At 49.0% G+C, this 288,358-nt stretch overlaps 1 protein-coding gene across 9 annotated transcripts; it reads left to right on the top strand.

Annotated features, from left to right (window-relative positions):
• The first annotated feature begins 83,827 nt into the window (after positions 1-83,827).
• Positions 83,828-236,426, top strand: EXOC7 (exocyst complex component 7). 9 transcript variants are annotated; one of them, XM_068263604.1, is made up of 22 exons: positions 83,828-84,005; positions 116,106-116,171; positions 116,257-116,441; positions 133,395-133,500; positions 134,606-134,828; positions 140,555-140,722; positions 142,330-142,341; positions 146,306-146,398; positions 147,831-147,896; positions 152,077-152,222; positions 162,391-162,543; positions 163,826-163,924; positions 164,737-164,799; positions 167,186-167,252; positions 172,692-172,730; positions 214,803-214,868; positions 216,531-216,651; positions 216,763-216,858; positions 221,108-221,168; positions 222,121-222,162; positions 223,051-223,184; positions 236,220-236,426. In XM_068263604.1, the coding sequence occupies exons 1-22, from the start codon at positions 83,946-83,948 to the stop codon at positions 236,323-236,325; spliced, it is 2,172 nt and encodes a 723-aa protein (XP_068119705.1). In that variant the 5' UTR covers positions 83,828-83,945; the 3' UTR covers positions 236,326-236,426. The 9 variants fall into 9 exon arrangements, with proteins under 9 accessions (XP_068119705.1, XP_068119698.1, XP_068119697.1 ...); XM_068263597.1 differs by lacking the exon at positions 147,831-147,896; XM_068263596.1 differs by lacking the exon at positions 147,831-147,896 and having other exon boundaries at positions 142,327-142,341.
• Positions 236,427-288,358: the final 51,932 nt, after the last annotated feature.

Raw genomic sequence — 288,358 nt, 5'->3', positions numbered from 1 at the left:
TGTGGGATGGTTGCTGAATTCCTGTACAGCATTGTGAATGGGAGGAAGGAGTGAGCGTTGTGGCTGTGAAGGAGTTACATGCAGAGTGCTGCACCCTCTGGTCACAGGCCCGGCTCTGCCTGTCTGGACTTGCCCATGTTCTCTTAGAGTGATTGTCGGGAGATCCTCCAGAGCTGGACCGCAATCTATTGTTCAGCTGCACATGCCTCCATAAAATATCTGCTCCCAATAAACATGCCTTAGCACAAGTTGTACGCTTCCCCACTGACCTTCCTTGATAAGCATCTATTTTACGTCACAAAACTCAGTTTACATTCTCCTTGTCTTTTTTCTTACACAATTATGCTTTTAACCACTTCAGCCCGAGAGCAATTTTCACATATAGGCACTGCTCCCATTCATTTGCCAATAACTGTATTACTACTTATCACATGCAAATGATTGTTTTTTTTCAGGACAAATTAGGCTTTTAGTGTGTTAATTTTGTTTAGTAATCACCTTATTTTCTATGCATTTTTAGGGGGAAAAAAAGAAAAAACAAACTATCTCTCCATTTACATCCATTATAGCTTTACATTGAACAGTGCTGACTATAAGTGAAACCCATTAATTGTATTTGCTCATTCATCCTGGTTATTGAAACATATAGATTATGTTCCTAGCACAATGTATGGTGGCAATATTGTATTTGATAATAAAGGTGTCTTTTCTGTTTTTTGCTTTCTCATTGTACACTATCGATGATTACAAGACCTTATTTTCAAAAATAATAGTGATATACCTTCATTGCATACATATTTAAAAATCCAGGTTCCTAAGGTAACAATATATGTTGTTTCTTTTATATTCTGTCACTTTGTTTTCATTTTACAAGTCTTTTATTTTGGCACAGAATATGCAAAATTTGTGACTAAAAAAGACATGCGCCTCAACCCTAAAACTCTCTAAACTCTATTCTACTACTTATCACGGTTAAAATGATACCACATATGTCTCTTGTACTGTTGCTAAAACTTTCCCAAGTTTGATCATAATTCTGAAAATGACTTTTTATGTTTGATTGAGTTTGTCCCTACCTATTTTTCATGTGTTGTGGGTCACAGCTCTTAGACACACCAAAATGTATTCTACAACTCTTCACTGTTAGAATGATACTACATGTGCCTCATTTAGTAACAAACTGGTGGTGCACTGACCACAACTACACTGGTCAAATATATTCGTCCAGTTGTCTTTTAAGTGGTTAAATCATGTGTGTATTGCAGTGATGGCTAACCTTGGCACTCCAGCTGTGACAAAACTACAAATCCCATAATGCCTCTGCCTCCCTGAGTTATGCTTAGGGCTGTCAGAGTATTACAATGCCTCATGGGACTTGTAGTTCCACCACAGCTGGAGTGCCAAGGTTAGCCATCACTGGTAGAATGTCGCCTTGTCAGTTGGGCGCAGGGTGAGTGCAGTTAGCAACGAGGAGGGAGGTGTAATTTGGGGTCTGGCTATTGCTGGCTTCTGAATTACACTGTAAATCCCGCTGTGCCGCTATAGACGTAACATTACATCTGTGAGTGGCGCAGTGCTGTACTGGTTACATCTCATGGCTTGCAGCGCTAGGGTCCTTGGTTCAAATCCACAATAAAATGTTTTGAAAACAAATCTGAAGATTGTGGAGGCAAGCGCTCATAGAAGTAGTAACATTGACCAATCAAGATTGGTTGTGTGCACTTGTCTTAAAGTGAATCTTAAGTGGAAATAAACTGTAGTGCTGCCCTCTAGATGCATGCACTGTTCGGTCACATGTCTTAATTGTAGCCAACAGCGTTCTGCGCATGCGCGGTTTACAAAGACTTGTAGCATGCGACCCAGCCAAGTGGGAGACTTTAATTAAGGTGACAGTGGCACAATGGAGAGTAGCCGGAGGACACTGATGGGCCTTGAAGACTATGGGGGGGGCTAGACAAGGAAGCACCAGGTGAGTATAAATAACTTTATTTCCCGTTGTTCAGGTGTGCTTTAAACAGGAGCTGTCAGACATACTATCTCAGAAAAAAAAAACAATGTTCACATTTCGATTTCTAAAGTTTAGATAGTTTACATGGCAAATGTATCTGCATACAGCTTCAACAGTTTATGATTAGTTATTCCTGTGATACAATGAGAGCAGCCATGTTGTTTGTAAACATTACACACAGGCAAGCTTATCTGCATCTCCAGCCCTCAGCCTGTGACAAATTCATTCTGCTCTCCTCCTGCCTCCTCCCCTCTGCCTCTGAAATCTCTGGCTTGTAACCTCCTCCTCCTGCCCAGACTGAGCTCCCATAAGCCCTTGCTAGAGTTCCTTGGCACAAAAGGAGCTGTGGGCGAATCTTGTTAAGTTTATAGGGAATTAGAGTATTAAAACAAAACAAAAGTATTTGGCTTGAGGAATGCCCTATAAATTATATGAAAGAAGCACAATTATGCAATGACTAAAAGTTTCTCAGATCCACTTTAAGTCTGAGGGGAATGAAAAGAAGCAAAAAAAGACAACCCAGCATGCCCTGCAACGTCCTATGGGCGGCAATGTAGCAAATAAGAGTCAGGTAAACTGGGGAATTATTATTTAGAAAAGTAATAGTGATGTGTAACTTTTGGATTGCCTGGTTAGCATCCTTATTACTTGTTTACCAGATACAAATAAAGAATTGATTTTATGCCTGACAGATACACTTTAAGCTACTTCCCTAGAGAAAATATGCAGATCAGGTGCTCTGCTGCAGGTCTAACTCCACCAGACACATGCTTGATTTATAACAGATGTTTGATCCAGACAATAATAATAATAATAATGATGATTATTATTAGCCAGGACACTACTTGCATGGCATTTCTATGTTCTCCTGGTCTTTTCATAGCATTTCTCCAGGCACTCTGTTTTTCCCCCATCCTAAAAACACAGATAAGTCTATTATTACAGTAGTTCTCCCCAAAACTGACCTTGCACGTCCAATGTGGCAAAACGATCCATTACTCTCTCATCGCAATCGATTCAGAGAGGAATTGATTCCTGCCAAACACCGCACAGGGAATCTATTGAAAATCGAGCAAACTGCTGCATTGCACTGTTCCATGTAGTACAATGAATTGGGCCACCGATCGACTGCCACTCCTGCCACAACCCCGAACAACCTAAATCCTCCATCTGCTCCGATTGATACTTTTAATCAATTGGAGGTCAAATCGAAAAGGAATCATTTTGGAAATTAATTACAGATTTGATCACTCTGATTGAATCTGCCAGGAAAATCGATACATGTATTATTATTTAGTACTGTATTTACTGACATCTTCCGCAGCGCTGTACAGAGTATATATTGTCTTGTCACTTAACTGTCTCTCAGAGGGGCTCACAATCTAATCCCTACCATAGTCCTATGTCTATATCATGTATGTTTTGTAGACTAGGGCCAATTTAGGAGGAAACCAATTAACTTGCCTGTATATGTTTTTGGGGATGTGGGAGGAAACCAGAGAGCCTGGAGGAAACCCACACAGACACGGGGAGAACATACAAACTCTGTGCAGATAGTGCCCTGGCTGGGATGAAAACTGGGGACCCAGCTCTGCTGCAAGGCAAGAGTTCTTAACCACTATGCCACTGTGTTGCCCATCAACACCTTGAGGCTTGATCCACACACTGTGCGCATACCTCCCAACTTTTTGAGATGAGAAAGAGGGACACTTAAGCCATGCCCCTGCCACCCCCTGACCACACCCCCATCACACCCCTAGTCACGCATACCATAAAGATTTTATAAGAAAAATATGATGTTTGTTGTTTTATAATTCAAACCACACTGGTTCTTTCTATCCTGGTTAATTTTCCTACATATTAACATTTTAAAATTAGTAAAATATGAATTTAAAGAATGGGAATACATTTTAGAGTCAATGAAACACATTTTTCAGTAGAGAAATATATATATTTACATAGAAAAAGGGACAACGTCCAGAAAGAGGGACAAATGAGGAGGAAAGAGGGACAGAGGGACAGGGCTCCCAAAGAGGGACTGGGCCTCCGAAAGAGAGACAGTTGGGAGCTATGCTGTGCGTGTTGCATAACCCAACCATGTATGTGAACTGCAATGGAAAGTATCAAGACAAGGCAAATAAGCACGGGATCCTTTCACAATGCAATCTATACCTCGCACCTTTCTGCAGGATGCAGTCAGTAAAAGACAAACAGAATAAAATGTATGGCCTGCTCATTGAAGCCCCTGCCATTTAACTATGTGGGAACTGGAGTGCACATTATTAATGTCAGGCTCTATAATATGTAGGATTTCATCTTATATGGGAAACAAGAAACCCGCACAAGGATTAGAAGGTCTTCTGAACGGTATCTTGTGGCAAACAAGCGATTTATTCTGCAGAGCTGGTGCAGGGAGCTCCTAAACTCCTCAAGGAGGTTCTCCTTCCTCCTCAATACCCTCCCAGGGGTGCCTCTCAGTGCTGTATATGTCCCCTCTCCCTCAATACCCTCCCAGGGGTGCCTCTCAGTGTTGTATATGTTCCCCCTCCCTCAATACCCTCCCAGGGGTGCCTCTCAGTGCTGTATATGTCCCCGCTCCCTCAATACCCTCCCAGGGGTGCCTCTCAGTGCTGTATATGTCCCCTCTCCCTCAATACCCTCCCAGGGGTGCCTCTCAGTGCTGTATATGTCCCCGCTCCCTCAATACCCTCCCAGGGGTGCCTCTCAGTGCTGTATATGTCCCCTCTCCCTCAATACCCTCCCAGGGGTGCCTCTCAGTGCTGTATATGTCCCCTCTCCCTCAATACCCTCCCAGGGGTGCCTCTCAGTGCTGTATATGTCCCCGCTCCCTCAATACCCTCCCAGGGGTGCCTCTCAGTGCTGTATATGTCCCCTCTCCCTCATTACCCTCCCAGGGGTGCCTCTCAGTGCTGTATATGTCCCCTCTCCCTCATTACCCTCCCAGGGGTGCCTCTCAGTGCTGTATATGTCCCCTCTCCCTCAATACCCTCCCAGAGGTGCCTCTCAGTGCTGTATATGTCCCCACTCCCTCATTACCCTCCCAGGGGTGCCTCTCAGTGCTGTATATGTCCCCTCTCCCTCAATACCCTCCCAGGGGTGCCTCTCAGTGCTGTATATGTCCCCTCTCCCTCATTACCCTCCCAGGGGTGCCTCTCAGTGCTGTATATGTCCCCTCTCCCTCAATACCCTCCCAGGGGTGCCTCTCAGTGCTGTATATGTCCCCTCTCCCTCAATACCCTCCCAGGGGTGCCTCTCAGTGCTGTATATGTCCCCTCTCCCTCAATACCCTCCCAGGGGTGCCTCTCAGTGCTGTATATGTCCCCGCTCCCTCAATACCCTCCCAGGGGTGCCTCTCAGTGCTGTATATGTCCCCTCTCCCTCAATACCCTCCCAGGGGTGCCTCTCAGTGCTGTATATGTCCCCGCTCCCTCAATACCCTCCCAGGGGTGCCTCTCAGTGCTGTATATGTCCCCTCTCCCTCAATACCCTCCCAGGGGTGCCTCTCAGTGCTGTATATGTCCCCTCTCCCTCAATACCCTCCCAGGGGTGCCTCTCAGTGCTGTATATGTCCGCTCTCCCTCAATACCCTCACAGGGGTGCCTCTCAGTGCTGTATGGGTCCCCTCTCCCTCAATACCCTCCCAGGGGTGCCTCTCAGTGCTGTATATGTCCCCTCTCCCTCAATACCCTCCCAGGGGTGCCTCTCAGTGCTGTATATGTCCCCGCTCCCTCAATACCCTCCCAGGGGTGCCTCTCAGTGCTGTATATGTCCCCTCTCCCTCAATACCCTCCCAGGGGTGCCTCTCAGTGCTGTATGTGTCCCCTCTTCCTCACTACCCTCCCAGGGGTGCCTCTCAGTGCTGTATATGTCCCCTCTCCCTCAATACCCTCCCAGGGGTGCCTCTCAGTGCTGTATATGTCCCCTCTCCCTCAATACCCTCCCAGGGGTGCCTCTCAGTGCTGTATGTGTCCCCTCTTCCTCACTACCCTCCCAGGGGTGCCTCTCAGTGCTGTATATGTCCCCTCTCCCTCAATACCCTCCCAGGGGTGCCTCTCAGTGCTGTATGTGTCCCCTCTTCCTCACTACCCTCCCAGGGGTGCCTCTCAGTGCTGTATGTGTCCCCTCTTCCTCACTACCCTCCCAGGGGTGCCTCTCAGTACTGTATGGGTCCCCGCTCCCTCAATACCCTCCCAGGGGTGCCTCTCAGTGCTGTATGTGTCCCCTCTTCCTCACTACCCTCCCAGGGGTGCCTCTCAGTACTGTATGGGTCCCCGCTCCCTCAATACCCTCCCAGGGGTGCCTCTCAGTGCTGTATGTGTCCCCTCTCCCTCAATACCCTCCCAGGGGTGCCTCTCAGTGCTGTATATGTCCCCTCTTCCTCAATACCCTCCCAGGGGTGCCTCTCAGTGCTGTATGTGTCCCCTCTTCCTCACTACCCTCCCAGGGGTGCCTCTCAGTGCTGTATATGTCCCCTCTCCCTCAATACCCTCCCAGGGGTGCCTCTCAGTGCTGTATGGGTCCCCTCTCCCTCAATACCCTCCCAGGGGTGCCTCTCAGTGCTGTATGTGTCCCCTCTTCCTCACTACCCTCCCAGGGGTGCCTCTCAGTGCTGTATATGTCCCCGCTCCCTCAATACACTCCCAGGGGTGCCTCTCAGTGCTGTATATCTCCCCTCTCCCTCAATACCCTCCCAGGGGGGCCTCTCAGTGCTGTATATGTCCCCGCTCCCTCAATACCCTCCCAGGGGTGCCTCTCAGTGCTGAATATGTCCCCTCTCCCTCAATACCCTCCCAGCGGTGTCTCTCAGTGCTGTATATGTCCCCTCTCCCTCAGTACCCTCCCAGGGGTGCCTCTCAGTGCTGTATGTGTCCCCTCTTCCTCACTACCCTCCCAGGGGTGCCTCTCAGTGCTGTATATGTCCCCTCTCCCTCAATACCCTCCCAGGGGTGCCTCTCAGTGCTGTATGGGTCCCCTCTCCCTCAATACCCTCCCAGGGGTGCCTCTCAGTGCTGTATATGTCCCCTCTCCCTCAATACCCTCCCAGGGGTGCCTCTCAGTGCTGTATATGTCCCCTCTCCCTCATTACCCTCCCAGGGGTGCCTCTCAGTGCTGTATATGTCCCCTCTCCCTCAATACCCTCCCAGGGGTGCCTCTCAGTGCTGTATATGTCCCCTCTCCCTCAATACCCTCCCAGGGGTGCCTCTCAGTGCTGTATATGTCCCCTCTCCCTCAATTCCCTCCCAGGGGTGCCTCTCAGTGCTGTATATGTCCCCGCTCCCTCAATACACTCCCAGGGGTGCCTCTCAGTGCTGTATATCTCCCCTCTCCCTCAATTCCCTCCCAGGGGTGCCTCTCAGTGCTGTATATGTCCCCGCTCCCTCAATACCCTCCCAGGGGTGCCTCTCAGTGCTGTATATGTCCCCTCTCCCTCAATACCCTCCCAGGGGTGCCTCTCAGTGCTGTATATGTCCCCGCTCCCTCAATACCCTCCCAGGGGTGCCTCTCAGTGCTGTATATGTCCCCTCTCCCTCAATACCCTCCCAGGGGTGCCTCTCAGTGCTGTATATGTCCCCTCTCCCTCAATACCCTCCCAGGGGTGCCTCTCAGTGCTGTATGGGTCCCCTCTCCCTCAATACCCTCCCAGGGGTGCCTCTCAGTGCTGTATATGTCCCCTCTCCCTCAATACCCTCCCAGGGGTGCCTCTCAGTGCTGTATATGTCCCCGCTCCCTCAATACCCTCCCAGGGGTGCCTCTCAGTGCTGTATATGTCCCCTCTCCCTCAATACCCTCCCAGGGGTGCCTCTCAGTGCTGTATGTGTCCCCTCTTCCTCACTACCCTCCCAGGGGTGCCTCTCAGTGCTTTATATGTCCCCTCTCCCTCAATACCCTCCCAGGGGTGCCTCTCAGTGCTGTATATGTCCCCTCTCCCTCAATACCCTCCCAGGGGTGCCTCTCAGTGCTGTATGTGTCCCCTCTTCCTCACTACCCTCCCAGGGGTGCCTCTCAGTGCTGTATATGTCCCCTCTCCCTCAATACCCTCCCAGGGGTGCCTCTCAGTGCTGTATGTGTCCCCTCTTCCTCACTACCCTCCCAGGGGTGCCTCTCAGTGCTGTATGTGTCCCCTCTTCCTCACTACCCTCCCAGGGGTGCCTCTCAGTACTGTATGGGTCCCCGCTCCCTCAATACCCTCCCAGGGGTGCCTCTCAGTGCTGTATGTGTCCCCTCTTCCTCACTACCCTCCCAGGGGTGCCTCTCAGTACTGTATGGGTCCCCGCTCCCTCAATACCCTCCCAGGGGTGCCTCTCAGTGCTGTATGTGTCCCCTCTCCCTCAATACCCTCCCAGGGGTGCCTCTCAGTGCTGTATATGTCCCCTCTCCCTCAATACCCTCCCAGGGGTGCCTCTCAGTGCTGTATGTGTCCCCTCTTCCTCACTACCCTCCCAGGGGTGCCTCTCAGTGCTGTATATGTCCCCTCTCCCTCAATACCCTCCCAGGGGTGCCTCTCAGTGCTGTATGGGTCCCCTCTTCCTCACTACCCTCCCAGGGGTGCCTCTCAGTGCTGTATATGTCCCCGCTCCCTCAATACACTCCCAGGGGTGCCTCTCAGTGCTGTATATCTCCCCTCTCCCTCAATACCCTCCCAGGGGGGCCTCTCAGTGCTGTATATGTCCCCGCTCCCTCAATACCCTCCCAGGGGTGCCTCTCAGTGCTGAATATGTCCCCTCTCCCTCAATACCCTCCCAGCGGTGTCTCTCAGTGCTGTATATGTCCCCTCTCCCTCAGTACCCTCCCAGGGGTGCCTCTCAGTGCTGTATGGGTCCCCTCTCCCTCAATACCCTCCCAGGGGTGCCTCTCAGTGCTGTATATGTCCCCTCTCCCTCAATACCCTCCCAGGGGTGCCTCTCAGTGCTGTATATGTCCCCTCTCCCTCATTACCCTCCCAGGGGTGCCTCTCAGTGCTGTATGGGTCCCCTCTCCCTCAATACACTCCCAGGGGTGCCTCTCAGTGCTGTATGGGTCCCCTCTCCCTCAATACACTCCCAGGGGTGCCTCTCAGTGCTGTATATGTCCCCTCTCCCTCAATACCCTCCCAGGGGTGCCTCTTAGTGCTGTATATGTCCCCTCTCCCTCAATACCCTCCCAGGGGTGCCTATCAGTGCTGTATGGGTCCCCTCTCCCTCAATACCCTCCCAGGGGTGCCTCTCAGTGCTGTATGTGTCCCCTCTCCCTCAATACCCTCCCAGGGGTGCCTCTCAGTGCTGTATATGTCCCCTCTCCCTCAATACCCTCCCAGGGGTGCCTCTCAGTGCTGTATATGTCCCCTCTCCCTCAATACCCTCCCAGGGGTGCCTCTCAGTGCTGTATGGGTCCCCTCTCCCTCAATACCCTCCCAGGGGTGCCTCTCAGTGCTGTATGGGTCCCCTCTCCCTCAATACCCTCCCAGGGGTGCCTCTCAGTGCTGTATATGTCCCCTCTCCCTCAATACCCTCCCAGGGGTGCCTCTCAGTGCTGTATATGTCCCCGCTCCCTCAATACCCTCCCAGGGGTGCCTCTCAGTGCTGAATATGTCCCCTCTCCCTCAATACCCTCCCAGGGGTGCCTCTCAGTGCTGTATATGCCCCCTCTCCCTTAATACCCTCCCAGGGGTGCCTCTCAGTGCTGAATATGTCCCCTCTCCCTCAATACCCTCCCAGGGGTGCCTCTCAGTGCTGAATATGTCCCCTCTTCCTCAATACCCTCCCAGGGGGGCCTCTCAGTGCTGTATATGTCCCCTCTCCCTTAATACCCTCCCAGGGGTGCCTCTCAGTGCTGAATATGTCCCCTCTCCCTCAATACCCTCCCAGGGGTGCCTCTCAGTGCTGTATATGTCCCCTCTCCCTCAATACCCTCCCAGGGGTGCCTCTCAGTGCTGTATATGCCCCCTCTCCCTCAATACCCTCCCAGGGGTGCCTCTCAGTGCTGTATATGTCCACTCTCCCTCAATACCCTCCCAGGGGTGCCTCTCAGTGCTGTATATGTCCCCGCTCCCTCAATACCCTCCCAGGAGTGCCTCTCAGTGCTGTATATGTCCCCGCTCCCTCAATACCCTCCCAGGGGTGCCTCTCAGTGCTGTATATGTCCCCTCTCCCTCAATACCCTCCCAGGGGTGCCTCTTAGTGCTGTATGGGTCCCCTCTCCCTCAATACCCTCCCAGGGGTGCCTCTCAGTGCTGAATATGTCCCCTCTCCCTCAATACCCTCCCAGGGGTGCCTCTCAGTGCTGTATATGTCCCCTCTCTCTCAATACCCTCCCAGGGGTGCCTCTCAGTGCTGTATGGGTCCCCTCTCCCTCAATACCCTCCCAGGGGTGCCTCTCAGTGCTGTATGGGTCCCCTCCCCCTCAATACCCTCCCAGGGGTGCCTCTCAGTGCTGTATATGTCCCCTCTCCCTTAATACCCTCACAGGGGTGCCTCTCAGTGCTGAATATGTCCCCTCTCCCTCAATACCCTCCCAGGGGTGCCTCTCAGTGCTGTATATGTCCCCTCTCCCTCAATACCCTCCCAGGGGTGCCTCTCAGTGCTGTATATGCCCCCTCTCCCTCAATACCCTCCCAGGGGTGCCTCTCAGTGCTGTATATGCCCCCTCTCCCTCAATACCCTCCCAGGGGTGCCTCTCAGTGCTGTATATGTCCCCTCTCCCTCAATACCCTCCCAGGGGTGCCTCTCAGTGCTGTATATGTCCCCGCTCCCTCAATATCCTCCCAGAGGCGCCTCTCAGTGCTGTATATGTCCCCGCTCCCTCAATACCCTCCCAGGGGTGCCTCTCAGTGCTGAATATGTCCCCTCTCCCTCAATACCCTCCCAGGGGTGCCTCTCAGTGCTGTATATGTCCCCTCTCCCTCAATACCCTCCCAGGGGTGCCTCTCAGTGCTGTTTGGGTCCTCTCTCCCTCAATACACTCCCAGGGGTGCCTCTCAGTGCTGTATGGGTCCCCTCTCCCTCAATACCCTCCCAGGGGTGCCTCTCAGTGCTGTATATGTCCACTCTCCCTCAATACCCTCCCAGGGGTGCCTCTCAGTGCTGTATATGTCCCCGCTCCCTTAATACCCTCCCAGGGGTGCCTCTCAGTGCTGTATGTGTCCCCTCTCCCTCAATACCATCCCAGGGGTGCCTCTCAGTGCTGTATGGGTCCCCTCTCCCTCAATACTCTCCCAGGGGTGCCTCTCAGTGCTGTATATGTCCCCTCTCCCTCAATACCCTCCCAGGGGTGCCTCTCAGTGCTGTATGGGTCTCCTCTCCCTCAATACCCTCTCAGGGGTGCCTCTCAGTGCTGTATATGTGCCCTCTCCCTCAATACCCTCCCAGGGGTGCCTCTCAGTGCTGTATATGTCCCCTCTCCCTCAATACCCTCCCAGGGGTTCCTCTCAGTGCTCTATATGTCCCCTCTCCCTCAATACCCTCCCAGGGGTGCCTCTCAGTGCTGAATATGTCCCCTCTCCCTCAATACCCTCCCAGGGGTGCCTCTCAGTGCTGTATATCTCCCCTCTCCCTCAATACCCTCCCAGGGGTGCCTCTCAGTGCTGTATATGTCCCCGCTCCCTCAATACCCTCCCAGGGGTGCCTCTCAGTGCTGTATATGTCCCCGCTCCCTCACTACCCTCCCAGGGGTGCCTCTCAGTGCTGTATGTGTCCTCGCTCCCTCAATACCCTCCCAGGGGTGCCTCTCAGTGCTGTATATGTCCCGCTCCCTCAATACCCACCCAGGGGTGCCTCTCAGTGCTGTATATGTCCTCGCGCCCTCACTACCCTCCCACAGGTGCCTCTCAGTGCTGTATATGTCCCCGCTCCCTCACTACCCTCCCAGGGGTGCCTCTCAGTGCTGTATATGTCCCCGCTCCCTCACTACCCTCCCACAGGTGCCTCTCAGTGCTGTATATGTCCCCGCTCCCTCACTACCCTCCCAGGGGTGCCTCTCAGTGCTGTATATGTCCCCACTCCCTCACTACCCTCCCACAGGTGCCTCTCAGTGCTGTATATGTCCCCGCTCCCTCACTACCCTCCCAGGGGTGCCTCTCAGTGCAGTATATGTCCCCGCTCCCTCACAACCCTCCCAGGGGTGCCTCTCAGTGCTGTATATGTCCCCTCTCCCTCACTACCCTCCCAGGGGTGCCTCTCAGTGCTGTATATGTCCCTCTCCCTCACTACCCTCCCAGGGGTGCCTCTCAGTGCTGTATATGTCCCCTCTCCCTCAATACCCTCCCAGGGGTGCCTCTCAGTGCTGTATATGTCCCCGCTCCCTCACTACCCTCCCACAGGTGCCTCTCAGTGCTGTATATGTCCCCGCTCCCTCAATACCCTCCAGGGGTGCCTCTCAGTGCTGTGTATGTCCCCGCTCCCTCAATACCCTCCCAGGGGTGCCTCTCAGTGCTGTATATGTCCCCGCTCCCTCAATACCCTCCCAGGGGTGCCTCTCAGTGCTGTATATGTCCCCTCTCCCTCAATACCCTCCCAGGGGTGCCTCTCAGTGCTGTATGTGTCCCCTCTTCCTCACTACCCTCCCAGGGGTGCCTCTCAGTGCTGTATATGTCCCCTCTCCCTCAATACCCTCCCAGGGGTGCCTCTCAGTGCTGTATATGTCCCCTCTCCCTCAATACCCTCCCAGGGGTGCCTCTCAGTGCTGTATATGTCCCCGCTCCCTCAATACCCTCCCAGGGGTGCCTCTCAGTGCTGTATATGTCCCCTCTCCCTCAATACCCTCCCAGGGGTGCCTCTCAGTGCTGTATGTGTCCCCTCTTCCTCACTTCCCTCCCAGGGGTGCCTCTCAGTGCTGTATATGTCCCCTCTCCCTCAATACCCTCCCAGGGGTGCCTCTCAGTGCTGTATATGTCCCCTCTCCCTCAATACCCTCCCAGGGGTGCCTCTCAGTGCTGTATGTGTCCCCTCTTCCTCACTACCCTCCCAGGGGTGCCTCTCAGTGCTGTATATGTCCCCTCTCCCTCAATACCCTCCCAGGGGTGCCTCTCAGTGCTGTATGTGTCCCCTCTTCCTCACTACCCTCCCAGGGGTGCCTCTCAGTACTGTATGGGTCCCCGCTCCCTCAATACCCTCCCAGGGGTGCCTCTCAGTGCTGTATGTGTCCCCTCTCCCTCAATACCCTCCCAGGGGTGCCTCTCAGTGCTGTATATGTCCCCTCTCCCTCAATACCCTCCCAGGGGTGCCTCTCAGTGCTGTATGTGTCCCCTCTTCCTCACTACCCTCCCAGGGGTGCCTCTCAGTGCTGTATATGTCCCCTCTCCCTCAATACCCTCCCAGGGGTGCCTCTCAGTGCTGTATGGGTCCCCTCTCCCTCAATACCCTCCCAGGGGTGCCTCTCAGTGATGTATGTGTCCCCTCTTCCTTACTACCCTCCCAGGGGTGCCTCTCAGTGCTGTATATGTCCCCGCTCCCTCAATACACTCCCAGGGGTGCCTCTCAGTGCTGTATGGGTCTCCTCTCCCTCAATACCCTCTCAGGGGTGCCTCTCAGTGCTGTATAAGTGCCCTCTCCCTCAATACCCTCCCAGGGGTGCCTCTCAGTGCTGTATATGTCCCCTCTCCCTCAATACCCTCCCAGGGGTGCCTCTCAGTGCTGTATGTGTCCCCTCTTCCTTACTACCCTCCCAGGGGTGCCTCTCAGTGCTGTATATGTCCCCGCTCCCTCAATACCCTCCCAGGGGTGCCTCTCAGTGCTGTATGGGTCTCCTCTCCCTCAATACCCTCTCAGGGGTGCCTCTCAGTGCTGTATATGTGCCCTCTCCCTCAATACCCTCCCAGGGGTGCCTCTCAGTGCTGTATATGTCCCCTCTCCCTCAATACCCTCCCAGGGGTGCCTCTCAGTGCTGTATATGTCCCCGCTCCCTCACAACCCTCCCAGGGGTGCCTCTCAGTGCTGTATATGTCCCCTCTCCCTCACTACCCTCCCAGGGGTGCCTCTCAGTGCTGTATATGTCCCCTCTCCCTCACTACCCTCCCAGGGGTGCCTCTCAGTGCTGTATATGTCCCCGCTCCCTCACTACCCTCCCACAGGTGCCTCTCAGTGCTGTATATGTCCCCGCTCCCTCAATACCCTCCAGGGGTGCCTCTCAGTGCTGTATATGTCCCCGCTCCCTCAATACCCTCCCAGGGGTGCCTCTCAGTGCTGTATATGTCCCCGCTCCCTCAATACCCTCCCAGGGGTGCCTCTCAGTGCTGTATATGTCCCCTCTCCCTCAATACCCTCCCAGGGGTGCCTCTCAGTGCTGTATGTGTCCCCTCTTCCTCACTACCCTCCCAGGGGTGCCTCTCAGTGCTGTATATGTCCCCTCTCCCTCAATACCCTCCCAGGGGTGCCTCTCAGTGCTGTATATGTCCCCTCTCCCTCAATACCCTCCCAGGGGTGCCTCTCAGTGCTGTATATGTCCCCGCTCCCTCAATACCCTCCCAGGGGTGCCTCTCAGTGCTGTATATGTCCCCTCTCCCTCAATACCCTCCCAGGGGTGCCTCTCAGTGCTGTATGTGTCCCCTCTTCCTCACTACCCTCCCAGGGGTGCCTCTCAGTGCTGTATATGTCCCCTCTCCCTCAATACCCTCCCAGGGGTGCCTCTCAGTGCTGTATATGTCCCCTCTCCCTCAATACCCTCCCAGGGGTGCCTCTCAGTGCTGTATGTGTCCCCTCTTCCTCACTACCCTCCCAGGGGTGCCTCTCAGTGCTGTATATGTCCCCTCTCCCTCAATACCCTCCCAGGGGTGCCTCTCAGTGCTGTATGTGTCCCCTCTTCCTCACTACCCTCCCAGGGGTGCCTCTCAGTACTGTATGGGTCCCCGCTCCCTCAATACCCTCCCAGGGGTGCCTCTCAGTGCTGTATGTGTCCCCTCTCCCTCAATACCCTCCCAGGGGTGCCTCTCAGTGCTGTATATGTCCCCTCTCCCTCAATACCCTCCCAGGGGTGCCTCTCAGTGCTGTATGTGTCCCCTCTTCCTCACTACCCTCCCAGGGGTGCCTCTCAGTGCTGTATATGTCCCCTCTCCCTCAATACCCTCCCAGGGGTGCCTCTCAGTGCTGTTTGGGTCCCCTCTCCCTCAATACCCTCCCAGGGGTGCCTCTCAGTGCTGTATGTGTCCCCTCTTCCTTACTACCCTCCCAGGGGTGCCTCTCAGTGCTGTATATGTCCCCGCTCCCTCAATACACTCCCAGGGGTGCCTCTCAGTGCTGTATATCTCCCCTCTCCCTCAATACCCTCCCAGGGGGGCCTCTCAGTGCTGTATAGGTCCCCGCTCCCTCAATACCCTCCCAGGGGTGCCTCTCAGTGCTGAATATGTCCCCTCTCCCTCAATACCCTCCCAGCGGTGTCTCTCAGTGCTGTATATGTCCCCTCTCCCTCAGTACCCTCCCAGGGGTGCCTCTCAGTGCTGTATGGGTCCCCTCTCCCTCAATACCCTCCCAGGGGTGCCTCTCAGTGCTGTATATGTCCCCTCTCCCTCAATACCCTCCCAGGGGTGCCTCTCAGTGCTGTATATGTCCCCTCTCCCTCAGTACCCTCCCAGGGGTGCCTCTCAGTGCTGTATGGGTCCCCTCTCCCTCAATACACTCCCAGGGGTGCCTCTCAGTGCTGTATGGGTCCCCTCTCCCTCAATACACTCCCAGGGGTGCCTCTCAGTGCTGTATATGTCCCCTCTCCCTCAATACCCTCCCAGGGGTGCCTCTTAGTGCTGTATATGTCCTCTCTCCCTCAATACCCTCCCAGGGGTGCCTCTCAGTGCTGTATATGTCCCCTCTCCCTCAATACCCTCCCAGGGGTGCCTCTCAGTGCTGTATGTGTCCCCTCTCCCTCAATACCCTCCCAGGGGTGCCTCTCAGTGCTGTATATGTCCCCTCTCCCTCAATACCCTCCCAGGGGTGCCTCTCAGTGCTGTATATGTCCCCTCTCCCTCAATACCCTCCCAGAGGTGCCTCTCAGTGCTGTATGGGTCCCCTCTCCCTCAGTACCCTCCCAGGGGTGCCTCTCAGTGCTGTATGGGTCCCCTCTCCCTCAATACCCTCCCAGGGGTGCCTCTAAGTGCTGTATATGTCCCCTCTCCCTCAATACCCTCCCAGGGGTGCCTCTCAGTGCTGTATGGGTCCCCTCTCCCTCAATACCCTCCCAGGGGTGCCTCTCAGTGCTGTATGGGTCCCCGCTCCCTCAATAACCTCCCAGGAGTGCCTCTCAGTGCTGTATGTGTCCCCTCTCCCTCAATACCCTCCCAGGGGTGCCTCTCAGTGCTGTATGGGTCCCCTCTCCCTCAATACCCTCCCAGGGGTGCCTCTCAGTGCTGTATATGTCCCCTCTCCCTCAATACCCTCCCAGGGGTGCCTCTCAGTGCTGTATATGTCCCCGCTCCCTCAATACCCTCCCAGGGGTGCCTCTCAGTGCTGAATATGTCCCCTCTCCCTCAATACCCTCCCAGGGGTGCCTCTCAGTGCTGTATATGCCCCCTCTCCCTTAATACCCTCCCAGGGGTGCCTCTCAGTGCTGAATATGTCCCCTCTCCCTCAATACCCTCCCAGGGGTGCCTCTCAGTGCTGAATATGTCCCCTCTTCCTCAATACCCTCCCAGGGGGGCCTCTCAGTGCTGTATATGTCCCCTCTCCCTTAATACCCTCCCAGGGGTGCCTCTCAGTGCTGAATATGTCCCCTCTCCCTCAATACCCTCCCAGGGGTGCCTCTCAGTGCTCTATGGGTCCCCTCTCCCTCAATACCCTCCCAGGGGTGCCTCTCAGTGCTGTATATGTCCCCTCTCCCTCAATACCCTCCCAGGGGTGCCTCTCAGTGCTGTATATGCCCTCTCTCCCTCAATACCCTACCAGGGGTGCCTCTCAGTGCTGTATATGTCCACTCTCCCTCAATACCCTCCCAGGGGTGCCTCTCAGTGCTGTATATGTCCCCGCTCCCTCAATACCCTCCCAGGAGTGCCTCTCAGTGCTGTATATGTCCCCGCTCCCTCAATACCCTCCCAGGGGTGCCTCTCAGTGCTGAATATGTCCCCTCTCCCTCAATACCCTCCCAGGGGTGCCTCTCAGTGCTGTATATGTCCCCTCTCCCTCAATACCCTCCCAGGGGTGCCTCTCAGTGCTGTATGGGTCCCCTCTCCCTCAATACCCTCCCAGGGGTGCCTCTCAGTGCTGTATGGGTCCCCTCCCCCTCAATACCCTCCCAGGGGTGCCTCTCAGTGCTGTATATGTCCCCTCTCCCTTAATACCCTCACAGGGGTGCCTCTCAGTGCTGAATATGTCCCCTCTCCCTCAATACCCTCCCAGGGGTGCCTCTCAGTGCTGTATATGTCCCCTCTCCCTCAATACCCTCCCAGGGGTGCCTCTCAGTGCTGAATATGTCCCCTCTCCCTCAATACCCTCCCAGGGGTGCCTCTCAGTGCTGTATATGTCCCCTCTCCCTCAATACACTCCCAGGGGTGCCTCTCAGTGCTGTATGGGTCCCCTCTCCCTCAATACCCTCCCAGGGGTGCCTCTCAGTGCTGTATATGTCCACTCTCCCTCAATACCCTCCCAGGGGTGCCTCTCAGTGCTGTATATGTCCCCGCTCCCTTAATACCCTCCCAGGGGTGCCTCTGAGTGCTGTATGTGTCCCCTCTCCCTCAATACCATCCCAGGGGTGCCTCTCAGTGCTGTATATGTCCCCGCTCCCTCAATACCCTCCCAGGGGTGCCTCTCAGTGCTGTATGGGTCTCCTCTCCCTCAATACCCTCTCAGGGGTGCCTCTCAGTGCTGTATATGTGCCCTCTCCCTCAATACCCTCCCAGGGGTGCCTCTCAGTGCTGTATATGTCCCCTCTCCCTCAATACCCTCCCAGGGGTGCCTCTCAGTGCTGTATATGTCCCCGCTCCCTCACAACCCTCCCAGGGGTGCCTCTCAGTGCTGTATATGTCCCCTCTCCCTCACTACCCTCCCAGGGGTGCCTCTCAGTGCTGTATATGTCCCCTCTCCCTCACTACCCTCCCAGGGGTGCCTCTCAGTGCTGTATATGTCCCCGCTCCCTCACTACCCTCCCACAGGTGCCTCTCAGTGCTGTATATGTCCCCGCTCCCTCAATACCCTCCAGGGGTGCCTCTCAGTGCTGTATATGTCCCCGCTCCCTCAATACCCTCCCAGGGGTGCCTCTCAGTGCTGTATATGTCCCCGCTCCCTCAATACCCTCCCAGGGGTGCCTCTCAGTGCTGTATATGTCCCCTTTCCCTCAATACCCTCCCAGGGGTGCCTCTCAGTGCTGTATGTGTCCCCTCTTCCTCACTACCCTCCCAGGGGTGCCTCTCAGTGCTGTATATGTCCCCTCTCCCTCAATACCCTCCCAGGGGTGCCTCTCAGTGCTGTATATGTCCCCTCTCCCTCAATACCCTCCCAGGGGTGCCTCTCAGTGCTGTATATGTCCCCGCTCCCTCAATACCCTCCCAGGGGTGCCTCTCAGTGCTGTATATGTCCCCTCTCCCTCAATACCCTCCCAGGGGTGCCTCTCAGTGCTGTATGTGTCCCCTCTTCCTCACTACCCTCCCAGGGGTGCCTCTCAGTGCTGTATATGTCCCCTCTCCCTCAATACCCTCCCAGGGGTGCCTCTCAGTGCTGTATATGTCCCCTCTCCCTCAATACCCTCCCAGGGGTGCCTCTCAGTGCTGTATGTGTCCCCTCTTCCTCACTACCCTCCCAGGGGTACCTCTCAGTGCTGTATATGTCCCCTCTCCCTCAATACCCTCCCAGGGGTGCCTCTCAGTGCTGTATGGGTCCCCTCTCCCTCAATACCCTCCCAGGGGTGCCTCTCAGTGCTGTATGTGTCCCCTCTCCCTCAATACCCTCCCAGGGGTGCCTCTCAGTGCTGTATATGTCCCCTCTCCCTCAATACCCTCCCAGGGGTGCCTCTCAGTGCTGTATGTGTCCCCTCTTCCTCACTACCCTCCCAGGGGTGCCTCTCAGTGCTGTATATGTCCCCTCTCCCTCAATACCCTCCCAGGGGTGCCTCTCAGTGCTGTTTGGGTCCCCTCTCCCTCACTACCCTCCCAGGGGTGCCTCTCAGTGCTGTATGTGTCCCCTCTTCCTTACTACCCTCCCAGGGGTGCCTCTCAGTGCTGTATATGTCCCCGCTCCCTCAATACACTCCCAGGGGTGCCTCTCAGTGCTGTATATCTCCCCTCTCCCTCAATACCCTCCCAGGGGGGCCTCTCAGTGCTGTATATGTCCCCGCTCCCTCAATACCGTCCCAGGGGTGCCTCTCAGTGCTGAATATGTCCCCTCTCCCTCAATACCCTCCCAGCGGTGTCTCTCAGTGCTGTATATGTCCCCTCTCCCTCAGTACCCTCCCAGGGGTGCCTCTCAGTGCTGTATGGGTCCCCTCTCCCTCAATACCCTCCCAGGGGTGCCTCTCAGTGCTGTATATGTCCCCTCTCCCTCAATACCCTCCCAGGGGTGCCTCTCAGTGCTGTATATGTCCCCTCTCCCTCAGTACCCTCCCAGGGGTGCCTCTCAGTGCTGTATGGGTCCCCTCTCCCTCAATACACTCCCAGGGGTGCCTCTCAGTGCTGTATGGGTCCCCTCTCCCTCAATACACTCCCAGGGGTGCCTCTCAGTGCTGTATATGTCCCCTCTCCCTCAATACCCTCCCAGGGGTGCCTCTTAGTGCTGTATATGTCCTCTCTCCCTCAATACCCTCCCAGGGGTGCCTCTCAGTGCTGTATATGTCCCCTCTCCCTCAATACCCTCCCAGGGGTGCCTCTCAGTGCTGTATGTGTCCCCTCTCCCTCAATACCCTCCCAGGGGTGCCTCTCAGTGCTGTATATGTCCCCTCTCCCTCAATACCCTCCCAGGGGTGCCTCTCAGTGCTGTATATGTCCCCTCTCCCTCAATACCCTCCCAGAGGTGCCTCTCAGTGCTGTATGGGTCCCCTCTCCCTCAGTACCCTCCCAGGGGTGCCTCTCAGTGCTGTATGGGTCCCCTCTCCCTCAATACCCTCCCAGGGGTGCCTCTAAGTGCTGTATATGTCCCCTCTCCCTCAATACCCTCCCAGGGGTGCCTCTCAGTGCTGTATGGGTCCCCTCTCCCTCAATACCCTCCCAGGGGTGCCTCTCAGTGCTGTATGGGTCCCCGCTCCCTCAATACCCTCCCAGGAGTGCCTCTCAGTGCTGTATGTGTCCCCTCTCCCTCAATACCCTCCCAGGGGTGCCTCTCAGTGCTGTATGGGTCTCCTCTCCCTCAATACCCTCCCAGGGGTGCCTCTCAGTGCTGTATATGTCCCCTCTCCCTCAATACCCTCCCAGGGGTGCCTCTCAGTGCTGTATATGTCCCCGCTCCCTCAATACCCTCCCAGGGGTGCCTCTCAGTGCTGAATATGTCCCCTCTCCCTCAATACCCTCCCAGGGGTGCCTCTCAGTGCTGTATATGCCCCCTCTCCCTTAATACCCTCCCAGGGGTGCCTCTCAGTGCTGAATATGTCCCCTCTCCCTCAATACCCTCCCAGGGGTGCCTCTCAGTGCTGAATATGTCCCCTCTTCCTCAATACCCTCCCAGGGGGGCCTCTCAGTGCTGTATATGTCCCCTCTCCCTTAATACCCTCCCAGGGGTGCCTCTCAGTGCTGAATATGTCCCCTCTCCCTCAATACCCTCCCAGGGGTGCCTCTCAGTGCTCTATGGGTCCCCTCTCCCTCAATACCCTCCCAGGGGTGCCTCTCAGTGCTGTATATGTCCCCTCTCCCTCAATACCCTCCCAGGGGTGCCTCTCAGTGCTGTATATGCCCCCTCTCCCTCAATACCCTACCAGGGGTGCCTCTCAGTGCTGTATATGTCCACTCTCCCTCAATACCCTCCCAGGGGTGCCTCTCAGTGCTGTATATGTCCCCGCTCCCTCAATACCCTCCCAGGAGTGCCTCTCAGTGCTGTATATGTCCCCGCTCCCTCAATACCCTCCCAGGGGTGCCTCTCAGTGCTGAATATGTCCCCTCTCCCTCAATACCCTCCCAGGGGTGCCTCTCAGTGCTGTATATGTCCCCTCTCCCTCAATACCCTCCCAGGGGTGCCTCTCAGTGCTGTATGGGTCCCCTCTCCCTCAATACCCTCCCAGGGGTGCCTCTCAGTGCTGTATGTGTCCCCTCCCCCTCAATACCCTCCCAGGGGTGCCTCTCAGTGCTGTATATGTCCCCTCTCCCTTAATACCCTCACAGGGGTGCCTCTCAGTGCTGAATATGTCCCCTCTCCCTCAATACCCTCCCAGGGGTGCCTCTCAGTGCTGTATATGTCCCCTCTCCCTCAATACCCTCCCAGGGGTGCCTCTCAGTGCTGAATATGTCCCCTCTCCCTCAATACCCTCCCAGGGGTGCCTCTCAGTGCTGTATATGTCCCCTCTCCCTCAATACACTCCCAGGGGTGCCTCTCAGTGCTGTATGGGTCCCCTCTCCCTCAATACCCTCCCAGGGGTGCCTCTCAGTGCTGTATATGTCCACTCTCCCTCAATACCCTCCCAGGGGTGCCTCTCAGTGCTGTATATGTCCCCGCTCCCTTAATACCCTCCCAGGGGTGCCTCTGAGTGCTGTATGTGTCCCCTCTCCCTCAATACCATCCCAGGGGTGCCTCTCAGTGCTGTATATGTCCCCTCTCCCTCAATACCCTCCCAGGGGTGCCTCTCAGTGCTGTATATGTCCCCTCTCCCTCAATACCCTCCCAGGGGTGCCTCTCAGTGCTGTATGTGTCCCCTCTCCCTCAATACCCTCCCAGGGGTGCCTCTCAGTGCTGTATGTGTCCCCTCTCCCTCAATACCCTCCCAGGGGTGCCTCTCAGTGCTGTATGTGTCCCCTCTCCCTCAATACCCTCCCAGGGGTGCCTCTCAGTGCTGTATGGGTCCCCTCTCCCTCAATACCCTCCCAGGGGTGCCTCTCAGTGCTGTATATGTCCCCTCTCCCTCAATACCCTCCCAGGGGTGCCTCTCAGTGCTGTATGTGTCCCCTCTCCCTCAATACCCTCCCAGGGGTGCCTCTCAGTGCTGTATGGGTCCCCTCTCCCTCAATACCCTCCCAGGGGTGCCTCTCAGTGCTGTATATGCCCCCTCTCCCTCAATACCCTCCCAGGGGTGCCTCTCAGTGCTGTATATGTCCCCGCTTCCTCAATACCCTCCCAGGGGTGCCTCTCAGTGCTCTATATGTCCCCTCTCCCTCAATACCCTCCCAGGGGTGCCTCTCGGTGCTGTATATGTCCCCTCTCCCTCAATACCCTCCCAGGGGTGCCTCTCAGTGCTGTATATGTCCCCTCTCCCTCAATACCCTCCCAGGGGTGCCTCTCGGTGCTGTATATGTCCCCTCTCCCTCAATACCCTCCCAGGGGTGCCTCTCAGTGCTGTATATGTCCCCGCTCCCTCAATACCCTCCCAGGGGTGCCTCTCAGTGCTGTATATGTCCCCTCTCCCTCAATACCCTCCCAGGGGTGCCTCTCAGTGCTGTATATGTCCCCTCTCCCTCAATACCCTCCCAGGGGTGCCTCTCAGTGCTGTATGGGTCCCCGCTCCCTCAATACCATCCCAGGGGTGCCTCTCAGTACTGTATGGGTCCCCTCTCCCTCAATACCCTCCCAGGGGTGCCTCTCAGTGCTGTATATGTCCCCTCTCCCTCAATACCCTCCCAGGGGTGCCTCTCAGTGCTGTGTGTGTCCCCTCTCCCTCAATACCCTCCCAGGGGTGCCTCTCAGTGCTGTATATGTCCCCTCTCCCTCAATACCCTCCTAGGGGTGCCTCTCAGTGCTGTATATGTCCCCTCTCCCTCAATACCCTCCCAGGGGTGCCTCTCTGTGCTGTATGGGTCCCCGCTCCCTCACTACCCTCCCAGGGGTGCCTCTCAGTGCTGTATGGGTCCCCGCTCCCTCAATACCCTCCCAGGGGTGCCTCTCAGTACTGTATGGGTCCCCTCTCCCTCAATACCCTCCCAGGGGTGCCTCTCAGTGCTGTATAGGTCCCCTCTCCCTCAATACCCTTCCAGGGGTGCCTCTCAGTGCTGTATATGTCCCCTCTCCCTCAATACCCTCCCAGGGGTGCCTCTCAGTGCTGTATGGGTCCCCGCTCCCTCAATACCCTCCCAGGGGTGCCTCTCAGTACTGTATGGGTCCCCTTTCCCTCAATACCCTCCCAGGGGTGCCTCTCAGTGAGGTATAGGTCCCCGCTCCCTCAATACCCTCCCAGGGGTGCCTCTCAGTGCTGTATATGTCCCCTCTCCCTCAATACCCTCCCAGGGGTGCCTCTCAGTGCTGTATGGGTCCCCGCTCCCTCAATACCCTCCCAGGGGTGCCTCTCAGTACTGTATGGGTCCCCTCTCCCTCAATACCCTCCCAGGGGTGCCTCTCAGTGCTGTATGGGTCCCCTCTCCCTCAATACCCTCCCAGGGGTGCCTCTCAGTGCTGTATATGTCCCCTCTCCCTCAATACCCTCCTAGGGGTGCCTCTCAGTGCTGTATGGGTCCCCGCTCCCTCACTACCCTCCCAGGGGTGCCTCTCAGTGCTGTATATGTCCCCTCTCCCTCAATACCCTTCCAGGGGTGCCTCTCAGTGCTGTATATGTCCCCTCTCCCTCATTACCCTCCCAGGGGTGCCTTTCAGTGCTGTATGGGTCCCCGCTCCCTCAATACCCTCCCAGGGGTGCCTCTCAGTGCTGTATGTGTCCCCTCTCCCTCAATACTCTCCCAGGGGTGCCTCTCAGTGCTGTATATGTCCCCTCTCCCTCAATACCCTCCCAGGGGTGCCTCTCAGTGCTGTATATGTCCGCTCTCCCTCAATACCCTCTCAGGGGTGCCTCTCAGTGCTGTATATGTCCCCGCTCCCTCAATACCCTCCCAGGGGTGCCTCTCAGTGCTGTATATGTCCCCTCTCCCTCAATACCTTCCCAGGGGTGCCTCTCAGTGCTGTATGGGTCCCCTCTCCCTCAATACCCTCCCAGGGGTGCCTCTCAGTGCTGTATATGTCCCCGCTCCCTCAATACCCTCCCAGGGGTGCCTCTCAGTGCTGTATATGTCCCCTCTCCCTCAATACCCTCCCAGGGGTGCCTCTCAGTGCTGTATATGTCCGCTCTCCCTCAATACCCTCTCAGGGGTGCCTCTCAGTGCTGTATATGTCCCCGCTCCCTCAATACCCTCCCAGGGGTGCCTCTCAGTGCTGTATATGTCCCCTCTCCCTCAATACCCTCCCAGGGGTGCCTCTCAGTGCTGTATATGTCCCCGCTCCCTCAATACCCTCCCAGGGGTGCCTCTCAGTGCTGAATATGTCCCCTCTCCCTCAATACCCTCCCAGGGGTGCCTCTCAGTGCTGTATATGTCCCCTCTCCCTCAATACCCTCCCAGGGGTGCCTCTCAGTGCTGTATGGGTCCCCTCTCCCTCAATACCCTCCCAGGGGTGCCTCTCAGTGCTGTATGTGTCCCCTCCCCCTCAATACCCTCCCAGGGGTGCCTCTCAGTGCTGTATATGTCCCCTCTCCCTTAATACCCTCACAGGGGTGCCTCTCAGTGCTGAATATGTCCCCTCTCCCTCAATACCCTCCCAGGGGTGCCTCTCAGTGCTGTATATGTCCCCTCTCCCTCAATACCCTCCCAGGGGTGCCTCTCAGTGCTGAATATGTCCCCTCTCCCTCAATACCCTCCCAGGGGTGCCTCTCAGTGCTGTATATGTCCCCTCTCCCTCAATACACTCCCAGGGGTGCCTCTCAGTGCTGTATGGGTCCCCTCTCCCTCAATACCCTCCCAGGGGTGCCTCTCAGTGCTGTATATGTCCACTCTCCCTCAATACCCTCCCAGGGGTGCCTCTCAGTGCTGTATATGTCCCCGCTCCCTTAATACCCTCCCAGGGGTGCCTCTGAGTGCTGTATGTGTCCCCTCTCCCTCAATACCATCCCAGGGGTGCCTCTCAGTGCTGTATATGTCCCCTCTCCCTCAATACCCTCCCAGGGGTGCCTCTCAGTGCTGTATATGTCCCCTCTCCCTCAATACCCTCCCAGGGGTGCCTCTCAGTGCTGTATGTGTCCCCTCTCCCTCAATACCCTCCCAGGGGTGCCTCTCAGTGCTGTATGTGTCCCCTCTCCCTCAATACCCTCCCAGGGGTGCCTCTCAGTGCTGTATGTGTCCCCTCTCCCTCAATACCTTCCCAGGGGTGCCTATCAGTGCTGTATGGGTCCCCTCTCCCTCAATACCCTCCCAGGGGTGCCTCTCAGTGCTGTATATGTCCCCTCTCCCTCAATACCCTCCCAGGGGTGCCTCTCAGTGCTGTATGTGTCCCCTCTCCCTCAATACCCTCCCAGGGGTGCCTCTCAGTGCTGTATGGGTCCCCTCTCCCTCAATACCCTCCCAGGGGTGCCTCTCAGTGCTGTATATGCCCCCTCTCCCTCAATACCCTCCCAGGGGTGCCTCTCAGTGCTGTATATGTCCCCGCTTCCTCAATACCCTCCCAGGGGTGCTTCTCAGTGCTCTATATGTCCCCTCTCCCTCAATACCCTCCCAGGGGTGCCTCTCGGTGCTGTATATGTCCCCTCTCCCTCAATACCCTCCCAGGGGTGCCTCTCAGTGCTGTATATGTCCCCTCTCCCTCAATACCCTCCCAGGGGTGCCTCTCGGTGCTGTATATGTCCCCTCTCCCTCAATACCCTCCCAGGGGTGCCTCTCAGTGCTGTATATGTCCCCGCTCCCTCAATACCCTCCCAGGGGTGCCTCTCAGTGCTGTATATGTCCCCTCTCCCTCAATACCCTCCCAGGGGTGCCTCTCAGTGCTGTATATGTCCCCTCTCCCTCAATACCCTCCCAGGGGTGCCTCTCAGTGCTGTATGGGTCCCCGCTCCCTCAATACCATCCCAGGGGTGCCTCTCAGTACTGTATGGGTCCCCTCTCCCTCAATACCCTCCCAGGGGTGCCTCTCAGTGCTGTATATGTCCCCTCTCCCTCAATACCCTCCCAGGGGTGCCTCTCAGTGCTGTGTGTGTCCCCTCTCCCTCAATACCCTCCCAGGGGTGCCTCTCAGTGCTGTATATGTCCCCTCTCCCTCAATACCCTCCTAGGGGTGCCTCTCAGTGCTGTATATGTCCCCTCTCCCTCAATACCCTCCCAGGGGTGCCTCTCTGTGCTGTATGGGTCCCCGCTCCCTCACTACCCTCCCAGGGGTGCCTCTCAGTGCTGTATGGGTCCCCGCTCCCTCAATACCCTCCCAGGGGTGCCTCTCAGTACTGTATGGGTCCCCTCTCCCTCAATACCCTCCCAGGGGTGCCTCTCAGTGCTGTATAGGTCCCCTCTCCCTCAATACCCTTCCAGGGGTGCCTCTCAGTGCTGTATATGTCCCCTCTCCCTCAATACCCTCCCAGGGGTGCCTCTCAGTGCTGTATGGGTCCCCGCTCCCTCAATACCCTCCCAGGGGTGCCTCTCAGTACTGTATGGGTCCCCTTTTCCTCAATACCCTCCCAGGGGTGCCTCTCAGTGCTGTATAGGTCCCCGCTCCCTCAATACCCTCCCAGGGGTGCCTCTCAGTGCTGTATATGTCCCCTCTCCCTCAATACCCTCCCAGGGGTGCCTCTCAGTGCTGTATGGGTCCCCGCTCCCTCAATACCCTCCCAGGGGTGCCTCTCAGTACTGTATGGGTCCCCTCTCCCTCAATACCCTCCCAGGGGTGCCTCTCAGTGCTGTATGGGTCCCCTCTCCCTCAATACCCTCCCAGGGGTGCCTCTCAGTGCTGTATATGTCCCCTCTCCCTCAATACCCTCCCAGGGGTGCCTCTCAGTGCTGTATGGGTCCCCGCTCCCTCACTACCCTCCCAGGGGTGCCTCTCAGTGCTGTATATGTCCCCTCTCCCTCAATACCCTTCCAGGGGTGCCTCTCAGTGCTGTATATGTCCCCTCTCCCTCATTACCCTCCCAGGGGTGCCTCTCAGTGCTGTATGGGTCCCCGCTCCCTCAATACCCTCCCAGGGGTGCCTCTCAGTGCTGTATGTGTCCCCTCTCCCTCAATACTCTCCCAGGGGTGCCTCTCAGTGCTGTATATGTCCCCTCTCCCTCAATACCCTCCCAGGGGTGCCTCTCAGTGCTGTATATGTCCGCTCTCCCTCAATACCCTCTCAGGGGTGCCTCTCAGTGCTGTATATGTCCCCGCTCCCTCAATACCCTCCCAGGGGTGCCTCTCAGTGCTGTAGATGTCCCCTCTCCCTCAATACCTTCCCAGGGGTGCCTCTCAGTGCTGTATGGGTCCCCTCTCCCTCAATACCCTCCCAGGGGTGCCTCTCAGTGCTGTATATGTCCCCGCTCCCTCAATACCCTCCCAGGGGTGCCTCTCAGTGCTGTATATGTCCCCTCTCCCTCAATACCCTCCCAGGGGTGCCTCTCAGTGCTGTATATGTCCGCTCTCCCTCAATACCCTCTCAGGGGTGCCTCTCAGTGCTGTATATGTCCCCGCTCCCTCAATACCCTCCCAGGGGTGCCTCTCAGTGCTGTATATGTCCCCTCTCCCTCAATACCCTCCCAGGGGTGCCTCTCAGTGCTGTATGGGTCCCCTCTCCCTCAATACACTCCCAGGGGGGCCTCTCAGTGCTGTATATGTCCCCTCTCCCTCAATACCCTCCCAGGGGTGCCTCTCAGTGCTGTATGGGTTCCCTCTCCCTCAATACCCTCCCAGGGGTGCCTCTCAGTGCTGTATATGTCCCCGCTCCCTCAATACCCTCCCAGGGGTGCCTCTCAGTGCTGTATATGTCCCCTCTCCCTCAATACCCTCCCAGGGGTGCCTCTCAGTACTGTATATGTCCCCTCTCCCTCAATACCCTCCCAGGGGTGCCTCTCAGTGCTGTATATGTCCCCTCTCCCTCAATACCCTCCCAGGGGTGCCTCTCAGTGCTGTATATGCCCCCTCTCCCTCAATACCCTACCAGGGGTGCCTCTCAGTGCTGTATATGTCCACTCTCCCTCAATACCCTCCCAGGGGTGCCTCTCAGTGCTGTATATGTCCCCGCTCCCTCAATACCCTCCCAGGAGTGCCTCTCAGTGCTGTATATGTCCCCGCTCCCTCAATACCCTCCCAGGGGTGCCTCTCAGTGCTGAATATGTCCCCTCTCCCTCAATACCCTCCCAGGGGTGCCTCTCAGTGCTGTATATGTCCCCTCTCCCTCAATACCCTCCCAGGGGTGCCTCTCAGTGCTGTATGGGTCCCCTCTCCCTCAATACCCTCCCAGGGGTGCCTCTCAGTGCTGTATGTGTCCCCTCCCCCTCAATACCCTCCCAGGGGTGCCTCTCAGTGCTGTATATGTCCCCTCTCCCTTAATACCCTCACAGGGGTGCCTCTCAGTGCTGAATATGTCCCCTCTCCCTCAATACCCTCCCAGGGGTGCCTCTCAGTGCTGTATATGTCCCCTCTCCCTCAATACCCTCCCAGGGGTGCCTCTCAGTGCTGAATATGTCCCCTCTCCCTCAATACCCTCCCAGGGGTGCCTCTCAGTGCTGTATATGTCCCCTCTCCCTCAATACACTCCCAGGGGTGCCTCTCAGTGCTGTATGGGTCCCCTCTCCCTCAATACCCTCCCAGGGGTGCCTCTCAGTGCTGTATATGTCCACTCTCCCTCAATACCCTCCCAGGGGTGCCTCTCAGTGCTGTATATGTCCCCGCTCCCTTAATACCCTCCCAGGGGTGCCTCTGAGTGCTGTATGTGTCCCCTCTCCCTCAATACCATCCCAGGGGTGCCTCTCAGTGCTGTATATGTCCCCTCTCCCTCAATACCCTCCCAGGGGTGCCTCTCAGTGCTGTATATGTCCCCTCTCCCTCAATACCCTCCCAGGGGTGCCTCTCAGTGCTGTATGTGTCCCCTCTCCCTCAATACCCTCCCAGGGGTGCCTCTCAGTGCTGTATGTGTCCCCTCTCCCTCAATACCCTCCCAGGGGTGCCTCTCAGTGCTGTATGTGTCCCCTCTCCCTCAATACCCTCCCAGGGGTGCCTCTCAGTGCTGTATGGGTCCCCTCTCCCTCAATACCCTCCCAGGGGTGCCTCTCAGTGCTGTATATGTCCCCTCTCCCTCAATACCCTCCCAGGGGTGCCTCTCAGTGCTGTATGTGTCCCCTCTCCCTCAATACCCTCCCAGGGGTGCCTCTCAGTGCTGTATGGGTCCCCTCTCCCTCAATACCCTCCCAGGGGTGCCTCTCAGTGCTGTATATGCCCCCTCTCCCTCAATACCCTCCCAGGGGTGCCTCTCAGTGCTGTATATGTCCCCGCTTCCTCAATACCCTCCCAGGGGTGCCTCTCAGTGCTCTATATGTCCCCTCTCCCTCAATACCCTCCCAGGGGTGCCTCTCGGTGCTGTATATGTCCCCTCTCCCTCAATACCCTCCCAGGGGTGCCTCTCAGTGCTGTATATGTCCCCTCTCCCTCAATACCCTCCCAGGGGTGCCTCTCGGTGCTGTATATGTCCCCTCTCCCTCAATACCCTCCCAGGGGTGCCTCTCAGTGCTGTATATGTCCCCGCTCCCTCAATACCCTCCCAGGGGTGCCTCTCAGTGCTGTATATGTCCCCTCTCCCTCAATACCCTCCCAGGGGTGCCTCTCAGTGCTGTATATGTCCCCTCTCCCTCAATACCCTCCCAGGGGTGCCTCTCAGTGCTGTATGGGTCCCCGCTCCCTCAATACCATCCCAGGGGTGCCTCTCAGTACTGTATGGGTCCCCTCTCCCTCAATACCCTCCCAGGGGTGCCTCTCAGTGCTGTATATGTCCCCTCTCCCTCAATACCCTCCCAGGGGTGCCTCTCAGTGCTGTGTGTGTCCCCTCTCCCTCAATACCCTCCCAGGGGTGCCTCTCAGTGCTGTATATGTCCCCTCTCCCTCAATACCCTCCTAGGGGTGCCTCTCAATGCTGTATATGTCCCCTCTCCCTCAATACCCTCCCAGGGGTGCCTCTCTGTGCTGTATGGGTCCCCGCTCCCTCACTACCCTCCCAGGGGTGCCTCTCAGTGCTGTATGGGTCCCCGCTCCCTCAATACCCTCCCAGGGGTGCCTCTCAGTACTGTATGGGTCCCCTCTCCCTCAATACCCTCCCAGGGGTGCCTCTCAGTGCTGTATAGGTCCCCTCTCCCTCAATACCCTTCCAGGGGTGCCTCTCAGTGCTGTATATGTCCCCTCTCCCTCAATACCCTCCCAGGGGTGCCTCTCAGTGCTGTATGGGTCCCCGCTCCCTCAATACCCTCCCAGGGGTGCCTCTCAGTGCTGTATGGGTCCCCTTTCCCTCAATACCCTCCCAGGGGTGCCTCTCAGTGCTGTATAGGTCCCCGCTCCCTCAATACCCTCCCAGGGGTGCCTCTCAGTGCTGTATATGTCCCCTCTCCCTCAATACCCTCCCAGGGGTGCCTCTCAGTGCTGTATGGGTCCCCTCTCCCTCAATACACTCCCAGGGGGGCCTCTCAGTGCTGTATATGTCCCCTCTCCCTCAATACCCTCCCAGGGGTGCCTCTCAGTGCTGTATGGGTTCCCTCTCCCTCAATACCCTCCCAGGGGTGCCTCTCAGTGCTGTATATGTCCCCGCTCCCTCAATACCCTCCCAGGGGTGCCTCTCAGTGCTGTATATGTCCCCTCTCCCTCAATACCCTCCCAGGGGTGCCTCTCAGTACTGTATATGTCCCCTCTCCCTCAATACCCTCCCAGGGGTGCCTCTCAGTGCTGTATATGTCCCCTTTCCCTCAATACCCTCCCAGGGGTGCCTCTCAGTGCTGTATATGCCCCCTCTCCCTCAATACCCTACCAGGGGTGCCTCTCAGTGCTGTATATGTCCACTCTCCCTCAATACCCTCCCAGGGGTGCCTCTCAGTGCTGTATATGTCCCCGCTCCCTCAATACCCTCCCAGGGGTGCCTCTCAGTGCTGTATATGTCCCCTCTCCCTCAATACCCTCCCAGGGGTGCCTCTCAGTGCTGTATGGGTCCCCTCTCCCTCAATACACTCCCAGGGGGGCCTCTCAGTGCTGTATATGTCCCCTCTCCCTCAATACCCTCCCAGGGGTGCCTCTCAGTGCTGTATGGGTTCCCTCTCCCTCAATACCCTCCCAGGGGTGCCTCTCAGTGCTGTATATGTCCCCGCTCCCTCAATACCCTCCCAGGGGTGCCTCTCAGTGCTGTATATGTCCCCTCTCCCTCAATACCCTCCCAGGGGTGCCTCTCAGTACTGTATATGTCCCCTCTCCCTCAATACCCTCCCAGGGGTGCCTCTCAGTGCTGTATATGTCCCCTCTCCCTCAATACCCTCCCAGGGGTGCCTCTCAGTGCTGTATATGCCCCCTCTCCCTCAATACCCTACCAGGGGTGCCTCTCAGTGCTGTATATGTCCACTCTCCCTCAATACCCTCCCAGGGGTGCCTCTCAGTGCTGTATATGTCCCCGCTCCCTCAATACCCTCCCAGGAGTGCCTCTCAGTGCTGTATATGTCCCCGCTCCCTCAATACCCTCCCAGGGGTGCCTCTCAGTGCTGAATATGTCCCCTCTCCCTCAATACCCTCCCAGGGGTGCCTCTCAGTGCTGTATATGTCCCCTCTCCCTCAATACCCTCCCAGGGGTGCCTCTCAGTGCTGTATGGGTCCCCTCTCCCTCAATACCCTCCCAGGGGTGCCTCTCAGTGCTGTATGTGTCCCCTCCCCCTCAATACCCTCCCAGGGGTGCCTCTCAGTGCTGTATATGTCCCCTCTCCCTTAATACCCTCACAGGGGTGCCTCTCAGTGCTGAATATGTCCCCTCTCCCTCAATACCCTCCCAGGGGTGCCTCTCAGTGCTGTATATGTCCCCTCTCCCTCAATACCCTCCCAGGGGTGCCTCTCAGTGCTGAATATGTCCCCTCTCCCTCAATACCCTCCCAGGGGTGCCTCTCAGTGCTGTATATGTCCCCTCTCCCTCAATACACTCCCAGGGGTGCCTCTCAGTGCTGTATGGGTCCCCTCTCCCTCAATACCCTCCCAGGGGTGCCTCTCAGTGCTGTATATGTCCACTCTCCCTCAATACCCTCCCAGGGGTGCCTCTCAGTGCTGTATATGTCCCCGCTCCCTTAATACCCTCCCAGGGGTGCCTCTGAGTGCTGTATGTGTCCCCTCTCCCTCAATACCATCCCAGGGGTGCCTCTCAGTGCTGTATATGTCCCCTCTCCCTCAATACCCTCCCAGGGGTGCCTCTCAGTGCTGTATATGTCCCCTCTCCCTCAATACCCTCCCAGGGGTGCCTCTCAGTGCTGTATGTGTCCCCTCTCCCTCAATACCCTCCCAGGGGTGCCTCTCAGTGCTGTATGTGTCCCCTCTCCCTCAATACCCTCCCAGGGGTGCCTCTCAGTGCTGTATGTGTCCCCTCTCCCTCAATACCCTCCCAGGGGTGCCTCTCAGTGCTGTATGGGTCCCCTCTCCCTCAATACCCTCCCAGGGGTGCCTCTCAGTGCTGTATATGTCCCCTCTCCCTCAATACCCTCCCAGGGGTGCCTCTCAGTGCTGTATGTGTCCCCTCTCCCTCAATACCCTCCCAGGGGTGCCTCTCAGTGCTGTATGGGTCCCCTCTCCCTCAATACCCTCCCAGGGGTGCCTCTCAGTGCTGTATATGCCCCCTCTCCCTCAATACCCTCCCAGGGGTGCCTCTCAGTGCTGTATATGTCCCCGCTTCCTCAATACCCTCCCAGGGGTGCCTCTCAGTGCTCTATATGTCCCCTCTCCCTCAATACCCTCCCAGGGGTGCCTCTCGGTGCTGTATATGTCCCCTCTCCCTCAATACCCTCCCAGGGGTGCCTCTCAGTGCTGTATATGTCCCCTCTCCCTCAATACCCTCCCAGGGGTGCCTCTCGGTGCTGTATATGTCCCCTCTCCCTCAATACCCTCCCAGGGGTGCCTCTCAGTGCTGTATATGTCCCCGCTCCCTCAATACCCTCCCAGGGGTGCCTCTCAGTGCTGTATATGTCCCCTCTCCCTCAATACCCTCCCAGGGGTGCCTCTCAGTGCTGTATATGTCCCCTCTCCCTCAATACCCTCCCAGGGGTGCCTCTCAGTGCTGTATGGGTCCCCGCTCCCTCAATACCATCCCAGGGGTGCCTCTCAGTACTGTATGGGTCCCCTCTCCCTCAATACCCTCCCAGGGGTGCCTCTCAGTGCTGTATATGTCCCCTCTCCCTCAATACCCTCCCAGGGGTGCCTCTCAGTGCTGTGTGTGTCCCCTCTCCCTCAATACCCTCCCAGGGGTGCCTCTCAGTGCTGTATATGTCCCCTCTCCCTCAATACCCTCCTAGGGGTGCCTCTCAATGCTGTATATGTCCCCTCTCCCTCAATACCCTCCCAGGGGTGCCTCTCTGTGCTGTATGGGTCCCCGCTCCCTCACTACCCTCCCAGGGGTGCCTCTCAGTGCTGTATGGGTCCCCGCTCCCTCAATACCCTCCCAGGGGTGCCTCTCAGTACTGTATGGGTCCCCTCTCCCTCAATACCCTCCCAGGGGTGCCTCTCAGTGCTGTATAGGTCCCCTCTCCCTCAATACCCTTCCAGGGGTGCCTCTCAGTGCTGTATATGTCCCCTCTCCCTCAATACCCTCCCAGGGGTGCCTCTCAGTGCTGTATGGGTCCCCGCTCCCTCAATACCCTCCCAGGGGTGCCTCTCAGTACTGTATGGGTCCCCTTTCCCTCAATACCCTCCCAGGGGTGCCTCTCAGTGCTGTATAGGTCCCCGCTCCCTCAATACCCTCCCAGGGGTGCCTCTCAGTGCTGTATATGTCCCCTCTCCCTCAATACCCTCCCAGGGGTGCCTCTCAGTGCTGTATGGGTCCCCGCTCCCTCAATACCCTCCCAGGGGTGCCTCTCAGTACTGTATGGGTCCCCTCTCCCTCAATACCCTCCCAGGGGTGCCTCTCAGTGCTGTATGGGTCCCCTCTCCCTCAATACCCTCCCAGGGGTGCCTCTCAGTGCTGTATATGTCCCCTCTCCCTCAATACCCTCCCAGGGGTGCCTCTCAGTGCTGTATGGGTCCCCGCTCCCTCACTACCCTCCCAGGGGTGCCTCTCAGTGCTGTATATGTCCCCTCTCCCTCAATACCCTTCCAGGGGTGCCTCTCAGTGCTGTATGGGTCCCCGCTCCCTCAATACCCTCCCAGGGGTGCCTCTCAGTGCTGTATGTGTCCCCTCTCCCTCAATACTCTCCCAGGGGTGCCTCTCAGTGCTGTATATGTCCCCTCTCCCTCAATACCCTCCCAGGGGTGCCTCTCAGTGCTGTATATGTCCGCTCTCCCTCAATACCCTCTCAGGGGTGCCTCTCAGTGCTGTATATGTCCCCGCTCCCTCAATACCCTCCCAGGGGTGCCTCTCAGTGCTGTATATGTCCCCTCTCCCTCAATACCTTCCCAGGGGTGCCTCTCAGTGCTGTATGGGTCCCCTCTCCCTCAATACCCTCCCAGGGGTGCCTCTCAGTGCTGTATATGTCCCCGCTCCCTCAATACCCTCCCAGGGGTGCCTCTCAGTGCTGTATATGTCCCCTCTCCCTCAATACCCTCCCAGGGGTGCCTCTCAGTGCTGTATATGTCCGCTCTCCCTCAATACCCTCTCAGGGGTGCCTCTCAGTGCTGTATATGTCCCCGCTCCCTCAATACCCTCCCAGGGGTGCCTCTCAGTGCTGTATATGTCCCCTCTCCCTCAATACCCTCCCAGGGGTGCCTCTCAGTGCTGTATGGGTCCCCTCTCCCTCAATACACTCCCAGGGGTGCCTCTCAGTGCTGTATATGTCCCCTCTCCCTCAATACCCTCCCAGGGGTGCTTCTCAGTGCTGTATGGGTTCCCTCTCCCTCAATACCCTCCCAGGGGTGCCTCTCAGTGCTGTATATGTCCCCGCTCCCTCAATACCCTCCCAGGGGTGCCTCTCAGTGCTGTATATGTCCCCTCTCCCTCAATACCCTCCCAGGGGTGCCTCTCAGTACTGTATATGTCCCCTCTCCCTCAATACCCTCCCAGGGGTGCCTCTCAGTGCTGTATGTGTCCCCTCTCCTTCAATACCCTCCCAGGGGTGCCTCTCAGTGCTGTATGTGTCCCCTCTCCCTCAATACCCTCCCAGGGGTGCCTCTCAGTGCTGTATATGTCCCCTCTCCCTCAATACCCTCCCAGGGGTGCCTCTCAGTGCTGTATGTGTCCCCGCTCCCTCAATACCCTCCCAGGGGTGCCTCTCAGTGCTGTATGGGTCCCCGCTCCCTCAATACCCTCCCAGGGGTGCCTCTCAGTACTGTATGGGTCCCCTCTCCCTCAATACCCTCCCAGGGGTGCCTCTCAGTGCTGTATGGGTCCCCTCTCCCTCAATACCCTCCCAGGGGTGCCTCTCAGTGCTGTATATGTCCCCTCTCCCTCAATACCCTCCCAGGGGTGCCTCTCAGTGCTGTATGTGTCCCCTCTTCCTCACTACCCTCCCAGGGGTGCCTCTCAGTGCTGTATGTGTCCCCGCTCCCTCACTACCCTCCCAGGGGTGCCTCTCAGTGCTGTATATGTCCCCTCTCCCTCAATACCCTCCCAGGGGTGCCTCTCAGTGCTGTATATGTCCCCTCTCCCTCAATACCCTCCCAGAGGTGCCTCTCAGTACTGTATGGGTCCCCGCTCCCTCAATACCCTCCCAGGGGTGCCTCTCAGTGCTGTATGGGTCCCCTCTCCCTCAATACCCTCCCAGGGGTGCCTCTCAGTGCTGTATATGTCCCCTCTCCCTCAATACCCTCCCAGGGGTGCCTCTCAGTGCTGTATATGTCCCCTCTCCCTCAATACCCTCCCAGGGGTGCCTCTCAGTGCTGTATATGTCCAGCTCCCTCAATACCCTCCCAGGGGTGCCTCTCAGTGCTGTATGTGTCCCCTCTCCCTCAATACCCTTCCAGGGGTGCCTCTCAGTGCTGTATGTGTCCCCTCTCCCTCAATACCCTCCCAGGGGTGCCTCTCGGTGCTGTATATGTCCCCTCTCCCTCAATACCCTCCCAGGGGTGCCTCTCAGTGCTGTATGTGTCCCCTCTCCCTCAATACCCTCCCAGGGGTGCCTCTCAGTGCTGTATGTGTCCCCTCTTTCTCAATACCCTCCCAGGGGTGCCTCTCAGTGCTGTATATGTCCCCTCTCCCTCAATACCCTCCCAGGGGTGCCTCTCAGTGCTGTATGTGTCCCCTCTCCCTCACTCATACAGCACAATGAGTGCCCTGCCTTTGACTTGCTAATTATGCTCAATATTTAAAATCAACAAGCAGAATAAACAGTTTGGCTAATCTGTCCCTGTTTGAGAATGCTAATCTGCTCCTTTGTCTTTCAGGGCTGTCTGTGAAAAAGGCTCTCTCCCCATCCCCAGCATTTTCCCTCTCTCTGTCACTCTTTCCCTCTCTCAGGTCATCCTTTCTACAGACAGAAGTGCCTCTCCCCTCCCCTCCAGAAAAAAAGGATTTCAAAGAAACTCAACTTTCTAAATCAAATGACTCTTCAGAAAGGAGATCTTCTGTTAGACGGTTATAAAACCTGGCAAATGTTGTGTCAAAACCGTATACAAGGCTTTTAAAGCAGACTGAAGGTTTCTGGAAAAAATATATACAGAAAAAAATGTGGCCCCTTTCACACTGGGCTGTTTTCATTGCGTTTTTTGTTACTCTTTTTTACCGCAGGGTAACGCTACAGGAATGAATACCTACGAGGCATTTCATACCTAAAATGTGATGCAATAGAAGTATCAGATTTGCGCGATGAGCGCACTATCGACGACCACCGGCGCCCGGAAATCATGTAAGTCAGTGGCACCACAGATATTGTAAACTATTTGGCGGTTGCATTCGTGTTGTGCATGCGTGGAAGTGTATTGTCAGTACACTTCCATGCACTTCCTATCTTCACCACAGGAAGTGAGCGCTAGAGAGCCTGATTTATGGCTCGGCTTGCAGCCAGATTAGGGAATACTGCGCATTGCCCCGGAAATCTCTAAAGGCTATGTTTAACATTACGGTGCAATGCAATCATCCGATCGCACTGCACCTATAACGCATGGGTCATGCAAGTCTATGGAAAGTCTAAGGAGACTTGCACAATTCACACGATGCAGTGCGGTGTCAGAAGAATCTTAATTTGCACCGCATTACAGATTATTATCTGCGCAGTAATGCAAGTCAATGGGCGATGCAGTAAGTGTGCACAACAGGAGTGCATTTCGACATGGCACGCATGCGCTGGACCGACCAGAATCCTAGGGACGTACTTCCTGCCCAGCAGGAAGTGTGCTACTAGCAGGGGGCGGGCCTATGCATATGACGCTATCGCTGCACCGTGGCAAAGGGTCATATGAAGCCTCCATCACAAACCTCAAGTGTAAAATGGGCCTTAGATTTCCAGCAAACAGGAACAGGAACGATGGTTTTAGTTGAGGAAAAGCTTTGTCTCACACTGTACCCATGTGGTACCCATGTTCCACAATGCCCTCACATCGTAGGTGTGTCTTTCAGTAGATCCACAAACCTGTCAAATTTGTATATTGCCAATGATGCTGCAAAAAATAAGACGCTCATAGGCAGGGGCGTTGCCAGCCCCAAAGATCAGTGGCACGTGCCACGGATCTATTCTGGGGTGCCCCAAATGTCCTCCAGGGAAAGTCCAGAACATCTTCTCTTCTGGGTTTCTTCCCTAGCCTTTTTATTTTTTGTATTAATGAAGAGGGGGGCTTCATCCAACATTTTGCTGGGCAGGCCTACTCAGATCGTTTTTAAGTTCATGTAAATTTGGCTCCACCCATGGCCACACCCACATTTTGGTATGTGGCTATACCCATTTATTGACTTGAGTGCCCAAAAGTGTCCTGGATCTCTTTGGGCCCTTAAAACGCCCCTGCTCATAGGAAACAGCAATGAAGCTCTACTGGCCATTGTGCGTCTTCAGGACTGCCTGGTGAACTTTCCACACTACTGTCTCCGTATAAAGTCATCCACTAAGCTTAGCATCTAGTTGTAGGTAGTAATTATTTTGGTTTGGCAAGTATGAGGAACTCGGAGCATCTCTCTAATGACTACGTTTATGAATGGCAAGCTCCCCTGAGGCTTAAGCAGGGCCAGCACACGTCCTTGTCCGATCAGTTGTCAGCCCTGGGGCAGAAAAGTGAGGAATGGGCTGGGGTACGTACATTCAAGAACATCAGAGAGCACTTTACATACAATGCCATTGCTGACTGTCTGGCCCCGGGACTTTACTTGTCAAATGTCTTCTGAACACTGAACCGGTTTTATAAAGAACAGATAATGACAGGAACAGTGTTATTCAAGAGGATAAGAAAAACTGTACCACTCGGCCCTAGACCTTAAAGTAAACCTGAGATGCCTGGGGCTTCCTCCAGCCCCCTTCAGGCTGATCGGTCCTTCGCCGTCCTCCTGTGCACCCGCCACTTGAATCCTCTGCTAGGTGGCCTTGGTAATCTTGCAAGTCGGGACATACTGCGCATGCCCCATCGCGCTTCCGTCACCATGAGCGTTCTGAGCAGGCAATGGGGAGCGTGCACGGCCTGACTGCGCCTGTGCAGTACTTCCTGACTTGCAAAGTTACCGAGCCGCCTAGAGGACGAACCAGGCCACGGAGTGGGACAGCGAGGGACTTGGCCTGAAGGGGGCTGGAGGATGCCCCAGGTATGTATAAAACTTTTTTTTACTCATCTTAGGTATACTTTAACTCCTTCCTCACACGTGTTCCTGACTGCTTGTCTGCTATATCCTCTTTCATGACCTCCCGCTTCTAAACACTAAATATGACTAAACCAGAACTAATCATTTTTCACCTTCTCTGACCTCCTCTCTGCCTGATATAACAGTGTTGATAAAGGAAGCAGTAGATTTGGGCGCATGAGACAAGTGGACAAAAAGGGCGCCCCATTCACTTCCATTATAAATATCGTTTAATGGGCGCTGAACAGGGAAAAAAAGGCGCCGGAGATTTTTAAGGATTTATAACGGCGCCCGGAGATTTTTAAGGATTTATAACTATGTTTATGATGATTTAAGTTTACAAAATGAGCCCGTGACGAATAACGTTTATGAAGATACTAAATCACTATTTCTAAAACATTTCTAAAACATTATTATCCACCCAAAAAAATAATTTACATTTTTTTCTTTACATTTTTTATTTATTAATGTCTGTAAAACATTATTATCCATAGGGGGTTTTAGGTTTAGGCACCAACAGGGGGGTCTTAGGTTTAGGCACCAACTGGGGGGGTCTTAGGTTTAGGCACCAACAGGGGGGTCTTAGGTTTAGGCACCAACTGGGGGGTCTTAGGTTGAGGCACCAACAGGGGGGTCTTAGGTTTAGGTACCAACAGGGGGGTCTTAGGTTTAGGCACCAACTGGGGGGTCTTAGGTTTAGGCACCAACTGGGGGGTCTTAGGTTTAGGCACCAACAGGGGGGTCTTAGGTTTAGGCACCAACAGGGGGGTCTTAGGTTTAGGCACCAACAGGGGGGTCTTAGGTTTAGGCACCAACAGGGGGGTCTTAGGTTTAGGCACCAACTGGGGGGTCTTAGGTTTAGGCACCAACTGGGGGGTCTTAGGTTTAGGCACCAACAGGGGGGTCTTAGGTTTAGGCACCAACAGGGGGGTCTTAGGTTTAGGCACCAACAGGGGGGTCTTAGGTTTAGGCACCAACAGGGGGGTCTTAGGTTTAGGCACCAACTGGGGGGTCTTAGGTTTAGGCACCAACAGGGGGGTCTTAGGTTTAGGCACCAACAGGGGGGTCTTAGGTTTAGGCACCAACAGGGGGGTCTTAGGTTTAGGCACCAACAGGGGGGTCTTAGGTTTAGGCACCAACTGGGGGGTCTTAGGTTTAGGCACCAACTGGGGGGTCTTAGGTTTAGGCACCAACAGGGGGGTCTTAGGTTTAGGCACCAACAGGGGGGTCTTAGGTTTAGGCACCAACAGGGGGGTCTTAGGTTTAGGCACCAACTGGGGGGTCTTAGGTTTAGGCACCAACTGGGGGGTCTTAGGTTTAGGCACCAACAGGGGGGTCTTAGGTTTAGGCACCAACAGGGGGGTCTTAGGTTTAGGCACCAACAGGGGGGTCTTAGGTTTAGGCACCAACAGGGGGGTCTTAGGTTTAGGCACCAACTGGGGGGTCTTAGGTTTAGGCACCAACAGGGGGGTCTTAGGTTTAGGCACCAACAGGGGGGTCTTAGGTTTAGGCACCAACAGGGGGGTCTTAGGTTTAGGCACCAACAGGGGGGTCTTAGGTTTAGGCACCAACTGGGGGGTCTTAGGTTTAGGCACCAACAGGGGGGTCTTAGGTTTAGGCACCAACTGGGGGGTCTTAGGTTTAGGCACCAACAGGGGGGTCTTAGGTTTAGGCACCAACAGGGGGGTCTTAGGTTTAGGCACCAACAGGGGGGTCTTAGGTTTAGGCACCAACAGGGGGGTCTTAGGTTTAGGCACCAACTGGGGGGTCTTAGGTTTAGGCACCAACAGGGGGGTCTTAGGTTTAGGCACCAACAGGGGGGTCTTAGGTTTAGGCACCAACAGGGGGGTCTTAGGGTTAGGCACCAACTGGGGGGTCTTAGGTTTAGGCACCATCAGGGGAGTCTTAGGTTTAGGCACCAACTGGGGGGTCTTAGGGTTAGGCACCAACAGGGGGGTCTTAGGTTTAGGCACCAACAGGGGGGTCTTAGGTTTAGGCACCAACAGGGGGGTCTTAGGTTTAGGCACCAACTGGGGGGTCTTAGATTTAGGCACCAACTGGGGGGTCTTAGGTTTAGGCACCAACTGGGGGGTCTTAGGTTTAGGCACCATCAGGGGAGTCTTAGGTTTAGGCACCAACTGGGGGGTCTTAGGGTTAGGCACCAACAGGGGGGTCTTAGGGTTAGGCACCAACAGGGGGGTCTTAGGTTTAGGCACCAACTGGGGGGTCTTAGGGTTAGGCACCAACAGGGGGGTCTTAGGTTTAGGCACCACCAGGGGGTCTAGGGGTTAGGGATAGGTACAGGGAGGGTTTTTAATAAACGTAAATATAAGTTTCACTTTACAAACAGGGAAGATTAACGTTTTCAGAATTGCCGATCTCATACACATTATTTAGTGATTTATAAATTCTTAAAACACTATTTATAAACGAAATTCTACACAATAATTTCTATAAACGATATTTTCCATTTATCGTTTATACCACGCGCCCTTTTTTCCCGACGCCCTTTTCGTACGTACCCCTATAACTTTAGTTCCTAATGCACGGTTCAGGGGTAATATTTGACTCCTCGCTTTTTTTTTTTTATTCCTCACATTCACTCCCTAACCAGCTCCTATAATCTCCACTTCGGATCCAACCTTTTCTCACTCAGGACACAGCTAAAATGTTAGTACATGCTCTTATAATATCTTGTCTGGACTATTGTAACATAATAGTTTGTGGACTACCAACTAACAGGCTGGCCCCTCGCCAATCTGTGCTGAACTCAGCTGCTCGTCTCAATTTATTTTTCTTCTCGCTCTTCCTCTGCTGCTCCTCTCTGTCAAGCTCTTCATTGCCTATCAATTAACCAGTTCAAACTTTTAACCATAATGTACAAAGCTCACCACAATCTCTACCTCTGTACATTTCTCCTCACTAAATTCCAGATACCAACCCAAACACAATCTCAGATCTGCCATGAGCTTCTTTTGTCCTCCTCTAGAATGACCAATCACATATACAAGATTTCGCAAGTGCTTCACCCCTCCTCTGGAATGCCCTTCCACAACACATCCGTCACTCTCCATCCTTTGATATTTTTAAATGCTCCCTCAAATCTCATTTGTTCCGACAAGCAAACACTGTAACTTAGGCCACTCCCCCTTTGTCCTAAGGCCAAGTTGCACTCCTACTAGATATCTTAAAAACACACTGCCTCTATGTATGATCATTGTATACTGCCCCTCCTCTTGCCCCCCCCCCCTTTCCTTTGGATTATAACATGAGGGGGGGGGGGGAGTGTAATCCTATGGTCCGGAAGTGGTTAAGTATTCCATTTTTAAATTTGCCTTCTGCAAAGTTCCGTTTCTCCCCACAGTTATTCTGATTCCTCTAGAGCAAAACTTTCACCAAAAGCCAGAAGGTTAGGGGCCGGGAGAAGCGAGGATGTTAGCGGCCCGGGGAGCGGGGGGATGAGGTTAGGGCTTGGAATTGTTGTTCTAGTGCCAGTAGTCTTCTCTTAGTGTCTATAGGTATCTGGTGTCTGTCGGGACCCAGCAGCATGTACACACTCATGTACTCTGCCAGTTCCCAGGGCAAGTCTCCCTTAGGCCCGGTTCACATTAGCGGTGGCCGTCCGGAATCGCCGTGCCGGAGCCGGACCGCTTGCAGAACGGACGGAACGGACGCACGGCAATAGCAATGAAAGCCTATGCGTCCGTTCACATGCGTCCGTTCTGCCGGAGCCGGACCGGATCCGGACTCCGGCGTCCGTTCCAACATGCGCTATTTTTTGGTCCGGCTCCTCCGGCAGCCGTATCCGGGGCGGAGCCGGACTGCACCATCCGGCCAATACAAAGTAATGAGAACCGGAGAGCGCACAACACACTGGCTACAAAAACCGGACGTTCTACCCCACTTCCTATGCATTTTGGATGGGGACCACATGGAGTTCACAGAGTGGGGCAGCAGCGATTTCATGCTGGAGCTCTAGGCAGCAACATGTCTGATATAAAGTCTGATAACGAGGAGGCGAACAACAGAGAATTCCCAGGTATACGAAAAATGCCTGGATCCATGGTCCCAACTGCAGTCTCTGTATCCACGGATGGTCTCCACACGTCCACCTGTCTCCAACAATGACCCCAGACCCTTCTGCTGACCTCCCAGACCCCAGGTATTTACAGGTTGTTATCTCCTTAAGAAACCGGATCCGGACCGCAACCGTGTTCACACCGCACGGAAACCGGATGCAAACGGACCGGATCCGGACCGGATCCGGATAGGAACCGTACGGATCAGGTCCGGTCCGGATACGGTGCGGTCCGGACATCCGGTGCGGTTTTGACAAAACCGCAAGTGTGAACGGGGCCTAACACTGCTACTGCCAATAGAGCGCGCCCTAGTGGCTGCTGCTCTGCTCTGGCGCTTTGAGTCCGCAAGGAGAAAAGCGCAATATAAATGTTATTTGTCTTGTCTTGACTATTGGCTCCGAGAGATGACGGCAGCACAGAGGAAGGAGCACGACGGCTGCAGAGGTGAGTGTCAGAGCGATTTGCACGCAGAGGAACAGTGAGGGACAAATAGTATTGTAAATAGAAGATTACCCAGGGGGGCTGCAGGCAGACATCAGGTAAAATAAGTGTCAGGAAGCTGGGCCAGAAAGGTAGTGGTGGTTGGCGGGAGGACACTTAAAGAGAAACCGATTGAACTTTATCCCAATCAGTAGCTGATACTCCCTTTCCTGCAAGAAATCTTTACTTTTCACAAACGGATCATCAGGGGGCTCTGTATGGCTGATATTGTGGTGAAACCCCTCCCACAGTGTGATGTCATCACCAGGGTGCTGACATCACACTGTGGGAGCCTTGTTGCATTGTGGGAAATAACAGCTGTTTCCAACTGCCAAAAAAGCAAGCAGCAGCTACTTCCACTGACATCACCTGCCAACAGTAAAAATGTCGCCATGTGATAAATGTCAGAATGTAAATCAGGGAGAGGAAAGATTGTACAATGGGCAAACACTGAATAAATCATTTATACATAATTATTGTAAAAATTAAGCACTTTTTTATTACATTATTTTTACTGGAGTTCCTCTCTAATAGCAGTACGTATCCAGGAAATTCACCTAGACCACACTCAGGATCAAGTTAGGATGATTTACTGCTCATATGAGGAGGCAAGACCCAACTGTCCCTCTATTGGTTGTGGACATCATGACCCGTGCAGTAGGGCTGCTCACACAATGTCTAGCCTGACGGTTTAGAGACTTGTCTGCCTCTGCTGGTTAGTGTTGTCAAGATCATGAACGATGATGATCTTTTGTGAGTCGATTCATCCGAATCATCAAAATGAGTGATTTGGATCACAAAAGGGGTGGGGCCAGGAGCGACACGCCCCCTCTCAGCGGGCAGCGGGGTCCCGGAAGCAGAGCAGAGATGGATTGCTCTGTTGGATGGGAGCCAGCCTTGCAGGGAGACAGGTAGATGAGAGAGAGGGGACATGGGTGCCACTGCCAGATATGTGTAGAGCACACATACTGGCTGCAACGTGCTGCTCATTATAGGCTGGCTGTTCCGTAGTTGTGCACAGTGATCACATTGGAAGCTTTTGGCTCAGCTCAGTAACTTTGTATACATGGTGCTGGGCTAGGACACCGGTACTGTGATTGCTTTGCAATATGATCCTCCTGCACTGCTCTATACAGCTGCACTTCACTTCTGGGAATGCTTTGGGGAATGGGAGTTGGGAGTATACAGATGAACATATAGGTGAAATATATGTAAAGCTATGATTGCAGCATGTGGGTATTGTGTGCAAACAAACATTTCTGCTCCCTGCTCATCCCTCCTCCCTTCTCTGTCCACTCCCTGCCCGTCACTGTCCACCATCTCCCCTTCTCTGTCTGTCCACTCCCTGCCCTCTGTCCATCCTCTCCCTTCTCTGTGTGTCCACCCCCTCTCCTTCTCTGTCCACTCCCTGCCCTCTGTCCATCTTCTCCCCTTCTCTGTGTGTCCACCCCCCTCCCCTTCTCCTGTCCTGCAGTCACTTCACCCCCGAATGCTTCCCTAGTAAAATGATCCGAGATTCCGATCAAAGATCCGGATCTTTTCAATGATCTGATTCGAATCATCCGGATCATTGAAAAGATCCGAACTTCCCATCTCTACTGCTGGCAATAACCCAACTTTATATAGAGGTGTATATCCTGACATAACACAGTCTCTGGACCATGATTCGTTGTCTGAATGACTGGGTTGGACCTTTTATTACCACGTCCAAGAAGTAGGCTGGGTGTGGTCTCACGGACTATTTTTTAACAAGAAAAAGGAAATAACATGTCTTGAAGCCACGCCTACAAAGGGTGGGGGCTAGTTTAGGTAAAACAGAGACAGAGTAAAATTAATCTGGTATTATAGTCATTTATGTGTTTTAATAATCTAACAGAAAGGTGAACAGGGCCGGATTTCTGAAAAGGCCACACAGGCCTGGGCCTTGAGCGGCTGCTGCCTGAACGGGCACCTGAACATGAAAGTGTGGTCGCTACATATAAAAGAGATGGCTGACAATGGGAACACATAACAAGGGAAACTGATGCCCAAAGGGAGCTGTTCCTGAAACATAGTGGCTACAGTACATGAATGATACACATAAAAAAGGGCGCTGCACATGGACTGTGAGGGGCGCTGCAGCGCATGCAGGGCCAGATTTAGGCCATGGCCTAGGGCACCACAGGAGGAAGGGCACCAAAGCAGCAGGCTAAACTAAATGCTGCAATGCAGGGAGATCAGGCGAGCTCTTGACCGCGGTACTCTGCTGCTAGCCGCCTGTGCAGCAGCTACCTTGCTCTCTGTGCACATTTGCATTGTGGCCGGCGGCTATGAACTTGGGCAGCATTGGAGACAGAAAGGTAGAGGAAGCTTCTGCACTGGAGAGGAGCGGAGAAATGAGTGACACTGATGGCTGCTGCGGTGTGATGGTGAGCTGGCTACCTATACTGAAAGGTGTGTGGGGGGGGGGGGGGGGAGTGGGAAGAGGAAGGTTTAAGGGAGTCATCTGGCTACATATACTGGAGGGAAGGGTCATCTGGCTACATATACTGGAGGGAAGGGTCATCTGGCTACCTATACTGAGGGGGGGTCATCAAGCTATCTATACTAGAGGGAAGTTGGGAGGAGTCTTCTGTCTACCTATACTGGAGGGAAGGGGGCATCTGGCTACTTATACTGGGGGAGGGGGTGATCAGGCTACCTATACTGGGGGAGGGGGTGATCAGGCTACCTATACTAGATTGAAGGGGGAGGGGTAATCTCGTTACCTATACTGGATGGAAGGGGAGGGGTCATCTCGCTATACTGAAGGGGGGCGGCTGGTGACAGTGGCCATGGGTGGTAAAGAGTACAAAGTCTGCCCTCAGCACATGAAAGGGGGGCCACAACATACTCAGCCAAGGGGCATGAAAAGTATAAATCTGGCCTTGAAGGTGACCAGAAGAATGGTTCCCAGTGGGAGGCGGCGGGGGAGGGCGGGGTCGAGGGTTGGTGGTTTTGGATTACAGGCCCCAGCGAGCTTTGTTAGCAGGCCTGCTGCAGCCTTACTGCTAGTGCGCCTTTTCAGTACACGGCCGCTTCTTTCTGTGGAGGGCCGTCACTATTTACTATAAAAGTTCCTAAAGGCTCAGTGCGCGTCTCACTTCCTGCTATCCGTGGAGAACTTTGGTTCCTACCTCTGATTATTACACAGGATAGGAGCTGCTTGTTCTTTATATTCAGCATATAAGTGATAAGAGAAAGGGAAGCCAGATGCTATCACTGTACAGGGACATTAAGAGCCACATCTATCCCGAGATGACAATTCAAGCTATTAATTCTGCTCTCGCCGGGAGACGGAGGATGTAAACACATATAAACAACCTTCCTAGCATTGCAGCTCCTCTGTTATTTGCTGGCATATTTTGCTCCCTCAGCTGTATCTGACCTGAAAGGGACAATAGACATGGCAGGTCCAGGCCTGCCCGCTACAAGCGTGCGTGATAGAGGCTGGACACTGCGCTGGGAGGAGGCCCAGTGGCCTTTCAGGAATGTAGACTGGCAAGAGGCTAATGTATAATGGGACAGAGGAAGGAGGGCCCTCAGCTGAGGCTCCTGCGTCACTGCACAGCACAGGCAAGTGACAAGCACTGTGACATTGTGCGCAATGGACTGGAAACTCGCCTTCCATTAACCCTAAACTTACAAAAAGGAAAGTACTGTGAATGAGACTTGAGTGGGGTAAAAATCTAATCTGACACCCGTCACATTTCACGATACAAGAAATATAAAGATTCTACAAGAATTACACCTGCTGCATGTCACTTGCACAAAAGGCAAAAGAAAGCACACTTGCACAAAAGGCAAAAGAAAGCAAAACATAGATTTATAAAATATGTAAACGCTGTCAGAAGTGGAATCACTGTGTCATAGATTTATAAAATGTCAGAATTCTTTCTGTCCAGTCCACACAATAAAACTCCAAGGTCTGTGAGAACCTGTTTTACTTCTACATTTTCAGAGATCCTCTCACTCTCGCATCCAGGACTTCTCACAAGCTGCCCCACTCCTTTGGAGTGCTCTCCCACAGACTATCCGTCATACTCCAAGCCTGGAAATCTTCAAAAGTAATCTAAAAACGCACCTCTTTAGACAAGCCTATAAGTTGCATTGGAGGTTCACTGCCTAATTCACTAACCTCTGTGTCTCCTCCCCCATTGTTTCTACCCCACTACCCGTCTAGACTGTAAGCTCACAAGGGCAGAAACCCCCTCCTATTGTTTCTTATTTTGCTGTAATTTGCCATATGAACGTGTACCAATTTTAGTTATACCTCAAATCATACATTAACTGTGTATGCATCTGTACTGTATTGCTGGATGTCATGATTGTGCAGTGTCTTCAACTTCTCATGTATATGTTCACTAATATTTTTTTGTACTATGTACAGTGCTACGGAAGATGTTGGCACTGTATAAATAAATATATAAATAAATAAAAATAATCCTGAGAACTCAAACATTGCGCACCCCTAGCAGTAGTTTTTTTCAAACAACCAGTATGTTTCAATTGTCACAAGTATCTCCTGTTCACTTGAAATCTAATCACACTATGGAGCCTATGTATAAATAAATAGAGAACAAAACATTTCTTTTTTTTTTCCTTTTCATTATGTATGCCGTATATACCCGCAGATAAGCCAAGGTACCCACTTTCCCCTCAGAAACCAGGAAAAAGTGATTGACTCACGTATAAGCCCCCTCCCCATAGCCAGATGTGCCCCAGGATCATACAGCTGTGTCTCAAGAAGCCACTAGAGGGCTTCATAGATATGAGACACAGTGCTTGCCACACAGGCAGAATCCTCAATCAATGCACCGCTGACACATTGCTTGCACGCTCCGCTGCACAAGCCAGGGGACACAGGTAGTCTTGCTCCACCATCCGTTCTGCTCCACTGACTCGCATATAAGCCGAGGGGGTAACTTCTCAGCACTTTTTTTGTGCTGAAAAATTAGGCTTATACGCAAGTATATAATATAATCCTTTTACTACTTTTTAACTCGACCCAGTTGACTCCCAGTCATCCAGAATTAGTGATGGTCCTGTCTAGGAAGACTCATGGACAAGCATGCGATTTATTTGATTAGCTGATAGATTTGCAAAACTCTGATTTGCTGTGATCACATCCTGTTTAAAAGATACCTTAGCTCTCATACATTTTAAAAATAGAGGGAGCAGGCATGTATAGCAAGCAATCCTCATGCCCACTGCCCCCCCCCCCCCCGTTCTTCTCCATCCTCCTCTGTTATCTTCTAAAAGCCCCCCTGCAGCTACTTGCGGGTCGGTCAGGTTGGTGAGCAGTGCGCAGGCGCTTCCCGGTCGACGCCCATCCTTGATCAGCCGCCCTTGGACAGGAGCACTCTGCGCATGCGCACTACATAGTCGCAATGTTCGCCGTTGATCGCCTATGAACAGTTGATGCCATCACTAGTCAGGGAGAGTATATCTGAGGTTGAACCTGATAAACGCGTGTCTTTTTTCAACCTAGAGAACTATGTAGTAATGCATGGAGAAACTGTATTTAAAGAGTAATTTCAAAAACTATAAATGTTACATAACTATAAATATAACTAAAGGAATACTTGTATTTAGCACATCCTGAAGATCTTTAGTAATGAGTGGTGGATGGCTACTGAATGCTGAGTGTCAGAGATAAAACCAACCTTATGCCAGCCACTGCTGTCTGTACTACACAATTCCCTCGCTATGCAAATGACTGCAAAGGGTGGCTGGCAGTCTTCTGAAGAGTACCACTCCTGCCAGCTCTGTCCGGGAACACCAGACAATGCTGCAGAAGTTTCAGCAAGATACAAGAATGACCTGAGAACAAATAAAATGTATTCTTGCACCACCAGGCACATGTCCCAGTGTCATTCAATAATACATTGCTAGGCTTGCCACAAAGCAACAGGCATCATTCAAAGCCACCAAGTATTATTATTAGTTTATGTTTTTAAGGGGAACTCTAGTTTGTCTAATTATTGTTGTATTTTTTTGTGTATATTTAAAAATTTATATTACAATAAAATACTGTTTTATAACTTACCGTACTTCTCATGCACCCAAGAGCCAATTCTCTTGTTTGGTAGTTTGATATTATTATTATTATTTATTGATACAGAGGTGTTAAAAACTCTTTTTCCTCTTTGATTTTCTTTACTTTTGCTTATCTATTGAATTTAATTGTTTCTGATTTCCAAACAAAACTTTATAACAAATAAAATAAAAGACAAACGGAGTGAAACTACACACTTTAAATGCTCATTAGGTTTATTGAAGGAAAAAACGTTAACTAATATCCATATCATCTATATGAGCCTATAGGCACAGATGTCCTGGCACCCTAGACTCCACCCTCCATGCATGCAGGCCAGGATTTACATCACAGGAGCCTATAGGCACAGATGTCCTAGCACCCTAGACTCCGCCCTCCATGCATGCAGGCCCGGATTTACCTCACAGGAGCCTATAGGCACAGATCTCCTGGCACCCTAGACTCTGCCCTCCATGCATGCAGGCCCGGATTTACATCACAGGAGCCTATAGGCACAGATGTCCTGGCACCCTAGACTCTGCCCTCCATGCATGCAGGCCCGGATTTACATCACAGGAGCCTATAGGCACAGATGTCCTGGCACCCTAGACTCCGCCCTCCATGCATGCAGGCCCAGATTTACATCACAGGAGCCTATAGGCACAGATCTCCTGGCACCCTAGACTCCGCCCTCCATGCATGCAGGCCCAGATTTACATCACAGGAGCCTATAGGCACGGATGTCCTGGCACCCTAGACTCCGCCTTCCATGCATGCAGGCCTGGATTTACATCACAGGAGTCTATAGGAACAGATGTCCTGGCACCCTAGACTCCGCCCTCCATGCATGCAGGCCCAGATTTACATCACAGGAGCCTATAGGCACAGATGTCCTGGCACCCTAGACTCCGCCTTCCATGCATGCAGGCCTGGATTTACATCACAGGAGCCTATAGGCACAGATGTCCTGGCACCCTAGACTCCGCCCTCCATGCATGCCGGCCAGGATTTACATTACAGGAGCTTATAGGCACAGATGTCCTGGCACCCTAGACTCCGCCATCCATGCATGCAGGCCTGGATTTACATCACAGGAGCCTATAGGCACAGATCTCCTGGCACCCTAGACTCCGCCCTCCATGCATGCAGGCCTGGATTTACATCACAGGAGCCTATAGGCACAGATGTCCTGGCACCCTAGACTCCGCCCTCCATGCATGCAGGCCCAGATTTACATCACAGGAGCCTATAGGCACAGATGTCCTGGCACCCTAGACTCCGCCCTCCATGCATGCAGGCCCGGATTTACATCACAGGAGCCTATAGGCACAGATGTCCTGGCACCCTAGACTCCGCCCTCCATGCATGCAGGCCCAGATTTACATCACAGGAGCCTATAGGTACAGATGTCCTGGCACCCCAGACTCCACCCTCTATGCATGCAGGCCCGGATTTACATCACAGGAGCCTATAGGTACAGATGTCCTGGCACCCTAGACTCCGCCCTCCATGCATGCAGGCCCGGATTTACATCACAGGAGCCTATAGGTACAGATGTCCTGGCACCCCAGACTCCACCCTCTATGCATGCAGGCCCGGATTTACATCACAGGAGCCTATAGGCACAGATGTCCTGGCACCCTAGACTCCGCCCTCCATGCATGCAGGCCTGGATTTACATCACAGGAGCCTATAGGCACAGATGTCCTGGCGCCCTAGAACCCACAAACCCCCTCGGAACTGCACCGCAAGACTGCTGGCTGTCCCTCCTCCCTTACTTCCCTTACCATCAGTATTAGGTAGTATTAGGTAGCCAGAGGTACCCCCAACATTAAGAAGCCACAGGTGCCCCTAAGTTTTAGGTAACTAGCGATGCCCCCAGCTAGAGGGAGATCTCATCAGTGGAATGCAGAGACCCGGGTGAGTAACCTCCCATTTATGCTCTGCTTGGGACTCAGCATAGGGAAGGAGAGAGGGAAGCACTCTGGGATGGGAGTGAGCAGCCTCTTCATCATTATGCTCCTGTAGGCAAGTGCCTACCCTGCCTTATGGAAAATCTGACCTTGGCCACCGGTTTTGACAGAAGTACATAATAATAAGTCTGTAGTGCCGATGAGCACAGTGTGTATGTTGGCATGCACCTGTGCCTATTAGGGGCGCTCAATTAGATGCAAATGAATTCAAGTTGATGCATCATTATGCAAATTTTGTATGGAAATTTATTCAACTTCAAAATGAACCAGTCAAAACCTGCTCAAGTAAAATTTGATTGGTCCATTGTCAGGCTACATACATTTGCATAAAAATCTGCATAATCCTGCATCAGCTTGAAATGATTTGCATCTCATTGATCATCCCTGGTGCGTATCACCCCATAGGACATATAGAGGACTAAGCAGGGTATCCCACTCTGTTGTCTCCCTTTCAGGAGAGACCATCAGCAGGAAGTGAGGAGGCCACTGCCAATTCCTGCAACAATCTGCTCTCTTTCGTTGCTCCTACTGCCCCAGGCCACTTGTAATCGCATATACTGGGTCCTGGCTTGATGATGTCATCGAGCAACACACTACGCCTCAATGAAAAGAAAATCCAGAAGATCTGGGAAACTGGCACAAAAGGTCGCAATTCAAAAAATTGCATACAAAATGCACACAACAAAAACCCCAAAAAGTCCCAAAACGCAGAACCGGAGGAGTGGTCAGGTCACACTGATAACAGTACCATTTCCTACACAAAATACACATGGAAACACAGCGATCAACTATAGCATTAAAACTACTAACAGATGCAGTGGATAACATTTTACATTGATTATCTCATTACAATAGCACCTGCTACCTGCAAAACAATAAATACAATGTATTTAGTCTTAAAAAACGCAAACGCAATCGCTGCACAAAGCGATTTTGTGAGCATTTTGTGTTTTTCCTATACCTTCCATTATAGCAAAAACGCCTCAGAAATGGTACAGGCAGCGCATTGCTGAGCGGATCGGAACAAACTCAGCTGTGAACTCTCTCATAGGGAATCTTTGCACAAGTGTTTTGTGGGCGATTCTAAAAATTGCCTGTGCTTGAAAAAAAGGCGGAAAACGCCCCTAGTGTGAACACACCGAAAAGCGATAGCTATCTAAAGGCTCTAATAACTTGGTTGCCCCCCGAGTCCACCTCAAAAACTCAAAACCTTTGGAGACAGAGCCTTCTATCATGATGTCTGTAACCCCCTCCAGCCTGCAACCCTGTACTGATCTGAGACATATCTATGTGCTTTGAGTCCTATGGGAGAAAAGCACTTTACAAATGGTATTGTATTTTATATACCTATACAGAAATATTTTTGTTTTTTTGTTTTTACAAATATGCATTCTTTTGCTGGTAACCTATAAATCACATATTGTTCTACATACACTTCCTGGAAGAAGGGTAAATCATTGCTCAGTAAAACATATGCTTGGTTTGAGGAAGAATGCTAATACGCATGAGAGATTAGTTCTATAATGTATTTATGACTTGGTTCCTTTGTGAGTGATGGACAGGCATGTCTGGGCACTGGGACACAAAGTAAACATGCACATGCGTGCAGACGCCTAGACCTATCCCTGGCAGAGGCCCATGGCAAACATTGTGCTGAGTGTAAGCTTGTGTAGGACAGCCGTGGAAGGAGTTGTCACCTGAGTATTAACTCGTTCACTTCTTTTGTAGCTGCCAGCCACGTACACAACATAAACGATTGCAGGTGAGATGGTCAGGAGGAGTCCAAGACTTTATCACTAGAGCTTCCGTCTTCTGCTATCACGTGGCCTTACTGTATTACAGGTGTCTGTTTCACACTGAGCATTCTTTCTCAACAATGCTGCCCAGTAACATGTCATTTCCGTGCTAACAATGTTTCCTTATACCATTTCATGTTCTGACAACTTCCATCTCATGAATCCTTCTCCTATGCTACGTACACACATGCGACAACAATCGTTCGTTGAGAACGACAAACAAACTTTTAATTGATGAAAGAACGACCTAAGTAAAGTTAGTTTTAAAATGTGTGTAACGATCTGATCGTTAGAAGGAACGTTACATCACGTAAAGCAACTATTGCGCTTGCGCATAAAAATGAGAAGTTCCATGGAGAAATAGCGAAATGCGCATGTCGGGCCTAGTACGAACGACCGTTTCCAACGATGTACAACTTTTGCAAACGATCGTTGTTGGTAAAAATCCGCCAAGCTAGATCGTTCGTTTTTAACGATCCAGCTCGTCCGTCGTTAGACTTAAAGGGAAGGTTCAAGCAAAAAAAAAAAATGAGTTTTACTTACCTGGGGCTTCTACCAGCCCCATGTAGCCATCCTGTGCCCTTGTAGTCACTCACTGCTGCTCCAGTCCCCCGCTGGCAGCTTTCTGACCTCGGAGGTCAGGGCCGCATTGCATACATTTTTACGCATTCCAGCTAGTGCAGGAACAAAAATTTACGCGTTGCACCACTAACGCGTAAAAATGTATGCGTTAATGTTCCTGCACTAGCGGGAATGTGTAAAAATGTACGCAATTCGGCCCTGACCTCCGAGGTCAGAAAGCTCCCAGCGGGGGACTGGAGCAGCAGTGAGTGACTACGAGGGCACAGGATGGCTGCATGGGGCTGGTAGAAGCAGAACTAGCTGGCGGCGGGGGACTGGAGCAGCAGTGAGTGACTAGGAGGGCACAGGATGGCTGCATGGGGCTGGTAGAAGCAGAACTAGCTGCCAGCGGGGGACTGGAGCAGCAGTGAGTGACTAGGAGGGCACAGGATGGCTGCATGGGGCTGGTAGAAGCAGAACTAGCTGGTGGTGGGGACTGGAGCAGCAGTGAGTGACTGCGAGGGCACAGGATGGCTGCAGGGTGCTGGTAGATGCCCCAGGTAAGTGAAACTCATTTTTTTTTTTTTTTGCTTGGACCTTCCCTTTAATGATCGTTGGTTGCTTTTTTTTAAACGATTGTCGTTTGAAACGATCGGGGAACGATTGTTTCAAACGACTATAGTCGCATGTGTGTACGCACCTTGAGTCTTCAGAGCCAACTCTTGTTTTGTTGTTTCTGTAGTTGGCAGCGAAGGGGCCTGATGCATGTAACTGTGGTAATATTGTGCAGGGCAATATTACCCTTATTTCCGCCAGAAACTACTGCTATTAGCGCGACCCGCGATACTCGAGTAATGCTCTCTACTGTAGCATGCTACTTGAGTACTGTGGGACGCGCTAGCGAGTATCACTTCCTGTTTGGATGTGAGACAGAAGGGGATTACTGCATACTAACGCAGTCATTCCCAAAGGCCTGCTGCCAATCCACAGTCTGAAACCAACCTGAAACAAAGTATTTGCCCATATATTATATATAAATATATTCAGCCTCCTGTAGGAAAGTCATTCCACACTCAATGTATCATGTCGGCTCAGTAAATAGGTAGGTATATATCCACAGCTGCTATTCTACAGCATGCTGATAATTTTACAGTACCACACACAAAATCTTGCCACCGGTTCAGGCTTCAAGATTTAGGTGGCAAAAAAGGGGTCTGTTTCATTCCACATGTAGCTAATATCGCCAATTCTTTATGAAATGAATAAACGTGAACATTTTGTATTTGAAGACAGAAAAGGACCTCTGAAGCAGGCCTAGTTTCTGTTCTGTTCTCTTGCCTTTTCAGGCCAGGCGCTCCAATATCACACACTTATATGAGAAAGGGGGATGACACTGGCCAGGGGAGGGACTGGGACAACTGGGTTAGCTGCCGTTAGAGTAAAATCTTAGATGCTCTATTAATCTGCTCTTTATTGAGTCCACCTAGAAGGTCATGACCTGCTGACACCTGGTTCCTTCTAGGGTGGCCCAGTATGAGTGGTTTGGAGTTCCCATGGGTTTCCCCCAGAAGTAGTACGTATCCCAAGGATGCCTCTCATAAAGTTACATGGTTGAGTTTACCCATCATTATTTTTATATTTTTGCCTATCTGTCCTGTTTTGTGTGAAGTTGGGAAAAATTACTCTGAGGTTGGTTAACCAGTTTTCAGTGAAGCAGGTACTTCTTCTTTAAAGAGTATTATGCTGTAGCGTATGTTTTACAGCAGAGAGAAAGTTCTGAGTTCAGGTCCGCTATAAATGTGGGGGAAGTTCATCAGTTCCATGTTTTGCAGCTAGTTGCTGTGTTGGCCTCCTTGCAAGGGAGAAGAAAGGCTGGCAGTCCTGGACACTGTGCTGCCTGTGTGTGTGTGGTCCACACTGACCAGCATAGTTAATCCACTCCATGTTATGTCAGTCAGGATTGATCAGTTGCTCCCTCCCTACACAATCAGACTAGTTACATTTTAATCACAGCCTGTGGGAATATCTCAGCGCTCTGCTTTACAACCAAGCTGTGGGTTTCTCTGCCAGTGGTTCTCTAAACCAGCAGCCACTATGTAATGGAGACACGTCTGAGAAAATCATCTGCAATTTCACTTCAGCCACTCCAGTCTCCAGACACATGATATCGTATATATATATATAAATTACCAAGGGGTGAGCAGCACAAACCAAATTTTTTTATGCAATTCTATGCAAAGCATGCACGCAGCGCTGGAGGTCCCCAGACTCCATAAGAAATATATAAGTACAGAGGGGCTGCAGCACACAACAGGAAAACAGTGACAGGGGCTCTTGGTTACGCTTTAACGCGCTTAAGCTCACCAACTGCGCCAAAGTGTCCCCAATCTGGTGAGTCCTACTCTACCATGCAAAATGCCAGTTTTTATAAGCAGTCTAGTGGGAACTAAACCAAAAACCCTAAAATGTCAACTAGATGGGAAAAAAAGAAATTAAAAACACCTCACCCTTCACCTAGCTACCAAACGAACTCTCTTAACATGTGCAAAGCACTCATTTATATACTTAACTGTGCTAGAGGTGGGTGTGGTCATGCAGGCTCACAGGGGAAAATTATAAATAAATTACCAAGGGGTGAGCAGCACAAACCAAATTTTTTTATGCAATTCTATGCAAAGCATGCACGCAGCGCTGGAGGTCCCCAGACTCCATAAGAAATATATAAGTACAGAGGGGCTGCAGCACACAACAGGAAAACAGTGACAGGGGCTCTTGGTTACGCTTTAACGCGCTTAAGCTCACCAACTGCGCCAAAGTGTCCCCAATCTGGTGAGTCCTACTCTACCATGCAAAATGCCAGTTTTTATAAGCAGTCTAGTGGGAACTAAACCAAAAACCCTAAAATGTCAACTAGATGGGAAAAAAAGAAATTAAAAACACCTCACCCTTCACCTAGCTACCAAACGAACTCTCTTAACATGTGCAAAGCACTCATTTATATACTTAACTGTGCTAGAGGTGGGTGTGGTCATGCAGGCTCACAGGGGAAAATTATAAATAAATTACCAAGGGGTGAGCAGCACAAACCAAATTTTTTTATGCAATTCTATGCAAAGCATGCACGCAGCGCTGGAGGTCCCCAGACTCCATAAGAAATATATATATAGTACCTAGTTCTATAGTATAGTGCCTAAATAAATAAATAAAAATATAATCTACTTCTATAGTATAGTATCTATATACAGTGGCTTGCAAAAGTATTCGGCCCCCTTGAAGTTTTCCACATTTTGTCATATTACTGCCACAAACATGAATCAGTTTTATTGGAATTCCACGTGAAAGACCAACACAAAGTGGTGTACATGTGAGAAGTGGAATGAAAATCATACATGATTCCAAACATTTTTTACAAATCAATAACTGCAAAGTGGGGTGTGGGTAATTATTCAGCCCCTTTGGTCTGAGTGCAGTCAGTTGCCCATAGACATTGCCTGATGAGTGCTAATGGCTAAATAGAGTGCACCTGTGTGTAATCTGATGTCAGTACAAATACAGCTGCTCTGTGAGGGCCTTAGAGGTTGTCTAAGAGAATATTGGGAGCAACAACACCATGAAGTCCAAAGAACACACCAGACAGGTCAGGGATAAAGTTATTGAGAAATTTAAAGCAGGCTTAGGCTACAAAAAGATTTCCAAAGCATTGAACATCCCACGGAGCACTGTTCAAGCGATCATTCAGAAATGGAAGGAGTATGGCACAACTGTAAACCTACCAAGACAAGGCCGTCCACCTAAACTCACAGGCCGAACAAGGAGAACACTGATCAGAAATACAGTCAAGAGGCCCATGGTGCCTCTGGACGAGCTGCAGAGATCTACAGCTCAGGTGGGAGACTCTGTCCATAGGACAACTATTAGTCGTGACGTGCACTGCACAAAATTGGCCTTTATGGAAGAGTGGCAAGAAGAAAGGCATTGTTAACAGAAAAGCATAAGAAGTCCTGTTTGCAGTTTGCCACAAGCCATGTGGGGGACACAGCAACCATGTGGAAGAAGGTGCTCTGGTCGGATGAGACCAAAACTGAACTTTTTGGCCAAAATGCAAAACGCTATGTGTGGCGGAAAACTAACACTGCACATCACTCTGAACACACCATCCCCACTATCAAATATGGTGGTGGCAGCATCATGCTCAGGGGGTGCATCTCTTCAGCAGGGACAGGGAAGCTGGTCAGAGTTGATGGGAAGATGGATGGACCCAAATACAGGGCAATCTTGGAAGAAAACCTCTTGGAGACTGCAAAAGACTTGAGACTGGGGCGGAGGTTCACCTTCCAGCAGGACAATGACCCTAAACATAAAGCCAGGGCAACAATGGAATGGTTTAAAACAAAACATATCCACGTGTTAGAATGGCCCAGTCAAAGTCCAGATCTAAATACAATCGAGAATCTGTGGCAAGATCTGAAAACTGCTGTTCACAAACGCTGTCCATCTAATCTGACTGAGCTGGAGCTGTTTTGCAAAGAAGAATGGGCAAGGATTTCAGTCTCTAGATGTGCAAAGCTGGTAGAGACATACCCTAAAAGACTGGCAGCTGTAATTGCAGCAAAAGGTGGTTCTACAAAGTATTGACTCAGGGGGGCTGATTAATTATGCACACCCCACTTTGCAGTTATTTATTTGTAAAAAATGTTTGGAATCATGTATGATTTTCATTCCACTTCTCACATGTACACCACTTTGTATTGGTCTTTCACGTGGAATTCCAATAAAATTGATGCATGTTTGTGGCAGTAATGTGACAAAATGTGGAGATTGGAGAACTTCAAGGGGGCCGAACACTTTTGCAAGCCACTGTGTATATATAGTACCTAGTTCTATAGTATAGTACGTATATATAGTACCTGGTTTTTACTGACTAGCTGAGGAAGTTTATGGGTGTTTCACATTCGGGTGCTTTTCACCGCTTTGCTGATCACTGATTGCACCTGCAGCTCATGTTCTGCTGGGGTGACCCAGTTCTTCATGGCTGATGCTGCTTAGGATCCTGATTCAGGGCCGGATTTCCCATAAGGCATCGTAGGCACGTGCCTATAGGTGCCTGATGATAGAAGGGCAACTCACTCTCCTCCCCAAGTGCCTCCCTCCCTCCTTCCCTATGCAGAGTACTAATGAGAGTGTAAATCAGAGGTTACTCACCCGGGTCTCTGAATTCCACTGCTGAGATCTCCCTTCAGCTGGGGGCACCTCTAGCTACCTAATATTTAGGGTACTTCTGGGTACCTAATACTAAAGGGCACCTGTAGCTACCTATGACAGGCAAGGGAAGTAAGGGAGAAGGGACAGCTGGGACAGCCAGCACATTTGCGGTGCGGCAGTTGTTTGTAGGTTCAAGGAGGGTGAAGTGTAGGGTGCCAGGACATCTGTTCCTATAGGCTCCTGTGATGTATATCTGGGCCTGCATGCATGGAGCGAGGAGTCTAGGGTGCCAGGACATCTGTGCCTATAGGTTCCTGTGATGTAAATCCAGGCCTGCATGCATGGAGGGCGGAGTCTAGAGTGCCAGGACATCTGTGCCTATAGGCTCCTGTGATGTAAATCCAGGCCTGCATGCATGGAGGGCGGAGTCTAGGGTGCCAGGACATCTGTGCCTATAGGCTCCTGTGATGTATATCTGGGTCGGCATGCATGGAGGGAGGAGTCTAGGGTGCCAGGACATCTGTGCCTATAGGTTCCTGTGATGTAAATCCAGGCCTGCATGCATGGAGGGCGGAGTCTAGGGTGCCAGGACATTTGTGCCTATAGGCTCCTCCTGTGATGTAAATCCAGGCCTGCATGCATAGAGGGCGGAGTCTAGGGTGCCAGGATATCTGTGTCTATAGGCGCCTGTGATATAAATCCAGGCCTGCATGCATGGAGGGCGGAGTCTAGGGTGCCAGGACATCTGTGCCTATAGGCTCCTATGATCTAAATCCAGGCCTGCATGCATGGAGGGCGGAGTCTAGGGTGCCAGGACATTTGTGCCTATAAGCTCCTGTGATGTAAATCCGGGCCTGCATGCATGAAGGGCGGAGTCTAGGGTGTCAGGACATCTGTGCCTATAGGCTCCTGTGATGTAAATCCAGGCCTGCATGCATGGAGGGCAGAGTCTGGGGTGCCAGGACATCTGTGCCTATAGGCTCCTGTGATGTAAATCCGGGCCTGCATGCATGGAGGGCGGAGTCTAGGGTGCCAGGACATTTGTGCCTATAGGCTCCTGTGATGTAAATCTGGGCCTGCATGCATAGAGGGCGGAGTCTAGGGTGCCAGGACATCTGTGCCTATAGGCTCCTGTGATGTAAATCCAGGCCTGCATGCATGGAGGGTGGAGTCTAGGGTGCCAGGACATTTGTGCCTATAAGCTCCTGTGATGTAAATCCAGGCCTGCATGCATGGAGGGAGGAGTCTAGGGTGCCAGGACATCTGTGCCTATAGGCTCCTGTGATGTAAATCCAGGCTTGCATGCATGGAGGGCGGAGTCTAGGGTGCCAGGACATCTGTGCCTATAGGCTCCTGTGATGTAAATCCAGGCCTGCATGCATGGAGGGCGGAGTCTAGGGTGCCAAGACATCTGTGCCTATAGGCTCCTGTGATGTAAATCCGGGCCTGCATGCATGGAGGGCGGAGTCTAGGGTGCCAGGACATCTGTGCCTATAAGCTCCTGTGATGTAAATCCGGGCCTGCATGCATGGAGGCCGGAGTCTAGGGTGCCAGGACATCTGTGCCTATAGGCTCCTGTGATGTAAATCCGGGGCCTGCATGCATGGAGGGCGGAGTCTAGGGTGCCAGGACATCTGTGCCTATAGGCTCCTGTGATGTAAATCCGGGCCTGCATGCATGGAGGGCGGAGTTTAGGGTGCCAGGACATCTGTGCCTATAGGCTCCTGTGATGTAAATCTGGGCCTGCATGCATAGAGGGCGGAGTCTAGGGTGCCAGGACATCTGTGCCTATAGGCTGCTGTGATGTAAATCCGGGGCCTGCATGCATGGAGGGCGGAGTCTAGGGTGCCAGGACATCTGTGCCTATAGGCGCCTGTGATGTAAATCCTGGCCTATCCTGATTGCTGACATCTGGCAGTGCTGGCGCAGGTGTTCCAGTTCAGAAGGTGCAGAATTGCTTATTTCTGTGGTGGGTCCCGATTCCTGCGCAGCATTCAACAGGGCTGCCATCAGAAATGTCTGGGCCCCATACTGGGAAAACTTCTGGGCCCCCTCACTCCCCTCTATTTAAGGCGAACCCTCTAAATGGAAGGTGATTGCCGGCGACCAGCACAGCGAAGTGACACGTGTAATCCTATGCGATTATCATTACTGCAGTACTTGAGCAGCGCTTGCAATTTGCGATAATCACAAACGTGCTGCATGCAACATGTTCTCAGCGATTGCGAATCTCATTCACTGAAATAATGGCAAAGCACAAACATGCAAAACTCACAAAAAAGCGCAATGCAAAATCGCAGGCTGAGGTGAACTCGCTGACAGTCTGTACATTCTGGGCCCATGTTTGTGGCATTGTTCACCGGGCCCCAGACTCACTCGGGCCCCATACTGCAGTCCCACCTGTGATGCCCTGAAAGCGGCCCTGGCTGAATTACCAACAGTTATATCACCTGACAGGGGCGTGTCTAGGATCCGAAGAGATCCAGGGCTTGTTTGGGCACTCCAGCCAGAAAATGGGTGTGGCCACTCTCCAAAATGTGGGTGTGGTCATGGGTGGAGTCAAATGTATATGAACATAACAGTAGTCTAAGTAGGCCTGCTCCGCAAAATGTTGGATGTAGCCCCCTTTAAAATACCAAAAAAAAACAAAAACTAGGCAGAGTTATCTGGCTGGTCTGGCTTTCTGCTGGGTGGGCTGGCCTGATGCCAGGTTATCTGGCAGTTCTCCCATAGCATTCCCTGACCTTCTAGTGAACCCCCTCCCCCATAGCTCCCAGCATGCCCCCATAGAAGAACCATAGCTCCCTGCATGCAGAGGCGAAACAATAGGGGATGCGACCCCTGCCCCCGGGCCAGCTCAGGGCCTTTTTGGGAGGCAGGAGGGGTCGCAGCATAAGAGGAGGGCGTGGCCGCACATCAGTGGGGAGGGGGGACATTCCCCCCCTCACTCTCCCTCACCTCGGGCTCTCCTCTCAGCGCTCCCCTCCTGCAATCATTGGTAGCAGCGGCGGCAGGCTGAACACATACCTCATTCATGCCGAAGGTTTCGATCACTAAGTGCTTCATGTTACTTCCTGTGTAAACAGGAAGTAGCATGTAGTTCTTAGAGATCGGAGACCTCCGGCGAGATGGAGGTATGTGCTCAGCCTGCCGCCGCTGCTACCAATGATTGCAGGAGGGGAGCGCTGAGAGGAGAGCCCGAGGTGAGGGAGGGGGGAATGTCCCCCCTCCCCACCGATGTGCGGCCATGCTCTTCTCTTATGCTGCGACCCCTCCTGCCCTCCAAAAAGGCCCTAAACAGGCGGGGGGGGGGGGGGGGGGGCACCATAGCACCCAGCATGCCCACATAGAAGCACCACAGCACCCAGCATGACCCCAATTGATGCACCACAGCTCCCAGCATGCCCGCCATTAAGGCACCACAGCTGACTCTGCCTGGGGTACATCCAGGGCACCCTAGAATAGATCCGGGGCACGTGCTACTGATCTTTGGGGCTAGTGACGCCCGTCACCTGAAGTATCAGTACTTGGTAGTCATTAATAATATTAATGGTGAGAAACCAACAGATTGCTGTATGGCTGAACTATGTAACACACGGAGCTGTTCTGTCACTGGTCTGAGCGAGCCACACATCATCCTGAACATCATAGACCGCCTCTGACATGGGGTACACTTGAAGGTACATGCATAATCCATTGTACCGTATACAGGTAAATGGCTTTAGATAAAGGGTTAATGCTGAAGTGTGACCAGTTGTCAGCTAAATGATTAGCAAGATCTGATGGAATGAAACTCCACTAATCCATGCATATTATCTCCTAACACCGGCAGATCTGCATTGCTAAATAGGTAAATAGCTTGCAGACACTCCCTGCACAAGTCAAACAACCTGTGAAGCCTGTGCCTGGCTACCCCCTGCCAGCAGCTGAAAGAGAAATGTGCTAACAGTTTGTGTGCACAGCCATTTACACTGATAATGGACGAGGCATGGATCATTCTGGAAGCAACCTATAGATATCAAAGCACAGAACCTGTCAGCTCTCGTCATACTTTCATCCAATAATCCTGAGAATCTGCTTTATTTACTACAATGTGTTCAGTGCTACCAAGTCCTATACTTGGTGACTTATTTCAGTTTCTTTATCTTCAATACAGTCTAAAGGCCCAAACTGACGTCGGATTTTTCCGAACGACGGATCGCTTATACTCAGTCTTATCACGCAAACGACAGTCTGTACACACGCCCGATTTGGCGTGCGGACGACTGAACGACGGGACGTTCAAACGACCCGTTGTTCGGAAAAATCTGACGTCTGTTTGGGCCTTAAAGGTAACATCCAGCGATGACGGGCAGACTCAACCAAGAGACAGATCTCTCTCTGACTGAATCTGATTGGAGAGAGATCTGTCGGCTGCTCATACACCGCAGACCGATTCCTGATCAATTTCATGCTGATATCTATTGGAAATTAGCCTTGTGACGGTGTATCTGCCGACGCTGTCCCCCCTGTTCCGCAGTGCATTATTCTTTACTGGTCCATGTCCGGCGCTGGCTCCGGACTCTGTCCACAATCCGCATACACCCCCCACATGGTTTACGTGGGTGCGTATGTGACGTCACACGTGAGCCCATGTTACTCTCTGGCAACCACATGGGGCGTGGCTATGTGGATTCCGGAGACAACAATGGACAGGTAAAGTATAGTACACCGGGCCCCGGGAGGTGGGCACCTTTGACATTAGGGGGGGGGGGAGGGAAGGGGCACCGGGAGGTGGGCACCTTTGACATTGGGGGGGGGGGCACTGGGAGGTGGGCACCTTTGACATTGGGGGGGGGGGGCACTGGGAGGTGGGCACCTTTGACATTGGGGGGGGGGGGCACTGGGAGGTGGGCACCTTTGACATTAGGGGTCGCAGCGCCGGAGGTTTCAATATCAATCAGTTTTACCGCCGCACAACCGATCGACCACGATTGGACCACGATATCTTGTCCAATCGATTCATGCAACCAATTTCGGCCTGAAATTGGTTGCATTGCCGATCGGCCATGCTCATGGTGGCACAGATTGGATAACGATGGTCGATTGGCCGCCAAGTCAATAGATGTATGACATGTATTCACCACCAGCAGCCCAACTAGATCAGGCTATAACTTTAAGACAATTATTGAGGAATCAGGATGATCTAAATATATTCTTAACTGCTTAAGGCAAACTGGACATATATATGTGTTCTTGCTCTAACGGGATGTACAGGCATGTGCTGTTAATCAGTGGTGAATGCGTGTGCGCTCCTGCCGCTAGTTCACAGCGAGACTTACTCCTGAGTGACTGGTGAACGGGAACATGTGTTCCCTGAGTAGACCAAAGTGCCTGTGTATGAATGAACATGATTTCAATCAGAAGCCAATTTCAGTCATTAAAATAAAACAGTACACTTATACACGCCTTATCAAAGTTAACACACCTTATCAGAGTAGCATAGCAAACTTATGCCTGCTAATTGACAATGACGAGAGCTCCACTCGTCCTGCCCTGAGCCCCTGCAGATTCGTGCTACTCTGATAAGGCGTGCTAACTCTGATAAGGCATGCTATTTGTCTTAGTGAATCAAGCCCCACATCATATGTGCCCAACTTTATGTGTGTTCCTTTCTCAGTATCCCCCACATTCCTTCCCTCAGACATTTCCTCCTGAGCTGCTGCAGCATTGTCAGAGGCTTTCATTACAGACATGCTTGAGTGACAGATAACAGCTAAGGCCAGCTAGTTGCAAGTCCCGAAGCCTGACATTTCCTGCAGGCTTTTCCTGAAGCTCGGCTCTTCACACTCAGCTACTAGAGCTTGCTTTTAGCTGTAAAGGCAACATCGCTGTAATACTGTAATGCAAATAACAGAGAAGCATAACCAATTATATAAACGAGCTACACCATTAAAATGTGGCATGCTTTTTTACTAGCACATAAAATATACTTTCCTCCCACATCCCAAACACATAACAAAATTGGCCCGTACACACATGACTTAAAGAGGAACTCCAGTGAAAATTATGTAATGAAAAAGTGCTTCATTTTTACAATAATTATGTATAAATGATTTAGTCAGTGTTTGCCTATTGTAAAATCTTTCCTTTCCCTGATTTACATTCTGACATTTACCACATGGTGACATTTTTACTGCTGGCAGGTGATGTCAGTGGAAGGAAATGCTGCTTGCTTTTTTGGCAGTTGGAAACAGCTGTAAACAGCTATTTCCCACAATGCAACAAGGTAGACAGGAGACTGTCAGTACCATGGTCATGACATCACACTGTGGGAGGGGTTTCACCACAATATCAGCCATATAGCGCCCCCTGATGATCTGTTTGTGAAAAGGAAAAGATTTCTCCTGGGAAAGGGGGTATCAGCTACTGATTGGGATGAAGTTCAATTCTTGGTGACAGTTTCTCTTTAAGTCGGCTGAGGTAGCCAATAACGACTGCCTCAGCCAATAACAACTGCCTCATCCAATAACGACTGCCTCAGCCAATAACGACTGCCTCAGCCAGTAATCAGGCACGTGTACGGCAGCCGGCGGCCCCTGACCCCCAATCTGTGAGTGATCTGCTGGGCAGATCTATTCACCCCAAGCGACGCCGATTCCCCGACAATCCTATTGTTTGTGCCGCTGCCCCAAATGCCGCGTGATGTCACACAAGCACCACTCATTGTCCCTCCATCCCCCACATAGCAACACAGCCCGTCCTCATGACATGCGTGTGTGGTCAGCCCAGCAATGTTACCCGAGGGGATCGGGTCCTGAACTTCAACGGGCAACATCTGTCAAAGGTGTGTGCTCACCTTAAAGGGACACTGAAGCGAAAAAAAATATATGATATAATGAATTGGTTGTGTACTATGAATAATTACTAGAAGATTAGCAGCAAAGAAAATATTCTCATATTTTTATTTTCAGGTATATAGTGTTTTTTCTAACATTGCATCATTCTATAATATGTGCAGATTACACAACACTCTGCATTCAAAATGAGTCTTTCAGAGCAGTCTGTGAACTAATGACCTCTTCTCTGGCAGATAAAAATCTGTTCCTAGTGTGTGGCACAGATCAGATTCCTGTCAGATTGGACTTGACAGGCATCTTTTTATTTCTGCATGCAAATATCTACAGAATAAAAACAGTCACATGACCTACATGAAATTTATTCAAATGTGACATTTATGTAGTTACTGTATTAGGAAATAAATTAGGAAAACAGAAGGCAGAAGCTACTTAGAATGACAAGAGGTGTAAGAGTTGTAATTACAGCCTTTCTAATGGCTAATATCCCCACACCTAGCTACTGATCTCTCAGTGTTGTCTTCACTCATCTCCTTCTGTGTGGCCGAGTGGTAAATCTCTGAGTAGTAAGGCAGCTCTCAGCACACTGACAAGAGATGCATTGAATGGGTGTGAAGGCTTCACCAGACTAATAACACAAAGTGACATGATGGCAATGTAACCTGAACGCTCCCATATACACCTGCTTGCTTCCTGATTGGAGTTTCATTTCACAGTGAATTGTTAATCTGAATGGGGAACAAGAGGCAGCACCTAGTTTCAATCCAATCTAATCTCAGTGTGTACAAAGGAAAAAGCAATGATCTCAGTGAATGAACTCAATCCTGATCAATTAGAATTCCTCTCTGTGTGTACAGATGGGGTATTTTCACACCTTGTTATTGATTTATAAAGTGCCAACAAATTCTGTGGCGCTGTACAAAGTAAAGGCAGCCATACATCTAGCGATGATGGGCAGATCTCTGATCGAATCTGATTAGAGAGAGATCTGTCGGCTGCCCATACATTGCAGGCTGATTTCCCATCAATTTCACGGTGAAATTTTCATGGTTAGTTAATTGCATAAATGAATGTTTGAAAATCAATGAAACACAAATATTGTGTACTCCTAGCAAATATAAGTCTGTTAAAGAGACACTGAAGCGAAAAAAAATGATGATATTATGATTTGTATGTGTAGCACAGCTAAGAAATAAAACATTAAGATCAGATACATCAGTGTAATTGTTTCCAGTACAGGAAGAGTTAAGAAACTCCAGTTGTTATCTCTATGCAAAAAAGCAATTAAGCTCTGCACTTTCAAAGTTGTGGAGAGGGCTGTTCAGGGGCGTAGCAATAGGGGGTGCAGAGGTTGCGACCGCATCGGGGCCCTTGGGCCAGAGGGGCCCCGTAGGGCCCTCCCTGAACTGCAGTATTAGCTCTCTATTGGTCCTGTGCTCATAATAATCACTTCTATAGATACTTTGAATAGTGGTAATCATTAACAAACTGTTCCCCATCCCCTTCTTGCACCTCTGACACTGTAGTTGCCATTGGCAGGGATTGCTATGTATAGAGTGCTTGGGGGGTAATCAGTAACAAGCTGCTCCCCATCCCCTTCTTGCACCTCTGACACTGTAGTTGCCATTGGCAGGGATTGCTATGTATAGAGTGCTTGGGGGTAATCAGTAACAAGCTGTTCCCCATCCCCTTCTTGCACCTCTGACACTGTAGTTGCCATTGGCAGGTTTTGGTGCGCCGTATCAATTGTTATGAATAGAGTGCTTGGGGGGGGGCCCATGTAAAACTTGCATTGGGGCCCACAGCTCCTAAGCTACGCCACTGGGGCTGTTATCTGACTTTTATTATCTCAAGTGTTTTTGGACTATTTACTTTTCCTCTGGCAGAGGAGAGGTCATTAGTTCACAGACTGCTCTGAAAGACTCATTTTGAATGCTGAGTGTTGTGTAATCTGCACATATTATAGAATGATGCAATGTTAGAAAAAACACTATATACCTGAAAAAAAAAATGAGAATATATTCTTTGCTGCTAAACTTCTAGTAATTATTCATAGTACACAACCAATTCACTATATCATATTTTTTTTTCGCTTCAGTGTCTCTTTAAGGGGTACACAAGATTATTCTACTCACAGTACAGTGTTATCCCATCCTTCGTAATAAAACCCCCGTGTCCCTGCGTGTGCTGTCTCTGTGTAGCTGGTCCGTGCTTTTTTCGACCCAGCCTCACAGAGACAGGAGGACGGGGCCAGGGAGCTGAGCGGGGTGTGTGAGCGGGTGTGTGGCTGGAGCGCAGTATATGCGGCGGGCGGCTGCGGGAATCCCAGACCCTACAGCGCGTTTCCAAACGGACTTGGGTCTGTTAGTCCTTCATAAAAGGGTACAGTATTTAAAAGTGTTGAGAAACACTGGGCTAAAATGCACTTAATATGGCCCCCATATAACCCACATAGTGCTAACCTGGTCCTACACAAGCAGTACATTGATGATATATGCAACTGGAAACACCCCAAACACTCCCTCCATGACATCCACTATTTAAATGACAATGAGTTTGGAGTGACATTTACCTCAGTCATTCACCAGTCCACAATTTAAGGTAGCTATACATCTAGCGATGATGGGCAGATTCGACCAAGAGACAAATCTCTCTCTCAGGTGCATAAGTAGAAATCCATGAGCCCCCCTGCAAAATTTTGGATCGAAACCCCACCAGCCCGTTCAGGGCCGTTTGGGGGGATAGGAGGGGTCGCAGCATGAGGGTAAAGCATTGGACATCGGCAGGGAGGGGGGACAGTCCCCCCCTCACCTCGGGCTCTCTTCTCTGCGCTCCCCTCCTGCATCAATGATCAGAGGCTGGCAGCGGGCAGCGGCAGATACACATACCTCCATCCACCGCAGAGGTCCATCTCTAAGTGCCTCATGCTACTTCCTGTTTAAACAGGAAGTAGCGTCACACACTTAGAGATCAGAGCCTCCAGCGTGTGGATGTAAGTGTATCTACCGCTGCTGCCCGCTGCCAGCTGCTGATTATTGATGCAGGAGGGGAGTGCAGAGAGGAGAGCCCGAGGTGAGGGGGGGACTGTCCCCCCCTCCCCGCCGATGTCCAATGCTTTACCCTCATGCTGCGACCCCTCCTATCCCCCCAAACAGCCCTGAGCGGGCCCTAGAGGGGACCTGGGCCCTCCCGCGGGTGTAGGGGCTGCATCCCTTATTGTTATGCCCCTGCTCTATCTAATTGAATCTGATCATAGAGAGATGTGTCAGCTGCTCATACACCACAGGCCGATTCCCATTCAATTTCATGATGAAATTGATCCGGAATCGGCCTTGTGATGTCATCTCCGCCGCCTTGCCAGCCCGACGCTGCCCCCCAATTTTCAAAGTGCCCCCCCCGTGCCGAGTGCACTATACCTGTCTGTGTCCGCTGCTGGCTCCGGAGTAACCTGTGTGATGCCGGCAGCTATGTGGGGCGCATGCATGGATGGAGGACAGAGCCCGGAGCCAGCCTGGAGCCAGCGGCGGACACGGACAGGCAAGATATAGTGCACTGGGGATGGGGGGGGGGGGGGGGGGGGGGGAATTGGTTGCATTGTGGATCGGGCATGCACCCAGCGGCACCGATTAGATAATAATTATGAAATCAGATAGTCTCTATATGTATGGGCACCTTTACTTTCTGTAATTGACAATCTATATTGATGAAAACACACAAAATGTGTCCACAAAAACCTTCTTTAAAAATCCATACTGCAATGGTTATCTAGGAAAGGGAGCATCACAGAGCAGGGCTGATAAATGTGCTGTATGGACAAGAAAGAAGAGCACAACAACCTCATTTTGAAACTCAATTAAAAATATTGACTTGTTTTTACATAAAATGTTTTCCCAACCTCTAGAAGAAAGCAGCAAATCTTATGCTGGGAATAGACAGTATGCCGCCCACTTCTCTAATCTTCTGCTCGTTTTTCCTTATCTTTCTCCATTGTCCCGCCCGTGGTATCGAGCGCGGAATCGATCCGGCGGGTGATCAGACATGTCAGAAATTATCAATCGAGCCATCTAATGGCTGGATTGAGTGGTACAAACCATCTATTCCCAGCATTACACAAAAAGAATGCCTACGTCCTAGTAAGAAACTGATATCAGCACGGCGGCGTAGTGGTTAGTTTGTATGTTCTCCCCGTGTCTACTTGGGTTTCCTCCAGGCACTCTGGTTTCCTCCCACATCCCAAAAACATACAGATAAGTAAATTAGCTTCCCTCTAAAATTGGCCCTAGACTACGATACATACACTACACGATACATACATAGACATATGACTATGGTAGGGATTAGATTGTGAGCCCCTCTGAGCAGAGGATTAGCTATGGATGGGAAGGAAGGGCATATGTCCAGGGATGGATCTCGAGGGGGGGGGGGGGGGCAAGCGGGTATCTTGCCCCAGGCGCAGTTTGTTGAATTCTTAAAAAGGCGGAAAAATTTGGATGGGGAATGGCAGTTTAGGCACAAAACCTGACCTTGCCCCAGGCGCAAATTGGTCTAGATCTGTTCCTGCATATGTCCTGGGTGCAGCGCTGTGCGGGTGCTGAAAACCCCTAGCTACGCCTCTGCCTCTGCGGGACAGCTAGTGACAAGACAGTATACTCTGTACAGCACTGCATAATATGTCAGCGCTATATAAATAGTATAATAATAATAACAGGATCAACTTAAAGAGGTGTGGGCTGGGAGCAGGGAATGGGATGAGGGGTTATGACATGCAGAATCACACTTTATTATGCATGATTTTATATATCCTGGCAACTTATTAGGTTTAAAGCAAACTGTAATTTATAAATTAGTTACCCTTTAAACTATTCCGGCCAGCAAAAAGAATGCAGAAACATTATACAAAAAAAATGGCACATTCTCCTCAATGATCCACTCCTCAGAACAATGCGGAGCCCCTGTTCACCTCAACAGCAAATAATAAAACATGGCCTATACCTCAAAGCTTGAACTGCAACAGTGACTATGTCATTCATGTGCTATATAATGCATCCGCTACTGGAAGAAACTTGGGTGCCACCATAAGTGCCATTATAAATGGTGCAATGTATATTAGCGCCTATGGCGGTGCCCAACATTATTGTAATTGCAGCGGATTGGCGGCGGGGTTCGGTTAAGGTTAAGCACACATGGGGAGGAAGGGGAAGGTTAAAGTTTAGGCATGTGGGGGGTGTTTGTAAGAGTTAGGCATGGGGGTGGTTAAAGGGGAACTGAAGTAAGAGGTATACAGAGGCTGCCATATTTATTTCCTTTTAATCAATACCAGTTGCCTGGCAGCCCTGCTGGTCTATTTCCCTGCAGTAGTATCTGAATAACACTAGAAACAAGCATGCAGCTAGTCTTGTCAGATCTGACTTTAAAGTCTGAAACACCTGATCTGCTGCATGCTTGTTCAGGGGCTATGGCTAATAGTATTAGAGGCAGAGGATTAGCAGGGCTGCCAGGAAACTGGTATTGCTTAAAAGGAAATAAACATGGCAGCCTCCATATACCTCTCTCTTCAGTTCCCCTAGGTTAGGTGGGGGGTTTAACCATTTCAGCCCACGGGATTTTTCACCTTATGCAACAGAGTAATTTTCATCTCCCATTCATTCGCCAATAACTTTATCACTAATTATCACAATGAATTGATCTATTTCTTGTTTTTTCCGCCACCAATTAGGCTGTCTTTGGGTGGTACATTCATTAACCTTTTCGGGACCAGCCACCTACCCCCCCTTAAGGACCAGGCATTTTGCCCGGGAGGGGGGGTGCGCACGTTTGGGGGGGGTCAGGCGGCCGGATCCTGTCTGTGGCTGCCTAGATTTGTGACCCTCCATGGTGGCCTGGGCCCCCCCTTCTGCCAGCAGCCTTCACTTACCTTCCAGGCTCCAGCGATGAGCCACACGGGACCCTCTTCTCCGGCCGGCATCTCCGCTCCGTCTGACGATCAGTTCCGGGTCGCGGCTTGATGACGTCATCAAGCCGGGACCCGGCGCTGACGTCAGACGGAGCGGAGATGCCGGCCAGAGCGGAGGGGGGTGCCGATCGTCGCGGGAACGGCAGGGAGGTAAGTGGATCCTCTTCTTTTCCCCCCTGCCGCTGCAGCTGTCAAACTGATCACTACGATCGGACGGTGATCGTAGTGATCACGTGATCAGCAGCCATACGCGTCAGGAGCGGAAATTGCGGGCCGGCGTAGATTCTACGCCGCATCAGGCTAGAACAGCCACAAGTGCGGCGTAGAATCGAATGCACGTGGTCCCGAAAAGGTTAAAAAAATTAATTATTTCTCAGCTTTCGGCCACTATAGCTTTAAAATAATACATGCCTCCATAATTAAAACCTATGTATTTTATTTGCCCATTTGTCTCGGTTATTACACCGTTTACATTTTGGCCCTATCACAATGTATGGCGCCAATATTTATTTTGGAAATAAAGGTGCATTTTTTTCAGTGTTGCGTCCATCACTATTTACAAGCTTATAATTTAAAAAAATATTCATAATATACCCTTTTCACATGCATATTTAAAAAGTTCGGACCCTTAGGAAACTATTTCTTTTTTTTAATTGTAAATTTTTTTTTCATTAAAATTTTTATTTGGGTAATTTTAAGTGGGGGAAATAAACAGGACTGGCCTCTGATGAGAAACCGTCAGTTTTTCTGCCGGGGACTTAGATCAATGAATGGGAACCATGTTCCCATTCATTGATCTCCGGGCTACCGGGGGGTGGCACGGGAGCGTGTGATCGCGTGCACTGAAGCACACAGCAGCAGCTCCATGTACGCGAGGATCACGTCCAGGCGGCATAAATGGTTAAGCTGTATTTAAGGGGGGGAGGGAAGGTTAAGTATGTGTGGGGGTGTTTAAGGGTTAGGCGTGGGAGGGAACGGTTAAGGTTAGACATCGGTAGAGGGAGAATTCTGTGTGAGAATAGTGTTAGGTTAAGTTGTAGTATATTATCCGTATTATTTACCAATTTTGTACTATGGAAACTTACACTTTTAAAATGTAGAATATTGATACATTTTATGAATATTCGGTGCCCACATTTTCTCGTGCTCCTTTTTTAACGCACGCCTAAAATACGCCTGTAACCCACAACATGTAGGCCAAACAAAGCAGCCATTCCATAAGAGAAATACACACAGAGAATGTGCCAGAACCACAGTATGGACTCAGATAAATACAGCAGATATATAGAAGAAGAGACGGACTGGATTTCATAGCCAGAGACTTCAACCCCCAATGCTCTTAATATAGCAATAGAAAGTATGAATCAATCCATTATTTATTGAAATGGTTTATTCCCAACTATAATGCATCATTATTCAATGTGAATGTATATGTATTTTTACACTACTTTCTAGTCTTTCAGCTATTAATGTTCAGGCATCCATGCATTGTTGCTAGTGTGATGTGGGAGCGCCCTCTGGTGGCTGTTGTTGCCTTTATAGTTCTATAACACACCACTATAGCCTTACACCAGGTGTGCCAAACTCTACCAGGAAAGGGGACTGTGATGATCCGCTCAGCTGGCTGCACAGGCAGACAGCTGTTTGTCCATTCCTCTAGTCTGTGGGCTGCAGGTCTCTGGAACAGAGACCTGTCTGTCCATTGCAAGTTTCTGGTCTGTTCTCTTGCTGGGGAATTTGCATACATTCGTTATGCAAATCCCCTACCTGCCTTCTTTGATGACTGGCGCTATAAGAGCTTTATGTTTCCCAGAAGGCTTTGCTGGTCATTTCCCTTCCATGGTCTGTTCCTGATGGACACTGCTGGAGTGTCAGCCATTGCTATCTAGTATAGTTAATTCCTGGGGGTTGCTTTAGGCTCCCCTTCTAGCCCAGTCAGGTTGTATTATCTGTATTGCCTGTTCTGTCTTGTCTTGCCTGTTGCCATTGTCCTGTCCCAAAGGTGGTCGACAGGAAATGGTTCTGATCTCTGTTCTTGGAGTATAGCTGGTGCAGCGGTTGCTACCAGCTATCTCTTCTGTTCTGTCTTCTGGGATCGCGCTAGCTACTTTGTGCTAGCGCTGGGGATCCTTCTGTTCTGTCTCCTGGGATCGCGCTAGCTACTTTGTGCGAGCGCTGGGGATCCTTCTGTTCTGTCTCCTGGGATCGCGCTAGCTACTTTGTGCGAGCGCTGGGGATCCTTCTGTTCTGTCTTCTGGGATCGCGCTAGCTACTTTTCGCTAGCGCTGGGGATCCTTCTGTTCTGTCTTCTGGGATCGCGCTAGCCACTTTTCGCTAGCGCTGGGGATCCTTCTGTTCTGCTACTCTGTACCTGGATTGCGCTAGCCACTTTTCGCTAGTGCTGTGGATCCTATCTCTCGCTTGTCCCTGTTTTCGTGTGTCTGTCTTGTCTGCTACGCTTGCTGGAGGCTCGGTGAGGTAACCGTTAAGCAAGCGCTCGCGTCCTCTGTTTCATGTTTGTCTGTTAATGGTTAGTTAGGCATGCTTGTCTCTATTGTGCTTATCACGTGGAGATCGCGCATAACCGCGTGCACTGTTGCGAATGAGTGCGGTGTTCGCGGTTAGCTAGCGTTTGTTATTTTCCGTATCTCCTTATTGTATTATTTGCTGTGCCTTTGCTACTCTCGTATTCTATTCTGATCTGCCTTGTGCCACGTCTGGCGATCGCACCTCTTGCGATCGCGTTCCTATTTCATATCTGCTGTTGTGTGTGTGCGCGGTCGCGGGGTGGCGACTGGATTGGCGCACACACATACAACCTGTCCCTTTGCTCAATCTCATTCGCAATCGCCTCTCTTGCGATTGCGTTCTGCGCTTCGTACAATTCCTGTCTGGCATTTGTGGAGGTACAGAGGATTGGTTCCTCTGCTCTCCCCAGCGCCATCTGCCGACAGGAATTTCCCTCTACAGGTGCGCAGCACCTTTTGCTGGGTGCCTTCAAATATACGCTTGTGGAGGATTTCCGCCGTGTCAGCGCACGCGTTGTGCGCTGATCACGGAGAAAGTTCCACAATCGTTACAGGGACAAAATCTAAACCCTAGCCTAAGTCGCAGCCAAACTGCTTGTTAAGATGTAACATTTATTGAACAGTCTCGATCACCGACTGTGAGGGGCCCTCTCCTCCCCCGATGCTCCCCCTTCTGCAGAATATTCTTGTTGTTCACACTTGCTGCGTTGCCCATTTTGTATGCGAGACAGAATCCAGCACCTCATTGACTATTTCAGGAGAGCAGTAGATCATGTTGTGTCCTATGTAAAGCTCCGCCCACTATAGAACCAAAGAATAAACAGATGTGGAATTCTGAAATGTATCTGTTCCTCCGTGTTGCAATTACTGCATGAATAAATAGCTAGTTACTGCAGCCATACATCAGGCAATGATGGGCAGATTCCACCAAGAGACACATCTCTCTCTGCTCCAATCTGATTAGAGGGAGATCTGTCAGCTGCCCACACACCGCAGGACAATTCCCAATCAATTTCAGCATGACATCTCCGCCGCACAAATGTACCCCCAGTGTGTGCGTTTATTATAGATGACCTGTCCTGTGTCGCGGTGCCCATCCGTCGTGTATACTGCTAATGAGCGGCGGATTCAGAATGACGGGTCATCTATAATAATTGCACACAGGTACATTTCTACACTGGAGGGAACAGCCTCGGGGTTGTATCTGTCACTCGTCCCAATGTCGCGTGCCTTTACCACCGTGCATCCAATCCACCGTGACAGAACGAAACCTTGCAGCATGTCCAATACTTGCAACCAATTTTAGCCTGAAATGTGTCACTTTGTCAATCAGGCATGCACTTGGTGGCATCCAATTCAATAATAACTCAAATCACACGGTCGATCGGCTGACAAGTTGAGAAATGTATGGCCACCTTTTATGCTTGGCACACACATTAAGATTATTTGGCAGATTTACTGCCAGATGAATTATTTTCAGCGATTTGATTTCTGATCGATTTTCCATAGAAGTGAACGGAAAATCTATCAGAAATCAGATTGGACTTGCTGGAAATAATCGATCTGGCAGTAAATATGCCAGAAAATCTTAACGCGTGTACCTGGCATAAGACTTGACTGTAAATGCATACCTCCCAACTTTTTTCCCCCAAAAGAAAGCGGGACAGAGATGATTAAAATTAAAAAATCTACTTACCTGGGACTTCCTCCAGCCCCTGCCAGCCACCCTATGCCCTCGCTGCAGCTCCGCTCCCCACCGGTGGCCCGGGGTCCCCTCCGGTGCAAGAGGTCTTCTGTGCTCTAGCGTGCGGTTCACGGAGTCATACTGACGTCATCCGGACTGTACTGCGCAGGCACACTAGTTCTGTGCAGTAGTTCTGCACCTGCGCAGTACAGTCCGGATGCCGTCAGTGCGACTCCGTGAGCTGCACGCTGAAGCGCAGGGTGAACTGTTGTTTGATTGGATGTCTATCGGCTGAGACTGCTAGCTGCGTGCAGCAAAAAAAAATTATGCAAATCGGCCCAGCGGGGCCTGAGCGGTGCCTCCCGGCGGCATAGCCCGTGCTCAGCACGGGCTTACCGCCAGGGAGGTTAAACGTTGTGAGTGCTCCCAGACATCGCCCGTGATAGCACAGCTGTGGCTAGTTGCTGGATGCGCACTCTTACTATACTGCTGTTATCTGGAATTGACCCTTGGCTTGTTATTGACTATTCTTGTCTGCTGCCTGGACCGACCTTTGCTTGTTACCTGGATACTCTTGCCCGCTGCCTGGACCGACCTTTGCTTGTTACCTGGATACTCTTGCCCGCTGCCTGGACCGACCTTTGCTTGTTACCTGGATACTCTTGCCCGCTGCCTGGACCGACCTTTGCTTATTACCTGAATCAGTGCTGGTCGTAATGGAGAAAGCTACGCTTACGGATCATTACGCGTAATTTTACACTATTACGCATTACGAAATTACGCTTACGGCATAGACATTCAATTTCGGTACATGTCTATAATTACGCATAGCACTTACGCAATTACACGTAAGTATACCGTAATTCAGTTTGTTACGTTATAGGCTTACACGTAAAATCCTACTAGCAATTAATGCGTAAGGTCATGCTGCCAAGCGGAAAAGTTGACGCATGGATCAATGTTAGGTAGCCGCCGACTTTAAGGGTTAATAGCAAAGCCCCCTTAAGTGCTAAGAGCCTCAAATTTGGAGAATATATTAAGGAGATCAGAAGGAATAAGAGGAAAAAATTTTTTTTCAAAAAGACCTTATGGTTTTTGAGAAAATCGATTTTTAAGTTTCAAGGGCGAAAATGTCTTTTAAATGCGGAAAATGTCAGTTTTTTTTTGCACAGGTAACAATAGTGTTTTATTTTCATAGATTCCCCCAACGGGAAGAGTTTTACTTACTTCGTTCTGAGTGTGGGAAATATTAAAAAAAAAAACGACGTGAGGTCCCCCCTCCCAGACCTATTTAACCCCTTGTCCCCCATGCAGGCTGGGATAGCCAGAATGCGGAGCACCGGCCGCGTGGGGCTCCGCACCCTGACTATACCAGCCCGCATGGTCCATGGATTGGGGGGTCTCGGAAGGGGAGGGGCAGCCAAGCTTTCCCCTCCCCCTCCGAGCCCTTGTCCAATCCAAGGACAAGGGGCTCTTCTCCACCTCCGATGGGCGGTGGAGGTGGAGGCCGCGATTTCCTGGGGGGGGGGTTCATGGTGGCATCTGGGAGTCCCCTTTAAAAAGGGGTCCCCCAGGTGCCCACCCCCCTCCCAGGAGAAATGAGTATAGAGGTACTTGTAGTACCCCTTACCCATTTCCTTTAAGAGTTAAAAGTAAATAAACACACAAACACATAGAAAAAGTATTTTAATTGAACAAAAAACATAACCACGAAAAAAGTCCTTTAATATTCTTAATTAACCATTAATACTTACCTGTCCCTTTAAAAGCCAGTTCCCACGCAATATCCTCGGAAATATACTAATCAGTTACAATGTAACAAAGTTATTACAATGTAACAACTTTGTTACTTTGTAACACCACCGCACCCGACGTCACTCGCCGCTCACCCGCCGGCCGCCGCATACACGCTAGTCCCCGCCGGCTCCCGCCGTCCACTCCGCCCACACCTGTCACTCATATACATGCTGGCACCCATGGGTGCCAGCATGTATATAGGTGACATGTGGGAGAGGCGGGGAGGGCAGCGGAGCCGGCGGGGACTTAGCGTCCCTTCACCCGACAGAGCTCTGAGCTATATTAGCTCAGAGCTCTCGAAAGCATCTTTGTATTTGGGCTCCAAGGAGCCCCATTGGTCCTTAGCAGACCAATGGGGTTCCTTCAAATCAGAAGGAACCCCATTAGTCTGCTAAGGACCAATGGGGCTCCTTGGAGCCCAAATACAAAGATGCTTAGAGAGCTCTGAGCTATAGCTCAGAGCTCTGTCGGGTCCTGCAGCACAGACGCGGTGGCGGCGGCGGCGGTGAGTGACGTCGGGTGCGGCGTAGTTACAATGTAACAAAGTTGTTACATTGTAATAACTTTGTTACATTGTAACTGATTAGTATATTTCCGAGGATATTGCGTGGGAACTGGCTTTTAAAGGGACAGGTAAGTATTAATGGTTAATTAAGAATATTAAAGGACTTTTTTCGTGGTTATGTTTTTTGTTCAATTAAAATACTTTTTCTGTGTGTTTGTGTGTTTATTTACTTTTAACTCTTAAAGGAAATGGGTAAAGGGTACTACAAGTACCTCTATACTCATTTCTCCTGGGAGGGGGGTGGGCATCTGGGGGACCCCTTTTTAAAGGGGACTCCCAGATGCCACCATGAACCCCTCCCCAGGAAATCGCGGCCTCCACCTCCACCGCCCATCGGAGGTGGAGAAGAGCCCCTTGTCCTTGGATTGGACAAGGGCTCGGAGGGGGAGGGGAAAGCTTGGCTGCCCCTCCCCTTCCGAGCCCCCCCAATCCATGGACCATGCGGGCTGGTATAGTCAGGGTGCGGAGCCCCACGCGGCCGGTGCTCCGCATTCTGGCTATCCCAGTCTGCATGGGGGACAAGGGGTTAAAGAGGTCTGGGAGGGGGGACCCCACGTCGTTTTTTATTTATATTTCCCACACTCAGAACGAAGTAAGTAAAACTCTTCCCACTTGGGGGAATCTATGAAAATAAAACACTATTGTTACCTGTGCAAAAAAACCTGACATTTTCCGCATTTAAAAGACATTTTCGCCCTTGAAACTTAAAAATCGATTTTCTCAAAAACTATATGGTCTTTTTGAAAAAAATTTTTTTTCCTCTTATTCCCACTGATCCCCTTAATATACCCTGTGAATTTGGTGTTCCTAAATTCTAAGCAGGCTTTGCTATTAACCGTTAAAGTCGGCGGGTTTTTAAATGTATATATTTTTCCTTTGAAACTTTAACATCGATTTTCTCAAAAACTATAAGGTCTTTTTGAAAAAATTTTTTTTCCTCTTATTCCTTCTGATCTCCTTAATATATTCTCCAAATTTGAGGCTCTTAGCACTTAAGGAGGCTTTGCTATTAACCCTTAAAGTCGGCGGCTTTTTTATATTATACGGGAGCGTAATATTACGCGATTACGGCAGACTGTGTAATTTCAATGGGAGTTTACTGTCTTACGCGTAATTTGTTACGCGTAAAACGTAACCCTACGGTCTACGCGTAATTAATTACGCGTAATACCGTAACCTTACACGTAACGCTTACGGTGCATTTGTAGTGAATTACGATGCGTAATTACGCTAATGCGTAATTTCGGCCCAGCACTGACCTGAATACTCTTGTCTGCTGCCTGGACAGATCCTTGCTTGTTACCTGGGCACTCTTGCTTGCTGCCTGGACTGACCCTTGCCTGTCACCTGGATCCTCTGACACACTGCTGCCTGTCACCATTGTGGGCCTCATCCTCATCACTAAGATATTGCTACAGTTTGATACTTGTGAACTTTTGGTCTGTTGATACTTGCCTCGGTGGGGTTCTGGGGGGTTATTGTTCACTCTACTTCAGTCTGTATGCCTTGCACGTTAAGACCTGGGGGTAACCGTAGTCAGGAGACCAATAAAGTGTCCTGTTCATGCGGGGGCTTGTCTATAGGTGAAGACCGTGGGCCCGGCTCAGAGTCATGGCATTAGATTGGGGCATAGGGACTGATTGTGGATATATCCTGTCAAGCCTTACAGTACCAACGATCTTCTTACCTAAAAATTTGATACTTTCCCGGGGCTATCTACCGCCCCTGGACATGACTGAGCCTATTACTGGGGCTGATCGTGGCTGAGCGGCACACCGTGGGAGGACAGCGAGGGACGTGTTTATGGAGCGGGAGGAAGCCCCGGGTTACTATCAAATCTTTACGTTAGAAGATCTTTGGTTTATTTTAAGCACATTGTTTAAAGGAAACCAGAAATCAACTTCTTGCAAAAATCGATACTTACCTGGGGCTTACTCTGGCCCCATAAACAAGTGTGAGTCCCTCGCTGTCCACCCACGGTCTGCCGTTCAGCCGCGATCAGCCCCGGTAACTGGCTCAGTGATGTCAGTCTAGGTCTTCTGCACATGTGCAGTAGGTCCGTGCATGCGCAGAAGACCCAGACTGGACCCGACTGAGCCTGTTACTAGGGCTGATTGTGGCTGAATCGCAGACCGCGGGAGGACAGCGAGGGACACAGACGTGTTTATGCAGCAGGAGGAAGCCCTGGGTAAGTATCGATTTTAGCTCAAAGTTGATCTTTGGTACATTAAAGAGAACCCGAGGTGGATCTTCGGGGGGCAGATGGGAAGCAGGGAAGCAGGAAATTTGGGCGCAGGAGGCTAGTGGACAAATCGGGCGCCGCCATTCACTCCCATAATAAATATCGTTTAATGGGCGCCCAACAGGAAAAAAGGGCGCCGGAGAAAAATAACGTTTTAAAAGCGGCGCCCGGAGACTTAATGTTTTATTACTGCTTCTCATGATTACCCATTATTTAATGATTTATAAATTTTTAAACATTATTTTTAAACGAAAACAGTACAATATTTTTTAAAACATTACTTTTAAACGAAAAACCGTACAAATTTTTTAAAAACATTTTTAAACGAAAAACTGCACCATATTTTTTTAAAAACGTTATTAATGCTTATCACAGGGGGGTCTTAGGTTTAGGCACCACCAGGGGGGTCTTAGGTTTAGGCACCACCAGGGGGGTCTTAGGGTTAGGCACCAACAGGGGGGTCTTAGGATTAGGCACCAACAGGGGGGTCTTAGGTTTAGGCACTAACAGGGAGGTCTTAGGTTTAGGCACCAACAGGGGGGTCTTAGGTTTAGGCACCAACAGGGTCTTAGGTTTAGGCACCAACAGGGGGGTCTTAGGTTTAGGCACCAACAGGGGGGTCTTAGGTTTAGGCACCAACAGGGGGGTCTTAGGTTTAGGCACCACCAGGGGGGTCTTAGGTTTAGGCACCACCAGGGGGGTCTTAGGTTTAGGCACCAACAGGGGGGTCTTAGGTTTAGGCACCAACAGGGGGGTCTTAGGTTTAGGCACCAACAGGGGGGTCTAGGGGTTAGGGATAGGTACAGGGAGGGTTCTGTGTGAGAGTAGGGTTAGGTGTAGCTTTAGTAAAATTCTTATTAATGTTTTATAAAACGTTATTATAAATTTCACTTTTTAAACAGGGAAGATTAACGTTTTTAAAATTGCCGATTTCATACACATTATTTAATGATTTATAACTTTATAAAACATTATTTTTAAATGAAATATAGCACAAATTTTTTTTAAACGTTATTCATGATTATTGTTTAAAACCCTGCGCCCTTTTTTCCCGGCGCCCTTTTTTAACGTACGCGGGCAGATGGGACACAGAGGCACGTTCTCTGCCTAACGACATGGCTCTGTGTCTCCCCACCGCTGCTCTCTCCCCCCCCCCCCCCCACCACCGCCGCGCTTTAGCCCCCGAGTTTAGCAACAAGATTTGTCGCTAACTTGGAGGTAAACACAAGAGAGAGTAATTCCCTGTTTAAAACACCCGCCAGGGGCGTTCCTGCAGGGTTTCCTGAGCTGCTATTGGGCAGCTCTCTCTCCCTGGCCACGCCTCCTGCCGCTCCCCCGCCTCCCTGCACCCTATGAGACACACAGTCTCTCAGCACAGCGTCATGACCCAGAGGTCAGGCAAGTGAAAGTGGGCCATTGTGGCCCACGGGAGCGGCGTTTTTTGCAGCTACCTGATCCGCTCAGCCCTGCGGATCAGGTAACCTGCTTTTTTTAATTTTTTTAGTCCACCTTGGGCTCTCTTTAACCTCTTAAGGACCGTGGTGTTAAACTCCCCCATGACCAGGCTATTTTTTACAAAATGGGCCACTGCAGCTTTAAGGCCAAGCTGCAGGGCTGCACAACACAGCACAGAAGTGATTCCCCCCTTTTCTGCCCACCAACAGAGCTTTCTATTGGTGGGCAATCATCTGTCCCAGGATGTTTATTTATTTTTAATTAATATTTATTGTATTTTTAAATATATAACGTTACTTTTTTTATTTATGTAATCCCCCCTCCCTCCCTCCCCCCCGCCAGCCAATCAGCGTGATCGGCTGTCATAGGATTCAGCCTATGACAGCAGATCGCTATAGTGCCTCCCAGGGGGACAGCCGTGTCACATGGCTGTCCCTCGTATAGCGCTGCCGTAGATCGCAGCGCTGTACATGGTAAATAGACGGAGGTTTTGCCGTCTAACAGTCTGCTATCTCGGAGGATGATGGCGGAGTGGAGCTCTGTCATTCATGCGGACACATCGGCGTGCGCGATCTCTTGCAATCTCCGCCCCTAGCACTTCACGCCAATCGGCATGGAGCAGTCATTGCACATTTTTCAGGAGAAAAAAATGTATTTACGATGATGATCTATACACATAGCTCCCAACTGTCCCTTTTTCAGAGGGACTGTCCCTCTTTGGGAGCCCTGTCCCCCTGTCCTCCTTATCTGTCCCTCTTTCAGGACTTTGTCCCTCTTTCTATGTAAATATATATATTTCTCTACTAACAAATGTGTGACACTAAACTTCATTCCAATCCTTTAAATGGATATGGTGTAATTGCCTTCTTAAAATAGAAGGAAATTTGCAATAATTCAGTTATAAATGAACATTTGTGGTTACCCACAATGCACACCTACTAAATATGCAAATTATCCCTTTCTATATCACTAATTGTAAAATGTTAATGTGAAGGAAAATGAACCAGGATAGAAAGGACCGGTGTGGTTTGTATTATAAAACAACGTTTTTCTTATGAAATCTTTATGGTATGCGTGATTAGGGGCGTGCCGGGGACGTGATCAGGGGTGTGACAGGGGCGTGGTCATGGATGTGGCAGGGGCGTGGCTTAAGTGTCCCTCTTTCTCATCTCAAAAAGTTGGGAGGTACGTTGTACATCAGTCTTGAAAGAGGGACAAATGAGGAAGAAAGTGGGACAGTGGGAACTGGTTTGCAAAGAGGGACAGTTAGGAGCAATGTGCAAATGTATCCACATACCTCCCAACTTTTTGAGATAAGAAAGAGGGACACTTAAGCCACGCCCCTGCCACACCCCTAATCATGCATACCATAAAGATTTCATAAGAAAAATATGTTGTTTTATAGTACAGCACACTGGTCCTTCCTATCCTGGCTCATTTTCCTTGATGTTAACATTTGAAAATTAGTGATATATCAATGGAAAGGATGGGAATAAAGTTTAGAGTCAATCACATTTGTTAGTAGAGAAATCTCTATATTTCCATAGAAAGAGGGACAGTGGTGAGCTGTGTATAAATGTATCCATGCTGGGGGAGGCTGTCCCTGAATAATCAGGCAATAATATCTCCGGCACCTGAAATATCTGACGTGTATTCTCTGTAGACCAGCTGCTGCCTCCTGTTACTTTCCCTGCCTGATGCTGCTGCGCGCGCACCACGCTGCTCTCTCCGATGTCAGTGGGAACCCGCAGCTCTGCGCATGCGCCGTGTTACTCCCTATAACAGGTAATACTCCCCAATCTCTGCCTGATAATGCTGCGCGCGGCGCACGCTGCTCTCTCTGACGACATCAGTGCAACCCGCAGCTCTGCGCATGCGCCGTGTCACTCCGCCGTGCGCTGTGAACGCTGCCTTAACAAAGATGGCGGAGGGGGAGGAGGCGGAGCTTTGGGCGGAAGTGGGGCGCGCTGATGGGTGCAGGAAGGGTGGAGACTTCCGGTCCTGTCATATTGTGTGTTTGTATCAATATTTGGCAGCAGTGATCTGTAACATTAGCCGGTACAGGAGGAGGCGGCAGGATGATCCCGAGCGAGGAGAGCTCCGCCCGCAAGAGGGAGATAGAGGACAAGCTGCTGCAGGTGACTGATATGGGGGGAGGGGCCAGACATGGGGGAACATGTCCTGATGTGCTGGGGGGTTACACAGGGGGTCATGTATGATGACTGAGGATGGGGAGAGCTCCTGTGCTGTGGGGTTATATATATAGCTGCACATGGGGACTGAGCCTGGGGAGAGGGAGATAGAGGACAAGCTGCTGCAGGTGACTGATGGGGGGAGGGGTCATACATGGGGGAACATGTCCTGTGCTGGGGGGTTACACAGGGGGCCATGTATGATGACTGAGGATGGGGAGAGCTCCTGTGCTGTGGGGTTATATATATAGCTGCACATGGGGACTGAGCCTGGGGAGAGGGAGATAGAGGACAAGCTGCTGCAGGTGACTGATGGGGGGAGGGGTCATACATGGGGGAACATGTCCTGTGCTGTGGGGTAACACAGGGGGCCATACCTGGGGAGAGGGAGATAGAGGACAAGCTGCAGCAGGTGACTGATGGGGGGAGGGGTCATACATGGGGGAACATGTCCTGTGCTGTGGGGTAACACAGGGGGCCATACCTGGGGAGAGGGAGATAGAGGACAAGCTGCTGCAGGTGACTGATGGGGGGAGGGGTCATACATGGGGGAACATGTCCTGTGCTGTGGGGTAACACAGGGGGCCATACCTGGGGAGAGGGAGATAGAGGACAAGCTGCTGCAGGTGACTGATGGGGGGGGGGGGGAGGAGCCAGACATGGGGGAACATGTCCTGTGCTGGGGGGTTACACAGGGGGTCATGTATGATGACTGAGGATGGGGAGAGCTCCTGTGCTGTGGGGTTATATATAGCTGCACATGGGGACTGAGCCTGGGGAGAGGGAGATAGAGGACAAGCTGCTGCAGGTGACTGATATGGGGGGGGGGGAGGAGCCAGACATGGGGGAACATGTCCTGATGTGCTGGGGGGTTACACAGGGGGTCATGTATGAGGATGGGGAGAGGGAGATATAGGGCAAGCTTCAGCAGGTGACTGATGGGGGGAGGGGTCATACATGGGGGAACATGTCCTGTGCTGGGGGGTTACACAGGGGGTCATGTATGAGGATGGGGAGAGGGAGATAGAGGACAAGCTGCAGCAGGTGACTGATGGGGGGAGGGGTCATACACGGGGGAACATGTCCTGTGCTGTGGGGTTACACAGGGGGCCATACCTGGGGAGAGGGAGATAGAGGACAAGCTGCTGCAGGTGACTGATGGGGGAGGGGTCATACATGGGGGAACATGTCCTGTGCTGTGGGGTTACACAGGGGGCCATACCTGGGGAGAGGGAGATAGAGGACAAGCTGCTGCAGGTGACTGATGGGGGGAGGGGTCATACATGGGGGAACATGTCCTGTGCTGGGGGGTAACACAGGGGGCCATACCTGGGGAGAGGGAGATAGAGGACAAGCTGCTGCAGGTGACTGATGGGGGGAGGGGTCATACATGGGGGAACATGTCCTGTGCTGTGGGGTTACACAGGGGGCCATACCTGGGGAGAGGGAGATAGAGGACAAGCTGCTGCAGGTGACTGATATGGGGGAGGGGCCAGACATGGGGGAACCTGTCCTGTGCTGGGGGGTTACACAGGGGGCTATACCTGGGGAGAGGGAGATAGAGGACAAGCTGCTGCAGGTGACTGATGGGGGGAGGGGTCATACATGGGGGAACATGTCCTGTGCTGGGGGGTAACACAGGGGGCCATACCTGGGGAGAGGGAGATAGAGGACAAGCTGCTGCAGGTGACTGATATGGGGGGAGGGGTCATACATGGGGGAACATGTCCTGTGCTGGGGGGTTACACAGGGGGCCATACCTGGGGAGAGGGAGATAGAGGACAAGCTGCAGCAGGTGACTGATATGGGGGAGGGGCCAGACATGGGGGAACCTGTCCTGTGCTGTGGGGTTACACAGGGGGCTATACCTGGGGAGAGGGAGATAGAGGACAAGCTGCTGCAGGTGACTGATGGGGGGAGGGGTCATACACGGGGGAACATGTCCTGTGCTGTGGGGTTACACAGGGGGCTATACCTGGGGAGAGGGAGATAGAGGACAAGCTGCTGCAGGTGACTGATATGGGGGGAGGGGCCAGACATGGGGGAACATGTCCTGATGTGCTGGGGGGTTACACAGGGGGTCATGTATGATGACTGAGGATGGGGAGAGCTCCTGTGCTGTGGGGTTATATATATAGCTGCACATGGGGACTGAGCCTGGGGAGAGGGAGATAGAGGACAAGCTGCTGCAGGTGACTGATATGGGGGGGAGGGGCCAGACATGGGGGAACATGTCCTGTGCTGGGGGGTTACACAGGGGGCCATGTATGATGACTGAGGATGGGGAGAGCTCCTGTGCTGTGGGGTTATATATATAGCTGCACATGGGGACTGAGCCTGGGGAGAGGGAGATAGAGGACAAGCTGCTGCAGGTGACTGATGGGGGAGGGGTCATACATGGGGGAACATGTCCTGTGCTGGGGGGTAACACAGGGGGCCATACCTGGGGAGAGGGAGATAGAGGACAAGCTGCTGCAGGTGACTGATGGGGGGAGGGGTCATACATGGGGGAACATGTCCTGTGCTGTGGGGTTACACAGGGGGCTATACCTGGGGAGAGGGAGATAGAGGACAAGCTGCTGCAGGTGACTGATGGGGGGGGGGGGGGGGGAGGAGCCAGACATGGGGGAACATGTCCTGTGCTGGGGGGTTACACAGGGGGTCATGTATGATGACTGAGGATGGGGAGAGCTCCTGTGCTGTGGGGTTATATATAGCTGCACATGGGGACTGAGCCTGGGGAGAGGGAGATAGAGGACAAGCTGCTGCAGGTGACTGATATGGGGGGGGGGGGAGGAGCCAGACATGGGGGAACATGTCCTGATGTGCTGGGGGGTTACACAGGGGGTCATGTATGAGGATGGGGAGAGGGAGATATAGGGCAAGCTTCAGCAGGTGACTGATGGGGGGAGGGGTCATACATGGGGGAACATGTCCTGTGCTGGGGGGTTACACAGGGGGTCATGTATGAGGATGGGGAGAGGGAGATAGAGGACAAGCTGCAGCAGGTGACTGATGGGGGGAGGGGTCATACACGGGGGAACATGTCCTGTGCTGTGGGGTAACACAGGGGGCCATACCTGGGGAGAGGGAGATAGAGGACAAGCTGCAGCAGGTGACTGATATGGGGGAGGGGCCAGACATGGGGGAACCTGTCCTGTGCTGTGGGGTTACACAGGGGGCTATACCTGGGGAGAGGGAGATAGAGGATAAGCTGCTGCAGGTGACTGATGGGGGGAGGGGTCATACACGGGGGAACATGTCCTGTGCTGTGGGGTAACACAGGGGGCCATACCTGGGGAGAGGGAGATAGAGGACAAGCTGCTGCAGGTGACTGATGGGGGGAGGGGTCATACATGGGGGAACATGTCCTGTGCTGTGGGGTTACACAGGGGACTGAGCCTGGGGAGAGGGAGATAGAGGACAAGCTGCTGCAGGTGACTGATGGGGGGAGGGGTCATACATGGGGGAACATGTCCTGTGCTGTGGGGTAACACAGGGGGCCATACCTGGGGAGAGGGAGATAGAGGACAAGCTGCAGCAGGTGACTGATGGGGGGAGGGGTCATACATGGGGGAACATGTCCTGTGCTGTGGGGTAACACAGGGGGCCATACCTGGGGAGAGGGAGATAGAGGACAAGCTGCTGCAGGTGACTGATGGGGGGAGGGGTCATACATGGGGGAACATGTCCTGTGCTGTGGGGTAACACAGGGGGCCATACCTGGGGAGAGGGAGATAGAGGACAAGCTGCTGCAGGTGACTGATGGGGGGGGGGGGGAGGAGCCAGACATGGGGGAACATGTCCTGTGCTGGGGGGTTACACAGGGGGTCATGTATGATGACTGAGGATGGGGAGAGCTCCTGTGCTGTGGGGTTATATATAGCTGCACATGGGGACTGAGCCTGGGGAGAGGGAGATAGAGGACAAGCTGCTGCAGGTGACTGATATGGGGGGGGGGGAGGAGCCAGACATGGGGGAACATGTCCTGATGTGCTGGGGGGTTACACAGGGGGTCATGTATGAGGATGGGGAGAGGGAGATATAGGGCAAGCTTCAGCAGGTGACTGATGGGGGGAGGGGTCATACATGGGGGAACATGTCCTGTGCTGGGGGGTTACACAGGGGGTCATGTATGAGGATGGGGAGAGGGAGATAGAGGACAAGCTGCAGCAGGTGACTGATGGGGGGAGGGGTCATACACGGGGGAACATGTCCTGTGCTGTGGGGTTACACAGGGGGCCATACCTGGGGAGAGGGAGATAGAGGACAAGCTGCTGCAGGTGACTGATGGGGGAGGGGTCATACATGGGGGAACATGTCCTGTGCTGTGGGGTTACACAGGGGGCCATACCTGGGGAGAGGGAGATAGAGGACAAGCTGCTGCAGGTGACTGATGGGGGGAGGGGTCATACATGGGGGAACATGTCCTGTGCTGGGGGGTAACACAGGGGGCCATACCTGGGGAGAGGGAGATAGAGGACAAGCTGCTGCAGGTGACTGATGGGGGGAGGGGTCATACATGGGGGAACATGTCCTGTGCTGTGGGGTTACACAGGGGGCCATACCTGGGGAGAGGGAGATAGAGGACAAGCTGCTGCAGGTGACTGATATGGGGGAGGGGCCAGACATGGGGGAACCTGTCCTGTGCTGGGGGGTTACACAGGGGGCTATACCTGGGGAGAGGGAGATAGAGGACAAGCTGCTGCAGGTGACTGATGGGGGGAGGGGTCATACATGGGGGAACATGTCCTGTGCTGGGGGGTAACACAGGGGGCCATACCTGGGGAGAGGGAGATAGAGGACAAGCTGCTGCAGGTGACTGATATGGGGGGAGGGGTCATACATGGGGGAACATGTCCTGTGCTGGGGGGTTACACAGGGGGCCATACCTGGGGAGAGGGAGATAGAGGACAAGCTGCAGCAGGTGACTGATATGGGGGAGGGGCCAGACATGGGGGAACCTGTCCTGTGCTGTGGGGTTACACAGGGGGCTATACCTGGGGAGAGGGAGATAGAGGACAAGCTGCTGCAGGTGACTGATGGGGGGAGGGGTCATACACGGGGGAACATGTCCTGTGCTGTGGGGTTACACAGGGGGCTATACCTGGGGAGAGGGAGATAGAGGACAAGCTGCTGCAGGTGACTGATATGGGGGGAGGGGCCAGACATGGGGGAACATGTCCTGATGTGCTGGGGGGTTACACAGGGGGTCATGTATGATGACTGAGGATGGGGAGAGCTCCTGTGCTGTGGGGTTATATATATAGCTGCACATGGGGACTGAGCCTGGGGAGAGGGAGATAGAGGACAAGCTGCTGCAGGTGACTGATATGGGGGGGAGGGGCCAGACATGGGGGAACATGTCCTGTGCTGGGGGGTTACACAGGGGGCCATGTATGATGACTGAGGATGGGGAGAGCTCCTGTGCTGTGGGGTTATATATATAGCTGCACATGGGGACTGAGCCTGGGGAGAGGGAGATAGAGGACAAGCTGCTGCAGGTGACTGATGGGGGAGGGGTCATACATGGGGGAACATGTCCTGTGCTGGGGGGTAACACAGGGGGCCATACCTGGGGAGAGGGAGATAGAGGACAAGCTGCTGCAGGTGACTGATGGGGGGAGGGGTCATACATGGGGGAACATGTCCTGTGCTGTGGGGTTACACAGGGGGCTATACCTGGGGAGAGGGAGATAGAGGACAAGCTGCTGCAGGTGACTGATGGGGGGGGGGGGGGGGGAGGAGCCAGACATGGGGGAACATGTCCTGTGCTGGGGGGTTACACAGGGGGTCATGTATGATGACTGAGGATGGGGAGAGCTCCTGTGCTGTGGGGTTATATATAGCTGCACATGGGGACTGAGCCTGGGGAGAGGGAGATAGAGGACAAGCTGCTGCAGGTGACTGATATGGGGGGGGGGGGAGGAGCCAGACATGGGGGAACATGTCCTGATGTGCTGGGGGGTTACACAGGGGGTCATGTATGAGGATGGGGAGAGGGAGATATAGGGCAAGCTTCAGCAGGTGACTGATGGGGGGAGGGGTCATACATGGGGGAACATGTCCTGTGCTGGGGGGTTACACAGGGGGTCATGTATGAGGATGGGGAGAGGGAGATAGAGGACAAGCTGCAGCAGGTGACTGATGGGGGGAGGGGTCATACACGGGGGAACATGTCCTGTGCTGTGGGGTAACACAGGGGGCCATACCTGGGGAGAGGGAGATAGAGGACAAGCTGCAGCAGGTGACTGATATGGGGGAGGGGCCAGACATGGGGGAACCTGTCCTGTGCTGTGGGGTTACACAGGGGGCTATACCTGGGGAGAGGGAGATAGAGGATAAGCTGCTGCAGGTGACTGATGGGGGGAGGGGTCATACACGGGGGAACATGTCCTGTGCTGTGGGGTAACACAGGGGGCCATACCTGGGGAGAGGGAGATAGAGGACAAGCTGCTGCAGGTGACTGATGGGGGGAGGGGTCATACATGGGGGAACTTGTCCTGTGCTGGGGGGTAACACAGGGGGCCATACCTGGGGAGAGGGAGATAGAGGACAAGCTGCTGCAGGTGACTGATGGGGGAGGGGTCATACATGGGGGAACATGTCCTGTGCTGGGGGGTAACACAGGGGGCCATACCTGGGGAGAGGGAGATAGAGGACAAGCTGCTGCAGGTGACTGATGGGGGGAGGGGTCATACATGGGGGAACATGTCCTGTGCTGGGGGGTAACACAGGGGGCCATACCTGGGGAGAGGGAGATAGAGGACAAGCTGCTGCAGGTGACTGATGGGGGGAGGGGTCATACACTGGGGAACATGTCCTGTGCTGTGGGGTTACACAGGGGGCCATACCTGGGGAGAGGGAGATAGAGGACAAGCTGCTGCAGGTGACTGATGGGGGAGGGGTCATACATGGGGGAACATGTCCTGTGCTGGGGGGTTACACAGGGGGCCATACCTGGGGAGAGGGAGATAGAGGACAAGCTGCAGCAGGTGACTGATATGGGGGAGGGGCCAGACATGGGGGAACCTGTCCTGTGCTGGGGGGTTACACAGGGGGCCATACCTGGGGAGAGGGAGATAGAGGACAAGCTGCAGCAGGTGACTGATATGGGGGAGGGGCCAGACATGGGGGAACCTGTCCTGTGCTGTGGGGTTACACAGGGGGCTATACCTGGGGAGAGGGAGATAGAGGACAAGCTGCTGCAGGTGACTGATGGGGGGAGGGGTCATACACGGGGGAACATGTCCTGTGCTGTGGGGTTACACAGGGGGCTATACCTGGGGAGAGGGAGATAGAGGACAAGCTGCTGCAGGTGACTGATGGGGGAGGGGTCATACATGGGGGAACATGTCCTGTGCTGGGGGGTAACACAGGGGGCCATACCTGGGGAGAGGGAGATAGAGGACAAGCTGCTGCAGGTGACTGATGGGGGGAGGGGTCATACATGGGGGAACATGTCCTGTGCTGTGGGGTTACACAGGGGGCTATACCTGGGGAGAGGGAGATAGAGGACAAGCTGCTGCAGGTGACTGATATGGGGGAGGGGTCATACACGGGGGAACATGTCCTGTGCTGTGGGGTTACACAGGGGGCTATACCTGGGGAGAGGGAGATAGAGGACAAGCTGCTGCAGGTGACTGATGGGGGGAGGGGTCATACATGGGGGAACCTGTCCTGTGCTGTGGGGTTACACAGGGGGCTATACCTGGGGAGAGGGAGATAGAGGACAAGCTGCTGCAGGTGACTGATGGGGGGAGGGGCCAGACATGGGGGAACCTGTCCTGTGCTGTGGGGTTACACAGGGGGCTATACCTGGGGAGAGGGAGATAGAGGACAAGCTGCTGCAGGTGACTGATATGGGGGAGGGGTCATACACGGGGGAACATGTCCTGTGCTGTGGGGTTACACAGGGGGCTATACCTGGGGAGAGGGAGATAGAGGACAAGCTGCTGCAGGTGACTGATATGGGGGGAGGGGTCATACATGGGGGAACATGTCCTGTGCTGGGGGGTTACACAGGGGGCCATACCTGGGGAGAGGGAGATAGAGGACAAGCTGCAGCAGGTGACTGATATGGGGGAGGGGCCAGACATGGGGGAACCTGTCCTGTGCTGTGGGGTTACACAGGGGGCTATACCTGGGGAGAGGGAGATAGAGGATAAGCTGCTGCAGGTGACTGATGGGGGGAGGGGTCATACACGGGGGAACATGTCCTGTGCTGTGGGGTAACACAGGGGGCCATACCTGGGGAGAGGGAGATAGAGGACAAGCTGCTGCAGGTGACTGATGGGGGGAGGGGTCATACATGGGGGAACTTGTCCTGTGCTGGGGGGTAACACAGGGGGCCATACCTGGGGAGAGGGAGATAGAGGACAAGCTGCTGCAGGTGACTGATGGGGGAGGGGTCATACATGGGGGAACATGTCCTGTGCTGGGGGGTAACACAGGGGGCCATACCTGGGGAGAGGGAGATAGAGGACAAGCTGCTGCAGGTGACTGATGGGGGGAGGGGTCATACATGGGGGAACATGTCCTGTGCTGGGGGGTAACACAGGGGGCCATACCTGGGGAGAGGGAGATAGAGGACAAGCTGCTGCAGGTGACTGATGGGGGGAGGGGTCATACACTGGGGAACATGTCCTGTGCTGTGGGGTTACACAGGGGGCCATACCTGGGGAGAGGGAGATAGAGGACAAGCTGCTGCAGGTGACTGATGGGGGGAGGGGTCATACACGGGGGAACATGTCCTGTGCTGTGGGGTTACACAGGGGGCTATACCTGGGGAGAGGGAGATAGAGGACAAGCTGCAGCAGGTGACTGATATGGGGGAGGGGCCAGACATGGGGGAACCTGTCCTGTGCTGGGGGGTTACACAGGGGGCCATACCTGGGGAGAGGGAGATAGAGGACAAGCTGCAGCAGGTGACTGATATGGGGGAGGGGCCAGACATGGGGGAACCTGTCCTGTGCTGTGGGGTTACACAGGGGGCTATACCTGGGGAGAGGGAGATAGAGGACAAGCTGCTGCAGGTGACTGATGGGGGGAGGGGTCATACACGGGGGAACATGTCCTGTGCTGTGGGGTTACACAGGGGGCTATACCTGGGGAGAGGGAGATAGAGGACAAGCTGCTGCAGGTGACTGATGGGGGGGGGGGGGTCATACATGGGGGAACATGTCCTGTGCTGGGGGGTTACACAGGGGGCTATACCTGGGGAGAGGGAGATAGAGGACAAGCTGCTGCAGGTGACTGATGGGGGGAGGGGTCATACATGGGGGAACATGTCCTGTGCTGTGGGGTTACACAGGGGGCTATACCTGGGGAGAGGGAGATAGAGGACAAGCTGCTGCAGGTGACTGATGGGGGGAGGGGTCATACATGGGGGAACATGTCCTGTGCTGTGGGGTTACACAGGGGGCTATACCTGGGGAGAGGGAGATAGAGGACAAGCTGCAGCAGGTGACTGATATGGGGGAGGGGCCAGACATGGGGGAACCTGTCCTGTGCTGTGGGGTTACACAGGGGGCTATACCTGGGGAGAGGGAGATAGAGGACAAGCTGCTGCAGGTGACTGATGGGGGAGGGGTCATACATGGGGGAACATGTCCTGTGCTGGGGGGTAACACAGGGGGCCATACCTGGGGAGAGGGAGATAGAGGACAAGCTGCTGCAGGTGACTGATGGGGGGAGGGGTCATACATGGGGGAACATGTCCTGTGCTGTGGGGTTACACAGGGGGCTATACCTGGGGAGAGGGAGATAGAGGACAAGCTGCTGCAGGTGACTGATATGGGGGAGGGGTCATACACGGGGGAACATGTCCTGTGCTGTGGGGTTACACAGGGGGCTATACCTGGGGAGAGGGAGATAGAGGACAAGCTGCTGCAGGTGACTGATGGGGGGAGGGGTCATACATGGGGGAACCTGTCCTGTGCTGTGGGGTTACACAGGGGGCTATACCTGGGGAGAGGGAGATAGAGGACAAGCTGCTGCAGGTGACTGATGGGGGGAGGGGCCAGACATGGGGGAACCTGTCCTGTGCTGTGGGGTTACACAGGGGGCTATACCTGGGGAGAGGGAGATAGAGGACAAGCTGCTGCAGGTGACTGATATGGGGGAGGGGTCATACACGGGGGAACATGTCCTGTGCTGTGGGGTTACACAGGGGGCTATACCTGGGGAGAGGGAGATAGAGGACAAGCTGCTGCAGGTGACTGATATGGGGGGAGGGGTCATACATGGGGGAACATGTCCTGTGCTGGGGGGTTACACAGGGGGCCATACCTGGGGAGAGGGAGATAGAGGACAAGCTGCAGCAGGTGACTGATATGGGGGAGGGGCCAGACATGGGGGAACCTGTCCTGTGCTGTGGGGTTACACAGGGGGCTATACCTGGGGAGAGGGAGATAGAGGATAAGCTGCTGCAGGTGACTGATGGGGGGAGGGGTCATACACGGGGGAACATGTCCTGTGCTGTGGGGTAACACAGGGGGCCATACCTGGGGAGAGGGAGATAGAGGACAAGCTGCTGCAGGTGACTGATGGGGGGAGGGGTCATACATGGGGGAACATGTCCTGTGCTGGGGGGTTACACAGGGGGCTATACCTGGGGAGAGGGAGATAGAGGACAAGCTGCTGCAGGTGACTGATATGGGGGAGGGGCCAGACATGGGGGAACCTGTCCTGTGCTGTGGGGTTACACAGGGGGCTATACCTGGGGAGAGGGAGATAGAGGACAAGCTGCAGCAGGTGACTGATATGGGGGAGGGGCCAGACATGGGGGAACCTGTCCTGTGCTGTGGGGTTACACAGGGGGCTATACCTGGGGAGAGGGAGATAGAGGACAAGCTGCTGCAGGTGACTGATGGGGGGAGGGGTCATACATGGGGGAACTTGTCCTGTGCTGGGGGGTAACACAGGGGGCCATACCTGGGGAGAGGGAGATAGAGGACAAGCTGCAGCAGGTGACTGATGGGGGGAGGGGTCATACATGGGGGAACATGTCCTGTGCTGGGGGGTAACACAGGGGGCCATACCTGGGGAGAGGGAGATAGAGGACAAGCTGCTGCAGGTGACTGATGGGGGGAGGGGTCATACATGGGGGAACATGTCCTGTGCTGGGGGGTAACACAGGGGGCCATACCTGGGGAGAGGGAGATAGAGGACAAGCTGCTGCAGGTGACTGATGGGGGGAGGGGTCATACATGGGGGAACATGTCCTGTGCTGGGGGGTTACACAGGGGGCTATACCTGGGGAGAGGGAGATAGAGGACAAGCTGCTGCAGGTGACTGATATGGGGGAGGGGCCAGACATGGGGGAACCTGTCCTGTGCTGTGGGGTTACACAGGGGGCCATACCTGGGGAGAGGGAGATAGAGGACAAGCTGCAGCAGGTGACTGATATGGGGGAGGGGCCAGACATGGGGGAACCTGTCCTGTGCTGGGGGGTAACACAGGGGGCCATACCTGGGGAGAGGGAGATAGAGGACAAGCTGCTGCAGGTGACTGATGGGGGGAGGGGTCATACATGGGGGAACATGTCCTGTGCTGGGGGGTAACACAGGGGGCCATACCTGGGGAGAGGGAGATAGAGGACAAGCTGCTGCAGGTGACTGATGGGGGAGGGGTCATACATGGGGGAACATGTCCTGTGCTGGGGGGTAACACAGGGGGCCATACCTGGGGAGAGGGAGATAGAGGACAAGCTGCTGCAGGTGACTGATGGGGGGAGGGGTCATACATGGGGGAACATGTCCTGTGCTGTGGGGTAACACAGGGGGCCATACCTGGGGAGAGGGAGATAGAGGACAAGCTGCTGCAGGTGACTGATGGGGGGAGGGGTCATACATGGGGGAACATGTCCTGTGCTGGGGGGTTACACAGGGGGCTATACCTGGGGAGAGGGAGATAGAGGACAAGCTGCAGCAGGTGACTGATGGGGGGAGGGGGTCATACATGGGGGAACATGTCCTGTGCTGGGGGGTAACACAGGGGGCCATACCTGGGGAGAGGGAGATAGAGGACAAGCTGCTGCAGGTGACTGATGGGGGGAGGGGTCATACATGGGGGAACATGTCCTGTGCTGTGGGGTTACACAGGGGGCTATACCTGGGGAGAGGGAGATAGAGGACAAGCTGCTGCAGGTGACTGATATGGGGGAGGGGTCATACACGGGGGAACATGTCCTGTGCTGTGGGGTTACACAGGGGGCTATACCTGGGGAGAGGGAGATAGAGGACAAGCTGCTGCAGGTGACTGATATGGGGGGAGGGGTCATACATGGGGGAACATGTCCTGTGCTGGGGGGTTACACAGGGGGCCATACCTGGGGAGAGGGAGATAGAGGACAAGCTGCAGCAGGTGACTGATATGGGGGAGGGGCCAGACATGGGGGAACCTGTCCTGTGCTGTGGGGTTACACAGGGGGCTATACCTGGGGAGAGGGAGATAGAGGACAAGCTGCTGCAGGTGACTGATGGGGGGAGGGGTCATACACGGGGGAACATGTCCTGTGCTGTGGGGTAACACAGGGGGCCATACCTGGGGAGAGGGAGATAGAGGACAAGCTGCTGCAGGTGACTGATGGGGGGAGGGGTCATACATGGGGGAACATGTCCTGTGCTGTGGGGTTACACAGGGGGCTATACCTGGGGAGAGGGAGATAGAGGACAAGCTGCTGCAGGTGACTGATGGGGGGAGGGGTCATACATGGGGGAACATGTCCTGTGCTGGGGGGTTACACAGGGGGCCATACCTGGGGAGAGGGAGATAGAGGACAAGCTGCTGCAGGTGACTGATGGGGGGAGGGGCCAGACATGGGGGAACCTGTCCTGTGCTGTGGGGTTACACAGGGGGCTATACCTGGGGAGAGGGAGATAGAGGACAAGCTGCAGCAGGTGACTGATATGGGGGAGGGGCCAGACATGGGGGAACCTGTCCTGTGCTGTGGGGTTACACAGGGGGCTATACCTGGGGAGAGGGAGATAGAGGACAAGCTGCTGCAGGTGACTGATGGGGGGAGGGGTCATACATGGGGGAACTTGTCCTGTGCTGGGGGGTAACACAGGGGGCCATACCTGGGGAGAGGGAGATAGAGGACAAGCTGCTGCAGGTGACTGATGGGGGGAGGGGTCATACATGGGGGAACATGTCCTGTGCTGGGGGGTAACACAGGGGGCCATACCTGGGGAGAGGGAGATAGAGGACAAGCTGCTGCAGGTGACTGATGGGGGAGGGGTCATACATGGGGGAACATGTCCTGTGCTGGGGGGTAACACAGGGGGCCATACCTGGGGAGAGGGAGATAGAGGACAAGCTGCTGCAGGTGACTGATGGGGGGAGGGGTCATACAAGGGGGAACATGTCCTGTGCTGGGGGGTTACACAGGGGGCTATACCTGGGGAGAGGGAGATAGAGGACAAGCTGCTGCAGGTGACTGATATGGGGGAGGGGCCAGACATGGGGGAACATGTCCTGTGCTGGGGGGTAACACAGGGGGCCATACCTGGGGAGAGGGAGATAGAGGACAAGCTGCTGCAGGTGACTGATGGGGGGAGGGGTCATACATGGGGGAACATGTCCTGTGCTGGGGGGTTACACAGGGGGCTATACCTGGGGAGAGGGAGATAGAGGACAAGCTGCTGCAGGTGACTGATGGGGGGAGGGGTCATACACGGGGGAACATGTCCTGTGCTGGGGGGTAACACAGGGGGCCATACCTGGGGAGAGGGAGATAGAGGACAAGCTGCTGCAGGTGACTGATGGGGGAGGGGTCATACATGGGGGAACATGTCCTGTGCTGTGGGGTTACACAGGGGGCTATACCTGGGGAGAGGGAGATAGAGGACAAGCTGCTGCAGGTGACTGATGGGGGAGGGGTCATACATGGGGGAACATGTCCTGTGCTGGGGGGTAACACAGGGGGCCATACCTGGGGAGAGGGAGATAGAGGACAAGCTGCTGCAGGTGACTGATGGGGGGAGGGGTCATACATGGGGGAACATGTCCTGTGCTGGGGGGTTACACAGGGGGCCATACCTGGGGAGAGGGAGATAGAGGACAAGCTGCTGCAGGTGACTGATGGGGGGAGGGGTCATACATGGGGGAACATGTCCTGTGCTGGGGGGTAACACAGGGGGCCATACCTGGGGAGAGGGAGATAGAGGACAAGCTGCTGCAGGTGACTGATATGGGGGAGGGGCCAGACATGGGGGAACCTGTCCTGTGCTGGGGGGTTACACAGGGGGCTATACCTGGGGAGAGGGAGATAGAGGACAAGCTGCAGCAGGTGACTGATATGGGGGAGGGGCCAGACATGGGGGAACCTGTCCTGTGCTGTGGGGTTACACAGGGGGCTATACCTGGGGAGAGGGAGATAGAGGACAAGCTGCAGCAGGTGACTGATGGGGGGAGGGGTCATACATTGGGGAACATGTCCTGTGCTGGGGGGTAACACAGGGGGCCATACCTGGGGAGAGGGAGATAGAGGACAAGCTGCTGCAGGTGACTGATGGGGGGAGGGGTCATACATGGGGGAACATGTCCTGTGCTGTGGGGTAACACAGGGGGCCATACCTGGGGAGAGGGAGATAGAGGACAAGCTGCTGCAGGTGACTGATGGGGGGAGGGGTCATACATGGGGGAACATGTCCTGTGCTGGGGGGTTACACAGGGGGCTATACCTGGGGAGAGGGAGATAGAGGACAAGCTGCAGCAGGTGACTGATATGGGGGAGGGGCCAGACATGGGGGAACCTGTCCTGTGCTGGGGGGTAACACAGGGGGCTATACCTGGGGAGAGGGAGATAGAGGACAAGCTGCTGCAGGTGACTGATGGGGGGAGGGGTCATACATGGGGGAACATGTCCTGTGCTGGGGGGTAACACAGGGGGCCATACCTGGGGAGAGGGAGATAGAGGACAAGCTGCTGCAGGTGACTGATGGGGGGAGGGGTCATACATGGGGGAACATGTCCTGTGCTGGGGGGTTACACAGGGGGCTATACCTGGGGAGAGGGAGATAGAGGACAAGCTGCTGCAGGTGACTGATATGGGGGAGGGGCCAGACATGGGGGAACCTGTCCTGTGCTGTGGGGTTACACAGGGGGCCATACCTGGGGAGAGGGAGATAGAGGACAAGCTGCAGCAGGTGACTGATGGGGGGAGGGGTCATACACGGGGGAACATGTCCTGTGCTGTGGGGTTACACAGGGGGCTATACCTGGGGAGAGGGAGATAGAGGACAAGCTGCTGCAGGTGACTGATATGGGGGAGGGGCCAGACATGGGGGAACCTGTCCTGTGCTGGGGGGTTACACAGGGGGCTATACCTGGGGAGAGGGAGATAGAGGACAAGCTGCAGCAGGTGACTGATATGGGGGAGGGGCCAGACATGGGGGAACCTGTCCTGTGCTGTGGGGTTACACAGGGGGCCATACCTGGGGAGAGGGAGATAGAGGACAAGCTGCTGCAGGTGACTGATATGGGGGAGGGGCCAGACATGGGGGAACCTGTCCTGTGCTGGGGGGTTACACAGGGGGCCATACCTGGGGAGAGGGAGATAGAGGACAAGCTGCTGCAGGTGACTGATATGGGGGAGGGGCCAGACATGGGGGAACCTGTCCTGTGCTGTGGGGTTACACAGGGGGCTATACCTGGGGAGAGGGAGATAGAGGACAAGCTGCTGCAGGTGACTGATGGGGGGAGGGGTCATACATGGGGGAACATGTCCTGTGCTGGGGGGTTACACAGGGGGCTATACCTGGGGAGAGGGAGATAGAGGACAAGCTGCTGCAGGTGACTGATGGGGGGAGGGGTCATACATGGGGGAACATGTCCTGTGCTGGGGGGTTACACAGGGGGCTATACCTGGGGAGAGGGAGATACAGGACAAGCTGCTGCAGGTGACTGATATGGGGGAGGGGCCAGACATGGGGGAACCTGTCCTGTGCTGGGGGGTTACACAGGGGGCTATACCTGGGGAGAGGGAGATAGAGGACAAGCTGCTGCAGGTGACTGATGGGGGGAGGGGTCATACATGGGGGAACATGTCCTGTGCTGGGGGGTTACACAGGGGGCTATACCTGGGGAGAGGGAGATAGAGGACAAGCTGCTGCAGGTGACTGATGGGGGGAGGGGTCATACACGGGGGAACATGTCCTGTGCTGGGGGGTAACACAGGGGGCCATACCTGGGGAGAGGGAGATAGAGGACAAGCTGCTGCAGGTGACTGATGGGGGGAGGGGTCATACATGGGGGAACATGTCCTGTGCTGGGGGGTAACACAGGGGGCCATACCTGGGGAGAGGGAGATAGAGGACAAGCTGCTGCAGGTGACTGATGGGGGAGGGGTCATACATGGGGGAACATGTCCTGTGCTGGGGGGTAACACAAGGGGGCCATACCTGGGGAGAGGGAGATAGAGGACAAGCTGCTGCAGGTGACTGATGGGGGGAGGGGTCATACATGGGGGAACATGTCCTGTGCTGGGGGGTAACACAGGGGGCCATACCTGGGGAGAGGGAGATAGAGGACAAGCTGCTGCAGGTGACTGATATGGGGGAGGGGCCAGACATGGGGGAACCTGTCCTGTGCTGTGGGGTTACACAGGGGGCTATACCTGGGGAGAGGGAGATAGAGGACAAGCTGCTGCAGGTGACTGATATGGGGGAGGGGCCAGACATGGGGGAACCTGTCCTGTGCTGTGGGGTAACACAAGGGGGCCATACCTGGGGAGAGGGAGATAGAGGACAAGCTGCTGCAGGTGACTGATGGGGGGAGGGGTCATACATGGGGGAACATGTCCTGTGCTGGGGGGTAACACAGGGGGCCATACCTGGGGAGAGGGAGATAGAGGACAAGCTGCAGCAGGTGACTGATATGGGGGAGGGGCCAGACATGGGGGAACCTGTCCTGTGCTGTGGGGTTACACAGGGGGCTATACCTGGGGAGAGGGAGATAGAGGACAAGCTGCTGCAGGTGACTGATGGGGGGGGAGGGGTCAGACATGGGGTCTCAGCCTGGGGAGAGCAGGGGTCCATGCATGATGACTGAGGATGGGGAGAGCTCCTGTCCTGTACTCTGGGGTTATATATAGCTGCACATGGGATGCTGCCTGCCAGTGGTGGACCCTAGAGAGGGGAATGTCACTGCTTGTCACACAAATCAGCAGATCTACACAATAACTGGGGGTTGTTATTTAAAGGATACCCGAAGTGACGTGTGACATGAGATAGACATGTGTTTGTACAGTGCCTAGCACACTCAGGGCCGGTTTAAGCAACAATGGGGCCCCAGGGCAAAATAAACCTGGGGGGCCCCCCCAACATATACCCCGGAACAAAAATCGGCATTAGGGGACCTTTTTTGCAGCTGGAATAGTCAGGGTGTGAAGTCCCAATCGGTCGGAGCTCCACATTTTGGCTATCCCAGCCTGCAAGGGGTTAAAAAGTTTCAGGAGGGGGGACCCCACATAATTTAAAAAAAAAAAAAAATTCCCATACTCTAAACATAAAAAAAAAAAATTGGGAAAATATGAAAAAATGCCAGGGATCTTCATATAGCCATATTGTGGCTGCGTATAGACCCCCTGATAACCCCGTCAGGAAATTTATTGCGCTTTCGTTTGATGTATGTAAAATTACACTACCGTTAGGTTTGCTACTTAAAGAGGAACTGTAACGACAAAACGGCCCCTGGGGGGTACTCACCTCGGGTGGGGGATGCCTCAGGATCCTAATGAGGCTTCCCACGCCGTCCTGCGTCCCTCGGGGGTCTCGCTGTAGCCCTCCGTACAGCGGTGACGTAAATATTTACCTTCCCGGCTCCTGCGCAGGCGCTCTGACGGCTGTCGGCTCCGAAGTAGGCGGAAATACCCGATCACCGTCGGGTCTGCTCTACTGCGCAGGCGCAAGTTTCCGGCGCCTGCGCAGTAGAGCGGACCCGTCGGAGATCGGGTATTTCCGTCTATTTCCGTGCAGAAAGTCGCCACAGCGCCCCCGCTGGAGCCAGCAAAGGTAAATATTGAACTGACAGTCGGCACAGTCGCCGGCTGTTCGGAGGGCTGCAGCGAGACCCCCGTGGGACAGAGGACGGCGTGGGAAGCCTCATTAGGATCCGGAGGCTTCCCCCACCCGAGGTGAGTACCCCCCAGGGGATCTTTTTAATGTTACAGAGTCTCTTTAAAGTGACATTTACTGCATTTAAAAGTATACTTTTTTCCTTCGAAACTTCAAAATCGATTTTCTCAAAAACAATAAGGTCTTTTTGAAAAATTGTTTTTTCCTCTTATTCCTAATGATCTCCTTAACATATCCTGCAAATTAAGGGTTTCTAGCATTTAAGGTGGATTTGCTATCAACCATTAAAGTCGGCAGGTTTTTAAATGTGTATTTTTTTTTCCTTTGAAACTTTAAAATCGATTTTCTCAAAAACTATAAGGCCGATTTGCAAATTTTTTTTTTCCTCTTGTAGCCACTGGGGGCCCCTACAAGCTCTGGGGCCCTGGGGCAGCTGCCTCCTTTGCCTCTATGGTAGCGCCGGCCCTGAGCACACTAATAACTAGGCTGTGTTCCTTTTATTCTTTCTCTGCCTAAAAGAGGTAAATATAAGGGTATGTATCAGGAAGAAATTCCAACTATAAAACACTTTCCTAGCAGAAAATGGCTTCTGAGAGCAAGAAAGAGATAAAAAGGGGAATTTCTTATCAGTGAGTGTCACACTGTAGTCACTTCCTGTCTGAGTCAGGACTAGTCAGCCACTTACATACCTGATATATAACTATTTCAGACAGAGAAAGAAAAAAAGGAACACAGCATAGTTATTTGTGTGCTAGGCACTGTACATACCCATGTCTATCTCATCATGTCACACGTCAGTTCGGGTATCCCTTAAAGAGAATCTGTATTGTTAAAATCGCACAAAAGTAAACATACCAGTGCGTTAGGGGACATCTCCTATTACCCTCTGTCACAATTTCGCCGCTCCTCGCCGCATTAAAAGTAGTCAAAAACAGTTTTAACCACTTTACCTCCGCGCGTACGTATTTCTCCGCCCCTTTTTCCATCCTTTAAAAACCAGGGACGGAGAAACACGTACTTTCCGCGTTCCCGACGCTGCCCGCGCTCCCGCTCGTAAACACGCCGCCCGCCGCTAGTAAAACCGCCGCCGCCCGCTCGCCCAGAGATCAATGAACGGGAAAATCCATTCCCGTTCGTTGATCTAAGCCCCGCAATGATCAGCTGCTCTCCTATGGGCAGCGCGATCATTATGAGAAAAAACTCACGTGTCCATGCTCATTATACTTCCTCCAAGCTTCCGGAAGGAAGCTTGGAGGTCGCATTAAAACAAAAAGTTACTGTGGCCATCTTGTGGCCAAATAGTAAACTACACCCTACACATTTTTCACATACAAATAAATGACTTTTACACATAAAATTAACTCATTACCTCCCACACTCCCCATTTTTTTTTTTTTGTAATTAAAAAAAAAATAAAAAAATTTACAATTAAAAAAAATACATAAATAGTTACCTTAGGGACTGAACTTTTTAAATATTTATGTCAAGAGGGTATAACACTGTTACTTTATAAACTATGGGCTTGTAATTAGGGATGGACGCAAAACTGAAAAAAATGCACCTTTATTTCCAAATAAAATATTGGCGCCAAACATTGTGATAGGGACATAATTTAAATGGTTTTATAACCGGGACAAAAGGGCAAATACGTTTCATGGGTTTTAATTACAGTAGCATGCATTATTTAAAAACTATAATGGCCGAAAACTGAAAAATAATTATTTTTTTCCCCACATTTTTCCTATTTTCCCATTAAAACACATTTAGAAAAAAATAATTCTTGGCATAATGTCCCACCTAAAGAAAGCCTAATTGGTGGCGAAAAAAACAAGATATAGTTCATTTCATTGCGATAAGTAATAATAAAGTTATAGACGAATGAATGGAAGGAGCGCTGAAAGGTGAAAATTGCTCTGGTGCTCAGGGGGTAAAACCCCTCAGTGGTGAAGTGGTTAAAAAGTTTGTTTATAAACAAACAAAATGGCCACCAAAACAGGAAGTAGGTTGATGTACAGCATGTCCACACATAGAAAATACATCCATACATAAGCAGGCTGTATACACCCTTCAAGAGATCACTTGTGTGTGTTTACCTTCTGACCCCTTCAGCTCTCACCCACTGAAGTGACAGGCTTTCTGCAGACAGCTCTGCCTATGTGGTTAATTCCTCAGTATGTGACAATCCAGCTCCTTTCACAGCCTAACAGAGGAGGATTTTTATCCAGCTCTCTTCTATCACTGATAAGATAGCAGAGAAGGTGCTGGCTTATGTAAATAAAACACACACTGGAGTGTGCATAGAGGAACAGACCAGCACGGAAGAGTTGGCAGCCTTCCAGACACAGGCCGACAAGTCTGACAGGGGAAAGATACATTGATTTATTACAGAGACTGTGATAGTATAAAGTGCTGCAGTAAGCCAGAACACATTAGAATAGGTTTAGGAACTTGTAGGATGGTAGAAAAAACGTTGTAATTTTTGTTACAGAGTCACTTTAAAGCTATACTTAAAGGGATACTGTAGGGGGGGGGGGGGGGGGGCGGGGTCGGGGGAAATGAGTTGAACTTACCTGGGGCTTCTAATGGTCCCCCGCAGACATCCTGTGCCTGCGCAGCCACTCACTGATGCTCCAGCCCCGCCTCTGGTTCACTTCTGGAATTTCAGACTTTAAAGTGAATGATTACCACTATCAAAATAAAAAAGTCAGATACTCACCGAAGGAGAGGGAAGGCTCGGTCCTAATGAGCCTTCCCTCTCCTCTCCCGGTGCCCGGTCCCGCGCAGTATCCCCCGTGGCAGTATTCGACCAGTTCGGTCAAATACTGCCACTTCCGCTGCTGAAGGGATGTTTCGGAAGCCTTCGGGAGCACTCGGGCTCCCGAAGACGGGCCGCTCCAAACTACGCATGCACGAGTGTCCTCTATGATGCAATCGTGCGTGCGTAGTAAGGAGCGGCCCGTCTTCGGAAGCCCGAGTGCTCCCGAAGACCTCAGAAGTCCCTGCGGCGGCGGACGCAAACGGGGGAGCCAGCGCAGCACCGAAGGCATCGGGAGAGGAGAGGGAAGGCTCATTAGGACCGAGCCTTCCCTCTCCTTAGGTGAGTATCTGACTTTTTTATTTTGATAGCTGTACCCATTGGCTTTGAAGTCTGAAAATCACTGCGCCTGCGTTGCCGTGTCCTCGCTTCCCCTGATGTCACCAGGAGTGTACTGCGCAGGCACAGACCATACTGGGCTTGTGCTATACACTCCTGATGACGTCAGCATGAGCGAAGACACGGCAACGCAGGCGCAGTGGTTTTCAGACTTTAAAGTCTGAAATTCCAGAAGTGAGCCGGAGGCGGGGCCGGAGCATCGGTGAGTGGCTGCGCGGGCACAGGATGTCTGCGGGGGCGGAGCATCGGTGAGTGGCTGTGCAGGCTCAGGATGTTTGTGGGGGACCATTAGAAGTCCCGGGTAAGTTCAACTCATTTTCCCCCAACCCCCGTACAGTATCCCTTTAAAGCAGTAGGATTAGCCATACTATGCCAGGGGGAAAAAAAACATATAAGTAGATAAAGACTTGATCTGCTTACATAACACATGTATTGTACTGGAGCTTCCCCAAGCCCCCAGCGGCTGCCCTGTTCTGCGCCGGTCCTGCCTGAGTCTCCGTTCTCCCGTCGCCGCTCCATCCCGTACCTCGACTTGTAAGTCGAGGCCAGCGCAGCCCTGCCAAGTGTATCCTTCGCATTCCCCTCTGCAATAGCAATAAACGCGAAGAAAGGATACATGTGGCCAGAGCCGTGCAGGCGCAGTGGCCCGGTGGCGAAACCGAAAGCAGCTGGCGGCGGGAGAACGGAGGCTCGTTGAGGAGCGGCGCGGGACAGACCAGCTGCTGGGGGCTTGGGAAGCCCCAGGTAAGTGAAACAATGTGTTTATTTTCACTCTACAGTTCCGCTTTAATACACTGACCAGTTGTTAAAATGTGATTTTTATGGTGACACTCCCGCTTTAATAATATTTAGGTCTCCAGGCTCCTTATTGTATCCCGCCTCCCCTCTGCCTTGCTGCCATATACTCCGTTTGCGGTTCCTACTGGTCCCAGTAGAACGCAGTGCAAGCACTGTCTGTCCACTATTCACACACTTATAAATCGTGCTCCTGAATGGCTGTGCATGGCAGTCACAAGTGACCTCTGCGTACGCAGTTTGGAAATGATCGGAACTGGACATGCTCAGGGCTCTACCGGCGACGGCTGCTACACACAGCAATGCAGGAGTGCGTACAGAGAGGGAGCACAGAGCCAATTTACCTAGCACTTATGCCAATTATAACTAATAAAAACCAGTATATAGAAGAATAAACATTTTAAAAGCAATTTCCCGGAGAGCTAATTGCAAGCCCAGTTGTGGCATGGTGGTGAAGAGGTTAGCAGTCTCACCTTGCAGTGTTGGGTTCCTGGGTTTGTATCCCAGCCAGGCAACTATCTGCACTGTTCTCACCGTGTCTTTGTGGGTTTCCTCCGGGCACTCTGGATACACTACACTCAGGGCCGGGCCGAGGCATAGGCTGGAGAGGCTCCAGCCTCAGGGCGCAGTGTAGGAGGGGGCACACAATTCAATCAGCTGTCATTCCTAATTGTGTTTGAAGCAGAAAGAAATAAGAAAAGGGGATACATTATTATTATTATTTAGTATTATTTAGTATTTATATAGCGCTGACATATTACGCAGCGCTGTACAGTGTGTATGTATATATATATATATATCTATCTATCTTATCACTACCTGTCCCTCAAAGGAGCGCACATTCTAATCCCTACCATTGCCATATGTCTATATTATGTAGTGTAAGTACTGTAGTCTAGGGCCAATTTTTAGGGGGAGCCAATTAACTTATCTGTATGTTTTTGGAATGTGGGAGGAAACCAGAGTGCCCGGAGGAGAGACACGGAGAGAACATACAAACTCTTTGCAGATAGTGCCCTGGCTGGGATTCGAACCAGGGACCCAACGCTGCAAGGTGAGAGAGCTAACCACTACGCCACCGTGCTGCCCATACATACATAGCAGTGACTGCAAGCCAGATAACTAGAGATTAAGGTGTTGGGGAGGTTGTGGGCCCTGTGGCACCTCTTAGTCTAACAGCAATCAGTGAGTGACAGCTGGGGTAGGAGGGATGGAGGGGCCTCTTAGTGTAATAGCAATCAGTGTGTGACGGCTGGGGTGGGAGGGATGGGGAGGGGCCTCTTAGTGTAATAGCAATCAGTGTGTGACGGCTGTAGTGGAGGGATGGAGGAGGGGCCTCTTAGTGTAATAGCAATCAGTGTGTGACGGCTGGGGTGGGAGGGATGGAGGAGGGGCCTCTTAGTGTAATAGCAATCAGTGTGTGATATCTGGGGTGGGAGGGATGGAGGAGCCTCTTAGTGTAATAGCAATCAGTGTGTGACAGCTGGGGTGGGAGGGATGGAGGAGGGGCCTCTTAGTGTAATAGCAATCAGTGTGTGACGGCTGTAGTGGAGGGATGGAGGAGGGGCCTCTTAGTGTAATAGCAATCAGTGTGTGACGGCTGGGGTGGGAGGGATGGAGAGGCCTCTTAGTGTAATAGCAATCAGTGTGTGATATCTGGGGTGGGAGGGATGGAGGAGCCTCTTAGTGTAATAGCAATCAGTGTGTGACGGCTGGGGTGGGAGGGATGGGGGAGGGGCCTTTTAGTGTAATAGCAATCAGTGTGTGACGGCTGGGGTGGGAGGGATGGGGAGGGGCCTCTTAGTGTAATAGCAATCAGTGTGTGACAGCTGGGGTGGGAGGGATGGGGGAGGGGCCTCTTAGTGTAATAGCAATCAGTGTGTGATGGCTGGGGTGGGAGGGATGGAGGGGCCTCTTAGTGTAATAGCAATCAGTGTGTGACGGCTGGGGTGGGAGGGATGGAGGGGCCTCTTAGTGTAATAGCAATCAGTGTGTGACGGCTGGGGTGGGAGGGATGGGGGGAGGGGCCTCTTAGTGTAATAGCAATCAGTATGTGACGGCTGGGGTGGGAGGGATGGGGGGGGGCCTCTTAGTGTAATAGCAATCAGTGTGTGACGGGTGGGAGGGATGGAGGGGCCTCTTAGTGTAATAGCAATCAGTGTGTGACAGCTGGGGTGGGAGGGATGGAGGGGCCTCTTAGTGTAATAGCAATCAGTGTGTGACGGCTGGGGTGGGAGGGATGGGGAGGAGCCTCTTAGTGTAATAGCAATCAGTGTGTGACGGCTGGGGTGGGAGGGATGGGGGAGGGGCCTCTTAGTGTAATAGCAATCAGTGTGTGACGGCTGGGGTGGGAGGAATGGAGGGGCCTCTTAGTGTAATAGCAATCAGTGTGTGACGGCTGGGGTGGGAGGGATGGGGAGGGGCCTCTTAGTGTAATAGCAATCAGTGTGTGACGGCTGTAGTGGAGGGATGGAGGAGGGGCCTCTTAGTGTAATAGCAATCAGTGTGTGACGGCTGGGGTGGGAGGGATGGAGAGGCCTCTTAGTGTAATAGCAATCAGTGTGTGATATCTGTGGTGGGAGGGATGGAGGAGCCTCTTAGTGTAATAGCAATCAGTGTGTGACGGCTGGGGTGGGAGGGATGGGGGAGGGGCCTTTTAGTGTAATAGCAATCAGTGTGTGACAGCTGGGGTGGGAGGGATGGGGGAGGGGCCTCTTAGTGTAATAGCAATCAGTGTGTGATGGCTGGGGTGGGAGGGATGGAGGGGCCTCTTAGTGTAATAGCAATCAGTGTGTGACGGCTGGGGTGGGAGGGATGGGGGGAGGGGCCTCTTAGTATAATAGCAATCAGTGTGTGACGGCTGGGGTGGGAGGGATGGGGGGGGGGCCTCTTAGTGTAATAGCAATCAGTGTGTGACGGCTGGGGTGGGAGGGATGGAGGAGGGATCTCTTAGTGTAATAGCAATCAGTGTGTGACGGCTGGGGTGGGAGGGATGGGGGGGGGGCCTCTTAGTGTAATAGCAATCAGTGTGTGACGGCTGGGGTGGGAGGGATGGAGGAGGGGTCTCTTAGTGTAATAGCAATCAGTGTGTGACGGCTGGGGTGGGAGGGATGGGGGAGGGGCCTTTTAGTGTAATAGCAATCAGTGTGTGACGGCTGGGGTGGGAGGGATGGGGGAGGGGCCTTTTAGTGTAATAGCAATCAGTGTGTGACGGCTGGGGTGGGAGGGATGGGGAGGGGCCTCTTAGTGTAATAGCAATCAGTGTGTGACGGCTGGGGTGGGAGGGATGGGAGGGGCCTCTTAGTGTAATAGCAATCAGTGTGTGACGGCTGGGGTGGGAGGGATGGGGAGGGGCCTCTTAGTGTAATAGCAATCAGTGTGTGACGGCTGGGGTGGGAGGGATGGGGAGGGGCCTCTTAGTGTAATAGCAATCAGTGTGTGACGGCTGGGGTGGGAGGGATGGGGGAGGGGCCTCTTAGTGTAATAGCAATCAGTGTGTGACGGCTGGGGTGGGAGGGATGGGGGAGGGGCCTTTTAGTGTAATAGCAATCAGTGTGTGACGGCTGGGGTGGGAGGGATGGAGGGGCCTCTTAGTGTAATAGCAATCAGTGTGTGATGGCTGGTGTGGGAGGGATGGGGGAGGGGCCTTTTAGTGTAATAGCAATCAGTGTGTGACGGCTGGGGTGGGAGGGATGGGGAGGGGCCTCTTAGTGTAATAGCAATCAGTGTGTGGCGGCTGTGGTGGGAGGGATGGAGGGGCCTCTTAGTGTAATAGCAATCAGTGTGTGACGGCTGGGGTGGGAGGGATGGAGGGGCCTCTTAGTGTAATAGCAATCAGTGTGTGACGGCTGGGGTGGGAGGGATGGGGAGGGGCCTCTTAGTGTAATAGCAATCAGTGTGTGATGGCTGGGGTGGGAGGGATGGAGGGGCCTCTTAGTGTAATAGCAATCAGTGTGTGATGGCTGGGGTGGGAGGGATGGAGGAGGGGCCTCTTAGTGTAATAGCAATCAGTGTGTGACAGCTGGGGTGGGATGGATGGGGAGGGGCCTCTTAGTGTAATAGCAATCAGTGTGTGACGGCTGGGGTGGGAGGGATGGAGGAGGAGCCTCTTAGTGTAATAGCAATCAGTGTGTGACGGCTGGGGTGGGAGGGATGGAGGAGGGCGCCTCTTAGTGTAATAGCAATCAGTGTGTGATGGCTGGGGTGGGAGGGATGGAGGGGCCTCTTAGTGTAATAGCAATCAGTGTGTGACGGCTGGGGTGGGAGGGGTGGGGAGGGGCCTCTTAGTGTAATAGCAATCAGTGTGTGACGGCTGGGGTGGGAGGGATGGAGGGGCCTCTTAGTGTAATAGCAATCAGTGTGTGACGGCTGGGGTGGGAGGGATGGGGGGGGGTGCTCTTAGTGTAATAGCAATCAGTGTGTGACGGCTGGGGTGGGAGGGATGGGGGAGGGGCCTCTTAGTGTAATAGCAATCAGTGTGTGATGGCTGGGGTGGGAGGGATGGGGGAGGGGCCTCTTAGTGTAATAGCAATCAGTGTGTGATGGCTGGGGTGGGAGGGATGGAGGGGTCTCTTAGTGTAATAGCAATCAGTGTGTGACGGCTGGGGTGGGAGGGATGGGGAGAGGCCTCTTAGTGTAATAGCAATCAGTGTGTGACGGCTGGGGTGGGAGGGATGGAGGAGGAGCCTCTTAGTGTAATAGCAATCAGTGTGTGACAGCTGGGGTGGGAGGGATGGGGGAGGGGCCTCTTAGTGTAATAGCAATCAGTGTGTGACAGCTGGGGTGGGAGGGATGGGGGAGGGGCCTCTTAGTGTAATAGCAATCAGTGTGTGATGGCTGGGGTGGGAGGGATGGAGGAGGGGCCTCTTAGTGTAATAGCAATCAGTGTGTGATGGCTGGGGTGGGAGGGATGGGGAGGGGCCTCTTAGTGTAATAGCAACCAGTGTGTGACGGCTGGGGTGGGAGGGATGGGGGAGGGGCCTCTTAGTGTAATAGCAATCAGTGTGTGACAGCTGGGGTGGGAGGGATGGAGGAGCCTCTTAGTGTAATAGCAATCAGTGTGTGATGGCTGGGGTGGGAGGGATGGGGGAGGGGCCTTTTAGTGTAATAGCAATCAGTGTGTGACGGCTGGGGTGGGAGGGATGGGGAGGGGCCTCTTAGTGTAATAGCAATCAGTGTGTGGCGGCTGGGGTGGGAGGGATGGAGGGGCCTCTTAGTGTAATAGCAATCAGTGTGTGACGGCTGGGGTGGGAGGGATGGGGAGGGGCCTCTTAGTGTAATAGCAATCAGTGTGTGACAGCTGGGGTGGGAGGGATGGAGGAGCCTCTTAGTGTAATAGCAATCAGTGTGTGATGGCTGGGGTGGGAGGGATGGGGGAGGGGCCTTTTAGTGTAATAGCAATCAGTGTGTGACGGCTGGGGTGGGAGGGATGGGGAGGGGCCTCTTAGTGTAATAGCAATCAGTGTGTGGCGGCTGGGGTGGGAGGGATGGAGGGGCCTCTTAGTGTAATAGCAATCAGTGTGTGACGGCTGGGGTGGGAGGGATGGGGAGGGGCCTCTTAGTGTAATAGCAATCAGTGTGCGATGGCTGGGGTGGGAGGGATGAGGGAGGGGCCTCTTAGTGTAATAGCAATCAGTGTGTGACGGGTGGGAGGGATGAGGGAGGAGCCTCTTAGTGTAATAGCAATCAGTATGTGACGGCTGGGGTGGGAGGGATGGGGAGGGGCCTCTTAGTGTAATAGCAATTAGTGTGTGACGGCTGGGGTGGGAGGGATGGGAGGGGCCTCTTAGTGTAATAGCAATTAGTGTGTGACGGCTGGGGTGGGAGGGATGGAGGAGGGGCCTCTTAGTGTAATAGCAATCAGTGTGTGACGGCTGGGGTGAGAGGGATGGAGGGGCCTCTTAGTGTGATAGCAATCAGTGTGTGACAGCTGGGGTGGGAGGGATGGGGAGGGGCCTCTTAGTGTAATAGCAATCAGTGTGTGACGGCTGGGGTGGGAGGGATGGAAGAGGGGCCTCTTAGTGCAATAGCAATCAGTGTGTGATGGCTGGGGTGGGAGGGATGGAGGGGCCTCTTAGTGTAATAGCAATCAGTGTGTGACGGCTGGGGTGGGAGGGATGGGGAGGGGCCTCTTAGTGTAATAGCAATCAGTGTGGGAGGGATGGAGGGTCCTCTTAGTGTAATAGCAATCAGTGTGTGACTGCTGGGGTGGGAGGGATGGGGAGGGGCCTCTTAGTGTAATAGCAATCAGTGTGTGACGGCTGGGGTGGGAGGGATGGAGGAGGGGCCTCTTAGTGTGATAGCAATCAGTGTGTGACGGCTGGGGTGGGAGGGATGGAGGAGGGGCCTCTTAGTGTAATAGCAATCAGTGTGTGACGGCAGGGGTGGGAGGGATGGAGGAGGGGCCTCTTAGTGTAATAGCAATCAGTGTGTGACGGCTGGGGTGGGAGGGATGGAGGGGCCTCTTAGTGTAATAGCAATCAGTGTGTGACGGCTGGGGTGGGAGGGATGAAGGGGCCTCTTAGTGTAATAGCAATCAGTGTGTTACAGCTGGGGTGGGAGGGATAGGGGAGGGGCCTCTTAGTGTAATAGCAATCAGTGTGTAATGGCTGGGGTGGGAGGGATGGAGGGGCCTCTTAGTGTAATAGCAATCAGTGTGTGACGGCTGGGGTGGGCGGGATGGAGGAGGGGCCTCTTAGTGTAATAGCAATCAGTGTGTGACGGCTGGGGTGGGAGGGATGGAGGAGGGGCCTCTTAGTGTAATAGCAATCAGTGTGTGACGGCTGGGGTGGGAGGGATGGGGAGGGGCCTCTTAGTGTAATAGCAACCAGTGTGTGACGGCTGGGGTGGGAGGGATGGGGAGGGGCCTCTTAGTGTAATAGCAATCAGTGTGTGACGGCTGGGGAGGGATGGATGGAGGAGGAGCCTCTTAGTGTAATAGCAATCAGTGTGTGACGGCTGGGCCATGAGGCGCCTCTTAGTGTAATAGCAATCAGTGTGTGACGGCTAGGGTGGGAGGGATGGGGGAGGGGCCTCTTAGTGTAATAGCAATCAGTGTGTGACGGCTGGGGTGGGAGGGATGGAGGAGGGGCCTCATAGTGTAATAGCAATCAGTGTGTGACGGCTGGGGTGGGAGGGATGGAGGAGGGGCCTCTTAGTGTAATAGCAATCAGTGTGTGACGGCTGGGGTGGGAGGGATGGGAGGGGCCTCTTAGTGTAATAGCAATCAGTGTGTGACGACTGGAGTGGGAGGGATGGGGGAGGGGCCTCTTAGTGTAATAGCAATCAGTGTGTGACGGCTGGGGTGAGAGGGATAGGGGAGGGGCCTCTTAGTGTAATAGCAATCAGTGTGTGACGGCTGGGGTGGGCGGGATGGAGGAGGGGCCTCTTAGTGTAATAGCAATCAGTGTGTGACGGCTGGGGTGGGAGGGATGGGGAGGGGCCTCTTAGTGTAATAGCAACCAGTGTGTGACGGCTGGGGTGGGAGGGATGGGGAGGGGCCTCTTAGTGTAATAGCAATCAGTGTGTGACGGCTGGGGAGGGATGGATGGAGGAGGAGCCTCTTAGTGTAATAGCAATCAGTGTGTGACGGCTGGGCCATGAGGCGCCTCTTAGTGTAATAGCAATCAGTGTGTGACGGCTAGGGTGGGAGGGATGGGGGAGGGGCCTCTTAGTGTAATAGCAATCAGTGTGTGACGGCTGGGGTGGGAGGGATGGAGGAGGGGCCTCATAGTGTAATAGCAATCAGTGTGTGACGGCTGGGGTGGGAGGGATGGGAGGGGCCTCTTAGTGTAATAGCAATCAGTGTGTGACGACTGGAGTGGGAGGGATGGGGGAGGGGCCTCTTAGTGTAATAGCAATCAGTGTGTGACGGCTGGGGTGAGAGGGATGGGGGAGGGGCCTCTTAGTGTAATAGCAATCAGTGTGTGATGGCTGGGGTGGGAGGGATGGGGGGAGGGGCCTCTTAGTGTAATAGCAATCAGTGTGTGACGGCTGGGGTGGGAGGGATGGAGGAGGGGCCTCTTAGTGTAATAGCAATCAGTGTGTGACGGCTGGGGTGGGAGGGATGGAGGGGCCTCTTAGTGTAATAGCAATCAGTGTGTGACGGCTGGGGTGGGAGGGATGGAGGGGCCTCTTAGTGTAATAGCAATCAGTGTGTGACGGCTGGGGTGGGAGGGATGCAGGAGGGGCCTCTTAGTGTAATAGCAATCAGTGTGTGACGGCTGGGGTGGGAGGGATGGGGGAGGGGCCTCTTAGTGTAATAGTAATCAGTGTGTGATGGCTGGGGTGGGAGGGATGGAGGAGGAGCCTCTTAGTGTAATAGCAATCAGTGTGTAATGGCTGGGGGGGAGGGATGGAGGAGGGGCCTCTTAGTGTAAAAGCAATCAGTGTGTGACGGCTGGGGTGGGAGGGATGGAGGGGCGCACTTTGGTGTCTCAGCCTTGGGTGCTGGAGGACCTTGTCCCGGCTCTGACTACACAATACATGTATAGACATATGGCTATGGTAGAGATTACATTGTAGCCCCTCTGAGGGACATCAGTGATAAGACAATATACTTTGTACAGCACTGCGGAAGATGTTGGCGCTATATAAATACTAAATAATAATAAAAAGCCCCCACCACACTTCAGTATTCAATCTAAGCTACACCATTCCCTATAGAAGTTTACATGTAAACCCAAAGAAATGTGTGTATTGGTTTGGCTGCTATACTGACCAGTACTAGTTATTGCTCTCGTTATTGCCTGATGAAGCAGGCTTGATCCTGTGAAACGCTTTGCATTGTGGAGTGTATGAATTTCATTGTTGACTATTAAATCAACCAATTTGGTGTCTACTTACTGGGGCGGTAAGACTTCCACTACCTCCTCTTATCCTCTCATTGGCAACTCTGTTCTATCCTTGCTACATCCCCAGTAACAAACTTAAAAAGAGCCTGAAGCGAATTTAAAATAAAAGAAAACGGATACTTTCCTAAGGATGGGGAAGGCTCTGGGTCTTATAGAGCATTCCTGTTCTTCTCCTGGTCCCCTGGTTCCAGCATCGTCACCACCATTAGTAGCCTCTGACCGATGGGTCGAAGACTACTATCTTCCGCCATGAAAGGCTTCGGAAGTCTTTGGGAGCCCATTTGTTCCTGAAGACCGGTGGCTTCTTAGGTATCTGTTTATTTTATTTCAAAATCGCTTCAAGTTTGCTTTAATTTCTTGAAAGAGCCCAGCCAGTCTGTTGTTGCTTAAAGTGAGTCTGTTGTGTTTGCATCTGTTAGTCAAGTAATCTGCTGTAAGTTTTTCTCTCCAGATAACTCCCAGGCATTAGTCTAAAAGTTCCCTAAAGACAGCGCTTGGAGAATATATTACTGTTGTGCTGCAGATAATGTTTTTGTTTGTTTTATATGTTACGGCCAGAACCCGAAGTTTGGCCACTTCGCGTTGTGGCTGGCCGCTTTGGGTTCTGGCCGGTCAATGTGCGAAGTGGCCGCGGCGCTGCGGCCAATGTCCGAAATGAGCCGACTCCTGGTGGATCCGATCATGTTCCCCAATGCTGGCTCCGCCCCCCACCTCCCTGCTATCGGCTTTCAGTCAGCCGGAGACACACGAGTCCCCCCTCCCCCGAGTCGGCTGCAGGAAAGCAGAGCGGGAAGCACTGCTGACATTGCCTCTGTCAGCACCTGCTCTGCAGGGACGAACAAATTCCTGCTTTCCTGTCTCTGCCTTCCTGCAGCCACGAACTACTCTGGGGGGAACGCATGTGTCCCCCGGCTGTCAGAAGACGATAGCAGGGAGGCAGGGGGCGGAGCCAGCGCCGGGGGAAATGATCAGAGTCGCCAGGATTTGGCTCATTTCGGACATTGGCCGCAGCGCAGCGGCCACTTCGCACATTGACCGGCCAGAACCCGAAGACTTCGGGTTCTGGCCGTAACATATCTAAAAAGCAAATAGTTATAAAGTACAAATGTTATTCCTGTTTGATGTTCAGTCCAAGTACATTTCATGGTATTTTACTTTTTAACAGGAAGAAGAAATGTTGACATTCATCAAAGAGAGCCTGGACAAGAGTGATCAGTTAACCAATAATATGGTGAGGCACAAAGAGAAACAGACGGCTTGTGATGTATGGTGAAGTCTGTGAACGTTAATGGATGCTGCTCTATGTTGTCTTTCAGGTCTCCATCCTTTCCTCTTTTGAGAGTCGTTTAATGAAGTTGGAGAATTCCATCATTCCGGTGCACAAGCAGACCGAGACCCTGCAACGCCTGCAGGAGAATGTAGAGCGCACCCTCTCCTGCCTGGACCATGTTATCAGCTACTACCACGTAGCCACTGAGACTGAAAGGATCATCAAAGAGGGGTAAGGCTTGGAGGAACTGCGGAGAAACCATTCTGATAGACCTTATTACCACATTGGAGAAACCATTCTGATAGGCCTTATTACCACATTGGAGAAGCCATTCTCATAGGCCTTATTACCACATTGGAGAAACCATTCTGATAGGCCTTATTACCACATTAGAGAAGCCATTCTGATAGGCCTTATTACCACATTGGAGAAGCCATTCTGATAGGCCTTATTACCACATTGGAGAAGCCATTCTGATAGGCCTTATTACCACATTGGAGAAACCATTCTGATAGGCCTTATTACCACATTGGAGAAGCCATTCTGATAGGCCTTATTACCACATTGGAGAAACCATTCTGATAGGCCTTATTACCACATTGGAGAAGCCATTCTCATAGGCCTTATTACCACATTGGAGAAACCATTCTGATAGGCCTTATTACCACATTGGAGAAGCCATTCTGATAGGCCTTATTACCACATTGGAGAAACCATTCTGATAGGCCTTATTACCACATTGGAGAAACCATTCTCATAGGCCTTATTACCACATTGGAGAAGCCATTCTCATAGACCTTATTACCACATTGGAGAAGCCATTCTCATAGACCTTATTACCACATTGGAGAAGCCATTCTGATAGGCCTTATTACCACATTGGAGAAACCATTCTGATAGGCCTTATTACCACATTGGAGAAGCCATTCTCATAGGCCTTATTACCACACTGGAGAAGCCATTCTGATAGGCCTTATTACCACATTGGAGAAGCCATTCTGATAGGCCTTATTACCACATTGGAGAAACCATTCTGATAGGCCTTATTACCACATTGGAGAAGCCATTCTGATAGGCCTTATTACCACATTGGAGAAACCATTCTGATAGGCCTTATTACCACATTGGAGAAACCATTCTGATAGGCCTTATTACCACATTGGAGAAGCCATTCTGATAGGCCTTATTACCACATTGGAGAAGCCATTCTCATAGGCCTTATTACCACATTGGAGAAGCCATTCTGATAGGCCTTATTACCACATTGGAGAAGCCATTCTGATAGGCCTTATTACCACATTGGAGAAGCCATTCTGATAGGCCTTATTACCACACTGGAGAAACCATTCTGATAGGCCTTATTACCACATTGGAGAAACCATTCTGATAGCCCTTATTACCACATTGGAGAAACCATTCTGATAGCCCTTGTTACCACATTGGAGAAACCATTCTGATAGGCCTTATTACCACACTGGAGAAGCCATTCTGATAGGCCTTATTACCACATTGGAGAAGCCATTCTGATAGGCCTTATTACCACATTGGAGAAACCATTCTGATAGGCCTTATTACCACATTGGAGAAACCATTCTCATAGGCCTTATTACCACATTGGAGAAGCCATTCTCATAGACCTTATTACCACATTGGAGAAGCCATTCTCATAGACCTTATTACCACATTTGAGAAGCCATTCTGATAGGCCTTATTACCACATTGGAGAAACCATTCTGATAGGCCTTATTACCACATTGGAGAAACCATTCTGATAGGCCTTATTACCACATTGGAGAAGCCATTCTGATAGACCTTATTACCACATTGGAGAAGCCATTCTGATAGGCCTTATTACCACAATGGAGAAACCATTCTGATAGACCTTATTACCACATTGGAGAAACCATTCTCATAGGCCTTATTACCACATTGGAGAAACCATTCTCATAGGCCTTATTACCACATTGGAGAAGCCATTCTGATAGGCCTTATTACCACATTGGAGAAGCCATTCTGATAGGCCTTATTACCACATTGGAGAAGCCATTCTGATAGGCCTTATTACCACATTGGAGAAGCCATTCTGATAGGCCTTATTACCACATTGGAGAAGCCATTCTGATAGGCCTTATTACCACATTGGAGAAGCCATTCTGATAGGCCTTATTACCACATTGGAGAAGCCATTCTGATAGGCCTTATTACCACATTGGAGAAGCCATTCTGATAGGCCTTATTACCACATTGGAGAAGCCATTCTGATAGGCCTTATTACCACATTGGAGAAGCCATTCTGATAGGCCTTATTACCACATTGGAGAAGCCATTCTGATAGGCCTTATTACCACATTGGAGAAGCCATTCTGATAGGCCTTATTACCACATTGGAGAAGCCATTCTGATAGGCCTTATTACCACATTGGAGAAACCATTCTGATAGGCCTTATTACCACATTGGAGAAACCATTCTCATAGGCCTTATTACCACATTGGAGAAGCCATTCTGATAGGCCTTATTACCACATTGGAGAAGCCATTCTGATAGGCCTTATTACCACATTGGAGAAGCCATTCTGATAGGCCTTATTACCACATTGGAGAAGCCATTCTGATAGGCCTTATTACCACATTGGAGAAGCCATTCTGATAGGCCTTATTACCACATTGGAGAAGCCATTCTGATAGGCCTTATTACCACATTGGAGAAGCCATTCTGATAGGCCTTATTACCACATTGGAGAAGCCATTCTGATAGGCCTTATTACCACATTGGAGAAGCCATTCTGATAGGCCTTATTACCACATTGGAGAAGCCATTCTGATAGGCCTTATTACCACATTGGAGAAGCCATTCTGATAGGCCTTATTACCACATTGGAGAAGCCATTCTGATAGGCCTTATTACCACATTGGAGAAGCCATTCTGATAGGCCTTATTACCACATTGGAGAAACCATTCTGATAGGCCTTATTACCACATTGGAGAAGCCATTCTGATAGGCCTTATTACCACATTGGAGAAGCCATTCTGATAGGCCTTATTACCACATTGGAGAAACCATTCTGATAGGCCTTATTACCACATTGGAGAAGCCATTCTGATAGGCCTTATTACCACATTGGAGAAGCCATTCTGATAGGCCTTATTACCACATTGGAGAAGCCATTCTGATAGGCCTTATTACCACATTGGAGAAACCATTCTCATAGGCCTTATTACCACATTGGAGAAGCCATTCTCATAGGCCTTATTACCACACTGGAGAAGCCATTCTGATAGGCCTTATTACCACATTGGATTGTTTAAGGTTTTCTCCTGATGCTGAATTAGAGGCATCTGTAGGCTTCTCAGTAAAGTGGCCAATTAGAAAACATTGAAGCATGCACGTGTACATTTAAAGGGAACCTAAACTGAGGAGGATATGGATTTTTTTCTTCTAAAATAATACCAGTTGCCAGACTCTTCCGCTGATCCCGTGTCTCTAATACTTTCAGCCACAGCCCCTGAACAAGCATGCAGCAGATCAGGTGCTCTGACTGAAGTTAGACTACATTAGCTGCATGCTTGTTTCAGGTGTGTGATTCAGCTGCTACTGCAGCCAAAGAGATCAGCAGCACTGCCAGGCAACTGGTATTGTTTAAAAGGAAACACCCATATCCCTCTCAGTTTAGGGTCCCTTGAAGGCCCTACTAAACGCTAAAGGAAAAAGAATGCAGCTCAGGACTGCCCTGCAGCTCTTTCCTGCTCTGCCTTTGATTTCTATACATAGTGATTTGTGTAATCCCGCCCTATGTACAGGTGACCATTTCACCACTCAGCAAGAGGGAGGCGCAGTTTTCTATCACTCGTCAGCACAAGCTCTCCCACTTCCATTTAGTTTGTGGGTAGTTATGACTGTTAGGATGTGGAGCCACAGTCTTAGCGTTGGGGGAGATGGACGTCGTTCAGCACTAGTTCTTACAGAAAGCAGTGTATGAGTGTATGGGGCAGTAAGAGTTGCAGGGCACTGTTCTAAGAAAACCCAAGGTGTCACAAAGGGAAAACATTCACTGCTTCCCTAAGGAGAGAGAAGCTGGTTCCTCCAGAGTTGTCCCACGCTGTCCTCTGGTCCCTGCAGCTCGCCAGGACCCTCAACAATTCTGACTATCAAAAATTGGACTTTTGTAAATTGGTTGACTTTTTTGCCCTGTTCCTTGTATACAAGACAGTTACTCCATCCACTAACATGTAAACTTTGGTGGGCAGGAGATCAGAGCTTGGGTTCTGTTGGTGCCTGTAGACCCTGTATGAGAGAAGAGAAGTGTGTAGTAGCATTGGCTTTTTATCTGCAGGACTTTAAGTGTCATAGATTGGTTGTCCCCAAACTGTTCAGAACTCCAGCTGACTTTGTTACATCCCTGGATATTTACTTTCCTGTCTCCTATTAATTGTTCATCTGATATTGCCCATACTTCTGGAGAGCACAGAAAGCCGTTTTATAAAGATGCTTCTTAAGGGGCCCATACACTTAACGGTTTTCCCGCCGATATACAGCAGATTCGATCACTGTGATCGAATCTGCTGTGAAATCGTTGCGCAAACGCTGACAGAGTGATCGATTTCTGTCCGAAATCAATCGTTCCCGTCGATCCATCCGTGCGGAAGATTTTTCTCGATCGCCGGTGGGTTGGGAGTGCGTCAATGGCGGCTTTCAAATGCCCGGCGACCGACGCAATACAGCGGAGATACATTACCTGTTCTGGCCAGCGCGACTCCCCCGGCCTCCGCTGTCTTCTTCTCCGCTCCGGGCTCCAGGGCTGCTGCTTCACTGAACTTCCTGTCCCAGCAGGAAGTTTAAACAGTAGAGCGCCCTCTACTGTTTAAACTTCCCCCGGACAGGAAGTTCAGTGAAGTAAGCCAGCTGGACTGGAGACCAACGCGGAGAAGACAACACGGAGGCCGAGGGAGTCGCGCCGGCCAGATTAGGTAATGTATGAAGGGGGGAGGGGGGGGGGCTGCAGCAGCTCCACAGATGGTGAATCGATTTCATGCAGGAAAGGCAGCCATACGATCCCTCTCTGATTAGATTCCATCAGAGAGGGATCTATCTGTTGGTTGATCTGATGGCAAATCACCAGTGCATGTCAGCCTTTAGTCATAAAAGAGAAGGTAAAGGTAGAAGTTATTTAGCAGTAGAGATTAAAATGTGGTGTTTAAAGAATATTTATTTTAGGTCGACTTTAATGGGTTTTGCATGGTAACCACACCCCTCTTGCTTTGGCTTGCATTAAAGGGGAACTGAAGAGAGAGGTATACGGAGGCTGCCATATTTATTTCCTTTTAAGCAATACCAGTTGCCTGGCTGTCCTGCTGATCCTCTGTCACTAATGCTTTTATCCATAGACCCCGAACAAGCATGCAGCATATCAGGTGAGTCTGATATTATTGTCAGATCTAACAAGATTGACTGCATGCCTGTTTCTGGTGTTTTTCAGACACTACTGCAGCCAAATAAATCAGCAGGACTGCCAGGCAACTGGTATTGTTTAAGAGGAAATAACTATGGCAGCTTCCATAGTCCTTGAGTACAGTTGTCCTTTAAGTAAAGCTGCGTGTGAAAGGAATCACCACCCAGTTTGCTGCCAATAGAGCTACTTAAACAGTATGTGGCAGCACTTCTGCAATATAGACTGCTGTTCAAAAGTTTTTATATTGGAAATGAATGTTGTGTCCAGCTGCTATCCCTGCTCTGACTGAAGTCTACTCATTAATAGCAGTGCTCCATAAAGTTCAGAGAACCCCTACTAGATTGTCCCACCTGCCTCTTGGTTAGCAGGTATAAAAGCAACCTGAAGCAGTAGGGGCACTTTATCAGCACCTGTGTGCCAAATACTAGTTTTTGAGTTTCCTGTCACCTGGCAGGTAGGGGGTGACGGGTCCTGGCTAAGGTATTCTAGACACATTGTAAGCTTGCAGGCTAGAGACTTGTTCTGTCTCTACGGAGGGACGATGTGGGGCTCACAATGGAGGGGCGGAGCAAGAGAGAGAATGGTAGCATTTCGCTGTGTTTGGGTGAGATGATCGCACGCGCACGCACGCACGCACGCACGCACGCACACGCATGATTCTCACCGTCGGGGATCTTTAGCAATTGCCTCAGCCGAGTTTAATCTGAAGTGTGTACACCCATCCAATTTTGATTAGCTTATTTCACCACCTCCATGTAGTATGAAAGCTTACAATCTATCCATACCATTCAAAATCTGTGGGCTCTCATAAAACATAGAATCGGTAATATTGCACAGTTACAATTAGATGTGTGGATGCACCCTAAACGTGGCCAAACATCAGGCGATATATGGGCAGGTCAACTGAGGCCACGTTCACATCATGAGACGCAGATGGCCGCGTGTTCGGAACGCAACACGTATGAACGCACGCCATCCGCGTTTCTATGCGTTGTGTGGCTGATCCCAGTCATTCGAAGTGAATGGGTCAGCCACATGTTTTGGCAAAAAAAATGCGTGCAGCAGGCGTTCCCGGACCGCAGTGGTACGGAACGCATGTAGTGTGAACATCAGACAGTGCTGTCTATGCAGTTTCTGATGTCGTGCATGTCAGCCTCCCGCACGCGTTCCCAAAATCCGGTAGGCAGCGCATGCAGTGTGAACAGGGCCTGAGAGATCCCTCTGTGATCAAATCTGTTGCCAGCCCATACACCACAAACCGATTTCCAGTAGATTTCAGCATGAAATCAGATATTGGCCTAGCTCTGCTGCCTGCCTGGCCACCCCTAGGTATGGGGGTATAATATTCCTGGCCTCCTCCGCTGTCACTGCTGTGTCCACTGTCACGACAGGTGAATGCCTGTACCACAAGACAATTGTTATGTCACATGCACCAATACAGGCAGTCGTGGGGACAGCAGACATGGCGGAGGCCAGGAATTGCTCCGACGGAGGGATGAAACTTTAAAACCCTGCACTGGAGGACACTTCCCACTTTGGGGGGTGCACCGACTGGGGTATGTCAGTCAATGCATTATAGAATGCCTTTATTGCCACGCACATGCTTGAGCACTTGCCACCAAGATTTTCAGCATAAACAAAAGTAGGAACACCGAGAGCCCAATATAGAGTAGTATGCAAAACAATAGGTTGGAATTCAAAAGTATATAATGTATATACTCACAAGCGTGGGTCACCTCCTAGGCAACCACATTATAGGCAGGTGAGGAGATTAGACCTGTCCTCACTAAGGAATAAAAGTCGCTCTCTGTAGATCAGGAAAAAAAGAGATGGGGATCGACCCCTCCACCAGGGGTGGATATTGGTAATATAAGTGAACAGAGGCGCCAGCAGGATAAAAGGTACTAAAAAGCTAAAAATCCCTCAGGAGGTGGTGGTTTAATTACCTCCCCGAAGCAGACAAGATACCGTCCGTTTTATGACAACAGGTTTATTTATATACTCCAGACAACCATGCAACGGGTTTCGCAGGTATGTTCCCGCTTCCTCAGGCAATAAACAGATAGGAGTACACGCAGTACAGTCTCAAGGTCACTATAAGCGCCTCTGTGGCAGGAATATACCTGTGAAACCCGTTGCATGGTTGTCTGGAGTATATAAATAAACCTGTTGTTAAAAAGCTGACGGTATCTTGTCTGCTTCGGGAAGGCGAGTCCACCACCTCCTCCTGAGGGATTATAGACTTTGTAGTACCTTTTATCCTGCTGGCGCCTCTGTTCACTCTTTTATATAAGATTTTTAGCATGTCCAATTGATCCTTTTGACTGTTTTTTGCCCCAAAATCAATCAAAGCCTCGACTGGCCAGACAAGTTGTGGTTTTTTTTTTTTTTTTTTTTTTTTTGGGTTCAATAAAATTGACTCATAAGGTCAAACGCTAAACCAGAGAAAAGAACTGGCCCCCAATAGACCGCACCACAACAGTATTAACAATATAAATAAGCCTTTATTGAATCCATAGTTACATAGTTATTTTGGTTGAAAAAAGACATACGTCAATCGAGTTCAACCAGTACAAAGTACAACTCCAGCCTGCTCCCTCACATATCCCTGTTGATCTAGAGGAAGGCACAACACCAGCCTGTTTCCTCACATATCCCTGTTGATCCAGAGGAAGGCACAACACCAGCCTGCTCCCTCACATATCCCTGTTGATCCAGAGGAAGGTACAACACCAGCCCGCCCCCTCACATATCCCTGTTGATCCAGAGGAAGGTACAACACCAGCCTGCTCCCTCACATATCCCTGTTGATCCAGAGGAAGACAAAAAAAACCCCACAAGGCATGGTCCAATTAGCCCCAAAAGGGAAAAATTCCTTCCCGACTCCAGGTGGCAATCAGATAAAATCCCTGGATCAACATCATTAGGCATAACCTAGTAATTGTAGCCATGGATGTCTTTCAACGCAAGGAAAGCATCTAAGCCCCCTTTAAATGCAGGTATAGAGTTTGCCATAACGACTTCCTGTGGCAATGCATTCCACATCTTAATCACTCTTACTGTAAAGAACCCTTTCCTAAATAAATGGCTAAAACGTTTTTCCTCCATGCGCAGATCATGTCCTCTAGTCCTTTGAGAAGGCCTAGGGACAAAAAGCTCATCCGCCAAGCTATTATATTGCCCTCTGATGTATTTATGCATGTTAATTAGATCCCCTCTAAGGCGTCTTTTCTCTAGACTAAATAAACCCAGTTTATCTAGCCTTTCTTGGTAAGTGAGAACTTCCATCCCACGTATCAATTTTGTTGCTCGTCTCTGCACCTGCTCTAAAACTGCAATATCTTTTTTGTAATGTGGTGCCCAGAACTGAATTCCATATTCCAGATGTGGCCTTACTAGAGAGTTAAACAGGGGCAATATTATGCTAGCATCTCGAGTTTTTATTTCCCTTTTAATGCATCCCAAAATTTTGTTAGCTTTAGCTGCAGCGGCTTGGCATTGAGTACGATTATTTAACTTGTTGTCGATGAGTGCTCCTAAGTCCTTCTCCAAGTTTGATGCCCCCAACTGTATCCCATTTATTTTGTATGGTGCTAGACCATTGGTACGACCAAAATGCATGACTTTACATTTGTCAACATTGAATTTCATCTGCCATGTATGTGCCCATATAGCCATCCTATCCAGATCCTGTTGCAATATGACACTATCTTCCTGAGAGTTGATGATTCTGCACAATTTTGTATCTGCAAAAATAGCAACATTGCTCACTACTGCATCTACTAGGTCATTAATAAATAAATTGAAGAGCACTGGACCCAGAACAGACCCCTGTGGGACCCCACTGCTAACAGTCTCCCATTTTGAGTACGATCCATTGACCACAACTCTTTGTTTTCTGTCCATTAGCCAGTTCCCTATCCATGAACACAGATTCTTCCCTAGTCCTTGCATCCTCATCTTTTGCACCAGACTTTTGTGGGGAACAGTGTCGAAGGCCTTTGCAAAGTCCAAGTATATCACATCTACAGCATTCCCAATATCCATATTAGCATTCACTACCTCATAAAAGCTGAGCATGTTAGTCAAACAGGACCTGTCTTTAGGAAACCCATGTTGATGCTGAGAAATAAGATTATTTTCTACTATGAAGTCATGTATAGTATCTCTTAGTAACCCCTCAAATAGTTTGCATACAACTGATGTTAAGCTTACAGGTCTATAATTTCCTGGATCTGATTTTTTGCCCTTCTTAAATAATGGGAAAACGTGGGCTGTACGCCAATCCACTGGGACTCTGCCAGTTGCAAGAGAGTCACAAAAGATAAGATAAAGGGGTTTATCTATAACTGAACTTAATTCCCTTAGGACCCGAGGATGCATGCCATCCGGGCCAGGTGCCTTGTCTATTTTTAATTTATTTAGTCTTGCCTTCACTTCTTCCTGCGTTAAGTATTTAATATTACAGTTGGAAGATTGAGACTCTTCTGCCTCTGTAATTAAAACCATAAAAACAATTGCACAATAATGTTTGGACCCCTGATGAACATGAGTCAAACGATCTCCATATCAATAAATATGAACATGTAAATAAATAAGACACCGTCCTATAATCCCTGGAAGATGCTGAGATACAGTGCAGTGAATAGCGTCCCACTGAGGGCTATAATACATGTAGTGTAGAAGTGCTAAGGAGAACAATAGGAGAGCTAGCGGTGGCTGATACCGGCTGCTCTGCACCATGGGGAGAGCTAGTGGTGGCTGATACACCATGGGGAGAGCTAGTGGTGGCTGATACACCACGGGGAGAGCTAGTGGTGGCTGATACACCACGGGGAGAGCTAGTGGTGGCTGATATACCACGGGGAGAGCTAGTGGTGGCTGATACACCATGGGGAGAGCTAGCGGTGGCTGATACACCATGGGGAGAGCTAGCGGTGGCTGATACACCATGGGGAGAGCTAGCGGTGGCTGATACACCATGGGGAGAGCTAGCGGTGGCTGATACACCATGGGGAGAGCTAGCGGTGGCTGATACACCATGAGGAGAGCTAGCGGTGGCTGATACACCATGGGGAGAGCTAGTGGTGGCTGATACACCATGGGGAGAGCTAGTGGTGGCTGATACACCATGGGGAGAGCTAGTGGTGGCTGATACACCATGGAGAGAGCTGGTGGTGGCTGATACACCATGGGGAGAGCTAGCGGTGGCTGATACACCATGGGGAGAGCTAGTGGTGGCTGATACACCATGGGGAGAGCTAGCGGTGGCTGATACACCATGGGGAGAGCTAGTGGTGGCTGATACTGGCTGCTCTGCACCATGGGGAGAGCTAGCGGTGGCTGATACACCACGGGGAGAGCTAGTGGTGGCTGATACACCATGGGGAGAGCTAGTGGTGGCTGATACACCATGGGTAGAGCTAGTGGTGGCTGATACACCATGGGGAGAGCTAGTGGTGGCTGATACACCATGGGGAGAGCTGGTGGTGGCTGATACACCATGGGGAGAGCTAGCGGTGGCTGATACACCATGGGGAGAGCTAGCGGTGGCTGATACACCATGGGGAGAGCTAGTGGTGGCTGATACACCATGGGGAGAGCTAGCGGTGGCTGATACACCATGGGGAGAGCTAGCGGTGGCTGATACACCATGGGGAGAGCTAGTGGTGGCTGATACACCATGGGGAGAGCTAGTGGTGGCTGATACACCATGGGGAGAGCTAGTGGTGGCTGATACACCATGGGGAGAGCTAGCGGTGGCTAATATACCATGGGGAGAGCTAGTGGTGGCTGATACACCATGGGGAGAGCTAGCGGTGGCTGATACACCATGGGGAGAGCTAGCGGTGGCTGATACACCATGGGGAGAGCTAGCGGTGGCTGATACACCATGGGGAGAGCTAGCGGTGGCTGATACACCATTGTGAGAGCTAGCAGTGGCTGATACACCATGGGGAGAGCTAGCGGTGGCTGATACACCATGGGGAGAGCTAGTGGTGGCTGATACACCATGGGGAGAGCTAGCGGTGGCTGATACACCATGGGGAGAGCTAGTGGTGGCTGATACACCATGGGGAGAGCTAGTGGTGGCTGATACACCATGGGGAGAGCTAGTGGTGGCTGATACACCATGGGGAGAGCTAGTGTTGGCTGATACACCATGGGGAGAGCTAGTGGTGGCTGATACACCATGGGGAGAGCTAGTGGTGGCTGATACACCATGGGGAGAGCTAGCGGTGGCTGATACACCATGGGGAGAGCTAGCGGTGGCTGATACACCATGGGGAGAGCTAGTGGTGGCTGATACACCATGGGGAGAGCTAGCGGTGGCTGATACACCATGGGGAGAGCTAGCGGTGGCTGATACACCATGGGGAGAGCTAGCGGTGGCTGATACACCATGAGGAGAGCTAGCGGTGGCTGATACACCATGGGGAGAGCTAGTGGTGGCTGATACACCATGGGGAGAGCTAGTGGTGGCTGATACACCATGGGGAGAGCTAGTGGTGGCTGATACACCATGGAGAGAGCTGGCGGTGGCTGATACACCATGGGGAGAGCTAGTGGTGGCTGATACACCATGGGGAGAGCTAGTGGTGGCTGATACACCATGGGGAGAGCTAGTGGTGGCTGATACCGGCTGCTCTGCACCATGGGGAGAGCTAGTGGTGGCTGATACACATGGGGAGAGCTAGTGGTGGCTGATACACCATGGGGAGAGCTAGCGGTGGCTGATACACCATGGGGAGAGCTAGTGGTGGCTGATACACCACGGGGAGAGCTAGTGGTGCCTGATTATTATTATTATTATTATTATTATTTTTTTTTTTTTTATTTATATAGCGCCAACATCTTCCGTAGCGCTGTACATAGTACAAACAAATAATGGGGAACAAATATACATAAGAAATACAAGACACTGTACAGTCATGACATTGAATAGAATAAATACAGATACATACATAGTTGATATGTAGTTGGTACATATACATATGTTAAAATTACAGCAGTATGAGAAACACTAGGAGGAGGTCCCTGCCCTTGCGAGCTTACAATCTAGAGGGTAGTGGGGAGGAAACAAAGGGGAAGGAAACACCAGGATTAGTGGGTGAGCCAGTGTGCCTTCAGTGCTGCCTATAGCAAATTATAATGTAACGTGAAAAGAACAGAGGCGCCAAAAGGATAAAAACACGATTTAAAATATTTAAAATTGCTTAGGAGGCAGTGGTGGACTTACCTCCCTCAAGCAGACACAAGGAAGCTGTGTATTTCAACAAGGTAAATTTAATGGTATACTCCAGGGGTTAAATACAACGCGTTTCGCAGGCTTACACCCGCTTCATCAGGCAGTAAAAAGTAGGAGCACACAGCAGCGTAATGTCAGAGATGCACCTGGCGCCAGGTGCATCTCTGACATTACGCTGCTGTGTGCTCCTACTTTTTACTGCCTGATGAAGCGGGTGTAAGCCTGCGAAACGCGTTGTATTTAACCCCTGGAGTATACCATTAAATTTACCTTGTTGAAATACACAGCTTCCTTGTGTCTGCTTGAGGGAGGTAAGTCCACCACTGCCTCCTAAGCAACTTTAAATATTTTAAATCGTGTTTTTATCCTTTTGGCGCCTCTGTTCTTTTCACGTTACATTGTACATCCACCCTTGGTGGAGGGGGATACCCCTTTTTTCTTCACGTCTACAGAGAGCGACTTCTTAATCCTGAGTGAGGACAGGTTTATCTCCTCACCTGCCTATACAGTGGTTGCCTGGAGGTAACCCTGGTTTGTGAGTATATAATTTACTCCTTCTCACTATACCAAATTGCCTGGACTTACTACACCATATTGGGCTCTCGGTTCTTTTCCTTTTTATATAGCAAATTATAGGCTTGTCTGAACAGGTGTGTTTTCAGAGTACGTTTGAAGGTTTCCAGACTCGTGGCATGACGAACCGGCAGAGGGAGAGAGTTCCAAAGGAGAGGGACCGCCCGTGAGAAGTCTTGGATGCGAGAGTGAGAGGAGGTGACTAGGCTGGAGGACAAAAGGGTCTCCTGTGAGGAACGGAGGGTCCGAGCGGGGAGGTATCTGGAGATTAAAGAGGAAATGTATGGAGGCGACAGCTTGTGTAGAGCTTTGTATGCAAGTGTGAGAAGTTTAAACTGATACACCATGGGGAGAGCTAGCGGTGGCTGATACACCATGGGGAGAGCTAGCGGTGGCTGATACACCATGGGGAGAGCTAGTGGTGGCTGATACACCATGGGGAGAGCTAGCGGTGGCTGATACACCATGGGGAGAGCTAGTGGTGGCTGATACACCATGGGGAGAGCTAGCGGTGGCTGATACACCATGGGGAGAGCTAGTGGTGGCTGATACACCATGGGGAGAGCTAGCGGTGGCTGATACACCATGGGGAGAGCTAGCGGTGGCTGATACACCATGGGGAGAGCTAGTGGTGGCTGATACACATGGGGAGAGATAATGGTGGCTGATACACCATGGGGAGAGCTAGCGGTGGCTGATACACATGGGGAGAGCTAGTGGTGGCTGATACACCATGGGGAGAGCTAGTGGTGGCTGATACTGGCTGCTCTGCACCATGGGGAGAGCTAGCGGTGGCTGATACACCATGGGGAGAGCTAGCGGTGGCTGATACACATGAGGAGAGCTAGCGGTGGCTGATACACCATGGGGAGAGCTAGTGGTGGCTGATACACCATGGGGAGAGCTAGCGGTGGCTGATACACCATGGGGAGAGCTAGTGGTGGCTGATACACCATGGGGAGAGCTAGCGGTGGCTGATACACCATGGGGAGAGCTAGCGGTGGCTGATACACATGGGGAGAGATAATGGTGGCTGATACACCATGGGGAGAGCTAGCGGTGGCTGATACACCATGGGGAGAGCTAGTGGTGGCTGATACCGGCTGCTCTGCACCATGGGGAGAGCTAGTGGTGGCTGATACACCATGGGGAGAGCTAGCGGTGGCTGATACACCATGGGGAGAGCTAGCGGTGGCTGATACACATGGGGAGAGATAATGGTGGCTGATACACCATGAGGAGAGCTAGCGGTGGCTGATACACATGGGGAGAGCTAGTGGTGGCTGATACACCATGGGGAGAGCTAGTGGTGGCTGATACACCATGGGGAGAGCTAGCGGTGGCTGATACACCATGGGGAGAGCTAGTGGTGGCTGATACACCATGGGGAGAGCTAGTGGTGGCTGATACACCATGGGGAGAGCTAGTGGTGGCTGATACACCATGGGGAGAGCTAGTGGTGGCTGATACACCATGGGGAGAGCTAGTGGTGGCTGATACACCATGGGGAGAGCTAGCGGTGGCTGATACACCATGGGGAGAGCTAGCGGTGGCTGATACACCATGGGGAGAGCTAGCGGTGGCTGATACACCATGGGGAGAGCTAGCGGTGGCTGATACACCATGAGGAGAGCTAGCGGTGGCTGATACACATGGGGAGAGCTAGCGGTGGCTGATACACCATGGGGAGAGCTAGTGGTGGCTGATACACCATGGGGAGAGCTAGTGGTGGCTGATACACCATGGGGAGAGCTAGTGGTGGCTGATACACCATGGGGAGAGCTAGCGGTGGCTGATACACCATGGGGAGAGCTAGCGGTGGCTGATACACCATGGGGAGAGCTAGCGGTGGCTGATACACCATGGGGAGAGCTAGCGGTGGCTGATACACCATGGGGAGAGCTAGTGGTGGCTGATACACCATGGGGAGAGCTAGTGGTGGCTGATACACCATGGGGAGAGCTAGCGGTGGCTGATACACCATGGGGAGAGCTAGTGGTGGCTGATACACCATGAGGAGAGCTAGTGGTGGCTGATACACCATGGGGAGAGCTAGTGGTGGCTGATACACCATGAGGAGAGCTAGCGGTGGCTGATACACCATGGGGAGAGCTAGTGGTGGCTGATACACCATGAGGAGAGCTAGCGGTGGCTGATACACCATGGGGAGAGCTAGTGGTGGCTGATACACCATGGGGAGAGCTAGTGGTGGCTGATACACCATGGGGAGAGCTAGTGGTGGCTGATACACCATGGGGAGAGCTAGTGGTGGCTGATACACCATGGGGAGAGCTAGCGGTGGCTGGTACACCATGGGGAGAGCTAGTGGTGGCTGATACACCATGGGGAGAGCTAGCGGTGGCTGATACACCATGGGGAGAGCTAGTGGTGGCTGATACACCATGGGGAGAGCTAGTGGTGGCTGATACACCATGGGGAGAGCTAGTGGTGGCTGATACACCATGGGGAGAGCTAGCGGTGGCTGATACACCATGGGGAGAGCTAGCGGTGGCTGATACACCATGGGGAGAGCTAGTGGTGGCTGATACACCATGGGGAGAGCTAGCGGTGGCTGATACACCATGGGGAGAGCTAGTGGTGGCTGATACACCATGGGGAGAGCTAGTGGTGGCTGATACACCATGGGGAGAGCTGATACCGGCTGCTCTGCACCATGGGGAGAGCCACAGGGAAAAGGGATTGAAGTGGGAAAGGATAATGATGCCAATATGGCACAGGGAGCGACGAGACCCAACCAAAACCGGGGTGACACCTGTAAGGAGAACCCCCGCAGCAGATGCCAGAGAGAGAGGCTGCTTACCAGGAGCGGTCTGTGAACAAGGCACGAGCCCTGAGAATATGGCTTATTTATATTGCAATACTGTTGTTGTGCGGTCTATTGGGGGGGGGGAGTTGTTTTCTCTTTAGTGATTTGTGTGTTTCTTTGGCCCTTTCTGCACACAACTGGTTTAATAACCATAATACTAATCAGCCTTTTTTACTATTTGATGGTGCTTGTCCTGTTTCGTGTGGGGTTCAGAAGGTCAAACGCTCCACACAATTGCCTGATGTATGGCTGCCTTATGCTAGGTACACACCATACAATTTTATGTTAGATTCTTCTGTTAGATTTACCTACAACATGGAGAAAAAGCTATCTGGCAGGTAAATCTAACAGAAAATTGCCTGATGTATGGCTTACTTAGGAGTTTCATGCTTTGCATTAGGCTGCTTACACACGTTAGTGCGCCTGTAACGCTCCCCCAACGCACAGCAATGTAACACAAGTGGGCTGTTCACACAGCCCACGTTGCGTTACATGTAATGCTGCACGTTCTCCGCAAAGTGCAGCATGCTACAACGTTGGAGCGGCTATAGCCGCGTTAGACTGTTTGCACATGCGCAGTGGGGGGCGGAGAGGAGGCGGGGAGATGCCGCTACAGTAGCCGCCCACATGGCTACCTAATATTCACTGCACTGGCGGCCGCTGATTGGCCGGCGGGACCACGTGATGTGGAGTGTCTCGCTCCGCATCACGTGGTCCCGCCGGCCAATCAGCGCCACTCTGGGAGACATTATAGGAATCGAGCCGCCTAACGCGGCTCACTCTACCGTCGGCTCTTGCAGCACCATACGTTGTGTTAGGTGCACATTATGCGACCTTAACGTGGCACCTAACGCAACGTCTTGGTGTGCAAGTAGCCTTAAAGGACTTTCTCATCTGAAAGAACTGCTATACTTGCATCTCCATTGTCCCCTATGGTGGGCATTACTGCAGCGTTTACACAAATTGGAGAATGTTTTTTTGTTGTTCTTTTGTCTGTAGATTGTTTGTTTTGAAGTATACGCTGCCTTCATTTGTTTGATTTCATGTGGTTCGTTTGCAGTAAAAGTGCCTATTTTATATCTGTTAGGCCTTCGGGACGATTAGAGGAATACCTGAGCTGCATTGCCAAAATTCAGAAAGCGGTGGAATATTTCCAAGATAATAATCCGGACAGCCCGGAGCTGAACAGAGTGGTATGTTTTACACGCGACACCTGCGATAGCACAAAACTCTCTCATTTCTGTAGGGAAAAGGAAATCTTGTGCAGGAAATGTTCTCACTAGTGGTGATCATAATCAAGTGTTCTATAGTCATTGTTAGATTTAGGGGCCTATTTGTAGACATTCATTAAAGATACAAAAAAGTCATTTTCCTTCTCTAATGCAGAATTTCCACTAGTGCCTCTTATAAAGAAGTTGTGGGCACTCCGCTGGTGACTCGGGAGGATCATTGGGATGCATTTCCCAGGTCATGAAGAATTACGTCAATTTTTATGCAAATATGCAGCTAAAACAATGGACCAATCAATTTAAACCTGGGCAGGACCTGACCGGTCCAAGTTGCATATATTTGCATAAAAATATATACGTAATTCTGCATGAACTCGGAAATATTCATCTCTTTGATCACCGCTCCTAATAACACATCACTGTACATCTTTCTTTTGGATAATGGGTGTGCTGCCTGTCATACAGCAATGCACTTTAACCTCTTAAGGACCACAGGCTTTACTCCCTCCCCCAGTGATCAGGCTATTTTCCTTTCAGATTAGGGCTCTGCAGCTTTTATGGCTTGCTGCAGAGCCACACAATGGTACACACAAATGAATCTCCTCCCCCTCTTCTGCCCACCAACAGAGCTTTCTGTTGGTGCGCTCTGATTGCTGCTGGAGGGTTTTGTGTGTTGTTTTTTTTAAATAAAATTTGACTTTTAAAAATGTTTCCCTCCCTCCCCCTGCCAGCCAATCACCGTGATTGGCTGTCATAGGCATTAGCCTATGAGAGCTGATTGCACTTGTGCCTCCCCAGGGGACAGCCGAGTGACACAGCTGTCCCCAGTGCAGCTCTGCCGTAGATCGCAGCGCTGTACAATTTAAATAGATGGCAGTTTTGCCGTCTAACAGTCTCCCGAGTGGCGATCGTCGCTGGTAGACTGACGTACCGTCATCCAAGCGGGGATGCGCGCACTTGAATTCCCTCTCCTTTTTTTTTTTCATCTTCATTTCGAGAACTACCAGTGTTCCAGATGTTAATTGCATTAACCAAAATATATTTTTCCTATTTTATTTTAAATTTGCAGAAATCACTGTTTGAAAGAGGCAAGGAATCCCTGGATGCTGAGTTCCGTAACCTCCTTCAGAGACACAGTAAACCGGTACCTCCCATTCTCATCTTGGATCTCATTGGTACTGATGAGGAGATAGAGGGATCGGAGGAAGGGATACTGGAGCATCTTCCTGAGGGCATCCTGCAGGACATTATACGCATCTCTCAGTGGTTGGTAGAATATGGTAGAAACCAAGGTTGGTGTACAACGTTATTATTATTATTATTATTATTATTATTATTCAGCATTGAACAATAAATAGGGGTTCCTGATGACAAGCCAGAATACAAAGTACATATTATGACACGACAATGAGAGGACCCAGCCCAGTTGGGATTACACTCTAAGGGATGTAGGAAAATAGTATATGATTGTTAAGACAAATGGACTTGAGGGTACATTGCTTATGTCGATGCTTCCTGTGATTGTAACAACCCCAGGTTCATCTAAAAGACAAAAGGAGACCAGGAGCTCAGTGGTGCAGAATTGTGTAAGATTCGGAAAAGCAAATTGCTAAGGATGTATATAGTCACGAAGGTGGGTTGCAAATCCTTGCAACCACCGTCAAAGCAGGCAGGAAGATAATTGTCCCCGCTCGGTTTTCCAGGTCTGTAACAGGAACTGGTCGGTCGCACTCAGTGTCCTTTAGGACAAGCTAAAGAACTATCGCCTCTAAAGACGTTATTCAAGACACTTAAAACTGGTGGAGGCGCCCATTGCATAAAAGATGGGCCAATAAACTGTTGATCTTTTAAACAGGTAATCTTACCTGTCTGTAAGATTACCTCTGTTTATGAGATCAACCCCGACGACACCACAAGTAAGTAAGTAAGTCGTGTGATGTCACGCATACCCGTCAGAAGATGGCTCATGGAACGCTCGTCATGTGGGAGACACCGCTGGATTCATCTACCTTCGTCGGTGGTGAGTATTCAGCCTAAAAGTCCTTCTGTAAATGACCTTGTGGGACTCCTACAGTGTCTACTTGTTTTGTGATGGGAAGTAGAAGACTTGTGCTGGACATACACGGCTCAATCTTGCTGCACGACTCTCCCTCTCGATTCCGCAGTCTCTTCCGCTCGTTTTTCTTATCTTTTTCCATTCACTGCTATCTGGGATCGAGCGGGGAAACAATTGGGCCGGAGATCGGACATGTCGGAAATAATCTATCGAGCCATCTTATTGGCTCAAAAACGAGCCGTGTATTCCCAGCATAAGACTTGTATTACACTTTCCTTGCTATTTTTAAAGGGAACCTGAACTGAGTACAATTATTTAAAACAAACACATGATGTAGCTGCAAATGAATCTTACATACTAACCTCACCGTCAGCTCCTCTCAGAAGCTCACCATTTTCTTCTTACAGTGATCCCTTCCAGTTCTGACAATATTTTGTCAGAACTGAAATATACCAGTTGCTGTCAGTTATATATCAGCAGCTGTCAGTTACAACTGAATGTGCAAGGTAATGTCCATGTTCCCTATGGCTCAGGTGGGCAATGTTACAGTGTAACAGTGTGCTGACCAGGAAGCTGTTAAGGGATAATGGCCACTTTTAAAATGGAGGCTGGAGAATTCCACTGATCACAGAGGACAAACAGGACGCAGGAGAGGAGAAAGAGATTGATGAGCAGACTACATGGAAGGTAAGTATGACCTGTGTATGGTTATTTGGACTTATTTTCAGTACAGGTTCTCTTTAAGGGTAAAATGAACCAAAATACCAAGAGATAAATGGCGTCACAGGGTGTGTATTCCAGGTGCTGGAGTGTCTGAGATCTCTCTGCAAAGCTCAGGCTCCAACTGTTGTTCTGTATGTCTGTCATTTGTCTTTTTGCTTGCCTTTCCATAGAGTGCTTTTTTTCTACACGTGATTCTGATTTTTGATGTGAAGTACCCTGAGCAGTAGAAATAAATGAAATCGGTACTTACCTGGGGTTTCCTCCAGCCCACCGTAGGCCGCGAGGTCCCCCGGCGTCCTCTTGGTTTCTCTCCCGGTCACACTGCAGAAATTACTGGCGGCACCAGGGCTGAGTGTCAGCCTGACACTTTCTGAACGGTGATGCTACACGTCATCACACCGGCCGATATGTGTCTTGGCTGGCGTGACAGTCCTGCGCATGCGCGGTCTTCTAACACTGAATCGCATATGTGCAGGACTGTCACGCCGGCTGACGTGATGACATATAGCGGCTGCCAGGACGACGCGTAGCGTCACTGTTCAGGAAGTGTCGGGCCGACATTTGGCCCTGGTGCCGCCGGTAATGAAGTCTGCAGCGTGACCGGGAGAGGAGCCAGGAGGACACTGGGGGACCTCGCAGCCTACGGAGGGCTGGAGGAAACCCCAGATAAGTACCAATTTCATTTATTTTTACTGCTCAGAGTCCCTTTAAGAAGAAAGTCCTGCTTGCTGCATTTTTTTCTGCGTTTTTCTTTTTGTGTTGCTAGCATCTAGTGACAATCACAATTGTCAAAAAGAAGCCTGAGTCTCTTGATAATGGGGGACTGCACTGAACACTAATCGCATCAGTCATGACAACATTTCTTTATTTCTGAACTGTAGTGGTAGCAGTAGAGTATTGTTCCGTGTTAGCCAGCAGTAAAGGCAAGACGTTATGAATTAGGATGATACCATTTATTGGCAAACTTAGAAGAAAAGCGGTGAGCTTTCGGCTATGAAGCCTTCGTCAGACTGATTCCTGTATACTGACAAAGCTTAGAATACAGCTTATATGCACTGGACATTAAAAAGCATTACACTGCAATACAAATCCTTGGATGCCTTTTGATGTTGTAATTAAAGTAGATCTGAACTCTTGCACAGAACAGAAGGAAAACACAGAGAAATGCACCCTGTATGTATTTAGAGAGTTTAGCCTGTCTAATTCCTCCTCATCTGTTACTAATCACAAGTTGTAATCTGATCCTCCCCTGTGTCACCCGACTGCCTATGGCAGATCAGCCCATTTGAAAGCACAGGCTGTAAACAATATGTCTGCTTCAATGAATCGGGAAGTAGAACAGTGTAGATTTATTTTAAAGAGAACCTGTGTAAAAAAAAAAAAAAAAAAAATTGTTTCCCTGGGTGGTACTCGCCTCGGGAGGGGGAAGCCTCAGGGTCCCAATGGGTCTTCCCCCTCCCCTGTAGCTGCAGGCAGTCCAGCGCTGGCTCCCCCGAAGTCTCCCGGAATCCTCCCTCCACAAGCCTGACAAGCACTGATATATTTACCTTTCCTGGCTCCAGCGGGGGGCGCTGTTGTGGCTCTCAGCACGGAGATAGGCGGAAATAGCCGATCTCCGTCGGGTCCGCTCTACTGAGCAGGCGCCGGAAACTTGCAGGAGACTTGCACCTGTGCAGTACAGCGGCCCGACAGAGATCAGCTATTTCCGCCTATCTCCGAGCTGAGAGCCAATACTGCGCCTGCGCTGGGGCCGGGAAGGTAAATATTTACATCCCCGCTGTTCCGGGAGCTTTATTGCCGCCGCCGTTGGACCGAGGAGGACAGGGGAAGCCTCAATAGGATCCGAAGGCTTCCCCCACCCAAGGTGAGTACCCCCCAGGGGAGGTTTTTCTCGTTACAGGTTTTCTTTAAGATTGGGATCAGCTGTAACAAATATTTTTTTGTTTAACCACCCTGGCGTTCTGATTAAATCGCCAGGGTGGCTGCGGGAGGGTTTTTTTTAAATAAAAAAAAAACTATTTCATGCAGCCAACTGAAAGTTGGCTGCATGAAAGCCCACTAGAGGGCGCTCCGGAGGCGATCTTCCGATCGCCTCCGGCGCCCAGAATAAACAAGGAAGGCCGCAATGAGCGGCCTTCCTTGTTTTGCTTATATCGTCGCCATAGCGACGAGCGGAGTGACGTCATCGACGTCAGCCGACGTCCTGACGTCAGCCGCCTCCGATCCAGCCCTTAGCGCTGGCCGGAACTTTTTGTTCCGGCTGCGCAGGGCTCAGGCGGCTGGGGGGACCCTCTTTCGCCGCTGCTCGCGGCGGATCGCCGCAGAGCGGCGGCGATCAGGCAGCACACGCGGCTGGCAAAGTGCCGGCTGCGTGTGCTGCTTTTTATTTGATGTAAATCGGCCCAGCAGGGCCTGAGCGGCAGCCTCCGGCGGTGTTGGACGAGCTGAGCTCGTCCATACCGCTAAGGTGGTTAAAGGGTATTCTGCCGTTGTGTATCTTTTAGAGCAGAGAGAAAGTTCTGCGTTCAGGTCCACTTTAATACACTGACTTTTATTGCAGAACAATGTATCTCCTTTTCAATGTCCAGTGCATATAAGCTGTATTCTAAGCTTTGTCAGTATACAAGAATCAGTCTGATGAAGACTTCATAGCCGAAAGCTCACCGCTTGTCTTCTAAATTAGCCAATAAATGGTATCATCCTGATTCTAAACTTCTTGCTTTTTCTAAAATGGATAAACTGTCCTTCTGCCTGTTCAAAATTGCCATCACTGCCAGCCACTTGTAATTCCCTCAACTACCATATAGGGGTCCATTTCCTTCCCTTGTTTATTCCATGATTTTGCCATGTGTTTCCTTTAAGACTGTATTGTATAGCGCGGCATAATATGTAGGCACTTTATAACTAAAGGGTAATAATAAAATCTTCAAAGCTTTTTAGGTTAGTACTGACAACCAATGCCAATTGTGTGATACAGCATGTTGCTTGAGTATACTGTTAGATATGAGCAAAAACAGGAGGGGGTGAGTGAAAGGGAATCTAAACTGAGAAGGATATGGATTTTTCCTTTTAAAATAATACCAGTTGCCTGACTCTCCTGCTGATCCTGTGTCTCTAATACTTTTAGCCACAGCCCCTGAACAAGCATGGAGATCAGGTGCTCTGACTGAAGTCACTCTGGATTAGCTGCATGCTTGTTTCAGGGTGTGATTCAGCCACTATTGCAGTCACAAAGATCAGCTGGACTGCCAGGCAACTGGTATTGTTTACAGGAAACATCCATATCAATCTCAGTTAAGGTTCCCTTTAAGCAGCCTAATGTTTCTCTTGGATTGAGCATAAATGGTACATGCTAGGCCAGCTTCAGTTAGTAGTGTTGGTTGTACAGCGGTTAAGGTGCTTGCCCACCACACAGTGAGACCTGGGTTCAATTTCTAGCCAATGTGAGTTGGCTTTTATGCTACAAATCCTTAAATGGAACCTAAACTGAGAAGGATATGGATTTTCCTTTTTAAAATACCAGTTGCCTGATTCTCCTGCTGATCCTGTGTCTCTAATGCTTTTAGCCACAGCCCCTCAACAAGCATGCAGATCAGGTGCTCTGACTGAAGTCAGACTGGATTAGCTGCATGCTTGTTTCGGGTGTGTGATTCAGCCACTACTGTATCCAAAGAGATCAGCAGGACTGCCAGGCAACTGGTATTGTTTAAAGGGACTCCGAGCACCTCTCATGGGCATGCCTTTAAGCCAGACGACTTCCAACAAAGTCGTACTATGACCCCTCTGGAGGAGCCTCTTGCAATGGCCATGCGTGTCACTTCCTCTTCCTGCTTCATTCAGTGATGCACTTCTCTAACAGAGAAGACAGGGGTGACCTGGACGTTATAACATAGCCAAGATGGCAGCCGCAGTTTTTAAATTGAACGAAAACTATTTGGTGTAGAACGGCGATTCAGGCATCAAATGAAAGAGGAGAGCACAAGCTACAGAAAGGTATGCATCTTTAGGTACTTTGCAGTACTGGTCGGAGTCTTAAAGGCATACCCATGAGAGATGCTCGGAGTCCCTTTAATAGGAAACATCCATATCCCTCTCAGTTAAGGTTCCCTTTAATTTGGGGGTAATCCTGGTTTTAGTGTGTAACCTGTGCCTTTTTTATTTTATTTTAATTCATGTAATTTCCTTTAGATCTGCAGTATTGTAAATGGCATCACTGACTACTGATCGTTATTTCTCTAGACTTTATGAATGTGTACTACCAGATCCGCTCCAGCCAACTAGACCGATCCATCAAAGGCTTGAAGGAACATTTCAGAAAGAACAGTTCATCCACTGGCATCCCCTATTCTCCTGCTGTGCAAAACAAGAGGAAGGATACCCCGACCAAGAAGCCAGCCAAGAGACCAGGTCAGGCTGGACAATACATGTGTAACTAGTAATGGCATAAGAGTTTCATCCTGTTCCAGAATTCCATCCCCAGTGCTTTCTAAGGCCGGATCCGAGGACGCCGAGCATTGTTCTCGGAGTGAATGGAAGCTTAGCCTTCCTTGTTTTGCAACAGAACCATTGCAGTAAGCAGACTGCTCTTCTGTGTAGTCTGCGATAATCCCGGGCAGGCGGAGGAGATCACCCATTTAGCCTATTGGGGAGCACATATGTCGCAGGCCCATATGCCCCCCCCCCCCCTGCCCCTGCACAAGTGGGAACACTGCCTATATCGCACCTGTACTAGTCTGACGGAACCGACAGGTTTTGGGCCAGTCCATCTCCTCATGGTGGATTCTCAGGGTTTTCTTTATTTTCAATGGCATTTCCTGAACAGCAGCTTAAATGAGAACTGTAGTGAGAAGTATATGGAGGCTGCCATATTTATTTCCATTTAAGCAATACCAGTTGCCTGGCAGCCCTGCTGATCCTCTGCCTCTAATATTTTCAGCCATAGGCCCTGAACAAGCATGCAGCAGATCAGGTGTTTCTGACAATTTTGACAGATCTGACAAGATTAGCTGCATGCTGGTTTCTGGTGTGATTCAGACACGACTACAGCCAAATAGATTAGCAGGGCTGCCAGGCAACTGGTATTGTTTAATAGGAAATAAATATGGCAGCCTCTGTATTCTTCTCAATTACAGTTGTCCTAGAAGAAGCAAGATGAATCCAAACAGTTGATTCAGTATCACTTTTTATGGTAATGCTGCCTGATGTTATAGAAAACCTGTAAACCGGGGGGACATTTTTTTTTATTTCTTTCTTTTTTATACTTACCTGTGGCTTCACCCAGCCCCCTGCAGCCGTCCTGTCCCGCACTGGTACTCAAAGATCCTCCGCTCTCCTGCCGTGACTCACTTATGTTATGTCAGTCGGCGGCCGTGCACGTCCTCACTCGTGTCGCTAGGAGCATCCTGTGCAGTACGAGGTATTTTCGTACATGAACAGGGCCACGCAGGCACAGTGGCAGTTGACTTGTAAGTCTGCGGTGAGGAAAGTGAGCTGCAGCGGGGGACCGGAGGATCTTTGAGTGCCGGCGCTGGACAGGACGGCTGCAGGGGGCTGGGAGAAGCCCAGGTATGTGTAAACTTTTTTTTTTTTTTTTTTTCTGTTTACAGGTTTCCTTTAAAGAGAACCTAAACTGAGAGGGATATGGATGTTTACTCTTAAACAATACCAGTTGCCTGGCAGGCCAGCTGATCTATTTGGCTGCAGTAGTGGCTGAATCACACACCTGAAACAAGCATGCAGCTAATCCAGTCTGACTTCAGTCAGAGCACCTGATCTGCATGCTTGTTCAGGGGCTGTGGCTGAAAGGATTAGAGACACAGGATCAGCAGGAGAGTCAGGCAACTGGTATTATTTTACAAGGACAAATCCACATCCTTCTCAGTTTAGGTTCCCTTTAACCACACTGCCAATTTTTAAAGTGGGCATCGCAATATACAGAATATACAGAAGTTCCGTCCCTGTGTAGGAGAAACTGACACGGCTCTCTCTTTCTTGTATGTCCCGATGACCAGCAGTCTTCATGCCAGGTAAAAAAAGCCAGTAAATGAATTGCTATTTTCAGAGCTGGCATTAACTCGATACACGCTTCACCTATGGAGCTGTGCGCTGCCTCTTCTAACACCCCAGAACATGGAATATTGCTTCAAGCCATCTTTCCTTGCATTAACAAGTCATTAATTTCAGTGTTGTTGCTTCCAGCTATATCCTTTTATTGGATAAGGGCACCGTCCAGGCTGAGCCCCCTAAATGGGCCCTTTATGACCCCTCCCCCTGTGTGACCCCCGCTTCCTACTGTGCAGTGCTGATATGCAATGGAACAAGCGGTACCTCCTCACAGTAACTGAGGGGATGATTACCCTGCTGCTGCTGAGGTCTGGAGGGTCATAAAGAAATTGCATCAGGGCTGTGGAGGTGGATTTGGAGCTATTTTTGGGTACTTGGAGTTGGTTTTGTACCCACTCCATAGCCCTGCATAGTCCTGCATAGCCCTGCAAGGGCTGCGGAGTCGCAGCAATTTTGGGTACCTAGAGTCTGGTTTGTACCCACTCCATAGTCCTGCATAGTCCTGCAAGGACTGCGGAGTCGGAGCAGTTTTGGGTACCTGGAGTCGGGTTTGTACCCACTCCATAGCCCTGCATAGTCCTGCAAGGGCTGCGGAGTCGGAGCAGTTTTGGGTACCTGGAGTCGGGTTTGTACCCACTCCATAGCCCTGCATAGTCCTGCAAGGGCTGCGGAGTCGCAGCAATTTTGGGTACCTAGAGTCTGGTTTGTACCCACTCCATAGTCCTGCATAGTCCTGCAAGGGCTGCGGAGTCGCAGCAATTTTGGGTACCTAGAGTCTGGTTTGTACCCACTCCATAGTCCTGCATAGTCCTGCAAGGGCTGCGGAGTCGGAGCAGTTTTGGGTACCTGGAGTCAGGTTTGTACCCACTCCATAGCCCTGCATAGTCCTGCAAGGGCTGCGGAGTCGGAGCAGTTTTGGGTACCTGGAGTCGGGTTTGTACCCACTCCATAGCCCTGCATAGTCCTGCAAGGGCTGCGGAGTCGGAGCAGTTTTGGGTACCTGGAGTCGGGTTTGTACCCACTCCATAGCCCTGCATAGTCCTGCAAGGGCTGCGGAGTCGGAGCAGTTTTGGGTACCTGGAGTCGGGTTTGTACCCACTCCATAGCCCTGCATAGTCCTGCAAGGGCTGCGGAGTCGGAGCAGTTTTGGGTACCTGGAGTCGGGTTTGTACCCACTCCATAGCCCTGCATAGTCCTGCATAGTCCTGCAAGGGCTGCGGAGTCGGAGCAGTTTTAGGTACCTGGAGTTGGAGGTTTGGTACTCTTCGGAGTTGGATGATTTTTGTACTCCACAGCCCTGCATTACATACAGCATGTGCCTGTCATAGGACATGATAGCAGCTCACGTGTGTTTCCTGCCAGTCCATTGTTCTCATATTCTTACATGTCACTGTTTTGTGTACTTTGCTGTGTTATTTAATAAGCTTTGATGTAACATGATGATGCTTTTTTGTCAGCCTGCAGCCAGCAGAGTTTGCAGCCTTTCCGTGTGTCCCGGTTAGCGGCTGAGAGATGAGCTTCTCTCTATCTTCCTTGCTTTAACAAGCGCTTGGCTGGGTCTCTGCTGCCTTCTCAGTAACTTTGGGTGTATTTTCTGCACACAGCATGCTGTCTCTCTTTAGGATGTTTATAAAACAGCTATGCTAACTTGTCAAACGAAAATGTATTTTAAACTTCGGTCAAGTTGATCAGTAACTGTTTTTTGAACATATAAATGCAGCTTTCATTTAAGGTGACGCAACAAGACAAACTATTAACGCTAGCAATCTGGTTTTCCCTCCATGCCTCTAATATACAGATTGCTTTGGCTGTTACGTTTGTTGCAGAGGTTTCCAATGTTTGTGGTGTACCTCTATGTCAGCCTGTTACCAATATTGTCTCCTTGTGTCTCCTCTCATTGAATGAATATAATGTAAAAACAATTTTGGAGTTCAATGTTGACCTGAACAAATGGTACTCCCACTCCAACTCTTGTCCAAAACTTAAAGAGGAACCCAGTGTGGAACTTCATCCTAATCAATAGACGATACCCCCCTTCCCACAATAAATCTTTACCTATCTTTGAATAGATCATCAGGGGCCATCGTATGGCTGATAATGATTGGAACCCCTCCCACAGAGTGAAGTCAGGGCCATGGCTCTCAGTTTCTGGCTTTGAACCACATTGCATTGTGGGAAATAACAGCTGCCAAGAAAGCAGTATTTCCCTTCCTGTATGTAGAGCTCTTAGCAGCAAACATTCTGCTGAGATCACCTGGCAGGACTAAAGTTGGTCACCTATGATACATTTCCAGGATTAGGAAAATCTTACAGTGGGAAAACACTAACTAAATAATTTACAAATCAATATTGTAAACAAATAATCAATGTTATTCATTAGGTTATTTTCGCCACAGGTTCTCTTTAAGGAATCTGTAATTTTAGCAGTACTTGGCTTCTGTTAGTTTACTAACCAAAGCTACAAACATCAGGTGTCCTTTACTCAATTGCTACCGTCACAGTTTAGTATATGTACTTGCAAAAGCTGACCTTATTTATGGTTAATTAAAGAGGGACTTGACCAAGAAAATAGTAGTAGGGAAAAAAAATCAATACATAGCAAAGTAAAAAATAGATGAGATCAATAAATGATTGATAGTCGCCTTGTAACTAGTTCATATTGTTTGATCCCCAATGAGCCTGCAGGCCATCCTCTTTACTACTCAATCCACAGTAGAGTCGGCACCACCAATATGTATTGAAGCTCTTTTATTTCTTCATAAACTAGGTTAAAAGGTCATCTGTAGCAGCTGCTACTGTAGATTGCTTATTGGAGTACTGGAGTGCGGAGTACTGAGTCTGGGCACACCAAGTTTTCCCTTCCTGAGTGCTTGCTTAAAGAGACACTGAAGCGAGAAAAAAATATGATATAGTGAATTGGTTGTGTACTATGAATAATTACTAGAAGATTAGCAGCAAAGAAAATATTCTCATACTTTTATTTTCAGGTATATAGTGTTTTTTCTAACATTGCATCATTCTATAATATGTGCAGATTACACAACACACAGCATTCAAAATGATTCTTTCAGAGCAGTCTGTGAAGTAATGACCTCTTCTCTAGCAGAGAAAAAGTAAACAGTTCACTTACAGTTGAGATAATAAGTCAGATAACAGCCCTCTCCACGACTAACTTAGTCGGAGAGCTTAATGGCTTGTTTGCATAGAGATAACAACTGGAGTTTCTCAACTCTTCCTGTACTGGAAACAATTAGACTGATGTATCTGATCTTAATGTTTTATTTCTTAGCTGTGCTACACATACAAATCATAATATCATCATTTTTTTTCGCTTCAGTGTCTCTTTAACACTAGAAACATCCTCTTTACTACTGGCAGACCAAGAAAAAGCTAGACCGCATTAACTGCCATTACCTATAAGCACACCCATTAACAATTATAGATCTACATATGCACAGAAGGAAATACTGATTCCTTGGCAGTTGAAAACACCTGTTATTTCCTACAATGCAACGAGGCTCACAGACAGGAAACTGTCATGACTATGGCCATGACATCACACTGTGGGAGGAGTTTCACTACAGTATGAGCCACACAGATCCCCTTGATTATCTATTCGAGAAAAGGTAAAGTTTTCTCCTGGGAAAGGGGGGATCAGCTGCTGATTGGGAGGAAGTTTAATAAATGGGTTTCATAACGAGAATTCTTGTTCATTTGACAGCCTGCTGTGTAACTCGGTGATATGAAATGCTTCTGAAATACTTTACTAAATGAGCTTTACCATATGGTGACCGCCTGTCTTCTCTGAGCTTCTGCTCGGTGCTCCTTTACCTCCAGTTTGGTGTTTGGCCTCTTCCTGCTCATTCTCCAAGATGTTTTTTCTCCTCTCTTGCTCTCCTCTTTTTCTTGCTCTCTTCTTGGTGACAGGAACTATCCGCAAGGCTCAGAATCTTCTTAAACAGTACTCGCAGCACGGGCTCGATGGGAAAAAGGGAGGCTCCAGCCTTGGAGTCCTTGAAGGTAATTTCACAATTCTTCGGTGCTGATTGGGATTGTAGCTTTTACTGTATCTCAGATTTTAATCTGGTGGTGGGTATGAAAAGCAGGCTACATTCTTTTGAAATTGGATCCTATTTGCTTTCACAAGGAATAAAAATGCATTCCTGCTTCAAGAAAGATGTTAAGTTCCCCAGGATACTTAAAGCGGATCGGAGATGAAAAACTAAATATAACAAGTGACTTGTCTATATATCTTATCTAAAGTTTAGATAGTTTACACAGCAAATCTAGCTGCAAACAGCTTCAACAGTATATTAATATTTTTTCCTGTGATACAATGGGAGCAGACATGTTTTCTGCTTGTCACTATTACACAATTACACGCACAGGCAAGCTTATCTGTATCTAGGCATGCTAATCTGCATATTCTGTGAAAACTCCACTCTTATCTCCTCCATAAGGGCTGGTTCAGACGGACGTCTGCGTAGCGTCGCGTCTGGGGGCGTTGCGGCGGCTGCGCGGTCAGGCTTTCAGTAGCCTTCGACCGCGTCGTGACGCGGTCGCCTTTTTTTTTTTTTTTTTTCCCCGTAGGGGAACATTAGCTGTCGCGGTTGGCCGCTCCCTGGAAGCTACATGTTGCTTCCAGGGCCAGCCCGAACGCTCGCGAAAATCGGGACCCGAACGCCGCGTTCGGGTAAAAGCGCGCAAAAGCTCGGTGTAAACGCTCCCATTCACTTGAATGGGAGCGTTTACCGCAACGGTCCGAACGCTTGCGGTAAACGCTCCGCAAGCGTCCGTCTGAACCAGCCCTTACTCAGGCAACTGATCTGTATCTGCACTGCAGCTCTCAGATTGTGAAAACTCTGCCTCTGAAATCTATAGCTAGTAACACCTTTTTCACCTGCCCAGACTGAAATCCCACAATCCCTTGCAAGCGCCAAGGCACTCTGGAGAAGCTGTGGGTGTGGCTGGTTTAGTTTATAGGAAATTAGGGTATTAAAACAAAACAAAACAAGTATTTGGCTTGAGGAATGCCCTATAAACTATATGTAAGGAACACAATTATGCAAGGAGTAAAAGTTTATCTCGGATCCACTTTAATAGCATGAAATACAATTCATTGGGCATTGTGAGCAATATTTACACATGTCCGCCAGCAGGGGGCACAGAAGCATGTAGCCTGTATGTGTCCGCCAGCAGGGGGCACAGAAGCATGTAGCCTGTATGTGTCCGCCAGCAGGGGGCACAGAAGCATGTAGCCTGTATGTGTCCGCCAGCAGGGGGCACAGAAGCATGTAGCCTGTATGGTTCTGTAAAGGAATCTGGTGTTATAATAATACCCGGTGCTGCATCATCACCCCTTCCTATGTGGACACCGGACTGCTGCTCTGTGTGGCACAGGCCTTCCTATGATGTATTGGATAAAAGTATCCCTACCCTCCACACTGATTAGGTTATGAACAAGATGCACGTGGCCGATACCACGGAGAGGCACTCGCAGAAAAACTTGGCACATCAGGTGAGTACTCTTCTACTTAGTTTGTGGAGGTTCCCTTGGCTACATAGTGTACAATGAAGCCTAGAAGCAGTGATTGTTACCGAGGTCAAGTCAGTATAGAGGGAGCAGAACCTGATCAAGAGTTTACTGTATATGATGGACTGCTTACTTCGGTCAATTAGTCAATCTCTTGACCTCTTCACTCCCTTCTTACACTCCCTCTTTGCTCCTTTTCTCTCCCCTCCCTTCCTTCCTCCATCCTCCCTCCATCCATCCTCCCTCCATCCTCCCTCCCTCCCTCCATCCTCCCTCCATCCATCCTCCCTCCATCCTCCCTCCCTCCCTCCCTTCCTCCATCCATCCTCCCTCCATCCATCCATCCTCCCTCCATCCTCCCTTCTCCCTCCCTCCCTTCATCCCTCTCCTCCGTCCTCCCTCCTCCATCCATCCATCCTCCCTTCTGCATCCTCCTTCTCCCTCCTCTTCACTTTAACTGTTTTCTTTCTCTCTCTCTCTCTCTTCTCATGTACTCTTCTAACTCTATAGGATGTGAAGTGCAGCTTAGATAAAGCAGACTCCTAGCACTGTTCTCCATCTTCTGTTGTGTGAAATCATCTTAAATAGTGGTTGATGCACTTAAAGAGAACCTGAGGTGGGGATATGGGGTGCAGATGGGACACAGGGGCACGTTCTCTGCCTCATGACCTGGCCCTGTGTCCCCAACCGCTGCTCTCTGCCCCCCCCCCACCGCCGCGCTATACCTCCTCCCCCCCCCACCCCCCCGAGTTTAGCAACAAGATTTGTTGCTAGCTCGGAGGTAAACAGAGAGGAGAGGAATTCCCCATTGGGCAGCTGTCTCTCCCTGGCCACGCCTGCTGCCCCTCCCCCGCCTACCTGCACCCTATCAGAGACACACAGACTCTCCGTGCAACTACATGACCCAGAGGTCAGGCAAGTGAAAGTGGGCTACTGCAGCCCACGGGAGCGGCGGTTTTTGCGGCTATCTGATCCGCTCAGCCCCAGGTCAGGTAGCCTATTTTTTTTATTTTTTTAAACCCACCTCAGACTCTCTTTCAGTGTGGAAATACTGCTGTGCGCAGTCAGCGCATGGCGCGATTAGCGTTACTAAGGGCAGCGTTACCGTTACTAAGGGCAGCTTTACCGTTACTAAGGGCAGCACTGTACCAGGAGTGACTCTATTAGCATGACCCGTGGTACTCTCATAGTGCCAGTGTTGCTACAGTAACGTGTGTTACTAATAGTAGTAACGTGCATTACCGTAGAAACCATCACACGTGGGTTTTGCTTATAGTGTAACCCGCGGTACAGTGTTGCCGTAGTAACGGTAATATTGCCATGCGCTGTCTGTGCGCAGCAATATTACTGCACTTTAGTCCATTAGCCCCGCAGTCCAGGATATCAGGAATGTGTCGCTGCTGTTTTATTCCACAATCTACACTTTTGACCTTCTGTTGATCTGTCTGCTGCTCCTCAGTCAGCACAAAGCTCTATTTCTTTGCCCACCATTCTTTGTTTTTTTTTTATTCTCATCTCCTTTCTTTTTATAGCCCTTTTTCCTTTTGAAATTCACTCTCTACTGTGTTCCCTCTTAATATCCTGTTATAAATTATTTTTATGTTTATGGTGATTATATTTAAATATTCAACGCAAATGAAAGCCCAGAACACAAGTTTGCTAAATTGTAATATGTCTTCCATTAAAGTTTTAACTGGCTCTACACCAGGCATGGGCAAACTCAGCCGTCCAGCTGTTACGGAACTACAAGTCCCACAATGCATTTGCCTTTCCTTTATGAGTCATGACTGTGGCTGTCAGACTCCTGCAATGCATTGTGGGACTTGTAGTTCCTTAACAGCTGGAGGGCCAAGTTTGCCCATGCCTGCTCTACACATACATACCCTAAATGTGTAACCATTGTTTCATGTGTAACCTTGCTTTTTATTGAATTGGAACCTTGCTGAATCTTTGGCAAACGATTCAAGGCGGGCCTCTGTGGAAATGGGGACTGAAGAACTTTTTCTGGTTCCATTACCCACTCTATTTGTTGAGGGGGGGGGGGGGGGGCGCAGAGTCGGGGCATAAATCCCCCAGTATCCTTTGCGCCCATGGCTAGAATTTTTGTTTTGCCAGGTCCCGATTGCAGACAGGGGGACGGGGATTTCAAGCCCATATGTACAATACAGACCCTGGGGGTGAGAAAATCATACTTTGTGTGTGATTTTATATATCTTGGCAACTTATTAGGTTTAAAGCAAACTGTAATTTATAATTTCGGTACTCTTTAACTAATTCTGGGTACTCTTACCTGGATTACCTGAAATAAACTGGTGCCTTTCTTTGATAAATCCAGCATTTTGTTTAACAGTAACCATAAAAATTAAAAAAAAATGATAAAAACTGCCTTGTGTGCTGATTTAGTAATTATGGAATTCTCTTTCTGTGGGGCTTTCAGTGGCATTCCTCCTCGGTGGGCTTACCTCCGGAAAGCAGACTCATCATACTGTCTGAATTAATCAGGCAATAAGATGGGGGACAAACAGTAGCTCGTCAGTAGCACGAATAGCGCCTCTGTGACAGATGCTATTTATGCTACTGACGAGCTACTGTTTGTCCCCTGTCACAGAGGTGCTATTCGTGCTACTGACGAGCTACTGTTTGTCCCCTGTCACAGAGGTGCTATTCGTGCTACTGACGAGCTACTGTTTGTCCCCTGTCACAGAGGTGCTATTCGTGCTACTGACGAGCTACTGTTTGTCCCCTGTCACAGAGGTGCTATTCGTGCTACTGACGAGCTACTGTTTGTCCCCTGTCAGAGAGGTGCTATTCGTGCTACTGACGAGCTACTGTTTGTCCCCTGTCACAGAGGTGCTATTCGTGCTACTGACGAGCTACTGTTTGTCCCCTGTCAGAGAGGTGCTATTCGTGCTACTGACGAGTACGGTTTGTCCCCATGTCACAGAGGTGCTATTCGTGCTACTGACGAGCTACTGTTTGTCCCCTGTCACAGAGGTGCTATTCGTACTACTGACGAGCTACGGTTTGTCCCCTGTCACAGAGGTGCTATTCGTGCTACTGACGAGCTACTGTTTGTCCCCTGTCACAGAGGTGCTATTCATGCTACTGACGAGCTACTGTTTGTCCCCTGTCACAGAGGTGCTATTCGTGCTACTGACGAGCTACTGTTTGTCCCCTGTCACAGAGGTGCTATTCATGCTACTGACGAGCTACTGTTTGTCCCCTGTCACAGAGGTGCTATTCGTGCTACTGACGAGCTACTGTTTGTCCCCTGTCACAGAGGTGCTATTCGTGCTACTGACGAGCTACTGTTTGTCCCCTGTCACAGAGGTGCTATTCGTGCTACTGACGAGCTACTGTTTGTCCCCTGTCACAAAGGTGCTATTCGTGCTACTGACGAGCTACTGTTTGTCCCCTGTAACAAAGGTGCTATTCATGCTACTGACGAGCTACTGTTTGTCCCCTGTCACAGAGGTGCTATTCGTGCTACTGACGAGCTACTGTTTGTCCCCTGTCACAGAGGTGCTATTTGTACTACTGACGAGCTACTGTTTGTCCCCTGTCACAGAGGTGCTATTCATGCTACTGACGAGCTACTGTTTGTCCCCTATCTTATTGCCTGATGAAGTGGGCTGTGCCTGAGAAATGCGTTACATCTGTTGGGGTACCAATAATACATTTATTGGTTTAATTCAGACAGTATTTTGAGTCTGCTTTCCGGAGGTAAGCCCACCACTGCCACCCAGCAAATTTTAAAAATTGTATTACCTTTTATCCTGCTGGCGCCTCTGTTCTCTTACAATAATACTGTGTCCACCCCTGGTGGAGGGGTGACCTACCCCTACTTTCCTGATCTACAGAGAGCGACATCTTAACCCTGAGTGAGGACAGGTCTAATCTCCTCACCTGCATCTACAGTGGTTGCCTAAGAGGTTACCCATGTTTGTGAGTATATTCATCTCACACTTACATTTATCCACGGTTTCCAATACACACTACACTATATTGGGCTCTCGGTCTTTCTTATTTATTCCATATCATGCAGTAGTAATCACCTGAACAAGATGAAACATTTGAAGTGAACACGGCTTCATTCCATTGCAGATCTGGTTTAGTGATCCACCACAATGTAACGTTTTTACCACCTGGCTGTTTTGTGATTTAGGAAAGGAAGATGTCCTCGACCTTGAGATTGACACCTATGTATTCTGCATAAGTGCTTTTGTACGCCTTGCACAGAGTGAATACCAGCTGCTTATGGAGATCATCCCTGAACACCATCAGAAGAAGACCTTTGACTCTCTTATCCAGGTTTGTTAGTACAATGGAAGGAGAGCTGCTACCAGGGATTGCCACTGAGAAAGAAATCATTCCAAATGAATGCAGGATTATGTATGCAAATTTATGCAGCCTGGAAATAGGCCAATCAAATCCTGCTGAGGTTCCACTGGTCTATTTTCTAGCTGCATACGGTTGCATAATTCTGCATCAACTTAGAATTATTTACATCTCGTTAACGTTCCCTACCTGCCACTATTGGCTTAGAAAAGATTCTGGTCATGTTGCATGAGATTTTTATGCTAGGTACACACAATACAATTTTCTGGCAGATTTACCTGCCAGATCATTATTTTCCAACATGTCCGATCTGAATTTTGATCACTTATCTGATTTGTTTCCGTTCACGTTTATGGAAATCGATCAGAAAAATCGATCGAACTTCACATCGGACATGTTGGAAAAAATCGATCTGGCAGGTAAATCTGCCAGAAAATAGTATCGTGTGTACCTAGCATAAAAGGGAGCCTGAAGAGAGATGCACATGGAGGCTGCCATATTTATTTTGTAGTTGTCTGGCCACACGCTTGTTTCAGGTGTGCAATTCAATCTAGTCAGACTTAAGTCAGAACATCTGACGTTGTCTGTGGCTAAAAGTATTACACGAAGAGGTTCAGCAGGACAGTAGGGATGATCAATGACATGCAAATACTTCTGAAATTATGCAAATTTGTATGCAAATATATGCAACTTGAAAAAGGATCCATCCATTTAAACCTGGTGTTAATTTGATTGGTCCATTTTCAAACTGCATTCATTTGCATAAAAATTTGCATCAGCTTGGAAGAATTTGCATATGTTTGATCATCACTACAGGACAGTCAGATAATTTGCATTGCTGAAAAGTAAATAAACACGTCTGCCACATCCCTCTCCCTTCTGCTTCCCTTTTATGTAATTTATTTCCACAACAGAGACGATAAAACTGCATAGTGTGGATCAGCACAGTGATTGCGAAGGAGGCCCGGGGTCAGAAAGCGCCCCATGTCATCACCTTACGTTTGTTTCACAGGTTGGTACTGTACCGCCTGGAGGGGGTGGGTTATCCTCTGCCTGCTACTGTCTTACATAGATGGTTGTTTTTGTTCCTACCTAAGTTGTATTTAAATCTCTATGATGTGCCCCAAAATTCTCACTTGCACTGAGTGGATCCATGCCAAGCTCTGGGCAGCCACACCCTACATCGAAAAATCTGACTTGGCACTTTTTTTTTTTTTCAAAATGTTTTATTCATTTTCCACTTTAAACCAACTTTGACAAATAGGATGTTTCAACAAGAAAGGTTAGCAGTTACAGCAGTTCTCACCCTTCCCTCCTATCTCCCCCCCACCCTTTCCCCTTAACCCCCCCCCCTCACTTTTACCCTCCCCTCCCACCCTTTTGATCACTCCATGCTCACGAATGTCCCAAGTCGTTGAATCCAATTCCTTGGCTTGTTTCTCAAATTATATGGTCCACTCTAGATGTCATCAGCCATTACTACTTTCAGTCGCCCCAGAGATCCTGTTATGTCTGCATTTGCGTACCATGAAGTCTATTTGAAAGGGGTGACTAGCTGTTGTAGCTCCGGCGCTGACAAGGTGGCTAGAAGAAATGGCTTCCATCTGGAGAAGAACTTCTTTGTTCCTTTCTCCTTGTTCATGCTGGCATCCAGTTTTTCCATTTGCATTAGGTGACTCATTTCTTCCTGTACATCCCAAAGTGATGGAGCTGAGGAATAAATCCATTTGTTATATATAGATTTCCTGGCGGCTAAGAGAGTGATATGGACAATATCCTGGAGATGCTGGGTTTTCGCATTTGGGCTCTCTTTGGGAGCAGCATTGAATAGAAGCAAAAGGGGGTCCTTTGGCAGAGAGCCCTTTACCAGTTTGTTCATAAAATCAATTACGGTACATTGTCCCAAAACCTCTGGATAACAGGGCAGTCCCATATACAATGTACCATATTTGCTTGTGGGAGAGAACATTTCGGACAATGGTTTATGTACCCTGGTTTCGGGGGATTATATTTTATGTTAAATGCATACTTGGCCTGGTACATCATTAACCCTCCTGGCGGTCTATTAAAAACCACCAGGGGGCAGCGCAGCCGTTTATTTATTTATTTATTTTTTTAAAAATCATGTAGTGAGCCTAGGGCTCGCTACATGATAGCCGCTGCTCAGCGGCATCCCCCCAGCCCCGCCGATCGCCTCCGGCTATAGGCGATCAGGAAATCCCGTTCAAAGAACGGGATTTCCTGGAGGGCTTCCCCCGTCGCCATGGCGACGGGGCGGGATGACGTCATGGACGTCGTGACGTCTAAGGGAGTCCCGATCCACCCCTTGCCGCTGCCTGGCGCTGATAGGCCAGGCAGCGTAGGGGGGGGGGGGGGCTGTGTTGCGACGCGGATAGCGGCGATCGAGCGTGGGGTGGCGGCAATCGAAGTGCTGACGCAGCTAGCAAAGTGCTAGCTGCGTTCAGCAAAAAAAAAAATTACTCAAATCGGCCCAGCAGGGCCTGTGAAAACCTCCTGCGCGGCTTACCTCGGGGTTATCGCCAGGAAGGTTAATAGATGAGATTCTCTCCATTTCTCGCTTATAATAATTTGGCGGACATTATTTCCTTCTATGATTCTTTGTTCTATTTGGGGTACCTGGAAGTACTTTACCCAGCCCTTCATGTTTTTAGAAGCTTTATCTGCCATTCCCACACTAGCTAACCCCTTTTGGATATCCGATAGGGAGACCTTTTCCCCTTTAGGTTTCAAAAAGGTATCGAAGGGGAGTATATCTGCTATTACTTGTATATTTCTTAAATTGGTTTTTGCATAGGATTGAATTTGGCCATAAATCAAAAAATCCTTTCTCGATATTCCGTACTGTTGTATCAGCTCCCTGAAGGTAAGAAATCTATGATTTCGGAGGTTTAATAGGTTCCCCAGTATTGTGATGCCCTTTGTTGCCCATTCTAAGTAATTTTTATGCATAGATCCTGGGGAAAACCCGGGGTTGCCCTCTAGTGGCATGTACTTTGAGATTCTCCAAGGTAGCCGATACAATTTCCGGACTTCTCGCCATGTGACCAGAGTGTCTCTGTATATCGCATTATGTTTGAGACGAACGAGCAGGGAGGCCCAATTTGCATGGAGTAAGCCTGTTAGTTCCCAGGATTCAGCTATCTCGCTTTTCTAGCATGATATTACAAAAGTGTGCAGTGTCTGCTACCCAGTCTCTGACATGGCGGAACATACAAGCCAAATTATATTTTCTTATATTTGGGAATCCCAGCCCCCCCCATCTCTTTAGGCAGCTGCAGTCTATTCAGTGCAATACGTGTGCGTTTATCTCTCCAGAGGAATTTAGTAAAGGCCATATTTAGCGTTCTAACATCTGCATGTTTCAGAAGTAGGGGAATGACTTGCATGGGGTGTAATAGCCTCCCAAAGCTAACCATCTTAGCTAATGCTGCTCTTCCTGCGACCCCCAACGGTATTCCCTGCCATCCTTGTAGTTGAGTTATTATATCTTTTATTAGTGGAGTAAAATGCCGTGTATATAGGGAGCTAGGGTCTCTGCCAATATCAACCCCTAAATACCGTATCTTGTCTCTTGCTAGCTGAACACCAAGCCCTCTAACTTCATTTAGGTTTTCAAATTTAGAGAGCATCAGCATTTCGGTCTTTCCTGTGTTGATTTTAAAACCTGAGTATTGTCCTATCTCACGTATAGTCTCCAGGGCTTGTGGTAGTTGAGTTTTTGGGTCAGACAAAAATAGGAGGTCGTCTGCGAATAGTGCCTGCACCAGCTTTACTCTTCCTATTCGCATTCCTTCTATCTTTTTGCTTAAGATTCTAGCCATAGGCGACTCAAGACCTCCTCAATTGCTTTATCATCTGATTGTTCTGTGTCTGAGTAGAGAGATTCATAGATTCGATAAAAGACCTCGTTTATCTGCTTGGGGTGATTCACTAGATTACCTTTCTCATCTTTCAGGGAATGTATTTCTAAGGGGGTGAAATGGCCACGTGCCATAAGGGCCAATAAACGCCCTGCCTTACTACCATATTTATGGAATTTTAATTCACTGTAGGATTTGTGTAGAGTTTCCCTCTCTCTGAAACAGCGGTCAGAGCTAGCTTTTGCTTTCTGCCATTCCTCCCTCGTCTTATCATTTGGGGTTGCCTTGTAAGCATTGAATGCCTCCCGGACACATAGAACTGCATCCGCATATGATTTATTGGGTTTCTTTTTTTTGTGGCCATATATGCTATAATTCTGCTTCTCAGCACTGCCTTGGCTGTGTCCCAAATGAGATGGGGGTTCCCCTATGTCCCTTATTATCTTCCCTATATTCCAACCAACCACCAAGTCTTCAATAATGAATGGAAGCTCTCATCTCTGTATAAAATGGAGGGAAATCTCCAGAGCACATCAGTCCCCCTTTGTATTCGTTCATGAAGTTCCAACGTTACTGGGGAATAGTCTGAGATTATCAGATCTTGTATTTCTGCTCCACTTATTCTACCTGTTAGCCGTTCATCAACAAATATGCAATCCAGTCTAGAGAAGGAATCCTGTACTCTGGAGTAAAAGGAAAATTCCCTATCATATGGGTGTAAGAACCTCCAAGCATCAGTGAGCTGAAGGGCTGATTGGAATTGATGTAAAGGTGATTTCTTGGGAGTGCATGGCAGTGTGCACCGCCTATTCCCTGATCTGTCTTCCATCGGATGTGGTACCTCATTCCAATCTCCCCCTATTATAAGGTTATTAGATGTGCCTTTAGTTATCTTCCACTGAATGTCCTGAAAGAATTGGGCTGACCCTGTATTGGGGCCATATACATTAAAGATAGTTAGCGTATCCCTTGGTAATTGAAGTCTTACCCCCAATAATCGCCCCTCCTTATCAGATTGCATCAACTCAGACTTAGCTCGAAGTGCCTTGCTGATCAGGGTAATGACTCCCGCTTTCCGATCTGGAGATTCATAACAATCTGCTACCCATTGCTTACGCATAAATTTGGCCTCTCCGCTTCTCAGGTGCGTCTCCTGTAATAAGGCTACATCCGCCCGTAATTTTTTTAGGTGCCTCAGTACCTGTGATCTCTTTGATGGAGACCTCAGGCCTTTGACATTCCATGTTACTATTTTGATTGTCAAGGCTCTATCTGAGGACGTATATTATATTGCAGTTTGTCATACCCGTCAGAAAGGCACTTCGTCCACCACCTCTCAAACAGCAGCAAGATCCAGCAAATAAAACACATTAGCCAAATATCAAACTGTCTCTGAGCATGGAGTGATCTCTTAAATTTCCTGCCCCCACCCCCCTCTACCCTCCCATCCTTACAGTATCGAGGCTTGTTCTGCCTCATCCCAGAGTTCTTCCTCTGGGCTCTGTACCATATTTTTCCAGACTTCACTTCTTCCCTACAGGAAAATCCGAGCAAAAGTCCTAGACACAGTCTTAAGACTCGTAAAACCTCCATCTTCCACTTATCAGCAGGCTGACACTTATAAACCGACTGCCATGCTTTATGTCCTAGTTGCTTCTAAACTTTAACCACCTCCAACAGGGAGAACCAAAAGAAGATTTTAAGTTGGCTAACTCACCGTCCTCTGTCATTTTCAAGTGTCCGCAGCTTGGGGGTTGCCAGAAGGGCTGGGATTAAGGGTGCGGGTCGGGCTACGGAATGCCGTGGGGTGTTGTAAAAACTTTTCCGCATCTTCTGGCTTCTTGAAAATGTACATTTCTTCATCCTTTGCCGTGACTCGTAGAGTGGCTGGGTACATCAGGGCAAATCTGACTTTCCTCTTTACTAATTCCGAGCAAACTGCATTAAATGTCTGTCGACGTTTCGAGACATCTAGAGAGTAGTCGTTAAAGATCATTATTCGTCTCTCCTCATACATGAGGGGCTCCTGGCGGGCTTTGAACGCTGTGAGGAGTTTCTGCTTGTCCTTGTAGTCCAGGTAGCGGACCATTACCAATCTTGGTGACTTTTTTCCTCCTCCTTCTTTCACCGGTCCCACTCTATGCGGTCTTTCCGCGCGACAGATCTCCTGGACACCCAACAGCTCTGGTAGTGTCTTCTCACAAAAGTCGTCAATGTCTGCCATCTTATGTTTCTCAGACAGCCCCACTATGCGCAAGTTATTCCTGCGGGAGCGGTTCTCCATGTCCTCCAGGCGATCATAAAACATTCTGTTTTGCCTGCGGGAATCCTCTAGCTGTCTAGTGGCTGCATCAAGGTCTGTTTCTAGCGTCATTATGCGCTTCTCAGCTTCCCCTAGTCTGCCAGCATGTTCCTGTATCTGGCGAGTCACATGTCCCAGGGACTTCTTCACCGCTCCCTCCACGATCGCCTTCAGGTCTGGGGTAATGTATTTGGCCACTTCCTTAGCTATGGCCCGATAGTCTCCGCTTCGTAGTGCGCTCTGGGACCCCTCATCATCTATGCTGTCTGTGTCCCAAGTTCTTGGGGAATGTTTCTCTGGGCTCGGGCTTTGCTCGGAGCGATCCGACGCCATCTTGGAAGCCCGCGCGTCTCGGCGGCTTTTCTGATCTCTGCGGGCGGATCTGGTCAGATATTTGTCCATTGGCTCTCCCGATGCTGCAGGGGTTTGTATGCCACCGAGAGATACAGTTCTCGGTGCTTGATCGGCAGCGGGGGAGTGTGGAAGAACGGAGGTTTTAGCGGAGCTCCTCTACCTCCCTCCTCTCATGTAGGCGCCGGAACCGGAAGTCCGGCACTTTTTTCAGCAAAGCTCATAGGTGGTTGTGGGAGAAGTGACGTTGCCTTCCCTCCTTCTCCTCCAGGCTCGTTGTTATCAACATTTCACAACCATTATAGGGAGGGTTTGCTTTACCTCGGGTAGACCTCTACAGAGTTTTCTTTGCCATTTCTTTACCATCTACAAACCATCCACAAGATGGCGGTGCTGTCTGTGCTATCTGAATCTGATGGCCAGAATTAAATAGTGAGAATGCAGCTGGTGTATTTTTAAGGGCACTTTTAACCTCCCTGGCGGTAAGACTGTGCTGAGCTCGGGCTATGCCGCGCAGGGGGATTTCTCAGGCCCTGCTGGGCCGATTTTGATAATTTTTTTTTTTGCAGCACGCAGCTAGCACTTTGCTAGCTGCGTCTGCCCTCTGATCGCCGCCGCTCTGTGCCGATTACGCGGCGCTCCCCGCGCCGTGAGGCCCCCCCCCAGACCCCGTGCGCTGCCTGGCCAATCAGTGCCAGAGGCGATCGGAGGGGCTGGGGGGATGCCGCTGAGTAGCGGCTATCATGTAGCGAGACTTTGTCTATGTAGCGAGACTTTGTCTCGTTACATGAAAAAAAAAATAATTAAAAAAAAGACTTTGCTGCCCCCTGGCGGATTTTTAATAAACCGCCGGGAGGGTTAATTGTAGTATGATTTTTTTTTTTAATTTTGTGTTTAGGATGGGCGTGTAATATTGTTATCCGTTCTGATCCCATTTCCTCTAGATACACAAGAGATCACACATGCTATGGAAAGGCCCTAAGCTCCATAGATTTGGTTAGCAGTTACCGCCACTCTAGCTGGAGCTTTTCAGGCGGATTTCCCTAATGATTTCGGTACTTCTAGTTTATGGTTGGCCTCTCTCACCCTAAGAAGATCACTCATCAAACAGTACAAAGCGGTAATTTCCAGGCCAGGCTGTTGATTTTAAAATGTTGGATAAGTGGACCTCCCTTTTCCCATGCTCAATGGGTCAAACAAATGAATGAGTACCCTTAAAACTACCTAAAAACTAGTCCACGCATATAGGGGGCATATTGGTGTGCAGCATTCCCGCAGCTGAACGAGGGCTTAATACCCTATAAATCCTGGGGCAATGGGATGAGATAAGCTGTTAGGAGTGGCCAGCCACCTGTTGTGCAACATGTAGATTTAAATATATGTTAATATGTTGTTACCAGCAAAGAAATATCACAAATAGAGACCAGATTTAGTTTTGTTAATTTAAGGTTACATATTTATAGGATACCCGAGGTGACATGTGACATGATGAGATAGACGTGTGTATGTACAGTGCCTAGCACACAAATAACTATGCTGTGTTCCTTTTTTTCTTTCTCTGCCTGAAAGAGTTAAATATTAGGTATGTAAGTGGCTGACTCAGTCCTGACTCAGATAGGAAGGGACTACATTGTGACCCTCGCTGATAAGAAATGCCAACTGTAAAACACTTTCCTAGCAGAAAATGGCTTCTGAGAGCAAGAAAGAGATAAAAAGGGAATTTCTTCTTCTTCACAGCATAGTTATTAGTGTGCTAGGCACTGTACATACACATATATCTCAACATGTCACATGTCACTTCAGATATCCTTTAAAGACAGTTTCAGATAATTAAATTAAATGCTGTAATTATATTTATGGATAAGAGGTACTGGACACCTATCCTTGTTTTTTCCTCTAATATATATTGTATTTGGAAGAAAGTTCCTTTTATGCAGAAAATCTGTAATCGGGTTATGCACTACACACTGTAACACTTGGTGCACTGAAGCTGCCCATTAATGGGAACATTTTTTTTTTTTCATCAGATTCAATCGTCAACATTGCGTGTAAAGATTGCAAGTAATCGGAAGGTACACTTCGAAGGTAAATCTGATTCTAGAGAAACCACAGAAATACGTTGCAGTTCTAAAATAGTTGTAATATTATTGCACCAAAATACAAAAATGTGTTTAAAATTCAATCGGCAATTAATGTACAGTAGAATCCCTTTATAGTAAACTCTAAGGGACCAGGAAAAGTAGTTTACTATATCAGAATTGGTCATGCATTGTTTATTTATACAGACACATTTGCTGAGGACTGAGGTTACTATAGCCAGAGGTTTAGTAAATCAGGGTTTACTATAACGAGATTCTACTGTAATGCATACTTGCAGAATTAAAAAAAAAAAAAAAACAAGAGGCCATTCTGGCCATTGTTGATGCAGAAAAGGTCTTTGATAGGCTGTGCAGGCATTTTTTCTTTAATGCTTTCAGAAAGGAGAAAGGGAAAGAGTCGTCAGTACAGCAGGCGTCAGTGTGGGTGTGAGGGAATGGCAGGGCCCGCGGCCTCCAGATCCTCTGGCACAGCCAGCGTGCTCTGACTTCACGTATATAATGGATTGATGAGAAGGGAAGGATGAGGAGTATCGGCACTGCTGCTAAGCTGTCTTTAATCCAAAGTGTGGCAAAACCTATTCCAACATGTGAAAATGCAATAAAACCTACCGTTGCTGTGGAGGCAGTGTACTGGTGGTGGGTGCTGGGCTCAGATTAGCCTTACAACCCTTTCACGCTGTGAATGCGCTTCCACGGAGGCTTTATAGCATTCAACCTTGTGCAACAGACTCCTGATTCTGGTTGATTCTTCTTGGGAGAATCTTTTTACTATAAAGGCCTGCTAATCAGTATGTTAATTACTCCAAGCCAAACCGCTTACTAATCATATCTTCAATTCTTCATGAAGAACTGCTCAATCTGAAATGTGGCTAAAAACCAAGTTTGTTGGTCTCATGAAGATTGATTGACCCGTGAAGATTGAATTTGAAACAAATTTGGTGCAGTAAAGTTACAACTATTTTTGGACCGCAACGTGTGGTTTCTTTAGAACCATATTATTATCTTTTGACGTGTACCTTGTTTATTCCTTTACCAGACTTCATGGGAAAAATCTGTATTTGAAAAAATTACCTTCCGCATTTTCCTGCTGCCTTGTGCTTAACGTTTGTTTGGATTTTTTTTTTTTTTTTTTTGCCTTGTTCAATAATTTTTTTTTTTTTAATTTAAAAAATGAACTACACAGGAATTATTCTACTAGGGAACCATGGATTAACTAGACTGTGGTTTGCTCAATAGGGATGGTCAATGAAATGCAAATAATTTTGAGTTGGTGCAGGATTATGCAAATTGTGTTTGCAGTGGGAAAATGAACCAATCCACTTTACCTCAGCGCTATTAGATGGGTTCATTTTGAAGATGCACAAATTTGCATGTAACATTTGCATAATACTGCATCAGCCTGAAATGATTCGCATCTCATCGACAATACCTATTGTTCATGTATGAGGGCGTGTTGTGTGCAGCTGTTACTGTTCTCTTTTTTACTTCTGCCTTTTGGATACCATCAGGAGACGCTGGACAACCTTATGCTGGAGGGGGAGAACATTGTATTAGCAGCGAAGAAAGCAAACTCTAGACATGACTTCACTTCTGTCTTAAGCATATTCCCAATACTGAGACACCTAAAACTTCTCAAGCCAGAGTTTGACAAAGTTCTCCAGGTATGAAGGCACCATATGTGCTTTGGTTATTTAGAACATACACATTTGGATTGCCTGCTAGATTTGTCATTTGCCTCTTGTCTTGTGTATGGGGTGCGCAGGTTTGATATTGAAGAAGACGGTTTTTGAGAAGGCCGTGTTTATGACATTTGGGGAACACTATGGAGTAGGCTGCGTCCCCAGATCAAATCCAAACCTGGGCACTATCTGTACAGAGTTTGTATGTTCTCATGTCCTCCGGGCACTCCGCTTTCCTCCCATATTCCCAAAACATATAGAAAAGTTAATTGGCTTCCCCCTGAATTGGCCCTAGACTATGATACATACACTACACGATACATACATAGACATATGACTGCTTCAGTGATTGACTGTAAGCCCCACTGAGGGACAGTTAAGAGACAAGACTATATATACTCTGTACAAATGTTGGGATCATATTTGCTCTGAAACATGCCTGAAGAAGTAACTTCATTTCCAAAACTTTGAAGAGAAATCTTGTACAGTTAGTCAGTAACGGTATCACCGAAACAACTGTTATGTCTTCAGATTCTCTCCATGACTAATAGCCGACCACACACAAATACAAACCTATTGTCCACAATGTTGCTGAATAGAAGCATTACTAGAATGGAATTAATATATAGATCTTCATGTAGACATCAGGTTTTGAATCCTAAAATGGGGAACGGATAGTTGGGTCAGCACCACTAATGTAAAAAATCTCAGAAATATTAAAAGCCCATCATGACAGACGCACCGTACTTTTTCGACTAATGCTCCTGACCATAAGATGCACCCAGGTCTAGAGGACAAAACCTGATGGGAAAAATATATATATACTAAACCTGGTGCATCCATGGTGAAGGGGCATCTTGTGGGTTATACCCCCTTGTACCACGTGAGTCTCCATGTCCTCCTCTGTTCTCCTTGTGTCCTCCTCTATGCCCCTTTGTGTCCCTCTGTGTCCTCCGTTTGTCCCCCTGTGTCCTCCTCTGCATGGGCACAGTACAGGGAGTCCCCGAGTTGCGTCAGGTTGGTGGTTAGTATTGGCAGGTGTTTACAAGTCAGGACCTCCCTGCATTTGAACTAGAAGACGCAGGGACTTTTTTTACACCGCTTTTGGGGGTAAAAGAAGTGAGTCTTATAGTCCAAAAAATACAGTAAATGGCCAGCTTGTCCGGCCGGCTGAATCACAAATGAATAGACGTTTTGAGCTTGTTGACAGACTGCACTGAATGAATTTTAAATGTAATATGCGTTTCTTTTTATTCTGGGTAAGGGGACTGCTGCCAGCACAAAGAATAAGCTACCGAACCTCATAACCTCGATCGAGACAACAGGAGCTAAAGCCTTAGAAGATTTTGCAGACAGCGTAAAAGTAAGTTAGGTTATGTGTCCAGATTCTTCGCAGTGTACTTTGCTCTTAAAGGGACACTGTAGGGGGGTCGGGGGAAAATGAGCTGAACTTACCAGGAGCTTCTAATGGTCCCCCACAGATATCCTGTGCCCGCGCAGCCACTCACCGATGCTCCGGCCCCGCCTCCGGTTCACTTCTGGAATTTCTGACTTTAAAGTCAGAAAACCACTGCGCCTGCGTTGCCGTGTCCTCGATCCCGCTAATGTCACCAGGAGCGTACTGCACAGGCCCAGTATGGTCTATGCCTGCGCAGTACACTCCTGGTGACATCAGCGGGATTGAGGACACGGCAACGCAGGCGCAGTGGTTTTCTGACTTTAAAGTCTGAAATTCCAGAAGTGAACCGGAGGCGGGGCCGGAGCATCGGGGAGTGGCTGCGCCAACACAGGATGTCTGCGGGGGACCGTTAGAAGCCCCGTGTAAGTTCAAATCATTTTCCCCCGACCCCCCTACAGTGTTCCTTTTAAATTGCTTTTTTTCTTATGTGCATTGAATGAGACTTCAGTCTAAAACTGTTCTCGGTCCATCCCTCCTTGCTGAACGTCTTTATCTGGCTAACGTCTTCATCGGTAGTTGTGGTATCAGGAAGAGGATTGGCAAGCATCAGTCCTCGAGTAACAAAGCAAAGCTTTTCTGTAAAAGGATATTATTGACCATCTTCACACCTAACCAAAAATATAAACCAGATACTGCCAAGAAAATAAAGTGCTAGCAGATAATAACTTGTCCTATGTTTGACCCTCTAATGTAAAATATCATTTTGTGCCATTCAGAATGATCCTGATAAAGAGAACAGCATGTCCAAGGATGGTACGGTACATGAACTGACCAGTAATGTGAGTACGCTCTCCACCTGCAAGGCTATTGTCTTTGTTGTGTCTGATTTCCTTTTAAAGAAAGTCTAACCAAGTGTGGACAGTGCATGCAAGGGGTTAGAAGCATTGTCAGGTGTGCCAACTGAGGAAATATTCCTTCACTACCTGTCCTCTTCACTGGAGACCACTGATGAGATATGAGGAAATGACAAAATTGTACCACTGTGACTAAACAAAAGTGGGTGATCAATCGTCCTAAGTTTTGATAACTATTAATACTTGGATTTCCCTTCGCTTTGAAAGATTTCCTCCCATGATGTCTGTCAAATAGGAAGAGAGGGAAAATCTCTTCTTAAGAAAAGTCCAAAAGAAGCTCTGATTTTACTCCAGTCTATTCCACTCTAAAATAAAAGTTCTGCCCACTTTTGTTTACTTTAAAGAGACTCTGAAGCAAGTCTAAATTTAGTTTTTTAACTTGTATTCAATTTAAAGGGGAACCGAAGAGAGAGGTATATGGAGGCTGTCATGTTTATTTCCTTTTAAGCAATACCAGTTGCCTGGCAGCCCTGCTGATCCTCTGCCTCGAATACTATTAACCATAGCCCCGGAACAAGCATTCAGCAGATCAGGTGTTTCAGTGGTTCAGACTTTAAAGTCAGATCTGACAAGATTAGCTGCATGCTTGTTTCTGGTGTTATTTAAATACTACTGCAGAGAAATAGACCAGCAGAGCTGCCAGGCAACTGGTATTGATTAAAAGGAAATAAAAATGACAGCCTCCATATAGCTCTCGCTTCAGTTCCCCTTTAAGCACCATAAGCCCTGCTAAACCGCCGCTATCCCGCGGCAAAATGAGTTTATACCCCCCAAATCCCCTCTCCTGTGTCCGGGGAGCGCTTCTTCATAGAGGCAGAGCTTAGGGCTGTAGCTCTGCCTATTGGCGTGTCAATCCCCACTTATCGCCGCCTCTCCCCGCCCCTCTCTGCCTTCCTTCACTGAGAGGGGAGGGGGAGAGGCGGAGATCCGACGGCAGATTGACGCGCATGGAGGCGGAGCTGCACCTCAAAGCTCTGCCTCCTCCGGGCAGCAAAATCCACCACCAAGAAAGTCATGGCTTTTGCACAGGGGATTTGGGGGTATAAACCCCTCGTTTTGCCGCAGGGATGTGGCGGTTTAGCAGGGCTTATAGTGCTTAACATAATTACAAGTTAAAAAAGTAAATTTAAACTCGCTTCAGAGTCTCTTTACACCCCCAACAAAATAAGACGTAAACAAGAAAAAAAATATCAAAGCAGTCATGTTGATTAGTGTAAGTTATAAATATCACATTTTGACCCTTCAGGTTCATTAATCCTTTGTTTCCCTGCCGCTGTGCACCTATACGTACAGGCTTAGGACATCTAGCACTTCTTTTCTTTTAGCAGATTGAGATCTTACAATTACTCATCAGCTATCTTCGGTTCTCTACAAATAACAGAATAACCTGGGTGAAGTCTTGTGCGCGATGAGTAGAGCGTTGCATGTAATCTGGAGCGTAATGCAATACTAATTGTGTGGTAACACTTTACCCAAGTTAGTTGGTCAATGGAAAGTTGTGTAAGCATATTCGGTGCTTATTGCTAAAAGTGATTGTTTAAGGACCATATACATGAAAAAAGTTAACATCTTAAAGAGAACCTGTACTGAGTAAAATTATTTAAAATAAACACATGAGGTAACTTCAAATGAACATTACATAGTTACCTTGCCATCTATTCCTCTCAGAAGCTCACCATTTTCTTCTGACAATGATCCCTTCTAGTTCTGACAAGAGTCACTGCCAGTTCTATATCAGTTGCTGTCAGTTATAGCTGAGAGAAAAACTGATGTGTCCATATTTCTCTATGGCTCAAGTGGGCGATGTTACAGTGTAACAGTGTGCTGACCAGGAAGCTGTTATGGGGTAAGGGCCATTTTTAAAATGGAGGATGGAGAATTCCACTGATCACAGTGGGCAAATGGGACGCAGGACAGAAGAAAGGGATTGAGGAGTAAATTACACAGCAGGTAAGTATGACCTGTGTATGGTTATTTTGACTTTTAATTTTCAGTTCAGTTTTCTTTAAGTGCATTTGTTACACATGTTTATAAAAAAGTTCATGTCTCCCTGATCAAAATACACTATAAATTACTGTTCCCTAGGTTTCTGTCACTGTCAGCAGGCAGTAAAAATCTGACCGGTTTTGGACTAGTCTATCTCCTCATGGGGGATTCTGAGTATCGCCTTTATTCTTTAATTCAGCTCAGTAAATGTTTTTAAAAATAAAGAAAAGCCTGAGAATCCCCCATGAGGAGATGAACTAATCTGCAATTGTAAAGGAAGGGTTTTTTAGCAGTCTTATCCACTAATCTGATGCTCTTCACACAGGCAATCCTCTTCTTACAACAGCTGCTTGAGTTCCAGGAGACGGCAGGAGCCATGCTGGCCTCACAAGGTACTCTTCTTCTTATACTGGCATTAAACTTCCTCTCTTTATGCTATTTCCTTTCTTGAATCATTAATGACCTATGTGCAATGTTGTACAATGGTGCACACTTCTGCATTTGTATTTCTGCCCACACCAGGTTACTAAAGCTTTCAGCTCTCAAATTCTGTCTTTCCATGCAGAGATGTATGCATTAGATTATGCCTCATACTGCTATTATCTTTGCTTTATTGCTACAGCGTCCTTGTATCTCCCTTTACTTCCTAATCTATGTGTAAAACTAAACGCCAAGTCTTCACCTCTCCTGCTTTTGCCTCTTCCCCCCTCCCCCTTTTTCCTCTCCCCCCCCCCTCCCCCTTTTTGGCCCTTCTATGTTTTTCTATGTTTTTCAATGTTTTTAATGTATTTTTTGTAAATGTTTAATTGTGCAATACACTGGAGTCCACTTTCCTTCCACCAGGGGGGGTATTTCCCTGTAAGAGTATTAAAGTGAACCTGAGGTGTGTTTAAAGAATGTGATCTGCATACAGAGGCTGGATCTGCCTATACAGCCCAGCCTCTGTTGCTATCCCAAACCCCACTAAGGTCCCCCTGCACTCTGCAATCCCTCATAAATCACAGCCGTGCTGTGAGGCTGTGATTACATCTGTAGTGTCAGTCTCAGCTGCTCCCCCGCCTCCTGCATAGCTCCGGTCCCTGCCCCCATCCCTTCCCTCCAATCAGCAGGGAGGGAAGGGATGCAGGCGGGGACTGGAGTTCTGCAGGAGGCGGGGAGAGCAGCAGACTGACACTATAGAGATAAACACAGCCAGCTCTGACAAGCTGTTTGTCAGCAGCGTGGCTGAGATTTATGAGGGATTGCAGAGTGCAGGGGGACCTTAGGGGGGTTTGGGATAGCAACAGAGGCTGGGCTGTATAGGCAGATCCAGCCTCTGTATGCAGATAATATTCTTCAAACCCACCTCGGGTTCTCTTTAAGTCACCTGTGTAGGTGTGGTGGATAGGGGGTGTGGTCTCTGGGTATTTAAGTCTGCTTGAAGCATGTTATAATAGCTACGACTAAGAACCCGGTGGGGTCAGAAACTCGTCAGCTTACATGCTGCCTAATCTTTTGCTATTTTTACAATGATTTAATAAAAGGATTTAGTTTTACCTACGGAAGGTGTGTGGAGGAATCTTTTGAACATTAAAACTAAACTTAGACTTCTGACCCTTCCTGTGATGCAGTTATACGTGGCAGTTTATTCATCGGTTTTTGTGAACTAGACCCTTTCATTTCTGCACTGTTTTTGTATAAATATGGACATGCCTTGAATTGTAGGTATGGCATGCATGTTGAAAGAATGCGCTTCTAACTTGTGGTGAGAATGGTTACGGTGATCTCCCTGACCATTTAGTACCAAGTATTATTAGTTGTGGATGCCCTTCAGTTTAAGGAAGGCTTCCAGGCCCATTTTACATGAAAATATACAGTTTTCCATAACAGCTTCCTATGGTAAGGGATTCCACATCTTTACCACTGGATTTACTGTGCAGAGTTCCTTGTAATCTCCTTTTTTCCATGTGTGATTCATGTCTGCTATTCCTCTGTGCACACCCAGGGATAAAAAGCTCATTTGCAAAGTAATGTTTGTCCTTAGAAGTGAACTAATAAAGGTGTATAAATACATTTAAGGTCAGTACAAACGTTAGAGTTCTCAGCGGAGGTGGCCAGCCAGGCCATCTCAGCCGACAATCTAGGTTTAGTCCAAATGTCCATTGAGATCACTTCAGTTCCATGGTGAGATAGCTCCTGAACTGCAGATGATAAATGGATTCTCCACAGCTACGGTAGCGGTCTTATATCTAAAGCAGGGGTCTCGAACTCAATTTACCTGGGGGCCGCAGGAGGCAAAGTCAGGATGAGGCTGGGCCGCAAAAGGGAATCAATCAATCAGCAGCTCCCCCCGTCCCCGTCCCTTTCATTGATTTTTATTTCAAAATCAAATTCACACTGAAGTGAACTATTTTGCCTATTTTACCTTATAGTTCGCTTCAGTGCTCCCATTACAAGTAATCCGCCGCATCCCCGCCACAAAACGAGGGCTACAGAGCCCCCAAATCGCCTGGGGGGCAATCTGCCGGCATTTCCTGGAAGGGGCAGAGCTTTCAGCTTCAGCTCTGCCCCTCCTGACGTCAATCGCGGCGCATCGCCGCCTCTGCCCGCCCCTCTCACTCTTCCTTCACAGAGAGGGGCGGGGAGAGGCGGCGATTGACGTCAGGAGGGGCAGAGCTGAAGCTGAAAGCTCTGCCCCTTCCAGGAAATGCCGGCGGATGGCCCCCCGGGCGATTTGGAGGCTCTGCAGCCCTCGTTTAGCGGCAGGGATGCGGCGGATTACTTGGGAGCACTGAAGCGAACTATAAGTAAGCTTTTGCTGGCGAGGGCCACAAAATATTGTATCGAGGGCCGCAAATGGCCCGCGGGCCGCGAGTTTGAGACCCCTGATCTAAAGCATATAAACACCTAACGGCTAGAGAGAGCAGCAGCCCATTGTGGAAATACATTATGCCAGCTATCGCCAGGCCTTCTGCCACTGGGTGGTAGGGCTGTCATCTAATGATCAAAGAAGTGTACTTGATACATTTTTGTTTTACTTTGGGTGATCATTTGCAGATGTTTGCACAAAATATAATGACAATTGTGGGGATGCCTGAAGCTCAGCTTTATGGATAAATGGAAATGTTGACATTATTGGCTATACAGTTGCGCTCATAAGGTCATATACTCTGGCAGAATTTGATGTCTTGCCGTTTTTCATAGAATATGAAAAATAACACCAAAACTTTTCTTTTACGCATGGTTAGTGGTTGGCTGAAGCCATTTATTGTCAAACAACTTGCACTTTTTTTTAAAATCAAAATCACTACATAAACGACCAAATTGATCCTGATCAAAAGTTTACATACCCCAGTTCTTAATACCACGTATTGCCCCCGGTAACATCAGTGACAACTTGAAGACATGTGTGGTAGTTGTTGATGAGTCTTTTTATCTTCTCAGATGGTAAAGTTGCTCATTCTTCCTGACAAAAAGCCTTCAGTTCCTGGACATTCTTCGGCTGTGTTGCATGAACTGCCCGTTTGAGGTCTCCCCAGAGGGGCTCAGTGATATTGCGGTCATGAGACTGAGACGGCCACTCCAGAACCTTCACTTTATGTTGCTGTAGCCAGTGACAGCTGGACTTGGTGTTTTTTGGATCATTGTCATGTTGCAATGTCCAAGTAATTCCATGCTCATCTTCATGGCTCATGCACATTTTCCACCAGTATCCAGTAGCCTAAGCCTGCTGTAAATGTCTCAATAACTTTATCCCTGGCCTGTCTGGTATGTTCTTTGGACTTCATGGTGTTGTTGCTCCCAATATTCTCTTAGACAACCTCTGAGGCCCTCACAGAGCAGCTGTATTTGTACTGACATTAGATTACACACAGGTGCACTCTATTAAGTCATTAGCACTCATCAGGCAATGTCTATGGGCAACTGACTGCACTCAGACCAAAGGGGGCTGAATAATTACGCACACACCACTTTGCAGTTATTGATTTGTAAAAAATGTTTGGAATCCTGTATGATTTTCGATCCACTTCTCACGTGTACACCACTTTGTATTGGTCTTTCATGTGGAATTCCAATAAAATTGATTCATGTTTGTGGCAGTAATGTGACAAAATGTGGAAAACTTCAAGGGGGTCGAATACTTTTGCAAACCACTGTATATGTTCTGCTAGAAAGAGAGATCAAAGCACTCCAAGAATTTACAGTACAATGAGTTCTGCCAGCTGAGGACAAAAGCACTGCCCTTATCTCAAACCAGATAACTCTATTGAAGCTGTTATTGGGTTAAAAAGAGTAAGTACAGTTGTTTGACAATGAAGGGCTTCAGCCAACCACTAACTATTAGTGAAAGAGAATTTTTGTGTTATTATACATATTCTATAAAAAAATGGTTAAAGGGTCTCCGAGCTCAAAATAGAATAGAATATGGTACTCACCTGGGGCTTTCTGCAGCCCAGTGTAGGTCTGGAGGTCCCATGTCAGCGTCCTGGCTCTTCTCCCATGGTCTCCGCAGAAATGGCTGGCCAGCGGCTCCCGTCATCACTGGGGCCGGCGTGTCAGTACGGCACGTGCGCGATTAAACCGCGCATGCGCTGTACTGTCACGCCGGCTGCCGTGATGACGCGAGGCGGCCGGCGTGGTGACCTCAGCCATGACGTTTGAGGAAGAGGAGCCCGACACTCTGGGCCAGTGTCGCTGGGAGCCGCTGGCCAGCCATTGCTGCGGAGACCATGGGAGAAGAGGCAGGACGCTGACATGGGACCTCCAGACCTACACTGGGCTGCAGAAAGCCCCAGGTGAGTACCATATTCTATTTTGAGCTCGGAGTCCCTTTAAGGAATCATAAATTCTGGGAGGGTATGTACATTTATGACCATAACTGTATTAGTCTTACCGAGACTTAAAGCACACCTGCCCTGAGGCAAAGCTACCTAAGGTAAGCACAGAGGTATAAAGTTGGCTAAAGTTAGAGGCAGGCTTACAGCGATGTTACCGCCTATCGCCCTCCCATTCCCCCTCCCATTCCCCCTCCCATTCCCCCTCTCCTTCCCTGCGCCATTCACTTCCATTAAGAGGAGGGCTTGTAAGTGTGATAGGTGTGTGTGAAAATTTGACTTAAAGGGAACCTAAACAGAGAGGGATATGGATGTTTCCTTTTAAACAATACTAGTTGCCTGGCAGTCCTGCTGATCTGGCTGCAGTAGTGGTTGAATCACACACCTGAAACAAGCATGCAGTTAATCCAGTCTGACTTCAGTCAGAGCACCTGATCTGCTGCATGCTTGTTCAGGGGCTGTGGCTGAAAGTATTAGACACACAGGATCAGCAGGAGAGTCAGGCAACTGGTATTTTTTTACAAGGTAAAATCCATATCCTTCTCAGTTTAGGTTCCCTTTAAGCCAAAAGCCTAGTTTTTCAGGCAGTGATTACGGGGACCTGAAGGGAACAAGGCTAGGAATGGACAACGCTTGGAGAGGTATGATGAGCCTGCATAAACCTACCTTTCTGCTTGCTTTTAGGTAGATTTTCCTCTGGTGAGGTATCCTTTACAAAGTGTGCCTTATGTTGTAATGTGCTTGTGAGATGTTTAAGAGGCTGCTCCTATACCTTGTTATACAACCTTGCTCCCAATCTGCATGTTTCTAAGCTTATTAATGAAGTAAAACCGCAGGAGGAAGCCTTCTTCTCATTCTCTCCATATATGAAGAGCTCACAGTACTTTTTGCTTTGCATCTTGACTCCTCTTCTGTAACTGCAGTAAACTGACGCTGTGTTCCTCCTCTTGTTGTCTTGGCCTCTTGTCTCCCTTTCTGCTCCTTTTTTCTTTTCTTGCTTTCTTACACTGCCAATAGTCCTTGGGGACACTTACAATATCCCTATCGATCCCAGAGGTAAGCAGAGTCTCACTTCTAGGGCTCCCCATTTCTCATACTTTTTATATTTGTTTATTGGCGGCATGATTCTCCAGCTCCATCATCACAAATGTCAAAAACTCTCATCAGCATGTCGTCTCATCTCCATGATATGTGTTGTAAGACCAAAAAGTTGCTTCCTTCTCTGACTAGAGACATTTTCTAGTTAAGGGAAGCTTGGCCTTCATGACCATATTTTGTTTGTAGAACAAGAAATACAGTTCTGTACCTATATTGACCAGTGTCCCGTAATATGCCATGTCGTTCTCATTGTTGCCGTAGGAAACAAACTGTTGTGATGTTGTTATACAATCCTACACCAGTGAATGTCTTCATTATGCAGCATTATTTGTTATGACGTCTGTTGCCCGCTGTTATTTCCTGATAGCCACACTCACATGAATGTTTATAAAGGAGTAGGAGGATGGATGCATTTGTATCTCATCAGTTTGTTTTTTTCAGGCCAGATGGAGTCCTCTCATCCATAGGCTTTCCATGTCCTCCTCAACCCCACTGCTGCCGGTCTGGACCCTTTTCCTGTTTGTGGCCACAGTCCCCTTGGTCTACGAGCACGGCTGTACTACTCATGCTCAGTACGGCTGCTCATGCACGGAGGGGAGTGCCGTCCAACAAGCTGTTAGCAGATGTTTTCAGAGAGACCATGCACAACTGCGGGGGGCTTTTGGAGGAATCAGGAAGCCTCTGGACTATCCACATGCTTCCCTCTACTTAACCCACCTGGCGGTCTATTAAAAACCGCCAGGGGGCAGCGCAGCAGTTTTTTATTTTATTTTATTTTTTTTAAATCATGTAGCGAGCCTAGGGCGACGGGTGGGATGACGTCACTGACGTCAAAGGGAGTCCCGATCCACCCCTCAGCGCTGCTTGGCACTAATCGGCCAGGCAGCGCATGGGGTCTGGGGGGGCGAATCGGAGTGGCGGAGATCGGTGTGCACATGCAGCTAGCAAAGTGCTAGCTGCGTGTAGCAAAAAAAGTTATGCAAATCGGCCCAGCAGGGCCTGAGAAATCCTCCTGCGTGACTTACCCCGAACTAAGTGGCTTACTGCCAGGAAGGTTAAAGAGACACTGAAGCAAATAAAAAATGATGATATGAATTGGTTGTGTAGTACAGCTAAGAAATAAAACATTAGGAGCGGAGACATAAGTCTAATGGTTTCCAGTACAGGATGGGTTAAGAAACTCCAGTTATCTATGCAAATAGCCATGGAGTTCTACGACTTTGAAAGTTGCAGAGAGCTCTGACTTCTGATTAGGTTATCTCAGCTGTATTGTGTTTCTCTTTTGCAGAGAATAGTTCAGGACAGGTCAAAAGTTCACTGCCTGTTCTGTAAAAACATGTAGGGCCTGTAGAATGCTGAGTAATGTGTAAACTGCAAATATTACAGAACGATGCAATGTTATAAAAACAAGCTGTATAACTGAAAATAAAAATGAGAATATTTTTGGCTACCAATATTCTAGTAATTACCCCTACTACACAACCAATTCATGATATCATAATTTTTTTTGCTTCAGTGTCTCTTTAAGAAGTATTTTTGGGGGGATGATGCAGGTTTGCTTTAAACCAAGCTTCTATGTTCATTTTTTATGGCATTCTTGTTCCACATTGACAGGTTTAAAGTGTTTTCCATTAGTGTTTGACATTTTTTTTTTCTACAGCTGGCAGAAGGGGAAGCACCCAATTCATAACATTTTTGACCGGAGTAGGACTTTAAATAAAGGAAGGGAAAAGCGTTCCCTTTTGTATAATATACAGGGAATACAGAATTATTAGGCAAATGAGTATTTTGACCACATCATCCTCTTTATGCATGTTGTCTTACTCCAAGCTGTATAGGCTCGAAAGCCTACTACCAATTAAGCATATTAGGTGATGTGCATCTCTGTAATGAGAAGGGGTGTGGTCTAATGACATCAACACCCTATATCAGGTGTGCATAATTATTAGGCAACTTCCTTTCCTTTGGCAAAATGGGTCAAAAGAAGGACTTGACAGGCTCAGAAAAGTCAAAAATAGTGAGATATCTTGCAGAGGGATGCAGCACTCTTAAAATTGCAAAGCTTCTGAAGCGTGATCATCGAACAATCAAGCGTTTCATTCAAAATCGTCAACAGGGTCGCAAGAAGCGTGTGGAAAAACCAAGGCGCAAAATAACTGCCCATGAACTGAAAAAAGTCAAGCGTGCAGCTGCCAAGATGCCACTTGCCACCAGTTTGGCCATATTTCAGAGCTGCAACATCACTGGAATGCCCAAAAGCACAAGGTGTGCAATACTCAGAGACATGGCCAAGGTAAGAAAGGCTGAAAGACGACCACCACTGAACAAGACACATAAGCTGAAACGTCAAGACCTGGGCCAAGAAATAGCTCAAGACTGATTTTTCTAAGGTTTTATGGACTGATGAAATGTGAGTGAGTCTTGATGGGCCAGATGGATGGGCCCGTGGCTGGATTGGTAAAGGGCAGAGAGCTCCAGTCCGACTCAGACGCCAGCAAGGTGGAGGTGGAGTACTGGTTTGGGCTGGTATCATCAAAGATGAGCTTGTGGGGCCTTTTCGGGTTGAGGATGGAGTCAAGCTCAACTCCCAGTCCTACTGCCAGTTTCTGGAAGACACCTTCTTCAAGCAGTGGTACACAAAGAAGTCTGCATCCTTCAAGAAAAACATGATTTTCATGCAGGACAATGCTCCATCACACGCGTTCAAGTACTCCACAGCGTGGCTGGCAAGAAAGGGTATAAAAGAAGAAAAGCTAATGACATGGCCTCCTTGTTCACCTGATCTGAACCCCATTGAGAATCTGTGGTCCATCATAAAATGTGAGATTTACAAGGAAGGAAAACAGTACACCTCTCTGAACAGTGTCTGGGAGGCTGTGGTTGCTGCTGCACGCAATGTTGATGGTGAACAGATCAAAACACTGACAGAATCCATGGATGGCAGGCTTTTGAGTGTCCTTGCAAAGAAAGGTGGCTATATTGGTCACTGATTTGTTTTTGTTTTGTTTTTGAATGTCAGAAATGTATATTTGTGAATGTTGAGATGTTATATTGGTTTCACTGGTAAAAATAAATAATTGAAATGGGTATATATTTGTTTTTTGTTAAGTTGCCTAATAATTATGCACAGTAATAGTCACCTGCACACACAGATATCCCCCTAAAATAGCTAAAACTAAAAACAAACTAAAAACTACTTTCAAAAATATTCAGCTTTGATATTAATGAGTTTTTTTGGGTTCATTGAGAACATGGTTGTTGTTCAATAATAAAATTATTCCTCAAAAATACAACTTGCCTAATAATTCTGCACTCCCTGGAAAGTTAAGATTTAAATATACACAATGGAGTGTTTAAAATGCGTAATAATGGCAGTCGGGGGATGGAGCTCTGCCGAAGGATTAATGCCACCGATGATGGAGATTCCTTTGTGTGGCCAGCTGTCTTATATTATCTTTTTAACATTTATTGCTGTAAATTCTATAGCTGAGAAGTAACAGTGCTGCTTGTCTGCAGCCTTACTAGGAATGGTGCAGTAACTGCCATCATAGTTACAGGAACACACTGAGAGTAACAGTGCTGCTTGTCTTCAGCCTTACCAGGAATGGTGCAGTAACTGCCATCATAGTTACAGGAACACAGTGAGAGTAACAGTGCTGCTTTTCTTCAGCCTTACCAGGAATGGTGCAGTAACAGCCATCATAGTTACAGGAACACAGTGAGAGTAACAGTGCTGCTTGTCTTCAGCCTTACCAGAAATGGTGCAGTAACTGCCATCATAGTTACAGGAACACACTGAGAGTAACAGTGCTGCTTTTCTTCAGCCTTACTAGGAATGGTGCAGTAACTGCCATCATAGTTACAGGAACACACTGAGAGTAACAGTGCTGCTTGTCTTCAGCCTTACCAGGAATGGTGCAGTAACTGCCATCATAGTTACAGGAACACAGTGAGAGTAACAGTGCTGCTTTTCTTCAGCCTTACCAGGAATGGTGCAGTAACAGCCATCATAGTTACAGGAACACAGTGAGAGTAACAGTGCTGCTTGTCTTCAGCCTTACCAGAAATGGTGCAGTAACTGCCATCATAGTTACAGGAACACACTGAGAGTAACAGTGCTGCTTTTCTTCAGCCTTACTAGGAATGGTGCAGTAACTGCCATCATAGTTACAGGAACACACTGAGAGTAACAGTGCTGCTTTTCTTCAGCCTTACCAGGAATGGTGCAGTAACTGCCATAATAGTTACAGGAACACAGTGAGAGTAACAGTGCTGCTTGTCTTCAGCCTTACCAGAAATGGTGCAGTAACTGCCATCATAGTTACAGGAACACAGTGAGAGTAACCGTGCTGCGTGTCTTCAGCCTTACCAGGAATGGTGCAGTAACTGCCATCATAGTTACAGGAACACAGTGAGAGTAACAGTGCTGCTTGTCTTCAGCCTTACCAGGAATGGTGCAGTAACTGCCATCATAGTTACAGGAACACAGTGAGAGTAACCGTGCTGCGTGTCTTCATCCTTACCAGGAATGGTACAGTAACTGCCATCATAGTTACAGGAACACAGTGAGAGTAACAGTGCTGCTTGTCTTCAGCCTTACCAGGAATGGTGCAGTAACTGCCATCATAGTTACAGGAACACAGTGAGAGTAACAGTGCTGCTTGTCTTCAGCCTTACCAGGAATGGTGCAGTAACAGCCATCATAGTTACAGGAACACAGTGAGAGTAACCGTGCTGCTTGTCTTCAGCCTTACTAGGAATGGTGCAGTAACTGCCATCATAGTTACAGGAACACACTGAGAGTAACCGTGCTGCTTGTCTTCAGCCTTACCAGGAATGGTGCAGTAACTGCCATCATAGTTACAGGAACACAGTGAGAGTAACTGTGCTGCGTGTCTCCAGCCTTACCAGGAATGGTGCAGTAACAGCCATCATAGTTACAGGAACACAGTGAGAGTAACCGTGCTGCTTGTGTTCAGCCTTACCAGGAATGGTGCCGTAACAGCCATCATAGTTACAGGAACACAGTGAGAGTAACAGTGCTGCTTGTCTTCAGCCTTACCAGAAATGGTGCAGTAACAGCCATCATAGTTACAGGAACACAGTGAGAGTAACCGTGCTGCTAGTCTTCAGCCTTACCAGGAATGGTGCAGACTGCCATCATAGTTACAGGAACACAGTGAGAGTAACCGTGCTGCTTGTGTTCAGCCTTACCAGAAATGGTGCAGTAACTGCCATCATAGTTACAGGAACACAGTGAGAGTAACCGTGCTGCTTGTCTTCAGCCTTACCAGGAATGGTGCAGTAACAGCCATCATAGTTACAGGAACACAGTGAGAGTAACCGTGCTGCGTGTCTCCAGCCTTACCAGGAATGGTGCAGTAACAGCCATCATAGTTACAGTAACACAGTGAGAGTAACCGTGCTGCTTGTCTTCAGCCTTACCAGGAATGGTGCAGTAACTGCCATCATAGTTACAGGAACACAGGGAGAGTAACCGTGCTGCTTGTCTTCAGCCTTACCAGAAATGGTGCAGTAACTGCCATCATAGTTACAGGAACACAGTGAGAGTAACCGTGCTGCTTGTCTTCAGCCTTACCAGAAATGGTGCAGTAACAGCCATCATAGTTACAGGAACACAGTGAGAGTAACCGTGCTGTGTGTCTTCAGCCTTTCCAGGAATGGTGCAGTAACTGCCATCATAGTTACAGGAACACAGTAAGAGTAACCGTGCTGCTTGTCTTTAGCCTTACCAGGAATGGTGCAGTAACTGCCATCATAGTTACAGGAACACAGTGAGAGTAACCGTGCTGCTTGTCTTCAGCCTTACCAGGAATGGTGCAGTAACTGCCATCATAGTTACAGGAACACAGTGAGAGTAACCGTGCTGCTTGTCTTCATCCTTACTAGGAATGGTACAGTAACAGCCATCATTGTTACAGGAACACAGTGAGAGTAACTGTGCTGCTTGTCTTCAGCCTTACCAGGAATGGTGCAGTAACAGCCATCATTGTTACAGGAACACAGTGAGAGTAACCGTGCTGCTTGTCTTCAGCCTTACCAGGAATGGTGCAGTAACTGCCATCATAGTTACTGGAACACAGTGAGAGTAACTGTGCTGCTTGTCTTCAGCCTTACCAGGAATGGTGCAGTAACTGCCATCATAGTTACAGGAACACAGTGAGAGTAACCGTGCTGCTTGTCTTCAGCCTTACCAGGAATGGTGCAGTAACAGCCATCATAGTTACCGGAACACACTGAGAGTAACAGTGCTGCGTGTCTTCAGCCTTACCAGGAATGGTGCAGTAACAGCCATCATAGTTACAGGAACACACTGAGAGTAACCGCGCTGCTTGTCTTCAGCCTTACCAGGAATGGTGCAGTAACTGCCATCATAGTTACAGGAACACAGTGAGAGTAACAGTGCTGCTTGTCTTCAGCCTTACCAGGAATGGTGCAGTAACTGCCATCATAGTTACAGGAACACAGTGAGAGTAACCGTGCTGCTTGTCTTCAGCCTTACCAGGAATGGTGCAGTAACGGCCATCATAGTTACAGGAACACACTGAGAGTAACCGCGCTGCTTGTCTTCAGCCTTACCAGGAATGGTGCAGTAACTGCCATCATAGTTACAGGAACACAGTGAGAGTAACAGTGCTGCTTGTCTTCAGCCTTACCAGGAATGGTGCAGTAACTGCCATCATAGTTACAGGAAGACAGTGAGAGTAACAGTGCTGCTTGTCTTCAGCCTCACCAGGAATGGTGCAGTAACAGCCATCATAGTTACAGGAACACAGTGAGAGTAACAGTGCTGCGTGTCTCCAGCCTTACCAGGAATGGTGCAGTAACTGCCATCATAGTTACAGGAACACAGTGAGAGTAACAGTGCTGTGTGTCTCCAGCCTTACCAGGAATGGTGCAGTAACTGCCATCATAGTTACAGGAACACAGTGAGAGTAACAGTGCTGCTTGTCTTCAGCCTTACCAGGAATGGTGCAGTAACAGCCATCATAGTTACAGGAACACAGTGAGAGTAACAGTGCTGCTTGTCTTCAGCCTTACCAGGAATGGTGCAGTAACAGCCATCATAGTTACAGGAACACAGTGAGAGTAACAGTGCTGCTTGTCTTCAGCCTTACCAGGAATGGTGCAGTAACTGCCATCATAGTTACAGGAACACAGTGAGAGTAACAATGCTGCTTGTCTTCAGCCTTACCAGGAATGGTGCAGTAACTGCCATCATAGTTACAGGAACACAGAGAGAGTAACAGTGCTGCTTGTCTTCAGCCTTACTAGGAATGGTGCAGTAACTGCCATCATAGTTACAGGAACACAGTGAGAGTAACAGTGCTGCTTGTCTTCAGCCTTACCCGGAATGGTGCAGTAACTGCCATCATAGTTACAGGAACACAGTGAGAGTAACCGTGCTGCTTGTCTTCAGCCTTACCAGGAATGGTGCAGTAACTGCCATCATAGTTACAGGAACACAGTGAGAGTAACAGTGCTGCGTGTCTTCATCCTTACCAGGAATGGTGCAGTAACTGTTATCATAGTTACAGGAACACAGTGAGAGTAACAGTGCTGCTTGTCTGCAGCCTTACCAGGAATGGTGCAGTAACTGCCATCATAGTTACAGGAACACAGTGAGAGTAACCGTGCTGCTTATCTTCAGCCTTACCAGGAATGGTGCAGTAACTGCCATCATAGTTACAGGAACACACTGAGAGTAACAGTGCTGCTTGTCTTCAGCCTTACCAGGAATGGTGCAGTAACTGCCATCATAGTTACAGGAACACAGTGAGAGTAACAGTGCTGCTTGTCTGCAGCCTTACCAGGAATGGTGCAGTAACTGCCATCATAGTTACAGGAACACAGTGAGAGTAACCGTGCTGCGTGTCTTCAGCCTTACCAGGAATGGTGCAGTAACTGCCATCATAGTTACAGGAACACAGTGAGAGTAACAGTGCTGCGTGTCTGCAGCCTTACCAGGAATGGTGCAGTAACAGCCATCATAGTTACAGGAACACAGTGAGAGTAACCGTGCTGCTTGTCTTCAGCCTTACCAGGAATGGTACAGTAACAGCCATCATAGTTACAGGAACACAGTGAGAGTAACAGTGCTGCTTGTCTTCAGCCTTACCAGGAATGGTGCAGTAACTGCCATCATAGTTACAGGAACACAGTGAGAGTAACCGTGCTGCTTGTCTTCATCCTTACTAGGAATGGTACAGTAACAGCCATCATAGTTACAGGAACACAGTGAGAGTAACCGTGCTGCGTGTCTGCAGCCTTACCAGGAATGGTGCAGTAACAGCCATCATAGTTACAGGAACACAGTGAGAGTAACCGTGCTGCTTGTCTTCAGCCTTACCAGGAATGGTGCAGTAACTGCCATCATAGTTACAGGAACACAGTGAGAGTAACAGTGCTGCTTGTCTGCAGCCTTACCAGGAATGGTGCAGTAACTGCCATCATAGTTACAGGAACACAGTGAGAGTAACCGTGCTGCGTGTCTTCAGCCTTACCAGGAATGGTGCAGTAACAGCCATCATAGTTACAGGAACACAGTGAGAGTAACCGTGCTGCTTGTCTTCAGCCTTACCAGGAATGGTGCAGTAACTGCCATCATAGTTACAGGAACACAGTGAGAGTAACAGTGCTGCTTGTCTTCATCCTTACTAGGAATGGTGCAGTAACTGCCATCATAGTTACAGGAACACAGTGAGAGTAACAGTGCTGCTTGTCTATCAGCCTTACCAGGAATGGTGCAGTAACAGCCATCATAGTTACAGGAACACAGTGAGAGTAACCGTGCTGCTTGTCTTCAGCCTTACCAGGAATGGTGCAGTAACTGCCATCATAGTTACAGGAACACAGTGAGAGTAACAGTGCTGCTTGTCTATCAGCCTTACCAGGAATGGTGCAGTAACAGCCATCATAGTTACAGGAACACAGTGAGAGTAACCGTGCTGCTTGTCTTCAGCCTTACCAGGAATGGTGCAGTAACTGCCATCATAGTTACAGGAACACAGTGAGAGTAACAGTGCTGCTTGTCTATCAGCCTTACCAGGAATGGTGCAGTAACAGCCATCATAGTTACAGGAACACAGTGAGAGTAACCGTGCTGCGTGTCTTCAGCCTTACCAGGAATGGTGCAGTAACTGCCATCATAGTTACAGGAACACAGTGAGAGTAACAGTGCTGCTTGTCTTCAGCCTTACCAGGAATGGTGCAGTAACAGCCATCATAGTTACAGGAACACAATGAGAGTAACCGTGCTGCTTGTCTTCAGCCTTACCAGGAATGGTGCAGTAACTGCCATCATAGTTACAGGAACACAGTGAGAGTAACCGTGCTGCTTGTCTTCAGCCTTACTAGGAATGGTGCAGTAACTGCCATCATAGTTACAGGAACACAGTGAGAGTAACAGTGCTGCTTGTCTTCAGCCTTACCAGGAATGGTGCAGTAACAGCCATCATAGTTACAGGAACACAGTGAGAGTAACCGTGCTGCTTGTCTTCAGCCTTACCAGGAATGGTGCAGTAACTGCCATCATAGTTACAGGAACACAGTGAGAGTAACAGTGCTGCTTGTCTTCAGCCTTACTAGGAATGGTGCAGTAACTGCCATCATAGTTACAGGAACACAATGAGAGTAACCGTGCTGCATGTCTTCAGCCTTACCAGGAATGGTGCAGTAACAGCCATCATAGTTACAGGAACACAGTGAGCGTAACTGTGCTGCTTGTCTTCAGCCTTACCAGGAATGGTGCAGTAACAGCCATCATAGTTACAGGAACACAGTGAGAGTAACAGTGCTGCTTGTCTCCAGCCTTACCAGGAATGGTGCAGTAACTGCCATCATAGTTACAGGAACACAGTGAGAGTAACCGTGCTGCTTGTGTTCAGCCTTACCAGAAATGGTGCAGTAACTGCCATCATAGTTACAGGAACACAGTGAGAGTAACCGTGCTGCTTGTCTTCAGCCTTACCAGGAATGGTGCAGTAACAGCCATCATAGTTACAGGAACACAGTGAGAGTAACCGTGCTGCGTGTCTCCAGCCTTACCAGGAATGGTGCAGTAACAGCCATCATAGTTACAGTAACACAGTGAGAGTAACCGTGCTGCTTGTCTTCAGCCTTACCAGGAATGGTGCAGTAACTGCCATCATAGTTACAGGAACACAGGGAGAGTAACCGTGCTGCTTGTCTTCAGCCTTACCAGAAATGGTGCAGTAACTGCCATCATAGTTACAGGAACACAGTGAGAGTAACCGTGCTGCTTGTCTTCAGCCTTACCAGAAATGGTGCAGTAACAGCCATCATAGTTACAGGAACACAGTGAGAGTAACCGTGCTGTGTGTCTTCAGCCTTTCCAGGAATGGTGCAGTAACTGCCATCATAGTTACAGGAACACAGTAAGAGTAACCGTGCTGCTTGTCTTTAGCCTTACCAGGAATGGTGCAGTAACTGCCATCATAGTTACAGGAACACAGTGAGAGTAACCGTGCTGCTTGTCTTCAGCCTTACCAGGAATGGTGCAGTAACTGCCATCATAGTTACAGGAACACAGTGAGAGTAACCGTGCTGCTTGTCTTCATCCTTACTAGGAATGGTACAGTAACAGCCATCATTGTTACAGGAACACAGTGAGAGTAACTGTGCTGCTTGTCTTCAGCCTTACCAGGAATGGTGCAGTAACAGCCATCATTGTTACAGGAACACAGTGAGAGTAACCGTGCTGCTTGTCTTCAGCCTTACCAGGAATGGTGCAGTAACTGCCATCATAGTTACTGGAACACAGTGAGAGTAACTGTGCTGCTTGTCTTCAGCCTTACCAGGAATGGTGCAGTAACTGCCATCATAGTTACAGGAACACAGTGAGAGTAACCGTGCTGCTTGTCTTCAGCCTTACCAGGAATGGTGCAGTAACAGCCATCATAGTTACCGGAACACACTGAGAGTAACAGTGCTGCGTGTCTTCAGCCTTACCAGGAATGGTGCAGTAACAGCCATCATAGTTACAGGAACACACTGAGAGTAACCGCGCTGCTTGTCTTCAGCCTTACCAGGAATGGTGCAGTAACTGCCATCATAGTTACAGGAACACAGTGAGAGTAACAGTGCTGCTTGTCTTCAGCCTTACCAGGAATGGTGCAGTAACTGCCATCATAGTTACAGGAACACAGTGAGAGTAACCGTGCTGCTTGTCTTCAGCCTTACCAGGAATGGTGCAGTAACGGCCATCATAGTTACAGGAACACACTGAGAGTAACCGCGCTGCTTGTCTTCAGCCTTACCAGGAATGGTGCAGTAACTGCCATCATAGTTACAGGAACACAGTGAGAGTAACAGTGCTGCTTGTCTTCAGCCTTACCAGGAATGGTGCAGTAACTGCCATCATAGTTACAGGAAGACAGTGAGAGTAACAGTGCTGCTTGTCTTCAGCCTCACCAGGAATGGTGCAGTAACAGCCATCATAGTTACAGGAACACAGTGAGAGTAACAGTGCTGCGTGTCTCCAGCCTTACCAGGAATGGTGCAGTAACTGCCATCATAGTTACAGGAACACAGTGAGAGTAACAGTGCTGTGTGTCTCCAGCCTTACCAGGAATGGTGCAGTAACTGCCATCATAGTTACAGGAACACAGTGAGAGTAACAGTGCTGCTTGTCTTCAGCCTTACCAGGAATGGTGCAGTAACAGCCATCATAGTTACAGGAACACAGTGAGAGTAACAGTGCTGCTTGTCTTCAGCCTTACCAGGAATGGTGCAGTAACAGCCATCATAGTTACAGGAACACAGTGAGAGTAACAGTGCTGCTTGTCTTCAGCCTTACCAGGAATGGTGCAGTAACTGCCATCATAGTTACAGGAACACAGTGAGAGTAACAATGCTGCTTGTCTTCAGCCTTACCAGGAATGGTGCAGTAACTGCCATCATAGTTACAGGAACACAGAGAGAGTAACAGTGCTGCTTGTCTTCAGCCTTACTAGGAATGGTGCAGTAACTGCCATCATAGTTACAGGAACACAGTGAGAGTAACAGTGCTGCTTGTCTTCAGCCTTACCCGGAATGGTGCAGTAACTGCCATCATAGTTACAGGAACACAGTGAGAGTAACCGTGCTGCTTGTCTTCAGCCTTACCAGGAATGGTGCAGTAACTGCCATCATAGTTACAGGAACACAGTGAGAGTAACAGTGCTGCGTGTCTTCATCCTTACCAGGAATGGTGCAGTAACTGTTATCATAGTTACAGGAACACAGTGAGAGTAACAGTGCTGCTTGTCTGCAGCCTTACCAGGAATGGTGCAGTAACTGCCATCATAGTTACAGGAACACAGTGAGAGTAACCGTGCTGCTTATCTTCAGCCTTACCAGGAATGGTGCAGTAACTGCCATCATAGTTACAGGAACACACTGAGAGTAACAGTGCTGCTTGTCTTCAGCCTTACCAGGAATGGTGCAGTAACTGCCATCATAGTTACAGGAACACAGTGAGAGTAACAGTGCTGCTTGTCTGCAGCCTTACCAGGAATGGTGCAGTAACTGCCATCATAGTTACAGGAACACAGTGAGAGTAACCGTGCTGCGTGTCTTCAGCCTTACCAGGAATGGTGCAGTAACTGCCATCATAGTTACAGGAACACAGTGAGAGTAACAGTGCTGCGTGTCTGCAGCCTTACCAGGAATGGTGCAGTAACAGCCATCATAGTTACAGGAACACAGTGAGAGTAACCGTGCTGCTTGTCTTCAGCCTTACCAGGAATGGTACAGTAACAGCCATCATAGTTACAGGAACACAGTGAGAGTAACAGTGCTGCTTGTCTTCAGCCTTACCAGGAATGGTGCAGTAACTGCCATCATAGTTACAGGAACACAGTGAGAGTAACCGTGCTGCTTGTCTTCATCCTTACTAGGAATGGTACAGTAACAGCCATCATAGTTACAGGAACACAGTGAGAGTAACCGTGCTGCGTGTCTGCAGCCTTACCAGGAATGGTGCAGTAACAGCCATCATAGTTACAGGAACACAGTGAGAGTAACCGTGCTGCTTGTCTTCAGCCTTACCAGGAATGGTGCAGTAACTGCCATCATAGTTACAGGAACACAGTGAGAGTAACAGTGCTGCTTGTCTGCAGCCTTACCAGGAATGGTGCAGTAACTGCCATCATAGTTACAGGAACACAGTGAGAGTAACCGTGCTGCGTGTCTTCAGCCTTACCAGGAATGGTGCAGTAACAGCCATCATAGTTACAGGAACACAGTGAGAGTAACCGTGCTGCTTGTCTTCAGCCTTACCAGGAATGGTGCAGTAACTGCCATCATAGTTACAGGAACACAGTGAGAGTAACAGTGCTGCTTGTCTTCATCCTTACTAGGAATGGTGCAGTAACTGCCATCATAGTTACAGGAACACAGTGAGAGTAACAGTGCTGCTTGTCTATCAGCCTTACCAGGAATGGTGCAGTAACAGCCATCATAGTTACAGGAACACAGTGAGAGTAACCGTGCTGCTTGTCTTCAGCCTTACCAGGAATGGTGCAGTAACTGCCATCATAGTTACAGGAACACAGTGAGAGTAACAGTGCTGCTTGTCTATCAGCCTTACCAGGAATGGTGCAGTAACAGCCATCATAGTTACAGGAACACAGTGAGAGTAACCGTGCTGCTTGTCTTCAGCCTTACCAGGAATGGTGCAGTAACTGCCATCATAGTTACAGGAACACAGTGAGAGTAACAGTGCTGCTTGTCTATCAGCCTTACCAGGAATGGTGCAGTAACAGCCATCATAGTTACAGGAACACAGTGAGAGTAACCGTGCTGCGTGTCTTCAGCCTTACCAGGAATGGTGCAGTAACTGCCATCATAGTTACAGGAACACAGTGAGAGTAACAGTGCTGCTTGTCTTCAGCCTTACCAGGAATGGTGCAGTAACAGCCATCATAGTTACAGGAACACAATGAGAGTAACCGTGCTGCTTGTCTTCAGCCTTACCAGGAATGGTGCAGTAACTGCCATCATAGTTACAGGAACACAGTGAGAGTAACCGTGCTGCTTGTCTTCAGCCTTACTAGGAATGGTGCAGTAACTGCCATCATAGTTACAGGAACACAGTGAGAGTAACAGTGCTGCTTGTCTTCAGCCTTACCAGGAATGGTGCAGTAACAGCCATCATAGTTACAGGAACACAGTGAGAGTAACCGTGCTGCTTGTCTTCAGCCTTACCAGGAATGGTGCAGTAACTGCCATCATAGTTACAGGAACACAGTGAGAGTAACAGTGCTGCTTGTCTTCAGCCTTACTAGGAATGGTGCAGTAACTGCCATCATAGTTACAGGAACACAATGAGAGTAACCGTGCTGCATGTCTTCAGCCTTACCAGGAATGGTGCAGTAACAGCCATCATAGTTACAGGAACACAGTGAGCGTAACTGTGCTGCTTGTCTTCAGCCTTACCAGGAATGGTGCAGTAACAGCCATCATAGTTACAGGAACACAGTGAGAGTAACAGTGCTGCTTGTCTCCAGCCTTACCAGGAATGGTGCAGTAACTGCCATCATAGTTACAGGAACACAGTGAGAGTAACCGTGCTGCTTGTCTTCAGCCTTACCAGGAATGGTGCAGTAACTGCCATCATAGTTACAGGAACACAGTGAGAGTAACAGTGCTGCTTGTCTTCAGCCTTACCAGGAATGGTGCAGTAACAGCCATCATAGTTACAGGAACACAGTGAGAGTAACAGTGCTGCTTGTCTTCAGCCTTACCAGGAATGGTGCAGTAACTGCCATCATCGTTACAGGAACACAGTGAGAGTAACAGTGCTGCTTGTCTGCAGCCTTACCAGGAATGGTGCAGTAACAGCCATCATAGTTACAGGAACACAGTGAGAGTAACCGTGCTGCGTGTCTTCAGCCTTACCAGGAATGGTGCAGTAACTGCCATCATAGTTACAGGAACACAGTGAGAGTAACCGTGCTGCTTGTCTTCAGCCTTACCAGGAATGGTGCAGTAACAGCCATCATAGTTAAGCTGGCCACTAACGGTCCAATTTCTAGAGAAAAATTGTTTGAGCGATCAGAAATTCTGATCGGACGAAAAATCGTTCACTACACCATCAACTAACCAATCATTGCTTCCTATCTATCACGACCACCAAGAAAATCCAAATTTTCGTTCGACGAAAATTCATTCGGGCGACATTTTTTTCACTCGTTCATAATCGATTGTGTCCACCAATGGAGACTATTTATAACCAATCCGATCAGAATTTCTGATCGCTTGAACGATTTTTCGCTAGAAATTGGAGCGTTAGTGGCCAGCTTTACAGGAACACAGTGAGAGTAACCGTGCTGCATGTCTTCAGCCTTACCAGGAATGGTGCAGTAACTGCCATCATAGTTACAGGAACACAGTGAGAGTAACAGTGCTGCTTGTCTTCAGCCTTACCAAGAATGGTGCAGTAACAGCCATCATAGTTACAGGAACACAGTGAGAGTAACCGTGCTGCTTGTCTTCAGCCTTACCAAGAATGGTGCAGTAACTGCCATCATAGTTACAGGAACACAGTGAGAGTAACCGTGCTGCTTGTCTTCAGGCTTACCAGGAATGGTGCAGTAACTGCCATCATAGTTACAGGAACACAGTGAGAGTAACCGTGCTGCTTATCTTCAGCCTTACCAGGAATGGTGCAGTAACAGCCATCATAGTTACAGGAACACTTTGAGAGTAACCGTGCTGCTTGTCTTCAGCCTTACCAGGAATGGTGCAGTAACTGCCATCATAGTTACAGGAACACATTGAGAGTAACCGTGCTGCTTGTCTTCAGCCTTACCAGGAATGGTGCAGTAACAGACATCATAGTTACAGGAACACAGTGAGAGTAACCGTGCTGCTTGTCTTCAGCCTTACCAGGAATGGTGCAGTAACAGCCATCATAGTTACAGGAACACAGTGAGAGTAACCGTGCTGCGTGTCTTCAGCCTTACCAGGAATGGTGCAGTATCAGCCATCATTGTTACAGGAACACAGTGAGAGTAACCGTGCTGCTTGTCTGCAGCCTTACCAGGAATGGTGCAGTAACAGCCATCATAATTACAGGAACACAGTGAGAGTAACAGTGCTGCGTGTCTTCAGCCTTACCAGGAATGGTGCAGTAACAGCCATCATAGTTACAGGAACACAGTGAGAGTAACCGTGCTGCGTGTCTTCAGCCTTACCAGGAATGGTGCAGTAACAGCCATCATAGTTACAGGAACACAGTGAGAGTAACCGTGCTGCTTGTCTTCAGCCTTACCAGGAATGGTGCAGTAACAGCCATCATTGTTACAGGAACACAGTGAGAGTAACCGTGCTGCTTGTCTTCAGCCTTACCAGGAATGGTGCAGTAACTGCCATCATAGTTACTGGAACACAGTGAGAGTAACCGTGCTGCTTGTCTTCAGCCTTACTAGGAATGGTGCAGTAACAGCCATCATAGTTACAGGAACACAGTGAGAGTAACAGTGCTGCTTGTCTTCAGCCTTACCAGGAATGGTGCAGTAACAGCCATCATAGTTACAGGAACACATTGAGAGTAACCGTGCTGCTTGTCTTCAGCCTTACCAGGAATGGTGCAGTAACTGCCATCATAGTTACAGGAACACAGTGAGAGTAACCGTGCTGCGTGTCTTCAGCCTTACCAGGAATGGTGCAGTAACAGCCATCATTGTTACAGGAACACAGTGAGAGTAACCGTGCTGCTTGTCTTCAGCCTTACCAGGAATGGTGCAGTAACAGCCATCATAGTTACAGGAACACAGTGAGAGTAACCGTGCTGCTTGTCTTCAGCCTTACCAGGAATGGTGCAGTAACAGCCATCATAGTTACAGGAACACAGTGAGAGTAACTGTGCTGCTTGTCTTCAGCCTTACCAGGAATGGTGCAGTAACAGCCATCATAGTTACAGGAACACAGTGAGAGTAACCGTGCTGCTTGTCTGCAGCCTTACCAGGAATGGTGCAGTAACAGCCATCATAATTACAGGAACACAGTGAGAGTAACAGTGCTGCGTGTCTTCAGCCTTACCAGGAATGGTGGAGTAACAGCCATCATAGTTACAGGAACACAGTGAGAGTAACCGTGCTGCTTGTCTTCAGCCTTACCAGGAATGGTGCAGTAACAGCCATCATAGTTACAGGAACACAGTGAGAGTAACCGTGCTGCTTGTCTTCAGCCTTACCAGGAATGGTGCAGTAACAGCCATCATAGTTACAGGAACACAGTGAGAGTAACCGTGCTGCGTGTCTTCAGCCTTACTAGGAATGGTGCAGTAACAGCCATCATAGTTACAGGAACACAGTGAGAGTAACAGTGCTGCTTGTCTTCAGCCTTACCAGGAATGGTGCAGTAACTGCCATCATAGTTACAGGAACACAGTGAGAGTAACCGTGCTGCGTGTCTTCAGCCTTACCAGGAATGGTGCAGTAACAGCCATCATTGTTACAGGAACACAGTGAGAGTAACCGTGCTGCTTGTCTTCAGCCTTACCAGGAATGGTGCAGTAACAGCCATCATAGTTACAGGAACACAGTGAGAGTAACCGTGCTGCTTCTCTTCAGCCTTACCAGGAATGGTGCAGTAACAGCCATCATAGTTACAGGAACACAGTGAGAGTAACCGTGCTGCTTGTCTTCAGCCTTACCAGGAATGGTGCAGTAACTGCCATCATAGTTACAGGAACACAATGAGAGTAACAGTGCTGCTTGTCTTCAGCCTTACCAGGAATGGTGCAGTAACTGCCATCATAGTTACAGGAACACAGTGAGAGTAACCGTGCTGCTTGTCTTCAGCCTTACCAGAAATGGTGCAGTAACAGCCATCATAGTTACAGGAACACAGTGAGAGTAACCGTGCTGCGTGTCTTCAGCCTTACCAGGAATGGTGCAGTAACTGCCATCATAGTTACAGGAACACAGTGAGAGTAACAGTGCTGCTTGTCTTCAGCCTTACCAGGAATGGTGCAGTAACTGCCATCATAGTTACAGGAACACAGTGAGAGTAACCGTGCTGTGTGTCTTCAGCCTTTCCAGGAATGGTGCAGTAACTGCCATCATAGTTACAGGAACACAGTAAGAGTAACCGTGCTGCTTTTCTTCAGCCTTACCAGGAATGGTGCAGTAGCAGCCATCATAGTTACAGGAACACAGTGAGAGTAACCGTGCTGCTTGTCTTCAGCCTTACCAGGAATGGTGCAGTAACAGCCATCATAATTACAGGAACACAGTGAGAGTAACAGTGCTGCGTGTCTTCAGCCTTACCAGGAATGGTGCAGTAACAGCCATCATAGTTACAGGAACACAGTGAGAGTAACCGTGCTGCTTGTCTTCAGCCTTACCAGGAATGGTGCAGTAACAGCCATCATAGTTACAGGAACACAGTGAGAGTAACCGTGCTGCGTGTCTTCAGCCTTACTAGGAATGGTGCAGTAACAGCCATCATAGTTACAGGAACACAGTGAGAGTAACAGTGCTGCTTGTCTTCAGCCTTACCAGGAATGGTGCAGTAACTGCCATCATAGTTACAGGAACACAGTGAGAGTAACCGTGCTGCGTGTCTTCAGCCTTACCAGGAATGGTGCAGTAACAGCCATCATTGTTACAGGAACACAGTGAGAGTAACCGTGCTGCTTGTCTTCAGCCTTACCATGAATGGTGCAGTAACAGCCATCATAGTTACAGGAACACAGTGAGAGTAACCGTGCTGCTTCTCTTCAGCCTTACCAGGAATGGTGCAGTAACAGCCATCATAGTTACAGGAACACAGTGAGAGTAACCGTGCTGCTTGTCTTCAGCCTTACCAGGAATGGTGCAGTAACTGCCATCATAGTTACAGGAACACAATGAGAGTAACAGTGCTGCTTGTCTTCAGCCTTACCAGGAATGGTGCAGTAACTGCCATCATAGTTACAGGAACACAGTGAGAGTAACCGTGCTGCTTGTCTTCAGCCTTACCAGAAATGGTGCAGTAACAGCCATCATAGTTACAGGAACACAGTGAGAGTAACCGTGCTGCGTGTCTTCAGCCTTACCAGGAATGGTGCAGTAACTGCCATCATAGTTACAGGAACACAGTGAGAGTAACAGTGCTGCTTGTCTTCAGCCTTACCAGGAATGGTGCAGTAACTGCCATCATAGTTACAGGAACACAGTGAGAGTAACCGTGCTGTGTGTCTTCAGCCTTTCCAGGAATGGTGCAGTAACTGCCATCATAGTTACAGGAACACAGTAAGAGTAACCGTGCTGCTTTTCTTCAGCCTTACCAGGAATGGTGCAGTAACAGCCATCATAGTTACAGGAACACAGTGAGAGTAACCCGTGCTGCTTGTCTTCAGCCTTACCAGGAATGGTGCAGTAACAGCCATCATAGTTACAGGAACACAGTGAGAGTAACCGTGCTGCTTGTCTTCAGCCTTACCAGGAATGGTGCAGTAACAGCCATCATAGTTACAGGAACACAGTGAGAGTAACCCGTGCTGCTTGTCTTCAGCCTTACCAGGAATGGTGCAGTAACTGCCATCATAGTTACAGGAACACAGTGAGAGTAACAGTGCTGCTTGTCTGCAGCCTTACCAGGAATGGTGCAGTAACTGCCATCATAGTTACAGGAACACAGTGAGAGTAACAGTGCTGCTTGTCTTTAGCCTTACTAGGAATGGTACAGTAACAGCCATCATTGTTACAGGAACACAGTGAGAGTAACAGTGCTGCGTGTCTCCAGCCTTACCAGGAATGGTGCAGTAACTGCCATCATAGTTACAGGAACACAGTGAGAGTAACAGTGCTGCGTGTCCTCAGCCTTACCAGGAATGGTGCAGTAACTGCCATCATAGTTACAGGAACACAGTGAGAGTAACCGTGCTGCTTGTCTTCAGCCTTACCAGGAATGGTGCAGTAACTGCCATCATAGTTACAGGAACACAGTAAGAGTAACCGTGCTGCTTGTCCTCAGCCTTACCACAAATGGTGCAGTAACTGCCATCATAGTTACAGGAACACAGTGAGAGTAACCGTGCTGCTTATCTTCAGCCTTACCAGGAATGGTGCAGTAACAGCCATCATAGTTACATGAACACAGTGAGAGTAACCGTGCTGCTTGTCTTCAGCCTTACCAGGAATGGTGCAGTAACAGCCATCATAGTTACAGGAACACAGTGAGAGTAACAGTGCTGCTTGTCTTCAGCCTTACCAGGAATGGTGCAGTAACTGCCATCATAGTTACAGGAACACAGTGAGAGTAACCGTGCTGCGTGTCTTCAGCCTTACCAGGAATGGTGCAGTAACTGCCATCATAGTTACAGGAACACAGTGAGAGTAACCGTGCTGCGTGTCTTCAGCCTTACCAGGAATGGTGCAGTAACAGCCATCATAGTTACAGGAACACAGTGAGAGTAACAGTGCTGCTTGTCTTCAGCCTTACCAGGAATGGTGCAGTAACAGCCATCATAGTTACAGGAACACAGTGAGAGTAACAGTGCTGCGTGTCTTCAGCCTTACCAGGAATGGTGCAGTAACAGCCATCATAGTTACAGGAACACAGTGAGAGTAACCGTGCTGCTTATCTTCAGCCTTACCAGGAATGGTGCAGTGCTGTGTGTCTCCAGCCTTACCAGGAATGGTGCAGTAACTGCCATCATAGTTACAGGAACACAGTGAGAGTAACCGTGCTGCGTGTCTTCAGCCTTACCAGGAATGGTGCAGTAACTGCCATCATAGTTACAGGAACACAGTGAGAGTAACCGTGCTGCGTGTCTTCAGCCTTACCAGGAATGGTGCAGTAACTGCCATCATAGTTACAGGAACACAGTGAGAGTAACCGTGCTGCGTGTCTTCAGCCTTACCAGGAATGGTGCAGTAACAGCCATCATAGTTACAGGAACACAGTGAGAGTAACAGTGCTGCGTGTCTCCAGCCTTACCAGGAATGGTGCAGTAACTGCCATCATAGTTACAGGAACACAGTGAGAGTAACCGTGCTGCTTGTCTGCAGCCTTACCAGGAATGGTGCAGTAACAGCCATCATAGTTACAGTAGCACAGTGAGAGTAACAGTGCTGCGTGTCTCCAGCCTTACTAGGAATGGTACAGTAACTGCCATCATAGTTACAGTAGCACAGTGAGAGTAACAGTGCTGCGTGTCCTCAGCCTTACCACAAATGGTGCAGTAACTGCCATCATAGTTACAGGAACACAGTGAGAGTAACAGTGCTGCGTGTCTTCAGCCTTACCAGGAATGGTGCAGTAACTGCCATCATAGTTACAGTAGCACAGTGAGAGTAACAGTGCTGCGTGTCTTCAGCCTTACCAGGAATGGTGCAGTAACTGCCATCATAGTTACAGGAACACAGTGAGAGTAACCGTGCTGCTTGTCTTCAGCCTTACCAGGAATGGTGCAGTAACGGCCATCATAGTTACAGGAACACAGTGAGAGTAACCGTGCTGCTTGTCTTCAGCCTTACCAGGAATGGTGCAGTAACAGCCATCATAGTTACAGGAACACAGTGAGAGTAACAGTGCTGCGTGTCTTCAGCCTTACCAGGAATGGTGCAGTAACAGCCATCATAGTTACAGGAACACAGTGAGAGTAACAGTGCTGCGTGTCCTCAGCCTTACCACAAATGGTGCAGTAACTGCCATCATAGTTACAGGAACACAGTGAGAGTAACCGTGCTGCTTGTCTTCAGCCTTACCAGGAATGGTGCAGTAACTGCCATCATAGTTACAGGAACACAGTGAGAGTAACCGTGCTGCGTGTCTTCAGCCTTACTAGGAATGGTGCAGTAACAGCCATCATTGTTACAGGAACACAGTGAGAGTAACAGTGCTGCTTGTCTTCAGCCTTACCAGGAATGGTGCAGTAACTGCCATCATAGTTACAGGAACACAGTGAGAGTAACAGTGCTGCTTGTCTTCAGCCTTACTAGGAATGGTGCAGTAACAGCCATCATAGTTACAGGAACACAGTGAGAGTAACTGTGCTGCTTGTCTTCAGCCTTACCAGGAATGGTGCAGTAACTGCCATCATAGTTACAGGAACACAGTGAGAGTAACCGTGCTGCTAGTCTTCAGCCTTACCAGGAATGGTGCAGACTGCCATCATAGTTACGGGAACACAGTGAGAGTAACCGTGCTGCGTGTCTTCAGCCTTACCAGGAATGGTGCAGTAACTGCCATCATAGTTACAGGAACACAGTGAGAGTAACCGTGCTGCGTGTCTTCAGCCTTACCAGGAATGGTGCAGTAACAGCCATCATTGTTACAGGAACACAGTGAGAGTAACCGTGCTGCGTGTCTTTAGCCTTACCAGGAATGGTGCAGTAACTGCCATCATAGTTACAGGAACACAGTGAGAGTAACAGTGCTGCTTGTCTTCAGCCTTACCAGGAATGGTGCAGTAACAGCCATCATAGTTACAGGAACACAGTGAGAGTAACCGTGCTGCGTGTCTTCAGCCTTACCAGGAATGGTGCAGTAACTGCCATCATAGTTACAGGAACACAGTGAGAGTAACCGTGCTGCTTATCTTCAGCCTTACTAGGAATGGTGCAGTAACTGCCATCATAGTTACAGGAACACAGTGAGAGTAACCGTGCTGCTTGTCTTCAGCCTTACCAGGAATGGTGCAGTAACTGCCATCATAGTTACAGGAACACAGTGAGAGTAACTGTGCTGCTTGTCTTCAGCCTTACCAGGAATGGTGCAGTAACAGCCATCATAGTTACAGGAACACAGTGAGAGTAACCGTGCTGCTTGTCTTCAGCCTTACCAGGAATGGTGCAGTAACAGCCATCATAGTTACAGGAACACAGTGAGAGTAACCGTGCTGCTTGTCTTCAGCCTTACCAGGAATGGTGCAGTAACAGCCATCATAGTTACAGGAACACAGTGAGAGTAACCGTGCTGCTTGTCTTCAGCCTTACCAGGAATGGTGCAGTAACAGCCATCATAGTTACAGGAACACAGTGAGAGTAACCGTGCTGCGTGTCTTCAGCCTTACCAGGAATGGTGCAGTAACTGCCATCATAGTTACAGGAACACAGTGAGAGTAACAGTGCTGCGTGTCTCCAGCCTTACCAGGAATGGTGCAGTAACTGCCATCATAGTTACAGGAAGACAGTGAGAGTAACAGTGCTGCTTGTCTTCAGCCTTACCAGGAATGGTGCAGTAACAGCCATCATAGTTACAGGAACACAGTGAGAGTAACCGTGCTGCTTGTCTTCAGCCTTACCAGGAATGGTGCAGTAACTGCCATCATAGTTACAGGAACACAGTGAGAGTAACCGTGCTGCTTGTCTTCAGCCTTACCAGGAATGGTGCAGTAACAGCCATCATAGTTACAGGAACACAGTGAGAGTAACCGTGCTGCTTGTCTTCAGCCTTACCAGGAATGGTGCAGTAACTGCCATCATAGTTACAGGAACACAGTGAGAGTAACCGTGCTGCTTGTCTGCAGCCTTACCAGGAATGGTGCAGTAACAGCCATCATAGTTACAGGAACACAGTGAGAGTAACCGTGCTGCTTGTCTCCAGCCTTACCAGGAATGGTGCAGTAACTGCCATCATAGTTACAGGAACACAGTGAGAGTAACCGTGCTGCTTGTCTCCAGCCTTACCAGGAATGGTGCAGTAACTGCCATCATAGTTACAGGAACACAGTGAGAGTAACAGTGCTGCTTGTCTTCAGCCTTACCAGGAATGGTGCAGTAACTGCCATCATAGTTACAGGAACACAGTGAGCGTAACAGTGCTGCTTGTCTTCAGCCTTACTAGGAATGGTGCAGTAACAGCCATCATAGTTACAGGAACACAGTGAGAGTAACAGTGCTGCTTGTCTTCAGCCTTACCAGGAATGGTGCAGTAACTGCCATCATAGTTACAGGAACACAGTGAGAGTAACCGTGCTGCGTGTCTTCAGCCTTACCAGGAATGGTGCAGTAACAGCCATCATAGTTACAGGAACACAGTGAGAGTAACCGTGCTGCGTGTCTTCAGCCTTACCAGGAATGGTGCAGTAACAGCCATCATAGTTACAGGAACACAGTGAGAGTAACAGTGCTGCTTGTCTTCAGCCTTACCAGGAATGGTGCAGTAACGGCCATCATAGTTACAGGAACACAGTGAGAGTAACTGTGCTGCTTGTTTTCAGCCTTACCAGGAATGGTGCAGTAACAGCCATCATAGTTACAGGAACACAGTGAGAGTAACAGTGCTGCGTGTCTTCATCCTTACCAGGAATGGTGCAGTAACTGCCATCATAGTTACAGGAACACAGTGAGAGTAACAGTGCTGCGTGTCTTCAGCCTTACCAGGAATGGTGCAGTAACAGCCATCATAGTTACAGGAACACAGTGAGAGTAACAGTGCTGCTTGTCTTCAGCCTTACCAGGAATGGTGCAGTAACTGCCATCATAGTTACAGGAACACAGTGAGAGTAACCGTGCTGCTTATCTTCAGCCTTACCAGGAATGGTGCAGTAACTGCCATCATAGTTACAGGAACACAGTGAGAGTAACAGTGCTGCGTGTCTTCAGCCTTACCAGGAATGGTGCAGTAACAGCCATCATAGTTACAGGAACACAGTGAGAGTAACAGTGCTGCGTGTCTTCATCCTTACCAGGAATGGTGCAGTAACTGCCATCATAGTTACAGGAACACACTGAGAGTAACAGTGCTGCTTGTCTTCAGCCTTACCAGGAATGGTGCAGTAACTGCCATCATAGTTACAGGAATACAGTGAGAGTAACCGTGCTGTGTGTCTCCAGCCTTACCAGGAATGGTGCAGTAACAGCCATCATAGTTACAGGAACACAGTGAGAGTAACCGTGCTGCTTGTCTTCAGCCTTACCAGGAATGGTGCAGTAACTGCCATCATAGTTACAGGAACACAGTGAGAGTAACCGTGCTGCGTGTCTTCAGCCTTACCAGGAATGGTGCAGTAACAGCCATCATAGTTACAGGAACACAGTGAGAGTAACCGTGCTGCTTGTCTTCAGCCTTACCAGGAATGGTGCAGTAACTGCCATCATAGTTACAGGAACACAGTGAGAGTAACAGTGCTGCTTGTCTATCAGCCTTACCAGGAATGGTGCAGTAACAGCCATCATAGTTACAGGAACACAGTGAGAGTAACCGTGCTGCTTGTCTTCAGCCTTACCAGGAATGGTGCAGTAACTGCCATCATAGTTACAGGAACACAGTGAGAGTAACAGTGCTGCTTGTCTATCAGCCTTACCAGGAATGGTGCAGTAACAGCCATCATAGTTACAGGAACACAGTGAGAGTAACCGTGCTGCGTGTCTTCAGCCTTACCAGGAATGGTGCAGTAACTGCCATCATAGTTACAGGAACACAGAGTAACAGTGCTGCTTGTCTTCAGCCTTACCAGGAATGGTGCAGTAACTGCCATCATAGTTACAGGAACACACTGAGAGTAACCGTGCTGCTTGTCTTCAGCCTTACCAGGAATGGTGCAGTAACTGCCATCATAGTTACAGGAACACAGTGAGAGTAACCGTGCTGCGTGTCTCCAGCCTTACCAGGAATGGTGCAGTAACAGCCATCATAGTTACATGAACACAGTGAGAGTAACAGTGCTGCTTGTCTTCAGCCTTACCAGGAATGGTGCAGTAACGGCCATCATAGTTACAGGAACACAGTGAGAGTAACTGTGCTGCTTGTTTTCAGCCTTACCAGGAATGGTGCAGTAACGGCCATCATAGTTACAGGAACACAGTGAGAGTAACTGTGCTGCTTGTTTTCAGCCTTACCAGGAATGGTGCAGTAACAGCCATCATAGTTACAGGAACACAGTGAGAGTAACAGTGCTGCGTGTCTTCAGCCTTACCAGGAATGGTGCAGTAACAGCCATCATAGTTACAGGAACACAGTGAGAGTAACCGTGCTGCTTGTCTTCATCCTTACCAGGAATGGTGCAGTAACTGCCATCATAGTTACAGGAACACACTGAGAGTAACAGTGCTGCTTGTCTTCAGCCTTACCAGGAATGGTGCAGTAACTGCCATCATAGTTATAGGAATACAGTGAGAGTAACCGTGCTGCTTGTCTTCAGCCTTACCAGGAATGGTGCAGTAACTGCCATCATAGTTACAGGAACACAGTGAGAGTAACAGTGCTGCTTGTCTTCAGCCTTACCAGGAATGGTGCAGTAACAGCCATCATAGTTACAGGAACACAGTGAGAGTAACCGTGCTGCTTGTCTTCAGCCTTACCAGGAATGGTGCAGTAACTGCCATCATAGTTACAGGAACACAGTGAGAGTAACAGTGCTGCTTGTCTTCAGCCTTACCAAGAATGGTGCAGTAACAGCCATCATAGTTACAGGAACACAGTGAGAGTAACCGTGCTGCTTGTCTTCAGCCTTACCAAGAATGGTGCAGTAACTGCCATCATAGTTACAGGAACACAGTGAGAGTAACCGTGCTGCTTGTCTTCAGGCTTACCAGGAATGGTGCAGTAACTGCCATCATAGTTACAGGAACACAGTGAGAGTAACCGTGCTGCTTATCTTCAGCCTTACCAGGAATGGTGCAGTAACAGCCATCATAGTTACAGGAACACTTTGAGAGTAACCGTGCTGCTTGTCTTCAGCCTTACCAGGAATGGTGCAGTAACTGCCATCATAGTTACAGGAACACATTGAGAGTAACCGTGCTGCTTGTCTTCAGCCTTACCAGGAATGGTGCAGTAACAGACATCATAGTTACAGGAACACAGTGAGAGTAACCGTGCTGCTTGTCTTCAGCCTTACCAGGAATGGTGCAGTAACAGCCATCATAGTTACAGGAACACAGTGAGAGTAACCGTGCTGCGTGTCTTCAGCCTTACCAGGAATGGTGCAGTATCAGCCATCATTGTTACAGGAACACAGTGAGAGTAACCGTGCTGCTTGTCTGCAGCCTTACCAGGAATGGTGCAGTAACAGCCATCATAATTACAGGAACACAGTGAGAGTAACAGTGCTGCGTGTCTTCAGCCTTACCAGGAATGGTGCAGTAACAGCCATCATAGTTACAGGAACACAGTGAGAGTAACCGTGCTGCTTGTCTTCAGCCTTAGCAGCAATGGTGCAGTAACTGCCATCATAGTTACAGGAACACAGTGAGAGTAACCGTGCTGCTTGTCTTCAGCCTTACCAGGAATGGTGCAGTAACAGCCATCATTGTTACAGGAACACAGTGAGAGTAACCGTGCTGCTTGTCTTCAGCCTTACCAGGAATGGTGCAGTAACTGCCATCATAGTTACAGGAACACAGTGAGAGTAACCGTGCTGCTTGTCTTCAGCCTTACTAGGAATGGTGCAGTAACAGCCATCATAGTTACAGGAACACAGTGAGAGTAACAGTGCTGCTTGTCTTCAGCCTTACCAGGAATGGTGCAGTAACAGCCATCATAGTTACAGGAACACATTGAGAGTAACCGTGCTGCTTGTCTTCAGCCTTACCAGGAATGGTGCAGTAACTGCCATCATAGTTACAGGAACACAGTGAGAGTAACCGTGCTGCGTGTCTTCAGCCTTACCAGGAATGGTGCAGTAACAGCCATCATTGTTACAGGAACACAGTGAGAGTAACCGTGCTGCTTGTCTTCAGCCTTACCAGGAATGGTGCAGTAACAGCCATCATAGTTACAGGAACACAGTGAGAGTAACCGTGCTGCTTGTCTTCAGCCTTACCAGGAATGGTGCAGTAACAGCCATCATAGTTACAGGAACACAGTGAGAGTAACTGTGCTGCTTGTCTTCAGCCTTACCAGGAATGGTGCAGTAACAGCCATCATAGTTACAGGAACACAGTGAGAGTAACCGTGCTGCTTGTCTGCAGCCTTACCAGGAATGGTGCAGTAACAGCCATCATAATTACAGGAACACAGTGAGAGTAACAGTGCTGCGTGTCTTCAGCCTTACCAGGAATGGTGCAGTAACAGCCATCATAGTTACAGGAACACAGTGAGAGTAACCTTGCTGCGTGTCTTCAGCCTTACCAGGAATGGTGCAGTAACAGCCATCATAGTTACAGGAACACAGTGAGAGTAACAGTGCTGCTTGTCTTCAGCCTTACCAGGAATGGTGCAGTAACAGCCATCATAATTACAGGAACACAGTGAGAGTAACCGTGCTGCTTGTCTTCAGCCTTACCAGGAATGGTGCAGTAACAGCCATCATAGTTACAGGAACACAGTGAGAGTAACCTTGCTGCGTGTCTTCAGCCTTACCAGGAATGGTGCAGTAACAGCCATCATAGTTACAGGAACACAGTGAGAGTAACAGTGCTGCTTGTCTTCAGCCTTACCAGGAATGGTGCAGTAACAGCCATCATAATTACAGGAACACAGTGAGAGTAACCGTGCTGCTTGTCTTCAGCCTTACCAGGAATGGTGCAGTAACAGCCATCATAGTTACAGGAACACAGTGAGAGTAACCGTGCTGCGTGTCTTCAGCCTTACTAGGAATGGTGCAGTAACAGCCATCATAGTTACAGGAACACAGTGAGAGTAACAGTGCTGCTTGTCTTCAGCCTTACCAGGAATGGTGCAGTAACTGCCATCATAGTTACAGGAACACAGTGAGAGTAACAGTGCTGCTTGTCTTCAGCCTTACCAGGAATGGTGCAGTAACTGCCATCATAGTTACAGGAACACAATGAGAGTAACAGTGCTGCTTGTCTTCAGCCTTACCAGGAATGGTGCAGTAACTGCCATCATAGTTACAGGAACACAGTGAGAGTAACCGTGCTGCTTGTCTTCAGCCTTACCAGAAATGGTGCAGTAACAGCCATCATAGTTACAGGAACACAGTGAGAGTAACCGTGCTGTGTGTCTTCAGCCTTTCCAGGAATGGTGCAGTAACTGCCATCATAGTTACAGGAACACAGTAAGAGTAACCGTGCTGCTTGTCTTCAGCCTTACCAGGAATGGTGCAGTAACAGCCATCATAGTTACAGGAACACAGTGAGAGTAACCCGTGCTGCTTGTCTTCAGCCTTACCAGGAATGGTGCAGTAACTGCCATCATAGTTACAGGAACACAGTGAGAGTAACCGTGCTGCTTATCTTTAGCCTTACCAGGAATGGTGCAGTAACTGCCATCATAGTTACAGGAACACAGTGAGAGTAACCGTGCTGCTTGTCTTCATCCTTACTAGGAATGGTACAGTAACAGCCATCATTGTTACAGGAACACAGTGAGAGTAACTGTGCTGCTTGTCTTCAGCCTTACCAGGAATGGTGCAGTAACAGCCATCATAGTTACAGGAACACAGTGAGAGTAACAGTGCTGCTTGTCTTCAGCCTTACCAGGAATGGTGCAGTAACAGCCATCATAGTTACAGGAACACAGTGAGAGTAACCGTGCTGCTTGTCTTCAGCCTTACCAGGAATGGTGCAGTAACTGCCATCATAGTTACAGGAACACAGTGAGAGTAACTGTGCTGCTTGTCTGCAGCCTTACCAGGAATGGTGCAGTAACAGCCATCATAGTTACAGGAACACAGTGAGAGTAACAGTGCTGCTTGTCTTCAGCCTTACCAGGAATGGTGCAGTAACAGCCATCATAGTTACAGGAATACAGTGAGAGTAACCGTGCTGCTTGTCTTCAGCCTTACCAGGAATGGTGCAGTAACAGCCATCATAGTTACAGGAACACAGTGAGAGTAACCGTGCTGCTTGTCTTCAGCCTTACCAGGAATGGTGCAGTAACTGCCATCATAGTTACAGGAACACAGTGAGAGTAACTGTGCTGCTTGTCTGCAGCCTTACCAGGAATGGTGCAATAACTGCCATCATAGTTACAGGAACACAGTGAGAGTAACCGTGCTGCTTGTCTGCAGCCTTACCAGGAATGGTGCAGTAACAGCCATCATAGTTACAGGAACACAGTGAGAGTAACCGTGCTGCGTGTCTTCAGCCTTACCAGGAATGGTGCAGTAACTGCCATCATAGTTACAGGAACACAGTGAGAGTAACCGTGCTGCGTGTCTTCAGCCTTACCAGGAATGGTGCAGTAACAGCCATCATAGTTACAGGAACACAGTGAGAGTAACCGTGCTGCTTGTCTCCAGCCTTACCAGGAATGGTGCAGTAACTGCCATCATAGTTACAGGAACACAGTGAGAGTAACAGTGCTGCTTGTCTTCAGCCTTACCAGGAATGGTGCAGTAACGGCCATCATAGTTACAGGAACACAGTGAGAGTAACTGTGCTGCTTGTTTTCAGCCTTACCAGGAATGGTGCAGTAACAGCCATCATAGTTACAGGAACACAGTGAGAGTAACAGTGCTGCGTGTCTTCATCCTTACCAGGAATGGTGCAGTAACTGCCATCATAGTTACAGGAACACAGTGAGAGTAACAGTGCTGCGTGTCTTCAGCCTTACCAGGAATGGTGCAGTAACAGCCATCATAGTTACAGGAACACAGTGAGAGTAACAGTGCTGCGTGTCTTCATCCTTACCAGGAATGGTGCAGTAACTGCCATCATAGTTACAGGAACACACTGAGAGTAACAGTGCTGCTTGTCTTCAGCCTTACCAGGAATGGTGCAGTAACTGCCATCATAGTTACAGGAACACAGTGAGAGTAACCGTGCTGCTTATCTTCAGCCTTACTAGGAATGGTGCAGTAACTGCCATCATAGTTACAGGAACACAGTGAGAGTAACAGTGCTGCGTGTCTTCAGCCTTACCAGGAATGGTGCAGTAACAGCCATCATAGTTACAGGAACACATTGAGAGTAACCGTGCTGCTTGTCTTCAGCCTTACCAGGAATGGTGCAGTAACTGCCATCATAGTTACAGGAACACAGTGAGAGTAACCGTGCTGCGTGTCTTCAGCCTTACCAGGAATGGTGCAGTAACTGCCATCATAGTTACAGGAACACATTGAGAGTAACCGTGCTGCTTGTCTTCAGCCTTACCAGGAATGGTGCAGTAACTGCCATCATAGTTACAGGAACACAGTGAGAGTAACCGTGCTGCTTATCTTCAGCCTTACCAGGAATGGTGCAGTAACTGCCATCATAGTTACAGGAACACAGTGAGAGTAACCGTGCTGCTTGTCTTCAGCCTTACCAGGAATGGTGCAGTAACTGCCATCATAGTTACAGGAACACAGTGAGAGTAACCGTGCTGCGTGTCTTCAGCCTTACCAGGAATCGTGCAGTAACTGCCATCATAGTTACAGGAACACAGTGAGAGTAACCGTGCTGCTTGTCTTCAGCCTTACCAGGAATGGTGCAGTAACAGCCATCATAGTTACAGGAACACAGTGAGAGTAACAGTGCTGCTTGTCTCCAGCCTTACCAGGAATGGTGCAGTAACTGCCATCATAGTTACAGGAACACAGTGAGAGTAACAGTGCTGCTTGTCTTCAGCCTTACCAGGAATGGTGCAGTAACAGCCATCATAGTTACAGTAGCACAGTGAGAGTAACCGTGCTGCTTGTCTTCAGCCTTACCAGGAATGGTGCAGTAACAGCCATCATAGTTACAGGAACACAGTGAGAGTAACCGTGCTGCTTATCTTTAGCCTTACCAGGAATGGTGCAGTAACTGCCATCATAGTTACAGGAACACAGTGAGAGTAACCGTGCTGCGTGTCTTCAGGCTTACCAGGAATGGTGCAGTAACAGCCATCATAGTTACAGGAACACAGTGAGAGTAACCGTGCTGCTTATCTTTAGCCTTACCAGGAATGGTGCAGTGCTGCTTGTCTTCAGCCTTACCAGGAATGGTGCAGTAACTGCCATCATAGTTACAGGAACACAGTGAGAGTAACCGTGCTGCTTATCTTCAGCCTTACCAGGAATGGTGCAGTAACGGCCATCATAGTTACAGGAACACAGTGAGAGTAACCGTGCTGCATGTCTTCAGCCTTACCAGGAATGGTGCAGTAACTGCCATCATAGTTACAGGAACACAGTGAGAGTAACCGTGCTGCTTGTCTTCAGCCTCACCAGGAATGGTGCAGTAACAGCCATCATAGTTACAGGAACACAGTGAGAGTAACCGTGCTGCATGTCTTCAGCCTTACCAGGAATGGAGCAGTAACTGCCATCATAGTTACAGGAACACAGTGAGAGTAACAGTGCTGCTTGTCTTCAGCCTTACCAGGAATGGTGCAGTAACTGCCATCATAGTTACAGGAACACAGTGAGAGTAACCGTGCTGCTTGTCTTCAGCCTTACCAGGAATGGTGCAGTAACTGCCATCATAGTTACAGGAACACAGTGAGAGTAACCGTGCTGCATGTCTTCAGCCTTACCAGGAATGGAGCAGTAACTGCCATCATAGTTACAGGAACACAGTGAGAGTAACCGTGCTGCGTGTCTTCAGCCTTACCAGGAATGGTGCAGTAACTGCCATCATAGTTACAGGAACACAGAGTAACAGTGCTGCTTGTCTTCAGCCTTACCAGGAATGGTGCAGTAACTGCCATCATAGTTACAGGAACACACTGAGAGTAACCGTGCTGCTTGTCTTCAGCCTTACCAGGAATGGTGCAGTAACTGCCATCATAGTTACAGGAACACAGTGAGAGTAACCGTGCTGCGTGTCTCCAGCCTTACCAGGAATGGTGCAGTAACAGCCATCATAGTTACATGAACACAGTGAGAGTAACAGTGCTGCTTGTCTTCAGCCTTACCAGGAATGGTGCAGTAACGGCCATCATAGTTACAGGAACACAGTGAGAGTAACTGTGCTGCTTGTTTTCAGCCTTACCAGGAATGGTGCAGTAACGGCCATCATAGTTACAGGAACACAGTGAGAGTAACTGTGCTGCTTGTTTTCAGCCTTACCAGGAATGGTGCAGTAACAGCCATCATAGTTACAGGAACACAGTGAGAGTAACAGTGCTGCGTGTCTTCAGCCTTACCAGGAATGGTGCAGTAACAGCCATCATAGTTACAGGAACACAGTGAGAGTAACCGTGCTGCTTGTCTTCATCCTTACCAGGAATGGTGCAGTAACTGCCATCATAGTTACAGGAACACACTGAGAGTAACAGTGCTGCTTGTCTTCAGCCTTACCAGGAATGGTGCAGTAATTGCCATCATAGTTATAGGAATACAGTGAGAGTAACCGTGCTGCTTGTCTTCAGCCTTACCAGGAATGGTGCAGTAACTGCCATCATAGTTACAGGAACACAGTGAGAGTAACAGTGCTGCTTGTCTTCAGCCTTACCAGGAATGGTGCAGTAACAGCCATCATAGTTACAGGAACACAGTGAGAGTAACCGTGCTGCTTGTCTTCAGCCTTACCAAGAATGGTGCAGTAACAGCCATCATAGTTACAGGAACACAGTGAGAGTAACCGTGCTGCTTGTCTTCAGCCTTACCAAGAATGGTGCAGTAACTGCCATCATAGTTACAGGAACACAGTGAGAGTAACCGTGCTGCTTGTCTTCAGGCTTACCAGGAATGGTGCAGTAACTGCCATCATAGTTACAGGAACACAGTGAGAGTAACCGTGCTGCTTATCTTCAGCCTTACCAGGAATGGTGCAGTAACAGCCATCATAGTTACAGGAACACTTTGAGAGTAACCGTGCTGCTTGTCTTCAGCCTTACCAGGAATGGTGCAGTAACTGCCATCATAGTTACAGGAACACATTGAGAGTAACCGTGCTGCTTGTCTTCAGCCTTACCAGGAATGGTGCAGTAACAGACATCATAGTTACAGGAACACAGTGAGAGTAACCGTGCTGCTTGTCTTCAGCCTTACCAGGAATGGTGCAGTAACAGCCATCATAGTTACAGGAACACAGTGAGAGTAACCGTGGTGCGTGTCTTCAGCCTTACCAGGAATGGTGCAGTATCAGCCATCATTGTTACAGGAACACAGTGAGAGTAACCGTGCTGCTTGTCTGCAGCCTTACCAGGAATGGTGCAGTAACAGCCATCATAATTACAGGAACACAGTGAGAGTAACAGTGCTGCGTGTCTTCAGCCTTACCAGGAATGGTGCAGTAACAGCCATCATAGTTACAGGAACACAGTGAGAGTAACCGTGCTGCTTGTCTTCAGCCTTAGCAGCAATGGTGCAGTAACTGCCATCATAGTTACAGGAACACAGTGAGAGTAACCGTGCTGCTTGTCTTCAGCCTTACCAGGAATGGTGCAGTAACAGCCATCATTGTTACAGGAACACAGTGAGAGTAACCGTGCTGCTTGTCTTCAGCCTTACCAGGAATGGTGCAGTAACTGCCATCATAGTTACAGGAACACAGTGAGAGTAACCGTGCTGCTTGTCTTCAGCCTTACTAGGAATGGTGCAGTAACAGCCATCATAGTTACAGGAACACAGTGAGAGTAACAGTGCTGCTTGTCTTCAGCCTTACCAGGAATGGTGCAGTAACAGCCATCATAGTTACAGGAACACATTGAGAGTAACCGTGCTGCTTGTCTTCAGCCTTACCAGGAATGGTGCAGTAACTGCCATCATAGTTACAGGAACACAGTGAGAGTAACCGTGCTGCGTGTCTTCAGCCTTACCAGGAATGGTGCAGTAACAGCCATCATTGTTACAGGAACACAGTGAGAGTAACCGTGCTGCTTGTCTTCAGCCTTACCAGGAATGGTGCAGTAACAGCCATCATAGTTACAGGAACACAGTGAGAGTAACCGTGCTGCTTGTCTTCAGCCTTACCAGGAATGGTGCAGTAACAGCCATCATAGTTACAGGAACACAGTGAGAGTAACTGTGCTGCTTGTCTTCAGCCTTACCAGGAATGGTGCAGTAACAGCCATCATAGTTACAGGAACACAGTGAGAGTAACCGTGCTGCTTGTCTGCAGCCTTACCAGGAATGGTGCAGTAACAGCCATCATAATTACAGGAACACAGTGAGAGTAACAGTGCTGCGTGTCTTCAGCCTTACCAGGAATGGTGCAGTAACAGCCATCATAGTTACAGGAACACAGTGAGAGTAACCTTGCTGCGTGTCTTCAGCCTTACCAGGAATGGTGCAGTAACAGCCATCATAGTTACAGGAACACAGTGAGAGTAACCGTGCTGCTTGTCTTCAGCCTTACCAGGAATGGTGCAGTAACAGCCATCATAGTTACAGGAACACAGTGAGAGTAACCGTGCTGCGTGTCTTCAGCCTTACTAGGAATGGTGCAGTAACAGCCATCATAGTTACAGGAACACAGTGAGAGTAACAGTGCTGCTTGTCTTCAGCCTTACCAGGAATGGTGCAGTAACTGCCATCATAGTTACAGGAACACAGTGAGAGTAACAGTGCTGCTTGTCTTCAGCCTTACCAGGAATGGTGCAGTAACTGCCATCATAGTTACAGGAACACAATGAGAGTAACAGTGCTGCTTGTCTTCAGCCTTACCAGGAATGGTGCAGTAACTGCCATCATAGTTACAGGAACACAGTGAGAGTAACCGTGCTGCTTGTCTTCAGCCTTACCAGAAATGGTGCAGTAACAGCCATCATAGTTACAGGAACACAGTGAGAGTAACCGTGCTGTGTGTCTTCAGCCTTTCCAGGAATGGTGCAGTAACTGCCATCATAGTTACAGGAACACAGTAAGAGTAACCGTGCTGCTTGTCTTCAGCCTTACCAGGAATGGTGCAGTAACAGCCATCATAGTTACAGGAACACAGTGAGAGTAACCCGTGCTGCTTGTCTTCAGCCTTACCAGGAATGGTGCAGTAACTGCCATCATAGTTACAGGAACACAGTGAGAGTAACCGTGCTGCTTATCTTTAGCCTTACCAGGAATGGTGCAGTAACTGCCATCATAGTTACAGGAACACAGTGAGAGTAACCGTGCTGCTTGTCTTCATCCTTACTAGGAATGGTACAGTAACAGCCATCATTGTTACAGGAACACAGTGAGAGTAACTGTGCTGCTTGTCTTCAGCCTTACCAGGAATGGTGCAGTAACAGCCATCATAGTTACAGGAACACAGTGAGAGTAACAGTGCTGCTTGTCTTCAGCCTTACCAGGAATGGTGCAGTAACAGCCATCATAGTTACAGGAATACAGTGAGAGTAACCGTGCTGTGTGTCTTCAGCCTTACCAGGAATGGTGCAGTAACAGCCATCATAGTTACAGGAACACAGTGAGAGTAACAGTGCTGCTTGTCTTCAGCCTTACCAGGAATGGTGCAGTAACAGCCATCATAGTTACAGGAATACAGTGAGAGTAACCGTGCTGCTTGTCTTCAGCCTTACCAGGAATGGTGCAGTAACAGCCATCATAGTTACAGGAACACAGTGAGAGTAACCGTGCTGCTTGTCTTCAGCCTTACCAGGAATGGTGCAGTAACTGCCATCATAGTTACAGGAACACAGTGAGAGTAACTGTGCTGCTTGTCTGCAGCCTTACCAGGAATGGTGCAATAACTGCCATCATAGTTACAGGAACACAGTGAGAGTAACCGTGCTGCTTGTCTGCAGCCTTACCAGGAATGGTGCAGTAACAGCCATCATAGTTACAGGAACACAGTGAGAGTAACCGTGCTGCGTGTCTTCAGCCTTACCAGGAATGGTGCAGTAACTGCCATCATAGTTACAGGAACACAGTGAGAGTAACCGTGCTGCGTGTCTTCAGCCTTACCAGGAATGGTGCAGTAACAGCCATCATAGTTACAGGAACACAGTGAGAGTAACCGTGCTGCTTGTCTTCAGCCTTACCAGGAATGGTGCAGTAACTGCCATCATAGTTACAGGAACACAGTGAGAGTAACAGTGCTGCTTGTCTTCAGCCTTACCAGGAATGGTGCAGTAACTGCCATCATAGTTACAGGAACACAGTGAGAGTAACCGTGCTGCGTGTCTTCAGCCTTACCAGGAATGGTGCAGTAACAGCCATCATAGTTACAGGAACACAGTGAGAGTAACCGTGCTGCGTGTCTTCAGCCTTACCAGGAATGGTGCAGTAACAGCCATCATAGTTACAGGAACACAGTGAGAGTAACAGTGCTGCTTGTCTTCAGCCTTACCAGGAATGGTGCAGTAACGGCCATCATAGTTACAGGAACACAGTGAGAGTAACTGTGCTGCTTGTTTTCAGCCTTACCAGGAATGGTGCAGTAACAGCCATCATAGTTACAGGAACACAGTGAGAGTAACAGTGCTGCGTGTCTTCATCCTTACCAGGAATGGTGCAGTAACTGCCATCATAGTTACAGGAACACAGTGAGAGTAACAGTGCTGCGTGTCTTCAGCCTTACTAGGAATGGTGCAGTAACTGCCATCATAGTTACAGGAACACAGTGAGAGTAACAGTGCTGCGTGTCTTCATCCTTACCAGGAATGGTGCAGTAACAGCCATCATAGTTACAGGAACACATTGAGAGTAACCGTGCTGCTTGTCTTCAGCCTTACCAGGAATGGTGCAGTAACTGCCATCATAGTTACAGGAACACAGTGAGAGTAACCGTGCTGCGTGTCTTCAGCCTTACCAGGAATGGTGCAGTAACTGCCATCATAGTTACAGGAACACATTGAGAGTAACCGTGCTGCTTGTCTTCAGCCTTACCAGGAATGGTGCAGTAACTGCCATCATAGTTACAGGAACACAGTGAGAGTAACCGTGCTGCTTATCTTCAGCCTTACCAGGAATGGTGCAGTAACTGCCATCATAGTTACAGGAACACAGTGAGAGTAACCGTGCTGCTTGTCTTCAGCCTTACCAGGAATGGTGCAGTAACTGCCATCATAGTTACAGGAACACAGTGAGAGTAACCGTGCTGCGTGTCTTCAGCCTTACCAGGAATCGTGCAGTAACTGCCATCATAGTTACAGGAACACAGTGAGAGTAACCGTGCTGCTTGTCTTCAGCCTTACCAGGAATGGTGCAGTAACAGCCATCATAGTTACAGGAACACAGTGAGAGTAACAGTGCTGCTTGTCTCCAGCCTTACCAGGAATGGTGCAGTAACTGCCATCATAGTTACAGGAACACAGTGAGAGTAACAGTGCTGCTTGTCTTCAGCCTTACCAGGAATGGTGCAGTAACAGCCATCATAGTTACAGTAGCACAGTGAGAGTAACCGTGCTGCTTGTCTTCAGCCTTACCAGGAATGGTGCAGTAACAGCCATCATAGTTACAGGAACACAGTGAGAGTAACCGTGCTGCTTATCTTTAGCCTTACCAGGAATGGTGCAGTAACTGCCATCATAGTTACAGGAACACAGTGAGAGTAACCGTGCTGCGTGTCTTCAGGCTTACCAGGAATGGTGCAGTAACAGCCATCATAGTTACAGGAACACAGTGAGAGTAACCGTGCTGCTTATCTTTAGCCTTACCAGGAATGGTGCAGTGCTGCTTGTCTTCAGCCTTACCAGGAATGGTGCAGTAACTGCCATCATAGTTACAGGAACACAGTGAGAGTAACCGTGCTGCTTATCTTCAGCCTTACCAGGAATGGTGCAGTAACGGCCATCATAGTTACAGGAACACAGTGAGAGTAACCGTGCTGCATGTCTTCAGCCTTACCAGGAATGGTGCAGTAACTGCCATCATAGTTACAGGAACACAGTGAGAGTAACCGTGCTGCTTGTCTTCAGCCTCACCAGGAATGGTGCAGTAACAGCCATCATAGTTACAGGAACACAGTGAGAGTAACCGTGCTGCATGTCTTCAGCCTTACCAGGAATGGAGCAGTAACTGCCATCATAGTTACAGGAACACAGTGAGAGTAACAGTGCTGCTTGTCTTCAGCCTTACCAGGAATGGTGCAGTAACTGCCATCATAGTTACAGGAACACAGTGAGAGTAACCGTGCTGCTTGTCTTCAGCCTTACCAGGAATGGTGCAGTAACTGCCATCATAGTTACAGGAACACAGTGAGAGTAACCGTGCTGCATGTCTTCAGCCTTACCAGGAATGGAGCAGTAACTGCCATCATAGTTACAGGAACACAGTGAGAGTAACAGTGCTGCTTCTCTTCAGCCTTACCAGGAATGGTGCAGTTTCAGCCATCATAGGTACAGGAACACAGTGAGAGTAACCGTGCTGCTTATCTTTAGCCTTACCAGGAATGGTGCAGTAACTGCCATCATAGTTACAGAAACACAGTGAGAGTAACAGTGCTGCTTTTCTTCAGCCTTACCAGGAATGGTGCAGTAACAGCCATCATAGTTACAGGAACACAGTGAGAGTAACCGTGCTGCTTATCTTTAGCCTTACCAGGAATGGTGCAGTAACTGCCATCATAGTTACAGGAACACAGTGAGAGTAACCGTGCTGCTTCTCTTCAGCCTTACCAGGAATGGTGCAGTAACTGCCATCATAGTTACAGAAACACAGTGAGAGTAACAGTGCTGCTTTTCTTCAGCCTTACCAGGAATGGTGCAGTAACAGCCATCATAGTTACAGGAACACAGTGAGAGTAACCGTGCTGCTTATCTTTAGCCTTACCAGGAATGGTGCAGTAACTGCCATCATAGTTACAGGAACACAGTGAGAGTAACCGTGCTGCTTCTCTTCAGCCTTACCAGGAATGGTGCAGTTTCAGCCATCATAGGTACAGCAACACAGTGAGAGCAGGTCAAATGTTAACCTAAATTTTAATATCTGTCCTCTTACTTCCTCGTTATATTCTAAATGTTTTATAGGTAGTGTGCTGTAAAGCCTTCTGACAATGGTCATGATATGTATAACATAAATATACTTGACCTAAATCTATTTTAACACAAATAATTGAATCGCTTGTTAAAGTTTCCTTTGGTCCCTGGAGGCTTTTTAAAAATCCCATCTCCAGGCACCAGTGTTTTTCTAGACTTGTGTACGTTCTCTCCTACAATATCTCACAAGTGAGTACATTTCTCCATTTTGGTTAAATGTACAGCTTGTATAACCGTGTAAATGTGTGCTTATTTGCTGTCCCATCAACATAAAACCATTAATGTCTAAATCACTGGGAACAAAAATGAGTACACCCCTATGTTAAGGATGTCAAAATTTTGCCGAAAGTGTTTTGCAACCCTGCATTAACTCTCTTGGGCATGGAGTTCACTAGAGCTTCTCAGTGTGCCGCTGGAATCATCTTCCCCTCCATGATGATGCTGGTGGTTGGGCTCCTCCACTTTCCATATGAGGATACCCCACAGATGTTCATTAGGATTTAGGTCTGGAGACGTGCTTGACCAGTCCAGCACCTTTACCCTCAGCTTCATTAGCAAGGCAGTGATCTTCTCGGGGTCGTTATGTTGGAATATTGCCTTGTGGCCCAGTTTCCAAAGGTGAGGGGGATCAGTATGTCACAGTACATGTTGGCATTCATGGTTCACTCAATGAACTGTAGCGCCGTACCATAGCACTCCTATCACCGTTCTGGACTGTAGGGAAGACACACTTGTCTTTTTGCTCCTCACCTAGTTATGGCCACACATGCTTGACCCAATCTGAACTAAATGCATTTGTTTATTGGACCACAGGACATGGTTCCAGTAATCCTTGTCCTGGTCTTCACCAAGGAAAGTAAAAGTCACAGTTCTTCTCTGCTTCCTGTGTACTGTTCAGTGGGGGGACATCTAGTGGCCAAACATAAAAATACACATAGAAATGTTAAAATAAAATAAAAAATAAAAATTCCCCAATTTTAACTTCTTTTCCCCTGCGCTGTAGTTCTTGTTTAAAAAATTTTTTAAAAAAATTGACCGCAATAAAGAATAATCATAAATAGTTACCTGAGCAAGTGTTTTTTTTTTCTTTAATATGTACATCGTAGGGTGCATCATTGTTACTTTTTCAAATTAGGGATTGCAATTATTGATCTAGTATAAAGCAACGCAAATGGAAAAAATGCACCTTTATTTCAAAATAAAATATTGTCGCCATACATTGTACTAGGGACACAATTGAAATGTTGTAATAACTGGGACAAATGGGCAAATATTGTAAGGAGAAGAGAGGCGCCAACAGAATAAAATATATCTAAAAACTTTAAAATTCCTCAGGAGGCGGTGGTGGACTCATCTCCCCGAAGCAGACATGATACTGTCGGTTTTAGTACAAACACATTTATTTATATACTCCAACATACAGCGCAACGCGTTTCACGGGTATATTCCTGCTTCTTCAGGCAATAATTAACAGGAGTACACACAGTGCAGTCTTTAGGTCCCGATAAGCGCCTCTGATGGGCAAATAAAGTGTGGGTTTTATCCATCATAGCACATTTTATTTTAAAACTATAAGGGCTGAAAACTGACAAATAATATTTTTTTTTCATATTGTTCCCTTTAAAATGCAGATAAAATAAAATAATTAATTGCAAAAAGTACCACCCAAAGAAAGCTTAATTTCTGGTGAAGAAAACAATGTATAGATCATTTAGGTGTGATAAGTGACAATAAGGTTATTGGTGAATGAATGGGAGGAGCGTGATGTGTGATAATTGCTTTGGGGAAATAAATTCCCATTAGAATGATTGGAGTGAATGGCAGCATTAATACATGTTACAAATGCTGGGTTATGATGAGACTTGGTTATATTATGTCAGCTAGTTTGGCTAATGCAGACCACATTGCAGATTAGACTGTAGTGACCTTCCTGACAGCGAGGGACCAGGAAGACTTCAGGGGGCTGGACGAAACCCCAGGTTAGTCAATGGGCATCATGGATATATTAGGGAAATAGGAAAGATTACTTTGTGACATTTCTTATTTTTCAGCATAGTTTGTTTTTGTCACTACAATTCAAATAAGAAAAAAAAGAATCCATTCTCTTTACTAGATCTCCTCCTCTCTGGGCACTGTGATGAAAGTGATACGTAAACCCCATTACTTCTTGAGGGCTTGTAGGTCCATTGTAGCCCCTAACACACTGCTGGGACTTGTGGTTCACCAGGAGCTTGCTGGGTACTCTGTAGTTCTTTAGATCCATGATCGACCTTTCATTATCAGGGCATTCATTTTGTTTGTTTTCATCCTATCTGCAGCAAGTTGCACTAAAATGACAGCTGTACATTTATAATTGCCAAGTGTTGTCATCCTCATCCGTGTGTCCGCTGTGTTTTACAGAGAGCAGCTCCACAGCCAGCAGCTACAGTTCTGAATTTAGCCGCCGCCTCCTCAGCACCTATATCTGTAAGTATGCAGATCATTCTGCCAATCGGTTATTATCTGTGGGTGGAAGACTCCGCCTATTTTCTTGTTTTGCTGACTCTTGTGGTTGACTTTGGTGGGTCTTCTGTACTGCCTTGCTTTCGAAAGTAATACAGGTAGTCCCCGGTTTTCAGACGCCCGACTTACGAACGACCTGCCAATACAAACGGCCTGATCCCGTCGCCATGTCATTTCCGTGGGGGAATTTTGAAGAAGCGATTTCAAACATCCCGACTTAAGAACGGATTCAAGTTAAGAACAAATCTACAGTCCCTATCTCGTTATTTAATCGGGGACTACCTATTTAATGCTATTTAAGCAATACAAGTTGCAGGGCAGTACTGCTGATCCTCCGCCTCTAATACTTTTACCCATAGCCCCTGAACAAGCGTGCAGCAGATCAGGTGTTTCTGACTATATTGTCAGATCTGACGAGATTAGCTGCATGCTTGTTTCTGGTGTGATTCAGACACTACTGCGGCCAAACAGATCAGTGGATATGCCAGGCAACTGGTATTGTTTAAAAGGAAATAAATATGGCAGCCTCCATATACCTCTCACTCCAGTTGCCCTACCTGAAGTGACATGTAGCACAATGAGAGACGTTTGTGCAGTACCATTCCTGCACAGAACTTTTAGCTTAAAATAAATCTAGTCTGTTTTGTTGACAAACTCTTGACAGTAGGAACAATCTATTAATTGACTGGTCGTCATCACTCTGTATGGAAGATAAATTAACATAAAGAGCAGAATTAAATGTTCAAATATCCAGGTTCACTTTGTTTTATTTTTTTTTACTATTGCGTTAGTTATTGATTTGTAACACTGAGGTTTTGAGATTTGGACCAATTAGTGGCTCCCAACTTCCTCAGCTCTGCTGGCGGGTCACCTGCAAGTTCTAGGAGGCTACGTGGTGTTGGCCATGCATAGCAAAACTCAGGGGGATGGTTGTTATCAACGTAACCACTTTAGTACCAGCAGTCTCTGCCCCCTTAAAGTGGATCTGAGATGAACTTTTACACATTGCATCATTGTGTTCCTTTCCTATTGTTTATAGGGCATTCCTCAAGCCAAATACTTTTTTGTTTTGTTTTAATACTCTAATTCCCTATAAACTAAACAAGCCTCGCCCACAAATTTTCTGAGAGCCTTGGCATTTTCAGACAGTAGCAAGGGCTCATGGGAGCTCAGTCTGGTCAGGAGGAGGGGGAGGTATTACTAGCCAGAGATTTCAGAGGCAGAGGGGAGGAGGGAGGAGGAGGAGGGGGGATTAGGTTTGCACAGACTGAGTGCTGAAGATGCAGATAAGCTTGCCTGTGTGTAATGTTTACAAACAACATGGCTGCTGTCATTGTATCACATGAAGAAATAATCATATTCTATTGAAGCTGTTTGCAGCTTGATTTGCTGCGTAAACTATCTAAACTTTAGATAAGATATATAGACAAGTTACTTGTTATAGTTAGTTTTTCATCTTGGATCCTCTTTAAGGACCAGTGCGGAATGCCACTCCAGGTCCCATGCCTGCCAATGCGTCACTTGGCATCATGGGCCAACCGCCCCTCAGCACAAACACATGTATCATGTCTTTTTAATGGGACATTTTCTATGTATTGTACCTTACATCTTGTATTTTCTTCACAGGTAAAGTCCTAGGTAACCTCCAGCTCAAACTGCTGTCCAAATCCAAAATGTATGAAGACCTGGCGTTAGGAGCGATCTTCCTGCACAACAATTACAACTATATTCTCAAGTCACTGGAAAAGTAAGGGAATGTCTGAGTAGACCTAAGCAGATAAAGCAAGGCAATGTGCTGTAACTGAGAAAAATGAAAATACAATCTGTAGACTGAAGCTTGTATCGTTTTGTATTGTAGGTCAGAGCTGATGCAGCTGGTATCTGTGACACAGAAGAATCCTGACAGCTTATATCGTGAGCACATAGAGCAGCAGATCCAGACATACCAAAGAAGGTTGTTATTCCACATACTTAAATCACAATTCTGTGCTGTAAACCTTTCTTTATACAGGTGTCAGCAGTGGAAGTGCAATCATTCTCATCGGGCCCTGAAGGACTTGGAGACTAGCCAGCGTGCAATACATAGAAACAGATGTAAAAAGATGACTAATGGGGTCGTGCACTCAACTCAGTATTGAACTGAATACATCTAAAATGAAATATTTAACATCAGTAATTGGGGGCCATGATGTTACAGTAACATTTGCAATGCCTTCCAGGGATGTGCAAATTGTAGTTTCAGAACTGACAGTACCTACAGTGCACAGTTTCATACAGTCCATAAGTAGCTTTCAGATAACCAAACGGGTATTTAGGAATGTGCAAATAATCTGTCTGAAATGTTCTTCTGAACCTGCAGTACATAAAACCAGAACTCTCACTGTATCGTTATGGTATATGTTAATACTTACCACGTCCATAATCCATAGGCAAGGCTGGGATGGAGCGGTTGCTGCTCCAGACTGATATTGATGGCATCATCAGTGGACCTGTTTATTCTTTAGAACTGGAGCAGGTCCAGCAGGAGCAATGTAGAGTGCTTAAAGTGTAGCAGAGATTAAAAAGTATAAAGAATTGGTACTTACCCGGGGGTTCCTCCAGCCCCATAAGCATGTCTGAGTCCCTCGCAGTCCTCCCGCGGTCTGCCGTACAGCCCCGGTAACTGGCTCAGTCGGGTCCAGTCTGAGTTTTCTGCTCATGAGCGTACCTTCCGCGCATGCGCAGTAGACCCATCCTGTTACTGGCGATGACCGCGTCTGAACGGCGGAGGACGGCGAGGGACTCCCATGCTTATGGGGCTGGAGGAAGCCCCAGGTAAGTATCGATTCTTTATACTTTTCATCCATCCTTAAAGGTCTACATGATGACAGATGCAAGGGCCACTGGTGTGAAGTTGTTGAGGGATGATGGTGGACCTCTTGAAGCATGCAAGGACTTTGCTCTCTTGTAGGGACATGGCGTAGACTAACTATACAATATTTCTTTGCAAGCTTTCAGAACTTTGTAGGCTGAATAATCCTACAACATCATACAGAAGTCTTTTGTATGGTTCTGGTCCAGTTCTGTATTATGCCTGAAGAAGAAACTTAAAGTTTTGAAAGCTTGCAAATGAATAGTGTTCAGTTAGTCATTAAGGGTATGAGCCCACTAACGCAGTTGTACACAATTGTGTCCTTTTCAGCATCTGTAACATTGATGTGTTGCTGAAAAGCGGACATAACTGTGTTAGTGGGCTCAGGCCCTAAAGGTATTACCTAAATGACTTTTGTTGTTATGCCTTCCAGGGCTGTGGAGTCGGTTCAAAAATCTTCCAACTCCAACTCAGACTCCTTGGTTTATAAAAACCACGACTCCAACTCCGGGTACCCAAAATGGCTCCGACTCCTCGACTCTGACTCCTTAGTCTTATACTTACCAGGGCTGTGGATTTTGTACAAAAATCATCCAACTCCGACTCCTTAGTTTATGAAATCAACGACTCCGACTCCAGGTGCCCAATATTGCCCTGACTCCGACTCCTTAGTCTAATAGTTAACAGGGCTGTGGAATTTGTACAAAAATCACCCGACTCCTTAGTTTATGAAATCAATGACTCCGACTCCAACTCCAGGTGCCCAAAATTGCCCCTAGTCCTAACCCTAACCCATTTCAGGCACAGGAGGAATTAAAAAAAAAAAAAAAAAGAGAGTAAGCCCCATGGCTCTGTGCTGCACGTCACTCCTGGTGGGGGCGGGGCTTGTGATCCCATACTGAACAGGATCGCGGGCTGAAACCCCCCGAAATGGAGCAAACCATGCGCATCGATTCAGCGGTGAATCGCCGCGCATGTATGTAAACGGCAGACAGTGCAGTCTATGCACCCTCTGCTGTCCCTGCAGTCGTGTTTCCATAAGTGTGCATGAAAGTGCCCTATATGGAAACGAGCCCTAAGGGATGAAATGACATCAGTTTTGGCTTCAGTCTGAGGCAGTAAAGCTGGAAAATGCCTGGAACAATTTTCTGTTTATTTATTATATAAAATTCACTGAAATAAAAATGTGGACAATACAATAGATATGTTGCATGTATTGTATTGTCCACATCTTTATTTCAATGAATCCTACCTAATATACAAGTGTCCCTGTGTCAGTGCTTTTACGCTACTGCGCATGTCCTGCACTGACAGCCCTTGGGACAGGACACAGGACAGGCCAGGGGTGGGGTGTGTGTGTGTGTGTGTGTGTGTGTGTGTGTGTGTGTGTGTGTGTGTGTGTGTGTGTGTGTGTGTGTGTGTGTGTGTGTGTGTGTGTGTGTGTGTGTGTCATGCAGGCGCTTGTGCATGCGGGTGCTTGTGCGTGCGGGTGTTTGTGCGTGCGGGTGTTTGTGCGTGCGGGTGTTTGTGCGGGTGCTTGTGCAGGCGGGGTGCGTGCGGGTGCTTGTGCGTGCGGGTGCTTGTGCAGGCGGGTGCTTGTGCAGGTGCTTGTGCGTGCGGGTGCTTGTGCGTGCGGGTGCTTGTGCAGGCGGGTGCTTGTGCAGGTGCTTGTGCGTGCGGGTGCTTGTGCGGGTGCTTGTGCGTGCGGGTGCTTGTGCAGGCGGGTGCTTGTGCGTGCGGGTGCTTGTGCGTGCGGGTGCTTGTGCGTGCGGGTGTTTGCACGCGCGCTGGTGACAGACCTAGGGCCTGTTTTTAAATGGGCTTAGGACACTAGTTTTATATAATAAATAAAAAGAAAATTGTTACATATACAAGTAGATTTATACTTGTTCTACTTACATAACATATGTGTGTTTTTTCCTGGGATAGTTTGGCTGTCCAAACACAAATAGATTGCTCGCTCCCAGACAGCACTCTGCCACTTAGGCCTCTTGCACACTGCAAGCAATTCAGATTCAGATTCCGCTTTTTAATCAGTTTTTACCTCCGATTCAGATTCAGATTTGCAGTGTGCAAGGAGCAAACTGCAAATCTGAATCTGAATCGGAAGTAAAAACAGATTAAAAAGCGGAATCTGAATCTGAATTGCTATAGTCTGCAGACTGCCAGTCAGCCAATAAGAAGTGCATATACATTACACCTAGTCTGCAGTACTTCATTAAGCTGCTAACTCCCAGGCAGCACTCTGCCACTTATATACAGTCTGCAGACTGCCAGTCAGCCAATAAGAAGTGCACATACATTACACCTAGTCTGCAGTACTTCATTAAGCTGCTCACTCCCAGGCAGCACTCTGCCACTTATATATAGTCTGCAGACTGCTTGTCAGCCAATAAGAAGTGCACATACATTACACCTAGTCTGCAGTACTTCATTAAGCAGAGGCTGAGTAATTCAGCCATTGGTTGGAGAGGGCTTCAGTCGCATATAGACAAGGGCATTATGACCAGCAGGGGGCACCAGTGTGCAGGGAGTTCCCCCTGATGGTCATTTGGCCCTTGTCTATATGCGACTGAAGCCCTCTCCAATGATTGGGGCTGAGTTCCTGGTGGTGGCAGCCCCTTTTCTTAGTATAGCGAACCCACTATTCCATGACGAAGGGGACCCTGTGGGGGCACAAAACAGTTTGCATGACCTTGCATTGTGGAATAACCGCATGAACCACATTCACACAGCGTGCAGACTGGACAGTGTACTTTACATTGATTGAGGAATGCCGTCCTGCTGGTGTAATCCTGGACCTGTTATTACATTGGAGAACTTCCCACATAGCCAAAGGCTCAGCTGTATTGCAGATGATGGGTACCCAAGTTAACGGAGTTAAGATGATCTGCACTGCAGTTTGTCATGGAAACCACAGAACTGCATTCTAGGGACAGGAAGTGAAGGAAATCGATCACCAACGTGAAATGCTCCTGGTATTGTGCTGTGAGCCTCACCGCAGCCATATCCATGTTTCTCTAATGCTGGGCACACACGGTAAGATTTTCTGTGCGATTTTGCGACCCGATCGTTTTTCCTGCACGGTTCCGCACTCGATTCTGCGCTCAATTCTCTTGATTTGTTTTTCTTATCTTTTTCCATTCACCGCTGTGAGAAATCGGGCGCGGATACGATCGGGAGCAATATCGCACATCATGGATTTTATCAATCGGATCCATCTATCGCACGGAAAATTGTACCGTGTGTATCAGGCATAAGGTTATGGTAATCCTTGGGTGCAATTTCTTGCATAGAGATAGATTGCTAAATGATTGGCTAAGCAGGTCTTTCCCTATCTTCTCTTTTTTAGTTGGTTTAAGGTGATTGATTATGCCAGTGACAAGAATATGCCAGCGCTGCAAGGAGCCAAGGTAATTATCCACTTACTAAAGTATATATTCACTCAGTAATGGTGCCCATACACACAGCATCGAGTTCTGCTATCGATATACGGCCCATTCAACTGCTCTGATAGAATCGGCTAGAAATCGATGCAGCAGACAGCATGATCGATTGATCGATTTCTGGCTGAATTTGGAATCCATTTACTCAATCGGTCTGGATGGAAAATCTGGTTTGATTGGCTGCTGGTGGCAAATCGATGGCCCATAGTATTGTGTTGGATTGAAAAGTGCAACGCTGCATTTTGTTTTTTTGTTTGTTTTTTTATATACTGTATATATATTTCATAATGAAATCTATTGGAAATCTTTTCCTAGTGTGTGGCACACATCAGATTCTTGTCAGATTCGACCTGACAGGAATCTGACAGAAATCTGTGGGCTGGTGCACATCAGAGCGGTTCTGGAGTGGTTTTTAAAACGCTTGCAGGGGTAAACCGCTTGGCTAATGAAAGTGAATGGGATGGTGCTCACCAAAGCGGCTAGTTTTTTCCAGAAACGCAAACTCGGGGGCTGCAGCATTGTTTAGATTTCTGAGGCGTTTCTGCCTCAATGTTACAGTATAGGAAAGTGGAAAACCGCTCTGAAAAATGCCAGATCAGAGCGGTTTTCCAGGCGTTTTTGTTACAGAAGCTGCTCAGTAACAGCTTTACTGTAACAATATATGAAATCTGCTACACAAAAACGCTCCAAAACCGCTAGGCATGATTAGAAAACCTCTCTAATCATGCCTAGAATCGCTCTGAAAATCTGCTACAAACACCTCTAGCGTTTTGCGGATCTTCTAGCGGTTTTTGGTGTACACTGGGCCTATTTGATGGTTGAATCTGCTTGAAATCTATAAGTGTATGGGTGCCTTTTTTTTTTTAGTTTTAAATATAAAATTATAATGTTATGTCATTACTTTTTCCCATGTCTGTAGCTAAAAGACAAGGAGAGGCAGATCATAAAGGAACGATTTAAGGTAACTTTGTTTTTTCTGTAAATTTGTAAGCCTGGTGTACCACGTAAAAAGGATCTCAAAATATTTTCCGTTAAATACGCACAACGTGATTTTTCGGATGATTTTTTTTTTTTTTTTTTTTGTGGCAGGCTTTCTATTTCCTTATATCGCAGAATATTGTTTAACTAAAATGCATTAACCACTCGAGGACCGCGGTGTTAAACCCCTCTAGTGACCAAATAGGCCACTGCAGCTTTAAGGCCTTGCTGCAGGGCCGCACAACACAGCACACAGGTGATTACCCCCCCCCCCTTTTCTGCCCACCAACAGAGCTCTCTGATGGTGGGGTCTGATCCCTCCTGCCTTGTGTATTTTTTTTTTATATATATAAATCTTTATTTTTAAGGAAATTTTCCTCTTTTATTTTATTTTTTTAAATCACCTCCGCCGCCAGCCAATCAGCGTGATCAGCTATCGTAGGCTTCAGACGTGTCACACGGCTGTCCGCAGTACAGCTCTGCCGTAGATCGCAGCTCTGTACATAGTAAATAGTCGGCGGTCCTAGGTCTGCCGCGCTGCTCACGTCAATCGGCGTCGAACAGTCGCATAGTTGTTAAATAATGTTTCACGATGTGGGCCACCCGCAGCGATTGTTTATTTTTGAACGACCGTCCATATTATGGAAGATTGTTCAATCTCCATTGACTTTCACCGTAATTTGCTGTGGTCATGTAAACGATCGTTTACGTGATCAATCTTTCCGATGACACCAATGACGAATGCAGATTTGGCCAGATGGATCAGGAACCATCGCTCATTGGCGGAGATCCTCGATCCATCTGGCCCTGGGTAGTTAGCTTTAGAGAATCAGTATTTTGTGTGATATGTAATGGTTTTTACTTCATTTAGGGGATTAATGAAGGCCTGGAGGAGATCTGTAAGATACAGAAGTCTTGGGCCATTCCAGACAAGAAGCAGCGGGAGCGAATCCGTCAGGCTCAGAAGAGGATTGTGCAAGAGGCATACGGAGCCTTTCTATACAAGTGAGTTGGAAACCTGTTGTAACGTGGCTGTGAGGATACACTTGTGCAAAGGCACCAATCAGAAAGTAAAATACACAAACAATTGTTTAACTACTTTCGGACCAAGGTGATTGAAATCTACGCCCTGTTTTGGTGGGCTCGCGGCTGGCAGGGCGTAGATTTCAGTCACCATCCACAGTGCGCATTCGCCGTTTCCGACGATCGCAAACACGACGTTTCTCGCAGCAGCTCACTGGCTCTGGCTGTCTCTATGACGGCAGAGCCATGTGAGCTGATCAGGAGCTGCTTTCATTGGCTCCTGGCCGTGTCTAACAATGTAAGCCGCTCCCATTGGCTTATATTGATAGACACGGTCAGAACCCAATGAAAGTGGTTCCTTACCGGCTCACATGGCTCTGCCGTCATAGAGAAGGCAGAGCCTATGTCCTGAGGATCTCGGTGTGCGGCGATTTCGACGGGATTCCATCGTTCTTGTACACAGCGGTCTCTGGTCCTTAAGGGGGCAGAGACCGCTGGCACTTAAATGGTTAAAAAGAGAGATGGCGGTGGACTTGCCTCCCCAAAGAACATTCAATTTTGTAAAATTTCAGGCAAAAATTGACTTTATTTGACTACTCCACAGTGCAATGCATTTCACAAATATGATGCTTCATCAGGCAAAATAGGAAGTAACTGGAACGAGTGTAGTTCAAACCAAGCGCCTCTAAACTGCATGTTGGACGTCTCCCCAGAGTAGCTCAATGTGATTGAAGTCATGATACTGAGATGGCCACTCCAGAACCTTCACTTTAGTTTGCTGTAGTCAATGACAGCTCGACTTGGCCATGGGTTTTGGATAATTGTCATGTTGGAAGGTTCAAGTATGTCCCATGCTGAGCTTCCTGGCTGATGAGTGCAAATTTTCCTCCAGTACTTTCGGATAACTCAGTGCATACATATTGCCATCAATTCTGATCAAATTCCCTGTGCTCTGTAGCCCATGCATCCCCAAACTCTTAGTGATCCACCACCATGTTTTACAGTAAGCATGGCGTACCTTTCATCATAGGCCTTGTAAGGAAAAGTGTGTGTGTGTGTGTGTGTGTGTGTGTGTGTGTGTGTGTGTGTGTGTGTGTGTTCTCCACTAGGCCTTGTGGATGTTCCGGGCCTTGTTCACTCCTCACCAAATGTAGCATTTATGGTTGTGGCCGAAAAGTTTAATTTCAGTCCTGTCACTCCAAGTGACTTTGTGCCAGAAGGTTTGAGGCTTGTCTCTGTGCTGTTTGGCATATTGTAAGCGGGATACTTTGTGAATTTGCATAGTAATGGCTTTTTAATGCCAACTAGACAAGGCAGCCCATCTTTCTTCAAGCGCCTCATTGTGCAACTTGAAACTGCCTCACCACATTGTTTCAGAGGGTCCTGTATTTCACCAGAAGTTATTTGTGGAGGTTTCCTTGCATCCCAAACAATTCTTCTGCCAGTTGTGGCTGAAATTTGAGTTGGTCTACCTGACCATGGTTTGGTTTCAACAGAACCCATCATTTTCTACATCTGAAGTGGAATGTAAACCCTTCTGATTGGCATTCTCAATTCCTGGGATATTTTCATATATCCCATCCACCTGTTCAGTCTTTAAAGTTGCAGTCAGGAACCATTCCTTACATTTAATTTTAAGTAAATGAATTTTAATTAACATTGAAATTACATTATGTTTAAATTAGAGGAGACTGAGTCGGATGATTTTTTTTTTGTACTGACTTCACAGCCATGATCAAAGGGGACTAGTGATGTTACCCATGTTGATGGTTCTTGTTAAGCTTTGGCTTTTTTAAGGGGAGATAAATATCAGATTTAAAGAGAGTCTGAATCGAGAATAGATCTCGCTTCAGACCTCATATATAGCAGGGGCACGTGTGCCCCTGCTAAAACGCCGCTATCCCGCGGCTTAACGGGGGTCCCTGTCCCCCCAAATCCCCTCCGTAATGCGGGGGATCTCTTCCTGGTTGGGGCAGGGCTAACCGCCGCAGCCCTGCGCCACGCGCGTCTGCCAGCGCGTATCTCCGCCTCTCCCCCGCCCCTCTCAGTCTTCCTTCACTGGGAGAGGCGGCGATGCGCGTCTGATAGACGCGCTGAGAGGCAGGGCTGCAGCCGTTAGCCCTGCCTCTAGGAAGCATATTCTACGACCAACCTTTGCGACCAACTTTTGCGGGGGTGGGTTGGGGGGTCAGGGACCCTCGTTTAGCCGCGGGATAGCGGCGGTTTAGCAGGGGCACACGTGCCCCTGCTATATATGAGAGCTGAAGCGAGATTTAGTCTCGCTTCAGTGTCTCTTTAAGTGTTTTTATTTTTCTCTGTACACAAAGGCAGCCACTGTCTCTATAAATGCTTTATTCCTTCCATTTGCCACCCTTATGACATAAACATATCCACATTCAGCAAACACATGTGCCGAACCTGAGGATGAAGATTGTACAGTGATGAGTGAGGGTCGGGTAACCGGGGGATGATAGTGCCGTCCTACCGTCCCCCCATCCCCCGGTCACCTGACCCTCACTCATCACTGTACGGTCTTCATCCTCAGGTTCGGCACATGTGTGTTTGCTGAATGTGGATATGTTTATGTCATAAGGGTGGCAAATAAAAGGAATAAAGCATTTATAGAGACAGTGGCTGCCTTTGTGTACAGATGTCTGCAAGTGTGTTTCTACCATTGTATACCGGATGCACGTTCTCTTGCTGAGCTTATAGCCACCCGTGCTGTAGTGATGAAGTATGTGTGACACTGTTAAAGAACAAGCGGCACCCATGCTAACCTAGAAATAAAAAACACATCTATAAGTAGATAAATACTACTTCTACTTACATAACAGATGTATTGTGTTATCCACGTAATGATTCCGGTGGATTTTATAAAGGAAAAGCAGAAAATCCTATTGTAGGCAGTGGCCATCTTGCCAAGCTAATGCTGACATATCCTCCCTGACTCTTGTTTTCCCCCCTCCCTTCTCTTGCTCATTGTGTATTCATTAGCTGCCCTCTTCCCAGAGGCTTCAGACACTCCCACTGAGGTGTATACTAGGAACTGCACTATCTATTTTTTGCTTACACATCCAATCATTGAGTCACCTCAGCCTTGCTTGTAAACACAAGTGAGCAGAGGATTGTGTTTCACATATGCAGCTAGGCAGGGAAATAAATGGAAGAGGAGGAATATATTATAGATAAAAAGAACCCCCAGCATGCAACTGTTTGGCACTGACTACTAAAGGGCCAGTGCTCCTTAAGTATGTGATAACTCCAAACCATAACAGCAGAAAAAGTTGTGAAAGTTTTGAATGCAGGATTAGCATCTTTATCACTTCATACACTCAGACCAGTTGCTGTTGAAATGTGATTTTTATGGTGACAATCCCAGTTTAAGGTACAGTTGAAGTCTTCACCCTGATTTGCTGCGTGCTGAGAGCCCTTTTCCTTTGTGTACATAGTTTTCATTTTTCTGCAAGTAAACTGAAAAAAAAAAGCTGAAGACTTAATGTCTATACTCAAATTTAAACCCATCCCAACATCACCTTTGGTAATGGCCCAATCAGCAGTGTCTACTCCACCGCCAATGTGGTGGTGCCCCCATCAGATTGCAGTACCTGATTCATTGCAGAGCGTGGCACAAAATGATCCCCGTCGCACCCTTTCTGTATCTAGACATGTTGTCTGAAGCTCTGGCTTGTTGCCTATCTCCCCCACCAGTGACACCGAGTATTTCCCTTCCTGTTCTTCTTACTGCAGAGACTGTGGGCCGCAGAGCGCGCCGCAGAGACTGTGGGCCGCAGAGCGCGCCGCAGAGGCTGTGGGCCGCAGAGCGCGCCGCAGAGGCTGTGGGCCGCAGAGCGCGCCGCAGAGGCTGTGGGCCGCAGAGCACGCGGGCCACAGAGCACGCCGCAGAGACAGTAGAGTTCTCTTTTCTGTTTTGCAAATTGCCAAGATCCTCTTTTCAGCCAGTGTGTTCCTCTCATTCTCACGGTGTCTCAAGCCGCCCTCTGAATCCCGCTGTTCATAATCCAAAGCTGAAAACACAGCAGCTACAGACAGCAGGGGATGAGAACAGCCTGATCACTTGGGACACAGAAGTGGTAGTTTAATTTCCAGCATGCGTCTCTCTCATAGGCACTGGATGGTGTACTGGTTAAAGGGGCACTATGGCGAAAAATTGTAAAATGTAAAATATGTGCAAACATAGACAAATAAGAAGTACCTATTTTTCCAGAGTAAAATGAGCGATAAATTACTTTTCTCCTATGTTGCTGTCACAGTTGAAGTGGGTAGTAGAAATCTGACAGAAGTGACAGGTTTTGGACTAGTCCATCTCTTCATAGGGGATTCTCAGGGATTTATTTATTTTCAAAAGCACTTAGTGAATGGCAGTTGCTCTGTCCAACTGCCAAAAAAACTGTGTAGTGAGCAGGGAAGCTGGCCAGCATCATTGTTTAATTCCTTTTTAGGGAATATCTTTATAAAGAATAAAAGCCTTGCTGAGAATCCCCTATGGCGAGATGGACTAGTCCAAAACCTGTCGCTTCTGTCAGATTTCTACTACCTACTGTAAGTAACAGCAACATAGGAGAAAAGTAATTTATGGCTCATTTTACTCTGGAAAAAAACGTACTTCTTATTAGTCTATTTGCACATATTTTACATTTTACAATTTTTCACCATAGTGCCCCTTTAAGGGCACAACCTTTGACTTAGGAGACCAGGATTCCTGGCTGGCTGGGGAAGAAGATACTCGCTACACCAGGCCTGGGGAAACTTTACATGGCTCAGGCCGCATACCTATCATTGCTTGTTTCCCTCCCTTCCCCCCCCCCCCCCCCCCTGTAGAGTCACGAGAGCTATAAGTAGGGGTTAAAACTCACCTGTTTGCCGATTCCAGCATCACCTCTCTATGGCAACAGGGTGACACATGACATGCTGTCGGGACATGCCAAAGTATTACACACGTCCCGACAGCGTGTCATGTGATGCCCTGTAGGTGTGGCGCTGTAATTGGCGAGCAAGCGAGTTTGAACCCCCGCTTATCGCCCTCTCGCGACTCTGCAGGGAGGGGGGAAATTATCCGGCCCACGATCTGTAATCTGCCCAGCACTGCGCTACACTCTGCATTGCTAGGTATGGGGAGGGTGACTGGTACAGCGGTGTAATATGCTGCACTCTCTGCACTACACTCTGCATTGCTGGGTATGGGGAGGGTGACTGGTACAGCGGTGTAATATGCTGCACTCTCTGCACTACTCTCTGCATTGCTGGGTATGGGGAGGGTAACTGGTACAGCGGTGTAATATGCTGCACTCTCTGCACTACTCTCTGCATTGCTGGGTATGGGGAGGGTAACTGGTACAGCGGTGTAATATGCTGCACTCTCTGCACTACACTCTGCATTGCTGGGTATGGGGAGGGTAACTGGTACAGCGGTGTAATATGCTGCACTCTCTGCGCTACACTCTGCATTGCTGGGTATGAGGAGGGTAACTAGTACAGCGGTGTAATATGCTGCACTCTCTGCGCTACACTCTGCATTGCTGGGTATGAGGAGGGTAACTGGTACAGCGGTGTAATATGCTGCACTCTCTGCACTACACTCTGCATTGCTGGGTATGGGGAGGGTAACTGGTACAGCGGTGTAATATGCTGCACTCTCTGCGCTACACTCTGCATTGCTGGGTATGGGGAGGGTAACTGGTACAGCGGTGTAATATGCTGCACTCTCTGCACTACACTCTGCATTGCTGGGTATGGGGGAGAGTGACTGGTAAAGAGGTGTAATATGCTGCACTCTCTGCACTACACTCTGCATTGCTGGGTATGGTGAGGGTAACTGGTACAGCGGTGTAATATGCTGCACTCTCTGCACTACACTCTGCATTGCTGGGTATGGTGAGGGTAACTGGTACAGCGGTGTAATATGCTGCACTCTCTGCGCTACACTCTGCATTGCTGGGTATGGGGAGGGTGACTGGTACAGCGGTGTAATATGCTGCACTCTCTGCACTACACTCTGCATTGCTGGGTATGAGGAGGGTAACTGGTACATCGGTGTAATATGCTGCACTCTCTGCGATACACTCTGCATTGCTAGGTATGGGGAGAGTGACTGGTACAGCGGTGTAATATGCTACACTCTGCATTGTTAGGTATGGGGAGGGTAACTGGTACAGCGGTGTAATATGCTGCACTCTCTGCGCTACACTCTGCATTGCTAGGTATGGGGAGAGTGACTGGTACAGCGGTGTAATATGCTGCACTCTCTGCGATACACTCTGCATTGCTGGGTATGGTGAGGGTAACTGGTACAGCGGTGTAATATGCTGCACTCTCTGCACTACACTCTGCATTGCTGGGTATAAGGAGGGTAACTGGTACAGCGGTGTAATATGCTGCACTCTCTGCGCTACACTCTGCATTGCTGGGTATGGGGGAGGGTAACTGGTACAGCGGTGTAATATGCTGCACTCTCTGCACTACACTCTGCATTGCTGGGTATGAGGAGGGTGACTGGTACAGCGGTGTAATATGCTGCACTCTCTGCGCTACACTCTGCATTGCTGGGTATGAGGAGGGTGACTGGTACAGCAGTGTAATATGCTGCACTCTCTGCACTACACTCTGCATTGCTGGGTATGGGGAGGGTAACTGGTACAGCGGTGTAATATGCTGCACTCTCTGCACTACACTCTGCATTGCTAGGTATGGGGAGGGTAACTGGTACAGTGGTGTAATATGCTGCACTCTCTGCGCTACACTCTGCATTGCTGGGTATGGGGAGGGTGACTGGTACAGCGGTGTAATATGCTGCACTCTCTGCACTACACTCTGCATTGCTGGGTATGAGGAGGGTAACTGGTACATCGGTGTAATATGCTGCACTCTCTGCGCTACACTCTGCATTGCTAGGTATGGGGAGGGTAACTGGTACAGCGGTGTAATATGCTGCACTCTCTGCGATACACTCTGCATTGCTAGGTATGGGGAGAGTGACTGGTACAGCGGTGTAATATGCTACACTCTGCATTGTTAGGTATGGGGAGGGTAACTGGTACAGCGGTGTAATATGCTGCACTCTCTGCGCTACACTCTGCATTGCTAGGTATGGGGAGAGTGACTGGTACAGCGGTGTAATATGCTACACTCTGCATTGTTAGGTATGGGGAGGGTAACTGGAACAGCGGTGTAATATGCTGCACTCTCTGCGCTACACTCTGCATTGCTGGGTATGGGGAGGGTGACTGGTACAGCGGTGTAATATGCTGCACTCTCTGCGATACACTCTGCATTGCTGGGTATAAGGAGGGTAACTGGTACAGCGGTGTAATATGCTGCACTCTCTGCGCTACACTCTGCATTGCTGGGTATGGGGGAGGGTAACTGGTACAGCGGTGTAATATGCTGCACTCTCTGCACTACACTCTGCATTGCTGGGTATGAGGAGGGTGACTGGTACAGCGGTGTAATATGCTGCACTCTCTGCACTACACTCTGCATTGCTGGGTATGGGGGAGGGTAACTGGTACAGCGGTGTAATATGCTGCACTCTCTGCGCTACACTCTGCATTGCTGGGTATGAGGAGGGTGACTGGTACAGCAGTGTAATATGCTGCACTCTCTGCACTACACTCTGCATTGCTTGGTATGGGGAGGGTGACTGGTACAGCTGTGTAATATGCTGCACTCTCTGCGCTACACTCTGCATTGCTGGGTATGAGGAGGGTAACTGGTACAGCTGTGTAATATGCTGCACTCTCTGCACTACACTCTGCATTGCTTGGTATGGGGAGGGTGACTGGTACAGCTGTGTAATATGCTGCACTCTCTGCGCTACACTCTGCATTGCTGGGTATGAGGAGGGTAACTGGTACAGCTGTGTAATATGCTGCACTCTCTGCACTACACTCTGCATTGCTGGGTATGGGGGAGGGTAACTGGTACAGCAGTGTAATATGCTGCACTCTCTGCACTACACTCTGCATTGCTGGGTATGAGGAGGGTAACTGGTACAGCTGTGTAATATGCTGCACTCTCTGCACTACACTCTGCATTGCTGGGTATGGTGAGGGTAACTGGTACAGCGGTGTAATATGCTGCACTCTCTGCGCTACACTCTGCATTGCTGGGTATGGGGAGGGTGACTGGTACAGCGGTGTAATATGCTGCACTCTCTGCACTACACTCTGCATTGCTGGGTATGGGGAGAGTGACTGGTACAGCGGTGTAATATGCTGCACTCTCTGCGCTACACTCTGCATTGCTAGGTATGGGGAGGGTAACTGGTACAGCGGTGTAATATGCTGCACTCTCTGCGATACACTCTGCATTGCTGGGTATGGGGAGGGTGACTGGTACAGCGGTGTAATATGCTGCACTCTCTGCACTACACTCTGCATTGCTGGGTATGAGGGAGGGTAATTGGTACAGCGGTGTAATATGCTGCACCCTCTGCACTACACTCTGCATTGCTGGGTATGGGGAGGGTAACTGGTACAGCAATGTAATATGCTGCACTCTCTCCGCTACACTCTGCATTGCTGGGTATGAGGGAGGGTAATTGGTACAGCGGTGTAATATGCTGCACCCTCTGCACTACACTCTGCATTGCTGGGTATGGGGAGGGTAACTGGTACAGTGGTGTAATATGCTGCACTCTCTGCGCTACACTCTGCATTGCTGGGTATGGGGAGGGTGACTGGTACAGCTGTGTAATATGCTGCACTCTCTGCACTACACTCTGCATTGCTGGGTATGCGGAGGGTAACTGGTACAGCGGTGTAATCTGCTGCACTCTCTGCGATACACTCTGCATTGCTGGGTATGGGGAGGGTGACTGGTACAGCGGTGTAATATGCTACACTCTCTGCACTACACTCTGCATTGCTGGGTATGGGGAGGGTAACTGGTACAGCGGTGTAATATGCTGCACTCTCTGCACTACACTCTGCATTGCTGGGTATGGGGAGGGTAACTGGTACAGCGGTGTAATATGCTGCACTCTCTGCACTACACTCTGCATTGCTGGGTATGAGGAGGGTAACTGGTACATCGGTGTAATATGCTGCACTCTCTGCGCTACACTCTGCATTGCTGGGTATGGGGAGGGTGACTGGTACAGCTGTGTAATATGCTGCACTCTCTGCGCTACACTCTGCATTGCTGGGTATGAGGAGGGTAACTGGTACAGCAGTGTAATATGCTGCACTCTCTGCGCTACACTCTGCATTGCTGGGTATGGGGAGGGTAACTGGTACAGCGGAGTAATATGCTGCACTCTCTGCACTACACTCTGCATTGCTGGGTATGGGGAGGGTAACTGGTACAGCGGTGTAATATGCTGCACTCTCTGCACTACACTCTGCATTGCTGGGTATGGGGGGGGGGGGGGGGTAACTGGTACAGCGGTGTAATATGCTGCACTCTCTGCGCTACACTCTGCATTGCTAGGTATGGGGAGGGTAACTGGTACAGCGGTGTAATATGCTGCACTCTCTGCGCTACACTCTGCATTGCTGGGTATGGGGAGGGTAACTGGTACAGCAGTGTAATATGCTGCACTCTCTGCACTACACTCTGCATTGCTGGGTATGAGGAGGGTGACTGGTACAGCAGTGTAATATGCTGCACTCTCTGCGCTACACTCTGCATTGCTGGGTATGGGGGAGGGTAACTGGTACAGCGGTGTAATATGCTGCACTCTCTGCACTACACTCTGCATTGCTGGGTATGGGGAGGGTAACTGGTACAGCTGTGTAATATGCTGCACTCTCTGCGCTACACTCTGCATTGCTGGGTATGGGGAGGGTAACTGGTACAGCGGTGTAATATGCTGCACTCTCTGCACTACACTCTGCATTGCTGGGTATGGGGAGGGTAACTGGTACAGCGGTGTAATATGCTGCACTCTCTGCACTACACTCTGCATTGCTGGGTATGGTGAGGGTAACTGGTACAGCGGTGTAATATGCTGCACTCTCTGCGATACACTCTGCATTGCTGGGTATGAGGAGGGTGACTGGTACAGCGGTGTAATATGCTGCATTCTCTGCACTACACTCTGCATTGCTGGGTATGGGGAGGGTGACTGGTACAGCTGTGTAATATGCTGCACTCTCTGCACTACACTCTGCATTGCTGGGTATGGGGAGGGTAACTGGTACAGCGGTGTAATATGCTGCACTCTCTGCACTAAGCTCTGCATTGCTGGGTATGGGGAGGGTAACTGGTACAGCTGTGTAATATGCTGCACTCTCTGCACTACACTCTGCATTGCTGGGTATGGGGAGGGTAACTGGTACAGCGGTGTAATATGCTGCACTCTCTGCACTAAGCTCTGCATTGCTGGGTATGGGGAGGGTAACTGGTACAGCTGTGTAATATGCTGCACTCTCTGCACTACACTCTGCATTGCTGGGTATGGTGAGGGTAACTGGTACAGCGGTGTAATATGCTGCACTCTCTGCGATACACTCTGCATTGCTGGGTATGAGGAGGGTGACTGGTACAGCGGTGTAATATGCTGCACTCTCTGCGCTACACTCTGCATTGCTGGGTATGAGGAGGGTGACTGGTACAGCGGTGTAATATGCTGCACTCTCTGCGCTACACTCTGCATTGCTGGGTATGAGGAGGGTGACTGGTACAGCGGTGTAATATGCTGCACTCTCTGCGCTACACTCTGCATTGCTGGGTATGGGGGGAGGGTAACTGGTACAGCGGTGTAATATGCTGCACTCTCTGCACTACACTCTGCATTGCTGGGTATGGGGAGGGTGACTGGTACAGCGGTGTAATATGCTGCACTCTCTGCGCTACACTCTGCATTGCTGGGTATGGGGAGGGTAACTGGTACAGCGGTGTAATATGCTGCACTCTCTGCGCTACACTCTGCATTGCTGGGCATAAGGAGGGTAACTGGTACAGCGGTGTAATATGCTACACTCTCTGCACTACACTCTGCATTGTTAGGTATGGGGAGGGTAACTGGTACAGCAGTGTAATATGCTGCACTCTCTGCACTACACTCTGCATTGCTGGGTATGGGGAGGGTGACTGGTACAGCTGTGTAATATGCTGCACTCTCTGCACTACACTCTGCATTGCTGGGTATGGGGAGGGTAACTGGTACAGCTGTGTAATATGCTGCACTCTCTGTGCTACACTCTCTGCATTGCTGGGCATGAGGAGGGTAACTGGTACAGCTGTGTAATATGCTGCTCTCTCTGCACTACACTCTGCATTGCTGGGTATGGGGAGGGTAACTGGTACAGCTGTGTAATATGCTGCACTCTCTGCACTACACTCTGCATTGCTGGGTATGGGGAGGGTAACTGGTACAGCTGTGTAATATGCTGCACTCTCTGCACTACACTCTGCATTGCTGGGTATGGGGAGGGTGACTGGTACAGCGGTGTAATATGCTGCACTCTCTGCACTACACTCTGCATTGCTGGGTATGGGGAGGGTAACTGGTACAGCGGTGTAATATGCTGCACTCTCTGCACTTAGTGCTGACCTGAATGTAAACCCAATGTTTTATCTGTACTGAGAGAGATATGGAGGCTGATATTTATTTCCTAAACAATGCAGATTGCCTGGCTGTCCTGCTGAGCCTCCGTCTCTAATGCTGGGAATACACGGCTCAATTTAGAGCCATTTAGATGGCTCGATAGATAATTTCCGACACGTCCGATCTCCCACCCGATTGCTTCCGCGCTCGATTCCGAACGGGAGACAATGGAAAAAGATAAGAAAAACGAGCAAAAGATAAGAGAATCGCCCACAGAACCGAGCAAGAAAAACGATCGTGTGTTGAATCTAGCGCGAAAATCGAGCCATGTATTTCCAGCATTATGCATGGTACACTTCATACAATTTTCAGTAAAGGGGCCCATACACTTACCGATTTTCCCGCCGATACACACATCGGCTGTGAAATCGTTGCGCAAACGCTGACCGAACTATCGATTTCCATCCGAGTGTCCTCTACTGTTTAAACTTCCCCCGGCAGGAAGTGAGGCTGGAGGAGCCCAGAGCAGAGAGGAAAATCGATTCACAATCTGTTTGCAGTAAAGGTGGCCATACGATCCTTCTCTGATCAGATTCGATCAGAGAGGTATCTGCTGGTCGATCTGATGGCAAATCGACCAGTGCATTGCTGGATACACACCATGCGTTTCCGCGTTCGATGCGTCCGTCGATACGCATCGATTCGATTATTTCCGACATGTCCGATTCAAGCTTCGATGGATCGTTGGGTCGATTTGACATACTTTACATGGCAATCGACCTAAAAATCATCGAAATGCGTTCGGAAATGCTCGGAAATAATTGAATCGACGCGTATAGACGGACGCATTCGACGCGGAAACGCATGGTGTGTATCCAGCATATGGGTCACCTTAAGATTTTCTGTTAGATTTACCTGCCAGATAGATAATTTCCAACATGTTGGAAATTATCTATGTAACCATTTATCTGCCAAGGAATTAGGGATTGTTCTACTCAGCAGGAGATAACCAGAAGACAATGCACCAGAGATAGTGACCAGTCTCTACAGAAAATAATCTAACAGGAAATCTTACAGAAAATTGTATGGTGTGTACTAGGCATTCTACTTTTAGCCATAAGTACCGAACAAGCATGTGTATCAGGAGTTACTGACTGAAGTCTGATTGGATTAGCCACATTCTGGTTTCAGGTGTGTGATCCAGACACTACTGCAGCCAACGAGATCAGCAGGACTGCCAGGCAACTGGTATTGTTTAAGAGAAATTAAATAAATGGCGCCACCATACCCACTCCCTTTAGGTTTCCTTTAAAACAAAACTCAATACTTGGAAATGTTTAAGCTGAAAGATCCACCTTTGCATTTTATGCCCGTATATATCAAGATCTCCGTCACATTAGTACCGAGCTGATAAACTTACTTTTCTGTGAAACAAAAAAAATCTTCTGCACGTTTTCTTGTTATTGTTTTACCTCTTTTTAGTCTAACTCCGTTTTTCCTTCCTTTAGATATGGTACTGGTGTAAATTTTACTAAGAACCCAGATAAATATATCAAGTATTCCGTGGAGCAAGTTGGCGAGATGATCGAGAGACTCTTTGACACCTCAGCATAAACACTCTTGTTGCAATGAACGCCTGTACATTTTGTAAGCTTACACATCACACTACTGTATATACATGAGAAGGAAAATTAATAAAAGGTAACTGGACCTAGTCCTTGTGTCTTGTGGAGATAGGCTGACTCCTTCCATAGGAAACCGTATTCCCAAAATGCCCCCAAAGCCAGGTCATTAAACCATTACCTTTTTTTTTACACAAAAGCCAGGAAGGAGAACCACTGGAGGACTAAACCATCAACACCGCGGTACTCCTGCAGCCTGTTCAGCAGGATTTTATGATGGATTGTATCAAAAGCCACTGAGAGATGAAGCTGTATCAGGATGGAACTCTCACCTCTCGTCTCTGGCCATGAACAGCTCATTGCAAATCTGGTCAAGGCTTGTTTCATAGCCGTGCTGCTTCGTGAAACCCAATTGTAGCGGGTCAAAGATGTTGTTTCTTGAGAGCCTGGCTCCAACAGCCTTTTCAGTAACTTATCCCAGAAAAGGGAGGTGGAAAAATTGGTCAGTGATTGTCCAATTTTGACTGTGTATGCACCCTAAAGCCTAGTACACACTTAAAATTATAATTGTCCAATCACTGAACAATGTTACCACCTCTATGTAGTATAAGCAGTGATGCTTATTCAGATTCCAGATACCTGAACTATCCAGATATCCGAACTTTTTTCTGGTATCCGAACCCGGATACGGATTCCAGATAGCTGGATAAATCCGGAATGCACTCTCCGAGTGAATCCAGATACGTATTAGGTATCCAGAAGTCAGTCCCGCTGCCTCCCGCTCACCCCCCCCCCCCGGTCAGTGAATGGGAATATAATTTCCATTCACCGATCTAAGTCCCCGGCAGAAATACCGACGCTTTCTCATCAGAGAGCGTGGAATTTCTGCCCCCAGGAAACTTTTTCTCTTCATTTTAGTTCCTAGATGCGACATTGTTCGCATCCAGGAATTTTTTGAATGTGGCCATCTTGTGGCCAAATAGTAAACTGCACCCACATACTTTAATTAAATAAAAAAAATACATTATATTACATCTAAAATTAGCAGTTTCCCTCACAAACTAAAATTACCCAAATACATTTTTGTATTAAAAAAAAAAATTAAAAAAATTACAATAAAAAAAAAAACTACATAAATAGTTACCTAAGGGTCTGAACTTTTTAAATATACATGTCAAGAGAGTATCTTATTAAATTTTTTAAAATTATAAGCTTGTAAATAGTGATGGACGCAAATTGAAAAAATGCACCTTTATTTCTAAATAAAATATCGGCGCCATAAATTGTGATAGGGACGTAATTTAAACGGTGTAATAAGCGGGACAAATGGGCACATAAAATGCATGGGTTTTAATTACTGTAGCATGTATTAATTTTAAACTATAATGGCCAAAAACTGAGAAATAATGATTTTTTTCCATTTCTATCTTAATCTTCCTGTTAAAATGCATTTACAGTAAAGTGGCTCTTAGCAAAATGTACTACCTAAAGAAAGCCTAATTAGTGGCGGAAAAAACGAGATGTAGATCAATAAATTGTCATAAGTAGCGATAAAGTTATTAGCGAATGAATGGGAGGTGAACATTGCTCGGATGCATAAGATTTTCAAAGCTGTAGGCTGAAGTGGTTAAAGGCCACTTCCGGTTTTCAATCCGGATAATGGGTTCGGATATCTGGATAGACTCTGATTTCCAAACGGTTCAAATTAAGATATCTGGATTTATCCAGATTTTTTTGCTAACTGGATATACAATATATACAACACAGAGACCTGATTTAGGGATTATAACACAAGAGTTATCCTATACAAAGGACTAAAAATTAACTTTTATTATCAAATTTAAAAAGCTTAGATTTAAGCTGCTAGGAAATACCAAAGACTGAATAAATGTAGGGCAACACTCGGGTAGGTATGAATAGTATATGAGGATTTCACCTCAAAAGCCCTCTAACATTGTACGTAATATATATACATATATACATACATATATACACACATATATACACGCACACACACACTACCCCCACCTGCAACCCAACATGTTTTACTTCCTTAGAGGAAGCTTTTTCAAGGGAACAATACAAAGTGCAAGAGTGCTAAACATAGTGCTAAGGTGCGTAAATACATCAAGAAAATAATAATCAGTGCATGGTATAGCAATATGGCTATATAATAGCAGCCAGAGCCGGGACAAGGTCCTCCAGCCCCCAAGGCTGAGACACCAAAGTGCGCCCCACCATCCTTGTCACCCCAGCCATCACACGCTCATCGCTATTAGACTAAGAGGTGCCACAGGGCCCACAACCTCCCCAACACCTTAATATCTAGTTATATGGCTTGCAGTCACTGCCATGTATCCCCTTTTCTTATTTCTTTTTGCTTCAAACACAATTAGGAATGACAGCTGAATGAATTGTGCTCCCCCTCCTACACTGTGCCCTGAGGCTGGAGCCTCTCCAGCCTATGCCTCGGCCCGGCCCTGATAGCAGCCATGAGAACATGTCCTCCAGGTAGCCCTTTTATACTGCAAGTGAGGGCTCTTAGGAGAGGGCAGGGCTTATTCCAACCCCTTTCCCACCCTCACACCCCCACCCTAAATATGGCCTAGGATTGGTTAACAGACCTATCACTCAGACATCTGTACAATCATCAAGTATCGCCATAGAAGATATAGCAATCAAATACTACATCAACGAAATATGTCCGCGTTCCAGTATTTATATATATACGCGTAGTAGACTTGATGATGAATCTAATTACGCTAAAATCATGGCGCTTATAGTAAGAGAAACTAACTTACAGCTCAAGATCGTAATTCCTCATCTCCTATTGGTCCACTCTGTCATGTGACATCAAACGTCATCAGCCTATGAGCTACGTTCTTACAATGCTGCCTCCCAGTTGCCAATCAGATGCGCTGTTTTGGTCGCATACACGGCAGCCTACGTATCCATAGGAGGTGGGGTGCGCCGTTCTTGATGCGCCGCTATGGTCGCATCAATAGACACTGCAAAGACGCGTGTCCAAGTGGGCGGAGTCTGCCGCCCGATCACACGAATGGATACAGAGAAAACGTCACAGTCAGCTCCGCCTCACTGAAGCCATGCAAAGGGGATTTCCATGTCGCTAAGCAGCCAGGGAAGCCAAGTTGTAACGATGTTTATCTGCTCATGACTTTAGTGATATTAATACAATGATCACAAGAAACCTGATCAGGAGTCCTGATCTACAATGTGTAATAATGAATTGATATATATTAAACCCATTATACACTAACAACATTAGAATTTGGGACTTTGAATTAGGAAAAACAAGGGATAAATAAGGGTCAGACAGAACATTACTGGGGGGGAGAAAACCCACTATTTATATACTGGCGTCAGTAAACTTTATTTAAGCACACAATGTTTTTTTTTAGATATTTCAATATGAATGGGAGAGATGGCAAAACTAATTATGGATTATTGTACACCAAATCAAAAATGACAAAAACGGTGCATAGGTAAAACCCTCATTTAGGCCACCAGGATTCAGAGTCCCCAGCCGATAGATCCGCTGGGATTCAAGTTGCCTTAGTTTGAGATCCAGGTTGACCCCTCGGGGCCCAGTTGCCGTTGCTGTATTACCCAGAACTTTAAAACTGATGGATCACCATGATGTTTCTCAGTGCAGTGTCTCGCCACAGAGGTGTTACGTTTGTGGTTTATGTCACCCAGGTGTATAAGAATCCTAGCTTTTACTGCTGGTGTCGTCTCTCCTATATAGAGGTGGGGGCAGGGGCATTTAGTGGCCTATACCACACCTTCAGTTTCACAGATGTAAAAGTCAAACAACTCAAAAACTCTTCCATTTTTAGGTGCCTGGAAATTACAACATTTCTCAACATGTATTTCATGCTTTACATCTTCCTCACCTGTGCACACCCTTTAGGCTGAAATCCAGCCATGTTCTTTTAAAGGGTCTGTTGGTAGGTCCCCCCGATTTTGTCTGAAGATGGGAATGAGTCAAGGTGTCCCCCAGATTCCTACCTCTACGATAAGTGAAGCTAGGTCTTTCAGGTAGATAGTCCCTTAATTCAGGGTCTAATTGTTGAACAACATTGTTCTACAGGATCTTCTCAAAAAATTAGCATATTGTGATAAACTTCATTATTTTCTGTAATGTACTGATAAACATTAGACTTTCATATATTTTAGATTCATTACACACAACTGAAGTAGTTCCAAGCCTTTTATTGTTTTAATATTGATGATTTTGGCATACAGCTCATGAAAACCCAAATTTCCTATCTCAAAAAATTAGCATATTTCGCCCGACCGATAAAAGAAAAGTGTTTTTAAAACAAAAAAAGTCAACCTTCAAATAATTATGTTCAGTTATGCACTCAATACTTGGTCGGGAATCCTTTTGCAGAAACGACTGCTTCAATGCGGCGTGGCATGGAGGCAATCAGCCTGTGGCACTGCTCAGGTGTTATGGAGGCCCAGGATGCTTCGATAGCGGCCTTAAGCTCATCCAGAGTGTTGGGTCTTGCGTCTCTCAACTTTCTCTTCACAATATCCCACAGATTCTCTATGGGGTTCAGGTCAGGAGAGTTGGCAGGCCAATTGAGCACAGTAATACCATGGTCAGTAAACCATTTACCAGTGGTTTTGGCACTGTGAGCAGGTGCCAGGTCGTGCTGAAAAATGAAATCTTCATCTCCATAAAGCTTTTCAGCAGATGGAAGCATGAAGTGCTCCAAAATCTCCTGATAGCTAGCTGCATTGACCCTGCCCTTGATAAAACACACTGGACCAACACCAGCAGCTGACATGGCACCCCAGACCATCACTGACTGTGAGCACTTAACTCTGGACTTCAGGCATTTTGGCATTTCCCTCTACCCAGTCTTCCTCCAGACTCTGGCACCTTGATTTCCGAATGACATGTAAAAGTTGCTTTCATCCGAAAAAAGTACTTTGGACCACTGAGCAACAGTCCAGTGCTGCTTCTCTGTAGCCCAGGTCAGGCGCTTCGGCCGCTGTTTCTGGTTCAAAAGTGGGTTCATGCTTCCATCTGCTGAAAAGTTTTATAGAGATGAAGATTTCATGTTTCAGCACGACCTGGCACCTGCTCACAGTGCCAAAACCACTGGTAAATGGTTTACTGACCATGGTATTACTGTGCTCAATTGGCCTGCCAACTCTCCTGACCTGAACCCCATAGAGAATCTGTGGGATATTGTGAAGAGAAAGTTGAGAGACGCAAGACCCAACACTCTGGATGAGCTTAAGGCCGCTATCGAAGCATCCTGGGCCTCCATAACACCTGAGCAGTGCCACAGGCTGATTGCCTCCATGCCACGCCGCATTGAAGCATCCTGGGCCTCCATAACACCTGAGCAGTGCCACAGGCTGATTGCCTCCATGCCACGCCGCATTGAAGCAGTCATTTCTGCAAAAGGATTCCCGACCAAGTATTGAGTGCATAACTGAACATAATTATTTGAAGGTTGACTTTTTTTGTTTTAAAAACACTTTTCTTTTATTGGTCGGATGAAATATGCTAATTTTTTGAGATAGGAATTTTGGGTTTTCATGAGCTGTATGCCAAAATCATCAATATTAAAACAATAAAAGGCTTGAACGACTTCAGTTGTGTGTAATGAATCTAAAATATATGAAAGTCTAACGTTTATCAGTACATTACAGAAAATAATGAACTTTATCACAATATGCTAATTTTTTGAGAAGATCCTGTATATAACAATCTGTTTAATATGCATAGATTGATTAGTGAAGGTATTATTTATTCTACTTTTGCCCTGGTTAGCCCCTTTTTCTCTTTCTCTAGGAATCAGTAAATCTGATTGCTTTGTAATTATGGCTTTATTCTTAGCTAGGTCAATTACTTTTTTAGGGTACCCCTTCAGAAACCTTCCTTCCAAAGTATTACATTCCTCATTAAAGTCATCTGGATTTGAACAATTTCTGTGGGCCCTCAAAAACTGACCCTTAGGAATACCTCTCTTCAGAGGTTCCGGGTGGTAACTATCCCACGCCAATAACTAATTGATGGAAGTTGGTTTTCTACAGATTCTTGTATCTAGGGTACCTTCAGAAGTCTTTTTAATCTTTACGTCTAGAAAGTTTATTGAATCGGAGTGGATTTCATAGGTAAAAAGCATACCTATTTCATTCTGATAGAGGTGGGCAACAAAATCTTCAAACATTGTCCTGGGGCCGTCCCACAAGACAGATATTGTCTATGAAACGACCCCAGAACACAATACATGGTGCAAACACAGCCATCTCTTCCCCAAACACTATGGTATCCTCCCACCACCCCAAAAATAAATTTGCGTAGGAGGGTGCACATGCGGTGCGCATAGCGCATCCTTGTGTCTGAATATAGTACTGATTCTGAAATAGAAAATAATTTTGGGTAAGAATAAATTCCAATAACTGTAGAAGGAACGTAGAGTGTTCTCTATTGTGTAAACTATGTCAATAAGAAAAAAGGTTCCGCTGCACCGAAGGTTGGGTGAAAAAAAGGTAGTCTTTTATTGTTTTATCAGTGAATACAAAGGATAAAAAGCTCACGCGTATCGAGGCTCATGGCCCCTTAACACCCCTGGCGGTATGAAAAATTCCGCCAGGAGGCAGCGCAGCAGTTTTTTTTATTTTTTAAATCAGGGCTCGCTACATGATAGCCGCTGCTCAGCGGCATCCCCCCGCCCGCTTCGATCGCCTTCGGCGATCTCCGATCAGGAAATCCCGTTCAAAGATTGGCCAGGCAGCGCACAGGGTCTGGGGGGGGGGCGCGCCACATCAGATAGCGGCGATCGGGCGGGGGCTGGCGGCGATCAGAGTGCTGGCGCAGCTAGCAAAGTGCTAGCTGCGTCCAGCAAAAAAAAAATTATGAAAATCGGCCCAGCAGGGCCTGAGCGGCACCCTCTGGCGGCTTACCCCGTGTCCAGCACGGGGTTACCGCTAAGGAGGTTAATCAAGCTATGATTAAGGGACCATGAGCCCCGATACGCGTGAGCTTTTTATCCTTTGTATTCACTGATGGAACAATAAAAGCCTACCTTTTTTTCACCCAACCTTCGGTGCAGCGGAACCTTTTTTTTTCTTGATGTCTACATGAGCTCTGCGGATTCCTGCTCCCTTTGGTTTATGTGTGTGTGGTTGCAGTGGGTCTCGTCCTGTTTTATTGTGTAAACTATGTGTTTTGAGGAAGTGATCTACCGCTTTTTGGGCCCAATTCATGACGTATATTGTTGTAAAGTGACTCTACGTCCAGACATAGTTACATAGTTATTTTGGTTGAAAAAAGACATATGTCCATCGAGTTCAACCAGTATAAAGCACAACACCAGCCTGCACCCTCACATATCCCTGCTGATCCAGAGGAAGGCACAACACCAGCCTGCTCCCTCACATATCCCTGCTGATCCAGAGGAAGGCGAAAAAACCCTTACAAGGCATGGTCCAATTAGCCCCTAAAGGGAAAAATTCCCTCCCGACTCCAGATGGCAATCAGATAAAATCCCTGGATCAACATCATTAGGCATTACCTAGTAATTGTAGCCATGGCTGTCTTTCAACGCAAGGAAAGCATCTAAGCCCCCTTTAAATGGAGGTATAGAGTTTGCCATAACGACTTCCTGTGGCAATGCATTCCACATCTTAATCACTCTTACTGTAAAGAACCCTTTCCTAAATAAATGGCTAAAACGTTTTTCCTCCATGCGCAGATCATGTCCTCTAGTCCTTTGAGAAGGCCTAGGGACAAAAAGCTCATCCGCCATTCTGTTATATTGCCCTCTGATGTATTTATACATGTTAATTAGATCCCCTCTAAGGCGTCTTTTCTCTAGACTAAATAAACCCAGTTTATCTAACCTTTCTCGATAAGTGAGACCTTCCATCCCACGTATCAATTTTGTTGCTCGTCTCTGCACCGGCTCTAAAACTGCAATATCTTTTTTGTAATGTGGTGCCCAGAACTGAATTCCATATTCCAGATGTGGCCTTACTAGAGAGTTAAACAGGGGCAATATTATGCTAGCATCTCGAGTTTTTATTTCCCTTTTAATGCATCCCAAAATTTTGTTAGCTTTAGCTGCAGCGGCTTGGCATTGAGTACGATTATTTAACTTGTTGTCGATGAGTACTCCTAAGTCCTTCTCCAAGTTTGATGTCCCCAACTGTATCCCATTTATTTTGTATGGTGCTAGACCATTAGTACGTCCAAAATGCATGACTTTTACATTTTTCAACATTGAATTTCATCTGCCATGTATGTGCCCATATAGCCATCCTATCCAGATCCTGTTGCAATATGACACTATCTTCCTGAGAGTTGATGATTCTGCACAATTTTGTATCATCTGCAAAAATAGCAACATTGCTCACTACTGCATCTACTAGGTCATGAATAAATACATTGAAGAGCACTGGACCCAGTACAGACCCCTGTGGGACCCCACTGCTAACAGTCTCCCATTGTGAGTATGATCCATTGACCATAACTCTTTGGATAGGGAACTGGCTAATGGACAAAAAACAGACTTGCTAGGAAAACATCATTAGTGACCTTAATGTCTTGTATCTTATTTAGCAGGTCCATAGTATCTCTTAGATATGATGGTAGACTTTCAACAAACTGTCTCAAAAAATGATCAACATATTTACTGCCCCCTTCAGTTAAGCAATTATTTCCTGACACAATCGGAGGTCCTGGTGGATGGGCGGCATTCTTGTGGATCTTCGGTAAGGAATAGAAGGTTGGAGTTGTGGGATGTTTGAGTCATTCAAAATCCTCCTTATCCAATATATTTCTATCTCATGCGTATTTTAGTAGTTTTTCTAGTTCCCCATAGAAGATCACAGTAGGATTACTCTGAAGTTTTCTATATTGTTTTTTTGTCATCCAGGAGTTTCCTGCACATAGTAATGTAGGACTCACGTGACATGAGAACTATATTTCCGCCCTTGTCTGACTTTTTGATGACCAAATTGTCATTTTCACTCAGGCATTTAAAGGGAACCAGAGATGCCGGACTTGTAAAAAGAAAAAAGATTTTATACATACCTGGGGCTTCCTCCAGCCTCATATGCACGGATCGCTCCCACACCGCCATCCTCCGCTTCCTGGATCCGCCGGTACCGGGTCCCGTCACTTCCGGCGGACGCGGCCAATTGTCCGCATGAGCAGGGGCTCTCTCCATATCCTTACGCGTGTGGCTGCGCAGTATGCAGCTGCACGCGTAAGGGTATGCCGGGAGCCCCTGTGATGCGGACAATTGGCCGCGTGCTGACGCCGACTGGTCGAAACTACGGGACCCGGTACCGCCGGATACAGGAAGCGGAGGACGGCGGCGTGGGAGCGATCCGTGTGTATGGGGCTGGAGGAAGCCCCAGGTATGTATAAAATCTTTTTACTGGCATCTCTGGTTCCCTTTAAGGGCACTCTGTTCTCCCTTAGTCAGATTGGTCTCATTCTGTAGGGAATGTTTGCTGGAGGATTTCGCAAGGTCCTCCAGATCCTTAACTACTACATCTACAAAGAATTGGATTGATGGATACGTACTAAAGGAGGGACAACATTAGCTTTTAACACTCAGATCGCTCTTTGGGGCACCAGTATGTATTTGCCCTGTAGTGTTCTCCTCCAAGAGGTCGTTCAAAATGTCCAAAGCATGATCATCCCTTGTTTCATCCCTTCCAAAGCATGATCATCCCTTGTTTCATCCCTTCCAAAGCATGATCATCCCTTGTTTCATCCCTTCCAAAGCATGATCATCCCTTGTTTCATCCCTTCTCATCAACACATTTGGAGTGCTCATGTATTTATAGATTGCAAGCTTTCTAGCGAACAAATGTATGTCCTTTATGGTTTCAAACAGATCCAGGTCAGGGCTGGGTACAAATGGCAAACCTTTTGACAGTAAAGATATCTCATCCTCATTTCAGATGTAACTTGTGAGGTTAATAACCTTCATTTTATCTATTTCATCATCAATCTTCACCACTCCTCCTGTCTCTGCCTACATTGATAACGTTTCTACCCCCATTTGTCCCTGTTCCTTAATTTGCGAGGGGCACCTATACCCTGTGATGGTGGTTTTTCTGGGTCTCCCCTTGGGTTTCTTTGGTCTCCCATTTTCCTCCCCTGATTTACAGGAGGCGCTGGAATCCCCTTCAGATTCAGTGCCTGTTTCTGTCTCCGTATTATCACCAGTGATGGGAGTTTCCTGAGGTGGATTTTTACCAGATTTTTTCCAATCCTAAACCTTTCCATTTTTTAAATCTGGATCAATTCAGATATCAAAATGAGGTATCTGAGCACCACTGTAACGATCGGTGTAACACAGAGAGGATCTGATTACCGGTGAACCGCAGTCTCACCAGGAATACAGAATATACCCGATTATTGGTGATCTGCAGTATCACCGATAATCAGATATATCTACTAACCTCTGGACACCAGGGAGAACAAGTGAGTGTTTGGATGCAACAGTATACTTTGAGTACTTCTCCAGAAGTAAGTTCCTTCCTATGGCCTAGACACTCCGAGAGGAAGGAGCTAGGCTGAAGGTAGGGTGTCACTAACAGGTCTGGGAACTGCCTCTAACAGTAAGGCCAGTTCTCGAGGTCAGGCAAGCCAGGTCGTTAACACACAGACAGATAAGGTACAGAATCAGGATGCAAATACAGAGTCCAGGAATGAGCAGAGTTTGGCAACAGGAAATCAGAAATAGCAAGGTACAAGGTCAGAGTTCAGAGGAATAGTCAGGCAGGCAGAAGGTCATAACAAATGATACAATTCAATGTTCCTAATGCTAAGGTGTGAACGCCTTGATGTCAACACCTTTGGAAACTATGCTAGAACACAGATACAGACAAGGTCTGAGTGCTACCACGTAGTGATCGCAACTGCAGACAACCAGAGAATGCCCAGCACCCAGTATATATAGTAAAGCGCTCTCCAGCGCCTCCCCTAAGTGCTGGACCAATGGCAGGTGGTGAAAATGTCAGCTGACCAGCCTGGTCAGCTGACCCTTTTCTGGCTGTCATATAAGCTCTGCCTCTCCTTCTGAATCTGTGTGGACTAGCAGTCCCAGCCACACCAGACATGTCTTGCAATGTAACCCTTGATTCAAAAACGGGGACTGCCGCCCCGCTCTCTAAGCGAGCGGCGGTTTCCCCGCTTCCGGGCCGCACTGTCAGCTGCTCTGCCATGCGTGCAATCTGTCGCCTCCAACGCGGACTCTACCGCTCTGCCCATGCGGCGGTTTCTCCGTGTTGTGCCGCCATGTTAGACGTGGAAACAGCCGCCTCACTCTGAGCCCTTGCGGCGGCTTTTCCGTGTTTCCTCACAACCACTAAGTATAAGAGCTTTCCGGCACAATCTGCTCATAGTATTCAATGTCTGTTGACAATCGTACTACATTGAGGTGGTAAAATTGGTCAGTGATTGGCCAACAATTAATTGAAGTGTGTATCAGGTACTGTATAAGTCTGACCTGAGCTTTTTGAGGTTTCACTCTGAGGCCAATGCAGTATTAGAACCAAAAAAACAATCTGCCACCTATGACACTACGCCCCACTTTGATAATGTCTGGCTTCAGATGATGGGAGGTTGAAACATCCAAACTATATTATCGCAAACCCCCATTAGCAGAATGTGACATTGTTTTCCCCAAGTGTACAGATATCTGTGATTGTTCTACTTCCGCTTGCTGTCATATGTACGCTGACACACACCATGGATTAGGCTATAGTATTACCCTTTTAATGATGATCATAAAACACTGTAAGGCCTTGCTCGCATCATGAATCACAATAGCTGACGCCAGCGTTTTGCGATTTTGTGCGCAATTTTTTTTGTAAGCGTCCTCTTCCCCCCCCCCACCCCCCCCGGCGCTTACCTGCGCGTTAGCGATTTCCCGCAAAGCCCTTTTCTAACTCTCGAACTCTTTGACCCAGAAAAGAATAAATACAATGGATTTATTCTTAAAAGCTCTCAGGAAATCGCAATACGCTCCTAGTTTAGGTAGTGACAGGAACCCACACCCCACTCAACGTGATGTCAGACCTCGGATCAGCGCCGCCCACCTGCTGTGTCCTGTCCCTATCATGTAACAGGCAGCATCACCCAGACCTCCGATCAACTGGCGACCAAAGAGAAGCGGGCGCATGGTACCCTCTTTGGACACCGTGCTGCTGAAGTGACATAGGATGTTCCTCACTGGTTGCTGGCTGATTGGAGGTCTGAGTGATGCTGATCGGAGGTCTGAGCTGGGACAGGACACAGCAGACGGACACACAAGGAGGCAGCGGTGGTGGCACAGGACGGGGGCAGGCATGACATCTGAGCCATGTCTGCCCCCCTGAAGTTACTGGTTTGTTTGGCCTTGGGGGGGGGGGTGCTGTTTGCATGATATGTGTGTTTGTCTGCAAACCCCCCAGGCTAACGGCTCGCAGGCAATTGTCAGTGTTTCCTGCAGACACAAGGCAAAACTTATATACTGTATAAAATTGTGATAAATAAACATGTTATCCTTGCATTCTCTACATTGCTAGCCTCTGTGCATACTGAGGCTTGGATTATCCTGTTACAGCCACCAAAGTGCTTGCTTGTTCCTGCTTTATTTTTATTTTTTTATTCGATAGTGGAGTATCACTAAACTTGTCCACTGACAAGCATACACTAACCACTTGAGGCACCAGCTGTTCTCATGCCAGTATTCTGACCACAGTATGGGGGAGTCCTGGGACCAATCTCTCCTGTGGACCTGAGCACGTTACCCCTCAGAGGACCCCAAGTGGTTCTATATGACAGGTGGGGAACCAGTCCGACAAAGGCTTTTTATAAGCTGAAAGCTCACTGTTTATCCATCTCTAAGTTAGCCAATAAATGGTATCATCCTGATTCAAAAACTCCTTGCTTTTACTCATGGCTAACACGGTACAACACTCTACTGCTTCTGTTGGTGGAATGTGTCAAACAAAAGTGGTTTGTACTGAGTAATATAAGGGGTAACATTTCACTAAACACAGCTTTTAGATTGGTCTGCCATGAGCATAGCAGCCCACTCCAAATATCAGATATACCACAAGTATTTCCAACACACATTACAGGCGCCCTACTTGAGCCTGGGACACAGGAGCTGTGATGCCTGGTCCATGGGCCGCAAGGTCTTCACTCGGAGGGGTTGATATCAGGATTTCTCAGCATTACTGTCAGAGCTCTTACCTCTATCTCCTTCTCCCAACCACATGTGCTTGTCCATCATATTTCACAAATCAATAAAGAGTCCTCAGGTTCAGAACCAGGGTATCGATCACACTGCTGTGTTATCTCCCGATTATTAATGCCCTTGGCCGCTTCACTAGCTGGATGTGAGTCGTGAGGTTTTATCTCTAACTTATTCAGTCCATGGCTGGTGCAGTGAAACATGAATTCAAGTCCCTCTAGATGAAAATGGCTTTATTTCTTGGATATTTGTTTCATGGAGTTTCTGGATATGCTATTAGATTTGAAGTGTAGATGTGAAGTATGATGGACGAAGAGATGTGTGTATGACCAGAGCTGGTGGCTCAGGTGGTTGGAGGTCTGACCTGCTGTGCTGGAGACCTGAGTTCAAGCCCCATCCTGGGCAAGTTCAACTTGGAGGAAATAATGTACATTAGATACATTATTAGAAGAGCTTCCTTCCTACCTATGTGGTAGCAAGGAGGGTGGTGGTGGTTGCAGGGGAAAAAAAAAAAAAAAAAAAAAGTGTTGGGGGAAATTTTTACTAAGTATGAAAGTGGGCTGTCCTGAGTAAGACAGCCCACTCCAAATATTGTCAGATGGATATACCACATAGACATGGGGTAGGGGGAAGAGGCCCCAAGCTATCTGGTGTCGTTGACACATGTTACAGGTACCCCTCTTGTACCTGGGACTCAGGAGCTGAGGCAGCTTGTCCATGGGCCACAAGGTCTTCACTCAGAGGGGTTGATCTCAGGCGTCTCAGCAGAGCTGTCAGAGTCCAGGATTGAACTCAGGCTTCTCAGCACTGCTGTCAGAGACCCTTACCTCTGAGCTATCTCCTTCTCCTGACCATATCTGCTCGTCCATCATATTTCACAAGTAGAACAGCTTGACAGCTTAATAAAGAGACAACAAGACTAGAACCAGAATATCCAGCAGGGTCTCATCAGGATTGAACTCATGCACCTCAGCACTGCTGTCAGAGACCCTTACCACTGAGCTATCTCCTTCTCCTGACCATATCTGCTCGTCCATCATATTTCACAAGTAGAACAGCTTGACAGCTTAATAAAGAGACAACAAGACTAGAACCAGAATATCCAGCAGGGTCTCATCAGGATTGAACTCATGCACCTCAGCACTGCTGTCAGAGACCCAGACCACTGAGCTATCTCCTTCTCCTGACTATATGTGCTCGTCCATCATATTTCACAAGTAGAATAGCTTGACAGCTTAATAAAGAGACAACAAGATTAGAACCAGAATATCCAGCAGGGTCTCATCAGGATTGAACTCATGCTTCTCAGCACTGCTGTCGGAGACCCAGACCACTGAGCTATCTCCTTCTCCTGACTATATGTGCTCGTCCATCATATTTCACAAGTAGAATAGCTTGACAGCTTAATAAAGAGATAAGATTTGAGTAAGAATGTCCACCAGGATTGAACTCAGGCTTCTCAGCACTGCTGTCAGAGACCCTTACCTTTGAGCTATCTCCTTCTCCTGACCATATGTGCTCGTCCATCGTATTTCACAAGTAGAACAGCTTGACAAAGCGTCAACAAGATAAGAACCAGAATATCCAGCAGTGTCCACCAGGATTGAACTCAGGTTTCTCAGCACTGCTGTCAGTGACCTATACCACTGAGCTATCATCTTCTCCTGTCCATATGTGCTCGTCCATCATATTTCACAAGTAAAACAGCTTGACAGCTTAATAAAGAGTCAACAAGATCAGAATCTCTAGCCATGTCCACCAGGATTGAACTCAGGCTTCTCAGCACTGCTGTCAGAGACCCGTACAACTGAGCTATCTCCTTCTCCTGACCAGATATACTCGTCCATCGTATTTCACAAGTAGAACAGCTTGACAGCTTAAAGTGAACCTAAACTGAGAGGAATATGGATGTTTCCTTTTAAACAATACCAGTTGCTTGTCAGTCCTGCTGCTCGCTTTGGCTGTAGTAGTGGCTGAATCACACACCTGAAACCAGCATGCAGCTAATCCAGTCTGACTTTAGTCAGAGCACCTGATCTGCTGCATGCTTGTTGAGGGGCTTGGTTTGTGTTAGTGTGGTACAAGTACAAGAGGAGCTGGTGTCCCAGGCAGTTGCTGCTCTGCAATAGAAGAATCGTTGGTTTTAAGCCCTGTGGTTCCAAATTTCCTATTGAACCAATGGGTCAAAGTCATTTGTTACAACGATTAGCCAGATGCATTTTTTTTTTTGTTATGTATAACTTTTGTAGTGGGCTGCCCTGTGCAAAGCAGCTATCAGATGTACAAACCACTAAGCAATGGCCAGTTCCATATTCTGCAATACAAGTGACTTGTCCATGGCCACAAGGCCTCCACTCAGAGGAGTTACAATGCAGGTCTTTCAGCAGTAGACTTGGAGTCCATCCAGGATTTGAAGTCACCCATCATATTTCACTGGTAGAAGGAAGTCCTAACTCTAGAAAAGCCAAGAAGGCTGTAACTTGGGTTTTCAAAACTTTGCCAGAGATTTTCCTAGCTGCTAATCCCCCCCCCCCCCTCAAGCCAAAGCCAGGACTAGGTATTAGGAGCTTAATTTTTCATGCATCATCAAATCTACATCATACTTAGAGAGAAAAACACTGCTACCACTGTGACTCAAACCCAGGTTCTGCAGCCTGAGTACCCATATAGCACCACACTAGCCCAAACGCCTGCTAATAACCCAGGGTGCTGCTTGTAGATGTCAACAACTCTGTAAAACAAAGAGGAAGTACATTTGTCTTACCCCGTAATTGCAAATTCCTACAGTAAATCTCATAGAGTCTACAGATGACCTTTACAAACTCACTAAACATCTCCAGTTCTAAGTCTTTTGCCAAATCAATTTAGGATTTGAGTCCAACGCAAGAGACAATGCTATGTAGGTGTCCACCACAGTGGAGCGTTGGGGTATGTCGGAACTCCTTCTTTGTAAATCAGAACGCCGCACTGCAAAGCAAAAGCATGTCGACCTGCATGCAAGTTTATTTCTATTTATAGCAGGGCCGATTATAGACTTTTCTGTCACCTGATGTAATATATTGGAAGGACACCCCTGCCAACCCCTCCCCCACACACGCACGTCTGTGCAAAACCAGACCAGACAGGAGAGACCCATCGGGCTGTACATTGTAGGCACTGGCACTACGCTTACCTTCCTCTGCTTCCTCCAAGACAGCATCTCCTCCCTGCTGGCCTGCAGCATCTGATCCCCAGGATGCCGGGTATGTGCTGCACCTCCTCCCATAGCATCTCCTCCCTGCTGGCCCGCAGCATCTGATCCCCAGGATGCCGGGTATGTGCTGCACCTCCTCCCATAGCACCTCCTCCCTGCTGGCCTGCAGCATCTGATCCCCAGGATGCCGGGTATGTGCTGCACCTCCTCCCATAGCATCTCCTCCCTGCTGGCCCGCAGAATCTGATCCCCAGGATGCCGGGTATGTGCTGCACCTCCTCCCATAGCACCTCCTCCCTGCTGGCCTGCAGCATCTGATCCCCAGGATGCCAGGTATGTGCTGCACCTCCTCCCATAGCATCTCCTTCCTGCTGGCCTGCAGCATCTGATCCCCAGGATGCCGGGTATGTGCTACACCTCCTCCAATAGCATCTCCTCCCTGCTGGCCTGCAGCATCTGATCCCCAGGATGCCGGGTATGTGCTGCACCTCCTCCCATAGCATCTCCTCCCTGCTGGCCCACAGCATCTGATCCCCAGGATGGCGGGTATGTGCTACACCTCCTCCAATAGCATCTCCTCCCTGCTGGCCTGCAGCATCTGATCCCCAGGATGCCGGGTATGTGCTACACCTCCTCCAATAGCATCTCCTCCCTGCTGGCCTGCAGCATCTGATCCCCAGGATGCCGGGTATGTGCTACACCTCCTCCAATAGCATCTCCTCCCTGCTGGCCTGCAGCATCTGATCCCCAGGATGGCGGGTATGTGCTACACCTCCTCCAATAGCATCTCCTCCCTGCTGGCTTGCAGCATCTGATCCCTAGGATGCCGGGTATGTGCTGCACCTCCTCCCATAGCATCTCTTCCCTGCTGGCCCGCAGCATCTGATCCTGGCCTGCACACACACAGGACCTAACTAGCAGCTGCTGCAGCACAGAGTCTGACTGTCACACTAACTAAAATCAAAATACAAGCTAGCTAACTAAAAAACAATAAAATAGTGGTATATTACAGGTGTTTATGTGCAAAAACGCTACAGTATACAGCACTTACTTAGCCAACAGCACTGGAGATGTCTCTCAGTGAGCAGTCACAGCAAGGATGATTTTCTCATCATGGCTCCTGCCTTATATAGAGGGGCTGGCCTCCAATGTTCCCCTCTGTGATTGGTTGCTAGGGCTTTGGCTGGGAGCCCTCTGATTGGCTCAATAAGGTCATCTGTGTAATGCTACCCGATATCCGAACTAGATATCTGGATTTCTTTCCTGATATTGTATCCGGATTCGGTCAGTTATCCGGAATCTAGATCCAAATTCGAATAGCTGAAAAAATTCTGATAATCTGGGTAGTTCGGGTTACCCGGAATCCGGGTGAGTATCCTTGTTAGAGATAAATATTATAGGGCCGGACTTCCCAACCCTGTCCTCGAGGCCCACCCACAGTCCATGTTTTGTGGGAACTAGCACATATTCATAAGTGAGGTAATTAGTGTCTCAGCAGAGTTGATTAAATACTTCTGTGTATATTTCCACAAAACATGCACTGCTGGTGGTACTTGAGGACAGGGTGGGGAACACTGTTCTAAGGTACAAGAGCAAGCTTCACTTTAACTGGTTGTAACAACCACATGGCAGAACTTCAGTGGCCGGGCCACCAGCAGAAGCATCATGGTAGAACCCCCACCCCGCCCATGGCCAGATTCCCCTTCCTTGTAAACTGCAATTATATTTACCTAGTCCACTCTGAATCTGGTCTACTCTTCCTCTGTGCTGTATGCTGCCCCTGGAGGCTCATGATGACATGACATGCATCAGGAGTCAGAGGATCTCAGCATAAAGCATGCAGATGCCAGGAGGAAGAGCAGACCAGATGCAGCGTGGGCTTGGTAAATAAAACGGTGCTCACTGAACTTGTACTATGTACAGGGAGAGGGAAAAGGAGCACATTGCCCTCCCGTGGCTGAGGGACAGGAGCATGACTGAGGAGCATGCCGGGGCGCGCATGCCCAATGAAGGGCTGAATTGCCATGGTCCGGAGCCACCAGGGGAGATTGTGAGGGACGAGTGGCCTCAAGGGGGCTTAAGGAAAACCCAGGTAAGTATGGCACATGAGACGCTTCTCATCTCAGGTTCTCTTTAAGCGAGGAGCACCAAGCCCATTCCTTTAGTGCTCATGTGAACCGGCCTTTAACCCTCCTGGCAGTTAATTGTTTCTGCCACATAGGCAGAAATCCATTATTTTTTTTTTTATTTTTTTTTTTTGTTTCATGTAAAGCTACCAGAGTGGTAGCTACATAAAACACCACTAGAGGGCGCATGTGTCCCTCTAGTGCGATTGTCGCCGGCATCAATAGCAAACAGGGGAACGCGTATATAACGCGTTCCCGTTTGGCTTCTCCTGTCGTCATGGCGACGATCGGAATGACGTCATGGACGTCCTGACGTCAGACGCCTCCGATCCAGCCCATAGCGCTGCCTGGAACTCATTGGTCCGGGCAGCGCAGGGCTCTGGCGGGGGGCCCTCTTCCACCGCTGCGTGCGGGCGATCGCAGCAGAGCGGCGTCGATCAAGGTGCTAGCTGCGCGCACAGCACTTTCGATGGTGCAAATCGCCCCACCAGGGGCTGAGATATCTTCCTGCGCGGCATAGCCCGAGCTCACCTCGGGCTTACCGCCAGGAAGGTTAATGTGAAAATACTAAACAAAACTGTTTTCAACAGCACTTTGGTCCATTAGGGGTGGAGCTAGGATTCAGTGGGGCTCCAGCTCGAGCAGCAGTAACAGTTGGCTATTGACTTCACGGATGACGAGGTGATTGGGATTACAAATTGCCGTGCAGATTGCTAGAGAGGCGTAGTGGTGTCCTACAGGCCCGTTTTTAGGGCCATGTGGACCGTGCAGCTGCCCTGAGCGCTATTGGAAGGGGGGCGCTTTAATGAAGATGGGAGCCGTAGCCGCTCGACCTCTCCCTTCCTTCCTCTCCCCGGGCCACCCTCCATGCTCCCCCCTCCTAGTGCAGTGATTGCAGCAGGGAAGCGCTGTATACAACTACTCACCTCCCTGGTTCCAATCGCCGCTCACTCACAGCTGGACTCCTCTCTGTGGTTCCCCCCTTCATAATGGGGGGGGCACCTACCTACCTAACCTATACTGGGGCAGCTACCTATCTAACCTATACTGGGGGGCAGCTACCTATCTAACCTATACTGGGGGCACTTATCTAACCTGTATTGGGGCACCTACCTAGCCTACACAGGTGGCAACTATACTGGCTACCTATATTGGAGGCACCTACCTAATCTATACTGGGGCACCTGCCTATGTAACCTATGCTGGGAGCAACTATTCTGGCTACCTATATTAGAGGCACCCACCTACCTATCTAACTTATACCGGGGGCACCTGCCTATCTAACCTGTACTGGGGGCAACTATACTGGCTACCTATACTAGAGGCAACTACCTGGCTAACCTATACCGGGGGCAACTATACTGGCTCACCTATGCCTGGCTACCTATACTGGGGTACCTATTCCTGGCTACCTATACTGGGGGAACTATACTGAGTGCAACTAGACCTGCCTAACCTATACTGCGGGCACCCATACCTTGCTCGGGGGGGGGGGGGCGCAATTTTTACACCCTCGCCCTGGGTGCATTTTAGCCTAGAAACTGGACTGGTGTCCTATACCCCTGATGTGCATTCGGGCTCCGTCTGGCTGCCAGATCCAGTGAGTCGAGTATCAAAGGTGGGAGCTTGTGATTAAACGAGACCCTTCGTACCTAAATAAAGTAACTCATTGATGAGGGCTCAACACCCTACATACTTTACTCACTTTGGTCTTATGCTGTTCCCTTTATCTCTGAATTCAGAAGTATTGAATCAGGATGATGCCAATTACCCTGGACTTGTCTGCACAACAGGAATGTTTAGTGTATCATGTATTATATTATCAGATAGTGTATCATGTATTATATTATCAGATAGTGTATGATGTATTATATTATCAGATAGTGTATGATGTATTATATTATCAGATAGTGTATGATGTATTATATTATCAGATAGTGTATCATGTATTATATTATCAGATAGTGTATCATGTATTATATTATCAGATAGTGTATCATGTATTATATTATCAGATAGTGTATCATGTATTATATTATCAGAAATGAGGTGTGATCTGCATCTCAGAGGATCCATATAAGTCATCTTCATGTAAAGCAGCCATTCTCTTCAGACTGAAGTCCCCCAGAGTGGGAATGGAAGGACTCGGATTTCAAAATCTCCACCAATTCTTCAGGTATCTTTGTTCCTAGCAAAATAAATAAGTGACAAAAGTAAATTGCGTTATAAAAGGCTTGGTTTTCTGTTACAAGGAAATATACCATATGTGGTTGCAATATATATATAAGGGCCCTACAAACAGGTGCTGTAGCTAAGATAAGGGTCTAGAGCAGGCATGGGCAAACTTAGCCCTCCAGCTGTTGAGGAACTACAAGTCCCACAATACATTGCAGGAGTCTGACAGCCACAGTCATGACTCATAAAGGCAAATGCATTGTGGGATTTGTAGTTCCTTAACAGCTGGAGGGCCAAGTTTGCCCATGCCTGCTCTAGAAAGAGAATGATGAATCCCCACATCTAAAATCATAGAACTTTAAAGAGGGATTCAGGTTGTCCCAACATCTTATATTAAGGATGGGCGGGAATTAGAGTTGGTGGGGCAGGCAGTTAGGGTTAGGCATCGCTTGGGTGGTTGATTAGGCATTTTGTGGTGGGGGACCGGTTAGGGATCGGTAGTGGGACAGCTTGCTTGTGAACAAGGTTAGGTGAAAATGGCTGATCTTTTAATATGCAAGTTAAGTAGTGGATTATTCGTAATGTTTTCCAATATTTCACTAGCAGCTTTCTTTGGCCCCCAAATTACCCCAGCGCTCTTTTTTAATGTATGCAAAAAAATAAAAAATCAATTGTGTAGATATAACCCCCCGTGTTGCTATTCCCCAGTTAAGTCTGCTATTAGTTTCAGAAGAAAAAACACTGACATGTTCGTGATGGGTGTATCCCAGTGCTTAGTAAGGCTGCTTTGCTGTTGAAAGGACCTGATTGCCAGTTTCCTTAGGGATGGTTGGAAATGGTTATTTCCGATTCCTGGGAAAATGCAGATTACCCATTTCAGAGGAAAGTCATTGTTTTGTCATTTTGTTAATAAAGTTAGTTAATTATAATACTTTTGAGTATTGGACCAATCAGAAAATGCAAAACTTTACTGCAGTAATCGGAATACCATGGAAATTTTAGGCCAAACAAATGACTCATGGAATATTGGGTAATATCCGAGTCTTGCGTCACATGTAAAATAACAGTTGTAATATGATTACCGCTGAAATAATTCTCCATTCTTTGATTTGTCCAATGCTTCTGAGTTCTGGGGTTGGGCTAAAATTTCAAGTTGCAGTAATGTGGCGTTCCTGCGGCAATCCTCCTCTCTCTATAGTACTGATTGGCCATGAGGTCATCTCCTTGTTGACGTAGATGTAAAGCCATGTTACAAAGGGGAACATTGATATTGAGATGGTAAGAAGTAGCCTGAGAGCTCCAACATGCTGCCTGTAAGAAACAGAAAGCCAAACAGGAATGTAAACCGATCAGACATTATTTGGTGCACTGAGCTGTTGGTCTGTTTCTCTCGTCCCTCTATTCTCCTCAGTTGTCTCTGTTTCGGGTTTTTATATGTAGGTCTGTATAAATACATGTATTACTTAACTACTTGCCGACTGCTCCACGCCAATTGGCGTGAGCAGTGTGGCAGCCCCAGGACCGCTGCACGCCGACTGGCGTGAACGGCCGTCTATGGGGCTAGAAGGAGATCGCTCGCACATCTCCTGCTTGGGGGGGGTGGAGCTCCTTAGACGGCAAAGCCGCCGTCTACTAGGGTAGTACAGCGCTGCGTTCAGTTGACTCTGTTGAGAAGACATTGAAATGCTGAGTGTGGGAAATGATTAGACCAGCAAATAGCTTGTCAAAACTGAAATATCTGACACTGGTGAGGGGACATATTGATATGCTGAGTGTGGGAAATGTTGTGACCTGCAATAATCAGCCTGTAAGAGCTGAAATATCTGACTCTGGTGAGAGGACATATTGATATGCTGAGTGTGGGAAATGTTGTGACCTGCAATAATCAGCTTGTAAGAGCTGAAATATCTGAACACTGGTGAGAGGACATATTGATATGCTGAGTGTGGAAAATGTTGTGACCTGCAATAATCAGCTTGTAAGAGCTGAAATATCTGACTCTGGTGAGAAGACATTGATATGCTGAGTGTGGGAAATGTTGTGACCTGCAATAATCAGCCTGTAAGAGCTGAAATATCTGACACTGGTGAGAGGACATATTGATATGCTGAGTGTGGGAAATGTTGTGACCTGCAATAATCACCTTGTAAGAGCTGAAATATCTGACTCTGGTGAGAAGACATTGATATGCTGAGTGTGGGAAATGATTAGACCAGCAAATAGCTTGTCAGAGCTGAAATATCTGACACTGGTGAGGGGACATATTCATATGCTAAGTGTGGGAAATGTTTTGACCTGCGATAGTAAGCTGATCAGACATGAAATAGCATATCCATATGTCCTCTTGCCATTGTTAGAGGAGTACGGGAAATGTGACCTGCAATAATCAGCTTGTAAGAGCTGAAATATCTGACACTGGTGAGAGGACATATTGATATGCTGAGTGTGGGAAATGTTGTGACCTGCAATAATCAGCCTGTAAGAGCGGAAATATCTGACACTGGGGAGAGGACATATTGATATGCTGAGTGTGGGAAATGTTGTGACCTGCAATAATCAGCCTGTAAGAGCTGAAATATCTGAACACTGGTGAGAGGACATATTGATATGCTGAGTGTGGAAAATGTTGTGACCTGCAATAATCAGCTTGTAAGAGCTGAAATATCTGACTCTGGTGAGAAGACATTGATATGCTGAGTGTGGGAAATGTTGTGACCTGCAATAATCAGCCTGTAAGAGCTGAAATATCTGAACACTGGTGAGAGGACATATTGATATGCTGAGTGTGGAAAATGTTGTGACCTGCAATAATCAGCTTGTAAGAGCTGAAATATCTGACTCTGGTGAGAAGACATTGATATGCTGAGTGTGGGAAATGTTGTGACCTGCAATAATCAGCCTGTAAGAGCTGAAATATCTGACACTGGGGAGAGGACATATTGATATGCTGAGTGTGGGAAATGTTGTGACCTGCAATAATCAGCTTGTAAGAGCTGAAATATCTGACTCTGGTGAGAAGACATTGATATGCTGAGTGTGGGAAATGATTAGACCAGCAAATAGCTTGTCAGAGCTGAAATATCTGACACTGGTGAGAGGACATATTGATATGCTGAGTGTGGGAAATGTTGTGACCTGCAATAATCAACCTGTAAGAGCTGAAATATCTGACTCGGGTGAGAGGACATATTGATATGCTGAGTGTGGGAAATGTTGTGACCTGCAATAATCACCTTGTAAGAGCTGAAATATCTGACTCTGGTGAGAGGACATATTGATATGCTGAGTGTGGGAAATGTGCCCTGCAATAATCAGCTTGTAAGAGCTGAAATATCTGACACTGGGGAGAGGACATATTGATATGCTGAGTGTGGGAAATGTTGTGACCTGCAATAATCACCTTGTAAGAGCTGAAATATCTGACTCGGGTGAGAGGACATATTGATATGCTGAGTGTGGGAAATGTTGTGACCTGCAATAATCACCTTGTCAGAGCTGAAATATCTGACACTGGTGAGAGGACATATTGATATGCTGAGTGTGGGAAATGTTGTGACCTGCAATAATCACCTTGTAAGAGCTGAAATATCTGACTCTGGTGAGAAGACATTGATATGCTGAGTGTGGGAAATGATTAGACCAGCAAATAGCTTGTCAGAGCTGAAATATCTGACACTGGTGAGGGGACATATTCATATGCTGAGTGTGGGAAATGTTTTGACCTGCGATAGTAAGCTGATCAGACATGAAATAGCATATCCATATGTGTTCTTGCCATTGTTAGAGGAGTACGGGAAATGTTGTGACCTGCAATAATCAACCTGTAAGAGCTGAAATCTCTGACACTGGTGAGAGGACATATTGATATGCTGAGTGTGGGAAATGTTGTGATCTGCAATAATCACCTTGTAAGAGCTGAAATATCTGACTCTGGTGAGAAGACATTGATATGCTGAGTGTGGGAAATGTTGTGACCTGCAATAATCAGCTTGTAAGAGCTGAAATATCTGACACTCATAAAAGGACATACTGAGCTCCATTCACAAAGCATTACTGCATTTGGTAATGCTGAAAACAGCTGATTTCACTGATCACCTTCCCTAATTATGATCCACCTGTTACTGCACTGAAAATTAATATTAATAACTAGTGAGGTAAATTACCGACTTGTGTGATAAATGTCTCAGGAAATGTCAGGAAATTACAATTCACAAAGATTTCCACATTTGGTTTGCCAGGCAAAAGTGTTTGGTATTTTTCTCCAGCTCATAGCAACCGATAACTCACTTTTTTCCTAAGCTCTCTGTGCGGTAGATTTGACAGACAGCCTTTAGGGAGAACCAGGCCACCAATAGGGAGAGCCGCACAGCCCTGCTTCTCAATTGGATTACATGCAATTGGGTATCGGGTGGGTCTTTCACTGTAGCAGAGGAAGAGGACATTTTGGGGGCTTTTCTGCATCCCTTTAGATGTGAAAATCTGTATTCTGCCATACAGAAGAGCTCCCCCTGGTGGCTGCAGCACATCTAAAGGGGTGACAGGATACACTGCAGAGAAAACCTCCGATACATACACACAGCTCCCTGCCCCACCGCCGACCTGCTCCACGGCTGGCAAGTGACACTTACCGAGCAGGGCTCCAGGACTCCAGGTGGATTCCTGAATTTTTAAGGCCGCTGCTGCATAATTTTTTTTTGTTACACGCAGCTAGCACTTTGCTAGCTGCGCGTAACTTCCGATCGCCGCCGCTACCCGCCGTGCAGCCCCCCCCCTCCCCGACCCCTTGCGCAGCCTGGCCAATCAGTGCCAGGCAGCGCTGAGGTGTGGATCGGGACTCCCTCTGATGTCACAACGTCCATGACGTCGGTGACGTCATCCCGCCCCGTCGCCATGACGACCAGGGAAGCTCAGCAGGAAATCCCGTTCTGAACGGGATTTCCTGCTTACTCTGATCGGCGAAGGCGATCGGAGTGGGTGGGGGGATGCCGCTGCGCAGCGGCTATCATGTAGAGAGCCCTGGGCTCGCTACATGATTTAAAAAATAAATTTTTTTTTTTAAAAAGTGCAGCGCCCCCTCCTGGGCGATGTAATTGTATCGCCCAGAGGGTTAAAAACATTAAAAAACAAACTCATCCCGCAGAGAAAAAGTTAATATGCCAATTAACAACTCATTATCCCTTCCCCAAGAAACAGGTCAGCGGATTGTTCTTGTGCAAACCTTTTGGAGCAACCGTCCCCATTTCAAAAATCCAAAAGGCCTCCCGTTGCAGACGTTTTTTCTCCCAGTCTCCACCCAGTTTGGGCTCGTTAACTTGCTCAATGACCACCCTCCGAATTTGATGGGCCCTGTGGTTATTCTCTACACAATGTATAGCTACCGGTTTTTTGTAGTCGAGGTTTTCGCCCTTTTCTTTAGCTGCCCAGGCCACCCTGTCGTCACTGCGGTGGCGTTGGAAACTTTTCATAGGCTCCCTGCACACTGCAAGCGATTCCGGTTTTTATTCTTTACTGCATGCTGCGTTTTTTGATCCGTTTTTCTGTTGATTGCATTCAGGGAAAATCAGAATTAAAAATCGGAATCGGAAACGGAATTGGAATCAGAATAGGAAACCAGATTTGCTGTGTGCAGGGAGCCTTAAAAGGGTTGATGGTCTGTCCTATATACCAAGCCACATGGGCATTTGAGCATATATACACAATGGTCAGTGTTACAATTAAAGTATCCATTCATTTTGTATTTTTTGCCACTATTGGGGTTCAGAAATCCGGTGCCAGTCATAATGGAGTCACAGATGTTACAATTGTAGCATCTATAACAACCTTTTTTATTGGAGAACACAAATTCTTTTTTGTACTTCGGTTGAGGATCTGCCGGCACCAGCAGGCTCCTGAGGTTGGCGCTAGACCTATACGCAAACATAGGTGTTTCTCTAATTTCAGGGGCCAATGTTCGGTCGGCTTGGAAGATGTCCAGATTTTTTATAGTGGCTTTCTTAATCAATCCTACGTTCTCACTAAACGTTTTTGTCGTTTGCATTTCTTGCAGTTCTCCCCTCTAGGAAAGTTGTTTCTGTCACTTCTCTTATTTCCCCCAGTTTATCCAAGAAATCATGTGTCCTTTAGATAAGCTGGCCAGCTTTTTACCAAGGGTTGTAGAACAGAATCGATAAATTGTGCCAGCGGCTGTATTACCGACTCGGTTCCCAATACAATTGTCCTAAATTTCAGGGGATTGGTTCCCTTGTGCACTTTGGGGAGGCCATAAATTACTGTTTTCTGGGGAAAGGAGATGTCCATGTATTCATATTTGTTTTCTGTTAACCAACCATATTTGAAGCCCATTTCTAATAAGCCTTCCAATTGGCGTTTAATTTCATTTGTTGGATCACTGCTCATAAGTGCTGCTGTCACTCAACATATTAAGCATGTCCTCTCTATATTTTTCATAGTCCATAATCACAATAGCTCCCCCTTGTCAGCGGGTTTAAGGACACATGCCTCATGCCTTGAGAAAGGGGGACCCTGCGTGGCCCCCGAAACAATTGTTGGATTATTGTGGAGACTGGCACAATACAAGGTGTGCTTTAAACGTGCGGTGTGCTGGTCATACCTTTGGACTTACTTGTTCCAGAAGGGGTACCATCTTTACATGGACAATTACTACACAAGTGTCACGGACGGTTGCGGGGCCGCAGGCGCGTCCTGTAACCGCCCGTGAAGAAAAAGCGATCGCACTCGATTCCCTGCATCGATTGCGCTTCAGATCGATAGAATCTGGGTTGATTGTGTAGGAGGTCTGCAGTCTTTTCTCAGCAGAGAGAGAGCACCAGCCCAAATGCTGGATGGCTCTTTTGATATGCTAATGAGCCTGAGCCTAATCTGCCCCGGAGAGTCCCTGGCTTCAAGCTGTGCTGATGGCCTATCCATCAGGTATAAGGTGACAAGCACCATGGCAGAAGCAATCTAGTTGGGGGAAGCCAGACCCACTGGCTCCCTCCCAGCAGGGGAGGTGACACCTAGCTGGCTGCCCCAAACTTCAAAGAGCCTTTGCCTGGGAATAACCTGAGTCTCATAGCATATCCATAACTTCCCAGATCTGTCATATTTCTGGGGTTCCTGAGATGGCAGCTTCGCCAAACGTGGGGGAAGTGTAGCATGAGCCCCGGTGCTGGTTCTGAGGAAGTTTCAGAACATTCTGAGGTAAGGACTGCCAGTTAGGCAGTTTGAAAGTGCCCTGATGATACCACAGGGGTCCCACCCCTCATGTCTGGTATCAGGGCGCTGGGTAAATCGAGACAGACCTGAAAATGTTAATAAATCTGCCCTGACCTGTACGGTTCTGTGAGATAAAGCCCATATATGGGTAGATATGATTTCTAGTCCCCAGGACAAGGGGAGGGCTCATCTCATCTTCTAAGGGGGTGTGTGGCTCCCCGCCCTCACTCCCTCCTACTGAATCAGGGGCATAAGAATGGCAGAGGACCCAAACTCAGTGTCCTCCACCCTGAAAACATCTTGATCACATCTGTGCCAGCTTGAGGATATGCTGGCATCCACCTGGTCTGAACTCTGAACTTTGATTGAAACCCAGAACTCTGTTTTTCCCACAAAAAGGACATCTTTCCAGGAACTAAGTATTTTTCTCCCTTCTTTTATTTTTTATACTGGCTATTACTGTCTTAATAATTGTGATTTTAATAATTGTCTGTATATATTAATTATTTATATTGTGTGAATAAACGACTATCTCCAAGTCATTCACTGTCCGCTACCCTGCTTATCAGCACACACAGAACTGATCCCGGGTCTCTGAAGATACGCTACTGTTTGTTTGTTGTTGGCTAGACAGAATACCGTGTGTTTAACCGTTTTATTCGCAGGACTAGTCAGTCAGTTAGTGGGCTCCACGGTCCCATGGTAACTGCGGTGGTGGCAGTTTACTCTGAATCAGTGGGTGAAGTTGTAATCACCCGTGTCTCACAGGCTCCCTTCTGAGTTGTCTGCGGCTAATTCTTAACGGTTCCTGCGCATTGACTGCGACCAGAGTTCGCACGATCTGTGCGCTGGCACCGTTTAGAAGGCTAAGTGCGGTCAGCCACTAGGGCTCCTGTGACAGTGTTAGGCAGCGGTTGGGACCTGTGTTGTGCTGAAAGTATCTAAGATAGCGCTAGCGCTATCAAGAAACGAACTAATTCGTTGGTGTAGCTGGAAGGCAATATATTTTTTACATATACAGAGAGACTGTGTAGCCAGTACCCCTCCCCAAAAGTTTATTTTATTTGGCATGGAAATGTCCGGGAATTACCAGAACATGTGCCTGTCGGACCTGCAAAATCTTTGCCAAGCGAGAGGCATTGACGTCGGCCGCAGGAAACAACAGGACCTGATAGCAGACTTGTCCAGATGGGATACCCAGCAACTGCGGGAGCCGGGAGTGTCCGCTGAGGTGGATACCAGCCCATCTGACAATCGAGGGGAACCAGAGGCTGAAGATCCTAGGCGTACAGAGGTTGAGCATCCTGCGGGCCCTGTTGCAACAGTTACACCAGAGACTGTCAGTATGGACCCCAATCCCAGAGTTTCTGAAAGTACTCGCCTGGAACCGGCCAGTACTGGACTGTCCGTTTGTACTGATCTGCTAATGCAGCAGGCATTACAAAAGCTGATGGAGACTGACCTGGACAAGTACCTGCAGTACATGGCGGAGCAAAAGCGAGAGGCACGAGAGAAACGGGAGCGCCAATCTGCAGAACACAAAGCTGCTGCTGCTGCTGCTGAACGCCACGCGGAGAGGGATGCCGCAGAGGCGCGGGAGAGACGACAGCATGAGCTCAACATGGCAAAGGTTCAACAGGTCAGCCGGAGTTCACCGCCCAGCCTCCCTGCTGAAGGAGCTGCAGCACCCGTAAGTGCAAAATTTAAATTTGCTAATATTGAAAAAGACACAGACATTGACTTGTTTTTGCGGTCTTTTGAAAAAGCATGCCGTCAGTATCGTCTGTCCCAAGACCAGTGGGCCAGACATCTGACACCTTTGCTGCGCTACAAAGCGCTTGATGCTTTCGCAGAATTGCCTGCGGAAAAGGATAATGATTATGATGCTATAAAAGACGCTATCATTACTAAGTACCAGCTGACGCCAGAAGCCTATCGGAAAAAGTTCAGGGCCTGGCAGAAAAAGTCTTCTGATTCGTACCGAGATGTGGTCAGCAGCTTGCTCACCACACTCCGCCAGTGGACTCTAGGCCTCACCAAAGGGTCTTATGGCGTCCTGGAGGACTTGATAGTCCTCGAACAATTTCTGAACATTTGCCCTGCTGATGTACGACAGTTTGTGTTAGAACGCAGGCCGGCTTCAGCCACTGTCGCTGCAGACCTTGCTGAGACTTTTGCAACTACCCGGGTGGCTGATACCCGCAGAACTGTCCCATCCAGCTGGAGAGGAGGTCATCCCAATACCTCGGCAGACTCTCCTGCCCCTGTGAGCCGTCAGCCACAGAGGCCATCCAGCACAGCTTCTGCACCCAGGGCTGCAGCCCCTGGAGAGGTCACCTGTCACTACTGCCGCCAGCCCGGACACATGAAATTCGACTGTCCGGAGCGGAGACAGACACCACCAGCACCTGGATCATCTGCATCACCTGTACCTCACCCACAGCAGAGGCAACCCGCCAGCGAACCACAGCCTGGATCATCAGATTTTGTCCTGTTTGCCCGCGGAAAGGAAATCTGCGACCGAACCGACCAGCAGCAACTTGTTAGAGTGAACGGCAAAGTTGTCACCGGATTTCAAGACACCGGAGCTGACATCACGTTAGTTCACTCACACCTTGTGCCAATGGAGAGCATCAGCTCCAGCCGATCCCTTGCCCTTACTGGAGTAGAGGGCACCCTTTTTCACGTAGCCCACGCAAAAGTGAAGCTGGATTGGGGAGTAGGAGGAATCCAAGAAAGGGTTGTTGGGGTTATGAAGGATCTCCCAGTCCCTGTGTTGCTGGGGACTGATTTGGGCAAGCTTGTGTCCTACTATGAACCTGCCACGACCGCCTTGTCGCTCACGGAAGGAGACGGACTCTCCACCCACCACCAGGTACTTTATACACTTGGGGGAGCACCAGGGGGAGGTGGGTTGAATGTGCCCAGTTCAAGGGTACCAGGTTCAATAGTGCCTGCTTCAAAGGCACCTGAGTTTGATGTACAGACTGTCTGTTGTGATGATGCTGTAACTGTACCTGAGTTTCTTGTACAACCTGTCTGAAATGAAAAAATGTCTATACCTGTCAATGTCATTACTGCATGCAATGATGATTTGAGTAATGCCCGTCTGTGCCATTCTGACAGTGTACCTGTGCTAGCAGTACCGCGCAGCTGCACTGCTCAGAACCCGAGCTCAGAACAGGTGGAGGGGGTTCCGGCCTCCTCCCCCTCCTTTGACCGCAGGGATGAGACCTTTCAGCCGCTGCCCTCGTGTGACATGAGCCAGTTGGCTGAAACTGACAGCGCCGTATTCTCAGCCGCACTACAAAGTGACCCAAGCCTGGAGGTGCTCAGGCAGCAAGCCGCTGAGCCCCTCACAGACGGGGCCGCTTTCAAGGTGTACTGGGAAGGTGGGAGACTGTACAGTGAGTCTGTACAGCCCCCTACAGGTAGATCCCACGCGAATACCAAATGGCTTGTGGTCCCGAGTGCGTTCAGGGGACATGTGCTGAAATCCGCACATGGTAATCCTCTGACAGGGCACTCAGGGGTCACTTGCCGGTATTCGGAAACCGTTTTATTGGCCCCGGATGAACAGGGATGTAGCAAACTACTGCAGAGCATGTGCCGTCTGTCAGGAGCTGGGAAGGTCCAGGGATTCCCGCGGGGTTCCCTTAGGTCCACAGCCACTTAGCAGGGGAACCCTGCGTGGGCTGGCTGTTGACCTAACCAACCCACTGCCCGTTGTCAGCAGTCCCGGCAGACACCACGTCCGACTGCAGTGGCGCAAACGTGCTGTCCAGAACGGTCCATGTCGGGTCAACCCTGAGGGTAGCAGACCGCGACCGGTCCAGGGGAACCGAGCCACAGGCTCCAATAGGTTTTCCCGCCGCACCGGCAACCCGAGACCCGTCAGCCAGGTTGGCCGACCCCAGAACTCCAACGGGGAACTAGATCAGATCTCGCAGGTTAGCGGCAACGACACACATCTTGCTGATGAATGTCTATCTGCCTTCTCCCCAGGGGGGGCTGTCACGGACGGTTGCGGGGCCGCAGGCGCGTCCTGTACCTGCCTGTGAAGAAAAAGCGTTCGCACTCGATTCCCTGCATCGATTGCGCTTCAGATCGATAGAATCTGGGTTGATTGTGTAGGAGGTCTGCAGTCTTTTCTCAGCAGAGAGAGAGCACCAGCCCAAATGCTGGATGGCTCTTTTGATATGCTAATGAGCCTGAGCCTAATCTGCCCCGGAGAGTCCCTGGCTTCAAGCTGTGCTGATGGCCCATCCATCAGGTATAAGGTGACAAGCACCATGGCAGAAGCAATCTAGTTGGGGGAAGCCAGACCCACTGGCTCCCTCCCAGCAGGGGAGGTGACACCTAGCTGGCTGCCCCAAACTTCAAAGAACCTTTGCCTGGGAATAACCTGAGTCTCATAGCATATCCATAACTTCCCAGATCTGTCATATTTCTGGGGTTCCTGAGATGGCAGCTTCGCCAAACGTGGGGGAAGTGTAGCATGAGCCCCGGTGCTGGTTCTGAGGAAGTTTCAGAACATTCTGAGGTAAGGACTGCCAGTTAGGCAGTTTGAAAGTGCCCTGATGATACCTGATGATACCACAGGGGTCCCACCTCTCATGTCTGGTATCAGGGCGCTGGGTAAATCGAGACAGACCTGAAAATGTTAATAAATCTGCCCTGACCTGTACGGTTCTGTGAGATAAAGCCCATATATGGGTAGATATGATTTCTAGTCCCCAGGACAAGGGGAGGGCTCATCTCATCTTCTAAGGGGGTGTGTGGCTTCCCGCCCTCACTCCCTCCTACTGAATCAGGGGCATAAGAATGGCAGAGGACCCAAACTCAGTGTCCTCCACCCTGAAAACATCTTGATCACATCTGTGCCAGCTTGAGGATATGCTGGCATCCACCTGGTCTGAACTCTGAACTTTGATTGAAACCCAGAACTCTGTTTTTCCCACAAAAAGGACATCTTTCCAGGAACTAAGTATTTTTCTCCCTTCTTTTATTTTTTATACTGGCTATTACTGTCTTAATAATTGTGATTTTAATAATTGTCTGTATATATTAATTATTTATATTGCGTGAATAAACGACTATCTCCAAGTCATTCACTGTCCGCTACCCTGCTTATCAGCACACACAGAACTGATCCCGGGTCTCTGAAGATACGCTACTGTTTGTTTGTTGTTGGCTAGACAGAATACCGTGTGTTTAACCGTTTTATTCGCAGGACTAGTCAGTCAGTTAGTGGGCTCCACGGTCCCATGGTAACCGCGGTGGTGGCAGTTTACTCTGAACCAGTGGGTGAAGTTGTAATCACCTGTGTCTCACAGGCTCCCTTCTGAGTTGTCTGCGGCTAATTCTTAACGGTTCCTGCGCATTGACTGCGACCAGAGTTCGCACGATCTGTGCGCTGGCACCGTTTAGAAGGCTAAGTGCGGTCAGCCACTAGGGCTCCTGTGACAACAAGCGTGGCCCTCTATCAGCATTTACAGCTCCTCAGAATTCGCTGCTGTGACACCGTGCGGCCTAGTCGCCGGGGCTTCCCCCAATGGCTCACTAGCACCCGACTTGCACGGGGAGAGAGGGTTGCCTTGTGTAAAGAAAACTTGCTCGCGGTGAAATGGAAGGACCAGAGGGACTTTTACCTTCTGTCCACCATTCACGCAGACACGACAGTTCAAATTCAACGAGCAACTGAGGTTGTTAAAAAACCCCTTGCCGTCCACGAATATAACCTTAACATGGGAGGGGTGGACTTCAACGACCAGATGTTGGCTCCCTATTTGGGTTTCCCGCAGAACCAGACACTGGTATAAGAAAGGGTCTGTTTATTTAATTCAGTTGGCAATTTACAACCGTTTTGTTCTCTGCAGTAAGGCTGGGAGAACTAAAGGATCCTTCCTTCAATTTCAGGAAGGGATCGTTTTGGAACTCCTGTATCCAGGAGGAGCTGTGGCCCAACCCCAAAATGTAGTTAGCCGGCTACACGAAAGACACTACATGTATGTCTTTCCAGGTACCCCATGTCAACGTTCTCCAAGAAAACGTTGTTGTGTCTGCAGCAGGGCTGGAATGAGACGTGACACCACTTTTTATTGTCCCTACTGTCCTGACCAGCCTGGCCTATGCCTAGGGGAGTGTTTTGAGAGGTACTACGAGCAGGTACACTATTAGTGTAGGGAACGTGAGACAGTACTAGACACACAAAGGTCTCTCAAGGCTCGTTCACACTGGCGTGATGCGTTGCGGCAAATTGCCTAGCTGAAGTCCCACTTTGCGGTCCCCACTACGCTGGAAGTGTGTGACTTAACACTAGTGCATACCTACGCTACTGCGGGATAAATATCTCTGTAAAGGACAACTTTTTCATTTTTTTTTTATCTAAATTGTCCATTTACAGAGAGATTTCTCCCACCCAGCATGGGTATGTGTAAAAATACAACACAAAACACACTATACTACTGAGTACAGCGATACCACGTGTGACACTTTTTTGCAGCCTAGGTGCGCTAAGGGGCCCAACGTCCTATGAGTACCTTTAGGATTTTGACAGGTCATTTGTTTTCCAGACTACTCCTCATGGTTTAGGGCCCCTAAAATGCCAGGGCAGTATAGGAACCCCACAACTGACCCCATTTTGGAAAGAAGACACCCCAAGGTATTCCGTGAGGGGTATAGTGAGTTCATAGAAGATTTTATTTTTTGTCACAAGTTAGCGGAAAATGACACTTTGTAAGAAAAAACAAAATCAATTTCCACCAACTTGTGACAAAAAATAAAATCTATGAACTCACCATATCCCTCACGCAATACCTTAGGGTGTCTCCTTTACTTAGGGGCCCTAAACCATGAGAAGTAGTCTGTAAAACAAATGAGTAAAAATTACCTGTCAAATCCTAAAGGTACTTATTGCACTTTGAGCCCCTTTGCACAGCTAGGCTGCAAAAAAGTGCCACACATGTGGTATCGCCGTACTCGTGAGAAGTAGTATAATGTGTTTTGGGGTGTCTTTTCATACATACCCATGCTGGGTAGGAGAATATCTCTGTAAATAGACAATATAGTTTAAAAAATGAAAAAGTTGTCCTTTACAGAGATATTTCTACCACCCAGCATGGTTATATGTAAAAATACACCACAAAACACATTATACTACTTCTCCCGAGTACGGCGATACCACATGTGTGGCACTTTTTTACACCCTAACTGCGCTAAGGGGCCCAAAGTCCAATGAGTACCTTTAGGATTTCACAGGTCATTTTTACTCATTTGTTTTCCAGACTACTCCTTATGGTTTAGGGCCCCTAAAATGCCAGAGCAGTATAGGAACCCCACAATTGAACCCATTTTGGAAAGAAGACACCCCAAGGTATTCCGTGAGGGGTATGGTGAGTTCATAGAAGATTTTATTTTTGGTCACAAGTTAGTGGAAAAATGACACTTAGTGAGAAAAAACTAAAAAAAAAAAAAAAATCAATTTCCACTAATTTCCACTGGTGAGTCCATGGCAGATTTTATTTTATTTTTTGTCACAAGTTGGCAGAAATCGAAACACTTAAAAAAAATTGTAACAGTGTCATTTTCTGCTAACTTGCGACAAAAAAAATCTGTTATGAACTCACCATGCCTCTCAGCAAATACCTTGGGGTGTCTTCTTTCCAAAATGCAGTGATTTGGGAGTTATTTATACTATCCTGGCAATCTAGCACGTCAAGATAATTGACAGGTGCTCAGAAAAGTCAGAGTTGCTTTAAACTGTGCAAATTCACTTTTTTTTTTACCATAGTTTGTAAACGCTATAAGACATGTAGCACAATAAATTTGGACAAAAACTTGTACAGAAATGTTACTTTATTTGAAAAATGTTACCCCAGAAAGTTGAACATATCAGTCTTTTTTTAGGAATATACTAAAAACTAAAAATCGCAGCAGCAATCAAATAGCACCAAAAGAAAGCTGTGTGAAAAGGAGGTAACATTTGTTTGCGTGGTAAGTTGTATGACCGAGCAATAAACAGTTATAGCTGCAGTGGTCTGAATTGTAAAACATGGCCTGGTCTCGAGGGGGGTTTAGCACTGCAGTCCTCAAGTGGTTACGAAATACACCAAAAATACAAATTTCATGGTTGGAAAAAAATGGATTTTTACACATTTACCGTAAACCTGAGTACAAATTGATATTTAAAGAACATTTGTAATAACGGAATTACTTACAGTATGTAGCACTGATATGTCATTGCCATTTTTTCTTTTACAAAGTGAGGCTATATGTTAAGTGCTGTGGTCTCCCATGGAGATCTGGTAATTTGCATTATTGAAGACCTGTTATACAGAATGACATTTGTATGCAGCCTATATAAAGTTTATGAGGAAGCTGATGGGTTAGTACAGTGACGTGACTGACGTATACTATGAGCAGCAGGTCACTTATCTATATAATCTATATAAACAACCTCTCACTTGTTTATGCAATGTTCCACGCTGAGATCCTTTGCTCGATAAATCTGTCAGCACTTTAGTTACAATCTGTTATCTTCTCCTGAGTACATTGAGGCCCTCCTGGGCAATTAACAGCTACCCAGGTGGAGAGCGGAAAGCACTGGTGCCAAAGAATCTGTGTCCATGACAACTACACGGCTGTAAAACTGGCCTGTTAGACAGTCTCCCCGGAGCATGGAGGAAACATGGAGAGAGACATTAATATCTAGGCCATCCTGACTTCTAATCCATGCTTCATACACCAGCAAGCTCTTCTACTGTTCACAAGGTTTATTATGCAATGGAAAGTATTCTGTTCCTCAGTAGGACATTATTGTATAAGAACCATCACAACATGATCTAAAAATGCTCAAAAGATTATTTATTGAATATCTCATTCTATAAATAGAAAAATGAATCAAGTCTGTCACTTAAAACACTTAAAAAGCAAACCAGAGGTTTTTTTTTCTTTCGTTTTTAAAGTGGACAGGAGAAACTTTCACTCATTGCATAATTGTGTTCCTTTCATATAGTTTATAGGGCATTCCTCAAGCCAAATACTTTTGTTTTGTTTTAACACTTGAATTCCCTATAAACTAAACAAACCTCGCCCACAGCTCCTTTTGTGCCTTAGCACTGTAGCAAGGGCTTATGGGAGCTCAGTCTGGACAGGAGGAGTTTACTCAGGGCCGGCCCTAGACTTTTTGCCGCCTGAGCCAAAATTTGACAAAATCGCTGCCCCCCCCCCCCCCAGCCATGGGCCACCGAGCTGGAGGGGTAGCGGGCAGAAATGGGGTATTTGGCCTAGCGGTGGGGAGGGGGGGGGTCAGACCCCCCCCTCCCTCACCTGGGTCCTCCCATCTGCACTCCCCTCCAGCTTTAAAAAGTTAAGTACCAGCGTATGAATAAGAGGCAAAGGGCGGGGATCACACACCTCTTCCACGTTCCAGCGTGTACTCCACTGACATCACTTCCTGCAACGCCACCCACTGTATTGTAAGTGGACGGCGTTGCAGGAAGTGACGTCAGTGGAGCGCACACTGGAACCAGAGATGTCCTGAACGGTTCACCGGCGAATGGTTCCAAGCGAACTTCGGGTGGTTCGCCTGCGAAGGTGAACTTTCCCGGAAGTTTGATTTACCCCATAATGCTCTATTGAGCAGAACTTTGACCCTCTACATCAGAGTCAGCAGGCACATTGTTGCCAATCAGACTGCACTCACTCTTGGAGCCCCACCCCCCCTTATAAAAGGCAAGGTCCTTGTGCAGTTTTACTCACTAGTCTGCCTGCACTAATTAGTTAAGGGACAGCTGCTGACAGACTCTGCTAGGGAGAATTTAGTTAAGCTCTTATAGGCTTGTTCCTAACTCCTCACTCCCTCCCTCCTCCCGGAGGGAGAAGGGTCTCATCTTCCAGGGAATTGTAGAATTTCAAAAGCCAGCTTACATACATTGGCCGGGAATCGAACCCAGGTCTGAGTGCTTGGTAGATAGCTCTCTTAACCACTATACCACCACCAACACTACATGCTGAAGGCAGCCTAGCATGTACCATTAGGATATATCCTAGAGAAAAATGAGCTTGCTTAAGGATGTGTAGTATGTCAAAAGCCAACTCACATTGGCCAGGAATAGAGCAGTCTCTGTGGCACAATTGGTTAGTGTGTTTGGCTGTTAACTAAAAGGTTGGTGGTTCAACCTCACCCAGGCATGGCCTTGCCTTTTGTGTTCAACAGTTGTCCGAAGAGAACCCCAGATAGCCAGGTAGATTCATCTCTCTCTCTCTCTCTCTCTCTGGTAGGGATGTACACCACTTTCCGCGGAATTGTATTTTCCGCAATTTTGGGTGGAAATTGGTCATTCCATTCAGTTTGGTCGGAATTGCTTTTTCAATCCGGCAGAATTCCGAAATTGCCTGTGAAATTCTGCTAGTATCCGTTGATGCCAGTGAAGTGAAGTGAAAAAGAGAAAGAGAAAGAGAGAGAGAGAGAAAGAGAAAGAGAAAGAGAGAGAGAGAAAGAGAGAAAGAGAGAGAAGAGAGAAAGAGAGAAAGAGAGAGAGAAAAAGAGAGAGAGAGAGAGAGAGAGAGAGAGAGAGAAAAAGAGAGAAAGAGAGAAAGAGAGAGAGAGAGAAAGAAAGAAAGAGAAAGAGAAAGAGAAAGAGAGAGAGAGAGAGAGCTCCTTTTTCTCTAGGGTATAGCACAATGGTACATGCTAGGCTGGCTTCAGCATGTAGTGTTGGTGGTGGTATAGCGGTTAAGAGAGCTATCTACCAAGCACTCAGACCTGGGTTCAATTCCCGGCCAAGGTATGTAAGCTGGCTTTTGAAATTCTACAATTCCCTGGAAGATGAGGGAGGGATACACTGCCTGATGTTGTAAAGCAGTGTAGGCCTGTAATTGAACATTGAATGAGATTTGTGACCTCAAAATAGGGGTTTATGTGAAATCTAGATTTTTGCCTGGGACTTTTGATGTGTATTTCACTCAATCATGTCTTCCTCCAGGTATTAGATCCCTTGAAACATGTTTTCGGTCATTTTTCCAGCCGGTAGAAATTTTTACAAATTTTGAAGTTCGCCTCCCCATTGAAGTCTATTGCGGTTCGCGAACTTTTCCGTGAACCGAACCTTCCGCGGAAGTTCGCGAACAGGGTTCGCGAACCAAAAATCGGAGGTTCGCGACATCTCTAGCTGGAATGCGGAAGAGATGAGTGATCCCTGCCTGTTGCCTCTTAATCATACGCTGGTACTTAACTTTTTAAAGCTGGAGGGGAGCGCAGATCGGGGGACCCAGGCGAGGGAGGGGGGGTCCGCCCCCCCTTCCCACTGCTAGGCCCAATACCCACTTTCTGCCCGCTACCCCTCCAGCTCGGCGGGCGGCCCCCGCACCCATGGACAGGCGGGTGCCGCCCCCCCAGTTGTGCTGCCTGAGGCAAATGTTTCACCACGCCTCATGAGCGGACTGGCCCTGAGTTTACTAGCCAGAGATTTCAGAGGCAGAGGGGAGGAGGGAGGAGGAGAGGGGACTGAAGGCAAGCTGATAGCATCTCCAGCCCTCAGCCTGTGACACTGTGACAAGCAGAACATGGCTGCCCTCATTGTATCACAGGAATAAATAACCATAAATTGTTGAAGCTGTTTGCAGCTAGATTTGCTGTGCAAATGATCTAAACTTTAGATAAGATATATAGACAAGTTACTGGTTATAGTACGTTTTTCATCTCGGATCCGCTTTAAAGCATGCTATCTGATCTGGGGTGCTAGTCGGAACAGGTAGCGTCAATTACCACAACTCCCATGTCCTGCAATCGCTGATTTCCCGGAAATACAAATAAAAAAAGATGGCCGTGACATCTGACCTTCAAGCTTTTTACCTCAATTAGCTGCTAATAAAGTGCTACCTTTGCTAACCAGCATTTTCAGATTGTTTTGGAGGGTAATAAACTTTGTAAGGCTCAGTTCCCACTTGCGCCAGACCAGCGGGAGTGGACGGTGTAATGTCTGATCCGATGGTCCGGCTGCAGTTCAGGGCAGATGTGCTCCCCCACAGGCTATGTGGGGTAATGCAGCCGTCTGCCCAGGATTATCGCGGACTGCATAGAACTGCGGTCTGCTTCCTGTGTCAGGTTCCGTGGATCTATTGCAGCCTGAAAAGTGGGAATGGCTCCTATTTATAAAATAGGAGCCATTCACTCGATGAGTGGAGAACGAACAAAAAAAAAAGTCAGTTTTCCGCCCAAGTGGGAAAAGAGCCTAAATAAGGTAGAAAAGTTACTTCTGTATCAAGGGGAGAAGCAGATAACTTTTCTTCTTTTTTTGCTCACTAATTAATTAGGAGTCAATCTGATAAGTTGTCCTGCAGTAGAGATGGCCCGAACGGTTCCTGACAAATTTCGGTGGTTCGAACGCAAACTTTATGGCGGTTCGAGTCGCTTCCTCTACTACATCATTAGGGTCAACTTTGACCCTCTACATCACAGTCAGCAGGCACATTGTAGCCAATCAGGCTATTATTATTATTATTTATTTATATAGCGCCAACATATTCCGCAGCGCTTTACAAAGCACAATAAGACGACAAGGGGAACATGGATAAAACTAACAAATATACAGCAGAGTTCCAAGCAGCACAAATATTGTTACAAAGCAGTAAACATTAGGAGGATGACCCTGCCCTTGCGAGCTTACACTATAATGGGTAGTGAGGACACACTAGGTTAGGGGGTGGAGGATGGATGAGGCAGTGACCATTTGCTTCTGATTACATTGTGACAGATAAGGGCTATAGAATGTTATAAGCTTGTCTGAAAAGGTGTGTTTTAAGAGTGCGTTTGAAGATGTCCAGGTTTGGAGCATGACGTACAGGCTACACTCCCTCCTTTAGCCCCACCCCTTATAAAAGGCAAGCAGCATCAGGCATTGGACTCACTCCTGTGCCTGCAGTAATTAGAGAAGGGAAAGCTGCTGCTGCAGACTCTCATAGGGAAAGATTAGTTAGGCTCTTGTAGGCTTGTTAGCTTGCTCCTTATTGCTAAAATAGCACCCCACAACAGCTCTTTTGAGAGCTAATCTTGTTCTTGTGATCCATTTTTTGTGTGTGTGTGTGTGTCCCACAGAGACTTGTGTTGCATAGACAGCCTTGGTAATTCCTACTGTGTGTGCCACTGCCAGGCCCAGCACATTCAGTGCTTGGTAGTCAGCTCTCTTAACCGCTATACCACCACCAACACTACATGCTGAAGGCAGCCTAGCATTTACCATTAGGATATATCCTAGAGAAAAATGAGCTTGCTTAAGGATGTGTAGTATGTCAAAAGCCAACTCACATTGGCCAGGAATACAACAGTCTCTGTGGCACAATTGGTTAGCGTATTTGGCTGTTAACTAAAAGGTTGGTGGTTCAACCCCACCCAGGCATGGCCTTGCGTGTTCAACAGTTGTCCGAATAGAACCCCAGATAGCCATGTAGATTCATCTCTCTCTCTCTGGTAGGGATGGTCACCGCTTTCCGCGGAATTGTATTTTCCGAGAGAGAGAGAGAGAGAGAGAGAGAGAGAGAGAGAGAGAGAGAGAGAAAGCTCATTTTTCTCTTGGGTATAGCACAATGGTACATGCTAGGCTGGCTTCAGCATGTAGTGTTGGTGGTGGTATAGTGGTTAAGAGGGCTATCTACCAAGCGCTCAGACCTGGGTTCAATTCCCGGCCAAGGTATGTAAGCTGGCTTTTGAATGCCTACAAATCTTTAAGCAAGCTCATTTTTCTCTAGGATATATCATAATGGTAGATGCTAGGCTGTCTTCAGCATGTAGTGTTGGTGGTGGTATAGCGGTTAAGAGAGCTATCTACCAAGCACTCAGACCTGGCTTCAATTTCAAGCCAAGACCTGGGTTCAATTCCAGGCCAAGGTATATAAGCTGGCTTTTAAAATTCTACAATTCCCTGGAAGATGAGACCCTCCTCCCTCCGGGAGGAGGGAGAGAGGGATACACTGCCTGATGTTGTAAAGCAGTGTAGGCCTGTAATTGAACATTGAATGAGATTTGTGACCTCAAAATAGGGGTTTATGTGAAATCTAGATGTTTGCCTGGGACTTTTGATGTGTATTTCACTCAATCATGTCTTCCTCCAGGTATTAGATCCCTTGAAACATGTTTTCGGTCATTTTTCCAGCCGGTAGAAATTTTTACAAATTTTGAAGTTCGCCTCCCCATTGAAGTCTATTGCGGTTCGTGAACTTTTCCGCGAACCGAACCTTCCGCGGAAGTTCGCAAACAGGGTTCGCGAACCGAAAATCGGAGGTTCGCGACATCTCTAACTGGAACGCGGAAGAGATGAGTGATCCCTGCCTGTTGCCTCTTAATCATACGCTGGTACTTAACTTTTTAAAGCTGGAGGGGAACGCAGATCGGGGGACCCAGGCGAGGGAGGGGGGGTCCGACCCCCCTTCCCACTGCTAGGCCCAATACCCACTTTCTGCCCGCTACCCCTCCAGCTCGGCGGGCGGCCCCCGCACCCATGGACAGGCGGGTGCCGTCCCCCCAGATGTGCCGCCTGAGGCAAATGTTTCACCATGCCTCATGAGCGGACTGGCCCTGAGTTTACTAGCCAGAGATTTCAGAGGCACAGGTGAGGAGGGAGGAGGAGAGGGGACTGAAGTTACACACAGGCAAGCTGATTGCATCTCCAGCCCTCAGCCTGTGACACTGTGACAAGCAGAACATGGCTGCCCTCATTGTATCACAGGAATAATCAATCATACATCGTTGAAGCTGTTTGCAGCTAGATTTGCTGTGCAAACGATCTAAACTTTAGATAAGATATATAGACAAGTTACTGGTTATAGTGCGTTTTTCATCTTGGATCCGCTTTAAAGCATGCTACCTGATCTGGGGTGCTAGTCGGATCAGGTAGCGTCAATTACCACCACTCTCATGTCCTGCAATCGCTGATTTCCCTGAAATACAAATAAAAAAAAGATGGCCGTGACATCTGACCTTCAAGCTTTTTACCTCAATTAGCTGCTAATAAAGTGCTACCTTTGCTAACCAGCATTTTCAGATTGTTTTGGAGGGTAATAAACTTTGTAAGGCTCAGTTCCCACTTGCGCCAGACCAGCGGGAGTGGACGGTGTAATGTCTGATCCGATGGTCCGGCTGCAGTTCAGGGCAGATGTGCTCCCCCACAGGCTATGTGGGGTAATGCAGCCGTCTGCCCAGGATTATCACGGACTGCATAGAACTGCGGTCTGCTTCCTGTAACAGGTCCCGTGGATCCATTGCAGCCTGAGAAGTGGGAATGGTTCCTATTTATAAAATAGGAGCCATTCACTCGATGAGTGGGAAACGAAAAAAAAGAAAAATCAGTTTTCCGCCCAAGTGGGAAAAGAGCCTAAATAAGGTAGAAAAGTTACTTCTGTATCAAGGGGAGAAGCAGATAACTTTTTCTTCTTTATTTGCTCACTAATTAATTAGGATTCAATCTGATAAGTTGTCCTGCAGTAGAGATGGCCCCAACAAATCCCGACAAATTTCGGTGGTTCGCGTTCATGGCGGTTCGATTCACGTCCGTGCCCCTCCCAGCATATTAGCCAGGTGTGCATCCTAATCCTCCCTTCTTTCCCAGTAGTAACCAGATGTACCTCCGTCCCTCTCCCCAGCAGTATAGCAACCAGAAGTGCCCCCCCCCACCAGTTTATTAGCCAGTATAGAAGGCAAATGTGCTCTTCCTACCCAGGATAAAAGGCCAGATATGCCCCCTCCCTCCCTAGTAGCCAGATGTGCCCTTGTCCCTCCTATCCAATATATTAGCCAGATGTGCCCCCTCCCTAGTAGTAGCCAGATGTGCCCTTGTCCCTCCCCACATTAGCCAGATATGCCCCCTCCCTCCCTAGTAGTAGCCAGATGTGCCCTTGTCCCTCCTCTCCAATATATTAGCCAGATGTGCACCCTCTTATCCTAGTAGTAGCGAGATGTGCCCTTGTCCCTCCCCTCCAATATATTAGCCAGATGTGCCCTTGTCCCTCCCCTTCAATATATTAGCCAGATGTGCCCTTGTCCCTCCCCTTCAATATATTAGCCAGATGTGCCCCCTCCCACCCCTCCAATATATTAGCCAGATGCCCCCCCCCCCTCGCCAAGGTAATCAGCCCCCCCCCCCTCTCCCCAAGATAAGGTAAGCAGCCCCCCCTCTCCAGGATAAGTTAGCCAGCCAGCCCTCTCTTCCCCCAGGATAAGGTAATCAGCCCCTCCTCTCCCCCCTCCCCAGGATAATCAGCCCCCCTCCCCAGGATAAGGTAATCAGCCCCCCTCCCCAGGATAAGGTAGCAAGCCAAACGTCTCTCCTCTCAGGATAAGGTAATCAGCCCCCCCTCTCCAGGATAAGTTAGCCAGCCAGCCCTCTCTTCCCCCAGGATAAGGTAATCAGCCCCTCCTCTCCCCCCTCCCCAGGATAATCAGCCCCCCTCCCCAGGATAAGGTAATCAGCCCCCCTCCCCAGGATAAGGTAGCAAGCCAAACGTCTCTCCTCTCAGGATAAGGTAGTCAGCCCCCCCCTCCCCAGGATAAGGTAGCCAGCGCCCTCTCTCCCCCCCTCCCCAGGATAAGGTAGCCAGCCCCCTCTCCCCCCCCCCCCTCCCCAGGATAAGGTAGCCAGCCACCTCTCTCCCCCCCTCCTCAGAATAAGGTAGCCAGCCCCCTCTCCCCCCCCCCCTCCCCAGGATAAGGTAGCCAGCCCCCTCTCCCCCCCCCCCTCCCCAGGATAAGGTGAGTGCTGGCTCCTTTCCTCAGGCCTGGAGTGAAGGCCTCATAACACCCATCTACAAGAATGGAGACAGATATGATCCAGCAAACTACAGAGGAATCTGTGTCAGCAGCACACTGGGGAAACTGTTTAACAGCATCATCAATAAGAGGATCCTCTCCTTCCTCACACAGCAGGACGTACTCAGCAAAAGCAAAGCAGGGTTCATGCCAAACCACCGCACAACCGACCACATCTACACACTGCACAGCCTCATCAAGACCCATGTCCACAGCTCACGTGGCAAATATACTGCACCACCGACCACATCTACACACTGCACAGCCTCATCAAGACCCATGTCCACAGCTCACGTGGCAAAATACACCGCACCACCGACCACATCTACACACTGCACAGCCTCATCATACCCATGTCCACTGCTCACACAGCAAATACACCACACCACCGACCACATCTACACACTGCACAGCCTCATCAAGACCCATGTCCACAGCTCACGTGGCAAATACACCGCACCACCGACCACATCTACACACTGCACAGCCTCATCAAGACCCATGTCCACAGCTCACGTGGCAAATACACCACACCACCGACCACATCTACACACTGCACAGCCTCATCAAGACCCATGTCCACAGCTCACGTGGCAAATATACCGCACCACCAACCACATCTACACACTGCACAGCCTGGTCAAGACCCATGTCCACAGCTCACGTGGCAAATACACCACACCACCGACCACATCTACACACTGCACAGCCTCATCAAGACCCATGTCCACAGCTCACGTGGCAAATATACCGCACAACCGACCACATCTACACACTGCACAGCCTGGTCAAGACCCATGTCCACAGCTCACGTGGCAAATACACCACACCACCGACCACATCTACACACTACACAGCCTCATCAAGACCCATGTCCACAGCTCACATGCCAAATGCACCGCACAACCGACCACATCTACACACTGCACAGCCTCATCAAGACCCATGTCCACAGCTCACGTGGCAAATATACCGCACCACCGACCACATCTACACACTGCACAGCCTGGTCAAGACCCATGTCCACAGCTCACGTGGCAAATACACCACACCACCGACCACATCTACACACTGCACAGCCTCATCAAGACCCATGTCCACAGCTCACGTGGCAAATATACCGCACAACCGACCACATCTACACACTGCACAGCCTGGTCAAGACCCATGTCCACAGCTCACGTGGCAAATACACCACACCACCGACCACATCTACACACTACACAGCCTCATCAAGACCCATGTCCACAGCTCACATGCCAAATGCACCGCACAACCGACCACATCTACACACTGCACAGCCTCATCAAGACCCATGTCCACAACTCACGTGGCAAAATACACGCTTGCTTTGTTGATTTTAAGAAGGCGTTTGACTCGGTGTGGTACCCAGGCCTTTTCCTAAAACTCCTAGAGAGTGGAATAGGAGGTAGAACCTAGGATTTCATCAAGAGTTCATTTACTGGGAACCAATGCAGTGTGAAAGTAGATGGGAAGAGAAGTTTGTTCTTCAAGCAGGGTCGAGGAGTCAGGCAGGGCTGCAGTCTGAGCCCAACGCTCTTTAACATATTCATTAACCAACTGGCTGTAGCCCTGGAATCCTTCCCAGCTCCAGGCCTCCTCCTGCATGACCGTGAGGTGAAGTTCCTGCTGTATGCAGATGACCTTGTGCTGCTCTCCCCAACAGAGAAAAGGCTACAGGATAGCCTGGCAGTATTGGAGAGTTTCTGTACCACATGGGCACTGCCCATCAACCCAAAGAAGACAAAAGTAATGGTGTTCCAGAGGAAGAATGGAAATAAAACCCCCACCTCCTCATTTATATTAAATGGCTCCCCACTGGTGTTCACCAACAGCTACACCTACCTGGGGCTGGAGATCAACCAATCAGGAAGCTTTAAACCAGCAGTACAGGCCTTAAAGAAAAAGTCTGCAGAACATTCTATGCCATCAGAAGACAGCTTTACCACCTAAAACCACCAGTGAGAGTCTGGGTAAAGATATTCGACAGCATTATCACCCCAATCCTGCTCTATAGCAGTGAGGTATGGGGCCCGGTCACCTACCCTGACCAATCAAAATGGGACTCCAGCCCAACAGAAATCTTCCATCTAGAGTTCTGCAAGTATCTCCTCCAAGTCCATCGCAGCACTTTCGAACTCAGCTTGCCGGGCAGAGCTAGGCAGGTTACCACTATGGTATACTATCCAGCAGAGGGCACTCTCATACTGGGCGCATATACAGAGCAGCAACCCCAGCACTTACCACCATAAAGCCTCACTGAGCCAGGGGGGCAAGGCCATACCACGCGTTCTCAAGCAAAGCATCAGCAGCCAGCCCAGCCAAAGCCACCAACACAGGCTGACAAAAGCTCAAATAAAACAGACTATAGAAAGCTGCAAGGAACGATACATAGAGGAATGGAGAAGTGACATAAAGAATTCCAAGAAACTCACTGTCTATCAATCACTACAGAGGGAGTACACAATGGCTCCATACCTGGAGAGGCTACATCACCACAAAGACAGACAGGTCTTGAGTTTGTACCGTCTGAGTGCCCACAGCCTCAAGAGATAGAGACAGGGCGGCACAGACAGACATGGAAGCCCCGGGAGGAGAGACTATGCAAACAATGCAACCAGGGGGTCTTGGAGGATGAGGCCCACTTCCTGCTACACTGCAGCAAATATGCACCTGTGAGGACCGCCCACTTCCAGAGACTCTCCACCCACATCCAGGATTTTACCTCCCCAGATGAGGAGAGGAAACTCTACATCCTACTGGGGGAGGAGGAAACAACTGTGCAAATAGCTGCCCGATATGTCACAGCCTGCCACCAACTGAAATTGGTTGATCTCCAGCCCCAGGTAGGTGTAGGTGTAGCTGTTGGTGGACACCAGTGGGGAGCCATTTAATATAAATGAGGAGGTGGGGGTTTTATTTCCATTCTTCCTCTGGAACACCATTACTTTTGTCTTCTTTGGGTTGATGGGCAGTGCCCATGTGGTACAGAAACTCTCCAATACTGCCAGGCTATCCTGTAGCCCTTTCTCTGTTGGGGAGAGCAGCACAAGGTCATCTGCATACAGCAGGAACTTCACCTCACGGTCATGCAGGAGGAGGCCTAGAGCTGGGAAGGATTCCAGGGCTACAGCCAGTTGGTTAATGTATATGTTAAAGAGCGTTGGGCTCAGACTGCAGCCCTGCCTGACTTCTCGACCCTGCTTGAAGAACGCACCTCTTTCTATCCACTTTCACACTGCATTGGTTCCCAGTATATGAACTCTTGATGACATAGGTTTTTCCTCCTATTCCACTCTCTAGGAGTTTTAGGAAAAGGCCTGGGTGCCACACCGAGTCAAACGCCTTCTTAAAATCAACAAAGCCACGTGAGCTGTGGACATGGGTCTTGACGAGGCTGTGCAGTGTATAGATGTGGTCGGTTGTGCGGTGGTTTGGCATGAACCCGGCTTGGCTTGGGATGGGTGTTATGAGGCCTTCACTCCAGGCCTGAGGAAAGGAGCCCGCCCTCAGGATAAGGTTGAATAGTCTTGCGAGTGCCTCATGTATGTCCGGGGGGCTGTATTTGATCATCTCTGGCAGGATGCCATCGGTACCGCTAGCCTTCTTACATTTTATCAGCTTTGTTCTTTCTCTTATTTCCTGCACCGTGATTGGTGTATCCAGAGGGTTTTGAAAGTCCTTGATTGTCTCCTCCATGTCCTTCAGTTTTGCGGCTATTTGTTTCTGCTCCAGGGTTTGGGCATTTTCTGGAATGTCTTTGTAGAGGTCCCTGAAGTAGTGGAGCCAGATGTGGCCATTTTGGATATGAAGAGGGCTTTTTTAGGCTTTGCACCGATATGGTTCCAGGTCTCCCAGAATGAGTTGTCTTGGAGGGAGTCCTCCAGCTGTTGGAGTTTGTGGGAGATGTGGCTCTGTTTTTTCTGCCTGAGGGTGTCTTTGTATTGTCTCTGTAGGTGGTCATGGGTTTCCCTTAGGTCTCGGTTGTTGGGGTCTCTGTGTTTTTGGTTAGAGGCTTCCCTTAGCGAGTTACGTAGAGCCTTGCATTCACTGTCAAACCATTTTTGGGACTGTTTATTTGTGGATCTCTTGAAGTTGGTCTGCTTGAGGCCTGCTTGTACTGCCATGGTATGTAGGATGTTACTGAAGTCCTTCACTGCATGGCTGACACCTTGTTGGTTTGGTTCATATTGGTTGTTACAAAAGTTTGTCAGCAGTTCTTGGATTTTGGCAGTTTTGGTCATGTTGGTGAATTTGATGGCAGACTGTTTGGGCCATTTGAGGGGTGGTGGCAGCTTGTAGAGACCGGTCTGATGAGGCTGCTGTGTGGTTGGTTTATCGGTGGATTTCAGGTACAGCAAGATTTGGCTGTGGTCTGACAGGTGTGTTTCAGGGGTGACTATGAGGGCATTGATGTTTATGGGGTCTGTGTCTGTGACAGCTTAATCTACCACACTGCTGCCTACGTGCAAGTTCATAGTAAATCTCCCAAGAGAGTCACCCCTAGTTTGCCCAATCATTATGTATAGGCTCCTTCACTCTCCCCCCTCCCCAGGATAAGGTAGCCAGCCCTCTCTTTCCCCCCCTCCCCAGGAGGTGGGGTTCCTTCAAATCAGAAGTCTGCTAAGGACCAATGGGGCTCCTTGGAGCCCAAATACAAAGATGCTTTCGAGAGCTCTGAGCTATATAGCTCAGAGCTCTGTCTGGTGAAGGGACGCTAAGTCCCCGCCGGCTCCGCTGCCCTCCCCGCCTCTCCCACATGTCACCTATATACATGCTGGCACCCATGGGTGCCAGCATGTATATGGGTGACAGGTGTGGGCAGAGTGGACGGCGGGAGCCGGCGGGAACTTAGCGTGTATGCGGCGGCCGGCGGGTGAGCGGCGAGTGACGTCGGGTGCGGTGGTGTTACAAAGTAACAAAGTTGTTACATTGTAATAACTTTGTTACATTGAAACTGATTAGTATATTTCCGAGGACATTGCGTGGGAACTGGCTTTTAAAGGGACAGGTAAGTATTAATGGTTAATTAAGAATATTAAAGGACTTTTTTCGTGGTTATGTTTTTTGTTCAATTAAAATACTTTTTCTATGTGTTTGTGTGTTTATTTACTTTTAACTCTTAAAGGAAATGGGTAAGGGGTACAAGTACCTCTATACTCATTTCTCCTGGGAGGGGGGGTGGGCATCTGGGGGACCCCTTTTTAAAGGGGACTCCCAGATGCCACCATGAACCCCGCCCCCAGGAAATCGCGGCCTCCACCTCCACCGCCCATCAGAGGTGGAGAAGAGCCCCTTGTCCTTGGATTGGACAAGGGCTCGGAGGGGGAGGGGAAAGCTTGGCTGCCCCTCCCCTTCCGAGACCCCCCAATCCATGGACCATGCGGGCTGGTATAGTCAGGGTGCGGAGCCCCACGCGGCCGGTGCTCCGCATTCTGGCTAGCCCAGTCTGCATGGGGGACAAGGGGTTAAAGAGGTCTGGGAGGGGGGACCCCACGTCGTTTTTTTTTCAATATTTCCCACACTCAGAACGAAGTAAGTAAAACTCTTCCCACTTGGGGGAATCTATGAAAATAAAACACTATTGTTACCTGTGCAAAAAAAAACTGACATTTTCCGCATTTAAAAGACATTTTTGCCCTTGAAACTTAAAAATCGATTTTCTCAAAAACTATAAGGTCTTTTTGAAAAAAATTTTTTTACCTCTTATTCCCACTGATCCCCTTAATATACCCTGTTACATAGTTACATAGTTATTTTGGCTGAAAAAAGACATACGTCCATCGAGTTCAACCAGTACAAAGTACAACTCCAGCCCGTCCCCCACATACCCCTGTTGATCCAGAAAAAAACCCCACCAGGCATGGTCCAATTAGCCCCAAATGGGAAAAATTCCTTCCTGACTCCAGATGGCAATCAGATAAAATCCCTGGATCAACATCATTAGGCATATCCTAGTAATTGTAGCCATGGATGTCTTTCAACGCAAGGAAAGCATCTAAGCCTCCTTTAAATGCAGGTATAGAGTTTGCCATAACGACTTCCTGTGGCAATGCATTCCACATCTTAACCACTCTTACTGTAAAGAACCCTTTCCTAAATAAATGGCTAAAACGTTTTTCCTCCATGCGCAGCTCATGTCCTCTAGTCCTTTGAGAAGGCCTAGGGACAAAAAGCTCATCCGCCAAGCTATTATATTGCCCTCTGATGTATTTATACATGTTAATTAGATCTCCTCTAAGGCGTCTTTTCTCTAGACTAAATAAACCCAGTTTATCTAACCTTTCTTGGTAAGCGAGACCTTCCATCCCACGTATCAATTTTGTAGCTCGTCTCTGCACCTGCTCTAAAACTGCAATATCTTTTTTGTAATGTGGTGCCCAGAACTGAATTCCATATTCCAGATGTGGCCTTACTAGAGAGTTAAACAGGGGCAATATTATGCTAGCATCTCGAGTTTTTATTTCCCTTTTAATGCATCCCAAAATTTTGTTCGCTTTAGCTGCAGCGGCTTGGCATTGAGTACGATTATTTAACTTGTTGTCGATGAGTACTCCTAAGTCCTTCTCCAATTTTGATGTTCCCAACTGTATCCCATTTATTTTGTATGGTGCTAGACCATTGGTACGACCAAAATGCATGACTTTACATTTGTCAACATTGAATTTCATCTGCCATGTATGTGCCCATATAGCCATCCTATCCAGATCCTGTTGCAATATGACACTATCTTCCTGAGAGTTGATGATTCTGCACAATTTTGTATCATCTGCAAAAACAGCAACATTGCTCACTACTGCATCTACTAGGTCATTAATAAATAAATTGAAGAGCACTGGACCCAGTACAGACCCCTGTGGGACCCCACTGCTAACAGTCTCCCATTTTGAGTACGATCCATTGACCACAACTCTTTGTTTTCTGTCCATTAGCCAGTTCCCTATCCATGCACACAAACTCTTCCCCAGTCCTTGCATCCTCAACTTTTGCACCAGACTTCTGTGGGGAACAGTGTCGAAGGCCTTTGCAAAGTCCAAGTATATCACATCTACAGCATTCCCAATATCCATATTAGCATTCACTACCTCATAAAAGCTGAGCATGTTAGTCAAACAGGACCTGTCTTTAGTAAACCCATGTTGATGCTGAGAAATAAGATTATTTTCTACTATGAAGTCATGTATAGTATCTCTTAGTAACCCCTCAAATAGTTTGCATACAACTGATGTTAAGCTTACAGGTCT

This window comes from Hyperolius riggenbachi, chromosome 12 (assembly GCF_040937935.1).
Source record: "Hyperolius riggenbachi isolate aHypRig1 chromosome 12, aHypRig1.pri, whole genome shotgun sequence".
NCBI classification, from domain to species: Eukaryota; Metazoa; Chordata; class Amphibia; order Anura; family Hyperoliidae; genus Hyperolius; species Hyperolius riggenbachi.
The sequence above is the reverse complement of the archived record's forward strand: the minus strand, read 5'-3'. Positions and strand labels throughout refer to the sequence as shown.

Bases quoted from the DNA above. Each gene is read 5' to 3' on its own strand.
- EXOC7 (XM_068263604.1), top strand. From the start codon at position 83,946: ATGATCCCGAGCGAGGAGAGCTCCGCCCGCAAGAGGGAGATAGAGGAC. The intron at 164,800-167,185 runs GTGAGTACGCTC...CTCTTCACACAG, and splicing joins TACATGAACTGACCAGTAAT to GCAATCCTCTTCTTACAACA. The intron at 221,169-222,120 runs GTAATTATCCAC...CCATGTCTGTAG, and splicing joins CAGCGCTGCAAGGAGCCAAG to CTAAAAGACAAGGAGAGGCA.